The 246,145-nt window shown below is 45.3% G+C and overlaps 3 protein-coding genes across 8 annotated transcripts; 1 reads left to right on the top strand and 2 right to left on the bottom strand.

Moving 5' to 3' along the window:
- Positions 1-22,343: 22,343 nt before the first annotated feature.
- FBLN2 (fibulin 2) lies at positions 22,344-243,342 on the bottom strand. Of its 6 annotated transcripts, none has more exons than XM_068253138.1 (16): positions 243,196-243,342; positions 231,860-231,898; positions 211,462-211,521; positions 176,605-176,715; positions 125,274-126,563; positions 78,179-78,284; positions 51,951-52,080; positions 48,243-48,435; positions 47,440-47,574; positions 44,525-44,668; positions 35,504-35,632; positions 34,413-34,538; positions 31,493-31,609; positions 29,776-29,904; positions 26,081-26,204; positions 22,344-24,487 (listed from the first exon to the last, which is right to left on the bottom strand). In XM_068253138.1, the coding sequence occupies exons 5-16, from the start codon at positions 126,499-126,501 to the stop codon at positions 24,130-24,132; spliced, it is 2,919 nt and encodes a 972-aa protein (XP_068109239.1). In that variant the 5' UTR covers positions 126,502-126,563; positions 176,605-176,715; positions 211,462-211,521; positions 231,860-231,898; positions 243,196-243,342; the 3' UTR covers positions 22,344-24,129. The 6 variants fall into 6 exon arrangements, with proteins under 6 accessions (XP_068109239.1, XP_068109240.1, XP_068109242.1 ...); XM_068253139.1 differs by lacking the exon at positions 243,196-243,342 and adding an exon at positions 228,753-228,786; XM_068253141.1 differs by lacking the exon at positions 231,860-231,898 and having other exon boundaries at positions 243,201-243,342.
- On the top strand, positions 174,285-192,613 carry LOC137532535 (troponin C, slow skeletal and cardiac muscles). Its single transcript, XM_068253144.1, has 6 exons — positions 174,285-174,389; positions 183,075-183,105; positions 183,223-183,369; positions 190,797-190,911; positions 192,110-192,246; positions 192,332-192,613. The coding sequence occupies exons 1-6, from the start codon at positions 174,366-174,368 to the stop codon at positions 192,361-192,363; spliced, it is 486 nt and encodes a 161-aa protein (XP_068109245.1). The 5' UTR covers positions 174,285-174,365; the 3' UTR covers positions 192,364-192,613.
- LOC137533452 (olfactory receptor 1C1-like) lies at positions 206,462-207,388 on the bottom strand. The gene has a single exon (XM_068254839.1). It carries the CDS (start codon positions 207,386-207,388, stop codon positions 206,462-206,464), a length of 927 nt encoding a protein of 308 aa, XP_068110940.1.
- Positions 243,343-246,145: the final 2,803 nt, after the last annotated feature.

The following is a 246,145-nucleotide window of genomic DNA, read 5'->3' as shown; positions in this document are numbered from 1 at the left end:
GTCTGCTGGGAACAGTAGTACACCGCTCGCTCAGCCACACTATATAGCATTGTGTTTACTGCCACTCTGTGTACCTCGCTCAGCCACACTATATAGCATTGTGTTTACTGCCACTCTGTGTCTGCTGGGAACAGTAGTACACTGCTCGCTCAGCCACACTATATAGCATTGTGTTTACTGCCACTCTGTGTACCTCGCTCAGCCACACTATATAGCATTGTGTTTACTGCCACTCTGTGTCTGCTGGGAACAGTAGTACACTGCTCGCTCAGCCACACTATATAGCATTGTGTTTACTGCCACTCTGTGTACCTCGCTCAGCCACACTATATAGCATTGTGTTTACTGCCACTCTGTGTACCTCGCTCAGCCACACTATATAGCATTGTGTTTACTGCCACTCTGTGTCTGCTGGGAACAGTAGTACACCGCTCGCTCAGCCACACTATATAGCATTGTGTTTACTGCCACTCTGTGTACTTCGCTCAGCCACACTATATAGCATTGTGTTTACTGCCACTCTGTGTCTGCTGGGAACAGTAGTACACTGCTCGCTCAGCCACACTATATAGCATTGTGTTTACTGCCACTCTGTGTACCTCGCTCAGCCACACTATATAGCATTGTGTTTACTGCCACTCTGTGTCTGCTGGGAACAGTAGTACACTGCTCGCTCAGCCACACTATATAGCATTGTGTTTACTGCCACTCTGTGTACCTCGCTCAGCCACACTATATAGCATTGTGTTTACTGCCACTCTGTGTCTGCTGGGAACAGTAGTACACCGCTCGCTCAGCCACACTATATAGCATTGTGTTTACTGCCACTCTGTGTACCTCGCTCAGCCACACTATATAGCATTGTGTTTACTGCCACTCTGTGTCTGCTGGGAACAGTAGTACACCGCTCGCTCAGCCACACTATATAGCATTGTGTTTACTGCCACTCTGTGTACACCGCTCACCCAGCACTATATAGCACTATTGTGTTTACTGCCACTCTGTGTCTGCTGGGAACAGTAGTACACCGCTCACCCGCCACTGTATAGCATTGTGCTCTGTGTCGCTGCTGGGAATAGTTGTACACCACTCACCCACCCACCACTGTATAGCATTTCTGTACTGCCACTGTACTGCTGCCAGTCAGCGTGTACTTTAAGGATAAGTGAAATGAGGAAGAAATCCGGTGAAAGAGGGAGGGGCAAGGGAAGAGGTGTTTCCCCTGACGGTTCACGTACAGGCCACAGGGGAGCACCCAAGAAAACCCACTCAATACCGCCCATGTTGTCCAGGACAACAACCCTCACAAATCCAAAAGAACAGGACCAGATAATTACTTGAGAAAAGGGGCAGTAGGTACTACCCTCTGGTGCGATCAGACCCCTATAGATGCGCTCAGCTGCTCCCAGAAAAACCGCTGTGGAAAAACATAAGAAGAGAAGGGGCGCTATGAGCCTTCTATACAAGACAATATCCTCATCTGCTGGGCAGGTCTCACCTGTTTGTAGTGTGGCTGGTACAGCGTACACAGCCTCGGTGTGCCTGCGTCCCGCTTGGCCGAGCTGGGGACCGAGCTCTCAGCGTGGGGGCGGATGTGACGTCACGTCCCAGGCTCCTCTGTGGTAGGTAGTGATAGCAACCAGGACGCTCACTCTCTAGAGCGGTGGGGAGAAGTCCTGTCCTATCCAGGAAGCGCAGCCGTGAGTGGAACACACGGCTGTGTATATGATAAAGGAGTAGGGCTAAAATTGTACTGGCAAAGTACAAATTTATTAAAATCAAACAACGCGTTTCGCAGAGGTACGCCCTCCGCTTTTTCAAGTTAGTTATATAAACTTTAAAAAACTCCTTCCTTAAATACTCAGTATACACTTTCTAATAATTTTAATAATTAAAAATGGTGAATTAAACCATGGGGTATCTAAACACTTCAATCTTGTTCATGATAGGGACTTCAAACTTTTGAGGGCCACTCTCATGGAACAGATAGTACACCATAATAAATATGAAAGGTATCGTGTCCTATGTAGACGTGAGTCATTTTGGATTTTAAAGCTAGGGACCCTGGAGCCAGGGGGCCTCAACAAGTGTCTGGAGGAAATGAGCCACCTCCAGCCGGTTGTACGATAGTTCTGACAGGGGGCTCGTTTGTGGGGATGGCGTGGGTGGGGCTACGCGAGTGGGTGCGTGCGGTACCTGGGCATGGACCCTGGTGCTCGCCCGCACGCGCTCATGTGCCGATGCGCGCGTATCCTCGAGCATATATATATATATATATATTTGTTCTGCCATAACCTCTTTCCCCTTAGTGTATTTTATTATTTCCTTTTTGCCATTCATGTGGATTTTATTGCCATCTGGGAAAACTGTATATGTAGGGTTTGTGGGTGGTTTATGGGGGGGATATTGCCGTTTGTGAGGCCTATGGGTCTAACATACAGTAGGGTGTCTTTGCAGCCTAATTATTAAATTCAATATTAATTGTAACTAATTATTCTAAGTGTGCACAGTAAACTACTAAATATATATAGCGAATTATATTGGTATTGCTCCTTTAATAGGAGATATATATCAACCACCTTTTAGGTGGACTATGGTAATGACATCCCTGCCCATGTTAAGCCTATTGGCTGTTAGAAAGTGTATACTGAGTATTTAAGGAAGGAGTTTTTTAAAGTTTATATAACTAACTTGAAAAAGCGGAGGGCGTACCTCTGCGAAACGCGTTGTTTGATTTTAATAAATTTGTACTTTGCCAGTACAATTTTAGCCCTACTCCTTTATCATATACACAGCCGTGTGTTCCACTCACGGCTGCGCTTCCTGGATAGGACAGGACTTCTCCCCACCGCTCTAGAGAGTGAGCGTCCTGGTTGCTATCACTACCTACCACAGAGGAGCCTGGGACGTGACGTCACATCCGCCCCCACGCTGAGAGCTCGGTCCCCAGCTCGGCCAAGCGGGACGCAGGCACACCGAGGCTGTGTACGCTGTACCAGCCACACTACAAACAGGTGAGACCTGCCCAGCAGATGAGGATATTGTCTTGTATAGAAGGCTCATAGCGCCCCTTCTCTTCTTATGTTTTTCCACAGATAATTACTTGGATGACCTCTCAAGCGTCCAGCAGTCGGTTAAGCAGCACCAGCACATCACGCACGAGGTCCGAGTCCTCAGCCAGTTACAAGGAGCCAGTGGGCACAAAGCTGACACAACCGGCAGCGACACCACGCACACAACTGCCAGATAACCAGTCAGATGAATTACCTCAGGACACAATGGGGTATTCGCAGGAGCTATTCCCAGTCCAACAAACTTCCACCTTTGAAAGGTCAATGGAGGAACAGCCAGAAATGTTGTGCCCGGATTCACAACCATTAACTGTGGGAAATGCACCGCGCACTGAAATACAAGGCGAGTCCGAGGAGGACTCGGAAACCCAAATCCCAGAGCAAGTTGGGCAGGAGGGGTTGCAATTGCAGGAGGTCGGCCGACAAGATCTGGAAGACGACGTTGGAGTGAGCTGCGCAGAGGTTGTTCTGGGGAGCTCTACTCCACGGCGGCGGCTCCCCACAATGACATATGACGAGTTTCAGGAGATGGAAGAGGAGAGTATGGACAATGTGGACATAGACCCAGATTTTGTTTGTGAACGAGAACATCGCCGTCGTAGCAGCAGCACAGATGAGTCTGTTGAAGAACCCACTGCTGCACGAGTTCGCCTTGTGCAACAAGGTAGGCGGCGCGCAATTTCAGGCACCACAAGCGTGGAAGTTCAAGTGAGAGGCAAAAGAGGCGCAAACAGAAATCGCCAGCAAGGCAGGTGCTCCAAAGTCTGGGCTTTCTTTGAAGACTGCACTGAGGATGGTACTATAACAATAACAATAACAATAATATTTATATAGCGCTTTTCTCCCTGGGGACTCAATGGCGATTTGCAAGGTGTGCAAGACCCGCCTGAGCAGGGGGAAAAGTATTAACAACCTCTCCACCACCAGCATGAGCCGCCACATGCTATCCAAACATCCCACTCTGTGGACAAACGCGGCAGGACAGGGTACCAGCAACACTGCCTCCCTTGGGGTCACCAGACTCACCACCAGACCCGCCTCAGCAGCAGCAGTAGCCCAGCCATTGCGTGGTTCACAACATTCACAAACATCAGACGACGCTGACACTGTCACTTTCCGGAGTAGTGCTCTTGAGGTCTCCCAGTGTTCATCAAACACAACAACCAACAGCCGTTCAGTGTGCAGCCCTACGGTTCAGTTGTCTGTCTCGGAGATGTTTGAGCGCAAGAGGAAATTGCCAGCAAATGACCCCCGGGCCGTGGCACTAACAGCCAGCATAGCCAAGCTTCTGGCCTGCGAAATGCTGCCATATCGAGTGGTGGAGACAAACAGCTTCAAGGGCATGATGTCAGTGGCCATCCCACGTTACGTGGTTCCCAGCCGCTACCACTTTGCACGCTCTGCAGTGCCTGAGTTGCATGAGCACGTGGTCAGCAAAATAACCCGAAGCTTGAAGAATGCCGTTGCCTGCAAGGTTCACCTCACCACTGACACCTGGACGAGTGCGTTCGGCCAGGGTCGATACATCTCCCTTACCGCGCACTGGGTGAACCTTGTGGAGCCTGGCAGCGATTCATCACCTGCTACCGCGCGGGTGTTGCCCACGCCGCAAACAGCTGCACCGCCGTCCCTCCCACTGGATAACAACAGCAGCACCTACCTCTCTGACTCCTTCTCCTCCAACGCATCTCAAAGCTGTACCTCATCCGGAAACGCTAACACAGCAGCAGTAGGATCGTGGAAGCAGTGCAGCACAGCTGTTGGCATGCGTCAGCAAGCGTTGCTGAAGCTGATCTGCCTTGGGGATAAGCAGCACACAGGGGAGGAAATTTGGAGGGGAATAAAGGAACAGACGGATTTGTGGCTGGCACCGCTGGACCTGAAACCGGGCATGGTTGTGTGTGATAATGGGAGTAATCTCATTCGCGCTTTAAGGTTGGCTAAGCTGACACACATCCCTTGCCTGGCGCACGTGATGAACCTAGTAGTTCAGCGGTTCCTGAGGACATACCCAGGCGTGGCCGATCTTCTGTTGAAGGTGCGACGACTGGCCAAACATTGTAGAAATTCCAGTACTGCTTCGGGGGCACTCGCCAAGATGCAGGAGCGCTTCAATCTCCCCCACCATCGCTTGCTGTGTGATGTCCCTACGCGCTGGAATTCTACGCTGCACATGCTAGCCCGCTTTTGCGAGCAGAAGAGTGCAGTGGTCCAGTACATGACGGCGCAGTACCGAGGCGCATCCGGACAGCTGCCAAGCTTCTGTGGATCCGATTGGGCCAACATGTTGGACCTCTGCCAAGTACTCCAAAATTTTGAGCAATCCACGTTGCTTGTGAGCAGTGACAACTCTTCAGTCAGCATTACCATACCACTGCTGTGTTTACTGAAGAGGTCAATGTTGAAAATCAAGGAAACAGCTGTCATGATGCAACTGGGGGAATCTGAAGGAGAAAACGATCAGCGTGATGGTACCAACATCAGGCCATCCGCCTCAGGAAATACTGGCCCCAGCAGCTATGACGAAGAAGAGGAGAAGGAACAGCTGAAGTTGGAGCAGGAATTTCCTGCCACCACTGACGAGGGCCAGAGCGGTGCACGTTGGACTTCCACAATTTAGCGTGAATGGTCAACAGAAGCAGACCAGGAGGAAGGTGACGACTATGATGCATCACAACAACTATCACAACGCTCACAAGAGGATGATGAGGATTCTGGCAGGACTCTGGCACACATGGCTCAATTCATGCTAGACTGCATTGAACGCGACCCACGCATTGTGCACATTCTGGACAACACCAATTACTGGGTTTATACCCTTCTGGATCCACGGTACAAACACAATGTTCCAAAACTGCTTGAAGAAAGAGTCAGACAGGTCAAAATGGAAGAATACCAGCAGGCCCTTGTGGAGACTTTAGAGAGGAGATTGACATCCTCCCCCTCCTCTAGCCAGTTGTACGCCGACAGACTGACTTCCGCAAACCCAGGACGACCAGGAGGGCAGCAAACAACACAAGCCGCAGCTAGTGCCCAAAAGGGAATGGTATCGGCAGTGTCCTTGGAGTGGGAAAATTTTATGACACCCATGCAGCAGCAGCCCACAGAACAGCAAGCGTGCAGATCCACCTCCAACACCGATCGCCTCTAGAAGATGGCCTCTCCACAGAAAATGCAGACCGTCTGACTCAAATTAAAATGAATCAATCCTGGATTGGAAACGACTATGCAACACTCCTGGACCCCAACCAAGTAACATGAACAATGACCATCTGTGATGGGTTAGCGTTTCCGGTCCCTGTTTATTGAACCTCTTATCTGCATTACATTTATGACTGCATGGCGGCAATAAACATGCTATCCGCACGCTTCTTGTCCTCATGCAAGGCCTGGGTTGTTGTGTCTGAAAGCGTGGCCTTCTCCTCCTGCGCCTCCTCCTGTTCCATCACGTGTGCTGCTGCTGGGTTAGCGTTGCCGGTCCCTGTTTATGGAACCTCTTATCTGCATTACATTTATGACTGCATGGCGGCAAAATGCATGCTATCCGCACGCTTCTTGTCCTCATGCAAGGCCTGGGTTGTTGTGTCTGAAAGCGTGGCCTTCTCCTCCTGCGCCTCCTCCTGTTCCATCACGTGTGCTGCTGCTGGGTTAGCGTTGCCGGTCCCTGTTTATTGAACCTCTCATCTTTATTACATTTATGACTGCATGGCAGTAAAAAGCATGCTATCCGCACGCTTCTTGTTCTCATGCAAGGCCTAGGTTGTTGTGTCTGAAAGCGTGGCCTTCTCCTCCTGCGCCTCCTCTTGTTCCATCACGTGTGCTGCTGCTGCTGCTGGCCTGGGTTAGCGTTTCCGGTCCCTGTTTATTGAACCTCTCATCTGTATTACATTTATGACTGCATGGCGACAAAAAGCATTGCTATATCCGCACGCTATTTGTCCTCATGCAAGGCCTGGGATGTTGTGTCTCAAAAAGCGTGGCCTTCTCCTCCTGCGCCTCCTCCTGTTCCATCACGTGTGCTGCTGCTGCTGCTGGCCTGGGTTAGCGTTTCCGGTCCCTGTTTATTGAACCTCTCATCTGTATTACATTTATGACTGCATGGCGGCAAAAAGCATTGCTATATCCGCACGCTTTTTGTCCTCATGCAAGGCCTGGGTTGCGTCTCAAAAAGCGTGGCCTTCTCCTCCTGCGCCTCCTTCTGTTCCATCTCGTGTGCTGCTGCAGCTGCTGCTGGGTTAGCGTTGCCGGTCCCTGTTTATTGAACCTCTCATCTTTATTACATTTATGACTGCATGGCGGCAAAAAGCATTGCTATATCCGCACGCTATTTGTCCTCATGCAAGGCCTGGGATGTTGTGTCTCAAAAAGCGTGGCCTTCTCCTCCTGCGCCTCCTCCTGTTCCATCACGTGTGCTGCTGCTGCTGCTGCTGGGTTAGCGTTGCCGGTCCCTGTTTATTGAACCTCTCATCTGTATTACATTTATGACTGCATGGCGGCAAAAAGCATTGCTATATCCGCACGCTTTTTGTCCTCATGCAAGGCCTGGGTTGCGTCTCAAAAAGCGTGGCCTTCTCCTCCTGCGCCTCCTCCTGTTCCATCACGTGTGCTGCTGCTGCTGGGTTAGCGTTGCCGGTCCTTGTTTATTGAACCTCTCATCTTTATTACATTTATGACTGCATGGCGGCAAAAAGCATTGCTATATCCGCACGCTATTTGTCCTCATGCAAGGCCTGGGATGTTGTGTCTCAAAAAGCGTGGCCTTCTCCTCCTGCGCCTCCTCCTGTTCCATCACGTGTGCTGCTGCTGCTGCTGGGTTAGCGTTGCCGGTCCCTGTTTATTGAACCTCTCATCTTTATTACATTTATGACTGCATGGCGGCAAAAAGCATTGCTATATCCGCACGCTTTTTGTCCTCATGCAAGGCCTGGGATGTTGTGTCTCAAAAAGCGTGGCCTTCTCCTCCTGCGCCTCCTCCTGTTCCATCACGTGTGCTGCTGCTGCTGCAGGCCTGGGTTAGCGTTTCCGGTCCCTGTTTATTGAACCTCTCATCTTTATTACATTTATGACTGCATGGTGGCAAAAAGCATTGCTATATCCGCACGCTTTTTGTCCTCATGCAAGGCCTGGGTTGCGTCTCAAAAAGCGTGGCCTTCTCCTCCTGCGCCTCCTCCTGTTCCATCACGTGTGCTGCTGCTGCTGCTGCTGGGTTAGCGTTGCCGGTCCCTGTTTATTGAACCTCTCATCTTTATTACATTTATGACTGCATGGCGGCAAAAAGCATTGCTATATCCGCACGCTATTTGTCCTCATGCAAGGCCTGGGATGTTGTGTCTCAAAAAGCGTGGCCTTCTCCTCCTGAGCCTCCTCCTGTTCCATCACGTGTGCTGCTGCTGCTGCTGCTGGCCTGGGTTAGCGTTTCCGGTCCCTGTTTATTGAACCTCTCATCTGTATTACATTTATGACTGCATGGCGGCAAAAAGCATTGCTATATCCGCACGCTTTTTGTCCTCATGCAAGGCCTGGGTTGCGTCTCAAAAAGCGTGGCCTTCTCCTCCTGCGCCTCCTCCTGTTCCATCACGTGTGCTGCTGCTGCTGCTGCTGGGTTAGCGTTGCCGGTCCTTGTTTATTGAACCTCTCATCTTTATTACATTTATGACTGCATGGCGGAAAAAAGCATTGCTATATCCGCACACTATTTGTCCTCATGCAAGGCCTGGGATGCTGTGCCTCAAAAAGCGTGGCCTTCTCCTCCTGCGCCTCCTCCTGTTCCATCACATGTGCTGCTGCTGCTGGGTTAGCGTTTCCGGTCCCTGTTTATTGAACCTCTCATCTTTATTACATTTATGACTGCATGGCGGCAAAAAGCATTGCTATATCCGCACGCTATTTGTCCTCATGCAAGGCCTGGGATGTTGTGTCTCAAAAAGCGTGGCCTTCTCCTCCTGCGCCTCCTCCTGTTCCATCACGTGTGCTGCTGCTGCTGGGTTAGCGTTGCCGGTCCCTGTTTATTGAACCTCTTATCTTTATTACATTTATGACTGCATGGCGGCAAAAAGCATTGCTATATCCGCACGCTATTTGTCCTCATGCAAGGCCTGGGATGTTGTGTCTCAAAAAGCGTGGCCTTTTCCTCCTGAGCCTCCTCCTGTTCCATCACGTGTTCTGCTGCTTGTGCTGGGTTAGCGTTACCAGTCCCTTTTCCTGGAACCTCTTCTCTGTATTACATTTATGACTGCATGGCGACAAAAAGCATGTTACCTGTGCAAAGAAACATGACATTTTCCACATTTAAAAGACAGTTTTTCCTTTGAAACTTTACAATCAATTTTCTCAAAAACTATAAGCTCTTTTTCAAATATTTTTTTTCCTCTTGTACCCACTCCCAAGGTGCACATACCCTGCAAATTTGGGGTATGTAGCATGTAAGGAAGCTTTACAAAGCACGAAAGTTTGGGTCCCCATTGACTTCCATTATGTTCGGAGTTCGGCGCGAACACCGAACATCGCGGCGATGTTCGGCGAACGTTCGCGAACCCGAACATCTAGGTGTTCGCCCAACACTACCTAAGAGGCAGAGGATCAACAAGACAGCCAGGCAATTAGCATTGTTTAAAAGGAAATAATTATGTCAGCCTCTGTATCCCTCTCAGTTTAGATGTGATTTTAGAACCAGCTCTAGTCTGATTTGCATTGCACTGAATTTGATAGATCTATTTATCGATTTATTATATTAGTGTGTGTATAACTCATAGCACTACGTGTAGTAAAATACATTTTTAAACCTGAGATGAGCCAGGAAAAAATATATACATACCTGGGGCTTCCTCTAGCCCCCTCCAGGCTGATCGCTCCCTAGACATCCTCCTCCGCTGAACACCCCGACGAAGCTCGCTAGGGGGTGGGCGTAACGTGTAGGCGGGCAAGTCCCGTGGTCTAGGAGTGTTGACTGCAGCAATGCCATTGGAGGTCCGCATAGCATGTGACACAGCTACCCGGCCTGTGATTCAAGCTTAGAGTGGATAGAGCTGTAAGCGGCACCATCGGAGATCCACATTAGGGGAAAGTATGGCCACACATCGGCTGGGAGGGGGGACAGTCCCACCTCCTTCACTTCAAGCTCTCCCCTCAGCGCACACCTCCAGCATTGAAATCAGTGGCAGCAGGCGGCGGGCAGGAACACATACCTCCATCCACTGCGGAGGTCCGATCTCTAAGTGCCTCACGCTACTTTCTGTTTAAACAAGAAGTAGCGTCAGACACTTAGAGAGCAGAACCTCCGGCGCGTGGAACACATGAAGGTATGTACCTTCCTGCCCGTCGCCTTCTGCCACTGATTTCGATGCAGGAGGGGAGCGCTGATGGGAGAGCCTGAGGTGAGGGGGAGGTGGACTGTCCTCCCTCCCAGCCGATGTGTGGCCATGCTCTCCCCTCATGCTGCGATCCCTCCTGCCCCCCAAAATGACCCTGAGTGGGCCCAACAGGGGCCCCGGGCCCTCCCTCAGATGCAATGGCGGCAGCCCCTATTGTTACGCCACTGGTCGGAGGAAGAAGTCGATGGAGCGATCGGCCTGGAGGAAGTCTCAGGTTTATAAATATATATTTTTTTTTTTATTCCCACCTCAGGTACACTTAAATTTTTACTAAACATGGATAAGATAAACCATTAATATCTCCCATGATGTAATTTACCAAGGTTACCACCTTACATCACTAGATATTGTTCAGATATCAGAAGGAATATGGGGCTTGATTCACAAAGCCGTGCAAACTGTTTAGCACGGGTGTGCTAAACAGTTAGCACGTGAAGTGCCGTTCGCGGACTTTTGCGAGAGCAAAGTGGTGCGAATCGCGCGATCGCAGCATTTGCCAAATTTCGCGCGCAAAAGTCCGCGAACGGCACTTCACGTGCTAACTGTTTAGCACACCCGTGCTAAACAGTTTGCACGGCTTTGTGAATCAAGCCCATAGTATTGATGGGAACTCCCAATCCCATGCTGCTACTTTTATACCACAGCATTCCTTTGATTTCCCACAGCCTGCACGGCTGGATTTATAATTTCTTCCTTTGACCAAAGGCCTAGTTTCCTGTCCATTTATGTGAACCAGTCTCCCTGCCATTCCATGGCAGCTCCCTCTTCCTTGTGTAACATCCCTCCTCTTGTTTCCCCCCATTCCCTTTAGATTGTAAGCTCGCAAGGGCAGGGCTCTCTCCCCCTTTTGTGTCTTGGAAATCATTATACATTTTATTCATCATGTTACTTTTATCACTGTCATTAACACTTCTGTAATTTGTATTCTGTATCATTTTTTGTATTTTGTCACTAATTATGTATCTTGTATACACCATGTATACACTTGTGTACACCATTGTCTGTATTATGTACCCCATGTTTGTTTCTTACTTTGTACAGCGCCACGGAATATGTTGGCGCTTTATAAATCAATAATAATCCATGTACAGAAGCTCGTTTAAATATAAAGCACCCTTGGGCAGCTGCTTCCTGCTATGTGATGCTTAATATTTGGAACCTCTTCCTGCACATGCAGCAATCCCTTTTCCACAATCGGTCCTCTGAGCAGTAGCTGCCCTAGGGTTGGGCCTCTGCTGCTTCTCCATAAGTCAAGCTATAGCCAGTGCTGACACAGTCCCCTGGTTCTACAATCCTGTATGTGGGGCAAGGGATTAAAAGGGACCCAAGGTGACAGTGATATGGAGGCTGCCATATTTATTTCCTTTTAAACAATACCAGTTGCTTGACAGCCCTGCTGGTCTATTTGGCTGCAGTAGTGGCTGAATCACACACTTGAAACAAGCATGCAGATAATCCAGTCTGACTTCAGTCAGAGCACCTGATCTGCATGCTTGTTCAGGGTCTTTAGCTGAAAGTATTAGAGGCAGACCTATCAGTGGCTTTTGCTGGCTTTCAAACGCCTTCTAGAAGCTGCATTTTGCTTTTGAAATGAGACAAGATGCCAGGATCAACTGCCAGGTTTTCTTGAAAGCCTGAAAAATCTTGTACTAAACAATCCCATTCACTTGCATGGTACAGCGGTAGATCCCTAAACACCACTCATACAAGAATTGATTGAGGACGTACCAGTCGGCACTCCAGAGATTAAATCTTTATTCTAAGAAACTTGCAATAGTCACACGTTTTGGAATGACTCGGTGTTCCTTTGTGAAGACAGAAGCATCAATCTATAAATCAGAATTTACAGAAAACACTGAAATTAGTGAGGAGGGGCCTCACCTCTGGGAGCAGAAATGTAATTGTACTGACCATGGGCGTAACAATAGGGCCTGCAGCCCCTACTCCCACAGGCCTCTCAGGGCCGTTTTAGGGGGGGGGGGGGGCTGGAGGGGACGCAGCATGAGGGGAAAGCCATGGCCACACTCGGCGGGGAGGGGGGACAGCCTCCCCCTCCTTCACCTCGGGCTCTCCCCTCTGCGCTTCCCTCCAGCTTAAATTAGTGTCTGGGCAGCGGGCAGATACATATCTTCCTTGCGTTCCACCGGGAATGTTCCTCTTTCTAGCGTCTGACGTCACTTCCTGTATAAACAGGAAGTAGCATCAGACACTAGAGCGAGGAGTATATGCGGTGGAACGCAAGGAAGGTATGTATCTGCCCACTGCCCCCTGCTGCCCAGACACTAATTTAAGCTGGAGGGGAGCACAGAGGGGAGAGCCCGAGGTGAGGGGGGGGACCGTCCCCCCTCCCCGCCGAGTGTGGCCATGGCTTTCCCCTCATGCTGCGTCCCCTCCAGCCCCCCAAAGCGGCCCTGAGTGGGCCCCCGGGGGGGGGGGGGGGCATCAGAATCTCTGCAGGGGGGCCCGGTGGCTCCTAGTTACGCCCCTGGTATTGACCATTTTAAAGGTGGCCATTAGAGATGTAGCGAACGGTTCGCCGGCGAAGGGATCCAGGCGAACTTAGGGGGTTCGCGTTCGCCTACACCAGACGAACTTTTGCGAAAGTTCGATTCGCCCCATAATGCACTATGAGGGTCAACTTTGACCCTCTGCATCACAGTCAGCAGGCACATTGTAGCCATTCAGGCTACACTAAGCTTTGGAGCCCCACCCCCCTTATATAAGGCAGGCTCGCCGGCCATTACACTCACTCGTGTGCCTGCTAGAGAGAAGAAAGGGACAGCTGCTGCAGACTTTTTCTCCTAGGGACAGATTAGTTAGGTTCTAGGCTGCTTTGCTTGTTCCTGACTGATTATTATTGCTTGTAAAGCACCCATCAACAGCAACAGCTCTTTTCAGAGCTCATCCTGTACATATTTTTTTTCCTGTGTGTCAAACTGACACTTTTGTTGTATGCACAGCCTTGCTAATTGATAGTGTGTGTGCCACTGCCAGCAGCCCAGCACATTCAGTGACTACCTGTGTGTGTGACAGGGAGCTGCACATTGTACTACCCAGTACTGCATATACCCCAGTACCCAGGGCCGGCCCGCTCATGAGGCTGGGTGAAACATTTGCCTCAGGCGGCATATCTGGGGGGGGGGCAGCACCTGCCTGTCCGTGGGTGGGGGGCAGCCCGCCGAGCTGGAGGAGTAGCGGGCAGAAATGGGGTATTGGGCCTAGCGGTGGGGAGGGGGGGTCGGACCCCCCCTCCCTCGCCTGGGGTACCCGATCTGCACTCCCCTCCAGCTTAAAATAGTTACGTTCCAGCGTATAGATAAGAGGCAACGGGTGAGGATCACTCACCTTTTACGCATTCCAGTGAGCCCTCCACGTCACTTCCTGCAACACCGCCCATAGTGGTGAGTGATCCCCGCCCGTTGCCTCTTATCTATACGCTAGAACGTAACTATTTTCAGCTGGAGGGGAGCGCAGATCGGGGGACCCAGACGAGGGAGGGGGGGTCCAACCCCCTTCCCCACCGCTAGGCCCAATACACCCTTCCTGCCCGATACCCCTCCAGATCGGTGCCCCCCACCCACACTTTTAAAAGTTTTGCCTCAGGCGGCAAAAAGTCTAGGGCCGGCCCTGCCAGTACCTGTTGTGTTTACTTAACCCACCTCATCACTGCATATACCTAGCTTTGTGTTGAGTGAACACAGCTCACTGCATCTAACTACCTGTTGTGTTGAGTGAGAACCCACCTCACTGCATCTTAACAGTACCTTCACTGTTCAGTGAACCCAGCTCACTGCATCTTACTACCTGTTGTGTTGAGTGAGAACCCACCTCACTGCATCTTAAGTACCTTTACTGTTCAGTGAACCCAGCTCACTGCATCTAACTACCAGCTGTGTTGAGTGAGAACCCACCTCACTGCATCTTAAGTACCTTTACTGTTCAGTGAACCCAGCTCACTGCATCTAACTACCTGTTGTGTTGAGTGAAAACCCACCTCACTGCATCTTAAGTACCTTTACTGTTCAGTGAACCCAGCTCACTGCATCTAACTACCTGTTGTGTTGAGTGAGAACCCACCTCACTGCATCTTAAGTACCTTCACTGTTCAGTGAACCCAGCTCACTGCATCTAACTACCTGTTGTGTTGAGTGAACCCAGCTGGCCACCTCACTGCATCTTAAGTACCTTCACTGTTCAGTGAACCCAGCTCACTGCATCTAACTACCTGTTGTGTTGTGTGAACCCACCTGGCCACCTCACTGCATCTAACTACCTGTTGTGTTGAGTGAGAACCCACCTCACTGCATCTTAAGTACCTTTACTGTTCAGTGAACCCAGCTCACTGCATCTAACTACCTGTTGTGTTGAGTGAGAACCCACCTCACTGCATATACCTAGCATCCCCCCGAGATGGACAAAATGGACAAACCAGGTAGAGGAAGAGGTAGAGGCAGACCCAGAGGAAGGCCACCAGGCACCGGCAGGTCTGTGGCTGTGCGAGGTGGTGTTGCTGTGATTTCGTGCGGACCTAGCCCAAAATACAGTGCTCAGAAGAAGGCACGTGCCATCACTTCCCAAAATCGTGAGGAGGTTCTTGAGTATTTAACACAGAACACCTCATCTCCCGCAGCCACCAGCGCTACATCAAGCACCACATCCGCTGCATTTGACACTTCGCAGGAGTTATTTGGTGGTGGTGGTGAAATCACTGATTCCCAGCCACTACTGCAACAACAACAAGAAGGCGCAGGTACACCACCTCATACGTCTGAGTTAGGTGGCGATAGTATGGAGGAGGGGGATGATGAACCACCTGAAGTTGGTGCAGTTGGAGGTGTCTGAGGAAAGCGCAGCTGGCCAGGAGGATGATGATGACGATTATACGGATACCACATATGTTCCCGGTAGAGGAGATGACCAGGGGGACAGTTCAGAGGAGGAGTCAGAGAGGAGTAGGAGGAGACGGCTCCATTATAGAAGCAGAGGGAGCTCGTCCTCAGAAACAGCTGGGGGCAGTGTCCGGCGCCATGTATCGCCAGCTATGGCCAGCCAGCCAACATGCCCTTCAACGTCAGCTGCTGATGCCACCGTATCACCATCACCCCAGGGGGGCTCAGCGGTTTGGAATTTTTTTCACGTGTGTGTCTCAGATCGTAGCAAAGCCATCTGTTGTCTCTGCCAGCAAAAATTGAGCCGTGGAAAGGCCAACTCTCACGTAGGGACAAGTGCCTTACGAAGGCACCTGGAGAGAAGGCACAAACAGCTATGGCAAGAACACCTGAGGAAAAGCAGCACCCCTCAAAAGACAAGCCACCCTCCTTCTCCTCTTCCTCCTTCAGGTGTATCGTCTTCATCCACTTTCTCCCTTGCACCTTCACAGCCACCCTCCTCCACACCACCTCTTCCCTTGAGCGGTTCCTTCTCCTCTGCCCACAGCAGTACCCAGCTGTCCGTGAAGGAAGTATTTGAGCGTAAGAAGCAAATGTCTGCCAGTCACCCCTTTTGCCCGGCGTCTGACAGCTGGCGTGGCGGAACTATTAGCTCGCCAGCTATTACCATACTAGCTGGTGGAGTCGGAGGCTTTCCGTAAGTTTGTGGCCATTGGTACACCGCAGTGGAAGATACCAGGCCGCAATTATTTTTCACAAAAGGCCATACCCAAACTGTACCGTGCAGTTGAGAGGCAAGTGGTGTCATCTCTGGCACACAGCGTTGGGTCAAGGGTCCACCTGACCACGGATGCCTGGTCTGCCAAGCACGGGCAGGGCCACTACATTACATAAACAGCCCATTGGGTCAACCTGGTGACCGATGGCAGCAAGCAGGAAGTACGTGGCTGCGCAGCGGACCGACTTGTCACACCTCCACCGCTTGTAAGGCAGGCCTCCAGCCACTTCCTCTCCACCTGCTACCACCGCTTCGATGTCGTCATCTTCCTGCTCCTCCTTGGCTGGTGCCGCGATCTCCTCTCCAGCTACACAGCCCCAGCACCCCAGGTCCTGTGCTGCATGCCAGGTACGACGGTGTCACGTAGTGTTAGACATGTCTTGCCTGAAAGCGGAGAGTCACACTGGAGCAGCTCTCCTGTCTGCTCTTAACAAACAGGTGGAGCAATGGCTGACCCCGCACAAGCTTGAGATCGGCAACGTGGTGTGTGACAACAACGGCAGCAATCTCATTGCTGCGTTGAATTTGGGAAAGCTGACACAGATACCCTGCATGGCACATGTGCTGAATCTAGTTGTGCAAAGATTTGTGTCCAAGTACCCAGGCTTAGAGGACGTCCTGAAGCAGGCCAGGAAGTTGTGTGGGCATTTCAGGCGCTCTTACAAGGCCATGGCACGCTTTGCGGACATTCAGCGTAGAAACAACTTGCCGGTGAGACGCCTGATTTGCGATAGCCCGACTCGCTGGAATTCCACCCTGCTGATGTTCTCTCGCCTGCTAGACCAGGAGAAAGCGGTCACCCAGTACCTGTATCATTACAGTACAAGAACACAATCTGGGAGGATGGGGATGTTGTGGCGCAACAACTGGACACTGATGCAAAATGCATGCAGGGTCATGGAGCCCTTTGAGGAGGTGACCAAACTGGTGAGTCGCGATGAGGGCACCATCAGCGACTTGATCCCCTACGCCTACTTCCTGGAGCGTGCCGTGCGTAGAGTGGTGGATACAGCTGTGGAGGAGCGTGAACGAGAAGAGTTACGGCAGCAGGAGTCGTGGGAGCCATTTACACCCGAACCCGATGTTCCCACAACACCTGCGGCAGCACAGAGGGGGGAGGAGGAGGAGGAAGAAGAGGAGTCGTGTGGGGAAGGAGAGGAGTCAGACTCTGATGATGAGGAAGGTGTTTCTGTGGAGGAGGAAGAGGCAGCGGAAGAAGAACAACCGCGGCAGCCATCATAGGGGGCTTCTGCTGCTCCACGTTCCTGTGGTATTGTTCGTGGCTGAGGGGAGGAAGAGGAGTTGCGTCCCGTCACTGAGGAAGAGCAAGAGGAGATGGAGAGTATGTCTGCATCCAGCTTTGTGCAGATGTCCTCTTTCATGTTGTCCAGCCTGTTGAGGGACCCCCGTATCAAAAAACTCAAGGCGAATGACCTGTACTGGGTGGCCACGCTACTAGACCCTCGGTACAGGCACAATGTGGCGGACCTGTTAACAACTCAACAGAAGGCGGAAAGGATGCAGCACTTGCAGAACAAGCTGTCGATGATGCTTTACAATGCGTTTAAGGGTGATGTGGCTGCACAACGCAATCAAGGTACCACTGGCAGTAACCCTCCTCCTCCCAAGTCCACGCAGGCAAGGACAGGACGCTCCAGCGATCTCAAGGTGATGTCAGACATGCGGACGTTCTTTAGTCCAACTCCTCGCCATAGTCCTTCCGGATCCACCCTCCACCAACGCCTGGGCCGGCAGGTAGCCGACTACCTGGCCTTAAATGTGTGGATGTAGACACTGCGAAAAGCGACGATGAACCCTTGGACTACTGGTTGCGCAGGCTTGACCTGTGGCCAGAGCTGTCCCAATTTGCCATCCAACTTCTCTCTTGCCCTGCCGCAAGCGTCCTGTCAGAAAGGACCTTCAGTGCAGCTGGGGGCATAGTTACTGAGAAGTCGCCTCAGTCACGACAGTGTTCAGTACCTGACCTTTATCAAAATGAATGAGGAATGGATCCCGGAGGGCTACTGCATGACCGAAGACTAAGTCAGTCCCCACACACAGCATCTCTGCCTGCAGGCCGCTTGCCTTCTCCGCCACCACCAACAGGGTCCAGGACTCTAGGCGGATTCCTGAATTTTTAAGGCCGCTGCTAGCAGCGACCGCTACACTAATTTTTCTGGTGCGTGTACATGCCTGCCTAATTTTTCTGGCTGCACTGCGGGCGGCTGCAACAAAAAAACAAAAGGCATGTACATGTGCCCATCCCCCTTCATGATAATTACCTTGCCGCGGTGAAGGGGCTTGCGTATCACAATGAAGCAATGACCGCCGGCTATTTGAGTGTCTCGGGTGGGGGTGGCACACAAAAGATAATAAGGTCGTTGCTTCATTGTGGTCAGACCAAATTTGATCAGCTGGACAGTCACTATTGTTCTATCATTGAGCTACCACAGCCCGGCGACCATATGGGCTTGAAAAACGCCACGGCCTACACTCTGGCCACGGTGCGCACCAGTCCAGCACGGTCGTCACTACGCAAACAGCTGTTTGCGGTGTGTTACACAGTGAGTTTGGTGTGTCAGTGTGAAGCAGAACTCTAATTACACTCCCTGATTGATGTATACCCATGCAAGATGTTTGAAAGCACGTTAGGCCTGCAATTTAGCATTCAATGTGATTTCTGCCCTTAAAACGCTGCTTTGCGTCAAATCCAGATTTTTCCCCGGGACTTTGGGCATGTATCCCACTCCGCCATGCCCCCCTCCAGGTGTTAGACCCCTTGAAACATCTTTTCCATCACTTTTGTGGCCAGCATAATTTTTTCTATTTTTCAAAGTTCGCCTCCCCATTGAAGTCTATTGCAGTTCGCGAACTTTTACGCGAACCGAACCTTCCGCGAAGGTTCGCAAACCGAAAATTGGAGGTTCGCGACATCTCTAGTGGCCATGCATCAAACTACTTGGCGGCCATTCAACCGTCTGATTTGATAATTATAATCAAATCGGATGAAAATTGAAGCCGCCAAGAGTATGCCCAATTGACAATGTGGCCAATTTCAGGTTGAAATTGGTTGCATGTATTGATTGGATATGATGCAAAATGTCGGGCCGCCATAGTGGATTAGGTGCACTTTCTTACACACTCACCTGTCCTCCAACGCTTGTCTTCTCTCCACTGCTGGCAGCTCTTTCCTGTTCCCTCTCTCCCTGTGTCCCCTGACAAATGCTAGAGGAGGAAACACTTGAGGCACCATGGCACATACCTTATGTGACCGTGACACAGGTTCCTAGGGTGAGGAGAGACAGGGAGGAGCTCCCAGCAGTGGAGAGGAGACACAGGAGGAGGTGCGCCGGTGGACAGGCGAGTATAAGCTTTGCTGCGTACACCACACGGTGCAAATCCAATGCTGCTAGTGACGCATTCCTGACCTGATGCAAATTGAGCAAGATCTTCCATTCGGCATGATTGACTGAATTGATCAATTTCAGCAAAGAATTGATAGGGAATCATTTGTGACATCGATTTGGGCAGGTTCAATCAAACAATACTCAGGGTAGATCAGGGGCGGGTGGATGGACAGTTACTACAACAGGGACGTGGTATCCTGCACTGATGAGACCCAGCATTAGGATATCACCTCCAAAGGGCTAATGATAGAAAAAGCATGTCCTGAGTATGAGATGGTCTGCCTGGGCTGTGAGCAGGGATCGGTAACAAGCTGATGAGACATCAGTGCATTGATAGTGTCTGACCAGATATACCACAAAACAGGTTTTTTTTTTTATAGTTTTAATGTGGTATTAAACAGCGCTAAATTTATCAACATAAATTAGAATAAATAAGACGTTCCACAGATCAGAGACATGCAGGTCCTGGTCCACCAGGGACAATATAACACACGGCTGACGGAAGAGTTAAAGAGGAACTCCACTATAATAATTCCAAAATCACTATCAGAGGCAAATCACCCACATGGCAAACTAGGCACATGCCTATGGCCTGACAGTTTTCAAGGGGCCTGGCTGACATCTCTTACATCACCTTAGCAAAAAGACCAAGTAGCCAGGAAGAGGAGCTCAAACTGGCTTCTTGCCTAGGGCCCAATTTCACCTCAATCTGTCTCTGCTAAGTACAATCATTTCTAATTATCTGACAGCTGAACTCCCTGGATCCAGAATCCTGACACCCTTAATAATTCAGTGCAGCCCCCACAAATTCACAAACTGTTCAGCAACCCTCAATATGATTTGATTTGACCCGGGTGGCAAATTCTTATCACGCTATAGCATTACAGAATCCAATCTAGGTTTGCTTAATTACTGTAGTTACGACCTCCTTACTGCAGACAATTAGCGGTATCGGGGAAAGCTATTGGTAAAATTACCAATATTCTACTGTTAGGCAATGGGTAATCTTATAGTGGAATATTGGTATTTTTTACCGATATATTACTATTTGCTAACATAAACCTTTTCACCTATTGAAGGGAACCTTAACTGAGAGGGATATGGATGTTTCCTTTTAAACAATACCAGTTGCCTGGCTGTCCTGCTTCAGTATTGGCTGAATCATAGACCTAAAACAAGCATGCAGCTAATCCAGTCTGACTTCAGTCAGAGCACCTGATCTGCATGCTTGTTGAGGGGCTGTGGCTAAAAGTATCAGAGACACAGGATCAGCAGTAGAGTCAGGCAACTGGCATTATTTTAAAAGGAAAAATCCATATCCTTCTCACTTTAGGTTCCCTTTAACATTCCCTGTACTGATGCCTCACCCTAACCAACTTCTTTCAAAATATCCACCAATTCCGCTGATATATGCACCACATAATTCCTATATGTATCGGGTGCTACCAAGTGCCCAAATGTCCCACTGGCCCCGCTATGACTGCTATTAACATTGCAGTCTATGCTGCGCCCATTTTACCAAAGCGCTGCCGGTGCCCTAATTACCAGTTAATTGCTAACTCAGTCATACCTTTTGATTCATTTTTATAAAGATGTGATTCCTGAGACCTTGTGACTACACCTTGTGACTGTTTTTAATTGTTTTTAGGATGTAACAGGTCATTGAATAAAGCCTATTACTGTTTAATATGCTGTGGCTCATGTGACTACATTTCTTAGTCATTAATCAGGGGATTTCTTGTTCTTTTTAATATTTTAAGGGAGTCCGAAGTAAAAAAACAAAAAAAGAGATACTCACCTAATGAGAGGGAAGGCTCTGGGTCCTATAGAGCCTTCCAATTCCTCTTGCGGTTCCTCCCATTCCACAGCTGGCTGGCTCCCCCGTTAGTAGTCTCCGATCAATGAGTCGGAGACTGATCTCTCTTTCACTGCTGGAGGCTTCAGCAGCAGGGGCGTAACAATAGACCCTGCAAGGGATGTATCCGCAGGGAGGGCCCAGAAGCAGCAAGGGGCCCCATGGAAGAAGTTTCTTATCCCTTTCCTGAGAGACTGACAACTAAGGGCATGGAGAGAAAAACTTTCTGCTCTCTGCACAATTGTTCTAATGACTGCCATCATAGATGGACAGAGTAAGTGTGATAAGCTGAGGCTGGGAGCACACTGTTGGTTTTCTGCACACCATGATGTGTGTCTGTAAATGTGAAAACATGCACGTTTTATCACAGAAGCTAATGTAATTGATAGTGAAAATGCCTGCAGTGCTTCATTGCTTTCTGTTATTATCTACATGAGGAAAACACATTCAAGTGTGCACTAGCCAATTGCAGGGACGGATCAAGACCAAGTTGCGCCTGGGGCAAGGTCAGGTTTTGGCGCCTAAAGGTCAGGTTTTGGCGCCTAAACTGCCATTCATTTTGCCGCCTTTTTAAGAATTCAACAAACTGTGCCTGGGGCAAAATACCCGCTCGCCCCCCCTAGATCCGTCCCTGGCCAATTGAGTAATACTGGTTCTCAGTTTACCTGTGTAGAAAGCAAGAGAGGGGCCCCGTCCAAAGTTTCACAGGGGGACCAGTTATTGCTAGTTACGCCCCTTTTCAGCAGTCTTCGACCCATCAATTCAAGACTGCTAACGGTGGAGTCAGCAATGGAACGCGTGGAACGTAGCAGGAACAGGAGGGCTCTATAGGACTCAGAGCCTTCCCTCTCCTTTGGTAAGTATCGTTAAGTAATTTTTTATTCAACATAATTAGTGCTTAGTAAAGTTCCTCTTTAACCTTGGAACCAAAAATTTGGGCTATAACATTTGGGACACCATAGAAAAAGGAGACTTGTAGAATTTATACAGTATATTGGCTTTAAGAAAATGTGGATCATCAGTTTTTAATATTTATTATTACAAAAGTTTTTTTTTTAAATAAATATGACAGCAGAAATCCTTAGTTAGCGTCAGATTGTATTGACTTATGCAAGTATTGCAGGAAGACAACATATAAATCAGCTGGTTAAGCGTCTGATCTTCTGAAGCTGTTAGTAAGTGTGATTTGCTTTTCCCCTGTTTTACCTTCTCCTGCATTCCTCCTATCTCCACTCAATGCCAGATGTTTGGGATGTATTCTATTACACAGTAGTCTGGAGTGCAGCCAGTATGAGGGGGTTCCCAGCATGTGGCTTTTGTCACTATCAGGGTGCTGCTAATATAAGTACCGTATGTCACTAGCACGGAGTTGTTGTCATTATGAAAAAGGCAAAGAGGTTCTGTAATATATATATATATTGGAGTAAACCTGATCTTTAGCCTAGGCCAGGGGTGTCAAACTCAAATGCAAAGTGGGACGAAATTGTATACTAGTCACGGGCAAGACTCAAGGTCACCTTCCTTCCTTATAAAGTTCCCTGGTTTCTATTGGCCCTCCTCCAATCCCTATACAGTTCCCTGGTGCCTGGTGGTCCTTCCTCCCCTATACAGTTTCCTGGTGTCTAGAACCCCCCACCCTCCCCTATACAGTCCCCTAGTGTTTATTGGATTCCCCCTACCTCCCCCATATTGTTTTCCTTGTGTTATAGGGCTTCATCTCCAATATGTCTTCCCTGGTGGTCTAGAGAGAGCCAAACAATGTAAAGTGAGGAAACCACTTGAGGGTCAAATTTAATGGCTCTGAGGGCCAGATTTGGCCCGCGGGCCGGAGTTTGACATGTATGGCCTAGGCTAATAGCTATTGCTATTAGAGTGCCACTCGGATGAGCGTGCTTCCAGCATAGGAGTGCTGCCACTATTAGGCTGCTCCCAATGTAAGGGTGTTACTAGCATAGTGAACTTATCACTATTAGGGTGCCACTAGTAAAAATGTGTAACCATCATGTAAGTATTCTCACAGCTTACTGAAAGTATGAGGATGTTAACAGTATGGGGGTTCTCACTATTCGGGTGTTTTCAGTAGAAGGATATTACAAGTAGTAAGATCTCGCCATTATTAGGGAGCCCCCAGTATAACAATGTTACTGTGGGTCTGCAGTTGCTATAAGGGTAGCACCAGAATAAGTGTGTTACCGGTACTAGTATAGGGGTGTTGCCAATATATGAGTATGAGTGTATAAGTGCAGAGGGTTAATCATTGTTAGCCTGACAAAACTGACTCTCAAGTTGAATTGACCACTCCCCTCAGCACATCCTTTCCCATTTAGTTTCTGTGCACAGCTTCCCTTGCTTGGGTTATTTCACGCTAAGACAACGAGACAACCCAGGGCGGATTTATCAGAAACAATGCTAGAAAAATTGGGGCAAAAGTGGACCACTTTCTCAGAACAATCATTTTGTTTGGTCACTGACCAATTGCTTCACCTTTGCATCTATCTTCCTCCACTTTTTTTAAATTTTTTATTTTTTACTGGTTTTGATATTAAATCTGCTCCGACAACTAAGCCAACAAAACAATACCAACATACAAATAACATACAGGTGGAGTGAATCTTTAGATCCCTTTTGAGAAGGTAGGTTATTGGAGATATTAACCAGCTAGACATGGAGACCTCATTCTGTTCCTGTTATGTAAGTTATATATATACTGTATATTGTCTTTCTTGTCCCCGGGCATCCCTCCTTTATAAATCCATTGGTTAGGAGGTGTTGGCGGTGATGAAGATGTAGATCCTGGACAGGAAGGTGGTGACTGATCCCTGCCGGAACAGCTTCATCTCCACATCCAGCAGGAAGTCTTTAGGCTTCCTGATGGGCCTCTGAAGGTACAGGATTCCTGTATATGGGTTAAACTTCCTGGCGCTGAAATAATTCTCCTCATTCCCCCTCTTGATGTCCATGATAATGTTATCTCCTGCATAGACTGGAGAGGGGGCAATCCTGAAGATCTGTGCTGGGACTGCAACGCCAGTGGGGTAATTGAGGCGATGGTAGGTTATCCGTACTGGAGTGTTCTGGCAGTCCTGGTAGTTGAAGCACTGGATGCGCTCACACTTCCTGTGAAATGACACAGACATGAATATCAACAGAACTGATTGGAGATAGGCACTAGCGTAACTACAATTCATGGGGCTCTACACCAATGTTCATACCCCTTCCGTTGCCTCCCCATGGTGCTCTTCACAGATATGAAGTATAGTCCACTGTATCGCAGGAAGGGAAGGTTAGTATTAGAGTTGGGCCCCCCGCCAGCCCTCTGGACTGCTCCTCTCTAGTGACGTCCCCGGAGACAGGGGAGCACATACACATATTTTGTGAGGTCCTTATTTACAGCTTATGTTAGGGGTTCCACCACCGAAACTGAAACCTGAGCATTTGGGGTAGGCTGGAAACTTAAACCTTCTAGGTTTTTTTGGGAAGACCAGTTGTGAGTAGAGATGATCAGTTTATTCTACAGACATTTTCTTCAAAGAAAATGTATGGAAAAGCCCAAAAGTCAACGGGAATCAAAACAAACAAAAACAACAAAAACAGCCAGATACTTACCTAAGGAGAGGGAAGGCTCTGGGTCCTATGGAGCCTTCCCTCTCCTCTCTTGGTCCCCGTTCAAGTGCTCGCTCCTGGGATCAGTATTCAACCAATTTGGTCACATGCTGCTCTAATCCTCCGCCGCCGGGACTTCGGAAGTCTTCGGGAGCCTGTGTGATCCCGAAGACTGGTCGCTCCATACTGCGCACGTGCGAGCACCCATACTCGTGCATGTGCAGTATGGAGCTGTCTGTCTTTGGGAGGACTCGGGTCCCAAAGTCTTCCGAATGTCCCCTGCAGCGGGGATTCAAACTGGGGAGCTGCCGCTGCAACGAGGAGACCGGGAGAGGAGAGGGAAGGCTTAATAGGACCCAGAGCCTTCCCTCTTCTTAGGTAAGTATCGGCCTCAGTACCGGCAGGGACAACGGGCCAGGGGCTGTGAGCGGAGCTGCGTCGTGGGACATGTCGCCGGGGAAGAGCTGGAGGAAGCAACGGGTAAGTAGATCGGGGGGGGAGGGGGGCTTAAAAGGGCTGATGATTCCTTTAATGCGACATAGAAGTGGTAAGATTGTACAATTAAGATTGTATCATTAATGGGCATCTTAGGGGGCCACACACCATACAATTTTTTTAAATATCTGTTCAATTTAAGAATTGCAATACATTTTTCTGACCGATTGTAACATTTCAAAAATATGACCAATGTCCCACACACATGTTAAATTTTTCCACAATTTTGATAAAAATGATTGGAAACTCTGACAAAATTGCTAGGGTGTGTATATTAATAAATTGACAATCACACACCATACAATCTTTAGAAAGATTGAAGAAAAATATCTGACATTATGGATCGATAAAAATCGAAGAAAACTGGAAATCCGATCGGATTTTTCAGTTGAAAAAAGCTTTCGATTTTTTCGGGAGATCCGATCGTTTTTATCGAATTGCCGTAAAATCGGATCATTTTGTTGTATTGTGTGTGGCCACCTTAAGATTGAAAGAGACATGACCACAGTAATTTTGATCAGACAATCAGAGAGTTACAGTCAGGGATCAGTTCTAAGTGTGGATGGATTTTAGAAACTCAGCCGTGGAAATCCTCAGCAATGTAAAACTTACATATGTGAAACTTTTCGATAGTTATCTGGACATTCATAGGAGAGACACTTATGACCCCCGGGAACATTGAAGCACTCCTCCGATGTTGAACAATTGTGTGCTCCAATCTCACATTCATCAATATCTGAAAAGAGTGAAATGAAAAACGTTTAAAGTGGACCTGAACTCTTGCACAGGACAGAAGGAAAACAGACCCTGTATGTATGAAAACAGACCCTGTATGTATTTAGAGAGTTTAGCCTGTCCAATTCCTCCTCATCTGTGTCTAATCACAATTGTAATTTGATCTTCCTAACCCCATGCTGGAGGTAGACACATTGCAGCGGTATTGCAGGATTTGTATCAGCTGTAACAAATACATTTTTTTCTTTAAAGATTATGCTGTTGCTTACCTTTTAGAGCAGAGAGCTCCACTTTAAAATGGAATCCAAGTTAAGCTCTGTACACCCGCTAGAGGAAACTCAGCCAAGGCGGCTGATAACGACCACCTCTGCTGAGAATCTAGCGTGTGTACAGCAGCCTTCCATGCCATTTGAAGCCTCAGCCAGCAGTCCGCTGGTGGACTGACTCGGCCGAGCGCGGGACAAGAGCACTATTCGCCCCACTCCGGTCCCTGCCAGGCGACACGCCTCGTATGTTACATTCAGGAGAAGTATTTTGATGGAGAGGAAGCTGGAGTCATACGATGAGGTCTTTTCTTGCAGTGACACAGGAATATTGTCAGACACGCTCAGGTAATATTGGCCTTATTCAGTAAAGAAGTGATTGGTCATCTGCATATTCCAGTAACAGTAGTCGGATTAGGTGCTCCACATAGGAGAGGACACAGCAAGAAACACTCCACGAAGGGGTGTCAGAAAAATATGCAATACACTGTAATGCACTGTGCCGCAGGGTCATACGAATCTATTTTTTGGTGCTGTGGTGCGATGCAAGGGGGCGGAGCATTGCACCATAATGCTCTGGGGATGTGTAAAACCCTTATTCAATTCACTTTTACTCCTGTTTTCTCCTAGAAGATAATCTTTCATCTCCTGTTTAAGATATCTTTTTAGCACTCAGTAATTGAAAAAGGTACCAAAAAGTAGGTGAAAAGTACTGTCAATATTATTCTGAGTATTTTCTTGCTTTCTGATGGCTTAAAAGGTATTTTATTGATAAGTTATAAAAATATCACCTGGGAGATATAGATTTATAGGCAATATGATATGCATATGCAAATTTCTTCTGAGTATTCTCAGAGATTTTTACCTTATCTTTAACTACTTATATAAAAAAGGACAGTATATCTACACCCCTCTGGAGGACTGTTCCAGTTCCAGGGGTGTACATATACGCCAACCCGCCATGATTGCCGATGTGTGCACTACTGCGCACGTTCTCATCACTGCCCGTTAGTAGACAGATCAGTAAATGGGATCACAGTGTTTATCACATGACACAAACCCCCACAGTTCCTATTAATTTAAGTGCCTGTGATCACTGATCACTGGCATCAATGGGATGCCGTGGTCATTGACAAAATTAAAGTAAAAACATACACACATTACTTCCTGTTAGCGTACTACCTGTACGAAGAGGAAAATAAAGTGCGAGGACATCTAGTGGCCAAATAGTAAAAATACACCCCAATACATCACATTTAATAAAAATACATAAAATACCCCATATGAACCCCTTACCTCCCTTCCCATAGCTACCAAAACAAAACACTTGCATACATTTTTTTTAAAATAAAAAGTGACATTTTATAAAAAAAATACATACATCGTTACCTCAGGGACTTTTTTAAATATGTATGTCACAAGGGTATATTACTGTTACTTTTGCAAATAAGGGCTTGTAATTGGTGACAGACACAAAATGAAAAAAATACAGTTTATTTCCAAATAAAATATTGTCCTCCTACATTGTACTAGGGGCATATTTTAAATGTTGTAATAACCGTGACAAATGGGCAAATAAACTGTGTTGGTTTATCTACAGCAGCACATTTTATTTTACAACTATAATGATGAACACTGAGAAATGATGAATTTTTGTTATTATTCCCCTTAAAATATATTTAGAATAAAATAATTCTTAACAAAATGTAGTACCCAAAGAAAGTGGCATAAAAAAGGATATAGATCATTTTGTTGTGATTAGTAGTGATAAAGTTATTGGCAAATGAAAGAAAGAAGAGCTGAAATGTGAAAAATGCTCTAGTCCATATGGGGATAAACACCTTTGAAATTGAAAAGGTAGCAAAAAGTAGGCGAAACAGTACTACTATCAAAAATATTTTGAGTATTTTCTTGTTTGCTGGTGGTTTAAAAGGCATTTTTGAGAAAAAGTGAATTGTATATGGTCCTGCAATTAATGTTTTCTCCTGAGTTTTCTCCTAGGTGATATTTCAACACCTTATCAATAAAATGCCTTTTAAACCACCGGCAAGCATGAAAAATACTCAAAATAATTTTGATAGTACTTTTTCACCTACTTTTTAAAAGCTTTTTCAATTGCAGAGTGCTCAAACATTATTTTACATAGAAGATGAAAAATGATCTCCTAGGAAAAAATACATAGGAGTAAAAAATTAATTGCATATGGGCCTTTCCATCGTGAAGGAGAATATGGAATTAAAGAGAACCCGAGGCGGGGTTCTGAGAATAAAATCCCCATACAGAGGCTGGGTCTGTCTATAGAGCCCAGCCTCTGTTGCTATATAGATCGCCACTAAGCCCCCGCTGCTCTCTGTAATCCCCCCATAAAACTCGCGCTGCTGACACGCAGCTTGTCAGAGCGCGCTGTGTTTACCTCTCCTCTGTCAGTCTCCGCTCACCGCCTCCTGCATCGCTCCGGTCCCCGCCCACGTCCCTTCCCTCGCCGCTGATTGGAGGGAGGGGACGCGGGCGGGACCGGAGTGATGCAGGAGGCGGGGGAGCAGCCAAGACTGACAGAGGAGAGGTAAACACAGCCACCCAGCGCGGCTGTGAGTTATGGTGTATTGCAGAGCGCAGGGGGGGCTTAGGAGCGATCTATATAGCAACAGAGGCTGGGCTCTATAGGCAGACCCAGCCTCTGTATGGGGATTTCATTCCCAGAACCCCGCCTCGGGTTCTCTTTAGAACCCTTTGGCCCATGTACAATTAATCTTTTATCCTTAGTTTTCTCCAAGTTGATATTTTCAGACCTTGTCAATAAAATGCCTTTTTGAACTGCTTAGGGAGCAAAAAATACACAAAATAGTTTTGATAGTACTTTTTCTACTACTTTTTCAACTGCAAAATCCTGAAAATGTATTTTAAACAGAAGATGCAGAGAAAAAGGGAATTGCATATGGGCCGTGGAGTGGGAAAAAGTTAGAAATGTCAAGATTTATTGCTGCACCTCAATTCCTGTTTCTAGGACTATAATGGTTCATATTAAAGCCTGGGAGGTCCACGGAGATCCTAGAAACAGTAATAAGTTAAAATCTTCCAAGAGGGTAAACAGTTAATAGTAAAAACCCCAAAAGCTGATTTAACTGTTCCAAAACTATTTTCTGGGGCCAGACTTTAATAGGTAATGGTAATTATTTTGTCTTTTTCTACTGTTCATAGATGGATTGCTATTAGTGGTCAGTTTATAACAATGTATGTAAATGGGAAAACAATATAAACATTATTTTAGCATTGGCACATTTGTGCAGTGCGCTACTGTATGGCAGGTACCTTTGCAGGTGAGTCCATTGGCGGACATTGTGTAGCCATGTTCTGGGCAGGCACACTGGTAGCTCCCTGGTGTGTTCACACAAGCAAAGACACACAAGCTTCCTAGACTCTGCTGGCATTCATCGATATCTGGGATGTGAGGAGACACACACATGTATATTATCATTATTGATTTATGAAGCGTCCACATATTCTGTAGCGCTGTACAGCATAAGAAACAAAACCTGAGGCATGTAGTAATACAGACAGAGGTTTACACAAAATATAGACACTGATACATAATACAGACTTGTTAGACGTAGTAATTACTGTGACAAATGTAACATGATGTGCAAAATGTACAGCCTAAGTTAGAACATATGCTAGCCGGAAAAGTGATTTTTTGAGGTAGCACTTATAGGTTTCAAAGGTTGGCGAGTAACAGATGTGTTCTGGGCAGTGGCGTAGCAATAGGGGATGCAGAGGTAGCCACCGCATCGGGGCCCTTGGGCTAGAGTAGCCCCGAGGGGCCCACCTCTCAAACACAGTACTAGCTCTTTATTGGTCCTGTGCTGATAATATTCACTTCTATAGTTGATTTGAATAGTAGTGATCATTAAAACACACTTTCCCATCCCCTTCTTGCACCTCTGACACTGTGGTGGTCCTTGATTGGTTTTGGTGCGCCGTATCAATTGCTATGTATAGAGTGCTTGGGGGGCCCCAATGCTAAACTTGCACCGGGGGCCCACAGCTTCTTAGCTACGCCACTGGTTCTGGGAGGAGATTCAAGGAGGAGGGCTGAAGAACATAATAAATCCTGTATACGTGAATGAGAGGAAGTGGTTCTAAAGGGGGACAAATTAAAGTTGCGTGCAGATTCGAGGTTGTAGGTTGGTATCTGGAAACTAGTCAGGAGATGTACAGGAGAGAGAGAGAGAGAGAGAGAGAGAGAGAGAGATAGGGGAGAACTTTGTGGGTTAAGGATGAAGGTGAGCACACACCATACAATAAAGTGATCCAATTTTATAGCAATTCAATAAAAATGATTCGGTGTTCTGAAAAATCGAAAGCTTTTTTTTCCATTTGTTCAAGAATTCTGATCTAATTTCCCATTTTTATTCGATAAAATATCATGAGAGTTGGATTTTTCTCATCAATTTTTATGAAAATTGAAAGGTGTAGCGTAGATTGTCAATTACTTGATGTACAGACCCAAGCAATTTTTTATGAGTTTTCAATCATTTTTTTCATAATTGGGGAAAAATGTAACATATGTGAGTGGTACATTATGGTGCCCATAAATGGTCCATTTTTTTTTATCCAATCTTACCATTTCTATGTAAAATAAGGGAATTGCCTAAATTATCCTTTCCGTATATTTACTTAATTTACCCTTATACTACATAGAAATGGTAAGATTGGGTGAAAAAATTGTACCATGTACAGGCACCATTAGTCAGATTTTTGAAATATTACAATCACTCACAAAAATTGATTTCAATTTGTGAATTGAAAAGCTATTTAAAAATTTTATGGTGTGTTGCCACCTTAAGAGTTTGAACTTGATCCTCTGATTAATTGGCAGCCAACGAAGAGCTTGATAGAGGAGCTGCAGAGCAAGAGCGAGAAGAAATATGAGTAAGTTGAGCAGCCAAGTTCAGTACCGATTGGAGGGTGTCACTCAACCCTATACAAAGGTACATGAAATAAATGCAATATGACTGGCTTTTATTACCTTCACAGGAGATGCCGTCATCTCCCAACTTGTAGCCCTCTTTGCAGTAACACTGGTAGGATCCATAGATATTGGTGCACTCTTGGTTACATGGGTTCTGTTCACACTCATTTATGTCTGTGCAAATAAGAAACATATTCATGGATGAAATAAACTACATCAAGGAAGTATTCATAAGCAGAGCAGGATCATCCACCAGGCAACCTAGACAGGTGCCTAGGGCCTAGTGGGTGTCAAGGGGCCCACCAACCACCTCTCTCCACTTCAGCTTAGCAAAACAACCACCAGGGTCCCCAAATCTACTACCTTGCCTGGACCCCATTACATCTTAATCCATGTCCGTTCAGAAGAGATATTTTAGCTTTGTGTGCTTGCTGAGTGGCCAGTTCCTCACTGGCTTATGTTACCTTTTCATCAAATTTCCATGTTCTGGAAGGAATGCAGAGACACAAACTAGTGCAGGGAAATCGCACCACTGTAAGGAGCGAGCACACAAAGTACAGCAGGGAAATTGCATGACTGTGGGAGGGGAGGAGACACAAACCAGCACAGGGAAATCTCACCCTTGTGGGATGACAGAGACACAAACTAGCGCAGGGAAATCTCACCCTTGTGGGATGACAGAGACACAAACTAGTGCAGGGAAATCGCACAACTGTAAGGAGCGAGCACACAAAGTACAGCAGGGAAATTGCATGACTGTGGGAGGGGAGGAGACACAAACTAGCGCAGGGAAATCTCACCCTTGTGGGATGACAGAGACACAAACTAGCGCAGGGAAATCTCACCCTTGTGGGATGACAGAGACACAAACTAGCGCAGGGAAATCTCACCCTTGTGGGATGACAGAGACACAAACTAGCGCAGGGAAATCTCACCCTTGTGGGATGACAGAGACACAAACTAGCGCAGGGAAATCTCACCCTTGTGGGATGACAGAGACACAAACTAGCGCAGGGAAATCTCACCCTTGTGGGATGACAGAGACACAAACTAGCGCAGGGAAATCTCACCCTTGTGGGATGACAGAGACACAAACTACTGCAGGGAAATCTCACCCTTGTGGGATGACAGAGACACAAACTACTGCAGGGAAAGCTCACCCTTGTGGGATGACAGAGACACAAACTAGTGCAGGGAAATCTCACCCTTGTGGGATGACAGAGACACAAACTAGTGCAGGGAAATCTCACCCTTGTGGGATGACAGAGACACAAACTAGTGCAGGGAAATCTCACCCTTGTGGGATGACAGAGACACAAACTAGCGCAGGGAAATCTCACCCTTGTGGGATGACAGAGACACAAACTACTGCAGGGAAATCTCACCCTTTTGGGATGACAGAGACACAAACTAGTGCAGGGAAATCTCACCCTTGTGGGATGACAGAGACACAAACTAGTGCAGGGAAATCTCACCCTTGTGGGATGACAGAGACACAAACTAGTGCAGGGAAATCTCACCCTTGTGGGATGACAGAGACACAAACTAGTGCAGGGAAATCTCACCCTTGTGGGATGACAGAGACACAAACTAGTGCAGGGAAATCTCACCCTTGTGGGATGACAGAGACACAAACTAGTGCAGGGGAATCTCACCCTTGTGGGATGACAGAGACACAAACTAGTGCAGGGAAATCTCACCCTTGTGGGATGACAGAGACACAAACTACTGCAGGGAAATCTCACCCTTGTGGGATGCCAGAGACACAAACTAGTGCAGGGAAATATCATCCTTGTGGGATGACAGAGACACAAGCTAGTGCAGGGAAATCTCACCTTTGTGGGATGACAGACACAAACTACTGCAGGGAAATCTCACCCTTGTGGGATGACAGAGACACAAACTACTGCAGGGAAATCTCACCCTTGTGGGATGACAGAGACACAAACTAGTGCAGGGAAATCTCACCCTTGTGGGATGACAGAGACACAAACTACTGCAGGGAAATCTCACCCTTGTGGGATGACAGAGACACAAACTAGTGCAGGGTAATCTCACCCTTGTGGGATGACAGAGACACAAACGAGTGCAGGGAAATCTCACCCTTGTGGGATGACAGAGACACAAACTAGTGCAGGGAAATTGCACCATTGGAATAGGGACAGATGTACAAACTACTGAAAGGAAATCTTATCATTATGAGAGGGAATGAGACTTAAAGTATACCAGAGGCGATAGTTGACATGATGAGATAAACATGTGTATGCACAGTGCAAAACATTTTGCTGCTTGTAAGAGTTAATTTCTAGGCATGGAAGTGACAGCTTCTGTCTTGTCGGGTACCTTGGCGGGAATATAGTAAACTTCACTGATAAGCAAATTACAGCCATAAAAGTTTCCCTGGCAGAATTTAACTTCTGAATGCAGGAAGAGATAGGAAAAGGTCAATAGTTCATGTATTTTCACAAAGGGACACTTAATAGGCTGCCACTGAGCAGAGACAACTAAATATTCAATCTAGGCTGTAAATGTTTAAATATAAAATGAAACCATGGGATATTTAAAAAGGTCATTTTTAGGAGTAGGAGGATGAATACAGTTGTTTATCTCATCAGTTTATTTTCACCTCGGGCTCACTTTAACAGCTTGGCAGCAGCTGGATAGTGTACTGGTCAAGAGTGCCTTCGATATAGGATTTGAGTTATGCCATCTTCTCATCAAATTTCCATGTTCTGGAAGGGACTAAGGTTCAGATCCCAGCTCAAGCAATATATTAATAGTAAGGAGTCTTTGGGCAACCATCTCTAATGTTCTTGAGAGTCCTAAGTGGCTATAACTCTGGAGAGCTTTGAGTCCACCAGGAGAAAAGCGCAAATATTAATATATAAATGTTACATGTTTTGTCTTGATCTGATGATAATAAAACACTTCTGTTTCGTTTTTTTTGCCAAACAGAAAGTAAGCAGTTTGTCATCACCTTCACAGTGTTTCTCATCCTGGGACAAGCGGAATCCTGCAAAGCAGGAGCAGCGATAAGAGCCAACTGTGTTCTCACATGTGTGGTGACACAAGCGTCCTGGGAACATCCAGCATTCATTTACATCTAAAAGATATAAACAGGAAAACACAAATATTAATGGATTGATGTGGATGCACTTACTGACTGGGGCTGCACTGGACACGCACTCCGTGTTGTTATACAAAATCTTAGGATGAAGCTATTTTTGAAACACATGGCACATGATTATTTTTGAAACTCATAATTTTTAATCTATTTCCAGCTTTAAGAGTGTGTGTGTGTGTGTGTGTGTGTGTGTGTGTGTGTGTGTGTGTGTGTGTGTGTTACTAGAAGAACAGGAACTACATGAGATAGAGGGGTGCTGTGGAGCTAGGGATCACTAACCACAGGGAGAGACATCAGAAGAACACCAACTACAGTAGACCTCTACTCATAAGTGTACTCCTAAAGTGGAGCAGAATATTGCATTTACAAACAGACGGTACCTGCAGATGACCTGTACTTTGTAGTATTTTCAGTAAAGAGCTTTTAGGTTGCTTTTAGCCCACTACACAAAATCTTGATAGTTCTCGATACTAACTGAGTAAACTGTATATTAAAAATGTTTACAGCAAAAAGCATACAATTCTATTCATTATGTTCTCCTCCTGGGCCCCTCTGTGCTGTTTCTGCCACTCTCTGCTGCAAACCTGGCTTGTAATTGCCAGTTTTAGGCCGTGTGTTTACAAACTAACCAGCTTGTGATAGGCTCACATAAGCAGAGTGTGTGAGTCATACAGAGCCTGCAGGGGGCCTGGAGGGGGTGTGTATAGCTTCTGCCACTCTCAAGCAGTGCAGCACATTCCACACATTCCAGCCTCTGCCGACAGAGCCGACAGAAGAGAGAAGATTAGATCATATAACAGAGATAACACAGCTACTGTGCAATTAGGAAAGGCTGCAGTAAGCCAGAGCACATTAGAACAGGCAAAGGAACTTATAGGATAGAAGAACTAAGGCTGAAAATTTTGTTACAGAGTCTATTTAAAAGTCAAAGGAACCTTTCTCACCAGCACATTTTCTTCTGAAGGTGTCATAGCGATATCCGGTCTTACAGTCACAGCGGTATGATCCTGGCAGATTGAAGCAGGATTGCTCAGCAGAGCAGTTGTGGATCCCATTGCTGCACTCATCAACATCTAGAAAAAAGAAGGATAAGAAAGCATAAAGAGAATAAATTATTACATCTAGAAAAAGAAGATTAAGAAAACACAAGGACCATCTAGAACATCTAGAAAAAGAAGTATAAGGAAACACAAAGAGAATGAATGATAACATCTAGAAAAACAGCATAAGAAAACACAGATAGAATAAATTATAACATCTAGAAAAAGAAGGATAAGAAAACACAAGGAGAATAAATAACATCAAGGAAAAACAGGATAAGAAAACACAGATAGAATAAATGATAACATCTAGAAAAAGAATAAGAAAACACAAAGAGAATAAACTATAACATCTAGAAAAAAGAAGGATAAGAAAACACAAAAAGATTAAATTATAACATCTAAAAAAAACAGGATAAGAAAACACAGAGAATAAATTATAACATCTGGAAAAACATAATAAAAAACACAAAGGCCTCAATTCACGGAGCATTATCAAACGTTTATCAACACTTTATCAAACGTTTGATAATTTACCTCATGGGTAAAATCTCATTTTAAATTCACACAGGTGTTATATATTTATCGAATGTTACCGATAAAACGTTCAACAAATATATAACACCTTAGTGAATTCAAAATGAGATTTTACCCATGAGGTAAATTATCAAACGTTTGATAAAGTGTTTGATAAACGTTTGATAATGCTCCGTGAATTGAGGCCTAAGAGAATAAAGTATAACACCTAGAAAAAAAGCATTATTGATTTCCCAGACAAACATTATAATTCTCTTATCTTTTTGATTTTTTAAAGAAGCATTGGGGAGTAAGAGGAGACCCCATTGCTTCCCTTCCAACTTTCTGTAATGATAGCTGAGCACAGATTATCTTTTACAAGATCAAGAATGTATATAATTTTAACAGAAATTAACAAATAGCATACTCATTTGTCTTCCAGACTACTCCTCGCGGTTTAGGGCCCCTAAAATGTCAGGGAAGTATAGGAACCCCACAAGTGACCCCATTTTGGAAAGAAGACACCCCAAGGTATTCCGTGAGGGGTATGGTGAGTTCATAGAAGATTTTATTTTTTTGTCACAAGTTAGTGGAAAATGTTTTTTTTCTTGTATCATTTTCCACTAACTTGTGACAAAAATTAAAATCTTCTATGAACTTACCATACCCCTCATGGAATACCCTTGGGTGTCTTATTTCCAGAATGGGGTCACTTGTGGGGTTCCTATACTGCCCTGGCATTTTATGGGCCCTAAACCGTGAGGATTAGTCTGGAAAGCAAATAAGTAAAATTTACCTGTCAAATCCTAAAGGTACTCATTGGACTTTGGGCCCCTTTGCACAGCTAGGCTGCAAAAAAGTGTCACACATGTGGTATCGCTGTACTCAGGAAAAGTAGTATAATGTGTTTTGGGGTGTCTTTTCACACATACCCATGCTGGGTGGGAGAAATATCTCTGTAAATGACAATTTTTTCGATTTTTTTTTACACAAAATTGTCATTTACAGAGATATTTCTCCCTCCCAGCATGGGTATGTGTGGAAAGACACCCCAAAACACATTATACTACTACTCCTGAGAACGGCAATACCACATAGGTGACACTTTTTTTGCAGGCTAGCTGCGCCAAGTTTCCCAAAGTCCAATGAGCACCTTTAGGCTTTACAGGGGTGATCACAATTTAGGCCCCCCAAACAATGCCAGGACAGTAAAAACACCCCAGAAATGACCCCAGTTTGGAAAAAAGGAGACCCCAAGGTAATGCACGAGGGGCATAGTGAGTTCATATAAAATTAAATTTTTTGTCACAAGTTAGCAGAAAATAACAGAAATCCATTTCTGCTAACTTATGACAAAAAATAAAATCTTCTATGAACTCACCATGCCACTCAGTGAATACCTTGGGGTGTCTTCTTTCCAAAATGTGGTAATTTTGTGAGGTCTGTCCAGGCATTTTAGCGTCTCTGCAATCATTACATGTATGGCCAGTATTAGGAGTTTCTGCTATACTCCTTATATTGGGCATACGGGTGATGCACTTTTTTTTTTCCATAAAAGGAAAAATGAACGGCAAAGATTCTCACATTCGCATTGATCAATGTGGATGAAAAAATATCTGCCGAAATATGTGAAAAAAGAGGGGGTCATGGCGTTTGCCACAAAATTTTCCAAACCCTCTTCGCTCCTATGCCCTGGCAAACCCCATTAATCCATTCACATCGATCGATGTGGATGAAAAAACCTTTGCCAGTTTTGATACAAAGTGCTTGCCAAAGCATAGGAACTCCAACACCAACCCTCAGCTCATATGCCTTGGCAAACGTATCTTACTGCGGAGGAGAAATCTCGTCCTGCAACGCTGCATGCACTGACTTTTGCGTAATCTGACAGATGCACAATGCTTCTGTCAGGATGCACCATCAGTGCTGCAGCTGGTTGGTCGATCAGTTGTTCGCTCGGTCCACCTGGAAGGGTAAAGGATGGATAGAGAGAGAAAGAAAAAAAAACATACAAAAAAACCCCCCAAGCAAGCAGCAAGCTGTCCACCCCTCCCATGTTAAGGTTATATTCGTGGATGGTGAGGGGTTCTTCAACAACCTCAGTTGCTAGTTGAGTTTGGAGGTGTCTGTGTGAATGGTGGACAGAAGGTAAACGTCCCTCTTGTCCTTCCATTTCACTGCGAGCAGGTTTTCGTTACACAAGGCAACCCTCTCCCCCCGTGCAAGTAGGATACTAGTGAGCCATTGGGGGAAGCCCCGGTGACTAGGCCGCACGGTGCCACAGCAGTGAATTCCGAATAGCTGTAAATGCTGATAGAGGGCCATGCTTGTGTAGTAATTGTCCATGTAAAGATGGTACCCCTTCTGGAACAAGGGTGACACCAAGTCCCAAACAATCTTGCCACTGCTCCCCAGGTAGTCAGGGCATCCGACCGGCTCCAATTTTGTGTCTTTTCCCTCATAGACCCTAAAACGATATGTATAGCCTGTGGCCCTGTCACAGAGCTTATACAGCTTGACCCCATACCGGGTGCACTTGCTTGGGATGTACTGCTTAATGCCACGGCGCCCGGTAAAATGTACGAGGGACTCGTCTATGCAGATGTTCTGTTCAGGGGTGTAAGCATCTGCAAATTTGTATGACAGGTGGCCTATGAGGGGCCGAATTTTGTGGAGCCGGTCATAGTCAGGGTGGTCTTTTTTTATGACAGGTTGTATTGTCATTGAAGTGCAGGAAGCTCAGGATGTCCTCAAAACGTACCATGGATATGGCAGCAGAGTACATGGGCATGTGATGGCAGCAGAGTACATGGGCATGTGCGTAGACCAATAGGACCGCAATACATTTTTTTTTAGTTAAACCCATGTTGAGAAAAAGGCCCAAAAAGATTTTAAATTTGGAAACTGTGACCTGTTTCCACCAAAAAGGCTGGGCATGGAAGCTGTTCGGATTGTGTTGTGTGGCGTTACGGTTGGTCTCTGCCACGACTAAGTCATAGAGATCCTCAGTGAAGATCAGATGAAAAGCGTCTAGGGCCGATCCTAGATGATCTGTCTCCACCTGGACTCCAGACTGGGCGGTGAAAGGGGACACTATGGGTGCGGCGGAACCAGGGGGTTGCCAATCGGGATTTGTCAGCACCTGTGGGAGGCTAGGGGTACTACGAACCCGTCTTTCTAGTGGCTGCGACCGGGGTCTTACTGCACGTCACCGAACCAGTTTCAACTGCCATGCTGGTGCTCGCCACTTCACCAGGGTCTACGGCAGTACTGGTTCCAAGTCCAGGATGTGCTGCGCTGCTGGTGCATGCCTCACCATGAAAACCTGGATCAGCGCTAGCACCACTCTGCTGCCCTTGAGGTTGATCCTGCGCCACCTGCGGTCCACTGACATGGGGTGCGGTACGCCTGGCACTAGCAGGGACCCCAACCTCGTCATCTTTGCTGTAATTCAGTGAGCCACTGCTATCTACAGGATTGTGTTCTGACCCGGATGATTTGTCGGATGAGAAGTCCCAATCACTCTCATCCGACTCGGCCAGAATCCTGTAGGCCTCTTCAGCGGAATACCCCTTTCTTGCCATGGTGGACTGCTAAATTTATGGGGTATTCCTCTGAGACTACCCAGGAAAGAGAGCACACCTACATAGCAAAAAGGAGTGCTTGTGAAGTATAAAGCTGCGGTCGCTCGGTTTTGATTAAAAAAAAATCAAAACTGATCTTCGGAGCGCGAGCACCACAGCTATTGTGTTGTGTTTTTGCAGTGATCAGAAAAAAACAATTTCTGTCACTGCGGTGGGGCGGGCTGAACGCAAGTGCAGCCGGAAACGATCAGGCTTGATTGGGCAAATACTGCGTTTTTAGCGGAGCCTACTCTAAGGTGACCCTAATGTACTTATATAGATCTGACTGCGATCAGTACTGATCACTTACAGATACTATATAGTGACAATGCTGATTAGCGACAGTGATGACGCTAATCAGGGACTAATTAGTGACTGCGGTGTAGTGGGCTGGGTGCTAACTGATGCTAACTACCTAACAAAAGGGCCTAGCTAACTCACTGGCCTGTTTTTAAATCACTAGGATAGTGACAGACCAGATGTCAATCACAGTGCAGCTGTCAGATGCCATACGATGTAAACAGAGATCAATCACAGGGCAATCAGAGATGATCAAAGGCCAATCAGAGCTGGTGACAGGCAATCAGATGTCTATTAACCCCCTTGGCGGTATGAAAAATACCGCCAGGGGGCAGCGCAGCAGTTTTTAAAAAAAAATTTTTTTTTTAAATCATGTAGCGAGCCCAGGGCTCGCTACATGATAGCCGCTGCTCAGCGGCATCCCCCCAGCCCCGCCGATCGCCTCTGGCGATAGGCGATCAGGAAATCCCGTTCAAAGAACGGGATTTCCTGGAGGGCTTCCCCCGTCGCCATGGCGTCATTGGGAGACCCGATCCACCCCTTGGCGCTGCCTGGCACTGATTGGCCAGGCAGCGCAGGGGTCTGGGGGGGGGGGGGGGTCGCGCGCCGCACCGGATAGCGGCGATCGGGCGCGCGGCGGCGGCGATCGGGGTGCTGGCGCAGCTAGCAAAGTGCTAGCTGCGTCCAGCAAAAAAAAATTATGTAAATCGGCCCAGCAGGGCCTGAGCGGCACCCTCCGGCGGCTTACCCCGTGTCACACACGGGGTTACCGCTAAGGAGGTTAACAGTGCACAGATGATAAGATGTCACTCAGATCTCACTCAATGTCACTCAGACCTCAATCAGAGCTAGTGACAGGCGACCAGATGTCAATCACAGTGCAGCTGTCAGATGCCAAACGAAGTAAACAGATCAATCACAGGGCAATCAGAGATGATCAAAGGCCAATCAGAGCTGGTGACTGCCAATCAGATATCAATCAACAGTGCACATACATTAGATGTCACTCACATGTCACTCAGAACTCACTCAGACCTCGATCAGAGCTGGGGACAGGCAACCAGTTGTCAATCAGACCTCAGTCAGATGCCTGACAGGGCCAGTGAAGGGGGTAGTGGGATTGATCAGCGGCGATCGTCGGGGAGCAGGAGCAGGATCAGTGTGCGGTTGTTACATCCAGGGCTGCCATCCTCTCTGGTGGTCGGTCCGGGAACGCTGTGACCACCAGAGGAGGAGGCAGCCTGTATAATAAACTTTGTTTACAAAACAAAGTGTATTATACACTTTCCATTGGTCTATTTGTATGATCATAGCCCGCCGGCAGGCTGATGACGGAGGGGGGCCGCTCAGCATGCCGGGCGATATGCGCGCACACGATCGCCGGCAAATTGGGAAAAGGACCTGACGCCCATCGGCGTTAAGCAGTCCTGGGGCTGCCGCCGTGGCCACGCCCATCGGCATTAGGCAGTCCCCGGGTGGTTAAACCTTCACGTGAATTGGCCATCTTTAACCACTTAAGGACAAGCAGGCATATTAAAACGTCCTGCTGGAGCCTCTTAACTAGAGATGTGAGCGAACAGTTTACCCGCAAATCTCTATGTGGCCGTACTACTTCCGGGTCGCTATGGCCCGTAGTAGTACGGCTGCGCTGGGCCGGCGGTCCGAGTCTTTGATCGTGCGCCTGTTGCCGGGCACTCTCTGCGCATGAGCGTGACATGACGTCACGCACATGCGCAGAAAGTGCCCTGCAACAGGCCTGCGATCAAGGACGCCCACCGCCGGCCCAGCACACCCATACTACTAAGGGTCATAGCGACCTGAAAGTAGTACAGGGTGAGGGTTTCGGGAACCGTTCGCCGACATCTCTACTCTTAACGGCTCCAGGTCGTTTTTTTTAATAAACTAAGCAGCGCTGGGAGCGGAGGTGATGCGTAGCCACATCGCATCCCTTCGGGCTCCCATTCGCAAATGGAAATGGGCCCTTCTAAATAATGGCCGTTGGTGCTATTCAGTTTTTTCTTGTCTGCCAGTAGTAAAAATGATGACATGCAGCCTCATTGTGGAGCAAACAACATGAACAAATTACATGGTGACAGTATATTGTGTATGCATTTAATACTATGTTTTGAAAACAAATTACAAGGTGAATATCAATCATTTCTTGATCTCTCTATTTTTTAACTTCTCACTTGGCAAATTATTGTAATTTTTTTTTCTACTTTTCTTTAACGTTCCAAAAGGCATTTTATTGATAAAATGTCAAAATATCATAAACAACATCTTTTTCTCCTGAGTTTTCTCCTAAGGGATTTTTTTTAAACTTGTCAGTAAAATGTCTTTTAAATCACCAGCAAGAAAGAAAATACTTAAAGGGACTCCGAGCAGTGCAGAAACTATGGAAAGATGCATATCATTTTAAAGCTCTCTTTCTCCTCTTTCCAATGATATATAAATCACCGCCTTACGCCTTTTAGTTTTCGCTATTTTCGCGATTGAAATTGCCGCGGCCGCAGTTTCAATCGCGAAACTAAAGAAAACTAAAAGGCGTAGAGCGACGATTTAGGTGTCGCCAGAAAGAGGAGAAAGAGAGCTTTAAAATGATATCCATCTTTCCATAGTTACTTGTATTACACAGGACGACACTTTCCCCAGTGTCAGCAGCTCCATTCAGCAGAAAAAGTCGTCCTGTGTAATACAATGTAACTATGGAAAGATGGATATCATTTTAAAGCTCTCTTTCTCCTCTTTTTGGCGACACCTAAATCGTTGCCCTATGCCTTTTAGTTTTCTTTATTTTCGCGGCCGCAGCAATTTCAATCGCGAAAATAGCGAAAACTAAAAGACGTAGGGAAGCGTTTTATATATCATTGGAAAGAGGAGAAAGAGAGCTTTAAAATGATATGCATCTTTCCATAGTTTCTGCACTGCTCGGAGTCCCTTTAAAGAGACACTGAAGCGAAGAAAAAATGATGATATTATGATTTGTATGTGTAGTACAGCTAAGAAAAAAAACATTAAGGGCCCATTCACACTTGTGCGTTTTCAGAGCGATTTCAGCTTTGCTGAAAATTGCCAGCGATTTGAAAAACGTGTGCACAATGAAAGTGTATGGAAGTGTTCTCATCTAAGCGTTTAGCGATTTGCTGAAACGCAAATGCGTTGCATGCAGCGTTTTCTGAGCAATTCTGGAGCGATTAACGTTTCAATAAAAGTATTTGAATTGAACTAGAAATCGCAAAACGCTAATCGCTGGAAAACGCTCTCTATACAGTGAAAAATCGCTAGGAAAAAACACCAGAAAAACGCTCAGCGTTTTGCGTTAGCGTTTAACAATTTCTAGTGTGAATGGGCCCTAAGATCAGATACGTCATCAGTCTAATTGTTTCCAGTACAGGAAGAGTTGAGAAACTCCAGTTGTTATCTCTATGCAAAAAAGCTATTAGGGCCCTTTTCCACCAGCGCGTTTGCACTAGCTGAATCGCAAAAACGCAAACCGCTAGCGATTTTACAATCGCTACGGTTTGCTTTTTAACATAGGAATCGCGGTAGGTCATTTCCACTACCGCGATTCGCTTTTTACGGGAACGCGAACGCGCGGCGGAGCGATATTTGCCGCGATTTTGCTATGCAGTGCATAGCACAGCAAAATCGCGGCCGTGAACGTCGGGGAATCGCCGGTAATTGCGATTCAGCAATCGCTAGCGTTCAGTGTGAACGCTAGCGACTGCAAGTGGAAAAGGGCCCATAAGCTCTCCGACTAACTTAGTCGTGGAGAGGGCTGTTATCTGACTTTTATTATCTCAACTGTAATTGAACTGTTTACTTTTCCTCTGCTAGAGGAGAGGTCATTACTTCACAGACTGCTCTGAAAGACTCATTTTGAATGCTGAGTGTTGTGTAATCTGCACATATTATAGGATGATGCAATGTTAGAAAAAACACTATATACCTGAAAATAAAAATATGAGAATATTTTCTTTGCTGCTAATCTTCTAGTAATTATTCATAGTACACAACCAATTCATTATATCATATATATTTTTTTCGCTTCAGTGTCTCTTTAAAATAGTTTTAGAAGTACTTTTTCACCTACTTTTTAGTACTTTTTCAATTACAAAGTGTTGAAAAGTTACTCAAAATAAAGGATAAATAGAAAATGAAAAACTATCTCCTATGAGAAAACGCAGTTCAAAAACGTGAATTGCATATGGGCCTGTATGTCTGCAGTATGGGCTAATGTGGACTGTTTTATATACTCTGTACTGCAACTTACATTGTACTTTGCTGGTGTTATATAAATGCTGGAAATAAAGCATAGTTTTTTTTATCTTTTTATATAAATATATCCTTTATAAAATGATCAGATGTTGCTTGAAAAGCCAAAATTGCAGCAGCAGTTGTTGCCTCACAGATCAGATTTGTGCAATCAACACCTCAAATTCAAATTTAGAAGCAGAAGGGGGAAAAAAGGAATTTCTTTCCTCACCAACACAGGCCGTCCCGTTCTCATTGGCTTTGTAGCCTCTGTTGCAACTGAGCTGTTTTCTCTGGCACACATAGGAGCCCAAGGTGTTGACACAAGTGAAGCCAGGTTTGCAGGGGGAGGAGCTTGCCCCACACTCATTAATATCTGTCAGAGAGGAATGGAGAGCAGAAACAGCGAAAGTCAAACACAGGCATTTTCCGGCATGGAAATCTGGATTTCATAATCAGTGTCAGCAAATACTTCTGTAGGACGCGACCCTGGCTGAACCAGCCTGTACCGGTTAAGGTATAACTCCAGCTGAAAACTTTTTCACCATTTTGGATGAAATGGAAAAGTGTTGGAACACCTGTCAGGTTTGCGGCCCTGATGAAGGGTTGTTACAACACGAAACTGCTACTGATCTCTCTGCTTCAGCATAACTTTCATTGGGCCTATTCACTCTATAGATGTTTGAAAAACGATGTAGATAAAGAGATACAATTTGTTGGTTTTAAAGTTGTGCCCGTCCCCCTCTGGACACTGTAGGATTTTTAAAGTTGCCAGGGTTACCAAAGCTGGATTTATTCATTTTGTGCCCCTAGACCACTTTTATCTGCAGCAGGACCCCTCACATTCCATGTGCAGCCCCCTCTTCTATGTGTATTATCCATGTACAGCAGCCACCGCTCTTTCATGAACAGTTCCCTTGAACATCAGTTTCCCTTTTTCATGTATTGCTCACCATTTTCAGCCTCCTCTTTCAAATGTAGCAACCCCTTTTTCATGTCCAGGTGCTCCCTTGGGCTGCAGCCACCCAAGGCCCAGACCTTGGCAGCCTTTCTAGAAATCCAGCCCTTAGGGTTACAATAGTGGAGACTTTTTGTCTCTTCCCATTCTCAGTGACAACACCCACTGGAACAAGACATGAGGGATTCGGCCTTGTTGAAACCCAAACAGGAATAAAAGCCTATAAATAATGCAGGTTAAAAGCCTCTGCCATCTGCTGTTTCTCACTGTGGTGCCGGATCTAAGGTTTTACCAGGGCCATAACTACATTAACAATCCAATTATGTGGCTCTTGTGCCTTTAAATATTGTGTGGGGCTAGAGTATGGGAACAATGTACCTCCCCCACCCCCCTCCACCCTGGCATCTAGTCCTCCCTCGCTATTGTCAATAGCCATTTAAGCTCGGGTTATTATATGATGGGGATAGTGCTTTGTTTTGAATATGTAAACCGTTCAGCTCAACTGCTGCGTTTACACCCCCCCCCCTTTCCCTTCCAATTTAAAACAACCCTGAAGTGGGTAAAAAGCTTTGCTGGTCCTCACTTTGTGCCATTGCTGTCCCTCATTTAATGTTCACACCTTCGGAACTCTTCAGAAGGCTTCTGTAGTACTCGCGTCCCCAATCGCTTCTGAAGATGGGTGCATCCATACTGTGCTTGGACTCGCATGAGCAGTACGGGTCAACTCATCTTTGGAAATACTGAGGGACACAAAACCTGCCGAGGATTCCCAACGAGTTATTGGACCGAGGGCACGAATGGAGGACCCGGAAGGCCCTATAGCAGTGATGGCTAACTTTGGCACTCCAGCTGTGGTGGAACTACAAGTCCCATGAGGCATTGCAATACTCTGATAGCACTAAGCATAACTTAGGTAGGCAGAGGTATGATGGGATTTGTAGTTTTGTCACAGCTGGAGTAACAAGCTTAGCCATCACTGCCCTATGGAATCCAGAGCATTCCTTCTACATATCTATGTATAAGTATCTATTATATAAGTATAAGTATCTATTTTTTTTTTTATAATGGCTTTAGGGTTGCTTTAAACCCCAATATTAGGTCTCAGCCATATTTTTCCAATTGAAATGGGGTGTCTTTATTATTAGTATAAGTTATAGTATTGTTAAAACTGTGGTTTAAGTTGTGTGTGATCAAGGTGAGATTAAATGAACACAGTAGCAAGATTAGAGGGAGCTCAATGCAGATGCTGGCGTTTCACTCACCTACCAGGGGATCCAGACGCCAGCAGCCATTCTCCTTCCTGTCCTCGGAGGCTCTGAATCACTTTGGTGAGATTAACATTGGTGATTACAGCGCCATCCGGATGACAGAGGGAAAATTGCAGCGCTGGATTGCAGGGAGGTTAGTAAGTGCTGGGGCTGCTGCAGGCATTCTGACTGCATGATTTTTTCCTGATTTTAGAGTCTGAAACGTGCTGGCATATTGGCGGCTGCTAATCACTTTCTGTTACTGCTGCTGACACAGTCAGGATCGGATTTACCATAAGGCAATGTAGGCACGTGCCTACAGGCTCCTGATGACAGAAAGGCGGTTCACTCTGCTCCTCGAGTGCCTCCCTCCCTCCTTCCCTTTGCAACTTAATACTGAGGGCACCTCTGGCTACATAATACTAAGGGGCACCTGTAGCTACATATGACAGGTAAGGAAGAGAAGTAAGGGAGAAGTGACAGCCGGGCCAGCCAGCATACTTGTGGTGCAGTTGGGTGGGGGTTTGTAGGTTCATGGTGCGTGGAGTCTAGGGTGCCAAAACATCTGTGCCTATAGGCTCGCGTGACATAAATCTGAGCCTGGGCACAGTGACTACAGGTGAAGAAAGGGGGAGGCGGAGTGGTGATACAAGGTGGCCTGTGGGCCGCATGGAATTAAGAACTGGAGAGAGCTTTGGGGGCCACCAGAGAAGGGTCACATTTGGCCCCCAGGCCAGACTTTGGACATGCCTGCCCTAATGCATTCCCATGTCCTCTTTATTACAACTGTTTATGACTGAGGAACAAATGCTTTACAAGGTTTAGGTTTTTGAACCACTCCTGGCCAACATATAGAGTAATGATCTACGCTAATGATGGAGACAGGAAGTGCCTGACCTACAGATGTGTGTCAGAGACAATATTACCCTTATAAACATTTACCTTGGCATACGCCATCTTCCAGAACAAATCCGTTCTCACATATCACCTCCGGGATGCAGACAAAAGACTCAGCGGTGTTGACGCAACGCTCGCTTTGAGCACAGGTGTGTATGTTCAAAGCACATTCATCTACATCTGCAAATGAAATGTTTAATTCAGCAAAAGGAAGCAATGTTATTTAGACAAAGTATTAGAAAAATCTCTTTCGTAGTTGCAACAAAAAATGTATGCCCTCCATCAGGTGAAGCAGGCAATTTGGGCACCTGCTAGCGCCTATAGATTTGGCTCAATGGCAATATTTCAATAGGCTCCTACGGCGGCTCCTGAGAATTTTTTTTTTCCTGCGGCGGGGTTGGGGACAATTGGTGGTAGGGGGAGTTGAGGTATGGCGCGGGGTTTAGGGTTAGGCGTCAGGTAGAAAGTTTGTGCAGGGGTTGGGGCTGGTTAGGGTCAGGCATCAGTTAGGGTGTTTGTGCAGGGGTAGGGGGAGTGGTTAGGGTAAGGTAGGAAGCTTATGCGGGGGGCAGGGATTAGGAATAGGGGTTTAAGGTTGGGCGTCGGGGGGGGGGGGGGGTTCTGTGTGAGAGTAGGCTTAGGTTTAGCCATAGTAAAATATCAGTGTTTAGTACCAATATTATTTTACTTGTTAAAAGTAAAATATTAGTATTACATACCAATATGTTACTATCAGGATTACTGGGAACCCACATTTCCATGTTCCTTTATTCAATAGACACCTCTATCACGTTGCGCCTGTAGTCAGGAGCCTCCATGGTAAGTGCAGGTAGGTGCTGGAAACCTACCTCTGTCTGGTTTTGGTGTAGGCTCTGGCTCTGGTTTTGGTGGGATCTTGATGTCAGGTGGGATCAGTTGCTCCTCCCCATTACAGCACAAGATCATCATGTGGTTGCAGGGGTAGCCTAGATTCAGATTGGAGTCACATGTGTGTCCCTCTTTCCGGAGTTTCAGCCCCAGAGAGCAGCAGTCGCAGCACAACTGGAATAAACAGACAACAGGTTACAGGCCTGGGATCAATGTCACCCGAAATGGTCTTTTGTGATCACATTGGGTGACAATCTATCCCCAATCACAGGTCAGATGAGCTGCTTGCCTCTCTCTCCACATTGTTTCCTATGGGGGATGGGTGCGGTGGAAAATGAGAAAGCGATGAAAGGGATTTATGCTTTTCTTTTCGGTCAGTTGCTTAAGCAACCGGCAAGCCCATGTAGGCAATCTCCAGACAATCTCCGCCGGCCCCATGTAAAAGTCGCACTGGGGCCCTCTTTAGTTACGTCACTGGTAATTGCATTGATTTATAATTCACATTAATTAATTATTGCTGTTTCATAGTTACATAGTCAGTTTGGTTGAAAGACATTTCTTAATCAAGTTAAAACCGGCTCTTAAAAGCTGCATAATGTCAGTAGGCATAGGTATTTTGCAGCTCTTGTCAATGGAATGGAATGGCAAGAAACAAAAAAAATTGTAGTTTTAAATAGAACCACTAGATGGCACACTTAAACCTGAACTTTTCACTTGATCTGCCATCTAGTAGTGCAGGTTCACACTTAAAAAAAAACTGGACACTTTTTTTCTGTTTTACACATTGTAAAACGGACATGTCAAGGGATACCATGTTATTAAAGAGTACCTCCAGGTTTTTTTTTTTTTTTTTTAATTGCAACTAATGTTTTTCTTATAGTATCCGAATGTAGCTTTGGCAATTAAATGGGTGAATCTGTTTGGCGGGAAATGGGCATTAGTGTTAAACCCTGCCCCGTCTGCAAAACCACCTGATAGGTGGCTGCACAGCTGGGAGGAGTGCCATGGCAACACAGGTAGGGTGGTCATGCCAACACAGGTGGGGGGTCACAGAGCCCAAGGCTTCGGTGAAGCTATGCTTAGGTACTTTAACGATAACAATAATTACATTGAATTGTAAGTAAAAATACGAAGTGGAAAAGGAGGCACAGTACCTGGCACCAAATGCAGCAGGGCAGACGCACCGGAGATGGGAACCAAGAGCGTGCACGTCCAGAAGACAGCTTAGGATCCAATGAGGTAGAAAACAAGGAAGGAGGCACCGCTTCTTTTGTAAAATCCCTTTATTCCGGTGGGGGAAGATGCAGGTACATGGCAGTGGGGGCAAGTAAAAATACACTGGGGGTACTCTTCAATCTGTCCGCACATTAAATGAATTATGCAACTGACCTGATGCGGTCCATGAAACACAAAGACTCGACCTGCATGATAATTCCAGGCGTACGAGAGAGAAAGATTTGGGCGCAGGACACAGCCAGTATATGGCTGATCCTGCTGCCGCACAAGTCCGGGCCGTGTTAATTACTATTCGCCCTCCAGGCCGACATGGAGAGTGGGGGAATGAAATAATTTGGCTTTCAGCAATTGCTGGAAGACGAATTATTGTTTTAAAAGCAACTTCAGGTCCGTCTTCTGACGGCGCTGAAGTTACTCCCTGTGCCTGCGATAGCCGTAGTTCCTATTACGGCCTATGGTGGCGCCGGCTGCGCCCAAGTCTCCTGCGCTGCTGCGCCCAAGTGTCCAGCGCTGGATTTACCGTGTTCGAATTCCAGACAAGCACATGCATTTTCTATAGAAGCCTACGTAAGAAAACACATCTGCCCGAGAATCCAAACAGATCACAATGGACCACTAGAGCGGATGCTGCACTGTTTTATCTGGATGGCCATTGGAGATCCAGCTCTAGGGTGGACCGAGGATAAGGCTATGTTCAGGCACATTTTGGATGGCACAGCAGATGTGCGATCCACTGTGTCTGTCTATCATGTGATCATGATGACCTCTGTAACGGCCATGTCATAGATACCATACTATCTCCAACATGTTATTGGTCCATGCAGAAGAGTCATGCAGCATCAGGACTTTGGGTTTCACTACTGCAATGGATACAACAGTTAACGTACACAACAGACAAGTGTGAACATATTCTATAAAAACCGTTGACATGTCTGTGGTGGAAAATTGAAGGTTGTCAGGTATTGTGCGATCCTAACCTAACCTTGCCCTGCTGGCCAGGGCTGCAGAACGTTTGTGATCTGTTTCATGCTGGATACAGAGACGTAGCCAGGGTTTTCAGCGCAAGCCAGGGGACAAAGACAGTTTTGCACCCTCCTGTGGACAAAATGGTTGTGGTCACACATCAGAATGTGGCCGTGGTCATGGGTGGAATCAAATGTTTTTTAGATAGCAATATGTGCCCCCTTCCCCCATTCAGATGTGCACCCCTTTAGATAGCCAGATGTGCCCCCTCTTCTACGGTTTACATAGACAGATTTGCCCCCTTTAGATAGCCAGATGTGCCCAGAATTTTCTGCTGCTAAAGCTTCTGCACTCCTCTGCAGAGGCAGGGAGAGAAGCAGGGACACTTTGGGCAGCCAGCAAGCTGCTTCTCATGCATGTAGGGGTGCAGCGGTCGTGCTGAGCACCCTCACTGTGCTGCTTCCGGGGACATACTGTATGTCACCTCTTGCTCCCCCATAGCTACGCCTCTGGCAGTATACCTAAAACAAAAATTTGCTTTCCTAAAACAGAAAGAATTTGCGATAATTCAGGTTGGAGTGAGCTCGAGATGTCTCCCAGAGGGGCTTTTAGGACCATTGTAGTCCCTTACACACTCCAATGAGTTCTGGGTCCTCATGACCTTGCTGGTTAGTCTGTACCTCGCAGTATACCTAATCTTACTGTCTGCAAAGTCTTAAAATGTCCTTTTCTCCTTAGCTCATGAACAGGAAAACATTTTTCTGACTCTGAAAAAATTACATTTTCCACTAAGCTTCTTGAAATAAGTCTGCCTGCCAAGCCTTGCTGTATCTTTCCAACTTATTGTGTCAGCTGCTGACAGATTAACCAGTCAACAACAGTAGTAATTATCTTCTCGTAATAGCTTAAAGAAAACTTGAACAGAAAATAAATTTTCATTTTTAAAGAGGCACTGTAGTGATATACGGTAGAATGCTGAAAATTATTTAATTATTTATGGTGATCATCCTGGTTTCAGCATCAGAAACCCTTATATATATATATATATATATATATATATATATATATATATATATATATATATATATATATATATATATATATATATATATATATATATTGGTATGTAACCACACCCTCCCAGTGATGTTTTGCCTAGGCTGTTTACTTATGCAGAATTCATCTCCCAGAACATTCTGGAAGACCAGGTGTCGGTTTTGATGACTTTGAAACACACTGTAAACAAACATTCTGCAGTGATGCACCTACCAGCAGTAAAGATGTTGTCATTTGTGGTAAGTGTAAGAATGAAAATCAGGAATTGGTAACTTTTTACAATGGGCAAGTATTGAGTAAATCATTTATGATGTAATATTGCTAAAAAAGAAGCAATTTTATCCATAACTTATATTCAATATATTATATTCAAAAGACTGCATTGAAAAATCTGCTTCATTCAGTTGCAAAATAAAATGCATTAGAGATCTTGCCTTGAAGTGTGATCGTTCACAGTGATCATTCTCTGATGGTAAACAGATCCCGTCCTCTTTGGCCGCGATCATTCCAGCGATACAGGTGTTCTCCTTGATGTACGATATGCAGCATTGCTTCTCTGCCAGCCTGCAGCACAGGGGAGGAGACTGTTATTATGCTTATTATTATTATTTTACTGCAGGTGTTAAAGCGTTTATTTATGGGTATAAGTGAACACATACTTCTTTTTGTTAATTAAAAGATACGTGTGCATATTACATACATTTGATCTAACAACTCTACCTTGCTCCCTGCTGAACGATGTAATTATAAACTGTTATTGAAGAAAGCTGATGATGTGGTGGCATGAAAGCTAGGGGGTTTAGCATTCTAGCCTTGCAGTGTCCCAGGTTCAAGGTCCACCAAGGACAGCGTTTGTATGCTTATCTTGTGTGGAAAGTACGGAAACAACTAAACATATAGAACAGGTGCTGGTTAACGGAATCGGCTGCTGCTAGAAATTGTGATTTGCTAATCTCAATTCATGTTACCTGGGTGGTACTAAATGACATATTAGGAGAAACGTTTGCTCTTTACTCACTCTCTAGTTATGGCTCTTAATTAGTTTTTTTTGTTGCATTTGAATTTACCCGGTGCTTCCTCAAGCCCCTGGCAGTTCCGCACTCAGCCGTTGGTTCCCGGTCCCCTCCGCTGCAGAGGACGACCTCTCCAGGTCGTCCTCTACTGCGCCTGTGCGAGCGCCTCTGCCTCACACTCAGCCACTCCATTCCTCCTCAGTCAGGACAGCAGTGCCACCTCCGCCCTTCTGCTGTGCAAGTCAAATGAAACACTGTTGCTCTCCTGCCTCCTCCCTCCTCACTCACTGTCAGACTCCTCACACAGCACAACAAGCTGCTTTTCCCCAGTGATTACCTCTTCTTCTCACTCCTGCATCCAGGACTTCTCACGAGCATCACCTCTCCTTTGGAATGCTCTCCCATTGCCAGTCTGTCATGCACTGAGCCTGAAAACCTTCAAACATACTCTCAAAACACACCTGCCAAGCTTATAATTTGCTATAGGTAGCAGTGGAGGCTCATTTGCTAAGCCATGTCTCTCCTTCCCTAGTGTCTCCAACCTACCACCCTCTAGACTGTAACCTTTATCATATGAACATGTACCAATGTTGTCAAAGCGTGACTCAGCCACAGTACCGGGCAGTCTAGCGGGAGACAGGCAGTCTCAAGGGAGGCTCGAGGAAGCCCCAGGTAAGTATAAAACCTGAGACCTCTTTGGTCTCAGGTTTCCTTTAACTAAAAAGTTAAAAAGAAGTTAAAAAATAAGAATACATAGAATTCACTTCAGAAGGCCTGCTAACATCTTGCAGGAGTATTTATGAATAGCTGCAGGGCGGAGGTCCACACAACTGCTGAACAAATATTCTGAATCAGATCTTTCACGTGTGTCATTCTCAGAAAGGTCCAAGAAAAACAGGCGCTTAATACCGTGTAAGTGCGCCGCATTCACCTCTGTGTCACTCCTGCTTTCATCTGTATCTGGGCCAAGCCACAAGATTACGACATGGCCAGCACAGATGAGAATGGCGGGATTTAGGCCTTTATTTGACATAAAACCTGAATCTGAGATCTCATATCAAAGCTTCTCCCGCTCCCCGGACTCTTGTAAAGTGCAGAGGAACAGGGCCGCCATGTTTTTTTGGCTGTCACCTTTCAGCGGGTTTTATGAAGCAGTAAATCTTTGGTAACTGCTCAGCTTGTGCTTTGTGGATTCATACTTTGTTTTCATTTGTTATAAGTCTATTTTTTTTACCGTCTGTTCTTCATAACACACCTCGTTTTGTGTTACGAGCATTGGGAAGAAAACATGAGATAATGCACCGCCTCTTTGGCTTGTGTAATGAAAACAAGTCTTGTCTTTGGTCTCCAGTGACTCAGCCAAGCCAATAACTATCCCCTATTAATAATTTCATTCAGTTATTAAAATGAGACTTCAAATATGCAAATTTTCAGATTGTTTAACCTTAGCCTCACCCTGGGGTCTCTGCTCAAACTACTCATTCCTTTTTTCTTCTAAAGGGATAAAGAGCAATACCATTATATACAAGAATTAAAGGGCACCTGAACTGAGAGTGATATGGAGGCTGCCATATTTATTTCCTCTTTCTGACTGCAGTAGCATCTGGATCACACACCTGAAACAAGCATGCAGCTAATCCAGTCAGACTGCAGTCAGAGCACCTGATCTGCATGCTTGTTCAGGGTCTATGGCTGAAAGTATAAGAGGCAGAGTACCAACCAGACAATTTGCATTTTAAAAAAGGAAATAAATATGGCATCTTCTATATCAGGTCGGGTGTCCTTTTACAGAAAACTTTTTTCGGCTGACGTGCTGCTCCATTAGTACGCTCCTGTCTTCCGTGTCACTGAGAAGAGGCACCCCTGCAGGAACACATGGACTAATGGAGAAGCAGCCCCAGTGACCACATCTGTGGGGGAAGTGGGCGGTGGAGGAGGGGGATTTTCAAGTAGCACAGGGACCCCTAATGCTGCTCTGGGAGGGGAGTCAGAGGGGGCCTTGAGGCTAATTTTGCCCAGGGGCCTGTCCATGTAACTAGTCCTGTCTCTGCTGAGAATCTAATGTGTCTAAATCCAAACCAATCTGTAGATGAAAGAGAAGTACCGGACCATGTCAGCCGAGCAAATTGTTCCCCTCCTTACTCCGCCCGCTGGAAGCTGCTCCACTGTAGGTATTGCTGTCGTCCCCGTTACATAGTAACAGAATGTGTCACTATGCGTCAATGTGCGTCTGTACACACCTTTAGGATAACTTTGAGGGGAACTAATGAACTTATCTGTATAGTTTTGGGGTACTGGAGGAAATTGGAGTGCCTAGAAGAAACCCACACAAACATGGGGAGAACATACTGTACATACTACAGTAACCCCCCCCCCCCCCCCCCCCGTTATCCAGAACTCAGTTGACAAGTCTCAAGCAACCAGAAACAAAAGTCCTGGCCTTACAGGATGCATAAATCTACTTTTTTGCATGCTACACTGGGGCATGCTGGGGCACTGGCCCCCTCTGGGAATCACTGTGCCCCTCTGAGTGCCCCCCCCCCCCCCCCCGTTCAGTAACATACAGTTAACTACTTTGAGGCTCCAGCAGCATACAGTGAACAGGATAGGGTCTATAGAAAACTCTCCATGTCAGCCTGAGTCTATGTAGACTTTAAGTAAACCAAGGGTCTTATCTATTTGCCATAAAGACCTCACAATCCTTGCAAGATCCCTTGTAATTAATGTATATGGATGACACTAATATTTGCGAAAAAAAAATCCCTCTACCTCCTTCTGATTGGATGTTCTAACATTGCCAGTCAACAGGAATAGAGTCTGAAGAAGGCTTACACGCTAATGCTTACTGTTTTACTTTTAAATTAATCAATAAACTAGGGATTGTATTTTACAGACAGAAGTTTTGAATCAGGATAGTAATCCTAGTCTGCAGGAATGCTTAGCTACTAAGATAAGGAATCACACACACAGTGTTTCACTCCCTCCTACCTCTTCCCCCTCCCCTCACTTGTAGAGTCCTAAGACATAGGCTGGGGACTGGAATAATTTCTCTGTGCTTTGTCTACACAGGAACAGCCTGCTAGCAAGTAAGGATTCAGGCCAGTTTCAGTCACCACAGACTTACATGACTTGTGGTCCGCTGCAGGTCGCCGCATGGCAACATAGGTAGGCGCTTGTGTTAGATTCTTAGATAGTGCACTTCTGGCGCAGTGTATTGCACCATGGGTAGCATGAACTACCACATAGACTTTCATTAGGCTGTGGTGGGTTGTGGTAAAATTATGAAGCAGGCAAGAAAACTAGCTAAGTACAGCTGTAGTTAACTTTTCTTCAATAATAGCACCATCATTTGGACAATCTGCTCTGCTCAAAAGCCACTGAGTTCTCTTTGTGATATTTATATTTGGTTCCTATCATTGCTGAACTAGTTAGCCTTCATTTTTATCACCTGAGTTAGGCAAAAAATATCTAAAGCTCGCCATACAAACATCAGTTTTGAGCACCGAAATGGGCCCCACCAGCCAGCCATAATGCCCGATTTGTGCCCCCCAAAAATTTGAAGCTGAAACTGCCACTGCTCTTCTGGCATCAGTCGATCCCCGTTGGTGCCCGATATGTTAGTTTTACTGTATTTCTTAGATCAGCAAAGATCACCTCTGTCTCTTTCTCTCATCACAGATTTCCTATAAGAACATCCCAGTATAAAGCTGAAAAATTGCAAATACCTTCTGTTTTTACAGCAGACCTGAACTCAGAACTTCCGCTCTGCTCTAAAAGATAAGCAACAGCATAATATCCATTAAAGAAAAACATTTCTTTGTTACAGCTGGTACAAATCCTGCAATAAATCTACCGTGCGTTTCATGGAAGCAGACATAGGGCTCGATTCACAAAGCTGCGCTAATGCATAGCATGGCCGTGCTATGCGTGTAGCGCACAATGTTACTCACGCGAAGTTTTACGCGCGCACAGGTTTGCATGCACGCTAACAAAGCTCTTCACATGTTAACGTGGCACAGTGCGCGCATTGTGACGCATTAACGTCCAAAGAGCTTTGTTAGCGCACGCGTGTAAAACTTTGCACCTGTAAAACTTTGCGCAAGTAACATTGTGCACTGCGCGCATAGCACGGCCATGCTATGCATTAGCGAGGCTTTGTGAATCGAGCCCACAGGGTTAACATACTGTGTTTACAAATGAGCTGCTCTGCTGAGGCTGCTGATATTCCTGAGCTGGTGCAGCTGAGGGATAAAATTAGACTTGTGATTAGTCACAAATGAGAGGGAATTAGACCGGCTAAACTCTCTCTATGTTTCCCTTCTGTCCTGTGCATGAGTTCAGGTCTACTTCAAATGGTAAATTTATATTTATATCCAGTATATCCGGAGTTGGATTAGACATTCCTGTATGTGTTCACACGCTCAGATGATGATTTGGCAAGCGATATTTCAGCATGGTGCGTAGTCTTGGCCGCTGCCTGTGGGAGTCTCCTGTTGCAGTCAGCCAGATTTTTGGCACATTGCTGAGTGTTACACAGGAAAACTGAATCTGTCTGAGCTGCGATTTAAGAATACGCTGTTCCTAGAACAATTCATTCATCACCGCACCCTACAAATCTGCATTGTTACATCGCCCCCTCCCTGAATCACTCAACTTGCATCCATGCTGTCATGATAACCTGTACAGTAGTAACCCTCCGCAGATGTTTTATGATTGCTGTTCATTTCCCTTCCAAATTTAAATTATAATTGTATGTACCTGGCGATACAGCCACGCCAATCAGATAAAATAAGTTACAAAGAAAGTAATTTGTACATTATGATGACATATTGAAAACAACAGCAGGAGAATTATCCAACTGCTAGTGGACTTCAGCAGGGCCAGGCCGAGGCATAGGCTGGAGAGGCTCCAGCCTCAGGGCGCAGTGTAGGAGGGGGCGCACAATTCATTCAGCTGTCATTCCTAATTGTGTTTGAAGCAGAAAGAAATAAGAAAAGGAGATACATGGAAGTGACTACAAGCCATATAACTAGAGATTAAGGTGTTGGGGGCCCTGGGGTGCCTCTTAGTCTAATAGCAATAAGTGTGTAACGGCTGGGGTGGAGGGGCGCACTTTGGTGTCTCAGCCTTGGGTGCTGGAGGACTTTGTCCCGGCTCTGGACTTCAGTCAGAACTCAGCAATGCATGTTGCCACCATACACAGCCTATGTACTGCCCAGTGCCAGCTGAAAGCTACTCCTTAGAATGCTTAGTAAAAGATTGCTTATTCTTATTCTTTTTAGTTAGCCAATAAATGGTATAATCCTGATTTAAAACTTCTTGCTTTTACTGATGGCTAACACGGTACAATACCCTACTGATACTACTATGCTTGAAGATACCGCAATGTACTGCACTTTCCTGGAGCTGAAGAAAGACCTGAAGAAACTTGCACAACTGGACAGCGACATCTTTTTCTTGACTACATGCAAAAAGGAAAAACTTATACCTCAAGGACTAAGGATACAGAATCCCACCCTGCATACATACAATAGCAGGTTTGCAGAAGAAATCTGCAGGAGGAGCTCGGAAAGAATACGGAATAACCTTATAAGAGTCTGCTATAACCGTAAGAGGATTACAAAGGATGAGGTACAGAGCCTGAAACTGTCTCTGAACTGTCTCTGAATGATGACCCCACTGGAGCATGGGAAAAACTACAAACCTTCTATAGGAAACTACAGAGATTCCTAATTAACAACAAAAAGAAAAAACTTCAGAGACTTAGAATTAAGAGTGGATGCCTGGATGCACAAGCAGCAGAAAAAGAGCAACCCACAGGTGTAATGAATCTTTCCTCTTATCAGGCTACTGAAGCTGAAATGTCAGTACTCTCCAAAGGCCTGTCATTCTGCCCTGCGAGACCCATAGACAGGATTGCACTCTGTGGAGATATGGAGGAATTTTTCAGAAAGCTGCGACTCAAGGAACACTACCATGATAAGGGTGCCTGTGATACAATGGATAATGGACCAAAACGCACCAGATCTAAAAAGAAGAAAAAAAGATGGACCCCCAAAGAAGGAAAAACCCCGGCCCTGGATAAATACACCAACAAAGTCAGACGCAGAATCTCTGACAGGATCCTGAATAATAGAAAGTCACTGGCCCAGAACGTAACACCACAGGAGCGACAGGCCATCAGATCCCTTAAGGAGAATAAGGACATTATTATTAAACCAGTGGATAAAGGTGGTGCCATAGTCCTAATAAACACCAGTGACTACATTCAGGAGGCACAAAGACAATTATCCAACACCACTCACCATGCCAAATTACAGGGTGACCCCACAAAAGGCTACAGGATGGCACTCAATAGGATGTTTAACAGATAGGGCTCGATTCACAAAGCGGTGCTAACCCATTTAGAGACTTTAGGCGTGATAACCATTGCATTACGCTGGTGAAAAGCCAGTTTAGGCATGATAAGTTTAGGCGTGATAAGTTTAGGCGTGATAAGTTTAGATAAGTTTAGATCGCGTGCAAAGTCCCACACGCAAAGCAGCGCCATCAAACTCTATGCGAAGTGCACTAGACTTTGCTAGCGCAAAACTTTTGATCAGCTGTGCACTGCAGTGCTAACCCAGTTGGTGCTATAGTTATCACGCCTAAACTTATCACACCTAAACTTATCACGCCTAAACTTATCACACCTAAACTTATCACGTCTAAACTGAGTTAGCACCGCTTTGTGAATCAAGCCCATTGCATGCAAACATCAGACAACATGTAAGGACACTTATCCCTGAAGAGCCTAGAACAGCCTGCTTTTACATGCTTCCCAAGATCCACAAAGAGGGAAACCCAAGCAGGCCCATAATCTCAGGGTGCAGAACTCTTACAGGAAACATTTCAGGGTGGCTGGAAAACATCTTGAAACCTCTTGCCTGTTAAAGACCCAGCTACATACAGGATACCACCCACCTCCTGAACAAACTGACAGCCATCAGTACCTGAGGGAACCATACTGGCCACGATGGACGTGGAGTCCCTGTACACGAACATCCCCCATGATGATGGTATTGCGGCCTGTCGTAAATATCTTCAGGGTCAAGGCATACCTGTAAAGCCTATTGCTGGACTGATCAAATTCATTCTCACTCATAATTATTTCACTTTTGGACAGGACCTCTATTTACAGCAGATGGGCGTGGCAATGGGTTTACGATTTGCACCACAGTATGCAAATTTCTTCATGGACAAAATCGAAGAGGAATACCTTAATGCATGTTGCATAAAACCCATGGCCTACTTCCGCTTCATTGATGATATTTTAATCATCTGGTCCGCAAGTGAGGATGATCTTCTCCAGTTCCACAGGAACTTCAATACCTTCCATTCTACAATCAAATTGAAACTTACATACTCTCACACAGAGATTAACTTTCTAGACACCATCATATACATCACGGGTAACAACCTACCATCCTCTGTGTATCGCAAACCTACAGACTGTCCCACATACCTAAGATATGACAGTTTTCATCCCAAGCACATTAAGAACTCTGTAATTTACAGCCAAGCTATAAGGTACAACCGGATTTGTTCTGACAGGATGGACAGAGACAAGCACCTGGATCACCTTAAGAACACTTTCATTAAACAAGGTTACAGTCCTCCTATGGCTGAGGCCCAAATCAGGAAAGCCAGCAACATCCCCAGGACTGAACTCCTGAAATATAAGCAAAACCAGAAAGAGGAACGTGTCCCTTTGGTTGTCACCTACAACCCACACCTGGAAATCTTAAGGAGGATTGCTAAGGAACTTCATCCCATTTTACACAAGGATCACAGACTGAGAAAGATATTCCCTAAACCTGTCCTCTTGTCATATAGGCAAGCACACAATCTAAAACAGATGATTGTCAGGAGTTCTTTGAATAGGCCTCAACAAACGGAACATCACCCTGCCGACAAAAAAGGTGTGGGACCTGCAGACACATTTACTCCACTGACAGGTTAACGATACCAGGTTCACAACAGGAGTACAGAGTACAAGGCACATTTTCCTGTGATTCCACCAATCTGGTATATCTGATCATGTGTTCCAAATGCCCCAATGTTATGTACGTGGGAGAAACTGGACAAACTGCGCAAACGTATTAATGGACACAGGCACCCTATTAACGATACCAAATCTGAACTCCCAGTTGCTACACACTTTCATTCCAACAGACACAGCATGTATGATCTTCGTGTCACTGCCCTGAAGGGTGGCTTCAAAACGTCAAATGATCGATTAATAGCAGAAACAAAATGTATAAATTGGTTCAAAGCAGTGGACAAAGGCTTGAATAAGGACAAAAACTTTTTATATTGGTATGAGGCTGATGATATTTAAACTCTCAGCCTATATAGCTAAACTTGTGAACTCAGAATTTACGATACCTCTGTGTCAGTCCAACTCCCAGGTCTGTGAGCATGGTGTAAACAAGGATTCTTATCTCAGCTAACAACCTCCCACCCTATTTAGATGTTCTGTTTCACTTAAGGCATCTTAATGACATGTATTGATGCTTGAAAAAAATCTATGTTTTCCCTTTTGGTGTTGCATGTATAAAGCTGTCTGTACCATCAGCCTGCAAGCAAACAGGATTTAAGCCCGATGAAGGCTGCAAGGCCGAAAGCTTGCTTATTCTTATTCTTTTTAGTTAGCCAATAAATTGTATCATCCTGATTTAAAACTTCTTAGTATAATAAGTGCACATGTAAATTTCGGCCCCATATATCCACAATTGTAGAATATTGGTAATTATACTGATATTCTTACTAACTCTCTGTACCCTAATTCTCACACCAGGAACCTTTCACTACCTATGCCTAACACTAACCAGCCCCTATGGCCTGGATTTCGGCTACAATTATGTCCGTCCGATTAAAGCCACACAGGGCCCCAAGCAGAACATGCTTGCAGTAGAGCAATGCTCTGTAGTAAAGAATTTCTGCAGACTGAGAAAGATACATTTTTATGGGCCCTCTGGATCTCCTGCAGCCCCAATCAATTAATCTGGTTGCCTGGTTGGTAATCCTGCACTGCGTCCATCGTGGCTATCTGTTGCTGGGGACGTTTTAGTGCCGCCATAGACGCCTATGTAAAGCCATGATTAGTGGCTACAACAGTAAATTTGGATGTTGGAGGTGCCCTAAAAAAATTAGCACCAGCTAAAACACCCTTTGGGCACCTCCAGCATCCACTTTAGTATGCACATGTATGAACAACAACAATAAAATCATGTACGATAAACCGTGTAATTTTCTGCTGTTACAAGAAAGCTCTCTTCCTAAGGCAATCTACGGGTTTCCAACGGTCTGATGCCACATCTTTTCTCTGCTCCTTAAAGGGAACCTACGAAGATGAAAAGCAAAGGGATCCACATCCTTTGTTTTAGATTTTGACACCCTACTCTCTTTCTTTCTGTTGTGTCATTAGAAAAAATATCTCCAACAGGGACAGAAAAAGCTTAAAGGGTTACTAAAAAAAATCAGTTTAAAGGGACTCTGAGCACCTCTCATGGGCATGCCTTTAAGACTCCAACCAGTACTGCAAAGTACTTAAAGATGCATACCATTCTGTAGCTTGTGCTCTCCTCTTTCATTTGATGCCGTTCTACACCAAATAGTTTTCGTTCGATTTCAATTTAGAAATCGCGGCTGCCATCTTGGCTATGTTATAACTTCCGGGTCACCCCTGCATTACTGAATGAAGCAGGAAGAGGAAGTGACACGCATGGCCATTGCAAGAGGCTCCCCCAGAGGGGTCATAGCACGACTTTGTTGGAAGTCGCCTGGCTTAAAGGCATGCCCATGAGAGGTGCTGGAGTCCTTTTAACTTACCTGTGGCTTTTTGCAGCCCCCTGGATTTATCCTGTGGCCACACAGTCCTTCCATGATTCTCCAGTGAGCAATGCCAACCCTGGCGGAGGCTACTGCACATGTGTGGCCCCGAGCCGTGCACACCCTGATCGCGCTCCCATTGCTGGGAGAACTTTGCACATGTGCAGTAGCGATTTTCACATACTGCGCATGTGCAGAATGCTGCTGGCGAGGAGGCACCTGGCCGGCCAGCTTTGCGAGGGTCACTGCTACTGACCTGAGGGTCTCCGAACGGCGTAGGCACAGGATGACTCCAGGGGCTGCAAGAAGCCCCAGGTAAGTTTTACTGATTTTTGTTAATATTGCTTTAGATTTCCTTTAAGGCAGGGAACACACTAGCTGCGATTGTGTGCAAAACACGTCTGTTTCCATAGCCTTGCTCAGGAAATGCTGGTCGTGACTGTTCGCGTTTTGCTTTCGTAAATTTCTGCATGTTTTAAAAAATTGTACAGCTTTCCACTTTTCCCCCCATGACATGCATGTTTGCCGTGGAATGATTGTGGCAAAACGTTTGCGGAAAATGCGATCACAAAGGCGGAAGGAGACACGGGAATTGCAGGAGAAAACAGCCCTGCAAGTGTGTTCCCTGCCTTACATAGGTTCCTCCCCTATTCTATCTCAAACAAAATAAGATTTTTTTCGACTGAATCCCCCTTAAATATAACATCTCAGGTCACCTGTTTCCTGTTTCTATACAGTGGGGCTGTGAGGCAACCTCTGTGTTTTCCTCGACTTTCCGCCTTGACTTCTGGCAGATCTTGTTCTGTTTGTACAGTTGGGTCTGTGGAGAAATCTCTAAGCGCTAATATATTTGGACAAGATATTTGGGTGCTGGTGGTCCACACAATAAAGGGAACGCTTAGTTCTTATTTCCTCTCTAAGAATGATGGGAAATTGGAACAAGGCGACTGTCTTTGTTCTTTATTTTGGGAAGCTGAAGCTGAGCATATGGAATATGAATCATATTAAGGTGCATTTAATAGTCATCCTTCAGTTCTGTGACTGTAATTATTCTCTGCTGCTTCTGGACTCCACACCTTCCTCTAACGTCCTGCTGGAGGACTCTGCTCCTTCCGCTATCTAACCCTCCTCTCCGGATATACTCTGTGCTGCTGGAGGACTCTGCTCCTTCCACTATCTAACCCCCCTCTCCTGATATACTCTGTGCTGCTGGAGGACTCTGCTTCTTCCACTATCTAACCCCCCCTCTTCTGATATACTCTGTTTTGCTGGAGGACTCTGCTCCTTCCTCTATCTAACCCTCCTCTCCTGATATACTATGTGCTGCTGGAGGACTCTGCTCCTTCCGCTATCTAACCCTCCTCTCCTGATATACTCTGTGCTGCTGGAGGACTCTGCTCCTTCCACTATCTAACCCCCCTCTCCTGATATACTCTGTGCTGCTGGTGGACTCTGCTCCTTCCACTATTTAACCCTCCTCTCCTGATATACACTGTGCTGCTGGAGGACTCTGCTCCTTCTGCTATCTAACCCTCCTCTCCTGATATACTTCGTGCTGCTGGAGGACTCTGCTTCTTCCTCTATCTAACCCTCCTCTCCTGATATACTCTGTGCTGCTGGAGGACTCTGACCTTTCCACTATCTAACCCAATTTATATTATATATAAAAAAACATATAGATAATAGTAATGTCTGTCTTTTTTCTGTACTGTAAATGCCACATGACTAAAATAAATATACAGCTCAGTCTGACTTTAGATTTATGACTTTCATTACATGTAAACTAAGAATACTGCAATATAATGGCATCTGTGTTTTATTGCCGTGGTGACAGCGACTCAGCTGGGAGTGGAGCCCATACATTCTGAGATTTGACAAGATATAGAACACATAGCTGCATGTTTAATGTCACAGTCTACGCTGACAACATAATAGACAAAATATGAGTCCCTACAGATTGGGGAGGAGGATGGAGGGAAGTAATAGGAATTTTAATATGTTCGGGGAAAGAAACACACTAAAACAATGTCTAGAAATTCAACTTTTTTTGTATATTGCTGTTACATAAATAAATAAGATCAGAAGATTGTGATGTTTTAATGGGTAGAGTATTTGGGAATGGGGGGGGGGGGGGGGGCAGGGATGTTAATAGTAAGCCTGTTTTGTGTTTGGAGGAAGCATCTAATGGCCTAGCTTTTTGATCTCTAAACAAGACTAGAAATGTACTGCAGTGAAAATAACATAAAATAACATAATGAATAAAATTGCTTATTGTTTACATATTAGTTTATAGATTATTTAGTCAGTGTTTGCCCAGTGTAAAATATTTCCTCTCCCTGATTTACATTCTGAAATGTATCAGGTTCATCACTGAGAGTTCTATGCACCGAGAGATACTGTATTTTGCTTGCTTGAGAGTTGGAAGAAGCCGTTATTCCCCACAATGCAATGGGGTTCACAGACAGCAAACTGTCAGGACCATGGTCATGACATCACATTGTGGGAGGGGTTTCACCACAATGTCAGCCACACAGATCCCCCCGATGATCTATTCAAGAAAAGGAAAAGATTTCCTGTGGGAAGGGGTTATCAGCTACTGATAGGGATGAAGTTCAATCCTTGGTTAAAGTTCCTCTGTAAGCTGTGTATGCATGCTTAATGGTGGTGTTAGAGTTGGTGTTATGGATTTTGTCAAAAGTTTGTCAAAATTTGCTGTTTTCTCCATACATTTTGGATTACTAGAGATATTTATTATAATTTGGTACTGGCAAAAGTTCTTACATAGCTGAATGCTGTATTTGGTTCTATGGGGGACCATTTTCTAATAGCCAAATTGTCTGGCATGTTCTGTAACTCTGGCTTCTTTGCCACTGCATAGTTAGCTACCTTGGCTACCTATCAGCTGGTAAGCAGGGCTCCCAAACTGGGAGGGGTTGGGGGTAACTAGACTTGATAGGGACCCCCTGTACAAATGATAGCATGGGGCCCCCTTGGCCACATGATCGGGAGCCGGTAAATGGCATCCAAGAGTGTTCCGGAAGCATGATAAAATGACACATGCTCCTGCACACGGATTTTGTAGGTGAACAAGGAGTTTTTTTTTTGCTAATTGGCTGCACTTGCAGTTGGGTAGAGGGAGGAGGGGGGGCCTCCAAAGCTTCTGGGCCCCCCTGCGATGGCAGGGGTTGCAGGGGTGATTGTCCCAAACAGTACATTGCATCAAGTAAGCTTTCTGCACAACCGTACTGCACATGCGCTAGTATGGTCCACGCCTGCACAGTTGTACGAAACCGCTCATGCACGGCTTTTCCTCCTCGTACACAGAGAGACGTGCAGCACGGCAGCCTCAAACAAGAAGAAGGTCTGGACCAGCAGCAGTGTGGTTGAGGAGGACATGGGAAGTCTCTAAATAACCAGAGGTTTCCCTCTACTTAAAGAGCGCATAGGTTGTATTAAGAAATAACTTTAATGTAAACCTCTTGTAACCTCTTGAGGAGCAGAGGTTTATACCCCCCTAGTGACCAGGCCATTCTTTAGAATTCCGTGCTTGACAACTGTAACGGTTTATTACTCGGTCATACAACTTAGCACCCAAATTCATTTTACCCCCTTTTCTTCTCACAAATAGAACTTTCTTTTGAAGTTATTAGACTGCTGCTATTTTTAGTTTTTTTTTTTTTATTATTATTAATGAATAAGGACCAACATTTTTGCAAAATGTTGGTCCTTATTCATTAATAAAATTTAACCCCCCCCCCCTATTGGCCCTAGACTAAGATCCATACACTACACTATACATACATAGACATATGCCTATGGTAGGGATTAGATTGTCAGGCTGGCAGGTTGATCTCTGGAGTCCCCTGCGTGCATCAAATTTCAATCCTTGCGAGATGACGTCAATAGGCATCCAGGAGGCATGAGAGAGCTGCTGTCTTGCCGCCAGGGGTGCAGCAATAGGGGTTGCAGAGGTTGCTCTACAGATACTTTGAATAGTGGTAATCATGAACAAGCTGTTCCCCATCCCCTGCTTGCACCTCTTACACTGTAGTTGCAATTGGCAGGTTTTGGTGCGCTGTATCAATTGTAAAACTTGCATCTGGGCCCACAGCTCCTTAGCTATGCCACTGCTTGCCGCCATCCTGCGTTAGACAGACGGGAAGTGGTTAATGTTCTAGAATCAGTAACTCACCCGCTTGCCCGTATATCAAGTATCGTTTTAAAACTCCGCCCCCATCTGCAGATCTGCTGTGGTCATTTTTATCCAAAGTGATTTGGAATCTCTGTGGCCACACTCACCTGCATTGCTGCTGTCCGCCACCCAGCTCTGTGGGGGCAACCACAGAGTTTCGGCAACAGATGAAAGGTGGATGGAGTTTCAAAGAGTACTGACTTACAGGCAAGTAGGTGAGTTACTGCACCTGGCATTCACAGATACTACTAATAGCTTTATCCACTTTAGGACTGCGGTAATTGAAATCTACACCCTGTTTGTCACCTGTTATCCCTGCCAGGATGTAGATTTCAATCACCGTGCTGTACGGACCCGCTGCTACCACTGATTATGCCGCTCTCCCAACACTGCAGGCCACTCGCTCTGCCATCGCTATGACAGCAGAGCTCCGTGAGCTGGTCAGGAGCCAATTTCATTGACGGGAGATCGGCGCGATTGGCAATAGCGACGGGTCCATGTGGTGTCATTAAGCTCCATTTTTTGGTACCAGCGGTCTCTGGTCCTTAAGGGCCCAGAGACTGCTGGTTACAAAGTTGTTACAGTAATTCCAGATCACAATGTAGGTTGTCTATAAATGTCTAATGTTTTTATTTTTTGAAGTCACAGGTTCGCTTTAGCATCATCAACCTCTCTACATAACACAACAATATAACTCTCTTTGTTTATTGCGGGAGTCCTCTTTAATATGAGCCCACGACAGAGAGCAATGATCAACTGTGCCATATAACGAGCCCAGGAGAAACATAATTTACAACAGTGGAAATGGAAACAGACGTTTTATGGGAAAGGTTTACATGTACATCCAGATCATGTTTACCAGCGGGGTTGTAAATCCTATTCTCCCAACAAAAGGAGCTCTGTTCCATTTGCATACGGAGTGGTGAAGTAATTGAAGACAAATGGTGCCATCAATATAACCCGTACCGCTACTGCGCCGCCCCACCATAATGCTGATGGAAATTAGATTAAAGAATTGGAAACTTTCTACGCTGTTCACGGACTGCATCTCCGTCTATTCCAGCTCATAAAACCAGCAACGTTTCGGATCGTGTAAAAATTCCAGGCCAGGATATAACATTTGTTTGCAAGAAGTCCCGTGCATGCGCTGGAAGAGAGGTGGGGCTGGCGGTTCCTGGACCATCAGAATGTGCAGTAAATTCTTTCTATGGTAAACTGTCTGGGCCACGACAGAGACAGAAACAGCTGTGCAAAGTCCCAGTAGAATATCGGAGAAAAGAGAGGAAGAAATATAGACGGAATGGAAAGGATTGTTACCATACACAGTTCCACTTTTCATTTTTTTTTCAGTCTGTCATTTTTTTTAACCGATCAATTGTATTGATTGCTTAAAGAGACTCTGTAATGAAAAAAGTTCCCCTGGGGGGTACTAACCTCGGGAGGGGGAAGCCTCTGGATCCTATCGAGGCTTCCCCCTCCTCCATCCCACGGTGGTCTCGCTGCAGCTCACTGAATGCACAGCCGACAATTTGTCAGGCTGTGCAATATTTATCCTATTTCGGAGCGGAGAGCCGCTACTGTGCCTGCGCTGGAAGCCGGGAAGGTAAATATTTACATGCCCCCTGTTTGGAGGGGCAGCGAAAGAGCACCATGGGAAACATGAGGACGGTGAAAGCCTCATTAGGTGAGTACCCTCCTGAGGTGAGTACCCCCCAGGGGAATTTTTTATAGCTACAGATCCTCTATAAAGTGATCCGAGATGAAAAACTAACAAGTAACTTGTCTATATATCTTATCTAAAGTTTAGATCGTTTACACAGAAACTCTATCTGCAAACAGCTTCAACAGTTTATGATTATTTATTCCTGTGATACAGTGAGAGCGGTTATGTTCTGTTTGTCACATTACACACAGGCAAGCTGATCTATATCTCCTCAGCCTGTGAAAACTTCACTCCCCTCTCCTCCTCCCTCCTTCCCTCTTCCTCTGAAATCTCTGGCTAGTAACCTCCTCCTCCTCCTGCCCAGACTGAGCTCCCATAAGCCCTTGCTACTAAGGCTCAGAGTGCCAAGGCTCTCTGGAGAAGCTGTGGGCGAGGCTTGTTTAGTTTATAGGGAATTAGAATATTAAAACAAAACAAAAAAAGTATTGGGCTTGAGGAATGCCCTATAAATGATATGAAAGGAACACAATTATGCAATGAGTAAAAGTTGGTCTCGGACCCACTTTACAGTGACACTGAAGCGGAAAAAACCTTATGATATGTGTATGTGTATGCGTATAAGTGTAGTACGGATAATTAATAGAACATTAGTAGCAAAGAAAATAGTCTCATATTTTTATTTTCAGTTATATAACGTTGCATCAATCTCCAATATTTTCAGTTTACAAACTACACTCTGTATTTTAAACTATGAAACAGAGCAGCGCTAATGACCCCTTGAACTTTCCTGCAGTTTAAACAAAGGGCTTGTTCACACTATGAGCGCTTTGAGCTTTACATGTGAGTGTTCTCACATGAGCCATAAGCTTTCTTTCCAATCGCAAACGCGGCTCCATCACCATTTCCTGAGTGTTTGCACTTTAATACAAGGTATAGGAAAATCGCTTGAAAAAGCGCTAGGAAAAGTCATTTTGTGATCACTTTAAAAAGAGATTCAGTTCCAGGTCCAGGACACAGGACGGCTGCCAGAGGCTGGAGCCTGGAGGTAGCCCCGGGTAAGTAGATTATTTTTATTTGCTTGCATCTGTCCTTTACAGCAGCCTATTGCAGCGGAAGGAACATGCATGCAGGTGCTCCTGTCCTTTCATCACGGCGGCCGGCGTGAAAGTACTGCGCATGCACGATTAAAGTGCGCATGCGCAGTACTTTCACGCCGGCCGCCGTGATGACGCGAGGCGGCCGGCGTGTGACGTCAGCCGCGTCATAGGCGGAAGGAGCAGCCCGACACTCTGCCGAGTGTCGCCCGGGCTGCGGCCTGTCAGCCATTCCGGAGCGGGGAGAAGGAGAGGAGCCAGGACGCCGGCGTGGGACCTCCCGACCAGCACTGGGCTGGAGAAAGCCCCTGGTGAGTACAACTTTCTTTTTTTGGGTGAGCTCGGAGTCCCTTTAAAGGAAATAAGAAGATATGGAGGCTGCCATATTTATTTCCTTTTAAACAATACTCTTTGGCTTCAGTAGTGTCACACACCATAAATAAGCGTGCAGCTAATCAGGTCAGACTTTAGTTAGAAAAACTGATCTGCATTCTTGTTCAGGGTCTACGGCTGTAAGTGTTAGAGGCAGAGGATCAGCAGGACAGCCAGGCAATCTGTAATGTTTAAAAGGAAATAAAATATGCCAGCCTCCCTATCCCTCTCAATTCAGGTGTCCTTTAACAAGATTTTAGCAGACAGGCATTAGATACTACATTCCAGCCCCATACCCCTGTGTGCAGCACCAAGAAGGTAACAAGCAGTAAATGTGTACTCCATGTTTACAATATGTCATGTAATGTAAAGTGGACTGCCACATTATGATTTATAAACCCTTTGTAACTCTATGGCCTGAAGGCAGATGACAATCTGCGATGCTGGTAGTGATTATCCAGGACTTTTAAGATGTAGCAGGTAACAGACCTCCCTGTAGATGGGGGAGATGTGGGTAAGGGGGGGGGGGGGGGATGTTATACATTTTCCTTGACTGACAGTTACCCATAGGAGGGCATGAGATCCTTTTAAGCTCAACACACACCATACAATTTTGGTTGTACAGATTTACCAAATCTATGTAGTATAAGGGCCAACAGATTGAAAATACCTTGAATGATTGAATGGGGAAGCTCTTATACTACATGAAAGTGGTAAGATTGAACAACCAAGATTGTATGGTGTGTGTTGAGCCTTAGGCTGCTCTATGGACAGTCCCCTCCAGGATGCTGTTTGTGGGCCGTCATTCCGGGGCCTGCATCCTGTAATCGTTTATCTTCAACCACTACGTTGTTTTATGAAAAATGTATAATATTGATGTTGGTGAAATTGCATTGAGAATCTGACAATCAGAGTATCAGTAACATGATTACTGGTACTCTGCTATTTCCAACAATGGTGATTTAGGCACGTCTTCCCAAATGAATTGGCTAGCCCTATACTTCTCCTTTATCATTATTACATTCCTAGCACCCCCCCCCCTTTTCCGATGGTAACCCATTCCTGATGCCTAATCCTCCCTTATGTCTGTCACTAAAACTAAGCTCCCCCTATGGCTGGCACTTAAATTAACCTCCTCCTATGCATGGCACTAAAGTTAACCTCGCCCTATGCCCAGCACTAAAATAAAAGTGGACCTGTCCTGAACTCTTGCACAGGACAGAAGGAATCAGAGACATGCACCCTGTATGTATTTAGAGAGTTTAGGAGGAGGGGGGGATAAAGAGGTAGAGGCACAAGACAGAGAGCCTGGTAGGAGAGGAGAAATGGCAGGAAGACCTCTCACCAATACTGCAGACATCACCAGTGCTGTTTGGTAGGGACATGCTGTTAAAAGAAGCCAATAAAATCTGAAAAGAGGAAAGGGTCATGGGGAAGACAACAGGGTAGGTGGGGAGCTGGTAAAAATGATAAGGTTACCTGCAATCAAGCTAATCTAAAGTGCCTGGAGTTTGCTTCTCTGCTCACTACAGAAGTTGGCTGTCAGCACCTGTATCACTGGCTTCTGCAACAGCAGACTGCCCTGCATTATTGATTAATTAGTCTGATCAGGATAAATTATCAATAGCCTAGGGCATTCTGGTATTACAGCAGCCAGTGCACATGACTACTAATGACAGGCAACTTCTGAAGAACTAAACACATCCTGACACCTCTCCCTGCTAATGTTCCAGCTGCCGCACATGAAGCATTCTCTCTACTCACCCTGCTGCTCTAAACATTCACTCACTGCAGGCTGTGTGTAAAGAGCGAGGCGACACATTGCCCACGGGACAGGAAGGGGGAGGGGTGCTACATCTAGTGCAGGAAGTAGTACTGCCCCCTGCACTGCCTGCTGCTATTTTCCCAAATGTTGCCCAAACTATTAAAAAAGGTCCCAGGTGGAAGAACACAGTGACTGAGCACCACAGCGGCACCCCTAGCCATGGCTACACCTGGGGCTGTGAGCACCTACAGCCTTATGGTAGGTACGTAACTGCAGAAACTAAAAATAAAATAATAATTCTGGGATATTGCCTGAAGTTTTTAGGCTTGCAAAGAGTATTAGAACTTACTGAAGGTTGAAGAGCTTTCCTAATGACTGGTGTTGCTTTGAAAGAATACTAAAGACTAGTATACACGTACAAGGCATGTCGCCTGGCAGGGATCAGGACCCAATCCCTCACCCTCAGGTGATATTGCAGGGCCGAGGCTGTACAAATGTGTCGCTTGCCTGCAGTCTAAGGATGTGGTCTGTTGCTATGTGGGGGTGAAGGGTGCACTGTGCAGCATGGGAGTGAGAGAGCGGGATAAGTGGGGAGAACAATAGGGATGTGAGACATGCCAATTTCTGATTCCGCAGAAATTCCTATTATTGAAAATGCTTATTACTGATTCCCTGGATTTCCGATTGCCGATTTCTGAGGAAAGTATTTTTGTCATTTTGTTAATAAAGTTAGTTATTATTATGGGTGACATACAGCAATATGACAATACAGGAATACAAGAAAACCAGATCACACAGCACAGTATTAGTACAAGGTAATGCTTAGTCAGTCACTGGATGAAGCATGGAGATTAGGCAAGTTAGGTTCACTCAGATGCATAGCATGGGTTCACAGTAATGGAGGTGCCAGATCAGGTAGGACACAAAAGGAGGAGGACCCTGCCCAAAGGCTTACAATCTAGAGGGAGAGGTAAGGACACGAAGGGTAGGGGACCAGAGTTCAGCTGTAGGTTTAGAGCACTTGTGAGGGGTAGTAGGCCAGAGTGAAAAGGTGAGTTTTGAGGGCTTTCTTAAAGATGTTGAAGGAGGGGGCTGCCCTAATGGGTGGAGGTAGGGAGTTCCATAGTGTTGGAGCAGCTCTTGAGAAGTCCTGGAGGCGTGCATGGGACTGGGTGATGCGGGGGGCGGTTAGGCGAAATTCATTGGAAGAGCGGAGTGAGCGGCTAGGTGTGTACCTCTGAGTAAGATCGGAAATGTAGGTTGGACAGGTTTTGTGGACAGATTTGTAGGTCAGACACAGTATCTTGAATCTGATTCTGGACTGGATAGGAAGCCAGTGGAGGGATTCTAGGAGGGGATCTGCCGTGGTGGAGCGATGGGAGCAGTGGATAATTCTGGCTGCCGCATTCATGATGGACTGCAGTGGGGCTGTTCGGGTCATAGGGAGACCAGACAGCAGGGCATTGCAGTAGTCAAGGCGGGAAATTATGAGGGCATGGATGAGGAGTTTGGTGGTGGCAGAGGTCAGGAAAGGGCGAATCTTACAGATGTTACGAAGGTGGAAGTTGCAGGACTTTGTGAGGTTTTGGATGTGGGAAGTGAAGGAGAGTGCGGAGTCCAGGGTGACACCCAGACAGCGGGCTTGAGAGGTAGGGCGAATGGTAGTGTGGTTAACAGTGACATGCACATCTGGAAGGTTCGTGGATGGCCGGGGTGGGAAGATCATAAATTCCGTTTTGTCTAGATTTAGTTTCAGGAACCTAGCAGACATCCAGGAGGAGATGGCGGATAGGCAGGAGGAGACCTTGTCCATGGTAGTGGTGGATATGTCAGGGGTGTGGAGGTAGATCTGGGTGTCATCTGCATACAGATGGTAGTTAAAACCCATGGAGGAGATAACCTTGCCAATGGAGGATGTGTATAGGGTGAACAGTAGGGGGCCAAGGACCGAACCTTGGGGGACTCCCACCGAGAGGTGGTTGGGGGTGGACGAGGACTCATTGAAGGTGGTCGTGAAGGAGCAGTTGGAGAGGTAGGATGAAAGCCAGGACAGGGCGAGATCGTGAATGCCCAAGGACTGGAGGGACTGGAGGAGTAGGGGATGATCTACTGTGTCAAAAGCTGCTGACAGGTCAAGGAGGAGGAGAATGGAGTATTTACCTTCAGCTTTAGCTAAGGCAAGGTCGTTGACCACTTTGGTGAGAGCAGTTTCGGTTGAGTGGGCAGGCCGAAATCCAGATTGGAGTGGGTCTAGCAGTGAGTTAGCATTGAGGTACTGGGTCAGGCGTTTGTGAACCAGACGCTCAAGGAGTTTTGAGGCAAAGGGGAGGAGGGAGATAGGACGGTAGTTGGAGGGTAGCGAGGGGTCGAGTGAGGGTTTCTTGAGCAGGGGTAGTACCATGGCCTGCTTGAAGTCTGTGGGGAAGGTGCCTGTGGATAGGGAGAGGTTGAACAGGGTAGTGAGGACTGGGGCCAATTCCGTGAAGTGAGGCTGGAGTAAATCCGAAGGGATGGGGTCAAGGGGGGGAAGTAGTGGTATGGGAAGTCTGCAGTAGGTGGTTGACTTCCTCGGTGGTAGTAGGAGTGAAGGATGTGAGGGGAGGATAGGGTGGAGGAGGAGCTGGTTGGGAGGGGGTGGGAGGTGAAGATTGGAGATTGGATATTTCCTGGCGGATGGAGACAATTTTGTTGGTGAAGTGGGTGGCTAAATCTGTGGCAGAGAGGGAGGAAACGGAGGGTGGGGGGGTGGGTTTAAGCAGGGAGTTGAAGGTGGCAAAAAGACGCCGGGGGTTGGAAGCTTGTGCTCCGATGAGCTTGGTAAAGTATTCCTGCTTCGCATGAGCAAGGGCAGTGTGGAACTGCAGCAGGTTGGTCTTGTACTGTAGGAAATCCTGGTTAAGTCTAGTTCTTCTCCATTTCCGTTCAGTGGCGCGTGTTTTCCTCTGGAGGATGCGAATATGGGTAGTGCGCCAGGGCTGGGGGTTAGGGGGTCGGTTGTGGCGAAATATTGGTGGAGCAGCTTTCTCTAGGGCTGATGAGAGAGTTTGGCGATACTGAGCTGCAGCAAGATTAGGACAGGTTAGGGTGGGGAGAGTGGAGGAGAGGGCATGGAGGGGGTCAGCAAGGACACTAGGGTTGAGCTTGCGTAGGTCTCGCTGCCATCGACCAGGTGGGTGGGTGGCTAATTTGGAGGTGTCTTCCGTGAGGAGGTTGAAGGTGAGAAGGTGATGGTCTGAGGGTGGAAAGGGTGCAATGTCAAGTTCTGCAATGGTGGTGGATTTAGTGAATACAAGGTCGAGAGTGTGACCTGCAGTGTGAGTGGGGGTGTTGGCGTGTTGTACAAGTCCAAGTGAGTTGGCAATGGTGAGTAGCCGGGTCACAGCAGAGCTCTGGGCTTCATCGATGGGAATATTGAAATCCCCAAGGATGATGGTGGGGAGGTCAGAGGAGAGGATATGAGGGAGCCAGGAGGCAAGGTCATCGAGAAATTGTGGGGTGGAGCCCGGAGGGCGGTATAAGACCGCAACAATGGCAGGGAGGGGGTGGTAGAGGCGAATGGTGTGGGCCTCAAAGGATGTGAATTGTAGAGAGGTAGGTGGTGTGAGGACACGGAAGGTGCAGGATGGGGAGAGGAGCAGACCCACCCCTCCCCCGGTCCTGTTGTCTGGGGGTGTGACTGAGGTGAAGCCCCCCATAGGAGAGGGCAGCCTCTGCGGCAGAGTCAGAGGGGGTGAGCCATGTCTCAGTGAGTGCAAGGATGGTGAGGGATTTGGAGAGGAAGAGGTCGTGGACTGCTGTAAGTTTGTTGCGGACGGATCTGGCATTCCAGAGACCGCAGGGTAGGGGGAGTATGTGTTTGTGGGTGGGATGGATGGAAATAAGGTTGGAGCGAGGATGGGTGTTGAGGTTATTTGTGGACAGAGGGCTGTGAAGTGTATGGAGCAGGTCAGCAGGGGATGCTTGTCTGGCAGCAGGCTGTGGCCCAGGATTGGGTGATATATCACCAGCTGCAAGTAAGAGTAGGAGGGAGAGAGTAAGCAAATGTGAATGGGATTTAAATGTTTGTGAGGTTTTTGAGCTGCTGGAGGGAGAGAGAGATTTCAGGAGAGCTAACAGCTCATGAGAAGCTGAGTAAGTTGAGGAAAGCAGAGCAGGTGAAATGAATATGGAGTGTGGTACATTGGGAGGATGCATATTGCAATGCAACTTGTAGATGTTTGCAGACAGGCAGAACATAAGAAAAAGTGCAGTAAACATGGTAATGGTCTCTGATTATAACCAGGAAGTTTCCAACCACTAAACAGTTTAAATGAGTATGCAGTTAATTGTAATACTTCTGAGTGTTGGACCAATCAAAGAATGCAGAATTTTACTATGGTAATGGGAATACCACACACATTTTAGGCCAATCACAAGACTCAGAAACAGTATCCGAGCCTAAGTATCCGAGTCTTGTGATCTAAAATTACAGTGGTAATCCGATTTTTGCTGAAACATTCTGCATTCTCTGATTAGTAAAATGCTTACAAGTCCTGTGATTGCGTGCATGAAAAAGGGCGCAGTGAAAAAGGGCCTGGCTGGATAACGAAATCTGATAATGATAAACGTTGTCAAACTTGGTTAACAATAAATACCGTTGTAAAAATAGACAGGAAATAATAACGAAAATATATTAACGTTAAAAATCATTACGTAATTCAACAATACAGCTTAACCCAACCCTACTCTCACACAGAACCCTCCTCTGGTGGTGCCTAAGACTAACCACTCCCCTGGTGGTGCCTAACCCTAATTACCCCCCCCCTCCCCCGTGGTACCTAACCCTAATTACCCTCCACGGTGGTGCCTAACCCCCTCGGTGGTGCCTAACCCTAACCCCCTCGGTGGTGCCTAACCCCCCGGTGCTGCATAACCCTATCCACCCTCCTAGTGGTGCCTAACACTAACCACCCCCCTCGGGGTTGCCTAAAACTAACTGCCGCCCAGGTGGTGCCTAACCCTAACCACTCCCTCTGCAGAAACACCCTTTTCCACTTAGAAACGATATCTTTGATAACGTAAAATCTGTACATACAAACAAAATAATATAACGTTGTAAGCTTCTAAAACGATAACATACTTCAAAAACTGTATTGTTCTAATGTTAATGATATTTATTGTGGCGCCCATTTTTCTGCTTTTTTTCGCTGTATTAATGATAATTGCATTAAAGTTAAAAGCCCCATCTACACCATGGGACATTGAAGCGATCCGGCGGCTTGATTAGCCGCCGGATCGCCTCTTCCGCGTGCCCGCCGCGTCCCCGCTCGCCGCATTCGACTCCCCGCTCGTGCCCGCTTGTCCCCGCCGGCGCCGCTTATCTCCCGCACGACTCCCTGCCATTGAGATCGAGCAGGGAATCGGCGGTGCGGAGATCCGTCCTGTCGGATCTTATCAATCGAGCCGCATCAGTGGCTCGATTGATAAGGAGCATCGCTGTCGCATCTACTCGTGTAGATGCGGCTAAAGTCCTTTCCGTCCACCCTCAGCCGGCGCCCTTTTATCCTGCTACCCTGTGATTGGGCTAAAATTAGAAAATGCAGAAATTTCAATTCCACAGAATCCGAGTGAGCATCCCCAGAGAATAATGCTCTCGCCTGAAGCGATCCACCAGGCTCTAAACCTTCAACACTGCTACATAAAACTTGCTTGTCTGCCAATAATGACCGCCTTCTGCAGAGAATTCAGTTTCTGTACAGTGACCCTTGATGCCTCAGCCAGGGATCCACCTGGTAGATCACTTTGCTGGAGCCTTGTTCTCACTTACCCAACCCGCCCCTTGACAACACTTCTGCACCGCTCCCTCAGCTCTCCACCCCCCACACTGCAACAGAATAAATCACTAGCCTGCAGGTTAAGGATGCGTCTTTACAGCTTCGGACCTGCAGTGTTGCCAAGGAATTGGGTCCCAATCCCCTCTGTGCAGTATGCCTCATACTTATGTACGAAGCTTTAGGCAAGACTAATCAGCATAAGTAACTCTTCTAACTTGCAAATCTTCATGGACCATGGAAGTAAAAGCTGTGCTAGCAAGTAAAAGCCACTAGCTAACTAGTAATTAGCTAGAAGTTGTTAACTTAAAGAGAATCTGTACTCTAAAATTTTTACAGCAAAAAGCATACCATTCTATTCATTATGTTCTCCTGGGCCCCTCTGTGCTGTTTCTGCCACTCTCTGATGCAATCCTGGCTTGTAATTAACAGTTTTAGGCAGTGTTTACAAACAAACTAACCAGCTTGTGATAGGCTCACATAAGCAGAGTGTGTGAGTCATACAGAGCCTGCAGGGGGGCCTGCAGAGGGTGTGTATCGCTTCTATCCAATCACAAGCAACCCTGCACATTCCACACATTTCAGCCTTAACCTGACAGAAAATAGATTAGATCCTATAACAGAGATAATACAGCCACTGTGCAATTAGGAAAGGCTGCAGTAAGCCAGAGCACATTAGAACAGGCAAAGGAACTTATAGGATAGAAGAACTAAGGCTGAAAATTTTGTTACAGAGTCTCTTTAACAACCAATAGTTAATTGATCAACAACTAGTGACTTAGCAGTGTTCCTAACTAACATTAACAAAGTTTCTCAAAACAAAATTGAGGCATGTTGGGAAATTTTACGTAAGGATAAGAAAGTAAAAAAAGGTATATACCGGCAATCCTCTGAGGCATCCAGGGGCATGTTCTCACATTCTCCATGGTCGATAGACCATTGCTGACCAGCTGCACAGCACGTCTCAATCAGATCTTTTGATGACCCTACGCATAGCAGAAAAACAGAAAATGCCTTGATCAGAACATCATTTAAGGTCATTTTCTTCCAGCACAACATGTTCTCCAATGTTCTCCAATGTGTCCTCCTACATGCCTTCAAACACAAAGTTTTAGTTGATTAAATACTCTCAAACTCAAAAGAAAATTGATGGTAATACCTAACCTCCGTACGACTTTTTTTCTCAAAATCAGTTTTACTGAATTTTTAAAAGATAACTTTTTCTCCTGAGTTTTCTCCTAGGTGATATTTTTACAACATGTCATAAAATGCACATTCAGCCACCAGCAAGCAAGAAAATACTCAAAATAATATTGATAGTACTTTTTCACTGATTTTTGGATACTTTTTTTTTAATTGTAAAATGTTGAAAAGTTAGTTTAACCTATTTTGGTTCCTGGACGTAGTTTTTACGTCCAGGAACCATGCGCGCTACCGCGCGCCCCCGCGGCCGATCGTGCGCGTGCACGCGCACTCCCGGCCGCGGATTCGGTAGCCAAGGAATCAATGTATCGGGCTACGGAGCTCGATCATTGATTCCTCTCCCCCGCTGAAAAAGCGACAGCTTCTCTCGGAAGCTGCGCCTTTTCTGGCCGTTCCCTTCCCGATGTGTCACTCTAAGCGCGTGCTACGCTTAGAGTGACGTCATGTAAACAAACTCATGGCCGCCATCTTGTGGCCAAAAAGTAATACTACATCTGAAAAAAAAAAAAAACAGAATTAACACACATTTACATTATAAATCTATTGTTTACCTCCCACCCTCCCAAAAGTACCCTAATAAAATTTTTAGTATAAAAAAAAAAAAACCATTACAATAAAAAAAAAAAAAAACATGTAAATATTTACCTAAGGGTCTAAACTTTTTAAATATCAATGTAAAGATGAAATATTTCTATATTTTTTTTATTTTAAACTTGTAAATAGTGATAGATGCAAAATGGAAAAAATGCACCTTTATTTCCAAATAAAATATTGTCGCCATACATTGTGATAGGGACATAATTTTAACGGTGTAATAACCGGGACATATGGGCATATACAATACGTGAGTTTTAATTATGGAGGCATGTATTATTTTAAAACTATAATGGCTGAAAACTGAGAAATAATGAATTTTTCCATTTTTTTCTTATTCTTCCTGTTAAAATGCATTTACAGTAAAGTGGCTCTTAGCAAAATGTACCCCCCAAAGAAAGCCTAATTGGTGGCGGAAAAAACAAGATATAGATCAGTGCATTGTGATAAGTAGTGATAAAGTTATAGGCTAATGAATGGGAAGTGAACATTTCTCACGTGAAAACGACGGAACCTGAATGGGTTAAAGAGAAGATGACAATTATCTCCTAGGAGATAAGTCACGTGAAAAAGTTAATTGCATATGGGCCATAGTCTCTTCACTTAAAGTAAAATACAGCATAACATCGATATGAACATATATGAATTTAAGAGCATCAATTTGCCATAGATCGTTTTACATTTTACGAACCTACTGAGCTCTATAGATGGGGAGTAAAAGGAAAGGTAAGCTCTTACTAGAGCCGCCTAAATAGCCTTAACAGCACATCAAACTAAATATCTAGAGCAACTAAAAAAAAAAAGAAATATGAAAGTAAAGTCTTTTACGGCGGAATCTCAGGTAAGTTACAATAAGATTAGAAGCACTTATGTTATTGAGTTCGCTTGTTCCGACTCAAAGAAATTAAGGACACCTCCCAGCCAGCAATGCTTAATTTAGTCATAGGATTAATTAGATGTCAATCAACAGTCTCAGTGTCACGATAGGTGACTGTCAGCAAGTACAAAGTTCTGAGTATTTGGTGATCTGCAGTATCACTAAATAATGCAGATACTATATCTGATTATATGGTGATCTGCAGAATCACCGATAATGCAAATATAGCAACACAGAGAATATCGAGACCTTTGTCACACTTTATTGTACTGAGTGTAGTGATTGGTGCAAACAGTAAGTACTGACAGATTTGACTATACCTCACCAGAGGAGCTGGTGGGCACTGTCAGCACAGCGAACACCTCACCAGTGACAAAGGCTCACTGGTGTGTAGAGAGGTCAGACTAATCGAGTCGGTAACAGACAGGCAGATACAGTACAAAATCGGAAGGCAGAGAAGTAACGGTTAACAGGCAGAAGTCGGCAGCAATATCAGATTGGCTAAAGTACAGAATCACTGAGCAGAGAGAGGTAACGATAATCAGGCAGAGTCGGCAATAAGATCAGATAGGCAAAGGTACAGAGTCACTAGAGAGTAAAGCTGGCCATACACTGGCCCGATTTGCCGCCGTTTCGACAGCAGATTCGATCACTAAGATTGAATCTGCTGCCAATCATTCGCGCTACACGCCGAATTTCGATCCATTTCGTCCGATCCCGTCGATCGCTCTGTGCGGAAAATTACTGTCGATCGCCCACGGGTACGGAGCGCTTCGCTATCGGCGTTCGAGTGCCCGACGACCGACGCAATAGAGCGGCAATACATTACCTGCTCCGCCGGCGTGACTACCCCCGGTCACCGCTGCTCCGTGTCCGTGCTGGTCTCCGGCATGCTTCAGTTCTTCCTGCGGTACCACAGAACAATAAAACAGTAATCGACTAAAAGGAGGGCACTTAAAGTTTGGACACACACCAGGCAATTTTGCAGGATGAAGTCTCAAGAAATGGGGTTTTAATATGAAGTTTCACAATGTCTTCAAAAGTTGCAGACAAGTTGTATGGGTACAAGTTCAGAGTTCCAATTCACATAAAAAGACTGCCCGACACGTGTTTCACAGCCAAAAATCACGTCAGCTGTGGACCAAAGGCAAGTATACCCGCAATCTGTGTTCTATAAGGAAACTGTATCCATTGGCGATTCCATGCTCGCATGGGCTGCAGGAAAATGACCTTCCGATTTAATAAATTTATTGAGTTGAGGGAAAATAAGTGCTGCAACATGTCTGCACAACTGATTTTTCCATTGTTTTCGGACCGAAGTTGATTGAATGGATCGATTGGACAAGCTAGAAAATCTCAGTTGCAAGTGCTTGATCGGGAGTGGGGTAACAGGGTTACATATTACGACAACTGACATAACCAACAAACCCCCAGCCGGTGTTCCCCAAGTGTGAAGTGTCCCCCACCTCCCTGGTTAGTGTAAATGTCTTACCTGTCCACTACCACGGCTCCTGGCCTCCTCTAGTGTCTGCTGTCACCGCAAGTGCCTGTACAAAAGTGACACTGGCGCATGTGTGATGTGACACACGTGACTGGTGCCACGTAGTACAGGTACTTGCAGTGACGGGGGACGCGTTGGTGACGATGGAGACCAGGAATCACGCCAGCCGAGGGGAGAGCAGGCATTGAGGGAGGGGACATTTTTATACTTGGGGCAACGGTCAAGCAGGCGGTGGCACTATGCTGATTTTCTAAAATCTGTCGGAAATTGGTATGCGGTGTGTGGGAAAGCAACAGTTCACTCACTGATCAGATTTGATCAGAGAGAGATCTGTCTGATTGGCTGATGTATGGGCACCTCAAAGGTGACCATTAACGGTACAAATTTTTAATAAGAATTTTTAATTCAGATCAAATTGTACAGAAAACTGCTCAATGTGGGGTGAAAATCGATGTAAAAGGCTTCTATGATCAACTGGATCAGAAAACTTAATTGATTTCAATGTTGGATTGAATTGGAAGAGAGGAGAAGCTCTAATCGACCTCTTTATGGGAACAATCGATAATTACCTCTTGTCTCTTGATTACTTTGGATTGAAAAACTCAGTCGAAAGATAGCATCTGATGAAAAAAGTTTACCGCTTTTGGGTACCTTAAGTCTACAAATAGGTCACCAACCAAGCAAAAAAACAAAACCAAAAAAAAACAAAACAAAAAAAAAACCTTTATTTGGAAACCAAGACATATTTTATACTTTTGCTCATCCCTATCCACCCGTCTTTGAAACTAAAGGTACCCATTAATGGTGCAATTTTTATAGATGTTTGATCATCTCATCCAATAATAGTGATCAAACTGGTTGAAAGAAGGGGGTGTTGATGTAGCTGATCAACAACTGATTGGTTTCCCTGCCAGTGGTCAATTGGTCCAGTGTAGTGATCTCTTCTGAAATGTTTAGACTGGTTATAATTTCTCTTTTTTTTTCCTGATCTGGGAGTCAAAAGCATGACCTCGTGCTTCACAGGCAGAGGCAGCACCTCTGGACTATCTCAGCTGACTGGTTTTGTTTTAACTGCATTTTCAACTGCAAACAATGATTTCTGACCTTTTTCTCTCGATTGCTTATAATGGATCAGAAAAGTTATTGTCTAAGAAAATTGTACCATTATTGGGCACCTTATATTGTGGTTCATTGAATCACACATGATTTTTATTAATTAGCCTGGCTTCAATGTTTTCCTTTTTTATCACTGGCTGGCCACTGACTGTCCTCATTGCTCGGAGCTGTGCTACAATGGTGTGCGACTACTATGTGCGGCTCAGCAGCTGGCTGCCAGTTGTATATGGTACAGCTGAATCTGCAATCCCTGTCACAATAAACATAGCAGACACTTATAACATTATAACGAGGGGCTGGGAGGTATTTACAGTGGAGGGTCTGGGGTTCTGGTTTCTTAGTTTATTTGGAATATTCTGAATAATGATGCTCTCGTATTCGTTCGCCTCCTGCCGCAGTTTCCCATTACGGTCTGAAACTTGATGGACGGTAATTTTGCTGGACGTTGATTCTAAGTATCGTGTGACTGCTGGGAATCATTCCTGAGAACACAAGTCTGGGTCTCAAGGAAGGATTTTCAGTGTTTGTACAAGACTTAGGGCATAACACCAGGCACAAATATTCTCCTCTTCCTGTGTAGGCAGAACTCATTGGATAGCACTAAGTTTGTATTGCTGGGTCCTCAGTTCAAAACTGGGCCAAGACACTATCTGCACAGAAGGACTGCAGTCTGACATAGGGTTGCAGCATGCATGGGGAGGCTGTGGACCTAAATTGTTTAGTGTGATGAGGTTGTGTGCTGTTTTCTGGCTGTTCCTTTTTTGCATTTCAGGTAGAAGATTCTCCACATCTTCCAAGAGGATGCTGTTGCTAGGAGATAATGCAGGAGGGGGGAGCTATTGTGGTAGCTGAAAAGTGGTAGTTACCTGTGATTGGGTAATCCAGTTTTACCTCTCCAGATGTGCTCTTCCGATCACAATTAGTTTTAGTTATCACTCTCATATCTACACAAATTCTGAACTTTTTACAGCTCCACCCTTCCATTTTTGGAATTCCATTAATATTATTTATTTATTTTTTAGTGTTATTAATGTTATTATTCATTTATTTTTTACTGGTGTTTTTTAAGCATGCTTATTGGGGGTAAAGTATCATGCTTAAGTGGGGGACAAGTTTGTTTAATATCTCCCACTCAAGTGTTGAACATGGTGATGGTGAATGTTATGGTTAACCTCTTCACATTCCGGGGGTTTTAACCCCTTAAAGTGAACCTTAACTGGGAGGGATAAGGGATATGGATGTTTCCTTTTAAAGAATACCAGTTGCCTGGCAGTCCTGCTGATCTCTGGCTGCAGTAGTGGCTGAATCACACACCTGAAACAAGCATGCAGCTAATCCAGTCTGACTTCAGTCAGAGCACCTGATCTGCATGCTTGTTGAGGGGCTGTGGCTAAAAGTATTAGAGACACAGGATCAGCAGGAGAGACAGGCAACTGGTATTATTTTAAAAGGAAAAATCCATCTCCTTCTCAGTTTAGGTTCCCTTTAACCACTTCAGGACCACAGTGCTAAACCCCCCTAAAGACCAGGCTGTTTTTTTAATTGGCCACTGCAGCTTTAAGGCCAAGCTGCAGGGCAATGCAACACAGCACACAAGTGATTCCCCCCCCCCCCCCCTTTCCCCCCACCAACAGAGCTGTCTGATCACTCCACAGTTGTTTATTTTTTTTTATAAATATTTATGCTATTTATTTTTTAATAAAAATTGCTTTTTTTTTTATTTTGAATCCCCTGCTCCCTCCCCCTGCCAGACAATCAGGGTGATCAGCTGTCATAGGCTTCAGCCTATGACAGCCGATCACTCCCCAGCCTTAGGAGAGGAAAGCCGTGTCACGCGGCTGTCCCCAGTACAGCGCTGCTGCCGATCGCAGGTCTGTACACGTAAATAGACTGCGATTGTGCCGTCTAACAGTCTTCCGAGCGACGATCGCCGCTAGGAGACAGAAGAGGGGGGAGAGCCCCGCCCCCGAGCAGGAGATACTCTTATATCCTACCATATCAGCACTGGAATATACTCCAGCATTTTACCACGCCCCTATTTTGATGGCCACGCCCTATTTTGTTGGTCACGCCCTGTTTTTGGTCACGCCCCCAATACTTAGCCCCCCTGCAAAATTATCCAGCACCTGCAGAGCACCCCCCAAAATTTTTTCCTGGAGCTGCCACTGCCTAGGGATCCCATCCGATCGCTATGGGCGGCAGTCATTACAGGTGTTCATGAATCTTAGCGCCAAGTATAGGTGAAACAAGGGTTTTATTAGTCTGGTAAGGATTAAAACAAATACAAAAAAGAAAAAAAAAACACCTTATTTTTTAATGGGCTCACTGCCTCTTTACAAAAAAATGTCTCCTAACGTTATGTGAATGATTGCTGGGAGCAGCAATCATTCACTATCAGAAGAGTGCACGAGAGTGCACGCACAAATGCACATGTTGGGACTGGAGCGCGAACGGGGGCATTCTGCATACAGACACAGAGAGGTCTAGATCTGGACATACGAGGTACATCCAAAAATAGGAAGAGGTTCACTTATGGTGGTTGCTTAAGTCATGTGACCAAGCACTTGGTGTCAAATATAGCGGTAACCTATGGTGGCTGCTTGAGTCATGTGACCAAGCGTTTGGTGTGAAGTTAATATTGGTTTATTATATTGCATGTGCATGTTTTATAAACCCCAAGTAAACAAAGACCCACCGCCTATAATAAGTGCGTCAGTGTCTCTAACAGTATAAGATAAGGCAGTATTAAAATCTGACATAATATTCAATAAAAATATGTTTTCCTACTTTTATCACACATAGAGTTACCATATTTGCTTTTGTGCACAAGTATTATTATTCATTCAGAAATTACAAGTTCCCAAAGTACTGTTTATTTGCTCTGAAAGATGCTATTTTTTCTTAACAATGCATTTTATTCATAATTGGTGTATTTATATTTTAATATACCCAGTAATGATTTGTGAGCTGCTGTCTCTGTTCTGAACACATTAGAAGGTGTTTCAGTGCTGCCAGGGAATATTTACATTCCTCTCTTCCTACAATTAAGTAAACACAAGATGTTATCACCTATTCAGATTAGATCTCACTGCAGGGAGCTTTCTATTGAAAAAGAACGTCCTGTGATTAACTGTTTGAATGCTGTTCTGCTACAAAAAAAATGTGGTAGTATATTATATGCTGTAAATAATCTTTTAGAGCAAAGAGGAAATGCTGGGTTACATACCTCTTTAAGTGCTGTTATTTGCATTGTGAAATATACACATGCATTTGCATGTCTGTTTACTTGTTTGAGTAGATTTCCTCTGGGTACTCCGGCTTTCTTACACATCCAAAAACATACCAATAGTTTCATTGGTACCCCCAAAAGCACTACAGTAGAAACATAGTTCGGTGGCTGATTATGGTACGGATTAGACTGAGAGCACTGTGAAAGATGTTAGCAATGCATAATTACACAAAAGTAATAGTTTGTATAGGAGCTTGTTGATGATCTGATGTCAAATAAATCATTTTTAAATAGTACCTGATGTGACACATGACATGATGAGATAAATATGCTTCCATGTTGTATTAATTCTGGTTCTGTGTGGACAAATGCAAAACAGAGAGCTCACTCAGAGGACCAGCAGTACAATGTGGCCAATGGTTGGTGGAAAGATCTCACCTTGTGTAGAGGCTGGCAGACCTGAACAGGCACAGCCAAAAGTATGCTTCCCACTTGCTGGGAACCAGGAATAGCACAGATGGTCATCGGCTCCACCCTAGCGGCAGTGGATGATGCTCAGTCGTGTCCTCTGCAATTATGCAACCTGTAGCTGTGTAGCAGCACTGTGATGAGCAGGGTCACAAGCAGACGGATGAGCAGCAGTGCTCGAAGGCAGCTGGAGTTGTGCCAAAGGAGCCCTTCTGCTCTGCTTGACTGCAGAGATCAGATAAGCGCAGATAGTATATTAGCTGCCTGGAGTGTATGGCAATCATTCACATAACGTTAGGTGACAATTTTTTGTAAAGGGGCAGTGAGCCCATTAAAAAATAAAGTGTTTTTTTTTCTTTTTTTGTATTTGTTTTAATCCTTACCAGACTAATAAAACTCTTCTTTCACCTATACTTGGCGCTAAGATTCATGAACACCTGTAATGACTGCTGCCCATAGCGATCGGATGGGATCCCTAGGCAGTAGCGGCTCCAGTGTCCACTGTATAATGAAAAATGATTACAACGTGTGCAGGAGCTCCTGCTCCTTTCCTCAGGCAAAGCTGGCTAATAGTCAGCTAATATACCATCTACATCTCTTGTCCACACAGAACCATATCCAGTCACCACAGAGCTACACCTACTGCAAACAGACAGAGCAAACACCTACATAGCTGCACCTACTGCAAACAGAGGGATCACACCCCAAAAAACTGAAAAAAACACACTTACAGTATAGGTAGCCAGCTATAGGTGCCCCCCGTATACATAGCCAGGCATACGTGCTCCCAGTATAGGTCAGCCAGCTATAGGTGCCCCCGGTATACAGTAGATAGCCAGGCATAGGTGCCCCAGTATAGGTAGCCAGGCATAGGTTTCCCCAGTATAGGTCAGCCAGCTATAAGTGCCCTAGTATAGGTAGCCAGGCATATATGCCGCCAGTATAGGTATCCAGGCATAAGTGCCCCCAGTATAGATAGCTGGGCATAGGCGAACCCCCAACCAGATTTCACCCTCCATGTGCCCCCCCTGCGCCTGCATCCCTTGCAGGAGCTATTGTTATGTCTCTGCACCTGACCACTGAATACCCTTTCTGAGCACTCCTCTCACTACCTACAGGGGTCTTGTTCCACAATTCTACAACTATTGTACTCATTCAACCTTTTTTTTTTGGTTTAAATACCCTAATTCCTTATAAACTAAACACGCCTCGCACACAGCTCCTACAGCGCTTAGGCATTCTGAATCCCATGTAGCAAGTGCTCATGGGAGCTCAGTCTGGGGAGGATGAGGTTTTTCACAAAGTAGGAGTAGGAGTCATTACCAGACAGAGATTTCAGAGGCAAAGGGGCGGAGAGGGTAGGAGAGAGGAGTGGACTTTTCACAGGCTGAGGGATGGAGATGCAGAGAAGCTTGCCTGCATAATGATGACAAGCAGAATATGGCTGCTCTCATTGTATCACAGGAAGAAATAATCATATACTGTTGAAGCTGTTTGCAGCTAGATTTAATGTGTAAACAATCTAAATTTTAGATAAGATATATAGGCAAGATATTTATTATAGTTAGTTTTTCATCTCAGAACCTTCTCGGAAAAATCTTTTCACTTAAGGTTTGTTTTAAGGTAGACCTGAAATGAAAATAAACTTATGAAATACTTTTAAATGTAGTAATAATAGTATATAGAAATTTACTGCAGTCTCATATTCTTATTTTCATTTGAAAGACTGAATTTTGAAGACTAAACTCTAAACAGCAGACATGATAATGTATGTAAAAATTGCTTTATCTGTCTGCAAAAGAAAACAAATAATTGTATTTAAATGTTTCCATCCTGTCCTGTTATCAGCAGTGTTTCATTGGCAAAACAGAAGCGTTTTGGCTTCTGATTACTTTTCAAGAGAGGACTGTAGTATAAGCGGAAAATACAAAGTCTTGCAAGGTCTTGTAGCACAAAAATCTTTATTGACACAAATACAAAGTTAATTCTTAAAAAAGAGTCTCTGTAGGGAGCTCCTTATTTGCATAAACAATCATCCAAGACAGGAATATGACAATCAATAGTAGAATAGGCTTAATGCGTTCAGCAAAGAATTTTTGGCAACGACACGCTCGTTTCGAGCATACAATGCCCTTCGTCAGGCCACTGTGAAAGCCCTTTCTATACAGGTCCTTCTAAAAAAATGAGCATATTGTGATAGGAATTTTGGGTTTTCATGAGCTGTATGCCAAAATCATCAATATTAAAACAATAAAAGGCTTGAACTACTTCAGTTGTGTGTAATGAATCTAAAATATATGAAAGTCTAATGTTTATCAGTACATTACAGAAAATAATGAACTTGATCACAATATGCAAATTTTTTGAGAAGGACCTGTAAATTCTGTTGGCACTACATGGCAGGAGCAAGGAACAAAACAGAAACAAACGTCTGACCAAGCAGACGATTACTGCACAATGCTAATGGCAGGTACATAGATGACCAGGCAGCTAGAATAGCAAATTTTTGCTCACAATAACCGGTTTTCGCGCGAAACACGCTTTTTCACAAGAAAACACGCTAAGAGGAGCGAAAAGTCGTGCTAACAGCCGTGCTTACAGTTTGTACCGTTTTGTGAATCAAGCCCATAGAGGCGTTCATTACCAGCATAGCAGCAATTAAAAGCAAACAAGATGGATGAAGGAGGGCCCTAGTGGGCCCCTCTGGCCCAAAGGCCCCGATGCGGTCGCTACCTCTGCACCCCCTATTGCTACACCACTGCCTATGTCCATTTCTTGATGGAGCATATTCACAAAAGGATGGATAACATGCATAATTTTTACACCTTATCAATACAATGGGCTCGATTCACAAAGCGGTGATAACCCAGTTAAAGACTTTAGGCGTGATAACCATTTTTATCATGCCTAAACTCAGTTTAGGCATGATAAGTTTAGGCATGATAAGTTTAGGCATGATAAGTTTAGATAAGTTTAGATCGCACGCAGTGGTGTAGCTAAGGAGCTGTGGGCCCCGATGCAAGTTTTACATGGGGCCCCCCAAGCACTGTATACATAACAATTGATACGGCGCACCAAAACCTGCCAATGGCAACTACAGTGTCAGAGATGCAAGAAGGGGATGGGGAACAGTTTGTTAGTGATTGCCACTATTCAATGTATCTATAGAAGTGATTATTATGAGCACAGGACCAATAGAGAGCTAATACTGTAGTTGAGGGATTGACCTTCGGGGCCCCTCTGGCCCAAGGGCCCCGATGCGGTCGCTACCCCTGCACCCCCTATTGCTACGCCCCTGATCGCACGCAAAGTCCCGCACGCAAAGCAGCGCCATTAAACTCTATGCAAAGTGCACCCGACTTTGCTAGCGCAAAACTTTTGATCAGCTGTGCACTGCGGTGCTAACGCAGTTGGTGCTTAAACTTATCACACCTAAACTTATCATGCCTAAACAGAGTTTAGGTGTGATAAAGGGCTTTTCACTAGTGTGCTAACTGTTAGCACCGCTTTGTGAATCAGGCCCAATGACTTTTAAGTCACCAGCAAGCAAGAAAATGCTCAGAATAATTTTGACAGTACTTTTTCAACAACCTTTTGGAGTGCTGAAAGACACTTTTTAGACAGAGGCCCCATATGCAATTCACTTTTACTCCTAAGTTTTCTCCAAGTTGATATTTTCACAACTTGCCATAAAATGCCTTTTAGGCCACCAGCAAGCAAGAAATTTGATAGCACTTTTTCAACAACTTTTCAGTAGTTTTTCAATTTTAAAAAGCTGAAAATTTAGTTTAAAGAGAAGATAAAAAATATCTCCAGAGTTCCCCAACCCTGTCCTCAAGGCCCACCAACAGTGCAGGTTTTGCAGAAAACCAAAAACATTCACAGGTGAGGTAATTACTGTCTCAGCATAGCTGATTAACAGCCTCTGTGGATTTCTACAAAACATGCACTGTTGGTGGGCCTTGAGGACAGGGTTGGGGATCACTGTCCTAGAAGATAACTCAGGTGAAAAAGTGAATTGCATATGGCCCATGAGGACGAAAATTTTTCTCCTAGGAGAAAAATTGAACTGAGTAAGGGCCGTGGGCCCATATGCAATCAACTTTTTCTAATGAGTTTGCTTCTAGGTGATATTTTTGAACCTTGTCAATGTGGTCTTTTTAACTCTTGAGGACTAAGTGGAATTTTGTGGACTTGGTGTGTGGTAGGTTGCCCAGATTTACAGACTGTAACTTCACTACAGGTTGAACTGGACATTTGGTTTAAAATAAGTAGTTAAAATTTAACTGAGGTTAAAAGTGCTATATGGTTCAGTTTAAATGTAATGTTCTGCTTAAAACCCCTCAATAAAAGTCAGACCATGGCCTGTTAACTGGCTTCCTGCTGTCTGTGTCATTTATTTGTTTACTAAGGTATTTGGTGAGTTATACAGTGGCATTCACATGTGCGGCTAAGTGATTAAAGGGAACCTGAAGCAAGAGGTACAGTGGGATGCGAAAGTTTGGGCAACCTTGTTAATCGTCATGATATTCCTGTATAAATCTTGGGTTGCTACGATAAAAAAAAAATGTCAGTTAAATATATCATATAGGAGACACACACAATGATATTTGAGAAGTGAAATGAAGTTTATTGGATTTACAGAAAGTGTGCAATAATTGTTGAAACAAAATTAGGCATGTGCATAAACTTGGGAACCACAAAAAATAAATGAAATCGATATTTAGTAGATCCTCCTTTTGCAGAAATGACAGCCTCTAAACGCTTCCTGTAGGTTCCAATGAGAGTCTGGATTCTGGTTGAAGGTATTTTGGGCCATTCCTCTTTACGAAACATCTCTAGTTCATTCAGGTTTGATTGCTTCCGAGCATGGACAGCTCTCTTTAACTCACACCACAGATTTTCAATTATATTCAGGTCAGGTGACTGAGATGGCCATTCCAGGATGTTGTACTTGTTCCTCTGCATGAATGCCTTAGTGGTTTTTAAACAGTGTTTAGAGTTGTTGTCTTGTTGAAAGATCCAGCTCCGGTGCAGCTTCAGCTTTGTCACTGACTCCTGGACATTAGTCTCCAGAATCTGCTGATACTGAGTGGAATCCATGTGCCCGTCAACTTTGACAAGATTCCCAGTCCTTGCACTGGCCACACAGCCCCACAGCATGATGGAACCACCACCATATTTTACTGTAGGTAGAAGGTGTTTTTCTTGGAATGCTGTTATTTTTCCTCCATGCATAACGCCCCTTGTTATGCCCAAATAACTCAATTCAGTCCACAGCACCTTATTCCAAAATGAAGCTTGCTTGTCCAAATGTGCTTTAGCATACCTCAAGCGGCTCTGTTTGTGCTGTGAGCGGAGAAAAGGCTTCCTCTGCATCAGTCTTGCATACAGCATCTCATTGTGTAAAGTGTGCCGAATGGTTGAACGATGCACAGTGACTCCATCTGTAGCTAGATGATGTTGTAGGTCTTTGGTGGTGGTCTGTGGGTTGACTCTGACTGTTCTCAACAGTCGTCTCTTCTGTCTATCCGAGATTTGTCTTGGTCTGCCACTTCAAGCCTTAACTTGAACTACAGTGGCTTGCAAAAGTATTCAGCCCCCTTGAAGTTTTCCACATTTTGTCACATTACTGCTACAAACATGCATCAATTTTATTGGAATTCCACGTTAAAAACCAATACAAAGTGGTGTACATGTGAGAAGTGGAATGAAAATCATACATGATTCCAAACATTTTTTTACAAGTAAATAACTGCAAAGTGGGGTGTGCGAAATTATTCAGCCCCCTTTGGTCTGAGTGCAGTCAGTTGCCAGTAGACATTGCCTGATGATTTCTAATGACTAAATAGAGTGCCCCTGTGTGTAATCTAATGTCAGTAAAAATACAGCTGCTCTGTGATGGCCTCAGGGGTTGTCTAAGAGAATATTGGGAGCAACAACACCACGAAGTCCAAAGAACACACCAGACAGGTCAGGGATAAAGTTGAGAAATTTAAAGCAGACTTAGGCTACAAAGAGATTTCCAAAGCATTGAACATCCCACGGAGCACTGTTCAAACGATCATTCAGAAATGGAAGGAGTATAGCACTACTGTAAACCTACCAAGACAAGGCCGTCCACCTAAACTCACAGGCCCAACAAGGAGAGCGCTGATCAGAAATGCAGTCAAGAGGCCCATGGTGACTCTGGACGAACTGCAGAGATCTTCAGTTCAGGTGGGGGAATTTGTCTATAGGACAACTATTAGTCATGCACTGCACAAAGTTGGCCTTTATGGAAGAGTGGCAAGAAGAAAGCCATTGTTAACAGAAAAGCATAAGAAGTCCTGTTTGCAGTTTGCCACAAGCCATGTGGGGGACACAGCAAACATGTGGAAGAAGGTGCTCTGGTCAGATGAGACCAAAATTTAACTTTTTGGCCAAAATGCAAAACACTATGTGTGGCAGAAAACGAACACTGCACATCACTGAACACACCATCCCCACTGTCAAATATGGTGGTGGCAGCATCATGCTCTGGGGGTGCTTCTCTACAGCAGGGACAGGGAAGCTGGTCAGAGTTGATGGGAAGATGGATGGACCCAAATACAGGGCAATCTTGGAAGAAAACCTCTTGGAGCCTGCAAAAGACTTGAGACTGTGGCGGAGATTCACCTTCCAGCAGGACAACAACCCTAAACATAAAGCCAGGGCAACAATGGAATGGATTAAAACAAAACATATTCATGTGTTAGAATGGCCCAGTCAAAGCCCAGATCTAAATCCAATCGAGAATCTGTGGCAAGATCTGAAAACTGCTGTTCACAAACGCAGTCCATCTAATCTGACTGAGCTGTTTTGCAAAGAAGAATGGGCAAGGATTTCAGTCTCTAGATGTGCAAAGCTGGTAGAAACATACCCTAAAAGACTGGCAGCTGTAATTGCAGCATAAAAGGTAGTTCTACAAAGTATTGACTCAGGGGGCTGAATAATTACACACACCCCAATTTGCAGTTATTTATGTGTAAAAAAAAGTTTGGAATCATGTATGATTTTCGTTCCACTCCTCATGTGTACACCACTTTGTATTGATCTTTCACGTGGAATTCCAATACAATTGATTCATGTTTGTGGCAGTAATGTGACAAAATGTGGAAAACTTCAAGGGGGCCAAATACTTTTGCAAGCCACTGTAAGCCCATTTCCTCAATATGTTCCTAACTGTGGAAACAGACAGCTGAAATCTCTGAGACAGCTTTCTGTATCCTTCCCCTAAACCATGATGGTGAACAATCTTTGTCTTCAGGTCATTTGAGAGTTGATTTGAGACCCCCATGCTGCTACTCTTCAGAGAAAATTAAAAGAGGAGGGAAACTTACAATTGACCTCCTTAAATACTCTTTCACATAATTGAATTCACCTGTGTATGTAGGTCAAGGGTCACTGAGCTTACCAAGCCAATTTGAGTGCCAATAATCAGTTCTAAAGGTTTTGGCATCAATAAAATGACAACAGTGTCCAAATGTATGCACCTGCCTAATTTTATTTAAACAATGATTGCACACTTTCTGTAAATGCAATTCACTTCTCAAATATCACTGTGTGTGTCTCCTATACAGGGTCGGATTACCGACCAGGCAACAAAAGCAGTCGCTTGGGGCCCCATTCAGAGTCAAAGGGGCCCCATCAGCACATAAACCAGCCCTCGCCATCCTGTCAGCGGTGGCTGGGGGTATAATGGTTAAAGGGACTCTGAGCAGTACAGTAACTATGGAAAGATGCATATCATTTTAAAGCTCTCTTTCTCCTCTTTCCAATGATATATAAACCACCACCCTATGCCTTTTAGTTTTCGCTATTTTTGCAATCGAAATCGCGGCCATTTAGATCGCAAAAATTGTGAAAACTAGGGTGGCAGTTCATTTATCATTGGAAAGAGGAGAAAGAGAGCTTAAAAATGATATGCATCTTTCCATAGTTACATTGTATTACACAGGACGACTTTTCTCCAAAGTCGGCAGCTCGATTCAGCACAATGCAATGAAATATAAGGAACCCAGGGGGATATAATTACAAACATCATGCTGGTAGGTGTGAGGATGTAATTAATTAGTTGTGGGTATGCTTAAAGGCATACCCACAGGCACTGCTCAGAGTCCCTTTAAGGGCTGTGCTTCTGACACAGGAAACCAGGGTTCGAATCTCGTCTCTGCCTGTTCAGTAAGCCAGCACCTATTCAGTAGGAGACCTTAGGCAAGTCTCTCTAACACTGCTACTGACTATAGGGCGCGTCCTAGTGGCTGCAGCTCTGGCGCTTTGAGTCCGCCAGGAGAGAAGCGCAATATAAATCTTATTTGTCTTGTCTTGTCAAATGATGCCGTGCGCTGCTGATTGTCTTCAGAGCCAGGCTCTCCTCCTAGGTCCCCCTCCTGCTACTGTGCGCTCTGCCGCTGCCCACTCCTCCCTCCCTTTCCACAGAGAACCACAGCTGCAGCAAGAATGATAGCAGCAGATGGCAAACGCTCACTCACCTATCCATGATCCAAGCGATAGAGATCCCGTCATCTGAAACCCATCTGTCTCTTCTACAGTGCAGCCGCTCACTCTGAACTTCCTGATTCTCAGATCAGACAGGAAGTAGTAATAGCAGTAGTAACAGAGCGGCAGCACTCTAGAGGAGACAGATGAGCTCCGGATGACGGGACCTCTATTGCTTGGATCGCAATAGGGGAATGGGAGTCATCTGGTGCTGTCATTCTCCCCCGTTGTGGCTGCCTTCTCTGGACTATCTGCTGGACTATCGTATTCACTGGGATGGACGCTGCATGGTGGCTGTCTAGTTTGGGAGGAAATCGGTTGTTCAGTGGTAGGGGTGGTTATGTAATTCTGTCTGGGGAACGGCTTCCGGTTTGGCGGTGTCCAGAGCTTTCTGCTATTGCCAGGCTGGAGATGCAGGGGGAAAGTGCTGCTGCTGTGATATCTGGCGCCCTCTTCACAGGGGTGCCCCAGCCCCTGAGTGCAAATGTTCCAGCCATTTATCTCTCACTCTGCATTTTGCCGCTGCTATTCCCTGCATTGTGCACCCACAGAGGAAAGCGGGCTGTTGCCCATAGCAGCTGCATCTTCTGATTCTATTACGACATAATGGGGGGGCCCAAATCAGTTACTTTGCTTAGGGCCCCATTTAGCCTTAATCCGGCTCTGCTTCTATATGATATATTTAGCTGACATTTTTTATTGTAACAACAATTTATACAGGAAAATCATGACGATTAACAAGATTGTTCAAACTTTCGCATCCCACTGTATATGGAGGCTGCCATATTTATTACCTTGCTTGGTTTAATTTATTTATTTCGAGTTGCCAGGCAGTCCTGCTAATCTCTTTTAATGAAAAAAGAAGAAAGGACACCGAGAGCCCAATATAGTGCAGTATGTACTGCTAAGGGTTGAATTGATGAATAAGTAAGTATGGTTATACTCACAAGGGCTACCGCTCAGTCAACCACTGTAAGAGCTGGTTCACACGGACACACAAGCGTTCGGGACTCGTTGGCTAAATGCTCACATTAAAGTGAATGGGAGCGTTTAGCATCACAGGTTACCGGCGATTACCATCAATTGCGCAAACGTGGCGTTCCGATCCCGTTTTACCGCGTAGTTTCAGCCGGCCCTAGAAGCCGCATGCGGCGTCCAGGGTCACCTAGCCGGCGCGGCTTAATGTCCCCATGCGGGGACGAAAAACAGAGACCGCGATGGGAAGCTGTCGATTGCCATACCGCTGCCCCCCGAACGAGGCATCACAGGACGACGTGGTTTCCGGCCGCCCAACGCCGCCAAGTGTCCGTGTGAACCAGCCTTGAATACAAGTGGTGAGATTAGACCTGTCCCCACTTAGGTTTAAGAAGTCGCTCTGCATAGATCAGAAAAAAGGGGAAATCGTCTCCTCCACCTAGGGTGGACTTGTACAATATGCAATGAACAGAGGCGCCAATAGAATAAAAGTAGCTAAAACTTTTAAAAGTAGAGGAGGTAGTGATGGACTATAGATATTAAATCAATACAGAATTTTGTTAATACACCGCTAGACAGAGGTGCTTGGCTCAGACCTAGACCTACTTGTGCTATAGACTCCTACCCCACTGCCTGATGAAGCAGGGTCAATCCTGCGAAACGTGTTCCACAGAACCTTGGAGTGTATTAATAAAATTTTGTCTTGATTTAATATCTATACAATTTTGTGTCTACTTGGAGGAGGTAAGTCCACCACTACCTCCTCTACTTTTAAAAGTTTATCTACTATTATTACATACCTCCCAACATTTTAAAATAAGAAACCGGGACACTGGCCACACCCCTAACCACACCCCCTAACCACACCCCCGACACGCCTACCAACGTTTTTTGAAGATTTTTTTTATTTTATTAATATTTATGCCCTTATATATATATTTTTTTTATAAATATACCCTCATACACCCTGCCCGTGGGTGGGGAGGAGGGTAAGGGTGCCCGTGGGTAGGGAGGAGGGTGAGGATGGGCGCCACTGCAAAAAAAAATGATCGAGGCGCCAGCCGCGCCTAAGTGGTATGCGGGATGCGGCAATAGCATTACTACCTCCCTCCCTCCCTTGAGATCTGCCCCCCTGTGTCCCCCATAGCAGAGTGCGCAGCGAGCGAAGCGGGCTATCATCTTACCTGCGTCCATGCACGCGTACCGATGTCTTTATCCAGCTTCCTGCGACGTCACAGGAAGCAGAGTGAAGCCGTACATCGGTATGCGTGCATGGGCGCAGGTAAGATGACAGCCCGCTCCGCTCGCTGCGCACTCTGCTATGGGGGACACAGGGGGGCAGATCTCAAGGGAAGGAGGGAGGGAGGTAGTAATGCTATTGCCGCATCCCGCATACCACTTAGGCGCGGCTGGCGCCTCGATAATTTTTTTTTTTACTTGCTGCCCACTGCCGCCTGGGACTTGGAGGGCTCATACCGTGATAGCGGGAGAGCCCCCCCAAATCGTGACGGTCCCGACGAGATCGGGACGGTTGGGTCCTATGTTTATTATATTGGCTCCTCTGTTCACCTGTTTACTGCTAATTACTTTGGCTGCAGTAGTGTCTCAGTCATACACCTGAAAAAAGCATGCAGCTAATCTTGTCAGATTTTGGCAGAAACACCTGATCTGTATGCTTGTTCAGGCTCTATGGCTAACCGTAATAGAGCTGTTTTCCACTTTCCTATACTTTAACATTGACGCAGAAACAACTCAGAAATCTAAAAAATGCTGCAGCCCCCGAGTTTGCGTTTGTGGAAAAAACGAGCCGCTCTGGTGTGCACCAGCCCATTCACTTTCATTAGCCAAGCGGTTTTCCCCCTGCAAGCGTTTTAAAAAACGCTCCAGAACCGCTCTGGTGTGCACCAGCCCTTAGAGGCAGCGGTTCAGCAGGATAAACAGACAATTTGCATTACTTAAAAGGCAATAAATATGGCTGCTTCCACATCCCTCTCACTTCAGGTGTCCTTTCCATGTTATCCAGGAGATCCCTGAGGCTGGTTTCACACTACAATTTGAATTTAGTGTTGCCGTGCGCCTGCTGCACTGCATCGCACCGCCAAAAACAGGCCTTCAGGGAACACCGAATTAGTACACGGTGTTCCCTGTCGGTCATCCGTCCAAACGGGAAGTGACGCGCGCTTGCGCACGTGTGGAAGTGCACAGAAGCGTATTGTAAAAATATGCTTCCGTGCATGCGCGCCACAATGTCGCAACGCCAGCGCGTTTAAAGAACCCTGCATCACCATAGACTAACCTGACTTCCGGGCCGACGCAAAATGCCACAGGTCGCCGCAGGAGCCCCACGGTAATGTAGGTATGCACTAGCGTTAAATCGGGCACTTCTGGCGCAGTGTACCACAACGTGTGGAGTATGAACTTCCCCATATACTTTCATTAGGATGCGGCAGCAGTGCGGCAATTTGTCACACTACACCGCCTCAGTATGAAAGGGCCCTGAAGGTTTCACTAATTGGGACATAAAATGAGGCCGGTTTCACACGGCAAACTGGCGGCAGTGATGCAGTGTGTCTCGCCCGCCTCACTGCATTGCATCGCCAGAAACAGGCCTTTAGGGAACACGGCGTTAGTACTCGGTGTTCCCTGTCTGGCCACCAGCCAAGCAGGAAGTGATGCACGCTTGCTGTCACTTCCAGCTTCGGGTATGCGGAAGTGCATGATTTCCGGTCCAACAGGTTAAAGTACAGTGACCAGATTTTTCTTGGCTCAACCTGGGACAGGAGGGGGGGTGCGCAAAGCACGCCGCTCCAAAAAATGGACGTGTCCATGATCATGGAGGAAAAATGGGCATGTCCATGATATGGTCTGGGCGGAGCAAACTGTAATGTAACTGAGGCAGTGGGCCAGAGTTTCCTCCCAAAACACAGATAGGCAAAGTGACCCTAAAGGTAATTAGGCAATGTTCCCCAAACACATAAGAAAGCAGTGTTCTTCCCATGATGATGGTGAAATGGGAGATTTGCATCATGGATGTCAGTCCATGACTTGACTATGTACTCTGTAAAGTGCTGCAGAAGATGTCAGCGCTATATAAATACATAATAATGATATGGCGGGACATTAGACTTTGACTATGGCTGGGATTAGATTGTGAGCTCTGCCAAGGACATGACTACATTCTCTGTAAAGTGCCGCAGAAGATGCCAGTGCTATATAAATACATAATAATATGGCAGGAGATGAGACTACGATAGGATTAGATTGTGCGCAAAATCTGTAGAAGCTGCTGATACTACAGTATTGGCATACCATTTAATAATTATGAGCTCCTACAATGCCAAATGCAACAACAATAACCCCAAAGTAGCAAATGCAGTCTCTATGACCATCAAATAATAACTACAGCAACCTTCGACAAATGAAATGCAACTACTGTTACCTCTGACACATGAAATGCAGCAGAAAACGATTACTCTGACTCCGCAAATGGTAAATGAGGCAAACATTATCTCATACGGCTACAGAGTCCCACGGCTGGGACACCTGGCAGCCAAAAGTGGGACATACCCTGGGACACATTGCAGCCTGGGACAGGGGACCCTGAACCTGGGACGTGTCCCAGATAAAACGGGACATCTGGTCAGTGTAGTTAAAGAGAATCTGTATTGTTAAAATCGCACAAAAGTAAACATACCAGTGCATTAGGGGACATCTCCTTGAAGTTTCAATTTATGTACACTGATATTTTTACCCCTTTTCCTTGCTATATTAGCCTCTATCAATGACTGCAAAAATAACAACACATAACGACACTAATCGAAGTAAAAACTGACAGATCCAGTATTGCCAGCTTGAACATCCTCTGTACAGTCGCCAGTAGCTGTTGGATTTGTGCAGTAGTCACAGCCCTAGAGGAAGCATCCTCAGTGCTGGAACTTGTTGCAGACAAAAGAATGGGAGACCCTTTAATCTGTATAATCTACATGTGTAAAAGTGTGTCTCCTGGGGAGAAAGCAGCCCTATGTACATAGGAGTCTGCAGTCAATACCCAGGGACAATAAGAACGAGTTTGATCCTTGCTGTCGCTCTTTGTACATCATTCATGCTAGTCTCAGCTGCTTGTAATTGTCCCCCAGAAAAGAGATACTATCTGTCTGTCGTTCCATTTCTACTCCTGCCACAGACCAACCTTAAAGAGAATCTGTATTGTTAAAATCGCACAAAAGTAAACATACCAGTGCGTTAGGGGACATCTCCTATTACCCTCTGACACAATTTCGCCGCTCCTCGCCGCATTAAAAGTGGTTAAAAACAGTTTTAAAAAGTTTGTTTATAAACAAACAAAATGGCCACCAAAACAGGAAGTGGGTTGATGTACAGTATGTCCACACATAGAAAATACATCCATACATAAGCAGGCTGTATACACCCTTCCTTTTGAATCTCAAGAGATCATTTGTGTGTTTCTTTCCCCCTGCAGTTCTCATGCACTGAAGTTTCAGGCTGCTCGTTTCTTCCTGCAAACAGCTTTGCCCTTGTCTGTAATTTCTCAGTATGTGAAAGCCCAGCCAGCTCAGAGGACGATTTATCCAGCTTGTAAAAGATAAGAGAGAAGAGAGAAGCTGCCCTAATCTAAATAATACACAGACAGTGTGCATAGAGGGGCCAGGAAGGGGGAGTTCATAGCAGAACCACAACACTGAAGAACTTAGCAGCCTTCCAGACACAGGTCGACAAGTCTGACAGGGGAAAGATACATTGATTTATTACAGAGACTGTGATAGTAGAAAGTGCTGCAGTAAGCCAGAACACATTAGAATAGCTTTTGGAACTTGTAGGATGATAAAAAACAGGATGCAATTTTTGTTACGGAGTCTCTTTAACATAATTTTGTCGGGGATGCAGTGAAAACTTCCGTTGCATCGCGCCATACCATGGCAGTATGAAAGTCTCCATAGACCTTGATTGCTCGGCAGTGGGGTGCGGTAAAAATACCGCTCTGCACCGCCCCGGTGTGAAAGGGGCCTGAAGATTACAGGGAAGGACATGGAGAACACTTTTTTTTTCGTTATGAAACTATTTCTATCAAAGATATGGTTGTTTTTTTTCCACTTAACTATTTGTGGAATAGGTATACGCATTCCCCTAGGGGATACTGGGAGATTCAACCATAAGTACATATAGGATCTACCCATCATGCATATGGTAACTACCCCCACTTTCTTGTAATAGAGAAGGTACACAGGATCCACTATAAAGGCTCACTGGAAAGCTCTAAGCCGATTATAGTCCACCCAGGCAAAACAGTAGAAAACAGCAGCTGGGCACATCCAGGATAAAACAAACACCACTTTATTCAATCACATTAAAAAACGAGATCCATAGAACCCTCACTTTCAATTTAAGGTTATGCAGCGGTGGAGGAGAGCCCCTTTGATATAACCTTAAGTGTACCTGAAGTGCCCCAGGGGGTACTTACCTCCAGAGGGGTAAGCCTCTAGATCCTTCCCCCATCCTCCTTAGCAGAGGCAATCCAGCGGTGGGACCCCAAAAGTCCCACCGCTTGTTGGCGCTGCAGAGTAGCAGCTTTCTGACAACAATAACAATATAGTGGCCTGCCTGTGCATGTGCCTAGTGGTTTCCCATTAAGGCTTTGGCAGAAGTAGTCAAGCCCAATCGAGTTCACTTTACTGTGCAGGCTTGAGCTGTATGCACCTGCGCAGCAGAGCAGACCTGATTGGACTCGGCTATTTCCACAGGAACCCGAGTGGAAAGCCTCTAGTATGCCTGTGCAGGCAGGTCACTGTATTGTTATTTTTGATGATTGGGGTCTCTGCGCTGGATAGGACCAGTGGAGGAGGAAGGGGGAAGGCTCATTAGGATCCAGAGGCTTCCCCCTCTCCAAGTATCTGTTTTTTTTAACTAAACAAAAGTACGGGTGTACTTTAAATAAAGGTTTAAAGAGGAACTCCAGTGAAAATAATGTAATAAAAAAATGCTTAATTTTTACAATAAATACTGTATGTATAAATGATTTAGTCAGTGTTTGCTCATTGTAATAGCTTTCCTCTCCCTGATTTACATTCTGAAATTTATCCCATGGTGACATTTGTATTGCTGGCAGATGATGTCACTGGAAGTAGCTGCTGCTTGCTTTTTTGGCAGTTGGAAACAGCTGTAAACAGCTATTTCCCACAATGCAATGAGGTTCACAGACAGGAAACTGTCAGGACCATGGTCCTGACATCACCCTGTGGGAGGGGTTTCACCACAATATTAGCCATACAGACCCCCCTGATGATCTGTCTGAGAAAAGGAAAAGCTTTCTCATGGGAAAGGGGGTATCGGCTACTGATTAGGATGAAGGATTCTTGGTTACGGTTTCTCTTTAAGGACCCTTTCACTGTGAATCTGTTACATTGAATGCAACTTTATGTCAATGGGCAGCACACACAAACTGCGTTGCATTGCAACAAAACTCTGTAAGGCGACCCAATGCACAGCATGCTCTGGATTAACAGAGTAACCCATGCATTTACAATAGCAGTGAGGCATACCTTCATTGTACTGTATGATGCATTGTATGGCCAAGCAACGGTAAGGTACAGGTGCTCCTTTTTGTTATCAGAACACAACTGACTTGGTGTGAAAGAGCTATAAACAGAGAAGGGGAGGAGTTTTCTTCCACTTCCCACACACATTTTATAAGGTGCTGCAAGCCTATGGACCATATTGGCTGGTATTGTTCAGGGAGTAAAGTTTAATATTTAAAGGGCAGCCATTCTGTAAGTACCAGTCTCATGGTGTTTAAGAGGTTTTAAAGTGGGATGAAACTTCATATTAACTGAACAAATGAAAATAAATCATCCAATAAGAAATTCTTTATTTTGCTTACCTACAATGTTATTTTTAGTGTTCTCTCTCAGATTTAAGAAAAATGTGACATATGAAGAAAAAAAAAAAAAAAGAAAAGAATATTTCTGCTGATTTACATCTTTACTATTTTTCTGGGTTGCCACAAGTGGCATCATAGTGTCCTTGTAACAAGGATACAGAGGCGCCAGAAGAATAAAAATGTCTAAAAAGTTTAAAATTTGTGGAGGCATTTGTGGAAACAGACAAAAGATATGCCAACAAAGTTTAACAGAACAAATTTATTTACATACTCTAGGGGAAAATGCAACGCCTTTCGCAGGCATGACCCTGCTCCATCAGGCAACAGGTAGGATTAGGTACAGTGCAGGTCTGTAGTCTCTTCACAGAGGTGCTTGGCCCAGCTACAGACCTGCACTGTACCTACTCCTACCTATTACCTGATGGAGCGGGGTCATACCTGCGAAACGCGTTGTATTTTCCCCTGGAGTATGTAAATAAATTTGTTCTGTTAAACTTTGTTGGTATATCTTGTGTCTGTTTGGAGGAGGTAAGTCCACCACTGCCTCCACAAATTTTAAACTTTTTAGACATTTGTATTCTCCTGGCGCCTCTGTATCCTTGTTACATTGTTCTAAGTCCACCCTTGGTGGAGGGGTGTCATCCCCTTTTTTCCTGATCTACAGAGAGTGACTTCTTAATCCTTAGTTGGGTCAGGTCTAATCTCCCCACCTGCTGTTACAGTGGTTGCCTTTGAGGTAACCCTGCTTTGTGAGTATATTTGTATTTACTCTATCAACTTCATCTCATATTACCAGTACATACTACACTATATTTGGCGTCCCTATCTTTATTATCATAGTGTCCTTATTGTATCTAAAATTGGAAGTTTCTGTTATTTGCATTTTGAGATAAGCTTGTTACTGTAGCTAAAAAAAAAAGAAACAAAAAAAAGTTCAGTAAAGGCACGTAGACCAGGTAATTTTTTTTTCTATTACAAATTAGGGGACATATAGGGACCTATTTCAGAAAAAAATGGGTTTATGTATATTTGGGGAACAATCTATTTATTTTTGGAGTTTACAAAAAAGTTGTGGAAAGGGGAGGTGGGGGGAGGGAATAATGTTTTTTTTTCTGCATTTTTTAACCTGTTTTTACCTGTTTACGTGTCACTTTTTGAGCAACTGGTTCCCGTGATTACACATTCATGTGGTTAAACTATCACTTCCACAAAACTCTTAGTTATAGGTGAATCACACCATCCAGCGTACCATATTTCTGAAATATAAAACCTTCCACTTCCTAAAAAAAACACTGTAAAAGCACCTTTCCATGATGCAACACATCCGAACAAGCGATCCGTGGAGAGGTCATGTCAGGCTCTTCTACGATCCACAAGGGTACGGTCTGTATAGAGATTTACAAGTTTTTAAAATGCCTAAAAAAGACATTTGTGTGTTGTTGATCTTCTGGAATAAGTAGTGTCTGAGTCAAAACCCTGGAGCAAGCATATGGCTAATCCAGTAAAACTTGAGTCAGCTGAGTCTGAGTACCTGATTGTACCTGCTTGTTCAGGGTCTGTGGCTAAAAGTAATAGAGACAAAGGTTCAGGAAAACAGCCAGGCAACTGGAATTGTTTGAAAGGAAATAAATATGGCATCCTCCATATTCCTCTCACCTCAGGTTCTCTTTAAACATTTGCAAGAATTTACTGTGCCGAAAAAGATATAGATGTGCAAATGTCCCAATAGAGGTAAATGGCTGCATTTGCATACAGTTTTCAATGTTCTTTTTTTTAGTGTTTAAATGCTGCATGCACTTTTACTTTGATGCCTTCAAATGGTATGTCTTAAAATACTTTACTTCAGTTTTCCTTACATGTAAGTATGCAGAACATGTGCAGGGTTCCTAACAGAGATTGTGATATGAGATGGGAGCACTTCCAATTTTGCTGTCATTTAGTACAAGTGTGGGAAATAAGTAACAAGCCCCTCCTCTATGCAGATAATTACTAATGCAGAAACATGGGGAGTTTATAGGCAGTCTGTACTGCACAACTTGAGTACAGATTCCCGGCTTGAAAAGAAGTTCTGTTTCAGCATGTCAGTTTTGGACATTCATAGATGGACGCAAACTGGAACGGGCAAGAAAGAGAACTCAACACTTTATCTAAGGGAGCTTTCATCCCGGTGGATTAGCAAAGAAAAATCCAAAGTACACAACCAAGGAGTAACCATAGTAGAAAAAAACAGGGGCTGGACACACAGGATATGCATTCGAAAAATATACAAATAACCTTTATTAAATCTATCTATTCAAACCTTAATTGCTCAAAAGATAATAAAATCCATACCAATACCCAAACACCATAATAGTGTTGCAGGGGTCGAACTCCTGTGAGAGCGTGCAAAATGCATATCAACTCACTCACACCACCGACAAACATACACAGCCGTATCTCAGTTTAAATATGGATGCTAGACTATGCAGATTGCAAAAAGTGTGACATGTAGCTTAGATTGCGTTTGAGATGAGCATAGAAACAGGACCGGCGCTACCATAGAGGCAAAGGAGGCAGCTGCCCCAGGGCCCCAGAGCTTGTAGGGGCCCCCAGTGGCTACAAGAGGAAAACATTTTTTTCAAAACGACCTTATAGTTTTTGAGAAAATCAATTTTAAAGTTTCAAAGGAAAAAAAATACACATTTAAAAACCCGCTGACTTTAACGATTAATAGCAAATCCACCTTAAATGCTAGAAACCCTAAATTTGCAGGATATGTTAAGGAGATCATTGGGAATAAGAGGAAAAAACTATTTTTCAAAAAGACCTTATCGTTTTTGAGAAAATCAATTTTAAAGTTTTGAAGGAAAAAAGTATACTTTTAAGTGCAGTAAATGTCACTTTTAGTACCTAACGGTAGTGTAATTTTACATGTATCAAAAGAAAGAGCAATACATTTCCTGACGGGGTTTCCAGGGGGTCCATACGCAGCCGCATCGCTTTGGCCAGGGATCGCTATACAGCCGCAATATGGCTGTATGAAGATCCCTGGCATTTTCTCCTATTTTCCCAATTTTTTTATTTATGTTTAGAGTGTGGAAATTTTTTTTTTCATTATGTGGGGTCCCCCTTCCTGAAACTTTTTAACCCCTTGTCCCCCATGCAGGCTGGGATAGCCAGAATGTGGAGCTCCAACCGATTGGAGTCACCCTGACTATACCAGCTGCAAAAAAAGGTCCCTTAATGACGATTTTTGTTCCGGGGTATCTGTTGGGGGGCCCCCTAGGTTTATTTTGCCCTGGGGCCCCATTGTTGCTTAAACCGGCCCTGATAGAAACATGCATAATCTTGCTGGATAGCACGCCGTGATAGCTGGCAACAGAGGCACTCAATATGAGGCAGTTCAAACATTCAAAGTTAACAGGGCTAGGCAAACTTTCTGGATTTCAGATTGATATAGCGGGAAAGCCTGATTGGCTATTGTCTCACCACCATACAGCTGTTGTTCCAGTAGCGCAAGTGCCGCTCTCTTCCCTGTTTACCCTCATTAACAAGTGTGTCCTCTCCAGTGTGGTTGTCTTTAGAGTTGGGCCGAACGGTTCGCCGGCGAACCTGGTTCGCGCGAACCTAGGTGGTTCGCGTGCGGGTACCGCACGCGAACTTTATTGCGGAAAAGTTCGCCCCATTGCGGTTCGCCCCATAATGCACTGAGGGTCAACTTTGACCCTCTACATCACAGTCAGCAGGCCCAGTGTAGCCAATTAGGCTACACTAGCCCCTGGAGCCCCACCCCCCCTTATATAGGCAGGCAGCGGCGGCCGTGGCCACTCGTGTGCCTGCATTAGTTAGAGTAGGGCGAGCTACTGCAGTCTCTCATAGGGAAAGATTAGTTAGCCTTAGCTTGTCCCTGGCTGCATACCTGTTCATTGATCCTGCCACTGCATACCTGTTCATTGATCCTGCCACTGCATACCTGTTCATTGATCCTGCCACTGCATACCTGTTCATTGATCCTGCCACTGCATACCTGTTCAGTGATCCTGCCACTGCATACCTGTTCATTAATCCTGCCACTGCATACCTGTTCATTGATCCTGCCACTGCATACCTGTTCATTGATCCTGCCACTGCATACCTGTTCATTGATCCTGCCACTGCATACCTGTTCATTGATCCTGCCACTGCATACCTGTTCATTGATCCTGCCACTGCATACCTGTTCAGTGATCCTGCCACTGCATACCTGTTCATTGATCCTGCCACTGCATACCTGTTCTGTGAACCCACCACTGCATACCTGTTCTGTTCAGTGGACCCGCCACTGTATACCTGTTTAGTGAACCCGCCACTGCATACCTGTTCTGTTCAGTGGACCCGCCACTGTATACCTGTTCAGTGGACCCGCCACTGCATACCTGTTCTGTTCAGTGAACCCGCCACTGCATACCTGTTCTGTTCAGTGGAGTTTGGTGTGTCAGTGTGAAGCAGTACCTTAATTACACTCCCTGATTGATGTATACACATGCAAGATGTTTTAAAGCACTTTAGGCCTGTCATTTAGCATTCAATGTGATTTCTGCCCTTAAAACGCTGCTTTGCGTCAAATCCAGATTTTTCCCGGTGACTTTTGGCGTGTATCCCACTCCGCCATGCCCCCCTCCAGGTGTTAGACCCCTTGAAACATCTTTTCCATCACTTTTGTGGCCAGCATAATTTTTTTTTTTTTCAAAGTTCGCATCCCCATTGAAGTCTATTGCGGTTCGCGAACTTTAACGCGAACCGAACCTTCCGCGAAAGTTCGCGAACCCGGTTCGCGAACCTAAAATCGGAGGTTCGGCCCAACTCTTGTCTTGCTGGTGAATGGAAGGCCGCTCAGCATCGCCTGTTCATATTAACAGAAACACCCAGCAGGGATCAATCAGGCTTTGGAGGTCAGATACACCGACAAGCTATAGCTCTGCCCACCAGCCAAGGAGACCATAAGGTGGGTACCAGGACAAGAGGACCAGCCAGAAGTCCGTTTCACATCGTGACCAAATTTATACTTTATCACACTTTTCTCATGGTGCGTAACGGCCATCTGGCTGGCCACCTTGATTTCTGCAACCACTTACTGTCCTGTCTAGATGTACACTTTGGACTTTTGTTTGCCAATCCATTGAAATAAAAGCATATTTGGATACAGTGCCCTTGTTTCTTCTGACTGTCATCCATGACAGCGACAAGATTTGGTGCCCTGTGCACATTCCACCAGGGGAGTATCTGGGTAATATAGAGCATATGACAAACACTGAAATTGTGACATCTCCATCCCCCCCCCTCGCCAGAGCCTTCTTCCCCTATAATAACAGTATCCTTTCTCACGTACATGTGTTATGGTTGCCTGTGTATTTTGGCTCGGGATATTGCTAAAATTACTTTTTTTGGGGCACTATCTCTTCTTATTCCCTCCCTGTCCTCTTTTCTAACACTTAGCCAAGTGCTCCCTACATACATGAATGAAGTGGCCATGTCTGAGTGATGGGGCAGGCGCCGGGGCAGGCGCCCATGGTTCTGTGGCTCCCATGGCACGACCCTTGCCTGCACCCCTCCAGATACGCCTCTGCATTCCACTCCTATCTCTCTTTCCCACTGCTTCTATGTATTTTATCTTAAAACAGACCTGAACTCAGAACTCCCTCTCTGCTTTAAAAGATACACAGCATAATAACCTTTAAAGAAAAAAAATTCTTGTTACAGCTGACACAAATCCTGCAATTAATCTGCAGCGTGTCTACTTCCTGCTTTCATGGACGCTGACATATTGTTAACATCCTGTGTTTGCAAATTAGCTGCTCTGCCATGGCAGATGAGATTCCTGAGCTGACACAGCTAGAGATCAAATGACAATGGTGATTAGTCACAGATGAGCGGGAATTAGATATTAAATACAAAGAGGGTGCATTTCTCTATGTTTTCCTTCAGTTCTGTGCAAGAGTTTAGGTTCACTTTAAACATCAAAAAGTCCTGTTAAGCACTTCTTGCCCCATTGGGCAATCTACAGCCAGTCGGTCATGTAAGCATGCAAAGTTGTTTTATAGTTACAATTGTCTGCAGTAGAGTACAAATACCAGTATCAATATCAGATATTAATACCAATATTAGAGATACCAATATTTAAAACATCACTGTTACATTACTCATATTATACTATTGGCTTTCCTTACACCTAAAGGAGCCTATTAACGGTGCCATTTTTGTGCGAACGATCTTATTTTCAATAACATTATTCAGATTGAAAGAAAAAAATTGCATTCAATTCAGCAAATTAAAGATTCTAACTCCAATCATATTTAAACCAATAACAATGGTAGCTATGCAATATCTGCCACGTCGATGGGCCATTTCTTTAATGAAATAGTTGATAATGTGATCGTTCAGGATCGATCGGCCCCACTAGCTTCTGTGTTTTCATACAATGGAATCTGAATAATCTGATGGAAAATACTATTATTCACAAAAATGTTACTAGTAATGGATATCGTAATGCTAAAGCCCTAACTAAGCATAAGTAAACTATTTTTTAGATGCCTTACACTAAACCCCACCCTAAGCATACCCCGATTTATGTGCGTAACACTAACCCCCCTCCCTGAGCTAATTCTTGCCTTAAAAAACAAGTGACACCCATGCTAACCTAGACATAAAAAACACATATATATATATAAGTAGATAAATACTTGCTCTACTTACATAACATATGTATTGCACTGTCCACGTTATGATTCCTGTGAATTTTTATAGGAAACGCAGAGAATCCGATTCTAGGCAGTTGCCATCTTTGTTACCTTTGACCTCCTGACATCATTTCCACACTCACTCTTTTTTTCTCTTCTTGCTAATTGTGTTTACGTTACCCGCCCTTCTCCCAGAGTCTTCAGACACTCCCACTGAGATCTATACTAGAAAGTGCACTGTCTTATGTCATTAGAAGGAGGGGGAACTAAAGGGAAGTGGAGGAATATATTATAGATAAAATGACTCCCAGCATGCAACTGTTTGGCAATGGCAATTAAAGGGCCAGTGCTCCTAAGGTATGTGATAACACCAAACCAGTATAGCAGAAAACGTTTTGAAAGTTTTGAATGCAGGCTTAGCATCTTTATCACTTAATACACTCAGACCAGTTGCTGTTGAAATTCGACTTTTATGGTGACAATCCCACTTTAACACCTAACACTAACCTCCTCTCCCTCTATTCTTCTATGACCTGTCATCATGCTTCCCTGCACTGCCCTGCATGGGAGAAGCACTGGTATGTGGGGTTGAATACTGGGGGCACATTACAATACTGGTGGAAGTGGCATTACTATGGGTGAGATGGCAATACTGAAGACGAGGTAGCAATACTGAGGTGGAAATGCCAAAACTGGAGGGAAGGGCACAGGGTACTACTGGGGGAACATGGCAATACTATGGTAAACTGGTGGTGGTGGGTGGCTGCACTGGGGGAGACATGGCAATACTGGAGCAAAAATGACACTACTAGAGAGGGGTGGGAGTGGGGCATGGCATTATTGGGGTAACAATATACTATTGGGGCACATGACAAATGCACTATTGGCAAGGTGAGATTTATACTTTTTGTGCCCCCAGGCCATGAATGTTGTGGCTCTGCTTTCTCATTCAGCAGCTCCCATTCCATGTGCAGCCTCTTCTTATACGTTTATCATCCATGTACAGCAGCCCTTTTCTCTCATAACAGCTCCCTTGAGCATCAGCCTCCTCTTTCATATGTGGCAACTACTCTTTCAAGCCCAGGTCCCCCCTTAGGCTGCAGCCTTTGTGGCCTTTCCAGAAATCTGGCCCAGACTATTGGTGGCCATACTACAGGCAGAGGAAAGAAGGGGGGGGGGGGGGGGGATTGCGACAATGTGGGAAAACCTCTGTAAAGAGCCTGCAGTTGAACTCTGAACTGTTTTCAGAACCAACCTAGCCTCCCTGGTATGTAAATATGGAATTAAATCAGGAACCGTTTGCTGCCAAAGTAAACTCTGTGCTGAGGGGAAAAACATCCATCTTATAACAAACTCGGAAATATGTATTTTGTTTATATTTTATGAAAGAAATACGATGCACTTTGGAGAATGGAAATGTCTTGGGATCAACAAAGTTCTGTATAAGATTTTTCTTCAAAATTTGCCTGGTTTTAAGAGGGCAATCAGAGTTTTGCAGCTGGGCCAGACCATAAAATGCACAGGTTTCCAGTAACAGGGGATTCTGGGAAGGAGCAAAGAGACACCCATGACAGTTCAGATCAGTTGCTCTATCCTCCTGCAGGACAATTATGTAACTGCAAGTGAAGTTTGGTCTGGAATGGATCCAGGAACTGACTTTTTGTCAAAATACCTTAAACTGCTGTTGGTAATAGTTTGTAATGTAACTGCAGAGATTTACTATAAACATTTGAAATATTGCAGGACTTGTAAGCAGGCTGATATAATACAGTAACAGTTTTCTTATGGTCTATCCTTCCCTGGGACCCTTGTATATACACAGTGGAGTAGCTAAGTAGCTAGTAGCCCCAGTGCAAGTTTTCCATTGGGCCCCTCTAAAGCAATTGATATGGCGTACCAAAGTCTGCCAAAAACCGCTGCAGTGAAAGAGGGTTGTAAGCAGGAGGAGGCAGGGCTGGATTTGTACTCTTTACCGCACAAGGCCACTGTCAGCTGCTGCCTCCCTTCAGCATAGCGAGATGACTCCTCCCCCCTACCCTCCATCATAGGTAGCCAGGTGACCCCTCTCCCTATTCCCCCTAGTATAGATAGCCTGATGACCCATCCCCTCCTTCCCTCTAGTATAGGTAACCTGATGACCTCCCCCCTCCAGTATAGGTAGCCAGATGACCTCCCCCCCTTATAGGTCCCCCCCAGCTATAGGTCCCCCCCAGTATAGGTAGCCTATATAGTTGCCCCAGTATAGGTTAGATAGGTAAATGCCCTGTATAGGTTAGATAGGTAGGTGCCTCCAATATAGGTAGCCAGTATATTTGCCCCAGTATAGGTTAGATAGGTAGGTGCCCCCATATTGGTTAGATAGGTAGGTGCCTCCATTATAGGTTAGATAGGTATGTGCCTCCAATATAGGTAGCCAGCATAGTTGCCCCAGTATAGGTTAGATGGGTAGGTTCCCCCAGTATAGGTTAGCTAGAATAGTTGCCCTGGTATAGGTTAGATAGGTAGGTGCCCCCAGTATAGGTTAGATAGGTAGGTGCCCACAGTATAGATTAGATAGGTAGATGAACGCAGTATAGGTTAGATAGGTAGGTACCCCTCAGTATAGATTAGATAGGTATATGCCCCCAGTATAGATTAGATCGGTAGATGCCCCCAGTATTGGTTAGATAGGTAGGTACTCCTCAGTATAGGTTAGATAGATAGGTACCCCTCAGTATAGGTTAGATAGGTATATGACCCCAGTATTGATTAGATAGTTATATGCCCCCAGTATAGGTTAGATAGGTATATGCCCCCAGTATAGATTATATAGGTATATGCCCCCAGTATAGGTTAGATAGGTATATGCCCCCAGTATAGATTAGATTGGTAGATGCCCCCAGTATAGGTTAGATAGGTATATGCCTCCAGTATAGGTTAGATAGGTATATTCCCCCAGTATAGGTTAGATTGGTAAATGCCCCCAGTATAGGCAGGAGGGTGGGTGCAGCGGCGGGGAGAGTGGGCAGAGACAAGTTTCTACTTACCTGCCTCGATCCTGCACACAGCTTCTATTTTCATCCTGTCCCGGGGTCCATCACATCGGTAAGAGCTCCCCCTGGGATGACATGCGGTTATGTCATTACAGGAGCCGCTGTTACCATAACGACAGATGCCGGAACAGGATGAAGATAGAAGCTGTGTGCAGGATTGAGGCAGGTAAGTGGAGACTTCTCTCTGCCCGCTCCCCCCTCCGCTATGCCCACCCTCGTGCCGCTCTGCCTGGTGCCCTGGCCGCACCACCTGCACGCCTTCCGCAAGCAGCAGAGCGAGCCCCCCCCCCGTAGTGTGAGGCCCCATATAGGTTAGATAGGTAGGTGCCTCCAATATAGGTAGCCAGTATATTTGCCCCAGTATAGGTTAGATAGGTAGGTGCCCCCATATAGGTTAGATAGGTAGGTGCCTCCAGTATAGGTTAGATAGGTAGGTGCCCGCAGTATAGATTAGATAGGTAGATGAACGCAGTATAGGTTAGATAGGTAGGTACCCCTCAGTATAGATTAGATAGGTATATGCCCCCAGTATAGATTAGATAGGTAGATCAGAATCAGAATTTATTTCGCCAAGCACGGTTGGACCGTGCCCTGAATCGGGTTTGGCACATTGATTGGCACAGAGATAGTAATAATACAACATACAAGATGATACAGAGTACAACAGAACACGAGCGATGGTGAATCTAGTACAACCAGGCAAAGCAGTAAGCAAGTAAGCGGGAGCGGCTGCAGCCGAAGCCAGGTATTAGTCCGTACATGGCAGCAGGGTGGGGGGGTTAGAGGAGTGGGAAGCGTTCAAGAGTCTAACGGCTGTGGGAAAAAAAGTATTCATGCGCCTGGTAGTCTTGGCAGGGATGGACCGGAACCTCCGGCCCAGTTTGAGTCGACTGAAAGAACTGTGACCAGGGTGAGAGGGGTCGCCCACAATTTTCAATGCTCTATTACGCAGTCTGGTGTTATAGATGAGATCTAGAGGGGGGAGGGGTTTTCCAATAATCCTCTCCGCTGAGCTGATGACCCTCTGGAGTTTATATCTGTCGCTGGCGGTGCAGCTAGCGAACCAGACCAGAATGGATGAGTAGAGGACCGACTCGATTGTAGCAGAGTAGAAGGACCTCAGAAGTTCATGGGCAATACCGAACTTCTTTAGTTGGCGAAGGAAGAAGAGTCTTTGTTGTGCCTTCCTCTGGGTTGCGGTTCCTCCAGGTCAGGTCATCAGAGATGGTTGTACCCAGGAGGCGGGCATTGGGAACCCTAGCGACCTCGGTGCCCTCAATGTATATCGGGGGAGGAATACTGGCGTGCTTCCTGAAATCAATGACCATCTCCACTGTTTTGGCAGTGTTAAGAACCAGCCCATTCTCGCTGCACCAATTGCAGATTCTGTCCACCTCCTTGTGGTAAGCCTGCTGATCGTTCTCACTGACAAGGCCAATGATTGTGGTGTCGTCTGCAAATTTGATGATTTTGACAGAGTCATCTGTGGATATGCAGTTATTCGTGTATAGAGAGAACAAAAATGGTGACAAGACACAGCTTTGAAGGCTCCAATGTTGGTCACTCTGGGACCTGTTCGAGAGGAAGTCTATGATCCAGAGACCAAGGGTTGGATGGACATTTATCTCTGTGAGATTGTCGTGCAGAATCCGGGGACAGATAGTATTAAAGGCTGAGCTGAAGTCCAGGAGAAGAATTCTAGCGTATGAGTTCGGCCTGTCGAGGTGGTCAGTGATAAACTCCAGGCCGATGTTAATAGCATCGTCAGTGGACCTGTTTGCCCTATACGCGAACTGGAGAGGGTCCAGTCGGTCCAGGGTAGCGTACTTGAGCAGCGGCAGGACCGCTCTTTCAAAGGTCTTCATGACCACTGATGTTAGGGCCACAGGCCTGAAGTTGATTAGGTCAGAAGCCCCAAGCTTTTTCGGGACAGGAATGATGATGGAGTCCTTGAAGCAAGTAGGGACTTTCCCTTCGGTGAGGGACCTGGTAAAGACAGAGGTCAGGACGGGGGCCAGCTGACGTGAGCAGGACTTCAGACATGCGGGTGACACACCATTAGGGCCAGATGCTTTCCTGGCGTTCACGGAAGACAACAGGTGCAGAACATCGGCCTCGGATACTGTCGGGGACGGGCATGTGCTCCAGCTTTGTTCAAAGCTCTCAGAGGAAGAGGGGCGGGCAGATGCCCCCAGTATTGGTTAGTTAGGTAGGTACTCCTCAGTATAGGTTAGATAGATAGGTACCCCTCAGTATAGGTTAGATAGGTATATGCCCCCAGTATAGGTTAGATAGGTATATGCCCTCAGTATAGGTTAGATAGGTATATGGCCCCAGTATAGATTAGATAGTTATATGCCCCCAGTATAGGTTAGATAGGTATATGCCCTCAGAATAGGTTAGATAGGTATATGCCCCCAGTATAGATTAGATTGGTAGATGCCCCCAGTATAGGTTAGATAAGTATATGCTCTGAGTATAGGTTAGATAGGTATATACCCACATTATAGGTTAGATTGGTATATATCCCCCAGTATAGGCAGGAGGGTGGGTGCAGCGGCAGGGAGAGCGGGCAGAGACAAGTTTCCACTTACCTGCCTCGATCCTGCACACAGCTTCTATTTTCATCCTGTCCCGGGTTCCATCACATCGGTAAGAGCTTCCCCTGGGATGACATGCGGTTATGTCATTACAGGGGCCGCTGTTACAGATGCCGGAACAGAATGAAGATAGAAGTTGTGTGCAGGATTGAGGCAGGTAAGTGGAAACTTCTCTCTGCCCGCTCCCCCCTCCGCTATGCCCACACTCCTGTCGCTCTGCCTGGTGCCCCGGCCGCACCACCTGCACGCCCACTGCCAGCAGCAGAGCGAGACCCCCCCTAGTGTGAGGCCCCAAGCGGGGGGCGAGGCTCGCCTGTATGCTGGCGGCGCCCCTGACTGTTTCTCTGTAACATTCATCCCCCCTCCCTCATTAAACACAGCCATGATGTGCCGCCTATAAAAATATAGCCAAAATGATTTCCCTATATTCCCCAAGTGTAACCATGATACCCTCCCCCCCCCACCACCACCACCCAAGCCCCAATAAGTGCAGCTTCCACTTCTAACAAGTACAATCAAAATGCCCCCACTATGAGATGTACAGTCATAAAATCCTGCCCATAGCAGGTGCAGCCTCCTTCCTCCACCCATTAACAAGTACTACAGCCTTAATGTGTCCCTATACAAGAACAGCCACAATCTTCCCAACTACCCCTTATCCCCATAGCAAGTGCCACTGTTTCCTCATGTCCTCTTTTAAAAATGTAGCTGGTGCAAGCTAATATCCCCAGTGCCTGTCATGCTTTGCAGGAGTGTATATAAAGTCCCATATTCACTGCTAGATGGATCAGGGAATGTTCAGTGACACAGCCTGACCCCGATCCAGCTTCCTACATGCGGGAACACGCAATGTCATGCGACGGGCACGAACAAGCGTTCAAACAATCGCAGCACTTTGTGCGGGAGTTGTCTTAAAGATCTGGTTCGCCGTGATGGTCATAATCGCCGCATATCGCAAAGTGTCTTTTGCCTAATCACGCACATGTACCCACGTCACGAGATCGCAAGAACACAATTTCTCTTTGCTCAAAAAAATTGGCAGTTACGGAAAAGTAATTCGAAAAATCACAGGGAATGAAGACTGGAGTGCACCGAGCCATGGACCAATGAAGCAACGCACTCGCCGGGACAGGTGAGTCGCTACACTGCTGAAGACTCTGCAGGGGCCCTGGGGACCACAGTTAAGTTGGGGGGTGACATGGGGGGGCCTGCCAGCCTGCTCGGGGCCCTGGAGTAGTTGCCTAGGCTGCCCATGTTGTAGCCCCGGCTCTGCATCAATGCAAGTGAAAAAACATCTCTGCGTTATTCTTACAATAGTCCAGTACATTAGTTACTGTTTAGGCAACACTATGTTTCTTCACATTCTGCCAGAAATGGAATCCATAACAACATGCTGCCGATTGGCCTGTGCTCGGGACCGTATCCACACAGGAGGTGTCTGAGCCTGCGTCATGCTCCGCCACCAGCTCATATGCTGCCTGCGAAGCTTAGGACAGGAGATTCTGTGACTAAAAGGGATTTTTAAAGCAGCCCTGGAAAACAGTCAGCTTTTACGAGCGGGCTGGATCTCCGGCAACCTGTCAGGCTGAGATGCAGAGCTGGAACGCGCCGCTGGCCCTGCCAAAACTGGCACTTAGCAGGCGAGTAATAAGAGCTCGAAGCTGGGAAAGAATGACTCAGAAACTGGAGAGGAGGGAAAGAGGTCTGCGATTCCTATTAAGACAAAGAGCTGCACGCCGTCTGGGGTTTGTTGTCAAAGTTTAAGGGACAGGTATTGAGTAACCTCGCCAGCCTATGCGGCGTCATCGATTGGTAGAAACCCTGCCAGTGACTTAATGACTGCTTTCTGGCGTATTCCAGACCTGTGTCATCGTTACACCCTGGAGAATATGGCAGAGAGGGCTACAAAATGATTACTTCAAGAAAGACTCCACTACGCACTACCAGCATGCAGAGTGGCCTCATTATAATATCAGATGTCAAGCCTGACTTTTAGCTCCTGTGTGTGTCCTCTTTCTGAGCTGGTTTGGTCATGAGTGCCTAAAGGTGGCACCTGCTGGAGAGTGCTGTACAGAACCATGCACACTGTGTTTATGGAATTCTTACAGAGAGACGCTGGTCACATGGAGGGGTGGACGGAATAGAAGTATTATGTAAATATTCTGCATGGTTAAATCAGACCTGAGAGGAGAAAAAAAATGAAACTTAGATACTTACCTGAGTACTAAGAAGCCTCTTGATTGTCCAAAGCAGGATCAGCGCTGCCATTAAGGCAAAAGGGGTTGTGCCAGGTCCCGCGACAGCTGCCCGGCCCCCGTGCACCTTCGAAACTCCAGGTGGTAACCCCTGCTCCCGGGGATGCTGCAATATGGCTGGCTGCATGGCATTGTAGCTCTGCATGGGGAATATATAGGCCACATGTGTCTGAACCATAGCCCCCACAATCCCTTGCATCACCTACAGCTTTTGACCGAATGACTTGGTAACCGTGGGGCAGCATGAGCCATTGAAGTGAGAGGTGAACATGGGCGGCACAGGATGGTGCAGGATTATCGATATGGTATCATGGAGCAACCAAACGTCCAAACGATCAAGAGGGCTTCCAGATGTGTGTCAGAAATTACTGTGCAGTGAACCCTGTTGCGAATGGGGATTCAGAGCAGATGAGTGGTGATTGGTTGCACACTTGTTTATGGGATTAATTGAAAAAACAGCTACAGTTTGTACAAGAGTACAAATATTGTAAGAGATGCATGCTCTTATTCTGATAAGTCAAGTTTTGAGCTCAATTCCCTGGGCCTGAAATATGAATGCCAGAGGGCAAGATAATGAGAGATGCCCGCTGGTGCCATGGTGGAGCTGGGATGCATAGGAGGAAAGGGGATAGTGTCACTGGAGTGACAACATTACTCTGTATTCCCTCTACTAGATCATTAATGAATACATTGAAAAGGATTGGACCTAGTACTGACCCTTGTGGGACCTCACTGTCCTGTATTTACAGCTTCTGCATCAGGCTATTGTGTGGAACATTGTCAAATGCCTTTGCTAAGTCCAAGTACACTACATTTCCCAAGATCTAAATGTGCATTCACCATTTCATAAAAGATGAACATATTGGTGAGACAAAACCTGGCCAGGGCCGGCCTTAGGTTTCACAGCGCCCTGAGCGAAACCTGATTTTTGTGCCCCCCCTTCATCCTCTACACACACACACACGCACGCACGCACACACGCACACACACACACCCGCCCATATGCAATTCAACTTTTCTCCTGAGATATCTCCTAGGACAGTGGTTCCCAACCTTTTTGACGTTGTGACACATCACGCCAAATGCTCAGATCTCCGTCACACGTCACATATGTATAATAGAAGAAATACTATTAATAACCGTGAATGGATGGAAAGAGTGCATTATCCTGAATACACTTAAAAATTAAGGCTAGAACCTCTCAGGAATATTAAAAAAAAAATCAGTGGGACAGCCCCCTCCCCCAAATTAAGAATGATAGTACAGCACTGACAATTTGCACCACGCGCTATAGCCGCAGTGCACCCCCTCCCCCTAAAAAACACCCTCAGACTCAGTATAGGTAGGTAGCCAGGTATAGGTGCCCTCAGTATAGGATCGCATATGTAGGTGCCCTCAATATAGTTTGCCAAGCATAGGGGCCCCCAGTATAGGAAGTCAGTTGAAGGTCTCCATCCCCCCCATAGGTAGCCAGGCGTAGCTGCCTCCAGTATAGGTAGCCAGGTGTTGGTGCCCTCAGTAAAGGTTGCCAGCTATAGGTGACCCCAGTATAGGAAGTCAGGCATAGATGCCCTCGGTATAGGCAGCCAGCTATAGGCGCCCCCTTGGAAGCCGGCGCCCTAAGCGACCGCTCCAGTCGCTCAGGTCAAAGGCCGGCTATGGACCTGTCTTTAGTAAACCCATGTTGATTGGCCTAAATGTGATTATTTTCTGCTGTAAAGTCTTGTATAGCATCCCTTATAATACCTTCAGCAGACCTGTTTATTAAATAGAGATGGATTATTCCAATACCTTGCTGCAGTGAACATGAAGCATGGATGATGGGATTTTACCATACTTCCCAGCTTTTTGAGGTAAGAAAGAAGGACTCCTTTAAGACACACGCCTGCTACACCTCTAATCATGTCCCTGCTACACCCCTAGTAACACATAAATAATTAATTAGCAAAAGAAGTACCTTTATAGTTCAAAACCACACTGGTCCTTTATACCATCATTGGCTTCCTCTTTGTATTAACATTTGGAAAAAAGTGTTATGTTAATTGCAGCATGGGAATAAAGTAAACATTCAGTGAAACTTTTTCATTAGGAAAAACATGTCTTTACATAAATCTGTACATCAGTCCTGAAAAAGGGACACATGAAAATGGAAGAGGGACGGAGGGATTTGGTTCCCAAACAGGGACTCGCTTCCGAAAAAGAGACAGTTGAGAGCTATGGACATTACTGGGATTGGACTTTAAAGTTTACCTGTCATGAGGGAAGCAAGAGGATTTATACTTACCTGCAGCCTATTTCAGCTCCCTGTAGTCTGGCAGCACCCTCAGAGTCCATATGGTTCCCTGCATTCTCCCAGTAGTGACTGACTACTGCCCTTGCGCATCCCAGGCCATGCGCCTCCTTGATTGGGCTCCCGTGCCTGTGAGCATCCTGCGCCTGCTCAGTTAAGGCTTGTAACTGCGCAGGCACAGAACGCTTCTAGCCATGGAAGCGTGACCAAGGAGGACTTTACCAGGGTTGACAGCGGGAGAACAGAGAGGACCGGACAGACACTGACGAAAATGATTTAATACATGGGGCTGGAAGATGCCCCAGGTAAGTATAAACAGGTAAGTATAAAACCTTTGTTGTAATTGTCTCAGGTACACTTTAAATGAAAACCTATATATGACTAATGTCTTACCAGACAAAATACCTCAGGAGCCATAACATAGCACGACAGGCTGCTGATTTATGTTTACAGATGGATGATTTTTCTGCCCTGTCTGAAATTTCTCAGGAAGGTGGGGTTACCCTTTAAGTGATAGGTCCACTTAAAATAAATTGGACTGAACTTACGTTGATATAATAAAAGCAATATAGTATTGCTTTGGCAGCTGACAGCGTGCTGAATACGTATTTCCTCCGCATACACGCTATATCACGCCTGCGGTGCAACACATGAAAAACGATTTACGGATGGAAGCCATTATCTGTGTCATTAGCTGGAGAATTCCGCTAGAGTTTTTGGAACATTCTTTGAAGGTTTCCTACTCCCTCCAACTATGTGGAGAACTTGGAGGCTTTCCTTTGTCAGTAAACAGTAGATATAAACATGACTACAGTATTACTATTATTGTTGTCATCCAGCATCCAGGCCAATGGGCAGTGCACATGAGATGGACATGCTCCATGGTGGAGGAGGTGACGTTCTTAGTCAGAGAACACACTTGTCCCTACAAAAACGAACGCAGTATTCCTCACATAAACCTTCAGATTACATGTGCATTTAAATGTGTGTGTTACCAAACAGCAGCTTTTACTTGTCAATAAGACTCCAACTGGACCACAATGCACCATCTGTGCAGGCATCACTTTATGTGAACCAAACCTTAGTTTGGCCTTTACGCAACAGTCATTGGGCTTGATTCACAAAGCTGTGATAACTGTGAAAAAGTGCTTTGCGTGCGTTTCAGCGCGTTTTCGCACAAAGAAATGGTTATTGCGCTCAAAAATGCGCATGTGCACGATAACATGAATTTTCGTGCGTTATCCTGCGCGTTCGTGTGTAATCGAGCGAACGTGAGTTTTTGTGCACGCTAACCTTTTTCACGCAAAATTTTGTGCGAACCACTTTTCACAGCATGATAATTTATCACTGCTTTGTGAATCAAGCTCATAGTATGAACTTAGCCTAATCCTTTCCAGTCCTATATGGAAAACAGAATTAAGGTGGCATATTGATTAGCACCCTCGCCTTGCAGCATTGGGTCCCTGGTTCAAATTCCTGCCAGGGCACTATCTGCACAGAGTTTGTATGTTCTCCCTGTGTCTGTGTGGGTTTCCTCCAGGCACCCCGGTTTCCTCCCACATCCCAAAAACATACAGATAAGTTAGTTGGCTTTCCCCCTAAAATTGGCCCTAGACTATTATTCATACATGATACATACATAGACATATGACTATGGTAGGGGTTAGATTGTGAGTCCATCTGAGGGACAGTTTATTAACAAGACTATATATAGTCTGTACAGAGCTGTGGAAAATCTTGGTGCCATATAAATACTAAATAATCATAACAATAATCACTGTATACCCTCTACTTCTAGTTTATCAGCCATTTTTTTGACAGAAGAAGATTATAAACATTGGCAATGTGAATTCAAAGCAACCCACGGTGGTCAGCGCTGCGCTTGCTCAGAACGTTCCCGGGCCACGGGAGCGTATGTGCGGATGCGCACATGCACAGAAGCTACCAACCGGCCTCTATGAGGGGGACCCCAGAATTGTGTCTGACAGCGGCACCGCAGCGAGGGACACAGAGGCTTCTAGGTGCTGGAGGAAGCCCCAGGTATGTTGGCTCATGTATACTTGAAACTCAAACCTACATTACATCAGAGCTGTCACTTGTCAATAAGAAGTCAGGCTATGATCTGTATACTAATGTTTCTTCTGTGCGCAGGGACTGAGCGGAGGTACCAGCAGCAGCAGAGGACCTGCATGGACGGCAGTAGGCGAAACAGATGGGTTGTGACGCAAGTGGAACTGGATGCACAATGAAGCGTATGCGAACAATGTGCACAAATACGGGACTGAACTTGCGCGGATCCGCTGTTAGTGTTTTGCCATGCATCGGGACAGTGTGAACCATGCTTATTTTATAATAATATAACTTACATAATTGAACTGTATTAGTTAGCCATTAAAAGGTATTACTTTTACAAAACTTGTTTCTTTCTACCTACATAGGTAATTTATTTTACAATGCAATTCTTAGTGAGAGAGGAAAAAAGTTAGGTTTCTTATTTCTTGTTTTGCTCTATGAAGGCATTTCGCAGTTTCTTCTCTCTGTGACTGTGTCAGTAGGCCAGGAGGTTAAGGAATAATCTTCTAGCAATTAAAATCTCACATATGTTCTAGTCTTTTCCTACACAGTACTGAACATTAATTTTTTAGTGTCTATGTCCTCACTGGAGAGATGTTACCTCACGTCTGAGACAGAAAAGTGAGGCATAATCTCCTCAGTAGAACCCCAGACAGCAATAAACATTTGGAAGTTCCAACTCTTCCTTCATTCTATTCAAAACTGAGGTTACACATTTGTGGTCATATACAGTTATAGAAACTCAGAACCAGCAAAAGTGTATGTCTAGGACTAGAGGGAGCAACTGTAAACTTTTTTTTTTTTTTTAAAGTTAGATACTCACCTAAGAGGAGGGAAGGCACTGGATCCCTTAGAATGTTCCTGTCTGCGTCCCCTTGTTTCCTTTGTTCCACCTCTGGGGACCCCCATTCCAGCCCCCGACTCAAATGTTGAAGACACCTTCAGAAGTGGAACAGTGAAGAAGTTCGCCACCATAGGCACCCAATTTGCCGCAAACAAGGGTTATTTTTATATTGACAAGCCTTGGCGCCTGCGATTTTAACCGAGCACCTTTGGTCACCCAAATCCCCTGCGCCCTTTTTTCCAGACGGCTTTTTTACATGAATGCCTTTGGGTCCCCTCAGAAGACCACATGAGTACTACAGTCTCTGAGTACTTCGGAAGACGAGCGGCTCTGTACTGCGCACGCAGAGACCCGAGTACAAGGGCACCTAAAGATACAGCCAATGGGAGATTTGAACAGGGGCCCAAGGGGATGCAGAGAAGAATGGGAAGACTCTTAAGAGATTCAGAGCCTTTCCTCCTCTTATGATGCCCATACATGGTACATTTTTTTTCATCCAATCTTACCATTTCTATGTAGTATAAGGGTAAATTATGTGAATATACTGAAAGGATAATTTAGGTAGTTCCCTTATACAGTATTCCATAGAAATGGTAAGATTGGAAAAAAAAAATTGTACCATGTAGGTGAGTATGTAACTTCTTTGTTTTGAAAGTTTACAGTTGTTCTTTAGATCTCCTTGTTGCCTGCTTTATGTCTTGGTGAAGGCTCCTGTCAGCCTGATGCAGAATACGCCACGCTCAGTGCGCACGTGACATGGCACAGAGGGCCAGCGTGCAGAGACGCTTTCATGGTGACATTCCTGGGACGCTGTTTCCTTCCTGCTCGCTCTGATAAGCTCACAGCACTACCATCATCCCACACGGAGAAACAGAGAGCATGCTGGGAGCCTGCAGAGCAATTGTTATCTGTGTGAGATTGAAGCTCCTCTTATCTCCCCACAAATTCCACAGGGAAGAAGAAAATAAAACATTTTCATTTTTCTAGGATAAGATTTGTTACTCTGATGCACGACAAGAATAAATGCCACACAGCCTACAATTACAATTTACTCTTGACAAAAAAAGTGATTTCTAACATTCGCTAAAATTAATTTTAGACTCCGCATTCACATTGCCATGTCCATGCTGATGCAAAATCGTATCCAAATCCTCTGCGGCTGTTTGGATTCAGATGCAAGCTGCCAAAAATGCTGCAAACGCGATTTTTTATTTCCCGCATGTGAATTATAAACAGCCTATTGATTCTAATAGGCTGTCATTTCATATCCGAATTCACGTGCGGTAAAATGGAGCAAATCATGGCAAGTGGAAATGGAGCCTTAGGATTCATTCACACTATGCTCATTGCTAGGGGCTACATTAATGCATGTGACCACACTGCCTGTACAATTGTATGAGCACGTTCACATCTTTGTGTTGTAACAAATCCCTTTACCGCAGTAATCCCCATGCTATGAAAAATAACAAGTATGTTATAACGGATAGAGTCTGTATTGTGCTCTGCCTGCATTTAGGCTGGGTTCACACTGCTGTGCAAAACTGACTTTTTTTGTCTGTTTTGACGGATCGCAAAAACGAAAAGTTGAACTCATCCAAAGGATCTGTTGCGGTAACCGTAACACAAAAATCTGACCTACATGATTTTTTTCAGTCAGTGGATATGCTTTCTAGATATAGTAGAAGGAGGCACTCCACAGGGAAGAACTTGCGTTCAATTTTATTGCATGTCGATACACACTACATGTTTCGGGCTCCGCCCTTCATCAGATGAAGGGCGGAGCTCGAAACATGTAGTGTGTATCGACATGCAATAAAATTGAACGCAAGTTCTTGCCTGTGGAGTGCCTCCTTCTACTATATCTAGAATCACTGTGTGGAGCAGAGGTGGTGTACCTGCCTGAGGGAGTTGCACCGGCAATTGCTCTCCTGACCTAGGATTGAGCCAACAGAGTAAAGTTCAGTCAAGCAATTAGTGGATACGCTTTCCATAGAAGCCTGTGGTGGAAACGCATCTGCAAATGCACACAGGGGGATACATTTATACAAGGGGGGAGGGGGGGAAACAGGCTCTGCCGTTTCCTGAGAAATTTCATATTGAAATTGATCGGGAATCGTCCTACGGAGTATGGTCAGCTGACCGATCTCTCTCTAATCAGATACGATTAGAGACAGATTTCTCTCTTGGTCGAATCTGCCCATCATCTCTAGATGTATGGCCACCTTTACATGCATATTAGTGCAGGTTGAGCAGCTGCAGCTTTGAAGTATAAATGATCCGAGATTTTGGGGAGTAATTTTGAAATTTAGTTTAGATTTTGTGTTTCAAGCTTTTATCAAACTTAAAATGTATACTAGGCCCTTGGTTGACACATTTTGGTAAGTTACAGGAAAAAAGGTTATGAAAATTAATTGGATCATTTTTTGAACAGAAATCCAGCAGAAACTGAACGCCAGGAAGGTTAAGCGCGGTGCTTACGGTAACGCACTGCAGTCCACTGCGGGAAGAACATTTCCGGCGCAACACAGTAAGTGTAAAAGGCCCCATTGACTTGCATTGCCATTGCGTTCCCCTGTGGTGAAGCAGGTTAACACAACCCACACTTGCAATGCAAGTGTAAAAGGGACCTAGAAGAAATTTTTAGTCCTCATGAAACCTGTCTCAGAATAACTGGGGTGCAGTAACAGTTTTCACCTGTAAAAGCGCTGTTGGTAATATTTATAGTGAGTACTGTGCAAAGATTCATACTTCAGTTTGCAGTCTAAAGCCTCTGACAAAGTTTTATAGTATGAAAAAAGTGCTTCTTACCATCATGTAATCTTGATTGATTCAAAACATATTTTGGAGCCTCACTTTCACTCAGCACTGAGGGGCTTGGGCTCAAAAAGACAGATGTTGTCGTCGATTCCACTGTTTCTGAGAGAACATTTCCTTCCTCCTCCTCTTTTGGGAAATCAAGTTTATTAGTTGTTGTAATGGAATACTCTGTGTTGTTTATTTTCGGATCTAATGTCACCGTTTCCCCTTTCTCAGTGCTGCTTCCAATAGACGGGGCGTTGGCCGGCTCTGCTGGAGTCTGTACAGTCGCCGGGGCTGGGCTGGTTGACTTCAGTGTGTCTTGTTCGGTCGGTTGAGGTGTGGTCTTGGGTGACTCTTGGGCCGTTGTCTCCCCGACTGTTGTTGGGACTATGGTGCTTGCGATTTGAGTAGTTTGGGCAATAATGCTGCTTTGTTCAAACTGGGTGGTAAGATGGCTCTCAAATGGGGTTGTTGTAGCCTCCACTAACAGCAGTGGGAGAGCAGGAACAATGGAGTCAACATTATCAACATCATCAGTGTTATCTGCATAATCCATCATGGAGCGATCTTGTAGGGCATTTCTTTTGAAGTTATTATTTTTTTCAATGACCTCGCTGTTCACTGGCTCATCTTGCTCATGACTGTAGGGGTAGTCATACTGCTTCTCTGGGTCACTCTCCGTTGTGTCCATTAGTTGGGTACTGTTGTCCCCACTCAGACTACAGTGGGGAAGAGTGTAGCACATCAGTTCTCCTCCTGTATTAGGGCAGTGGCATACTTTGCATGGAGACATGTGGAATGTGTGTCCGGCTTCGTACTTCTCTCCACCGTGGATGCACCCAATTCGCCCACACTGAATGCAGCCATCTGCTGGCTGAATTACATCAATGCAATTTGGGGGAAGTTCAGGGCAAGGAATAAAATGGCAGCTAATCCTGCCACCCCCAGAAGGACAGGAACACTCTGTACTCCCAAAATCAACAAAGTAGGATTCTCCCTCGGGCACTTTGCCATCTTTAAACCCGACGTTAACGCAGTCATAATACTGGTACCCCTCGCAGGTGCACCCAGTCTGCGCACAAGTTGGACAACAAGACCCCTCCTCCTGCACCTCTTCAATGCAGTTCTGTGGGGGCTCACACACAACCCCCTTACATCGGTTCTGAGCCAAAGACACCCCTAAATAGGGCAGGAGCAAGACACAAGTCAGAAATCCCAGCCGGTTGACTTTAGACATGTCTGCAGCCTTTCTTAGTCAGCAAAACCATGAGATGAAGTATGACTAGAACTGGAAAGTGCCTGTGGAAAATAAGAAAAACAATAGTGAAGTAAATGTAAAGTAAAAATGTATCAATTTGCAAAAAAAATAAAAATAATAATAAAAAATATTTATAGAAGCTATGTCTTATTTCAAGGTTCTTTTGTCTAAAACACATTATTCTGTTTAATAAAGGTGCTTTTATGGAAGTTTGTACCGCATCTATTGGATGACTAACTGGTGAGTTTTTTATGAGCTGTTCAGAAAAAACTTACATAGTTTTTTTTTTAATTTGCCAAAGATGTCAGATTATTGACTTTGGCTGAACAAGACTTCTGTCCGTAGACATTAATGAAATGGTGTCCCCTGTGGTCAAATTACGACAAAAATTGGAAAGCTTCTACAAAATTTTTGTGTTGCTGACGTCTTTATAGCCCAACTATACGCAAAATGAAACAAGGTACAGCCTGAAAGCAATCATGGTGTTTTTCCATAAATCACCTTTGTAATTCATATTTTAAAGTTCAGAAATCGCTTGTGAAGCTGTGTTTTGTTGCAGCTGTGCACCTAACCTTATATGAGATTTCTCCTGCTTTTTTTCCCCCCTGCTAGCCACCTGTTTCCTGCATAATACAAAGTCAAACCTCTTTATGTATATACACAAAGTTTTTATTGTAACGCAGGAATCCTGGGAGATGTAGTCTGGCATTTATTGTTCTTCACAGAGGTCTATCAGATTTACCTGCCTAGCAGTTGTGTCCAGACTCCAGAGAGGACAAGAAGTGCGCTGTAGTGCAGGTTTAATTATATTTGACTCATGAAGTAGACATTCTGTCCATCATTTTGCTTCTCTACACTGTTTATAACCATTTATTATTCCCACCTATGAGTAAAGTGGTAATGATAGAATTATTGACTTACATAGCACCAACTTGATCCTTAGCTCTATAATAAATATATACTGGATAAGGCTGCTTTTCCACTTGGTGCGATTGGCTCAAAAAGCAGATCGCTAGTGTTTTGCCAATCGCAATAGCATTGCAATAAACATATAATTTGCTGTGCTCCCTTTCCATTAGCACGTTTCAATTTTCTTACCAATGCAATTGTCTGCCTGCACGATTTTCAGTGCGATTGCGTTTCTTTCTTGACGGCTACACCGCACAATAGCAGCAATTGGGAAAAGAAGGTAGCATGATTGCTAATGTAGCGCAATTGTGCTTATAATCGCGCTTCCAAGTGGAAACGCACCCTAAGTAACATGGACCAGAAATGGCAAAAGAGATACTGTAATGCATAGATGTACAGTACTAGTTCCAGTAGTTTTTATTGGGGTTTTGAAAAAAAAGAAAAGAAACAGTACAGCCAAATAGGCAGTTGTATAAATTTGTCCATAAGAATTTCATTTTGGTGATAATAACAAAGCAATTATAACGGCCGTTGAGAACAGTTTTTCAGGTCAAAACAGTTTTCATAATAATGATAACACTTGTTTAAATGTCATATATGCAGCAATAGACAAAGTGATGCAATAAACTTATAAGGATTAACGCCACTTATTGTTGTTAGTTGTAGTATTAGATAAATGTTTCATAATAGAAAGAGATTAATGATACTAATTGTACAGTACTATACCTTGTGCAATCTGTACATAGATAGGACACTCAGTCATTGCAACAGTATCAGCATACAATGCGTTGTGTTCACAAATCTATGGTAAAACTGCCATTCGCAAAGGGCACACAGCAATCATTACTGCTGGTTAGTGCATATTGCACAATTAGCGCGACCTGTGTTACCTAGGTACCTTGTACGTTACCAGGGGCGTACAAGAGAGAACGGCGCCGGAGACTTGGGCGCAGGACACAGCCAGTATATGGCTGATCCTGCTGCCACACAAGTCCGGGATGTGTTAATTACTATTCCCCCTCCAGGCCGACATGGATAGTGGGGGAATGAAATAATTTGGCTTCCAGCAATTGCTGGAAGCCAAATTATTGTTTTAAAAGCAACTTCAGCTCCGTCTTGTGATGGCGCTGAAGTTACTTCCTGTGCCTGCGATAGCCGTAGTTCCTATTACGGCCTATGGTGGCGCCAGCTGCACCCAAGTCTCCTGCACTGCTGCGCCCAAGTCTCCAGCGCTGGATTTACCGTGTTCGTACCAGGGTAATGCACACTATGCTACTTGTGTACCGCATGGTATCCTGGCAACATATTCATTACCTAGTTGCGCAGGTTGCAAAAATTGTGCATTGCACACTACCTAACTGAGGAAGTACCGTAAAAATAACACTACGTTGTTTGCGCATGGCAGTTTAACTGTAGGTTAGTGAATACACCCCAATATGAGAAAGAGGGCTCTGCCCATAGGAGCTAACAGCCTAATATAGAAACTACCAGCAGGGGTCAAAAGAACCTTTTTCCACCTCATCAGTGCATACAATCTGCAGTTTATGACAGGAGACTTGTCTGTACAGAGCATCAAAATCATTGTTTTTGACATTGCACATCTATATAAAATGGCAAGATTTTTCTGTCCGAGAATGAAAAGCAAACCTTTTTCATTTTGTTCTGGGTGGAGCAGGGAAGGCATAGAACCACTGCCAGATTTCTTATTGCTGTCTGTGTTACAGCCCTTTCACACCGGCTGCGTTCTGTTTCAGTTCTGAAAAGGCTTGCGATTTTCCAAACGCAATTGTGGGAATGCATTCTTACTGAATGCATTTCCAATTTTCTAAAAAGGCAATCGTAGTTCTGCTGAAGTTTTCCTGTGTTTCGATTGAGGCCAACATAGTGAAAATCGCAAAATGAAAAATGCGTTAGGGTTTTGCGATTGTGTTTTTAACGATTTTTGATGTGAAAGAGCCCTAGAAAGAGTTCTCCTCACTTTTTGATCAAATAAAGGCTTGTGCCAGTTACGCAAATTACTAGCATTACTAGCAGACTTTTTTAACAAAAGAAAAAACCAAAACAGCACGTTATAAACAGTCGGAGCCTGTCTATAACATACGTTTGCCTGTTTTTAGCACTTTAGTCAACTATGCATGACACAATTTGCAATTTGCGATGGGCGAAAGAAAGAAAAATTCAGTTACTGGATCGCAAATAAAAAATCACATAGCCCTGCGATTGCAGTGCAATTTTCCTGCACTCTTGTACTTTGTATATGAGTGATAATGCATGAAAAATGTAGCAGATCCGTCATTTGCAATTTGCAATTGGGGGAAAGCATCACAAATGCATTGCACTTATGTTGTGCAGCACTCTCACCTTGCAGTGCTGGGTCTCTGGTTCTAATCCTATCTAAAACTAAAACTATCTATAAGGAGGTTGTATGTTGTCCCCATGTCTTCATGGGTTTCCTCTGGGCACAACTTTTTCCTCCCACATCCCAAAAACATAAAGATAAGTTAATGGGCTTCCCCCTAAATTGGCCCTAGACTACAATACATACACTACACAGTACATACATAGACATATGATTATGGTAGGGATTAGATTGTGAGCCCCTCTGAGGGATAGTTAAATTACAAGACTATATAATTTGTACAGTGCTGCGGAAGACGTCAGCGCTATATAAATCTTGAATAATAATAATTGCACTAATGGAAACGTACCTGTGTGGTTTTAATCAGTTTAGGCAAGACTAAGCGATATGTGGTCCACAAAACTCTGCTAGTGGAAAAGGGCCCTTAGACTGGTTTCACACTAGGACATTGTATCGCACATCCTGCACAAAAACAGAATCGCAGCAACAGGGAAATATCGCATCCTGCATTACACGTGAAATGTGGCGCATGCAATGAAGCATACAGTACATGAACAGTATGCTTCACTGCACCGGTAAACTTGCGTGTTGTCCAATACTGTTCAACATGCCTCACACTATTTCAACAGATTCTGTCGCACCACACTGCTACCGTGCAAATGTGAATGTACCATTATAATATACTGTATATGCACGCTCATCGCTCATATAAGCTGACCCGTGTATAAGCCGAGGTACCCACTTTCCCCTCAGAAACCAGGAAAAAGTAATTAACTCGTGTATAGGCCGCTCCCCAATATAGCCCCCTCTGCAGTAGCCTGATGTTCCCCCAGTAAAAGTCAGCCCAGGATCACACAGCTGTGTCTCAAGAAACCAGTAGATGGCATCATAGATATATGAGACACAGCGATTGTCACACAGGAACAATCCCCGCTCATTGCACCGCTGACATGTGCTTGCATGCTGCGCTCCACATGCCAGGGAACACAGGTAGTCTTGAGCAGAGGACTCTGCACACCATGTTGCAGGGGATGGAGGGCACAGCAGGGCGCAAGATGGTAAGAGCAGGATCCCTAGTGCACAATCCTTACGCTCCTCTGCCAGTAACAAAACCTGCTCCACCATCCGTTCTGCTCCACTAACTCGCATATAAGCCGAGGGGGGTAACTTTTCAGCACATTTTATATGCTGAAAAATTAGGCTTATACGCGAGTATATACAATAATCACATTACATTTGCCATGTGATTATTTTGTCCAAAGCAACACAATGGGCTCGATTCACAAAGCGGTGCAAAGTGTTAGCACCATGGTGAAAAGGCCCTTATCACGCCTAAAGTCACTTTAGGCATGATAAGAAGAAACTCGCGCGAAGTTGCCGCGCGTACGCGCGTAAGTGCGCGCGCAACACCCGACGCTTCGCGCGAAGCTCCCATTAAGCCCTATGGGACTTTGCGCGCGCTCTTACGCGCTTACGCGCGGTAACTTCGCGCGAAGAGCAGGAAAAATCGGTGATAACTCAGTGGTGAAAAGGTCATCACGCCTAAAGTCTTTTAGGCGTGATAACTGGGTTATCACCGCTTTGTGAATCGAGGCCAATGTGTCAGCTTGAAAGTAGCCTTATGCCTTGCAGTAGCAGTAGTAACAACAATGATAATAATATCAATAAGCAATATCAATATACGTAGTAATTGATATCCATATTATCAATAAGAATAGTTTCAGCAACATTCAATACTTTTGCATGCCTACCTCTTTTTAAATCCCATAATTCCCAATTATACAGCATAAGCCGCTTCTAATCTCTCCTGCACTTTGTACATCTCCTTTCTAGAAAACACTTCAAAAAATCAATAATAGTTCAAGCTTCAATAATAACTAAATAAAACTCACTGAAAGACACCCCCATCATCTTCCTCACACACGTTACTGCTTCCTAAATTCCTTTCCCTCAAAGCAAAATCCCTTTACAAAATACTAAAATTCCAAAGAGAGGAAAGAAAACTGACTTTACACTCTTCAAACATGAACAGCACAACAAGAAAAAAAAATGACAGCATGTTAATAAAAAAAAATCCTCCAAGCCATTTGTTTTCATTTAGGACTGACAAACCTGAGAACTGTGTCGCTGTTCCTCACAGGCGATTGCTGCTGCAGTCTCTGAGTTGTGAGGAGAAGCAGCACCACTAACTTCTAGGAGGAGGAAGAAAAAAAAAAGAGAAAGGGACTGAGTTGTAACTTGAGAAGCCCAGTCCCATATGTGTATGATAAAGTCAATTTACGTTTGCCCCCCTAGGATCTTTAAGAAAATAACTCAGATTTGCAGACATTTTTTTTTTGCAAGGCTTTTTGAGTTGGGAGAGACTCATTTTTGCAGCCGCCACAAAGGATTTTATTTTGGAAAGGATTGTGGCGCAAGGCAACAGGAAAAAAAAAGGTCTTTATTCTTTTTTTTTATGGCTGCAGAAATGTGCACGTGTTGGAGAGAAATGTAATTCCTTGTGTGCAGTGTGCGGTATAGGTCCGCTCTCTGGGGTTCTAAAGAAAATATGGCAAAGGCTGAGCGACAGAATGGAGAGTTTGTATGAATGCAGCACAACTGTTCCGCGCCGGTATGGAAAGACCCAAACAATCACGTCGCCTGGGGGAGGTTAAAGGAATCCCCGGCATCCTGGAACCTGTAGTTCGTTAATGGAGGAGGCTGGCTGATTGCCTATGCCTTGTTTAAAGTACAGATTTGTTTTTTTATCTTGCATAATTGTAAAGTATGCATATCTAGGTAAAGGCGCCCATTAACCTTCTTAGCGGTATAAACGAGCTCAGCTCGTCCATAACCGCCGCAGGGCGCCGCTTTTTTTTAAATAAAGAAAGCAAAGTGCTAGCTGCATGTTGGGGCCAATTGCCGCCGATACCCGCCGCATAACAGGGACCCCCCCGAGACCCCGTGCGCAGCCTGGCCAATCAGTGCCAGGCAGCACTTAGGGGTGGATCGGGACTCCCTGTGACGTCATGCCCTCGATGACGTCATTCAGTTTGTCGCCATGGCGACAGGGGAAGCCCTAAAGAAAATCACATTCAGAACGGAATTTCCTGGTGGGTTTGATCGCCGGTGGCGATCAGGAGGGTGGGAGGGATTCGGCAGGGAGGGGGGGGGGGATTTAAAAAAAAAATTAAAAAAATACTGCTGCGCAGCCACCCTGGCGATCTTATTAGAACGCCAGGGTGGTTAATGGTACCATTTTTCCTTCAGATTGGATCTTTCAACGCAATTTCAACAATCAAAACTAATTAGAAGGCAATTATCGATTGTTCATATTAACAGAACGATTTATGAAAGCATTACATTCCGATTTGATCATAAAATCCAACTTTCGGATTGATATTTTTTCCTTTTCCAATCAACCAACGAATCGTTTCACATCGATTTGCACCACATGAGGCACAGTTTTCTATACAATTCGCTCATAAAAATTGTGTCGAAAGATTGAATCTGAATGAAAAATTGTACCGTTAATGGACACCTTAAAGAGAACCTGAACTGAAAATAAAAAGTCAAAATAAACATACACAGGTCATACTTACCACCCCTGCAGGCAGCTCATCAATCTCTCTTCTCCTGTGTCCTTTTGTTCACTGTGATCAATGTAATTCACTGTCCTCCATTTTGAAAATGACCATTAACCCATAACAGCTTCCTGGTCAGCACACTGTTAAACTGTTATATCGCCCACTTGAGCCATAGGGAAACATGGACTTTCCCTTGCACAGTCAGCTATAACTGACAGCTGCTGATATATAACTGACAGCAACTGGTATATTTCAGTTCTGAAAAAAATCTTGTCAGAACTGGAAGGGATCGCTGACTGTTAGAAGAAAATGGTGAGCTTCTGAGAGGAGCTGATGGCGAGGTAAGTATGTAATATTCAATTGTAGCTACATCATGTGTTTATTTTAAATCATTTTATTCAGTTCAGGTTCCCTTTAAAGTGAACCTGGACCAAGTAAAATTATTTAAAATAAACACATGATGTACCTGCAAATGAACATTACATACTTACCTCGCTGTCTGTTCCTCCCAGAAGATCACCATTTTCTCCATACAATGATTCCTTCCAGTTCTGACAACATTTTGTCAGAAATGAAATATATCAGTTGCTGTTAGTTATATATCAGTTGGTGTCAGTTCTAAGTGAAAGGACAACTGAGGAGCAAGGTAAGGTAAGGAACTCAGCCACTCAGGAGGAAGAGGAGGACGACAGCGAAGAGGATGTAGCAGGAGGAGAGGAGGTGGCTGTGATTGTGAAGGTGCAAGGGAGAAAGCGGCTGAAGATGATGCTCCTGAAAGAGGAAGAGGAGAAGGTGGGTGGCTTTGCTTTTGTGTTCTGATTTTCCTCGGGTGCTCTTCCCAGTGCAGTTAGTGCCTTTTCTCCATGTGCCCTCGTAAGGCAGTTGTCCCTACGCGGCTGTTGGCCTTTCCACGGCTCAATTTTTGGCGGCAGAGAGAACTGATGGCATTGCTCTGATCTAAGGCAGACACACCAAAAAAATTCCAAACCGCTGAGCCCCCCTGGGGTGATGGCACTATGGTGGCCTCAGCAGCAGATGTTGAAGGGCACATTGGCTGGCTGTCCATGGGTGGAGATACATGGCGCCGGACACTGCTACCAACTGTTTCTGAAGACGAGCTCCCCCTGCTTCTTTCAGCAACTCGTCTCCTCCTACTCCTCTCTGACTCCCCCTCTGAACTGTCCCCTTGGTCATCTTGTCTTTTAAGTTAAGTACCCACGGGGGTACAATTGTAGCTGTCGCCGCACACGGGAGCGTGTGCGCGACAGTTCGGCGGCAGTTCGGCGACAGCTCGTCGCCAAATCCCTCTGCATCCACACGGCAGCAGAGGGATTAGCGATGCGGCGGAAGCTGTCGCCGAGTTTCCTCCCCCCCGCCGGAAGCTCCGTGTGGTGTGTGTGGGTAGCTGTCGCTAGCCCGCATACACATGCGGGGCTAGCGACAGTTCCGGCGAGGTTGCGGCGACGACTGTAGCCGGCGATTGAACATGTCAATCGCCTGGCGACAGCTCCGACGGGCGACGGTTCGGGGCGCGCGCATCATACACACGGGGGAACTGTCGCCGCAACACGCGCGTGCCACGCGGTTGCGGCGACGGCCGTCCCCCGTGAGTATGGGCCTTTAGGATCCCACGTGGCATCCGTATCTTCATAATCACCATAAACATCCTCCTCAGCTTCACTTGCCTCAGACACCTCATAAACTGCACCAACAGCAGGTACTTCATCATCATCCTCGTCACACAGACATATGAGGTGGTGTAACTTGCTTAGCGCCTTCATCTTGTTGTAACAATAATGTCTGTGAATCAGTTAATTCCCCACCAAATAACTCCTGCGAAGTGTCAAATGCAGTGGATGTGGTGCTTGTAGTAGCGCTGGTGGCTGCGGAAGATGAGGTGTTCTGTGCTAAATAGTCAACCACGTCCTGACAATCTTGGGAGTTGATGGGGCGTGCCTTCTTCTGAGCACTATACTTTGGGCCAGAGCCGCACGAAATCAGATTAGCACGACTTCGAACAGACCTGCCGGGTGGCCTGCCTCTGGGTCTGCCTCTGCCTGTTGTTTTGTCCATATCGGGGGGGGGGAAAGATGAAGTGAAAGGTATGCACTGACTTGACTAATACAATGTGCAGTCACACAGGTGCAGTGAAAGGTAAGCAGTGACTGGTATTACAATACAATGTGCAGCTGTCACACAGGTGCAGTTAACAGGTATGCACGGACTGGTATATTAAACAGCATGTGGTCACACAGGTACTGTGAACAATTATGCAATGACTAGTATTACAAATGTGCAGCTGTCACACACACAGGTACCGTCAACAGGTGCAGCGACTGTTATATAACACTGCTTGCGGTCACGTAGGTAGGTAGGTGCACTGAACAGGTGGGTATGCAGTGATTGGTATTACAAATGTGCAGCTGTCACACACACAGGTACTGTCAACAGGTGCAGTGACTGGTATATAACACTGCTTGCGGTCACGTAGGTAGGTAGGTGCACTGAACAGGTGGGTATGCAGTGATTTGTATTACAAATGTGCAGCTGTCACACACACAGGTACCGTGAACAGGTGCAGTGACTGATATATAACACTGCGTGCTCTCACCTAGGTAGGTAGGTGCAGTGAACAGGTGGGTATGCATTGATTGGTATTACAAATGTGCAGCTGTCACACACACAGGTACCGTCAACAGGTGCAGTGACACTGCGTGCACTCACGTAGGTAGGTAGATGCACTGAACAGGTGGGTATGCAGTGATTGGTATTACAAATGTGCAGCTGTCACACACACAGGTAGGCACTGAATGTGCTGGGCCTGGCAGTGGCACAGTAGGAATTACCAAGGGGCCAAGGTCCCACCAGCAGCTGCGACTGACTGACAGGGCTGTATATGCAACACAAGTGTCTGTGGGACACACACACACAAAAAATAGATCACAAGAACATCATTAGCTCTCAAAAGAGCTGTTGAGGATGAGGAGTGCTTTTTAGCAATAAGTATCAGCAAGAAGGAGCAACCTAACAAGCCTAACACAAGAGCCTAACTAAGCTTTCCCTATGTCAGCAGCCAGGTTCTCTCCCTTCTCTAATTACTGCAGCCACACGAGTGAGTGAAAGGGCTGATGCTGCCTGCGTTTTATAGGGGGGGGGGGGGGCAGGAAGGAGTGTAGCCTGATTGGCTACCCTGTGCCTGATGACTGTGATGTAAAGGGTCAAAGTTGACCCTAATGATGTAGTATAGCAGAAGGGTCGAACTCGCATATAGTTCGCAGTTCACCGCGAACGTAAACCACCGAAGTTCGCGTGCGAACCATTCGGGCCATCTCTAATTGTGAAAAGCTTTCAGTAAAAATGCCTGTAATATAAATTGACTTATAGGGAAACATTGACACTTGACCGCACATCAGCTGTCCGTTCATTTATAACTGACAGCAACTGATTCAATATGAATGGTGGCCAAAGCAGCCAGTTTGACCTCGTATTTAGCATGCATTTAATTGCGTATTTAGAAAAAAGGAGCTTGGAAATTTGGGTAACCAGCAATCCTTCCTGATGGTAAAATATCAGTGTAAATTATCAATATTTTACTATTAGTGTAAAATACCAGTATTAAATACTGACATTTTACTATGGCTAAACCTAACCCTACTATCACATAGAACTCTTCCCCCTGACACTTAACCCTAACCTCCTCCCACACAAACTTCCTTCCTGACGCCTAACTCTAAACCCCCCTGCACAAACTTCCTGCCTAATGTCTAACCCTCACTCCTCCCCCACACAAACTTCCTACCTAATGTCTAATCCTAACCCCTCCCCCGCACAAACTCCCTACCTAATGTCTAACCCTAACCTCTCCCCCGCACAAACTTCCTTCCTGATGCCTAACTCCTAACCCCTCCTGCACAAACTTCCTACCTAATGTCTAATCCTAATCCCTCCCGCGCACAAACTTCCTACCTAATGTCTAACCCTAACCCCTCCCCCGCACAAACTTCCTATCTAATCTCTAATCTTAACCCCTCCCCCGCACAAACTTCCTACCTAATGTCTAATCCTAGCCCCTCCCCCGCACAAACATCCTTCCAGACGCCTAACTCCTAACCCCCTTTGCACAAACTTCCTACCTAATGTCTAACCCTAACCCCTCCCCAGCACAATCTTCCTACCTAATGTCTAACCCTAACTCCTCCCCCGCACAAACGTCCTTCCTGACGCCTAACTCTAAACCCCGCCTACACAAACTTTCTACCTAATGTCTAACCCTAACCCCTCCCCCGCACAAACTTCCTACCTAATGTCTGATCCTAACCCCTCCCCCGCACAAACTTCCTACCTAATGTCTAACCCTCACCCCTCCCCCGCACAAACTTCCTTCCTGACGCCTAACTCTAAACCCCCCCTGCACAAACTTCCTACCTAATGTCTAACCCCTCCCCCACACAAACTTCCTTCCTGACGCCTAACTCTAAACCCCGCCTGCATAAATTTCCTACCTGATGTCTAACCCTAACCCTTCCCCTGCACAAACATCTAAAGGTGGCCACTAGCAGTCCAATTTCTAGCGAAAAATTGTTAGAGAGATCAGAAATTCTGATCGGATTGGTTGTAAATAATCTCCGTTGATGGGCACAATCGAATTCAACTGATTATATAAACAGTTGTGATAGGTAGGAAGCAAAGATTGGTTCATTGATGGTGTAATGAACGATTTCACTTCAGAGATATCTGATCGCTCGAACGATTTTTCGCTAGAAATTGGATCGTTAGTGGCCACCTTAACCCTCCCCCCCCCCCGCACAAACTTCCTACCTGAAGCCTAACCCTAAAGCCCCCCTGCACAAAGGTGGTAAGGCCATACATCCTCTGTAGAACTGGCTGCTTTCAAACATGGAGCTCTGGTTAGCCCCAGTGAGTACCCATAGGACTCTTTTTTTTTAACTCGGGGTTTCTCAATTCAGTCCTCAAGTACCCCCAACAGTGCATGTTTTGTGGAAACAGAGGTAGTTAACTACCTGCGGACCAACGCAGTACGATTCTACGGCGTGCAGGTGGTGCTGCAGTTCTGACCGGACGTAAACTCTACATCCCATTCACCGCGCGTCCCTGCCGTTTCCGCCGCTCTCTCCCCGCCGAAATTTGCTTGCACTACCGTCTCTATGATGGCAGAGCACTGTGAGTCGGGCAGGAGCCGTTTTCATTGGCTCCTGGCCCTGTCATTCCTGTAAGCAGTTCCCATTGGCTTACATTGAGTGACAGGGTCAGGAGCCAATGAAAGCGGCTCCTGACCAGCGCACAGCGCTCTGCCATCATAGAGACAGCAGAGAGAGCAGCCTGCGGCAGGGACAGAGCGGCATGACCGGCGGATTTTAGCGGCAATTCGTCGGGAAGCGGCGGTTTACTGTACCAGCACCCTCTGGTCCTTAAGGGGGCAGAGGGTGCTGGTACTGTAGTGGTTAATCATCTCTGCTGAGACACTAATTAGCTCACCTGGTAATGTTTGTGGTTTTCTGCAAAACATGCACTGTTGGGGATCCTTGAGCAGTGAGTTGAGAAACCCCGTTCTTACGCATCTGCCCCCTCCCACCCCCATGTGATCAGTGCCTGGCTCCAATATTGATAGAGAGGTAAAATAATGTTGCATAGCCCAGGCCGAGGCATGGGATGTTAGGGGGTAAAGCTGAGCTGCAGGCACCACCTAATACTGATCGTTGCTGGCGGGGGGACTGTAGGTGCAACCTAATACTGTTGCTTCTGTAATGATAGGGCATATGCACAAAACATTAATAAAATTTTGTGCGCAGAGAGCACTTATTCTGACAAGGCAGCATGCATTGCAGGATTAGTACAACCTTAGTTGCCTAGGTAACGTGAACAGTATTAACCACTTTACCCCCACGCGTACGCATTTCTCCGTCCCTTTTACCATCCTTTCACCCCCAGGGACGGAGAAATGCGTACTTTCCGCGCTCCCACCACTGCCAGCGCTCCCGCTCGCTCTAGCTCGCACTCCCGCTAGTAAACACGCCGCCGGCCGCTCGCCCGTAGATCAATAAACGGGAAAATCCATTCCTGTTCGTTGATCTAAGCCCCGCAATGATCCGCTGCTTATCCGATAAGCAGCGCGATCATTGTGAAAAAAAAAACAACGTTCTCAGCCTCCTAGTACTTCCTGCAAGCGTCCGGAAGGACGCTTGCAGGTCGCATTAAACAAAAAGTTACTGTTGCCATCTTGTGGCCAAATAGTAAAACTACACCCTAAAGCATTTTTCACATACAAATAAATGAGTTTTACACTAAAAATTAACTCCTTACCTCCCACACTCCCCAATATTTTTTTTTTTTGTAATAAAAAAAAAAACAAATTACAATGAAAAAAAATACATAAATAGTTACCTTAGGGACTGAACCTTTTAAATATTTATGTCAAGAGGGTATAACACTGTTACTTTATAAACTATGGGCTTGTAATTAGGGATGGACGCAAAACTGAAAAAAATGCACCTTTATTTCCAAATAAAATATTGGCGCCAAACATTGTGATAGGGACATAATTTAAACGGTTTTATAACCGGGACAAAAGGGCAAATACATTTCATGGGTTTTAATTACAGTAGCATGCATTATTTAAAAACTATAAAGGCCAAAAACTGAAAAATAATAAATTTTTTCTATTTTCCCATTAAAACACATTTAAAATAAAATAATTATTGGCATAATGTCCCACCTAAAGAAAGCCTAATTGGTGGCGGAAAAAACAAGATATAGTTCATTCCATTGCGATAAGTAATGGTAAAGTTATAGACGAATGAATGGAAGGAGCGCTGAAAGGTGAAAATTGCTCTGGTGGTCAAGGGGTAAAACCCCTCAGTGGTGAAGTGGTTAATGCACACTATGCTGCTTGTGTAACACATTCTAACAACGCGCCTGCCCACAGAAGCATTACCAATACTTTGTGCATATGCCCCTACACTCCTAATGCTGCTTCACTGAGCAGCAGCAATGGTCAATGACATGCTCATAATTCAGGATTGATAAAACTCTTATGCTAATTTTATTACATTACTTTAGCATAAAATTGCACCAACTCAGGATTTTTAGCATCTCAGTGACCATCCCTACTGAGCAGGAATACTTTCGTTCATCTCATTTGTAAAGCACCTGGGTCTTGGTACGTGGTGACAGGGTCTCTTTAAGCACCTCTAAACACACATTTCATTGATAGTTTTGCACATTGTTGTGCCCAGCGGTATTGTTTTGGTTGCATTCAGAACACAATCAGATAATCAGTTCAGACAAGAAAAGCGGTTTGTGAAATGAAAGTTGGAAGTGTAAATATTGACATACTTCCTGTTATCGCCACTCGTGCCACCGATGACCGACAAATGACAGCCTCCTGCATCCCGTGAGAAGGGAACGCCGTAGATTAGCATCGTGTCAGGGACAATCCTGGTGTTTAACGGACGGGAGAATTCTTGGAATGCTGAGTTGGATCGGAGGCTCCGGGATTGTTCTCAGGCAGAGGGGAAGCGGGTGCAGGAAACCACAAATTATAGTTTAGCCTGTGGGTTGTAATTTGCCAGCATCCTGCTCCAGGAATATGATGGAGAGATTACAAGCAAATGCTCACAGTGCTGCTGACACCTTTTCACGTTCTAACTGGGAGTGAAGAACAGGCTTCATAGTTGACTCTAGCATATAATAAAGGTAGGACTGGTTTTAAGCCTAGGCATGCAAGGCAATCGCGAAGAGCAACGCCAGCTGGACAGGTGCTAAAATTTCCATCCTATATAATAAAATCCCTGTCGCTTCGTCTGCCTGTGTCCCTGTGTTTGTGTCAGGAAGGTTTGTTGTGCCCTTGCGCAGTACACAACCGTGGATAGGTGCAGGCAAGTTTGTGAGTGACCGTGGGCAATTTGCACGCATGACACGCGGTTGTGGCCGGTGCGCATGTGCGTTGAGAGGCATTATCTAGTTCCGGTTGTGTGATGGGCATACCGAGATGAAAATAAACTGATGAGATAAACAATTGTATCCATCTTCCTACTCCTAACAATAGCTTTTTCTTTAAATCTCCCATGGTTTTATTTTATGTTTACATCTACTTTTTAAATTTTTAATGTTTCATTGTCTCTGCTCAATGACACAGTCTTTCACGTATGCCAGAGCTAAAATCTATGCACTATTGACCCTTTTTTATCTCTTCCCTGCTCTCAGAAGCCAGGAAATAATTTAATGGCTGTAATTCCTTATCAGTAAGGGCTATGCTGCAGTCAGACTAGAGCCCCAACTGAAGAGGAACTGTCACTAGCAAACCTGAATTATAACTCTTTCAGGCAGAGAAAGAAAAAAAGGAACACGTTTATGCTAGGTATACACACCATACAATTTTGTGTTAGATAGATGGTTCGATAATTTCTGTCATGTCCGATTGTATTTTAAAGGGAAAAACAAGGAAAAATGAAAAAAATACACCATTTCTCCAATTTCATCCCCTATAGTTTTAATATAAACACTGCTACTGTGCATAAAACCCACACATTTTATCTGCCTATTTGTCCTGGTTATTACAACATTTTAATTATGTCCCTAGTACAAAGTATGGTGACAATATATTATTTGGAAATAGGTGTATTTTTTCTATGGTGTTTTTTTTTCTCACTAATTTCACGCGCAATGGGAACGCACATGCATGAGCACAGTGGCAGCAGCACTGTTTGACTTAAAGAGAGTCTGAAGCGAGACTAAATCTCGCTTCATACCTCATAGATAGCAGGGGCATGTGTACCCCTGCTAAAACGCTGCTATCCCGCGGCTTAACGGGGGTCCCTTCACCCACAAATCCCCTTCGTACAGCGGGGGAGCGCTTCCGCATTGGGGCAGGGCTAACCCACGCGCGTCTGTCAGACGCGTACCTCAGCCTCTCCCTCGCCCCTCTCAGTCTTCCTTCACTGAGAGGGGCGGGGGAGAGGCGGCGATGCGCGTCTGATAGACGCGACTGGAGGCAGGGCTGCAGCCGTTAGCCCTGCCTCCAGGAAAAGAAGATTTACGACTAAATCTATGACCAAGGTTTGCGGGGGTGGGTTTGGGGGTGAAGGGACCCCCATTTAGCCGCGGGATAGCGGCATTTTAGCAGGGGCACACATGCCCCTGATAACTATGAGCTCTGAAGCGAGATTTATTCTCGCTTCAGAGTCTCTTTAAGAAAACGTCCTGGAGCCGTTAAGAGGCTTTAGCAGGACGTTTTTATTAGTCTAGTTGTCAATAAGTGGTTAACTTATCTGGGGCTTCTTGCAGCTCCCCTGAGTTACCATGTGCCCCCATCATCCGCCCGAGTCCCTCAGGCCAGCAGTGTCGACCCCTGCAAACCTGGCCGGCGGCGTGCCTGCTCACCACGCTCCGGCTGCCGGTAGCGTTGGGCACATGTACAGTGTGCAAAAATTGCTACTGTGCATTTGCATAGTGCTCCTGGCAGCGGGAGCACGATCAGGGTAAGTGTGGCTTGGGGCTTCACATGTGCAGTAGCAGCTGACTGGCCACAACCAGCCAGCTTTGTGGGGGTCGCCGCTGCTCGATGGAAGGATGGTGCGGGCACAGGATGACTCCAGGGGGCTGCAAGAAGTCCCAGATAAGTTAAACTGATTTTTATTTTTAACTTTAGCAAACCTTCCCTTATACTTTTTTAGTAACCCTAAATCTTTTTTATTAGGAAACAACAACAAAGACCTAACAGATCTGGTAATACCTCCCCACACCCTCTAAAAGAAGTGAAGTCAGAGGGTGTAACTAGAGGCTGAGTGGCATGCTGAGGGTTTGTAGTGCAGTGGTATTTCAGCAGTTTCGGGTGCCACCTCCAGTAATGTGTAGTTTATGTGGAGTCTGACTGTCCTCTCATCAGAACACACAATTTGCTCACTCCCAGCTAAAGCAATTTCCTACCTTTATTTTGACAGCAGGCACTAGTCAGCCAATCAGGTGTACTGTCATACACCCTTTGCCTGTCATACTAAATCTAGCAGGAATTGCTTAGATTAGGTAGCATTCAGGTGGGAGGCTTCAGTTGGACGCAGTGGCGTAGCTAAGGAGCTGTGGGCCCTGTTGCAAGTTTTACAATGGGGACCCCCAAGCACTCTATACATAACAATTGATGCGGCGCACCAAAACCTGCAAATGGCAACTACAGTGTCAGAGGTGCAAGAATAGGATTGGGAGCACTTTGTTAATGATTACCACTATTCAAAGTATCTATAGAAGTGATTATTATGAGTACAGGACCAATAGAGAGCTAATACTGAAGTTGAGGGAGGCCCCCTTGGGGCCCCTCTGGCCCAAGGGCCCGATGCAGTTGCAACCTCTGCACCCCCTATTGCTACGCCCCTGGTTGGACGTAATCATTGATTACATCTTTTAATCTTTTACAGGGACGTAAAAAGATGTAATCTCTGTAAAAGATGTAATCTACGATTACGTCCAACCGAAGCCTCCCACCTGAATGCTACCTAATTTAAGCAATCCTGCTAGATTTAGTACGGCAGGCAAAGGGTGTATGACAGTACACCTGATTAGCTGACTGGCGCCTGCTGACCAAATAAAGGTAGGTAATTGCTTTAGCTGGGAGTGGGCAAATTGTGTGTTTTGTAGCATTCAGTTCAGAGGCAGTGGGAGTGAATTCCCTGGGGGTGGGGGTCGGGGTGAGGAAACGCCCCAAGCGGCGTGAAACGCGTCGGTGGGCGGAGCTACGCCACGTCTGGCCAGGACTGGAAACCTCACGTACTATATGGGAAGTCTGAGATGCGGAAGACGCTGAAGCGAGGAGGAAAGGTGGTAGCGGAGACCCAGGAAACAAGCAGGCTGGACGCAGCCGTTATAGGGTCCGCACACCGCCGCTCAGCGTGAAACCCTCAGCCGGCCATAGCCTCCGGACAGCTGTTGGTGACGATTCACAAGCAGAGGGAGTGGTGAGATATTTGTCCATTATCCTCTCAAAGCAACACCGGACTGTGTTTGGTTGCCATGTTTATGCATATACAAATAGGAAAGCGGCTTGCTGTTTTTCATCTTAAAGCTATCCTGCACTAATATCTGCTTATTGCTTGCCTACTAATATAAACTGGACTGAACTTTCATTACTCTGAAAAGGATATTGCCATTTACTTGTGCTAACAGCCCAGGACTATCTAAATACTATTCTAGTTGATATTTATCATACAGTACACTAAATAGCCCGGTGGTACCACCTTAGGTAAGCGTGTATGTTGCTGACATGTCTGTATATGTGAAAGTATGAATGGTTTCTTAAACTAAAAGCTGGCCAGCAAAGTGGACTAACTAGCTCCGCAACGTGTTTATTGATTTTATTTATTTCCATTCCCCTGTTATCCCTATCCCCAACTGTTTTAACAATTTTGATAACTCTCGAAATAAAGAATTTGATATTTTTCACTAAACACACGTAAGACCATTAATATTATATTTTCTAGCTGTGGGCCCTGTTGCAAGTTTTACAATGGGGACCCCCAAGCACTCTATACATAACAATTGATGCGGCGCACCAAAACCTGCAAATGGCAACTACAGTGTCAGAGGTGCAAGAATAGGATTGGGAGCACTTTGTTAATGATTACCACTATTCAAAGTATCTATAGAAGTGATTATTATGAGTACAGGACCAATAGAGAGCTAATACTGAAGTTGAGGGAGGCCCCCTTGGGGCCCCTCTGGCCCAAGGGCCCGATGCAGTTGCAACCTCTGCACCCCCTATTGCTACGCCCCTGGTTGGACGTAATCATTGATTACATCTTTTAATCTTTTACAGGGACGTAAAAAGATGTAATCTCTGTAAAAGATGTAATCTACGATTACGTCCAACCGAAGCCTCCCATCTGAATGCTACCTAATTTAAGCAATCCTGCTAGATTTAGTACGGCAGGCAAAGGGTGTATGACAGTACACCTGATTAGCTGACTGGCGCCTGCTGACCAAATAAAGGTAGGTAATTGCTTTAGCTGGGAGTGGGCAAATTGTGTGTTTTGTAGCATTCAGTTCAGAGGCAGTGGGAGTGAATTCCCTGGGGGTGGGGGTCGGGGTGAGGGCCCGCACTTCCCTCTGGGTATCGCATAGTGGTTTTGGAGCCCCAGCCAGTGAGAGTGACTGGGGCCCCCGCCTGTCGTGATTCAGTGTTTGTGTGTCCTCTCATCAGCACAATGGGCTCTATTCACAAAATGTCTCATAAATCACTAATTTATCACCTAATTGATAATTGATAAAAATAAGTTTTCAGCACATTTACAGGAAAAATAATCACCCAAAAGTAAGTTGTTCCTGATTAACTTAATTTTCAATATTACTTTTCGTACCTTAATTATAAAAGCAGAGGAAAACAGGTGACAAAAAAACATGCCCATTTCATGTCAGTGGTACATAAAGCAGAGGCAGAAATCCCTGAGCATTGCAGATCCCGTGTAATTGCGGAGCCCAAAGCTCACATCTGTACCATGAATAATGGTCAGACATGAGCACAGCTGCTGATGATGTGATGTCCCTCACGGACAGCGACATCTGGACAGGAAAACTCTTCGCTTGTAGGAAAGAGCCAGCAATCTGCAGAGAGAAAGATGAGCAATACTGGCCAAAGACAGTGGCGTAGCAATAGGAGGTGCAGAGATACGACGGTATCGGGGCCCCGAGGGGACCTACCTCAACCACAGTATTGGCTCTTTATGGGTCCTGTGCTGGTAATATTTACTTCTATAGATGCTTTGAATAGTATTGCTCATTAACACACTGTTCCCCATACCCTGCTTGCACCTCTGACACTGTGGTTGTCCTTGATTGGTTGTGGTGCGCCATATCAATTGTTATGTATACAGTGCTTGGAGGGGCCCAATGTAATACTTGCACTGGGGCCAACAGCTTCTTAGCTATGCCACTGTACATAGACTTAGAGGGACCTACTGAAAAAGCAAATCATCACTAACACCATATTTATAAAAAATAAATCAGATTTTTTACAGTGGCCTATGTTTATAAATAGGCTACTAAGGGCTCATCAAACAGAACAGAGTTAGGGCTGGCTCACACTGCAAGAGCTTTTTCTAAGTGCTTGAGATTTTAAAAGCTCTTGCTAGTGTAATGGTATGAGTTTGTTCCCACTTGGGCAATTTGAGTTCACCAATAGTCCTCAACAGTCCTCCCACAGGATTGTACGCTCTCCTAAATATCTCTTCCCTTGTTAGTGATGACACTGCTGGTAGCATATGGAGCGCAGTACAGGCTCATTCACTTGTGCAGATAAGAGTGGGCCGTCTCACTGCAAAACTAAGGAGAGTGGAGAGAAGAGTGCTAAGTACCACCCACAGAGGTATTGGAGCAGAGCCGGATTAAGGCCAAATGGGGCCCTAAACAAAGTGGCAGATTTGGGTCCCCCTCCCTCCACTTCAATAAGCACTGAGCGTTTGCGATTACGCTAGCGCTTTCTGGTGTGCACTGCACTGGCCCTCAGTCTGTGCTATATACACAAATGATATATATATATATATATACACACACATACATACCCATATATATATATACCGTATATACTCGCAAGCAAGCCGACCCGCATATAAGCCGACCCCCCCAACTTTTACCCAGGAAAAAATGATTGACCCTCACATAAGCCGGGGGTAGGAAATGCTGGCCGTGTGATTCCCCCAGTGTGTCCCAGTATAGTTAGTATAGTGCCCAGTATGGGTAGGTAGTGCCCAGTATAGCTAGTGAAGTGCCCAGTATAGCTAGTGAAGTGCCCAGTATAGCTAGTATAGTGCCCAGTACAGTGTCCAGTACAGCTAGTAAAGTGCCCAGTATAGTGCTCAGTATAGCTAATATAGTGTCCAGTATAGCTAGTATAGTGCCCTAGTATAGTGCTCAGTATAGGTAGGTAGTGCTCAGTATAGCTAGTATAGTGCACAGTATAGGTAGTATAGTGCTCGGTATAGCTAGTATAGTGCCCCAGTATAGCTAGTATAGTGCTCGGTATAGCTAGTATAGTGCCCAGTATAGCTAGTATAGTGCCCAGTATAGCTAGTATAGTGCCCGGTATAGCTAGTATAGTGCTCAGTATAGCTAGTATAGTGCCCAAGTATAGCTAGTATAGTGCCCAGTATAGCTAGTATAGTGCCCAGTATAGTATAGCATAATAAGCAACAAACAGGTTATTTAAATCATAGTTAATATTGGTGTCCTGCATGTAATGCATGTGGTCGTTTCAGCCTGAGGCACTGCTTGCAATCTAGGATTGCATATAACAGCATTTTGGGTCACATTATCTTAAAGGGAAGGTTCAGGGAGGGCGGCTAAAAAATAAAAATCAATTTCCACTTACCTGGGGCTTCCTCCAGCCCATGGCAGGCAGGAGGTGCCCTCGCCGCCGCTCCGCAGGCTCCCGGTGGTCTCCGGTGGCCGACCTGAACTGGCCAGCTGCCAGGTCGGGCTCTTCTGCGCTCCAAGGCCCGGCACTTCTGCGTCCCACGCCGGCGCGCTGACGTCATCGGACGTCCGCCGGGCTGTACTGCGCAGGCGCAGAACTACTGCGCCGTACAGCCCGGAGGACGTCCGATGACGTCAGCGCGCCGGCGTGGGACGCAGAAGAGCCCGCCCTGGCAGCCGGCCTGGCCAGGTCGGGTCGGCCACCGGGAGCCTGCGGAGCGGCAGCGAGGGCACCTCCTGCCTGCCACGGGCTGGAGGAAGCCCCAGGTAAGTGGAAATTGATTTTTATTTTTTAGCCGCCCTCCCTGAACCTTCCCTTTAAGCAAAATTTTGGGACATCTGCATGCTTCCATCTGCATGATTCTAATGCGGTGCTAGTTTTTGCATGATTCTATAGTGGTGCTAGTGACATGGCCGCGATACCTTTTAATCTCACTTGGGAATCTCTTTCTCTCTCACCCGGTAATCGTTTTCGATTGGTTAAATAGCACATACACTCTACTATCTGGTTGAGGTAGTACGAAAGGTTGTTTTGTTTTTTTGTTTATACTTCTTTTTATTGTCTTTTTGTTTCTATAGATCTTTGCCTCAGAGCAAATATTGCCTTGACAAAGGGGCCCTACCCGGCTCCGAAACGTTGGCCATATTTTTACATGAAACTAATAAAGATTGATTTTGGATGTGCCAGCTTTCCTCCTTGTTGAATACTGCATAGAGGGCGTCATTCCTCTTTTCAGCTGTTGCACTCCCCTTAAAGAGAACCCGAGGTGTGTTTGAAGAATGTGATCTGAATACAGAGGCTGGATCTGCCTATACAGCCCAGCCTCTGTTGCTATCCCAAACCCCACTAAGGTCCCCCTGCACTCTGCAATCCCTCATAAATCACAGCCATGCTGTGAGGCTGTGTTTACATCTGTAGTGTCAGTCTCAGCTGCTCCCCCGCCTCCTGCATAGCTCCGGTCTCTGCCCCCGTCCCTTCCCTCCAATCAGCAGGGAGGGAAGGGATGCAGGCGGGGATTGGAGTTCTGCAGGAGGCGGGGAGAGCAGCAGACTGACACTATAGAGATAAACACAGCCAGCTCTGACAAGCTGTTTGTCAGCAGCGTGGCTGTGATTTATGAGGGATTGCAGAGTGCAGGGGGACCTTAGGGGGGTTTGGGATAGCAACAGAGGCTGGGCTGTATAGGCAGATCCTGCCTCTGTATGCAGATAATATTCTTCAAACCCACCTCGGGTTCTCTTTAAAGACTATGGGTTTGATCCATTAGTGAGTGCGAGACAATACTTCCAATGTGATGCTCTTATATCTGTCTGATCCTGGCCCTTCCCTCCAACGTGCCCTACATGTTATCGAGGAATTTGGTCTTTATTCTGGCCTTCGCATTAATTGGTCCAAGTCCTTTATTCTTCCCTTAGAGATTTTCCCCCCATCCCTGCCTTAGGCCTCTACTCCTCTCCAGTGGGCATCAGAGATCACTTACCTAGGCATACGCATCTCCAGGTACCCTCAGGAATTCATCCCTCTAAACTGGTCTCCATTGGTTCAGCATATACAATCTAAACTTCAGACATGGTGTAAATTGCCGATTAATGTGGCCGGCAGAGCGAATCTCTTTAAAATGATTTTATTACCTCGTATCCTATACATTTCTTGGAATGCCCCTATTTATCTCCCGTTCTCGCTCTTCTCTAAACTAAATACTCTCCTTACCCAGTTCATTTGGAATAAGGGTAGACATCGTCTTCCACTCCAAACACTACAATGCCCAAAAGACCTTGGTGGTCTAGCAGTATTAGTAACTACCCAGTCTATTATTTGGCCGCCCAGTTCTCTCACATTTACTTTGATCTTACCCTTCAGAAAGATAGGTTGGTGGGGCTCCTGTCAGATTTCCCAGCACTTCAACAACTTGAACCCATCACCATTATACTCACTGGAGCCAAAAATTCCTATTACTCTAAAGAATATCCGATCACTTTTACCCAAACTTTAAAAGCCTGGGATACAGCCCACAAATACCTACGTCTTGAACATCCTCTTAAATACACTCCTTTATGGGAAAATCGCAGCCTCCCTGAACTGCGGAAACTATCAAACACTAGGCTTTGGATTAACCAGGGCATCCTTTACCTCCACCAAATAATAGACTCTGGCCACCTGGTTCCATATGAGCAACTATCCACTCAATATAACCTTCCCTCTTACATGAGATTCGCCTATCTCCAACTTACTCATGCAATTAAAGCTCAATTTTCAACTCTGTCGGCTACATTTTCGGATTCCCCAATCCTATCCATAGTTAAAGGTACCTCCTCTACCCAACTGATATTCGCAATTTACAACACCATGATGTTAGAGGTCTCTACTCGCAGGGCCTACCTTAAAAAATCTACATGGGAACTGGATGTGGGAGAATTAACTGACGAGGACTGGGAGGATGCTCTTGACAATATTCCTAAGGGATCCCCCCACATTCCTGACAGGTTGCTCGCCCTTTATGTACTGCATAGAGCATATTTAACCCCGGTACGTCTATCTAAATTTAAAGAGGAACTGTAACGACAAAACGGCCCCTGGGGGGTACTCACCTCGGGTGGGGGAAGCCTCAGGATCCTAATGAGGCTTCCCACGCCGTCCTGCGTCCCTCGGGGGTCTCGCTGTAGCCCTCCGTACAGCGGTGACGCAATATTTACCTTCCTGGCTCCTGCGCAGGCGCTCTGATGGCTGTCGGCGCCGAAGTAGGCGGAAATACCCGATCGCCGTCGGGTCTGCTCTACTGCGCAGGCGCAAGTTTCCGGCGCCTGCGCAGTAGAGCGGACCCGACGGAGATCGGGTATTTCCGTCTATTTCCGTGCCGAAAGTCGCCACAGCGCCCCCGCTGGAGCCAGCAAAGGTAAATATTGAACTGACAGTCGGCACAGTCGCCGGCTGTTCGGAGGGCTGCGGCGAGACCCCCGTGGGACAGAGGACGGCGTGGGAAGCCTCATTAGGATCCCGAGGCTTCCCCCACCCGAGGTGAGTACCCCCCAGGGGATGTTTTTCATGTTACAGAGTCTCTTTAAACCTGGTTATTCCCCTCTCTGCCCAAAGTGTGCTCTGGAACAGGGTAAGTTTTTCCATATGATGTGGTCCTGTCCCGAGGTAAATTTGTATTGGCAACAAGTAACAACATTTCTTCATGACAAGATGGGCTGCTCTGTGGCTCTTGACCCTAAAATTTGCCTACTTAATATTATTCCCCCAAATACATATAATACACTACCCAATTGATCCTTTATGTCCTGCAAATTGCCCGAAGAACTCTAACCAAACACTGGATTCTGCCCCTTGTACCATTAATGGCAGAATGGATTGCTTCGGTAAAAAATATCCTTCCTTACCATGAAGCTATATACCAACGACGTGGTGCAGTTGCCAAATATCACCTTATCTGGGACCCTGGACGATCGGTGTAACACAGAGAAGATCTGATTACCGGTGATCTGCAGTATCACCGAGAATACAGATATATACCCGATTATTGATGATCTGCAGTATCACCGATAATCAGATATATCTCTAACCTCTGGACACCTGAGTAATATGAGTGTTTGGTGCAACAGTAATACTTTGAGGAGAGCTCCCGTATAGAGGGTGCAAGGCAGTAAGAAATACTGCCCAAAGAACAGGCTCCTTCCAATGGCCTGAGGCTCCCCAAGGGGAGGAGTCAGGCTTAGAGTGGCAAGGACCAGAGTGTGAGTGACACCAATGGTGGAGTGTCACTGACAGATCAGTGAACTATCTCTAAACAGAGGAGATAGTTCTCGAGGTCAGACAAGCCAGGTCGGCAACAGACAGACAGATCAGATACAGAGGAAAGAGACTGATACGGAATCCTAAGGCAAGCAAGGTTTGGCAACGGAGTATCAGATATAGCGAAGTACCAAATCAGAGATCAGAAGAGAGGTCAGGAAAGCAGAAGGTCATAACAGATAATCAACAATGTCTAGTCTGAGGTGTGAGCTCCGTGATCATCAACACCTTGGAACTAGTCTGAATAATAACAGGATGGTAAAGCTAATTCCTAGTCTTGGGTGTGAGCTCCGTAGTCATCAACACCCTGGAACTAGTCTGAAGAATAACACAGATAATATACAATATTCCTAGTCTGGGAGTGTGAGGTCCTTGGTCATCAACACCCTACACTAGTCTGAAGTATAACAGAATAAACAACACAGATTCTGACAAAAGGTCTGAGTGCTTCCACGTAGTGATCGCAACGGCAGACAACCAGTGAATGACCAGCACCCAGTATATATACTATAGCGCTCTCCAGTGCCTCCCCTAAGTGCTGGACCAATGGGAACTGGTTGAATTGTCAGCTGACCGGCTTGGTCAGCTGACTCCCTTCTGCCTGTCATAAAAGCTCTGCCTCAGCGAGCGCGCGCGTCCTTCTGAACCTGTGTGGACTATCAGTCCCAGCCACACCAGACATGTGTTGTAAATCACCCGCTGTGCTGGACGCGGAACCAGACGCGCCACTATCAGAGCATGCGGCGGTTTCTCCGCGTTCAGCCATACTGACAGATGTAGGCTTATGCGTGCAAACCGCCGCGTTGGACGTGGAATCCACCGCCTTGTTCTCAGGACATGCGGTGGTTTCTCCACGTTCAGTCATGCTAGCAGATGTAGGCCCACGCGCGCAACCTGCCGCGTTGGACGCGGAATCAGCCGCCTTGCTCTGAGCACCCGCGGCGGCTTTTCCGCGTTCTCACAGCATCTTTGATTTCTCTCTTACTATGGCAATAAACATACAACTCCTACCCTCTTTTTTTTTCCCCTTGGGATGCAGTTGGCCTGGTGGGGCCTAGGGTATTTTTTTTTTTATTTTTTTTTCTCCTTTTAATTTCTTTTTTTTTTCTTAACCTAGTTGTTATAGTTCTATATTTTACTCTGTTTTGCTGTTACTCTTCTGTGGTCCAGCAGGATCATATATTGGAACCATCTCTCAGCTACAGGGCAATTTTTCCTGTATGATTTATTTATTTATTTATTGTATTTATAAAGTGCCAACATATTACGCAGCGCTGAACATTAATTTAGGTTACAGACAGTATTTAGGGGTGACATACAGCAATATGACAATACAGGAATACAAGAAAACCAGATCACACACCATAGTATGAGTACCAGGTAATGCTTAGTCAGTCATGATGAACCGTTTACATTTTTTAGCCACCCTGCCTGCGAGCAGAGAATTTTAACTGCTACTTCTTCCAATAAAATGACTTGCTGAGTTAAAATAAATAAAAATCTTTTTATTATAAATGCAATATAAATAATTAATATATACAGACAATTATTAAAAGTAACAATTATAGAGAAGAATAGCCCAGCGTAAAATAAAAAAAAAAAGGGAAAACAAACCAAAATGGATACTTAAAGGTTTTTGAAGAAATATGTCCTTTCGTGTGGAAAAAAGTCAAGCACATGGAAAGGTCCTTTGTTTCAGGGCACAAGTCAAAAAACTATGGCCACCAGCCACCTTGATCCTGTTGGCTGGCCCTGATCAGTTGATGTCACAAAAGGGAGGACTGGTTATCAGATTTCAGTCGTTGGCTTATGAATGATCCAGCTTTTAGGGCGGGATCTCAGAATCAGCCCTTTTCCATATTTCCACCCACGTTTCTCGCACACAAATAATAATAACAAATTCCTAATCCACAAAAAAATATCAGTCTCATTGACAACAGGCATGAATTTTGTAGAATATTCAGTTACTGAGAAGTTCAATAACTCGGTAACATATAAAACTCGATAAAAATTGATATTAGAATACTCAGTGGAATCTGACCAACACAGTGATAGAATTGTCATACCTGTTATACGTACCCTTTGAAAGGGCAAAAATCATACAACACATTCATTTTCAATCTGCTACAAAGGTGTCAGCATGTCTCGGTCATGCTGAGTGGAAAGCTTGTATAGACTTTGCGTTAAAACGCTGAAAAAGGGCTTTGGTGTAAAAGAGCCCTTAAAGAGACACTGAAGCGAAAAAAAATGTATGATATAATGAATTGGTTGTGTACTATGAATAATTACTAGAAGATTAGCAGCAAAGAAAATATTCTCATATTTTTATTTTCAGGTATATAGTGTTTTTTCTAACATTGCATCACTCTATAATATGTCCAGATTACACAACACTCAGCATTCAAAATGAGTCTTTCAGAGCAGTCTGTGAAGTAATAAACTCTTCTCTGCTAGAGGAAAAGTAAACAGTTCAATTACAGTTGAGATAATAAAAGTCAGATAACAGCCCTCTCCACGACCAAGTTGGTCGGAGAGCTTAATAGCTTTTTTGCATAGAGATAACAACTGGAGTTTCTCAACTCTTCCTGCACTAGAAACAATTAGACTGATGTATCTGATCTTAATGTTTTTTTTCTTAGCTGTACTACACATACAAATCATAATATCATCATTTTTTTTCGCTTCAGTGTCTCTTTAAGCAATTATTTTTTTATATTATTTTAGCCAGACCAAAGCAAGTATTTTTTTTTTATTAGGTTTTGTTATGTTAAACCGTTTACAATGTTTTTTATTGGGATTTTTCAAGTAAACATACAGTCATTTTCATGACATATTAACTTACAAACCAAGTATTTTCAAGGGGGAATTCATGAAAGGTCTCACTCAGCCAAGCACAATATAATAATTATATTAGACATTAGAGTAGCCACAATATATCGCCCCCTATGCTGCTATTGCGGCAAGAAGGCCGCAATAGAAGCATAGGGGGAGATATTGTAGCTGGGAACGCAAAGAATCACTCGCGTTCCCAGCCTGTCGGCGGCTGTCGCCGGAACCGGAAGTAGCCGCCGGTGGGGACAGAAGGATCTGAGTGAGGCTGCGAGGGCACCGGACAGCTGCAGGGGGCTGAGGGAAGCCCCAGGTGAGTAAAAATCATTTTTTTATTTTCACTTAAGTATCCCTTTAACTTCGTCACTTTCGGTAGATGCCTCGTATTGCGTTAGTTAATGAACCTTCTATTCTGAACCCGTGTGAGCCCATTGGTCCCTCGTGCGGCGTTCATAATACCCTCCCCGTAGTCTCTGGGCTATGCAGGAAACTACATTACCTATAAACCCCATATTCCGATACGCCGCAAAAAGGTTTACCCATAATATCTAACCTCATCAATTCTGAAACAGCGCCTCCTATGCTGGGTGCTGACTGCATAGAGTGGGGGATTCACGGTGAGGTGGAGGCCCAACTGGTTTGGAGGATACTGCACTATTACCGTGTTTTACTTTTTGAGGAGTATTGCCTATAGCTGTGGCAGAGAATGAAACGATCCAGCGAAGATTGATCGTGGCTTCATGATTTACGCTTTTAAGCTGTTTGTGATTGAGCAGCATACTGATCTGGTGAGCGCATAATATAACTGATCATTGGGTGCTACTACATGTAAATTCCACTATATATGAAGGTGGAGGTGCATATGATTTGGAGCATACTACACTATTATGGGCGTTTGTTTTTCTCTCTTTTTACCTTTTTTCCCTGAGGAGCATTATATGACTGTTGTGGAACTCTGTTCATTCAAGTGAGCCGTTTTGAGTGCATACACCTTTAAAAGGATTATTACAGGTGACTGAGTGGTGTCTGCGAACTGGTGAAAATTGGGTTGGATATAAAGACTTTTTGGTGCGGGGGGGGGGGGGGGGGGGGGACTGTGTGGAGGAGCTTTTAGGCAGGGACTTAGATCAATGATGAATGGGAACTTGGTTTCCATTCATTGATCTCCAGGCTAACGGGGGTGCACAGGAGCGTGTGGTCGTGCGGGTGCACGCAGCAGCAGCTTTTTGGACGTGACAATCACATTCAAAAGGCTAAAATGGTTATGCTGTCAAAGTGTACCTGTAGGGAAAAAAAGTGCACCGAGGGCAAAGGGAGGGCTACTTGCCGATAATCCAGAGGCTTTTCCTGTCCTTCTCGAATGGCCTGTTCCAGAGCTGTCCTCTCCACAAAACTGTGGTAAAAGCCAAGCCCGATCGGGTCCATGCAACTGCGCATGCGTAAGCCATCTGCACCTGCGCAGTATTACATACGCGATTGGCTTTTTCTGTCAAAGCCCAGGTGGGTCCGTGCTACTGCCTAGGTGCAGTATAGCTGCATGACCATGAGCTTCATGGGTCCCAGCACAGGAACAGCCTGGTGGAGGAGGATGGGAGAAGCCTCTGGATGATCCAGGTAAGTATCCATTTTTTCTCTTTTCAAATCACACAGGTGGTGTCACGCTTTGCTTTCAGTACGGTGTGGCAGAGCAGGATCGTCAAGGGGCCCACCTGCCACCTTCTTTGACCTCTCTCCACTTCAGCTTACCAAAAAGACCACAAGGGGGTCTCAAATCTACTACATTATCCAGGGCTCCATTACATCTTAATCCATCTCTGCGGTGTGAACACCTGTTTATTGCTTGCATAAACAATACTACTAAACCACCTTGGCCTCCATCTTTGCATTGCTTCCACCCCATTATTAGAAATGGAGATCTGTAGTCATGAAACTATTCTGCAGGAGGACGAAACTTCTTATCTATCATGATTACCACCATTACTAATAAGAAATAAGTAAGTATATAATGGGTCATAGAACAGTCCTTCAGGAGGATAAGCCTGCTGCTCCATCATGGCTGCTAGAGCTACTCATTGACAATAAGCTTGCTGATCGATGGAGCCAAGGTCATCACAGTCATCACTATTTTCAGCCTTATTTAGGGTAATGGTTTCCATGTAACAACTCTGGGGATGACCAGGAAAGACTAGACTCTCGTCTGCAAGCTTCTAGAGACCACTGGAATGAATTATAGAAAATTGCTTGTGGGGAGCATTACATCATGACATCTGTGGTGCGTTATGTCATTGGTGGTGGTGATTAGTTTAGCCTTTTATTGTCTGCAGGGAGGGGCTGATCAGCTTTTCCCTTCCCGTCTTTTCATGTCATTCAGACTAATAAGTCCCCAGTGCGGGGGGAGGAGCTGAACCAATGGGGGAAATCTCTCTACTATGAGACAGGAGACGTCTACCGGTGGTCTATCCCATTAGTATCCACCCATGACCAAAATATCAGACCTAGTTATGTTAACACCTGAAAACAAAGCTTAAGGCGGACCTGAACTCAGAACTTCCTCTCTGCTCTAAAAGATAAGCAACAGCATAATAACCTTTAAAGAAAAACATTTCTTTGTTAAGCTCATACAAATTCTGCAATAACTCTGCAGTGGCCTCAATTCATTAAGCTTTATCAAACACTTTACCGAACGTTTGATAATTTACCTCATTAGTAAAATCTAATTTTGAATTCACTAAGGTGTTATAGATCTATTAAACATTTATTAAACGTTTTATCGATAAAACCTTTGATAAATATATAAATTGAGGCCAGTGTATCTACTTCCTGTGTTCATGGAAGCAGGCATAGGTTTAACATCCTTTAAAGAAGGGGTGCCCAAACGTTTTGGGTTGAGGGCCGGGTCAACATACTTCATACTGCTGGGGGGCTGGAGTATACATTAAATGATGTAGAAGTCTTTGCGGGCCAGACAGTGAAGCATACCCAGGTGACAACCTGCAGTCCAATTGGACAGCAGTGTCACCTGATGTGGAATTTGATTGGAAACCAGCTCATTACTGCTTTCTGGCTTTCACGTGGATGGGTGGTGCTATTCTGTATGCGGACCACCAATATTTAAAGATGTAGCTGACCGCATCTATAAGTAATACGTTTTGTGTGTGGGAGGCCGGTAAAAAAGCCTCAAGGGGGCCACATTCGGCCCGCGCGCCTTAGTTTGAGGACCACTGCTTTAAAGTGTACCAGAGCTGAGTAAAAAGCAAGAATCAATACCCGGGGGTACCTCCAGCCCCATAAGCACGTGTGAGCCCCTCCCCGTCCTCCCGCGGTCTGCCGTTAAACCGCGATCAGCCCTGGTAATCCTGCTCAGTCGCGTCAGTCTGGGATCCAGACTGGATGCTACAGAGCAAGTTCCCGGGGCTGATTGCCACGGGAGGATGGCGAAGGACTCACACATGCTTATGGGGCTGGAGTAAGCCCCGGGTTAAGTATTGATTCTTTCATTTTATTCAGCTCTGGTACACTTTAAGGCTAGGTTCACAGTGGAGCTTTAGGGGCCGCACTGTAACACATAACGTCCCGTTGCAATGTAAAAGCAATGCGGTGTTCACAGTGTGACCATTGGGGTGCGTTCTGACAGAATGTGGTATCCCAGCGCACTGCATGCAATGCATTTACGTATATTGACCACGTTTACTGTACAGTAAAGCATACTTTTCATCGACTGTGTGCTTCACTGCATGCAACGCAATTCGCGGATAATGGAGTTTGGAGCTGCTTTCTAGGCATGGTTGGAAATACCGATTTTTGCCAATTCCAATTTCCGTTTTTATGATTTCCGATTTTCCGGTTTGTAATTTTCTGTTTTTCCAATTCCCGATTGCGGAATTCCAATTTCCAAATTCTGATTGGAAATGTGGAAAATTCAATTCCGGGGAATCCGAATGAACATCCCTGCCGCTTTCTTTTTCTGTTGCGTTCCTGTCAACTAAAGAAAGTACTATAGCATATAGAAAAGCCACAGTAGTAATAATATTTTTTTACATTGCAGTGCGGATAGTAACATAGTTTGGTTAAAAAAAAGACATCTGTCCATTGAGTTCAATAAAAGAAAATAATCTGAGATAATGTCCATAAAAGTATTGGTTAGCTCGCCGATTACAGTCACTTCTCACGAGTGTTCAGCAGCGCTGTTCAGCTCAGCACAACCAGCCATGGAAAATCAATACATTTTATGAGCACTTACTTGTATAGGCAGTAGCTGGAAGATGTACTAAATTCTCCATTTTGTTATGATATATTTTTTTGAGATGGGGGACAAGGGCTTAAAGAGACTCCGTAACAAAAATTGCATCCTGTTTTTTATCATCCTACAAGTTCCAAAAGCTATTCTAATGTGTTCTGGCTTACTGCAGCACTTTGTACTATCACAGTTTCTGTAATAAATCAATGTATCTTTCCCCTGTCAGACTTGTCAGCCTGTGTCTGGAAGGCTGCCAAGTTCTTCAGTGTTGTGGTTCTGCTATGAACTCCCCCTTCCAGGCCCCTCTGTGCACACTGCCTGTGTATTATTTAGATTAGTGCAGCTTCTCTCTTATCTTTTACAAGCTGGATAAATCGTCCTCTGAGCTGGCTGGGCTTTCACATACTGAGGAAATTCAGACAAGGGCAAAGCTGTTTGCAGGAAGAAAAGAGCCGCCTGAAACTTCAGTGCATTAGAGATGTTAGAGATGCAGGGGGAAAGAAACACACAAATGATCTCTTGAGATTCAGAAGTAAGGCTGTATACAGCCTGCTTGTGTATGGATGTATTTTCTATGTGTGGACATACTGTACATCAACCTACTTCCTGTTTTAGTGGCCATTTTGTTTGTTTATAAACAAACTTTTTAAAACTGTTTTTAACCACTTTTAATGCGGCGGGGAGCGGCGAAATTGTGACAGAGGGGAATAGGAGATGTCCCCTAACGCACTGGTATGTTTACTTTTGTGCGATTTTAACAATACAGATTCTCTTTAATCCTATGACCAATAACTCAAGTTATTTTTCCTCTTATGTTATAAAGTGGTGAGTATTGCAGCTTATTGTAGTAGCCACAAGCTTTGCGCACTGTAAATTATGAATGTACTGCATGTTCATTGGATTGCCTTCTTGTACATTTTCCAGTGTTTGCATTTTTGAGGAAACTTTATAAATGCTGATTTAAGATAAATGTTTCAGGTGACTACAGGCGAATTCTAGCAGTCCATAAATGCTTCCTGGAATTTAATCTTGATCAAAAATATTGCAACAATGAAATAACTTCATGGACTTATGTATTTCAGCAAACCAAAGAGATGCTGCCACCTTGTGGTCAGTTTGTATATTATTTATTACAGAAAAATGCAATATTCAGTCAAAGGATGGGGCATTGAATTACATTTTGTGTTTTATACTTTTTTTTTGAATGTTTTGCCCTTCAGAAGTTTTAAAGTTGCACAAAAACCACAACATTCCCCAAACTGTATTTCTAGCTGGTCAGAGCTGTGACTAGATTCCTGAGAATAAATTTAATGTGCAGGAAACAAACAACAAACTTGTGTAAAACTCCACTGACCCAGGAATTGAATCACGTGGTAATGAGGACTACTTGTGCCCTGTCACTGGCGAAACTGTACCTTGGGGAGTGGGAGGGTCGATTTCTTCCCACTTGGTCGAGTACCTGTGCCATATTGAGTCTTGGCACAGGTACATTGATGATATACTATTTTTGGGGGCTGAATCTGAAAGATTTTGTGTCAGTGATTAATCGCAACGTTTTGAAACTAAAATTTACCCTGGCTTACTATACCAGGGAAATTGCTTCTTTAGATCTGTATATTATGCTGACCCCTGATGGCTGTGTCCACACAACTCTTTTTCATAAAGAGACGGGCACCAATGCTTTACTCCATGTGGCCAGCTTTCACCCCCGTCACATCATGCATGCTACCCCAGTCGGTCAATTTTATTGGTTGCAACATAACTGGGATGATTTAATTTCAAAATTATTTCATGATCTCATTCACTAGCACAACGCTTTGTCACAAATGGGTATCCTGTGTTTCACTTAACTGCAGATTGTGAAACACGGGATACCCATTTGCGTATTTTCTTACTTTTCAGGTTTTTATTTTTAGCAAAATAACTTTTATATTGTATTTTGGATTATAGAGGCAGATATATTTTTCTATATATATTTTTTTCTTAAGACAAGATTTTTGAATGTTACCGGGTAGTTCTGTATGTTTTTGGGAAGTGGATGTGAGTGTGCAATTGTTACAGTTTTCAAGGCAGGATTTATACTTTTTGTTCCCCCTTTCTAAGCATGTTGTGGCTCCCCTTTCTTGTGCAGCAGTGCCTCTCCCATTCCATGTGCAGCCCCCTCTTCTATGTGTATCATCCATGTACTGCAGCCCCTCTCTTTCATGAACAGCTTCCTTGGGGCATCAGTTTCCCTTTTCCAACCTTCTCTTTCATATGCAGCAACCCCTCTTTCATGTTCAGGTGCCCCCTTGGGCTGCAGCCACCCAAGACCAAGGCCTTTGTGGCCTTTCTGGAAATCCGGCACTTTTACTATATACTGTATGTGGAATTTTTATATTTTATCTGTAACGATCGGTGTAACACAGAGAGGGTCTGATTACCGGTGATCTGCAGTATCACCGAGAATGCAGAATATACCCGATTATAGATGATCTGCAGTATCACCGATAATCAGATATATCTACTAACCTCTGGACATCTGAGTAGTAAGAGTGTTTGGTGTAACAATATACTTCAAGAACGGCACCTCAGGAGGAGGTGCAGGAGCAGTAAGGAGTACTGCCCAGAAGTAAGTTCCTTCCTATGGCCTAGACTCTCCCGGGGAGGAGCTAGGCTAAGAGTAGGAAGGACAGAGCGTGAGTGACACCAATGAGGGGGTGTCACTCACAGATCTGGGAACTGCCTCTTAACAGTAAGGCCAGTTCTCGAGGTCGGACAATCCAGGTCGTTAACACACAGACAGATAAGGTACAGATTCAGGAGACAGATTCGTAATCCAATGGACAGGCAGGGTTCGGCAACAGGTATCAGAGGTAGCGAGGTACAGAGTCAGAAGGCAAATACAGAGTTCAGGTACTAGCAGAGTTTGGCAACAGGGTATCAGAAAATAGCAGGGTACAGAATCAGAATTCAGGAGGATAGTCAGGCAGGCAAAAGGTCATAACAAATAATACAGTTCAAATTCCTAACGCTAAGGTGTGAGGTCCGTGATCATCAACACCTTTGGAAACTATGCTAGAACACAGATACGAACAAGGCCTGAGTGCTACTACGTTGTGATCGCAACGCCAGACAACCAGAGAATGACCAGCACCCAGTATATATACACCAGTGCTCTCCAGCACCTCCCCTAAGTGCTGGACCAGTGAAAAGAAGCAGAGTTGTCAGCTGACCGGCTTGGGCAGCTGACCCTTTTCTGGCTGCCATATAAGCTCTGCCTCTCCGCGCGCACGCGTGTCATTCTGAATCTAGGTGGACTACTGGTCCCAGCCACACCTGCAGAGCCATGGCCGCACCGCTACCCGCTACCCGCATAGGCGGCGGTGGTCTCCCCGCGCTGGGACAAATTGTCAGTGCCAGGTTCATGCGTGCTAACCGCCGCGTCAGACTCTTAACCTAGTGCTCCTCTATGTACATTATTTATTTCTTTTCTTGCTGGGTCCGTAGAGTTTTGCAATAGAAGAATGTACTGCTCACTACTTTTGTTGATATGTAATTAATTATCTTTGTTAATCACCTAGGTACCTACACATTCCTAACTGTAACGATTAGTGTCAGCAAATACAGAGGTCTGGTTATTGAGTGATCTGCAGTATCACCAATAATCCAAACACTATACCTGATTATGTGGTGATCTGCAGAATCACCAATAATGCAAGTATAGCAACACACTGAGAGATAACTAATGTATAGTACTTGGTGCAACAGTAGTAATGATAGATTTAGGTATACCTCACCAGAGGAGCTGGTGGGTGTGACGCCGTCGATATGACATATCGAATGCGTCATGGAGTTACGAACGCTAGTTCTTCGCAAACCAACCAAACCGACAGTTTTTGGTTTAAATACCCTTTTTTTCCCTTCGCCAAAGGGCTGGAGGAATCTTTTCATGGTCAGTTAATTAGCCTCCTGTGAAAAGATTCTCTGCCAGCACAGGGGACCCCCTGAGGTGTTTATGACCTCATCCATCAGGTGAAGGGTAGATATCAGTTGACAGAAGCTCATAAATTGTAGCTTTCTCCAGCCTGATCGGCCCCAGTCTCAGCATGAGATATGACACCTCGGCTGCTCCCTGAGCTTCAAAAGACTTCTGACCTTAGGAAAACCTGCTGTGACCGCAGGAATCCCAATATTCATGTGTTCTCCATATTTCCTTCATAATTCCTGACATAGCAGATCTCCCTGGCCATGAAATCTGCACAGGTTATGGGATTCCACAGGGCGCTGGTTCTGACAGGTTTACGGACCAATCGGACTGCCAGATCTAGCGTAAGATTGTTTTAAAATAACCCTCTAATACCCCAGGGGTCTGATCCCCCAAGTTTGGTATCAACGTTCTTGGTAAATTCTGACAAACCTAAAAATGTTATTAGATTTAACATAACTTGTACGGTTTGCAGATGAGCACACTTATCATGATTCAGGTAAATTCTTGCCTCTATGAGAGGGGCAGGGACCTCCTGCTGCAAAGAGGTGTGTGATCCACGCCCCCTAACCCCTCCTTGCTGGAGTGGGGGCTATAACCACAGAGAGCCCAGAAAGCTCTGGGTCCTTTACTTTCAATCTGATGCCTAGTAACATCCTGGCAGCCCGCAAGGACACGGGCCAAAACCTCCATCTTGGAACTTTCTAACAAAGGCCTGTTGGCCGCATGGCAACCGCCATTTTGGACATTACGCCAAAGACTTGCGATTGCCGCATGGACTACCAATAACGGTATTTGAACTGTGTATATTCAGATATTCTAGTTTACCCGATTTCCAGCGCGAAATCGATATTTTTAGTTTACCGATTGTATATACAATCAGAATTGTACATGTATGGGCACCTCCAACCAATCTTAACCGTTTACTACGCACACAGTGAATTTGCCTCCAGCAGTCTCTAGTGCATGAGACCTGCATGGCAACAGTGGCCTAGTAATACGGGATTGGTGGATGTTTGTCCCATTACATATTGTCGGCAGCTGCGCGACCAATCTTTATTGTCAGTCTGTTCACCGTACTTCCTGCGTATGCTAACGGGAGCAGATTAGACGGGATTGGCACGCACTGTCGCTTTTTCTTTCTTCTTCCCTCTGACGATCCAGCAACCGGTCTCGTTGTCCGTCTGCGCCCGTACTTCCTGCGTACGCTAACGGGAGCAGATCTCGACGGGATCGCGGGGCTGGATTGTCACATTGGTGGGCAGTGGTGGTGATAGCACACCCCAAAACCAGGCATAGCCAGCTTTTGGGAAATCAGAGCGCAAAGATCTGACAAACTCAGTCTTTGCAACCAGAATAATAAGACAGTGGTCGCTAAGTATCCTGTCTTGCAGAACCGGAGTTCTGGGCACAAAACGGTACACATTGATAGCGAATAGATTGGTCTACATTTCCTAACTTTTTCTTTGCTATATCCTACTCTTTCTTGTACTCTTCTCTTCTGAATGTCTGATTCAGTTCAGTTTCACCAGAATTGGTCAGTTCCTAACTTGCATGCCCTCTGCGAATCGCACGGCATTGCTGCTTGCAGCACAAGCAAGGCTGAGCTGGTGGCATAACCCCAGAGATGGAATCCTTGTCGCCACCTTGCTTAATGCCTCTATTCCCTGCAGTCCTGATACCCCCGGAGTGGTTGGCAAACCTGACCGGTGAGGATCTGCGCATATACCAGGAGTTCCGAGAACGTCAGCGCCAGCATGAAGCAAGGATGCTCCAGCGTGAAGCAGAGCACCAAGAGCGACTGCGCCAGTGGGATCTCCAGGACAAAGAGCTACGGCTCCAGTGTGAATTGGAGTTGGCCCAGCTAACCCAATCAAATCAGCACTCTTCACTATGTGTTTCGGTGGAGAGATGCGAACCTCTACCCGTGACCCCCACAGCAAAGCTTCCTGCCATGGAAGAGGGCACGGAACGAGACTTTCCTGTACGCACCTCTGAGAGGGCGTACCATCAGGTTCCTGTACCTGACAGTCAGATAACCCTGGTGCCGGACAGTCCCAGAACACTGTCCCAAGACTTGGAAGGAGGTAAGCCTACTGCATTCGCTCCTCCTGGTCCGGTGAGCTTTGTGCCACTGAAACCTGCAGCTGCTGCTATTGCTGCATCCCAGTCTGACACACTTGCCATTCGCACGTGTAATCTTTGTGGCGCAACCAGCCACATAAAGTTCTTCTGTCCCAAGAGGGAGAGAACGACCATCCCTAGCCCGAAGATGGCTAGCAACCCTGATCCGTCACCTGCATCACCCTCTGCACAGCCTGTCAGCATGTCAGAGATGCTCTACGGTTCCGGAAATCGTCACAGTGCTCCAGTGGACGACCAGATCATCTTTTGCTCCAGTGCTCCAGAAGCAGATGTTTCCTTGGTCTGTTCCGACCTTGCCACAGAGGAAGATATTCTCCCACAAAAGCTCCTCACCCTGACTGTAGTCAGGCCCAACCACCACAACCCTGTTATCCCAGGTCCCGAGAAGGCCGGATGGGGGGTGGGTTTTCCAGAGTGGGCTGTTGCTGAGTTTCCCTCTCCTCCTGTGCTTGGCACTGATCTAGGCACGCTTGTGTGCCCTTCGGAATTTTCTGCTGATATGCAGGAGTTCCCAGCAGGACTCCCTGACCACCAGGTACTGTATGTTAAGCTTGGAGGTGTAATCTCCACAGTCAGCATACAACACATAAGCTGACGTGAAGGAGGTACACACACCAGCACAAGGGATCAGGATATCCCCAGTTTAGTGGAGGAGAGGACTGACTCCAATAGGAGATTGTGGTGCACAGAGCCGGTGCAGATCCGAACAGCCACAAACAACACTTTCGTAATAACGTCTCAGCGCAAAGTAGCGCTGAGCGCATAAACCAGGACTGAGGAGATCAGGACAGGTAGACAGAATGAACGCCTGCTTAACTAGCCACTACTTAGTGACAGCAAGCGTCCACAATAAGACAGACTGGAATGAGGCAGCCAATGCGTTTGCAGCGATGGCGTGCCTCACCAAGACAGGACAAGATAGTCAGGAAATAGCAGGATCAAGATAGATGAACGTAACACAGACAAATATACAATAAGTATGTTTTCCTAGCGTATTACAATTACAGCTATCAATGAAACTATTTGTAACGTCTGACTAACATATGTATATATCGGCAATGAACCAATATATGACATAAGCAGGAACACTGACTAGCACTGGAGCAATACAGGGAACAGGGCTCAGAAGGATTCGCTATCTCTTCGCAGAGATGAACGCAATCCACAAACGGTAACAGGACAGGATTCAGAAGGATTCGTTATCTCCTCGCAGAGATGAACGCAATCCACAAACAGGACCAGGAGCAGGATACTAGCTCAGCACGGGTGCTCACGATACGCGCAAACTACCAAAACGTGCTGGAAGGCTGACTAACTGAACACAGGAAATAAACAGTTCGTGTACGTATATATCAGCGACACTGATGTATCAACGTAACACGAATACAAGGAAAATAAAATGCGCAAGTATGCGTATATATTGGCGATGAACCAATATATGACACAAGACAAGCAAGTAACAACTTCTAGAACAAGAGCAGAACTAGGAGGACTCGCTGACCCCTTCGCAGGAGTCAGCGCAGTCCACACGGACCAGGAACGAGGTGGGGCACGAGCAGAGTAACAGACAGAATCTGAGACTATGGTAGCCCATCAAGCATTGCAGGAAGCAGTTCTTTATACTGAGGTCATCCAATGGGAGCAGACCTGCAGATTCCCACACAAGTGAATGGTAATTAATCACAGGCTGACAGCAGGAAAAGGCAGACAATGATATGCAGCCTGCAGGAAAGGGATTGCCCCTCCATTGCAGCAGACAATGTTTGTTTACACAAAAGCATATTAAACTGTCATTAACTTCAGAGCGACTGCAGATGGAATCAGCAACTAGTTTAAGTGCAAACCAAACTATGCAAGAAAATGCATGTAATGACATCAGAACTGCTTGGGTTACAATACCACTGCAGCCAGCAGTAAACGCTGCAGACATGATCATAACACTGTACAAGCCTTTGGGAAAACAGGGAGATGTCAAACCCTTACCTGCTAATGCTACTGTACCTAACGCCGCTGGGCGGGAGGTACCCTCAGATTTACATGTACCAGCAACTGACTGTCTTTTATCTCCTTCTGCACCTGTTATTACTAATGAAATTGCATGTGTCAGTGATAATTGTGATAGAAACGCTGTACATTCTTTGGCCATTACATGCCCTATGGCCAGCCGCATGAACTCAGAGCTGACAGCAGGGATTCCCTCTGACAATTCTGACTTTCAGGTGGGGGACACTCATGCTAAAAATGACATGTCATGTTATGCAAACGCTTTTGATAATGTTGTGCATGTTTGTGAGAATACGCTGGGTGACGCCTTCAGTGTCACCGGCAGTCTGGACTCAGGACTATCTGGAGAAGTCTCGACTTCCCCTGATATCTCTGACCCCCAGACCAATGTCAATATTGACGTGATTTTAATTTACCCAGAAGGTGATGTTTATTGTGGTGTACCTGTGCAGACAGACACCCCCAGTACTGTTGGTAACCTGAGCTCAGAGCCTGCAGGCATTCCTGTCAGCTCTGACCCCAGAGAGTTTGGTTATCAGCAGCTGACCTCAGATCGCACTAGGCAGCTGGCTGAGATTTGTAGTCCCACATCTGTGAGGATACTACAGAGCGACTCCAACCTGCGTGCGCTTAGTGGCCAGACCACTAAGCCGCCAGCAGTGGAAGCTCCACTACAGGTGTACAGGGAGAATGGTAACTACTCCAGTGAACCCATTCCCCATGTAACTGACACCCCAGGTGAAAACACGGTCCATGTGGATCTGTTAGAAGCCCAGTCAGACAAAACGCAGTTAGTTCTGGGAGAGTACGGCCACTTAGAGCAGGAAGACACAGGTTCCCTGTCAGGCTTGATAGCTCCCACACGAGAATTGGCGGATGATGTAAAAGTCACCCCCCACCTCTCGTACTCCCAGAAGGCCTCGCTGAAGCGCACTGCGCCCCCACAGCGAAATCTTCGCAGCAACCCTGGGCAGGATACAGCAGTTCACAGAAGGGACCCGGGGACTCACATGCCCTTATGGCAGATCCCCTACAGCACCTCACCGGAGGTGCAAGCAAAAGTAAAGATGAAGTATGAGGAGATGTTACAGATGGCTGTCCTCCGCAAATCCTCTAGCTCACCGACCACCAGGTTCTGTGAGGCCTATAGGATGCCGGACGACATCCCAATAACCGTTACGTATCCCATGACTCCCCTCGGTGATCTGTTGGATTGGCTGGCATCCGCCAACTACCTAACGATCATAGATCGGAGCTACGGATACTGGCAGATTCCAACCGTGCCCGAGGCACGCCTGGAATCCACATTCACCCTGCCCTTGGACTTAAACGCCTCGATGCGGATGTCTTTTGGCATGATGGATGCCCAAGCCACCTTTCTCCAGGCGTGGAACGACCTGTGGAAGAGCAAGCACGGTTGTACAGTCACGTACCCGGATGACATCCCTGTGTTCTCCCCGACTTGGGAGCAACACTGCGATCACTCGTCCCTGGTACTAGGACAGCTGTCAGCTGACAATCTGACCGTTGAACCAGACGCAGATCAGATTGTCATGACAGAGGTACAGGCCTCTCTGGGAACAGCGGGATACTACAGGGAGTTTGCGAAGCCCTGTAGCCTCCTGGCTAAACCACTGACCAACACAAAAGGGCAACCCCCAAGGTCATGTGGAACCCAGGCTTCCCCGCTGTACTGAGCCCAAGTAACAAGTTGGTATTGCTTCAGTCAAGGTCCTGCTAACCGCTCCTTCCCCAATCTTGTAAAGGGGGGAGATGTGACGCCGTCGATATGACATATCGAATGCGTCATGGAGTTACGAACGCTAGTTCTTCGCAAACCAACCAAACCGACAGTTGTTGGTTTAAATACACTTTTTTTCCCTTCGCCAAAGGGCTGGAGGAATCTTTTCATGGTCAGTTAATTAGCCTCCTGTGAAAAGATTCTCTGCCAGCACATGGGACCCCCTGAGGTGTTTATGACCTCATCCATCAGGTGAAGGGTAGATATCAGTTGACAGAAGCTCATAAATTGTAGCTTTCTCCAGCCTGATCGGCCCCAGTCTCAGCATGAGATATGACACCTCGGCTGCTCCCTGAGCTTCAAAAGACTTCTGACCTTAGGAAAACCTGCTGTGACCGCAGGAATCCCAATATTCATGTGTTCTCCATATTTCCTTCATAATTCCTGACATAGCAGATCTCCCTGGCCATGAAATCTGCACAGGTTATGGGATTCCACAGGGCGCTGGTTCTGACAGGTTTACGGACCAATCGGACTGCCAGATCTAGCGTAAGATTGTTTTAAAATAACCCTCTAATACCCCAGGGGTCTGATCCCCCAAGTTTGGTATCAACGTTCTTGGTAAATTCTGACAAACCTAAAAATGTTATTAGATTTAACATAACTTGTACGGTTTGCAGATGAGCACACTTATCATGATTCAGGTAAATTCTTGCCTCTATGAGAGGGGCAGGGACCTCCTGCTGCAAAGAGGTGTGTGATCCACGCCCCCTAACCCCTCCTTGCTGGAGTGGGGGCTATAACCACAGAGAGCCCAGAAAGCTCTGGGTTCTTTACTTTCAATCTGATGCCTAGTAACATCCTGGCAGCCCGCAAGGACACGGGCCAAAACCTCCATCTTGGAACTTTCTAACAAAGGCCTGTTGGCCGCATGGCAACCGCCATTTTGGACATTACGCCAAAGACTTGCGATTGCCGCATGGACTACCAATAACGGTATTTGAACTGTGTATATTCAGACATTCTGTTCCTTTTCCTCTTTTCTCTCTGTCAATCAATCTGTTCTAAAATAAGCTGTGTGTATGTAGTTTAGAAATAAACTAACGATTTTTATCGTTCAGTCTTGTGCCTGTTCTGGTCATCTGATTGCTGCTATAACGAATCTGCCCTCTGAAGAGTCAGTCATACTACCGCATTGTTTTATGGTTTGCTTATAAATGGTTGATTTGCTAGCTAGGTTGTAAATACCCGTTTCTTCCTTCTAGGATTAGCTAGTACCAGATTTCCTGTGCGAAATCGATAACTTCCGTTTCTCGATTGTAAACACAATTCGAGATTGCATCATATAGGGACCCAGTAACCTTTCTTTAACGTGAGAAAAAGAGAGAACACCAAGAGCCCAATATAGTGTAGTATGTACTGGTAAGGTATAATTGATAGAGTAATAATATTAATTTAATACTCACAAACCAGGGTTACCAAGTAGGCAACCACTGTCAAAGCAGGTGGGGAGATTGTCCTGACCCCACTCAGGATTAAAAAGTCGCTCTCTGTAGTTGAAGAAGGAAGGGTACAACCCTCCACCAAGGGTGGACTTGATGTAGATAATAGGATAACAGAGGCGCCAATAGGATAAAAAACACTAAAAGAACTTAAAAACCCATTTTGGTAATAGAGGAGGCAGTGGTGGACTCACCCCCTCCAAGCAGAACACACGACTGTGGATTTTCAGTCAAAACAATTTTATTTGATACTCCAAATAAAGTGCAACAACAGATAGGAGTAAACAGCATCTGCCAGTATCATCAACACTGAGCGCCTCTGTATCCCGTGAAACGCGTTGCACTTTATTTGGAGTATCCAATAAAATTGTTTTGACTGAAAATCCACAGTCGTGTGTTCTGCTTGGAGGGGGTGAGTCCACCACTGCCTCCTCTATTACCAAAATGGGTTTTTAAGTTCTTTTAGTGTTTTTTATCCTATTGGCGCCTCTGTTATCCTATTATCTTTCTTTAACGTCACATTGCTCACAGTCTTTAAGCCGTCGGAAGTGACTATTCCCCAAACGGTGACTGGAGCGTGTTGAACGTGATTGGGATGGCTACCTTATTATGATAGCGTTGGGGTCTCTTCGCCCCAGTTGGAGACTGTCTGCTCCATTCATCCAATCAGACAGTGGTGGCGGTTTACCCGATTTCCAGCGCGAAATCGATATTTTTAGTTTACCGATTGTATATACAATCAGAATTGTACATGTATGGGCACCTCCAACCAATCTTAACCGTTTACTACGCACACAGTGAATTTGCCTCCAGCAGTCTCTAGTGCATGAGACCTGCATGGCAACAGTGGCCTAGTAATACGGGATTGGTGGATGTTTGTCCCATTACATATTGTCGGCAGCTGCGCGACCAATCTTTATTGTCAGTCTGTTCACCGTACTTCCTGCGTATGCTAACGGGAGCAGATTAGACGGGATTGGCACGCACTGTCGCTTTTTCTTTCTTCTTCCCTCTGACGATCCAGCAACCGGTCTCGTTGTCCGTCTGCGCCCGTACTTCCTGCGTACGCTAACGGGAGCAGATCTCGACGGGATCGCGGGGCTGGATTGTCACAGTGGGTACTATCAGTACAGGAGTCGTCACCAGAGATCAGGGCTCTCTGGTGGGGAGGCGAGGTCAGACAGGCAAGGTCGGCAACAGACAGGTCATAACAGTACAAAATCAGAAGGCAATAGGAAGGGGGTAATACAGGCAAAGTCGGCAGCAGGATCAGATGGGCAGAAGTACAGAGTCAGTAAACGAGAGAGAGGTCAGAAGCAAGCCAGAGTCATACACAGGTTATCAATAAAGAGTAATATAACAACAATAATTTCTATCTAGTGTGAAATCCCCGGTTTCCTCCCGGATCAAAGCACACCGGATCTATCTAAGGTCTAAGCGCTAACACAAAGCATTCGCAACAGCAGACGAGTTGCGAGTGAAGCCGAGAGGCGTAAGAATCGGAGGAGTCCCCATAGGCACGCCCACTACTCTCAGTAAATGAGGAGCGGCGGACGTCTCCTCTGAGGTCAGTCTACCAGCCGGTCAGCTGACGCGCCTCCTCCCAGCATAAAGGTCCTGTCTGTGCGTGCGCGCACGCGACAATGCAACCAAATGAGCGGCTGACAAACCCGTCCTCGGGGTGCTAGACGCCGGAGGCACGGGAGACATACTGGGCAGCGGAATGGAGGCAGCAGCGGTGGCGGCAAGGTTGCCCGCAGCTGCCTCCTCAATGCTTGTTACTCTAACATTAAACCATTCTACTATAGCTATAGTTTTCACAAATCTTCGTGCCTTGACTTTCATAATACTAATCACTTTTAACCCCGTCCTTCTACCATGATCACTCCTAACACCAACTGTCAGGCTTCCACTTAAAGAGGAACTCCAGTGAAAATAATGTAATAAAAAAAGTACTTAGTTTTTACAATAATTATGTATAAATGATTTTGTCAGTGTTTGCCCATTGTAAAATCTTTCCTCTCCCAGATTTACATTCTGACATTTATCCCATGGTGACATTTTTACTGCTGTTAGGTGGTGTCAGTGGAAGTAGCTGCTGCTTGCTTTTTTGGCAGTTGTAAACAGCTGTAAACAGCTATTTCCCACAATGCAACGGGTTTCACAGACAGGAAACTGCCAGGACCATGGTCCTCACAGTTTCCTGTGGGAGGGATTTCACTACAATATCAGCCGTACAGAGCCCCCTGTTGATCCATTTGAGAAAAAGAATAGGTTTCTCATTTAAAAGAGGGTATCAGCTACTGATTGGGATGAAGTTCAATTCTTGGTTACGGTTTCTGTTTAACTATCCTGTAACCCTAACACTTCTCCAACTCTCCTGGGACGGTCCGAAAGGTTTTGACTCCTGGAGCAGGGGACTTGTGCCTGCGCAGTACAGCGGCCCGACGGAGATCGGCTATTTCCGCCTATCTCCATGGGAAGGAGCGGATACTGCACCTGGGCTGGAGCCAAAAGGTAAATATTTACATCGCCGCCTCTCCGGGAGGATTTTCACCGCCACCGTGGGACCGAGGAGGACAGGGGAAGCCTCAATAGGATCCGGAGGCTTTCCCCACCTGAGGTGAGTACCCCCTAGGGAAGTTTTTTTCGTTACAGATTTTCTTTAAAGAGAACCCGAGGTGGGTTCTAAGAATGCTATTAGCACACAGAGGCTGGGTCTGCATATGATACCCAGCCTCTGTTGCTATACAGTTCCCCCCACAGGCCCCCCTGCGCTCTGCTTCCCCCCCATAAATCATACACCGAGCTGTCAACACACAGCAGCCCATAAACTTTCATCATATGCAAAAAGCATATGTGTTTTCTGCAATGCTAGTGATTCAGCCTAGTGTGCTCCTAGCCTCAAGTCAGTTGTCCTTTAATTATTGCAATTTCCCAAGGGAACACAGATAATGCTCCATTTTTAATACATTTTCATCTAGGGGCCTGATTCTGCAGCGCAGCTTAATGTGAATGATTGCCCGCTTTGCCTGCCTTACATAGCAGTGATTGCTGCTATGTAGGAACGTGCCTTCCCTTAATTAGTGCACTGCTTCCTTAGCACCGCACGTAACTTTCAACGCGAGCGGTCCTGTGAAATATTACAGTAGCAATACTTCACAGGACCACCCGCATTGAAACTTATGTGCGTTGCTAAGGAAGCAATGTGTGTAACTGAGGGAAGACACGCTCCTGCATAGCAGCGAGTGCTGCTATGTAAAGTTTGAATAAGCGAGCACTACTGCACATTAAGCTGTGCTGCTTTAGCAGCGCAGTTGATGAATCAGGCCCTGTGGTCCTTATTCTAGTAACTTTGGCCTCAATTCAATAAGCTTAACGCCTGTCTTTAATAACTCTTCTGAGCTGTTTTACAGTTATCACAATTATATCACCATGGTGATAACTGTAAAACAGCTCAGAAGAGGTATTAAAGACAGGAGTTAAGCTTAGTGAATTGAGGCCAAATTTGTCTCCTGTGTTTTCACCTAGATGATATGTTCACATCTTGTCAATAAAATGTCTTTCAAGCCATCACCAAGCAAGAAAATGTTCAAAATAATTTTGGTATCTCTTTCTCATTTCCTTTTAAATACTTTTTCAAGATTACATTTATCTCCTAGGAGAAAACTCTGAAGAAAAAGCGAATTGAATAAGGGCCTGTATGTGTAAAGCTGGGAAGCCGGATGCAAAGATCTCGCCTCCCACCAGGGTCTCCAGCACACATAGGGCTCGATTCACAAAAGCGTGCTAAAGCATAGCACGACCGTGCTATGAGTTTAGCGCACAATGTGCCGCACATAAAGATTTACGTGCGTGCGACAACCTTTGTTAGCGCGCGCATGTAAATCTACGAGCGCAAACCTTCACGCGTGGCACAGTCGCGCTATGCTTTAGCACGCTTTTGTGAATTAATCCCAAAACGACACTGTGGTTTAAAGGTCCAGCACCTGCCAAACACGGACATATCAGCAGAGGGTTAGCGGGCCTTTTTACTCAAGACAGAACTTTCTTATTTCTCCGTTTTATTCTCAGGTCAGAGACAGGAAAATGTGTGCTTGCTGTGCAGCAATATATAAATAGCTGAGCAGAGGGGGTTTGGGGTTTAGTAGCAGGCTTTTCCCAATTAGGGTGGGACAGGCACTGTGAAGTGACATCAGTGAAAGAGCACTAAGTGACTTGTGAGGAATGTCAGAGCTGCATATAAGCTCAGCCTCCTATTGTCACATCACGCTGCTCATTGTTCTCTGCGCAGAGCTGTCCGCACACCTGCAGCCACCATGGATGACATCTACAAAGCAGCCGTAAGTCCTGTTCCTTTACTACATCTAAAACAGCTGGGTCATATTATACTATTTAATTATCTGCAGCCAGAGGAGTGCAGGGTGTGCTTTCTTTAACCTCTTTTAAAAATGTTATTTGTAGGAGTGTTAAACTGATCTTTTGGTTTGAGCATTGTCTGATGATTAGATACAGATACGCCAGCAAAATAGTTTTCTTCCTAACTCAACTTCGAATTTGCAACACCATTCACAATAGGCTCAATCCACGAGCGTGCAGCGATGAGGGCGCACACGTGCAGGAGTGCGCATGCATGCACACGATCGCGGCAGCGGTTTTTAGTGCTGGGCGTAAGTCTCATGTCCTGGAAACTACAATGTAACTAATTTGGATGTGAGACTTACGTCCAAAAGCCATAAGTGGTTTTTTTTTGGCCACCAGCAAGCAGGAAAATACTCATGACAGTACTTTTTCACCTACTTTTAGTATTTTTTGAACTGCAAAGCGCTGAATCTAAAACAGAAGAGAAAACGGAGGAGAAAAAGTGAATTGCATATGGGCCCAGGCCCTCATTCAATAAAGTGTATTGAATAGGGGCCTATGCCCATGCTGCGTGCACTTGTTACCTGTACCATAGCTTCCAACTGTCCCTCTTTCCTTCTTATTTGTCCCTCTTTCAGGACTTTGTCCCTCTTTCTATGTAAATATACATATTTCTCTCCTAAAAAATGTGTTCGACTCTAAACTTTATTCCCATCCTTTAAATTGATATACGGTATTACTAATTTTAATATGTGAATATGAAGAACAATGAACCAGGATGAGATAGGATCAGTGTGGTTTGAAGTATAAAACAACATATTTTTCTTATGAAATCTTTATAGTATGCATGACTAGGGGTGTGATGGAGCGTGATTGTGGGTGTGGCAAGGGCGTGGCTTAAGTGTCCTTTCTCATGTCAAAAAAGTTGGGAGGTATGCCTGTACACATAGCACAGCATGTAAAAACTGCTCAGTTGGTATAAAACTTATCTAGAAATGAACTGTTGAAGCGTGCTAGGATAACATGTTTTCTTTATAACACAGAGGTGTGAACGTTCCCATACCATTGTGTGGCCAGCCCATTCACATGTTATGGCACAATGCAACACATATGGTTTTACCCTTTAACCACTTATAAAGGAAATCCCATGTCAATGCTGCAGATGACAGTGACTAGATGCATAAGGTTTGTAGGTGTCTGGTCTGGTTTAGCCCCCCGATAAACCTTAGTAGGTTGAACAGAAAAGCTTTAAATACACAGGTAAAATGGCAAATGAACTGTTTTATAGGGTTTTTCTTTTAAAGGGCGTCTGAAGCGAGAGGTATATGGAGGCTGCCATATTTATTTCCTTTTAAACATTACCAGTTGCCTGGCCATCCTGCGATACTTCACAAAATCAATTCCTTTCTCGATCGAAAACAGATTGGACATGTCAGAAAGAATCACCCAATTCCCACTGTTTGGATGGGAAATTGCATTGTGTGTTCCCAGCATTAAATATGTCTAGCCATAGGCCCTGAAGAAGCATATGCAGATCAAGTGTTTCTGACATTATTGTCAGATCTCACAAGATTAGCCGCATGCTTGTTTCTGGTGTGATTCAGACACTACTGCAGCCAAATACATCAGCAGGGCTGCCAGGCAACTGGTATTGTATAGCAGGAAATAAATATGGCTGCCTCCATATACTTCTCACTTCGGGTTCCCTTTAAAGTTAATGTAAACTGGGCATTAAAGAGGCTGCCTAATAGGGTCAGATTTATGCGTAGGCTCTCTGGCTTCTACCTAGGGCAGCTAAATAAAGGAGGAGGTCAGTAAATATGGAAGAGGAGGTTGCATATGAAATAGGGAGCCTGATGATGGGGAAGAACGCATGGAGGATGGGAGCTGCTGTACATGGAGGTTACATGCGGAAGTGATGGCTGTACATGAAATGGGGGGGGGGGGGGGGGGGTGCTCACAGAAGGGGTGGTTGATATATACCAACTGAAGCTAAAAATGGAAAGGGGCCAGGCCATAGGAAAGTTGGCTCTGGTAATCAAAAAGTATAAATTTGGCCTTCCTGTCTAATGCCTGTCAGTCAGATAACTGTCAGGAAGTTACTTTCAATTAGGATTTTTTTTTGCAGGAAATATCTCAATAAGTGATTAATAAATATATAACTGAGATCATGCAGTCATAAGGATTTTTACTTACCTAGGGCTTCCTTCAGCCCCCTGTAGTCTGTCAGCTCCTTCAATGTCCTCCCGGGCCACTCCGCTGTGCTGCTGTGAAGCCTGCGATCCAGCTGGGTTGCGCAGAATGCTTCTGGTTACAGGAGCATGATCATGGAGAAGACACATGTGGATTAGTTGCAAACTTTACTGGGGTTGAGAGCAGCACAACAGAGGGGGAACAAAAATAAATCAAGGGGAGCTTATGGACTACATGGGGCTGGAAGAAGCCCCTGGAAATTATAAATCCTTTTGCTACATTTATCTCAGGTACACTTAAAGAGGAACTGTTGGGAAAATCTTAAAATTTAAAACACATTCAAATGAGAAGTATATTTCTTCCTGAGTAAAATGAGCCATAAATTACATCTCTCCTATGTTGCTGGAATTTACAGTAAGTAGTAGAAATCTGACATTACCGACAGGTTTCGGGCTATTCCATCTCTCCATAGGGGATTCTCAGCATGGCCTTTATTCTTTATAAAGACACTGTGAAAAAGATTTATACAAAGATGCTGACCAGCCTCCCTGCTCACCGTACAGAGCAACTGCCATTCACTAAGTGCATTTTGAAGATAAATAAATCCTTGTGAACCCCCCATGAGGAGATGGACTAGTCCAAAACCTGTCAGTTCTGTCAGATTTCTACTATCTATTGTAAGTGACAGCAACATAGGAGAAATGTAATTTATGGCTCATTTTACTCTGGAAGAAGCGCACTTAATTATATATGTTTACATATATTTTACATTTTCAAGATTTTTGCGACAGAGGTCCTTTAAAGGGACACTTAAGTCAAAAAAAGAAAAAAGGAGTTTTACTCACCTGGGGCTTCCAATAGCCCCCTGCAGCTGTCCGGTGCCCTCGCCGTCTCCCTCCGATCCTCCAGGCCCCGCCGGCAGCCACTTCCTGTTTCGGTGACAGGAGCTGACAGGCTGGGGACGCGAGTGATTCTTCGCGTTCCTGGCCACAATAGCGCCATCTATGCTGCTATAGCATATATCATATACCATATAGCAGCATAGAGGGTGCTAATGTGTCTGGGAACGTGAAGAATCACTCGCTTCCCCAGCCTGTCAGCTCCTGTCACCGAAACAGGAAGTGGCTGCCGGCGGGGCCAGGAGGATCAGAGGGAGACGGCGAGGGCACCGGACAGCTGCAGGGGGCTATTGGAAGCGCTAGGTGAGTAAAACTCATTTTTTTTGTTTGACTTAAGTGTCCGTTTAATACTCACTGCAGTGAGTCGCTTTGCGACACTCTGGCTCGTCACAGTGGCCATTAGAGCCAATGGAACATGACACACTGTCTGCAGAGTGACACAATGCAACAGAAGTGCTTTGGGTAAGCCACAAGCTGCAGTGCTCCTTGAAGTGCCCTGGAAGTTGTATGCATGTCACCGCATTTAACCCAGTGTAAACTGACCCTTAAAGCCAGGGGTGTAACAATAGACCCTGCAAGGGATGCAGCCGCTGGGGGGCCCAAAGGCCACATGGGGCCCTGTCCTGACTGACTGACAACTAAGGGAAAGGAGAGAAAAACTTTCTGCTCTCTGCACTATTGTTCTAATGACTGCATTTGCTCAGCCACTGATGAGGAATCATACAAAGTTGTGTAGACAAAGATTTGTAGCCAGTCCCTATTCAGTGTGCTGGGGAGGGGGCCCTATCCAAAGTTTTGCAGGGGGACCAGTGATTTCTAATTACGCCCCTGCTTAAAGCTAAACATCTTTTAGGTGTACAGTCCCTTTACATGAAGTCACATAGATGCTGCCCTTTTGGGCTACAGGAGTACTGCGCCTTTTAATGCTGAGAGATGTCTGCGAATGTTTGAAGGAAGCAGCCACATAAAACTTCAAATTCAGTTTTGAGTGGAGGTTTCCTGGCATTCATACTTTAGCGTGGCCAATTAACCATCCAATTTGATTATTATCATTTAATGAAAATCGGTGCCACCAAGAGCATGTCGATTGGCGATGCGACCAATTTTGGCCTGAAATTGGTTGCATGTATCAGTTGAACATGCTGCACGATGTAAGGCTGACATGCTCAATCGGGTGTGCGGCGGTAACGGGGTGCGATATCGGGACGAGCCAATGTATGCAACGGAACCCCCGCCACTGTCCCCCTTGTGTAAAATGTGCTGCACGGTGCCCAGTGCAGTATACTTTACCTGTCGATATCCTCCGTTCACATACACGTGCCCCACGTGGTTGCCGGCGTATACGTGGGTGCGTGTGTGACGTAGAAGTGTATGTGTCATATGATGTATGGGCACCTTTGTTTTGTGATTTGACACATTTCAGGTCTGGAGCATGTGACATGCAGTCAGGGGAGTCAGAGAAGAGTTTGGTGACTTTCACTCTGACACGTTGCTTTGCAACAGATGACATAAACACATTACAACCATGATGAAATGATACTGTAACGGCACGTTCACATTGGTGCGTTAGCAGTGCAGTGCGGCAGAATCTGTCGGAAAAACCCCAGGCATTTTTCTAGTGACTAGCAAATTGCCATTTTTATAGATAGGTCCCTTAGTTGGAAAATACTTTTAAATTCAGCAGGCTCAGACCTCCCCAGTGCTGTAAGCATCCTCTCTGAGCTCCTGTCCTATATATAGAAGTGGAGTCTGGACAATGGAACAATGGCTTATCACACACCTGTCCAGTGTAAAAATCGCCCAGTGAGCACAGCTCATCATGGCTTAAAATACTTCAGAAGCCCCGAGTGACTTGTCACTGCTCTGATTCCACAATGGATGGCTAATATTTAACCCTTTAGATAGGCCAATTTTCCTACTGTTCCCTTTCATTGCTCTGCCCCTGCTCCCCCCCCCCCCTCTCTTCTTTCTGTCTGCTTCTCTCCCCCTCTCACTTTCTGCCTTTGTTCCTCTCTCCAATCCAATCCAAACACGCTTTATTGGCAAGAACAAATACAATTAGGGCTAGTTCACACTCGGCGCTTGGAGCACCGCTTGCCTGCGATCGCGTTAGTTACATTACAGATAGCATGGGAGATGGTGGTTGTGTCAATTTATTTTCCTTTCTATCCTTCTCCCTCATCTCCGTCTGTTTCTCTCTCCAGAGCAGATCACTCTGGACTGGCAGGTGTTAATTTTCGGTAATCGGGCACCCAAGCGGCGAGTTGTGTCCCGGTGTGTACGATGGGTTCGGAGGTCCTTTTTAGGCACTTACTGAGGACGGGGAAGGGGGCCGGGGTTGTGTCCGCTGTGAGTGTGTGTGGGGGGGGATTTTTTAGGCACTAGATGGGGGGATAAGTTTAGGTATTAGGTAGGGGGAAGTGGGTAGGGGTGGGGGGGTATGTTTGTTCTAGGCACTTGGAGAGGAGGTTAGGTTTAGGAATAAGGTGTGTGGGGGTTCAGTATAGGCACTGGGGGGGGTTCAAATCAGGATGGGGGCCGGATTATAAACTGTGCAAAACGGCACAGGGAAATTTGGGTACACCGTGCGCTACCATAGGCCGTAGCATGAATTGTGGAGCAGCGTTTAGACAATAATTTGAGCACTGTCAAAAGAAGGAGCCCAAATTACTTTAAAAACAGCATAATTCGGCCGCCAAATGATGTCTTACCCCCATGGTAATCTGGAGGAGGAATAGCAATAATAGTAATAATTAACATGGCTGGGATTTTTTGAGGACCGTTTTTCGGAGCCATTTTTTCCCGGTACTGGGGTAAGTAGAAAAAAATGGGCACACACGCAAGTGGACTAGTTGTGCACTGCCTTAGGTGCCAATGTAAGATATCGGTATTTGGGCGCCTGGTAAGTAGCGGGTGTTGGTACAGTGCCAGCTATATATTGGGCATCACGGGCATTCAAATGCAAGTACATACTGTATTACCTGGGTGCCGCTCAGTTTGGCACGGGAAGAGTAGAATGACAGCTCTCCCTGCTGCCGCTAAACTCTGATGCAGCGTGAAATCCTATCCCCCCCTCAGTTATTGGATGGACGCCCTCTCTCTCCCCCTCAGGCTCAATTGTGTCACCACTGGGTATATTTTCCTCCCCTCCTGCCCTCAGTGACTTTGCTGAGAGGATATGAGGGGGAATCTTCCTAATTGAGACATAGACAGCAATAAAAGCTTCATAGCTGTTCTAACACTTTCCTACCCTATGAAAAAAGGTGGATTTATTGCTGCATTTCTGGCATCCACAACCTGCATCAATGGGGATTGAATGGTGAGAAAGTTTTTCACTCAACTCTACATATAAACTTTCCTATAAAAGTTACACTCTCCAATTGACAATGACCCTTTACTGACACAGACACAGGTTTTTCTCACTTTGGAGCAGTCGGGTCAACAGTAGCGGGAAACTGATGTCTACAAAAGGCAATGGTAGAGGCCACAGTCTATATATATATCCCAGATTGCAGGCTCCTATCACAATGCTGATATTAGTGCCAGAGACAAGCGAGGCAGCAGGAGATAAAAGGAGGAAGGTTACATGCCAGGGCTTTTATTCCCCTGGGCACACAGTCCATTATCTCTGCCTGTTGTGTGCCAGGAATAGAACACAAGTATTGGGGATTAGTGTATTTAACTTAAACATGTTCCATTTTTATGCATGGCACTCTCAGCCTGCTGGCATGTATCTGACTGGCTAGCATGACAAGTAACGGGACACAGCTGTGTAGGTTATGTGGACACAACACACAAGTCTCCAGTTTCACTCTAAGCAGTATTGTTTTTTGTCTATTGTCCCAGCGCAGTATAAACTTCCCCCTGGTGTTCAAAACAGAGCACAACAGGCCTAGAATTCTCCTAATATTTTTTTTTTTACCAACGCCCCCTGCAATTACAGTATGTCTACGGAAACGCGCATGTTAACTTGGGTGCTGAGTATACCAGTTGTTTGATGATCATGAATGAGATTCAAATAACAGCTTAGCGTATTTGTATCGCTTTCTAATGCTAACCTCCCCCCCCCTATGCCTAACACTAACCCCCAACACACACTGCTACACATAATACTAATCACACTAACCTCCTAGCTGTACCTAACACTAACTTCTGGAACCTAACGGAGGTGAACAGATCCTATATTAATCAACAGGATCTATTCACATTGCTTGGTTAGAATGGATCCGTCCACCGAACGGACTGCAAGTTTATTGAGCAATGGATGGGTCACAGTAACGGAATGGAGCAAAAACTGATGCCAAATAAAAACTAATGTGTTTCACGGATCAATTTTTACATGGATCAGTTTTTGATCTGTTCAGTGTGAACTGAGCCTAACTACCTACCGACATCTAATAACAGGGCTGTGGAGTCGGTACAAAAATCCACTGACACCGACTCGTCAGTTTAGGATTCCACCGACTCCGACTCCGACTCCTCTAATTTGCATATTACAATCTTGTTGATTGAAAGTATGTAACATGAAATTCGTCTCTTAACTGCCAACGCTTAGGAATTTTACAAGACAACTGAAGTGAGAAGGATATGGAGGCTGCCATATTTATTCCCTTTAGTCATAGACTAAAACTAGTCCTTGGTAAGAGTACTTGTAAAAGGTTACAGGCTGGAACAAAGAACATCTATCAGGCCCTAGGCAATGTAACTGTGAGTACATGTAAGAGTGATGTGCAGGTACTCTGCAGGGGAATGAGGAGATTCTTCCTCTATTACACATTCTTCATGCACAATCTGAACCAGGTTTATGGGTGATAGACAACACCTCTGTGTTCAATGTGCACAACATTCTCAGTGGATTCCCTGCAGCTCTGTGGGGAGTGCATATGTAGAGTACAGTACTACTGTGTAACAAAGTAGTACTATACCTTGGGCTTCCTCCAGCCCCCTTCAGGATAATCAGTCCCTCGCTGTCCTCCTCCGCCACCTGGATCTTCTGCTAGGAGTCCAGGTACTTGAGCCAGTCTGGCGTAGTGCGCATGCACACACTCCGCCGCCGGGAGCGTACTACACCTGCGCAGCACTATTGTGCAGGTGCAGAACGCTCCTGGCTGTGGAAGTGGCATGCGTCCGGACTGTGCTGACTGGCTGAATTACCAGGACTCATAGCAGAAGATCCAGGTGGTGGAGGTGGACAGCGAGGGACTGATTAGCCTTAAGGGGGCTGCAAGAAGCCCCAGGTATGTATAACACTTTTCTTGCCTGTAATGACCCTGCATGTGCTATACTGTGCCGTAAACGGAGGAGTTGTGCTGAGTCATATGATGTGAGCTCACAGGAAGAAACTGGCTGCTGTTTTCTCACAGTTCCAGGGCCCTTGGACCAAAGGGGCCCACTAGAGGTCCTCCCTCAACCACAGTATTAGCTCTTCAATGATGCTATGCTGGTAACGATCCATCTATCGCGTGTACTAAGCTTTAGAATTTGAATATGTTATTACAAAAATGTAAGCTTTGCCTAATAATACAGGAGCCCTGATGCCCATGGCTCTTAACCGTTTTTTTTTGTCTTTTGTAGGTTGAGCAGCTGACAGAAGAACAAAAAAATGGTAACTCTTTCTCCAAACATCTTTATCTATATAAGAGTTATAGAAATTGTTTGTCGTTTGTCGAACCTTTTTTAACCTTATACATTTTCATGCTGTAATTATATTGTTTTTCCCCAGAATTCAGAGCAGCTTTTGACATATTCGTACAAGATGCAGAAGATGGCTGTATCAGTACAAAAGAATTGGGGAAAGTCATGAGGATGCTGGGTCAAAACCCCACCCCTGAGGAGCTGCAGGAAATGATAGATGAGGTGGATGAAGACGGTTAGTGAATTGAAGTCTTTTTCTCCCCCTTTCCTCCTGTCTCACTACCCATAATCTTACATTCCATTTCAAACTTCACTTGTTGATTGTACAGCCCATAAACCTTAACTGCTTACTAGTACTAAGTGGGAGTGGAACTCTACATACAAGGGTTTATCTCATCATGGGGATGATGCATGAAGCAAATGTAATATTGCTGTGTGTGTCGGCAGTGTACGCCAATATTACCATTACTATTGGCAGCAGGATACTGTGAGATACAGTATACTATTATAACATGACTTATGCTATGTCTCCATGTTACTTGCAGTAATTTTTTTAAGCATCTATTGTGTTAGAAGAAGTCTGATTTTGGGGGGAATTTAAATCCTCTCCATGATTGAATATCTGAAAACCACTCTTTACTGCATATCAACTTATCTACTTGAGTTAACTAGATTTGGTCTTTTGGTATTAGGGTTGATCATAATGCATATTTTTGCTCCCATGAAATTGCATCATTGCATTAATTGGCTGTCAATTAACCAGAGGATCCAGTTCAAATTTAACTCTAACTTACAAAGCTCTCCACAATCCCTCTCTCCTGTGTACATCTCCTCACTAGTTTCCAGATACCGAAAAAAACGCAATCGCAGATCTGCACATGACCTATTGTCTTCCTCTAGAATCACCTCCGGTCATTCAAGTTACAAGTGCTTCACCCCTTCTCTGGAATCCTTTGCCACAACACATCCATCACTCCCCAACCTTTGATAGCTTTAAACATGCCCTTAACCTCCTTGCCAGTTATCCCGAGCTCAGCTCGGGGTAACCTGCGCAGGAGGATTTCTCAGGCCCCGCTTGGCCGATTTGCATAATTTTTTTTTTCCTACACGCAGCTAGCACTTTGCTAGCTGCGTGTAGTACGCGATCGCCGCCGCTCGCCGCTACCCGCCGCGCCGATCCGCCCCCCCCCCCCCCGCCCCAGACCCCTGCGCAGCCTGGCCAATCAGTGCCAGGCAGCGCTAAGGGGCGGATCGGGGTTCCCTCTGACGTCACGACGTCTATGACGTCGGTGACGTCATCCCGCCCGGTCGCCATGGCGACCGGGGAAGCCCTGCAGGAAATCCCGTTCTCAATGGGATTCCCTGCATACTCTGATCGCCGAAGGCGATCGGAGTGGGTGGGGGGATGCCGCCGCTTAGCGGCTATCATGTAGCGAGCCCTGGGCTCGCTACATGATTTAAAAAAAAAATTTTTTAAAAAAAAGTGCGGCGCTGCCTCCTTGCCGGATTTTTTATAACGGCAAGGAGGTTAAAGAGAGACTGAAGCGAATAACATTTTTATTTTTTACCTGGTAGTTAGCTTCAGTAGTACGAGGAGAGGTCACATCCCCGTGGCAAAACAAGGGCTTTAAACCCACCAAATCCCCGGGGAAAAAATCGGGGAAGGGTTCCTGAAAGAGGCAGAGAATCTACTGAAGTCAATCGCCGCTGATCTACACCTTTCCCCGCCCCTCTCAGTCTTCCTTCATGGAGAGGGGCAGGGAGAGGCGGCGATCCGCACGGAGATTGACTAAATTAGAGGCAGAACTACAGCACTAAGCTCTGCCTCCCCGGGCAGCAAAATCTACGACTTTGAAAGTTGTGGATGTTTGCCCCGGGATTTGGGGGGTATAAACCCCTCGTTTTGCCGCGGGGATGCAGCTGTTTAACTCTCCTCATACTCCTGAAGCTAACTACCTGGTAAAAATAACAATTTTTATCCGTTTCAGATTCTCTATACAGTAAATTCTCCATGGCGTTCAATTTCCCCAGTGTAACAAACCTACCTGGTGTGGTCTCTGCAAGCTGCTCTGATAGTTTGGAGCAGCTGGAGCAAGCTTTCCCTTTGATCAAAGACATCCCCGGCTTCCCTGTAGAGGTGAATCAGAATGATGGCATCCCCGGTTCCCCTATAGATGTGGGTCGGCGTGTTGGTTCTGGCAGGACACGCGCAGCTCAGAGCTGTCTTTATAGGCTGAGGAGGCTTGTCTGGTGGCGTGTCAGTGGTGATGTCATCAGCTGACACCTTTTTGCAGGAGGTGCTGTCATATATGTACTCTAGTTAGTCAGTCTTGTATTTTGTAGTTATATTATATATCAAGCTTGTCCTAAACGCTGCAAAGACTGTTGAGATGATTGTAGACTTCAGGAAGCCCCCTCCCCTCTCAATCCAGTCCTCATCGAAGGCTCTGAAGTTGCCAGAGTATCTAGCATTCAGTTCTTGGGCACAACTATCACCAACGACTTGAGATGGGGAGAAAACATCACCAAATGCCAAAAGAAAGCCCAGCAAAGGTTGTTCTTCCTGAGACAACTGAAGAAGTTCGGCATGCCCAAGGAGCTGATGACAAGCTTCTACTCTGCCACAATTGAGTCTATCCTCTGCTCCTCTATCATCGTATGGTATGTAGGAGCTACCGCAAGCGACAAGTACAAACTTCAAAGGGTGATCAATGCTGCAGAGAGAATCATTGGGACACCCCTGCCACCCCTGGACCTCCTCCATGCAGAGCTGGGACAAGGTCCTCCAGCACCCAAGGCTGAGACACCAAAGTGCGCCCCTCCATCCCTCCCACCCCAGCCGCCACACACTGATTGCTATTAGACGAAGAGGCGCCACAGGGCCCACAACCTCCCGAACACCTTAATATCTAGTTATCTGGCTTGCAGTCACTGCCATGTATCCCCTTTTCATATTTCTTTCTGCTTCAAACACAATTAGGAATGACAGCTGAATGAATTTTGCGCCCCCTCCTACACTGCGCCCTGAGGCTGGAGACTCTCCAGCCTATGCCTCGGCCCGCCCCTGCCTCCACGCATCCAGGCTAAGATCCAGGGCAAACAGGATTGCGCAAGAACCCCTCCACCCGTAGTCGCTTCTTCATTCGCATGCACTCAGGCCGCCGCTACAGAACTATTCCCACCAAAACCTCCAGGCACAGGAACTCTTTTTTTCCCCAAGCAGTGCGCCTTTTAAACTAATGTCCCTCACGCAGCTAGTCCTCCCAGCATGGCCCCCCCGGTCATCCTGCAGAACTGCCACATAGGTCCTTATGTCTGCACGTTATCTTTATTTTTTCTGTCTGTGTTTTCATGTATCTTCTGCACAATGTCAGTTACGTTCAATGTTGTGAACCTGTAATTTTGCACTAATGCCCTACGCCTGTGTGTACCGCAAATAATTCTGGGTGTGGCTTCCGCTCCACTTGGCGAAATAAGCCTGATTCTGATCGTAATATATTGAAGTAACATCTTATTGTATATTTATCTGTGTACCGACTTTTGCCTGCCTCTTGACCTCGCTCTTGTCTCGTCCTTCTGTGCTACTGCCATCCGATACACGTCTTCGACTTGGCCTGTCCCTGACTTTGTTATTGCCTGATCCTTACAATACGACTGACATCTGACTTATGTGTACGACCCTGCCTGTTTATTGACTACGATATTGCCTTGCTACTCTGTACCTCGCTAACCCTGACTTTGTGTACAACTACGGCCTGATCCTGACTACGCTTTACATACTACTGTTTGTGTATACACTTGTACGTTACTTTATCACGTATCAGCGTGATACCCAGGATTTTTTTTTTGCAAAAGGTGATCCAATTGATTTCATAACCTTTTTTTCCCCTGCAACTTGCCAACATGTGTCAAGCAAGGGTCTAGTATACAGTGCAGGAGAGTACTGACGTGAATGCACGTCACTAATGTTCACAGCATGTTTTGTATTGACGTGTATATCTTTCAATACCACTAGGGAGGTTAAAACTCTCTTTTTCAAGCATACACTCTACCAGGGCCGTGCAGAGGATTTTCAAAGGGGTGGTGCTCAAATTTGAAAAAAGGGACAGTAATCAATCATTCATGCTAAATTGTGTATGTAATATCTCCTCTCCACAAAGCAGTGTTAGGCAGTCTTAGACATAGGCACCCCCCCCTCCCCTTTCTTTATAGCAGTATCAAGCAGACTTTGTGGCTCCACCACCCTCAATTCAGCAGTGATAGGTGGACACTAGTAGACTCACCTATCATTACTGGGACCTCTGTCCCTCTTGATCAGCACCCAACCCAAACTTCTTTTCAGACAGAGGAAGTGGTTACCGATATGCAGTGGTTGCTTAGCATTAGTAGATGCAAAATTGCAGTAAGTGCCAAGAAGTAGTGGGTGCGGGTGCCCAGATACAATGGTGGTAAGATGCAAAGGTCCAGTTTGTGCTAAGTTGCTGTGGGTGCTGAGGTGCCAAAGTCTGTGTCAAGCTGCAGTGGGTGCCAAGGTCCAGTTTGTATTGAGTGCTTATTTGCAATGGGTGCTAAGCAGTATTGAGTGCTGAATGAGTAGCAGATGATGATAAACAATAGTGGGTGCCATGTGAGTACTAATTGGTTCAGGGCACCATGTGAATGCTGGGTGCAGGCCAAGAGTGGGTACTGGGTGCACGTAGGTGCAGTGGGCAGGACATGAGTGAGTAGAGAGTGCCATGTGGGGTCTGGATGTGTGCCATGGGAGAACACTGGGTCTCATATGGGTTCAGACAATGGGTGCTATTCGGTTGCTGGCTATCATGTCATGTGAGTCCTAGGTGAAAATACTGGGTGCCAGGTGGGCACTGGGAGTGAGTACATGGTGCCATGTGGTTGATGGGTGCTGGCTAGTGGGGTATTGGTTGTAATGTGGATGTTAAGTGCAGATGCTGGTTGCCGGCACAGGGTGTCATGTGGGTTCTGGCTATATGGGTGGGTATCAAGTATCATGAGGTCACTGTGGGAGATAGAGGTTAGTGTGGGTGCTGCAGGAAGGGTAGGTCACTGTGGGTGCTTGACGGAGAGAAAGGTCACTGAGGGTGTAAGGGAGGTAGAGGTCAGTGTGGGTTCTGAAGGAAGGGGAGGTCACTGTGGGTGCTGGGGGAGGGATAGGTCACTGTGAGTGTTGGGGAGCCAGAGGTCACTGTGAGTGTTGGGGGGAGGTAGAGGTCAATGTGGTTGCGGGCGGAGGGAGAAGTCACTGTTGATGCTGGGTGTTGGGAGAGGTCACTGTGGGTGCTGCCGATGGGAGTGGTGACTGTAGGTACTACTTTCGGGATGGGTGGTCCCTGTGGGTGCTGCTGGGGACAGGAGGGGTGCCGCTGGGGGAGGGAAAGATCACTGTGGTGCTGGGGGAGAGTTAGGTCAGTGTGGGTGCTGGGGAGGTCAATATAGCTGCTGGGGTAAGGAGAGGTCAGTGTGGGTGCTGGGGTAGGTAGGATCACTGCTAGTGCCGAGGAGGGAGAGGTCACTGTGGGTGCTGGGGGAGTGAGAAATCACAGCTGTTAGAGAGACACCATCATACTTGCTCCCACACAGCTGACGGAATGGCCACACTAGGATTCAGGTTTGGAGCCTCTTCACTCCAAAATGTCCCAGGTGGGGGTGGAGCTTCCATATAATGGGCTTATTGCAGTTAGGGCGAGGGAGTAAAAATTGCGCCAGAGAATCCAGTTGGTGCTCAGTGTGTACGTCAGCGCTTGTCACGCCCGTGTCACGTGACATGTTTCGCTCGGCCCACTCCAAGCTTTTGCAAACGCGACTGACGTCAGCATGCCGTTCAGCGGTACACGCTGAGCACCGACTGGAAACTCTGCAGCGAGGTGTGCCTGAGAGACTGTGGTTGGAGTGTGGAGGAGGTCGGAGCGGTGACTGGACATTAAAGCCAAGCGGGGAGAGACGAACTGACCAGCGGTGGTGAAAGCCAAACTGGGCAACTTTGTGAACCAGCTTTTGCTTTCTAATATGCTTGGCAGTCCTTATCAATGGGCAATGTTTCAACAATCTAAGGAATAAATATGGAGCTGTGGAGAAGTGAGATCATTGCTGTATAGCTCTGACAAAGCTTTACTCCTGGAAATGCCGTATATGATATACTGGACTGTTCAAAGCTCTGCTGATATAGGGGCATAAACAAAGTTACATGTCTGTTTAAAAGTTTGAACATCAAGTCATGCGTGTGCCGGACAGCTGAAACATTGACTGTGGAACTGTTCTAATGTCTGCTATTGGAGAGAGTTTAAATGAGCCAAGTGTCCACTGTGATTTGGACAAATGCTATAAGAGTCTGCCCAGCTAATCTCTTGCCTCCAACACCTTGGGGACCTCACTGCGTTGAGGAGTGACGAGTTTATCATTAGTATGGTGCAATTTTCAGAATTAAGCCTAGCCAGCCATCTGATGAATTTGTTCCCTTTGGAATCTCTTGTGTTTTAGGGGTTGTTTCCCCAGCATATAAGCCTCAGGTTGTGCTGTGTGAGCTTTGCGGATGTGTGAGCAGAGTCAGCTGACTTAAATTTATTTTTTAAGGGGGGATAAGGGTACAGTTAATAGGTTGTTTATGATACTTTTTCAATAAATTTTGATACTGTTTTGAAGACACCCTCTGCAAGCCTTTTTGCTAGTAAACAGGAAGTAGCATCAGAGACTTAGAGAGCGGAACCTCCAGCGTGTGGAACGCATAAAGGTATGTGTTTATTCCTGCCTGCTGACACTGATTGATGCTGGAGAGGGAGCGCTGAGGGGAGAGCCCTCCCCGCCGATGTGTGGCCAATGCTCTCTCCTCATGCTGCAAACCCTCCTGCCCCCAAAACGGCCCTGAGCGGGACCGCCCGCGGCCACAAGGCTTGCAGCCCCTATTGTTACGCCACTGGCTCATGGATCTTGTCCAGGAAATACACCAGCGTGGAATCAGGAAGTGCTGTGCTTGATGTAATTTGCAGCAATACAATATACTGGGACTCGCTTCCTTGCCAGAGCCTCTGTCCTCCACATTCAAAGTAGCCGGGCTGCTTCAGCCTAACTGCTGCGCCCCAGGAGAGCCGCTCTAATTACACTGTGACACTTCTGAATCCACCGGCACCCAGCTCCTCCAGCAACCCTGGCCACACCAAAACTGCCCAGATGACAAAGTAACCACACCCCAATATAAACCAGCCGCACATCCTGCAGGGGCCCTGGGGACTCTCAGGAGCAGAGTGGAGGGGGGGCACCTCTGCCGGGGCCAAGCAGTAGTAGAGGCCTGGGGGCAATTGTCTCCATTGCCTTAGTGGCAGTGCTGGTCCTGATTTTCTTACAGAGGAGTACATGTGTGAAAATGTATGTGCTTGCATGTGAAAGTTTATTTTCACCAATTGCCAAAAAAATTCAGTGGGCACAAGAATGTCATTTTATTTGCATTTAGCTAAGCTCTGTTGTCACTAGCATTGTCAGGGTGACTCATGTCTGGAGAGCAGCAAAAATGGAAACCAGCAGTTATAAGCGGGTCTCTCAGCCAGCTGAGCCTGTACACGTATTACTGTAGCAGCTAATTAGGCTACCCTTTCAGGTCCGATAACATGTCCTGTTGCCTTGTTCTGACAGAACTCTTTTATTCCTCCTCAGGGAGTGGCACGGTGGATTTTGATGAGTTCTTGGTGATGATGGTGCGATGTATGAAGGACGACAGTAAAGGGAAATCTGAAGAAGAATTATCTGATCTCTTCCGTATGTTTGACAAGTAAGTGATGGAGAAGCAGAGAAAATACCAAACTTGGTGGCCAACTTTCATTTAGCTTTAGATTACTATGTTATAAAACCACCGACTTTAACACGTACATGGATACTGGCCATTCTTCATATTGGCGCTGGCTGAGCCAAATGACGGCTCACCCTGCTGCCGCACAAATTCCAGGCAGCATTATTTATCATTCCACCTCGGAGTCATAGCAACTTGGAGGGAGAAGTAATTTGGGGTCCAGCAATCGCCACCACCCGAATTACACTGCTGCACGGCCTTAGACATAATAACGTTATGTCTATAGTGGTGCTCAGGTCAGGCACTGCGTCTGTGCTGTGCAAATAAGAGCGTATGCTGAAATTACCTGCTGATGCATAACCTTATGTACCTTTCTATATCATTATATTTGGGTCAAAGAGCCTCAATCTTCTAAGCCTCAGCATTTTCAGGCATCATCAGCATCATGTTCTCCGATATGATCCAGGTGAGATTCGCAAATCTTTGGTACTTATTGACAGAATTTTTTAAGGAAATCCAGTCCCCTTTTTCAGGATTGCTTATGACATAAAATGATGTCTAGTCAGAGAAAATGATATTAAACCATTTAAAACTGCTCTGACAGTAATATTTGGACAACCTTACTGTTTAATGAGGAAAGGAGGGAGGTGACCACTGATGAACAAAGCTGAACAAAAAATTCATAAGAGTAAGGATAAAACAAGTAATGTAGATCAGATGAATCCAAAAGATGCTGACTACAAGAGAGCAGACATAAAGTGTACCAAAGACGATAAAAGATAAACATTTTATACACACCTGGGGCTTCCTCCATCCCCATGCACATGGATCGCTCCCGCGCCTCTGTCCTCAGCCTTCTCCATCGCCGGAACCGGGTCCCGTAACTTCAGCCAGTTGCAGCCAATCTGACACAAGAGAAGTGCGCTCTCTATGTATCTCCCCGGCGGCTGCTGGAGATATACGTAGTAAGCGCACTTCTCTTGCGCAGACTGGCCAAAGTTATGGGACCCTTTACCGGAGCTGGAGAAGACTTAGGACGGCAGCGTGGGAGTGATCCAGGCCCATGGGGCTGATGGAAGCCCCAGGTATGCATAAAATGTTTATCTTTTATCATCTCTGGTTTCCTTTAAGCAATCAGTATTCCTATAGAAACTGATGATAACCTCAAACTGTTTTGCAGAAATGCAGATGGTTACATTGACCTCGACGAATTGAAGATCATGTTGGAAGCCACTGGGGAGACCATCACTGAAGATGACATTGAGGAACTGATGAGGGACGGGGACAAAAATAACGATGGCAGAATTGATTATGATGGTAGGTTTGCATTTATTTGGGGCAATGAGCTATATGCACTTCTCCAGATCAGCAAGAACTTCCTTTGTTTTTTATGCATTTGCAGAGTTCCTGGAGTTCATGAAAGGAGTTGAATAAAGATGAGCACAATACTGCCAAACCTGGAATGCTGCATGATAAAAAAAATCATGAATAGAGACTGCTTATAAAATGTCATTTCTATATACAGTATATACATCAAGAACCCTTCAGCCAAACTCTGCTGCCTCATGTGTGTACTGAACTCCCTCTGATGCCTGCGGACACCTGGACCTCAACTGTGAATCTCTTTGGCCTTGTAAAGTAAAAACATTGAAGAGTGCAATAAAGAAGTTTAGTATTAGCTGGATTTTCCCCCTAGATATTGTGGATTTTTTTTACACTGTTGGTTTTGCACAGTCAGGGGCATGTGTGGGTAATATAGAGCCTATGGCAAACACTAAAATTGCTCCCCCTCTCCCGGTCGGAGCCCCCTTCTCCTCTAAAAACAGAATCCTTTCTCGCATTCATGTATTGTGGTTGCCTGTGTTTTTGGCTCGGGATATTGCTGAAGTTAATTTTTTGAAAATATCTCTTCTTATTCCCGCTCTGTCCTCTTTTCCAACACTAAGTAAAATGTGCCCTACATAAATAAATTAAGTAACCATGTCCCCCAGATAAAATAATTAATCTGATTTGAGGTCTGAGAGATGGCGAAGCCACGGGGTTAGGCATGGGGGCGCAGCACTGGGGCAGGAATGGGGGTACAGCACAGGGACAGGCCCATGGCACTTGTCATTGGGTGACTTGGGTTCAATTTCAGAAAAGGGGGTGGATGATGCCAAAGACCGCAAAGCTCACAAACTTGGTCATTGAGTAATTGTGTGTTAGGGTTAGAAAAAGTGGGCGCAACCAACACCAACCAAATACATACAGTGGGATGCGAAAGTTTGGGCAACCTTGTTAATTGTCATGATTTTCCTGTATAAATCATTGGTTGTTACGATAAAAAATGTAAGTTAAATATATCATATAGGAGAGACACACAGTGATATTTGAAAAGTGAAATGAAGTTTATCGGATTTACAGAAAGTGTGCAATAAATGTCATTTTATTGATTCCAAAACCTTTAGAACTTATTATTGGAACTCAAATTGGCTTGTAAGCTCAGTGACCGCTGACCTACATACACAGGTGAATCCAATTATGATAACGAGTATTTAAGAGGGTATATTTTAAGTTTCCCTCCTCTTTTAATTTTCTCTGAAGAGTAGCAACATGGGGGTCTCAAAATAACTCTCAAATGATCTGAAGACAAAGATTGTTCACCATCATGGTTTAGGGGAAGGATGCAGAAAGCGGTCTCAGAGATTTCAGCTGTCTGTTTCCACAGTTGTGGAAGACCACAGGCTCAGTTCAAGTTAAGGCTTGAAGTGGCAGATTAAGAAAAATCTCGGATAGATAGAAGCGACGAATGGTGAGAACAGTCAGAGTCAACCCACAGACCAGCACCAAAGACTTACAACATCATCTTGCTGCAGACTGTGCATCGTTCAACCATTCGGCGCACTTTACACAAGGAGATGCTGTATGCAAGAGTGATGCAGAGGAAGCCTTTTCACTGCCCACAACCGCTTGAGTTATGCTAAAGCACATTTGGACAAGCCAACTTCATTTTGGAATAAGGTGCTGTGGACCGATGAAACTAAAGTTGAGTTATTTGGGCATAACAAGGGGCATTATGCATGGAAGAAAAAGAACACAGCATTCCAAGAAAAACAACTGCTACCTACAGTAAAATATGGTGGTGGTTCCATCATGCTGTGGGGTTGTGTGGCCAGTGCAGGAACTGGGAATCTTGTCAAAGTTGAGGCACGCATGGATTCCACTCAGTATCAGCAGATTCTGGAGACCAATGTCCAGGAATCAGTGACAAAGCTGAAGCTGCGCTGGGGCTGGATCTTTCAACAAAACGACCCTAAACATTGCTGAAAATCCACTAAGGGATTATGCAGAGGAGCAAGTACAATGTTCTGGAATGGCCATTTCAGTCCCCAGACCTGAATATAATTGAAAATCTGTGGTGTGAGTTAAAGAAAGATAGCTGTCCATGCTCGGAAGCCATCAAACCTAAATAAACTAGAGATGTTTTGTAAAGAGGAATGGTCCAAAATACCCTCAACCAGAATCAGCCCCGTTTCTATCGGCGTGCGATGCGGGCAATCGCCCGGGGCGCTGTATTGTTGCGGCCTGAGGGGGGCGCTGTGGCGGTGGGAGCCGGTATAATAGTAATAACTCACCTTCGTTCAGCAGAATAGCCGATCTCGTCCCACGCTGCTTCAATGTACTTCCTTTCTCGGCATCTGTCTCAGTAACAGCGCCCCCTGTGTTGATGTTCCGCATGTCAACACAGGGGGAGCTGTTACTGAGACAGATGCCGGGAAAGGAAGTACATTGAAGCAGTGGGATGAGATCGGCTATTCTGCTGAAGAAAAAGGTGAGTTATTACTATTATGCCCGCTCCCACCACGCTGCCTGCCCACCTATCTAAGCTATACTGCAGCACTTACCTACCTACCTAATCTATACTGCAGCACCTTCCTACCTACCTAACCTATACTGCAGCAGCACCTACCTACCTACCTCATCTATACTGCAGCACCTTCCTACCTACCTAACCTATACTGCAGCACCTTCCTACCTACCTAACCTATACTGCAGCATCTACCTACCTAATCTATACTGCAGCATCTACCTACCTAATCTATACTGCAGCACCTATCTACCTAACCTATACTGCAGCACCTACCTACCTACCTATACTGCAGCACCTACCTACCTAATCTATACTGCAGCACCTACCTACCTACCTAATCTATACTGCAGCACCTACCTACCTAATCTATACTGCAGCACCTACCTACCTAACCTATACTGCAGCACCTTCCTACCTACCTAACCTATACTGCAGCATCTACCTACCTAACCTATACTGCAGCACCTACCTACCTACCTATACTGCAGCACCTACCTACCTACCTATACTGCAGCACCTACCTACCTACCTAATCTATACTGCAGCACCTACCTACCTAATCTATACTGCAGCACCTACCTACCTAACCTATACTGCAGCACCTTCCTACCTACCTAACCTATACTGCAGCATCTACCTACCTAATCTATACTGCAGCATCTACCTACCTAAACTATACTGCAGCACCTACCTACCTAACCTATACTGCAGCACCTACCTACCTAACCTATACTGCAGCACCTTCCTACCTACCTAACCTATACTGCAGCATCTACCTACCTAATCTATACTGCAGCATCTACCTACCTAATCTATACTGCAGCACCTACCTACCTAACCTATACTGCAGCACCTTCCTACCTACCTAACCTATACTGCAGCATCTACCTACCTAATCTATACTGCAGCATCTACCTACCTAATCTATACTGCAGCACCTATCTACCTAACCTATACTGCAGCACCTACCTACCTACCTATACTGCAGCACCTACCTACCTACCTATACTGCAGCACCTACCTACCTACCTAATCTATACTGCAGCACCTACCTACCTAATCTATACTGCAGCACCTACCTACCTAACCTATACTGCAGCACCTTCCTACCTACCTAACCTATACTGCAGCACCTACCTACCTAACCTATACTGCAGCACCTACCTACCTACCTATACTGCAGCACCTACCTACCTAACCTATACTGCAGCACCTACCTACCTACCTATACTGCAGCACCTACCTACCTATACTGCAGCACCTACCTACCTACCTACCTACCTCATCTATACTGCAGCACCTACCTAATCTATACTGCAGCACCTACCTACCTAATCTATACTGCAGCACCTACCTACCTACCTAATCTATACTGCAGCACCAACCTACCTAATCTTTACTGCAGCACCTACCTACCTACCTAATCTATACTGCAACACTTACCCACCTACCTAATCTATACTGCAGCACCTACCTACCTACCTAATCTATACTGCAGCACCTTCCTACCTACCTAACCTATACTGCAGCACCTTCCTACCTACCTTACCTATACTGCAGCATCTACTTACCTAACCTATTCTGCAGCACCTACCTACTTTCCTATACTGCAGCACCTACCTACCTACCTCATCTATACTGCAGCACCTACCTAATCTATACTGCAGCACCTACCTACCTAATCTATACTGCAGCACCTACCTACCTAATCTATACTGCAGCGCCTACCTACTTAATATATACTGCAGCACCTACCTACCTAATCTATACTGCAGCACCTACCTAACCTACCTAATCTATACTGCAGCACCTACCTACCTAATCTATACTGCAACACCTACCTACCTAATCTATACTGCAGCACCTACCTAACCTACACTGCAGTCACTTACCTAGCTAACCTATACTGCAGCACCTACTTACCTAACCTACACTGCAGTCACTTACCTACCTAACCTATACTGCAGCACCTACTTATATAACCTATACTGCAGTCACTTACCTACCTAACCTATACAGCAGTTACTTACCTACCTAACCTATACTGCAATCACTTACCTACCTAACCTATACAGCAGTCACTTACCTACCTAACCTATACTGCAGTCACCTACCTATCTAAGCTATACTGCAGGCACCTACCTTTCTAACCTATACTGGCACCTACCTATCTAAGCTATACTGCAGTCACCTTCCTAATAAGCTATACTGCAATCACTTACTTACCTAACCTATACAGCAGTCACTTACTTCCCTAACCTATACTGCAGTCACTTACCTACCTAACCTATACAGCAGGCACCTACCTATCTAAGCTATACTGCAATTACTTACCTACCTTACCTATACCGCAGTCACTTACCTACCTAACCTATACTGCAGTCATTTACCTAACCTATACTGGCACCTACCTATCTAAGCTGTACTGCATTCACCTACCTATCTAACCTGTACAGCAGTCACTTACCTACCTAACCTATACTGCAGTCACCTACCTATCTAACCTATACTGGCACCTACCTATCTAACATATACAGCAGTCACTTACCTACCTAACCTATACTGCAGTCACCTACCGATCTAACCTATACTGCAGTCACTTACCTACCTAAACTATACTGCAGTCACCTACCTATATAACTTATACTGCAGTCACCTACATATCTAACCTATACTGCAGTCACTTACCTACCTAACCTATGCAGCAGACACCTACCTATCTAACCTATACTGGGGGCATCTACCTATCTAACCTATACTGCAGGCACCTAGCTAATTAACACATACTGGTGGCACCTACGTAGCTAACCTATACTGTGGGCACCTATACCTGGCTCCACGGTGGGGGTGGGGGGCGATTTTTACACCCTCGCCCTGGGTGAAATTTAGCCTAGAAACTGCCCTGACCAGAATCCAGACTCTCACTGGAACCTACAGGAAGCGTTTAGAGGCTGTAATTTCTGCAAAAGGAGGATCTACTAAACATTAATTTCATTTCTATTTTGTGGTGCCCAAATTTATGCACCTGCCTAATTTTGTTTAAACAATTATTGCACACTTTCTGTAAATCCAATAAACTCTATTTCACTTCTCAAATATCACTGTGTATGTTTCCTATATGATATATTTAACCACTTCAGCCCACAGTGTTGTTCGCTTTATGCATCCGAGCAACTTTCACCTCCCATTCATTCGCCAATAACTTTATCACTAATTATCACGCTGAAATTATCTATAGCTTGTTTTTTACGCCACCATTTAGGCTTTCCTTGGGAGGTACATTTTGCTAAGAATTATTTTATTCTAAATCTATTTTAACAGGAAGATTAACTATGACCAGTTTTTGGCCATCATAGTTTGAAATTAACCACTTGATGACCCACCCTTTACCCCCCCTTAAGGACCAGCGCTGTTTTTACTGATCTGTGCTGGGTGGGCTCTGCAGCCCCCAGCACAGATCAGGTAGCAGGCAGAGAGATCAGATTGCCCCCCTTTTTTCCCCCCTATGGGGATGATGTGCTGGGGGGGTCTGATCTCTTCTGCCTGCTGGGTGATGCGGGGGGGGGGGCACCTCAAAGCCCCCCTCCGCGGCGAAATTCCCCCCTCCCTCTCCTACCTGCTGCCCCCCCCGGCGATCGAGGCTGCACAGGACGCTATCCGTCCTGTGCAGCCAGTGACAGGACGTCCCCTGTCACATGGAGGCGATCCCCGGCCGCTGATTGGCCGGGGATCGCCGATCTGCCTTACGGCGCTGCTGCGCAGCAGCGCCGTACAAATGTAAACAAAGCGGATTATTTCCGCTTGTGTTTACATTTAGCCTGCGAGCCGCCATCGGCGGCCCGCAGGCTATTCACGGAGCCCCCCGCCGTGAATTGACAGGAAGCAGCCGCTCGCGCGAGCGGCTGCTTCCTGATTAATTAGCCTGCAGCTGGCGTCCTGCAGCTGCCACTTTGCCGACGCACGGTATAAGCGTGCGGTCGGCAAGTGGTTAATACATGCTACCGTAATTAAAACCCATGTATTTTTATTTGCCCATTTGTCCCAGTTACCACAATTTATGGCACCGATATTTTATTTGGAAATAAAGGTGCATGTTTTCAATTTGCGTCCACCACTGGTTAAAAGCCTATAATTTAAAAAATATTTTAATATACTCTCTTGACATGCATATTTCAAAAGTTCAGACCCTTAGGTAATTATTTATGTTGTTTTTTTTTTATTGTAATTTTTTTTTATTAAAAAATTTATTTGCGTAATTTTTGGTGTGGGAGGTAAACGGCTAATTTTAAATGTAAAATAATGTATTTATTTATTTAAAAATGTATGTGGGTGTAGTTTTACTCTTTGGCCCAAAGATGGCGACAGTCAAAAAGTCCTGGAAGTGAACAATCACGCTTCCAGGAACTAGAATGAGGACAGGGAACTTTTTTTTTTAAGCAGAAAGACCGCTCGCTGCCTTTGGTAAGAGGCCGTCTCTTTCTCTCGGGGGGACTTAGATCGATGAATGGAAAGTATATTTCCATTCATTGATCGGGGGGCTGACAGCAGGTGGCAGGAGCTCGCGTGCATATTCGTCCAGATAGGCTTAAGTGGTTAACTGACATTTTTTGTCGTAACATCCAACGATTTATACAGGAAAATCATGACAATTAACAAGGTTGCCCAAACTTTCGCAAACTTTGCGTTCCACTGTACCCAGCCAACGCCGGGTCATCAGTAGGCGGAGACAAATACGAATTTCACTGGGAAAATGTAAACTGTTGCCATTCTTACATTGTTAATGGCAGGGTTCTCAAACTTTCCACAGTTGGTCACTGGGTGACTGGGATTAATATTCAGAAAAGTTGGTGGGGCCTACAAAAGTCAATCAAAATTCACCTATTGATTTTCAAGGAGAATATTTAATTGCTGCCATTCTTGCACTGTGGGGAGCCCTAAATAGGGGGTGGAGCCAAAGCCGATCAGATTTGTTTCATTTCAATGCAAATTATTGATGCCAATGAGCGCAAAGCTCACAAGCTTGGTCATTGAGTAATTGTGTTAGGGTTAGAATAAGTGGGCAGAGCCAACACCAGCCAAATACATACCCAGGCAACGCTGGGCTCTAATAATTAGATCATAATCCTAAAAATAGTACATAAGGTGCTCTATGCTGGAAGGAGTGCAGTGAGCAGCAAGGTGAAAGCAGAATGTCAGTGCGTCACCCCCTGCTGGTAACCGGAAGACACTAACTCCGCCCTAAGTGGCAAGAAAATACCTGTATGGACTCACAAAGCCAGTATGGTGTGTAAAATGGAAGAATTGGATTAAACATGATCATGCTTTATTAAAAATAGTAACAACTGTAATTACTCGGATTCAAAAGCCTGACACTGATTATGGCAAAGGTTAATGGCAAACATTATGCAGGTTTGCTATGTGAATATAAAACACAGACAACAGCCATTCCATAGTATTTCTCACATGTAGGAGTGTCTAAATTAGCTGCAAATCCTGAGATTAGTGCAGGTGTAGAAAATGAGTAGCTAAATACTCCTGCAACAAGGTGGAACTCCAAACAAAGTTGTGTTGCCAAGTTTATAAAGAAGTGATCAACAAATGTGGCTTAATATTGGGCTGTGGCTTCTGTTAGGAGACTCCTAAGCTGTATTGATTTTTCTGATTGCCAGACATCTTTAGCTCAAATATGTCCAATTCACTTTCAATCAATTTTGGGCAGTTCAGAGTCTCCCCAAACTTTTTCTCACCAAAAAATGGAGAGGAAAAAGTCACTGCGTCTTATATGACAAATACAGGGAGTCCCCGACTTACAACAACCGCCAATATGAACCAGTGACCTGGCACAATGTCAGGGACTCTCTGTACTGTCCCTCTGTCTCCTCCACTCCCTGTGTCCTCCCGTGTTTTCCATGAATAAATAGAAAGCAGAGGCTGCACGGCTCACCTGATCCATCGGCTCCAGCGGCAATCGGAGACCTCTCCCCTCCTTCATGGGTCCCCTAGTGCCGGCTTCTGCTGATCGCAGAGGTCTCGCCGCTTGATTAGGTGAGCCATTCTGCCACTGCTTTCTATGTATTCATGGGGAGCGCAGAAGGACACCGTGAGTGGAGGACACATGGAGGAGTGGAGGGGAGGCAGATGGGGACACCTGGAGGTTACAGGAGAACACATGAGGTACAAGGAAAACACAACAATTGGGGAAGAACATCTATAATACACCCCTGGAACATGGACAAACTAGTTTTAGTATATTTTTTCCCGTTTTTTGCCCTCTAAACCTAGGAGTATCTTATAGTCCAGAGCATCTTTTGTGCTGAAAAATATGGTAGATGAATTTTGGAGAATGGGATGTCGATAAATACAAAGTTCTTGTTTTTATTTCTAAATTGACTAAGTCATTCTTTTTTCTCCAACATATTCAAGCAATCCTCCATTCTGATTGGTGCCACTAGGGGTTTTTGTGGTGTGTTAATTTTAAAATGTATTGCTACTTTTGATAATTTTTTTCCACCTCTGCCCAAAATTGTATTTCTGGAACCTCAGCTTACACAACTTGAGTGATGTAGAGTCCTCATGGCCCTATTCACTAGTTAGATAATAACTTAATGAATATAATAGCTCATCTTTTACAGTATTGACCATTGTAAAATCATTCCTCATCCTGAATTACATTTTTATATTTGTGACAAATGGAGACAACTTTACTGCTGGTAAAGTCAATTAGAAGTCCCACCCCTTCATAAATACACAGATTAACATGTCCGCTTTACAGCCATTCTTATGGTGCCGTTTGTATCATAGAGTCACTGGCAAGAGCCCAGTGAAGATATTGCCTAGTGCCGCTCTTGTTTATTATGCAGAATTCTCCTCCCAGAGCATTCTGGAAGACCAGGTGGTATTTACCTTGACTTCAGAACACACAATAAACAAATCATTCTGAAGTGATGCAGCCCAGCAACTTCCTGCAACTTAGCTACTTCCTGCAGCTCAGCCTCGTCCTACAGTTCAGCCACTTCTTGCAGCTAGCCACTTCCTGCAGCCCAGCCACTTCCTGCAGCCAAACCTCTTCCTGCAGTACTGCCATTTTCTACAGCCCAGCTGGGATCTTTCCAGAAATCTCTGGCAAGAGGATGCTGACCCAAGCAGCAACAGCTTTCCTGCCCACCAGGGCTGCTTCAGAACGCGGGTCTTATGCTACAGAAGCTTAATTCGACTTGAGGCTGGTCTTGCACTTATTTTTTGCATTGTGGTGGTGATGTGATGCTCCTGCCGGATATGACCCTGCGGCAGCGTCAGGGGTCTAAAGGTAATATCTGTTGTGAAACAGGAATGGACCCACTTCTACCAACCACACACATACCAGAGGGAGTCAGGAATCTATGCAGAAAGCTCATATAGCTAAAAAAAGGAAGGAAGTATCCACTGATGTGATAATAAACGGAGACTTTTTTCACCCAGCCACTGGTGTAGCGGAATCCTCCTTCCTTTTTTAGTAATATCTGTTTGTATGACTTTTAAGGTGCTTATTGTACACTGTATGGCTGTATGCCCTTGTGAATAAAGCCCATAGCTCAATCTTTCAGCCAGTCCTGTAATTCACTGGCTAGTCTAACGTGCCCCGGTGTGTAGTGCCAGTTATGAGTAACATCTGTTTGAACATCCTTATCTAATTATGACAACTGTAAACTGCCCACCCATCTGTAGATCAATGCATGGTTTCAAATGAGAGGGCTGATGAGAGGCGGTGCGTGTAAGGGGGAAAAGGGCAAAAGGGGTTACTGAAACAGGTCCATTTTTGTCTTTGAAAATGACTTATATTTTGATGGAGATGGTAGACAAGTGATTTGCTCATCTAGTCATCTTTTAGCCACGTTCAAGAGTCATAAGGCTGAAATCTGACTAGCAAGATGATCAGAGGATTACAACTTTAGAGAACAACCTTTTTTCAGTTTGTAATCTCTGAAGGCCAAATTATTTTCAAAAGGTATTAACTACAATGTTATCAGGTTATTCCTACTCAGTACTGAACACATTCATACAACAGGGTATACAGATGAAAGAAGGAAACTCTGTTTAACCCCACTAATCAATATAAATTGTAATATCTTATATTTCATTATACATTTCCAGAAGGAAAACCAGTTGTGGCCATGGCTGCCCTACAGGTACATAAAGTTCCTCAGCTATCATCACCCAAATCCCAGGCACCTTAGTTTTCTTGATAACAAGTTGTTTTATTGCTGAGAATTCCCATAAAATTCAAGGGTGTACTGATCATGGCTGCAGGATGCACAATTGTCCCATTATCCAGTGGTGTAGCTAAAGAACTAAGGGCTCCAGTTAGTGGCGTAACTACAATTCATGGGTCCCCCCTAGTGAAACCTTGATTGGTTCCCATGATTTCCCCGCTCCTTCCCTTGCCTTCCCTTGTAGACCCTCACATCCTGGAGGCCCATCTCACAAGGGTCATAAAACAGGTGTGGCCATCATGATCTTCACACACATAACAAGTGTAGCCACAAAAACACCTGATCTGAAGTATAGTTCCCTGTATCGGAGGAAGGGTAGGTTAGTATTTAGGGCTCCCTAAAGCTCTGAGCCATTCTACAATAGCAGCTCCCCTCTAGATATGCCCCTTGCTCCAGTGCAAGTTTTTCAAGCCCTCTATACCTAACAATTGGTATGGAGCATCAAAATCTGCCAGGGAAAGCTGTAGTGGCCGAAAGGTTGAAGCAGAAAACGGCAACATTTTTAATTTTTTTAGAACAACAAACTATAGAAAAAGCACAAATATAGAGATAATTATTACCAACATAGCACCAATAAAGAGCTAATAAAGCAGTTGAAGAGGGGACCCTGGTGGACCCCTCTGATCCAAGCACTTCAAGGTGGTTGGAACCTCTGCATCCCCTATTGCGACACCACCGCCATAATCCCTGGATACTGGAAATATGAAGCTGAAAATACATTTTAACATAACCTATATACATCTGAATAAACCTTTTATATGCAGCATGGTGACGTAGTGGTTGCCTTGCAGCACTGGGTCCCCGATTTTAATGCCCTTGCATTATCTAAGTTTGTATCTTCTCCCCGTGTCTGTGTGGGTTTCCTCCCACATCCCCCAAAAAATACAGATAGGTTAAAGAAACTCTGAAGCAAATTTTTTTTGCTAAATTTACCTTTCCATTCGCTTCAGAAGTCTCACCAGCGCTAAACCGCCGCATCCCCGTCAAAAAAACGAGCACTGCAGACCCCCTAAATGCCCGGGCAAACAAGTTGGTCGTGGATTGTGCTGCCCTGAGAGGCTGAGCTATTCACTGTAGCTCCGCCTCTCTTGCTGTCAATCGCCCCGCGGATCGCCGCCTCTCCCCGCCCCTCTTTGTGAAGAAAGAGTGGGAGGGGCTGGGAGAGGCGGCGATGCGCGGCGATTGACGGCAGGAAAGGCAGACCTACAGCAGAGAGCTCTGGCCCTTCCAGGAAGCGCCGTCCTTAGTCCCCCCCGGGGATTTGGGGGGTCGGCAGCCCTCGTTTTTCACCAGGTATGCGGCGGTTTAGCGCTGGAGAGAGTACTGAAGCAAATGGAAAGGTCAATTTAGTAATATATTTTTGCTTCAGACTCTCTTTAATTGGCTTCCCTCTAAATTGGCCCTAGACTACGATACATACACTACACGATACATACATAGACATATCACTATGGTAGGGATTAGATTGCGAGTTCCTCTGAGGGACAGTTAGTGACAAGACAATATACTCTGTACAGCGCTGCGTAATATGTCGGCGCTACATAAATACTAAATAATTATAATAGCTGCAAGCTGCATATTTCTTGACACAATGGGCTCTATTCTCAATGAGTTACCGCATGAGTTAAATTAGGTAGTGATAAACACCGACCAAAGTATCTCCATTTTCAAATTCACAATTTTTTTTTCTCCCTAAATTACCTCATGCGGTAAAAGTGAGGTAAACGTGTGATAATTACCTCAACATTTATCTCCAATCTGAGATTCTCAATTGAAAAGTTGGTGTTAATTAAGGATTTTTTTTTTATCACCTACAAGTGGTAGGTGATAATTATCACTTCTCTGCTTTTGGCCTTCAGGATGGAGCCTTTTGAGTTTTCTTTGCTCGAGTTTATGTCAATTTTACATAGAAGGCAGAAAAGACTAGTGTGTCTAATCTCAAGGCACACTTTCAGACCTCGTACAGTCTTTTAGATGATTTTATAGATGTCGAGGAGAAAATTCATCTCTGCTCTAAAAGATAAGCAACAGCATAATAACCTTTAAAGAAAAACATTTTTTTTTTGTTACAGCTGATACAAATCTAACAAAAAATCTCCAGTGTATGTATTTCCTGCTTTCATGGAAGCAGACATAGGGTTAACATTCTGTGTTTACACATTAGCTGCTCTGCTGAGGCAGCCAGCTGGCACAGCTGAGGGCTCAAATTACAGTTGTGATTATTCACAGATGAGGGGGAATTAGACAGGCTAAATTATATACAAACGGGGTGCATTTATACTGTTTATGTTTTCATTCTGTCCTGCGCAAGAGTTGAGGTCCCACCTTAAATGTGACCGGCTTTCCTGGGCCGTCTCTGTGTAATGGGTGACAAGCATATGGGCTGCCATACAGTGGTCAAAAAAGCTTTTTTTTCTGTACATATTACTGACTGTTTTATCACCTGTTTATCACCTGTTTTATCGCACTTTTATCAAACATTTATCCCACTTGGTACAATTTTAATGATTACGGTACTCACTATTTTCACTATTTTTAGTGAATTATCACTGGAGGTAATTTTTCACCCAAAAAAGAGTTATCGCACATGGTTTTGTGAATAGAGCCCAATGCCTGGCATGTAATTGTTTTAATTACAGATTATAAACAGGGCCGGTTTAAGCAACAATGGGGCCCCAGGGCAAAATGAACCTGGGGGGCCCCCCCAACATATACCCCGGAACAAAAATCGGCATTAGGGGACCTTTTTTGCAGCTGGTATAGTCAGGGTGTGAAGTCCCAATCGGTTGGAGCTCCACATTCTGGCTATCCCAGTCTGCATGGGGGACAAGGGGTTAAAAAGTTTCAGGAGGGGGGATCCCACATAATTAAAAAAAAAAAAAAAATTCCCACACTCTAAACATAAAAAAATTGGGAAAATAGGAAAAAATGCCAGGGATCTTCATACAGCCATATTGCGGCTGTATAGCGTCCCTGGCCAAAGCGCTGCGGCTGCGTATAGACCCCCTGGAAACCCCGTCAGGAAATTTATTGCTATTTCGTTTGATACATGTAAAATTACACTACCGTTAGGTTTGCTACTAAAAGTTACATTTACCGCATTTAAAACTTTACTTTTTTCCTTCTAAACTTTAAAATCGATTTTCTCAAAAACTATAAGGTCTTTTTGAAAAATTGTTTTTTCCTCTTATTCCTAATGATATCCTGCAAATTTAGGGTTTCTAGCATTTAAGGTGGATTTGCTATTAACCATTAAAGTCGGCAGGTTTTTAAATGTGTTTTTTTTTCCTTTGAAACTTTAAAATCGATTTTCTCAAAAACTACAAGGCCGATTTGAATTTTTTTTTTCCTCTTGTAGCCACTGGGGGCCCCTACAAGCTCTGGGGCCCTGGGGCAGCTGCCTCCTTTGCCTTAATGGTAGCGCCGGCCCTGATTATAAAACATACGTTTTGTAAATTCTTTGTATCGCAGCTTTCAGTTCATGATTCCTTAAACTGTATATAAGAGGATTTAGTAGAGGAGTAAATGTGGTGTAAAACATTGATATCAGTCTGTCCGCTTTATAGTGATAACTTGTGGAGGGTCTAAAGTAGCTGAAAATGAGGGTTCCATAAAAGATGAAGACCACGGTAAGGTGAGAGGAACAGGTGGATAAAGCCTTGAAACTGTTATTATTCCTTTTGATTTTAATCACTGTAGAGAATAGTAGGATGTATGGGATAAAGGTCATCAGTAAAGAAGCGGTCCCTAAAAGCCCACCAAGAAGAAAGATTAACAAGACATTGATGAACACATCAGTACAAGAAATCTGGAATAATTTGGACAAATCACAGAAGAAACTCTGGACAATATTCGAGTCACAGAACATCAGCCTCAGGGTTATGAGCGAGTGCACCAAAGAGTAGATCATCCCAAGAGTCCAAACACCAAGAGCTAACTGGACACACATCTTCCATTGCATGATGTAAAAATAATGTAGAGGTCTACAGATGGCAAGGTAACGATCATAAGACATGACAGACAATAAAAGTATTTCAGAGCTGGCAAAAAAGATGAAGAAAAAGACTTGGGTCAGGCATGCTGGGATGGAAATGACCCTGGTGTTGGTACTGAGGTCAAACAGCATCCTTGGAGTGGTAAGCGAAGAACCCCCCAAGTCAAGACAAGCCAGGTTTCCAAGGAAGAAGTACATAGGAGTATGAAGGTGTGAGTCAGAGACTATAAGGAAGATGATAAGGAGGTTTCCAATTAGGGTTATACTGTAAATCAGGAGAAAAAGCAGGAAGAGAAGGAACTGAAGATGTGGAAAATCCGACATGCCAGACAGATACAACTCAGATAATACGGTTTTGTTTACCATCGTGAAACTCTCCTAGAAGCTTAATACACATTTGAGAGAACTGAGCCAAAGTTATGTAAAAGTCTGTCCTGCGTATGGATGTGAATAAATGATTAGAAATGCTAGCATTATTTTCCAGAGAAATTCCTATAAAATTGTACAAACTGGATTAATTTGGGGAGAATTACATTGCTACTACTACTACTATGACTGCTTTATCGTAAGTCAGGGAAATTAGCGGAACATAAATGGAATCCTTTTTTTTTCCTCTTTTGAGTGTAAGGGCTGGAACCCACTAGAGAGGTTTTTTCAGCGCTTAGGGCTCTTTTACACCAGAGCCCTCTTTTGGCGTTTTAACGCAAAGTCTATACTTTGCGTTAACCAAGGTAAAAGGAAAGTCCATAGACTTTCCTTTTACCTTTCACACCCGACGCTGCGTTTCGATACTTTGCGGTACGACGCTTCCCGGCGCATTTTATCGTCGGGAATCGCCGTTTCCCCTTCGGGTTAATTAACTACTACCACCGCTACTCAGCGTCGCACCGGAGTTTCCCGACGACACGCCGCAACGTGTGCAGGAGCCGTTCTCCTGCACGCTTTCAGTGTGTAACCGGCCTTAGGGAGCGCTTTAAATCGCTAGTGATTTCCCTAAACACTCCGCTAATGTAAATGGATGGGACAAATTCCACTATAGCGATAGCGATTAGGGAAATTGCAGTCGCAGGTTTGCAGCGTTTTCATTCTAATGAATTGTATAGGAGCAGGGACATTGCTCCCAAAATCACTTGCAAAGCGCTATCACAAATCACTAGCTATTGTGATAGCGCTTTGCGCTTTCTAGTGGATCCCAGGCCTAAATGTTATCATACGAAGGGTTGAAGTTAAGCATTAAGAAAGGTTTCTAAGTGCTTCAGGTTTTTGTTGTCTTCAGTGTAAATATGTTCTCTAACTTCTTGCTGTCTTTTTGACAGGTATAATGAAAATATTTAATGGGAATCTGAGGTGAAAAAAAGACTTATGAGATGATTTGTATGTGAAGTACAGCTAAGAAGTAGGACATTAGTAGCACAGATATAAGTTTCATATTGCTTCCAGTACAGGGAGAGTTTAGAAACTTCAGTTGTTACCTATGCAAAAGATATAAGCTATGAGCATCAAGCTTGGTCGCAACAGTGCTGTTTTCTGAAGCACTTATCTCAACCTGTCTCTCACTGTTTCTTGTTGCACACATCCCGATAACCCACATTCCCCAAAGCACACCGGTAAATTAATTAAGTCCGGGGGAGGGGGATGATCAAGAAATTGGATGGGAAAGGGTTAATTTAATTCCACTGGCAGAGGCTGCACTAACATGGTGTGGCCAGGAAACAATTAAAGAGACTCTGAAGCGAGAATAAATCTCGCTTCAGAGCTCATAGTTAGCAGGGGCATGTGTGCCCCTGCTAAACCGCCGCTATCGCGCCGCACAAAGGGGGTCCCTCACCTCACAAATCCCCTCCGAGCAGCCGGGGATCTCTTCCTTGTTGGGGCAGGGCTAACCGCCGCAGCCCTGCCCCACGCACGCCTGTCAGCGCGTATCTCCGCCTCTCCCCCGCCCCTCTCAGTCTTCCTTCACTGAGCGGGGCGGGGGAGAGGCGCCGATGTGCCGCTGATAGACGCGACTAGAGGCAGGGCTGCAGCCGTTAGCCCTGCCTCTAGGAGCAGCAAAATATAAAACCAATTTGGTCAATGATTTTGCGGGGGGGGGGGGGGGTGGTGAAGGGACCCCCGTTTAGCCGCGGGATAACGGCGTTTTAGCAGGGGCACACGTGCCCCTGCTAACTATGAGCTCTGAAGCGAGAATTATTCTCGCTTCAGTGTCTCTTTAAGATGAAATAGGGCCCTAGGCAAGATGGCAGTTTTTTGCCCATCGCTGATGATCACCTGGCTTTTTTGGTAAGATTTGGTGGCGGCTAGCATCCTCCAGGCCCCTAGACTCTCTCCAGGCCCTAGGCAACTGCCTATATTTCCCTTGTGGGTGATCCGGCTCTGGGTGTGGCACCCAGCTTCAAGCCTTTGCTAGAGAACTGATGATGTGTCATGGGTCTGCTCCCATTGTAAGGCCCTGTTCACAGTGCTCAGTTGCACAGCAGAATAATTCTGCATGTCAACTCACTGCTCACACAATTCTATGGGGCTGTTCACAGCAATGCTTTGTAACTAATTGCGTTATTCTAACTGCCTGCATGCAGGCTTTGTATTAAAGTCAATATCCATTGCAGTTCACACTCATTACAATGCAAGCGTTATGCAACTGACCACTGTGAATCCAGCCTTAACATCAGCAAAAATTAAACACAATAAAGCTTCACTCCAGTCTTTCATTAAGGCTAGGTTTACAGTAAGACGTCATGGTGCTGCGTTATAAAGTCTTATAATGCAGCCTACCGCACTGCAGTGAAAAGTGTATAGTATGTGACGTTCACAGTGCGATGTTAGCATTGCATGGTAACGTGCTGCATTATGGTGATGCGCTGCTGCAGTGCATTAGTTCGAAACGCACATGCTACCAGGTACAGGAAAGCATACTTTTCATTGCCTGTATGGTTTAATGTACGTACTTTATGCAATGGTAACGCAACCTTAATCTGTGTTACCACTTTTTAGTTGCATTGTAATGCTGTGTTGCAACTTTAACGTCCCATCACAATGCAACGTCCTACTGTAAACCTAGCCTCAGTGTTTGGATCAAGTGAGGCAGAACCTCTAACAGGTTTTATTGCTTTTATGGTCCACGTTGGTGAGAATTTGATCAACAGTCTATTGCTATCGCAGATGCCACAAAGGGCAGGCTGACAAAGCAAATAAATTAACTTTTTTTCAGGAGAAAGGTTAGATACTTTTCAGGAGCTTATTGCTGTCTGTGACCCAGAAGAAAATTCATCCACTTCACCACTTCATGCCTGCATCCTAAGGGCCCTTTTACACTTAATGCGTTGGTATGATTTAGTATGCCTTGGTACTCGTTTTTTCCATAGCAGTGCAGTCTGAAAAACATTTCAGTTAAAATGCGTATAGTGGGAACTGTGCCATAGGAAAACAGGGGCATTACTTTGAAAATCAGTTTTCTTCAGTTATACCTGAGAGCAACTGATTAAAGCGGAACTGTAGATATAAAATAAACACTGTTTCACTTACCTGGGGCTTCCCCAAGCCCCCAGCAGCCGTCCTGTCCCGCGCCGCTCCTCAACGAGCCTCTGTTCTCCCGTCACCAGCTACTTTCGGTTTCAGCGGCGGGGGAACGGAGACTCGTGGAGATTCGGCGCGGGACAGGACAGCTGCTGGGGGCTTGGGGAAGCCCCAGGTAAGTGAAACAATGTGTTTATTTTATATCTACAGTTCCGCTTTAAGTGTAAACGGGACCTTACATATGTCATAAAGAACAGGAAGTGAGACAGACAGCTATAGATCTAACTAACCTTCCACCTTCTACTAATACAAAAAAAACCTAAAAAAATCTGGGTGGATTTGGGTTATAAGTAAAAAAGGTCACTCCTTTTTTTTATGCTGAACAAAATGGACACAATTAGAAATGCAATCTGCAAAAGCCAAGAAGTTAAACACGAAACAGAATGTAAGGCTTTCTGGAAACAAAGGAAATGAAGGAATATTGCTTGCCAGCAGACTTGGACATCTTCCATGCTTGCGGCAGTAATGCTGAGATCACTGTAACGATTTCAGACTGTGATTAGGTGTGAATATTTATAATTCTTCATGTTAAATTCTCTCTGGACTAATTGTGATTCAAAAATAATTCTGAAATTCCCTTGGAAAAATAATTGTATAATGAAGTTTATTCAGGGAATAGTATAGGTGAAAAAAATAACCAATTACATATGACTATTGACTAAGCAGAAATCTGGCAAATCAAAAAGATGGTCTATTTAGACAGCTGTTGGCTATCTGAATAGAATCTTGTGGCATCTTTAATTTGATTGATGTGTTTTGCTTCCTGATTAATTGGAGATGTATGCCTATATTTATCGTGCTTGTCTGTGTTGACAAGCAAGCAGAGGTATGCTGCAGTGAACATAGTGAAACAAACTCAAACTCACCTAATAAAAATAATTTGCTTCCATGGTCCAACCCTCTGGATCCCACTTTCCCTGGTGTAGCTGAAAGACACAAGAGCTAATGAGTCTACCCCTTTTCTCCAATAGAGATGAGCGAGAATCATACGTTTGATGTTGGGCCATTCCTGCTTACTGCAACACACACAATTGCTCACTCCCAGCTAAAGCAATTTCCTACCTTTATTTGGTCAGCAGGAGCCAGACAGCCAATGAGGTGTACTGTTATACACCCTTTGCTGGCCATAACAAATTTAGCAAGAATTGCATACATTAGGTAGCATTCAGGAGGAAGGCTCGGTTGAAGGTAATCATAGATTACATTGCTTGCAGGGACGCCCCGTGCAGGCAGATGTCCCACACGGTCCCCTCCCTAACCACTTACCTGTCCACCGCATCCTGGATGCTGCAAAAAACAAATTTAAAATCACAAACAATGGCTCGCACGACAGTCGGGGGGCCCAGTCTCTCTCACTGGCTGGGGCCCCCAAACCACCATGTGATACCTAGAGGGAAGTGTGGGTGGGCCCTGGGCCTCTCACCACCAGGAAATTCACCCCCATTGCCTCTGAACTGAATGCTAACTGCAACACTCACAATTGTTCACTTCCAGCTAAAGCAATTTCCTACCTTTATTTGCCTGCTGACCAAATAATAATGCTGGAAGTGTTTAGTTCAGAGGCAGTGGGGGTGAATTCCCTGGTGGTGAGATGCCCAGGGATCACCCACACTTCCCTCCAGGTATCGCATGGTGGTTTGGGGGCCCCGGCAAGTGAGAGAGCCTGGGGCCCCCGGTTCTCATGCGAACCAGTGTTTGCCTTTCTTGCTTACCAAGGATTTTTGCAAGAAAGGTCTGGTAATACGCCATGCGGTCATAGTTTTAGAACAATCCTAGCGCCAATTTTTGGAGGGAAAGGCGGAACAGCCATCAGCTGAAGCAAATAATTTGCTATCAGGATGCACACAATGCACAGCAGCCAATCACAAGAGATCCCACCACATGCAGATATATACGGGGGGGAAGAGGGGGAGTTAATCACTCCATTTTGAGTCCTGTGTGTGAGGAGGTAGATCAGAGCCAGGTAGAGAATTGCATTGTGACCGGGAGCATGGGCGGCGCCAGGAGGGGTGCTGAAGCACCACCTAAAATTCTCCGAGCACCCCCGCTCTCTCTCCCTTCTGTATTGCTACAAGAAAATGGCTGACGATGTCCACAAATACGGACATTGGCGGCCATTTTCTTATAGCACTACAGAGGGAGAGGAGGCGGGGAGACGCCTGACGTAAGAGACGCCTGAAGTAATTTTGGACTATTCCTCTTTACAAAACATCTCTAGTTCATTCAGGTTTGATGACTTCCGAGCATGGACAACTCTCTTCAACTCATACCAGTATCACCACAGATTTTCAATTATATTCACATCTGGGGACTGAGATGGCCATTCCAGAACATTGTACTTGTTCTTCTGGATGAATGCCTTAATGGTTTTTGAGCAGTGTTTAGGGTCATTGTCTTGTTAAAAGATCCAGCCACTGAGCAGCTTTAGCTTTGTCTGCTGATACTGAGAGGAATACATGCGTCCCTCAACTTTGACAAGATTCCCACTCCCTGCACTGGCCACACAGTTCCACAGCATGATGGAACTACCACCATATTTTACTGTAGGTAGCAGGTGTTTTTTTTGAACTGCTGTGTTGTTTTTCCTCCATGCATAAGGTCCCTTGTTATGTCTAAATAACTCAATTTTAGTTTCACCAGTCCACACTACTTTATTCCAAAATTAAGCTGGCTTGTCCAGATGTGCTTTAGCATACCTCAAGTGGCTCTGTTTGTGCTGTGGGCGGTGAAAAGGCTTCCTCTGCATCTCTCTCGCATACAGCATCTCCTGGTGTAAAGTGTGCTAAATGGTTGAACGATGCACAGTGACTCCATCTACAGCAAGATGATGTTTTAGGTCTTTGGTGCTGGTCTGTGGGTTGACTCTGACTGTTCTCACCATTTGTTGCTTCTGCTTATCTGAGATTGTTCTTGTTCTGCCACTTAGAGCCTTAACTTGAACTGAGCCTGTGGTCTTCCATTTCCTCAGTATGTTCCTAACTGTGGAAACAGACAGCTGAAATCTCTAAGACAGCTTTCTGTATCCTTCCCCTAAACCAGAATGGTGAACGATCTTTGTCTTCAGGTCATTTGAGAGTTGTTTTGAGACCCTCATGTGTCTACTCTTCAGAAAAAATTAAAAGAGTAGGAAAACTTACAATTGACCCCCCCTTAAATACTCTCTCATAATTGGATTCACCTGTTTATGTAGGTCAGGGTCATTGAGCTTACCAAGCCAATTTGAGTTCCAATAATTAGTTCTAAAGGTTTTGGAATCAATAAAATGACAACAGTGCACACATTTATGCAGGTGCCTAATTTTATGTAAACAATTACTGCGCACTTTCTGTAAATCCAATAAACTTCATTTCACTTCTCAAATTTCACTGTGTGTGTCTCCTTTATGATATATTTAACTGTCATTTTTTATCGTAACAACCAACAATTTATAGAGGAAAATTGTGAAGATTAACAAGGTTGTTCAAACTTTTGCATCCCACTGTATATCTACTTCGTATATGGAAGTGTAGGAGATGTGGATCTACAGTGTGTGTTTATGTTTGGCAGTGGTGTAGCTAGCAGCCCCTGCAGGTGGGGGGGGGGGGGAAGCTGTGATCTAACAAATCCTCACTCCCCCTTCAGGGCCCCTTAGGGCCCATTCACACCTGAACAATATTCACACCTGAACAATTAGCGGGTGATTCCTGCTGATCGCTAAAGCGTTAGCGCTTTTTCAATCGCTAGTGTCATATTACCCTATGGCAGTGATCTTGGCACCAATCGCAGGCGTTTTGCGATTAGCGGCAATCGCAAAATGCGTTACATGCAGTATTTTGCCACGATTCTGAAGTGATCGCGGTGCAGTGCTTATAAAGCTCTGACTGTGATCGCTCTGAATTGCAGAAGTGAGAGCAGTGATTTTACAGCGCCAATCATGGAAAATCACCTGTGCAAAACAGTAGTGCTAAGCGTTACCATTTTGCGATTCAGTGTGAATGGGCCTTAAGAAGTCACAGATGAGGGGGGTGGGGCATGAAAAAAAAATTGCTATGGGGCCCAGTCGTTACTAGCTACGCCCCTGGGCTGGTGGAAGCCCCAGGTAAGTAGAATGAGGGGGTAGAATAAATAGCCTGATGACTCCTTTAACCTCCTTAGCGGTTACCCCGTGCTGGACATGGGGTAAGCCGTCGGAGGGTGCCGCTCAGGCCCTGCTGGGCCGATTTACATAATTTTATTTTTGCTACACGCAGCTAGCACTTTGCTAGCTGCGTGTGCATAACGATCGCCGCCGCCACCCGCCCCCCCATGAGACTCCTGCGCTGCCTGGCCAATCAGTGCCAGGCAGCGTTGAGGGGTGGATCGGGACACCCGCTGACGTCAGGACGTCGATGACGTCCGTGACGTCATCGCGATCGTCGCCATGGTGACGGGGAAGCCCATACAGGGAATCCCGTTCAGAACGGGATTCTGTGCAGGGTAAAAGCGCCGGCGGCGATCGGAGGGGTGGGAGGGATAGTGAAGGAAGGGGGGAAGCATGTAGCTAGCGCTAGGCTAGCTACATGCTTTAAAATAAATAAATAAATTTAAAAAAGTGCTGCGCTGCCCCCTGGCGGATTTATTGTACCACCAAGGGGGTTAACCACTTCAGCCTGTGGGTGTTTTCACCTTCAGGACGGAAGCAATTTGCCCGTCAGTGCTCCTCCCATTCATTCGCCAATAACTATATCACATGTAAATGATCTATATCTTGCTTTTTTCGCCACAAAATTAAGCTTTTTTTGTGAGCGATACTTGTTTTCAGTAATTACTTTATTATTTTCTATGCATTTTGAAGGCAAATACACACACACACACACAGGCCTGGTGCACACTAAAAACCGCTAGCAGACCTGCAAAATGCTAGCAGATTTTGAAACGCTTTTTCTTCTTTTTCTGTAGCGTTTCAGCTAGCGTTTTGCGGTTTTGTGTAGTAGATTTAATATATTGTTACAGTAAAGCTGTTACTGAACAGCTTCTGTAACAAAAACGCCGGCAAAGCCGCTCTGAACAGGCGTTTTTCAGAGCGGTTTGCGTTTTTCCTATACTTTACATTGGAGGCGGAAACGCCTCCGCAATCCAAAATCTGCAGCAGCCAGGGAGTATGCGTTTCTGCAAAACGCCTCCCGCTCTGGTGTGCACCAACCCATTGAAATACATTACCGAAGCGTATCCGCAGCTGCAAGCGGATCGCAAAAAGCAGCAGAACCGCTCTGGTGTGCACTAGGCCTTTCTCTAATTCCACCCCTATAGTCTTAACCACTTAAGGACCACCCCCAGCCGATGGGCGGCGGCAAAGACCGGGCCCAAACGACCGCAATACGCCCATCGGCGGGGGCGGCTGCGGGCGTGGTTATGCGGCGATCGCGTCATTCGTGACGCGATCAGGCGCTGACGTCTGGCTCAGCCCCCTCGCGCTGTAACCCGCCGGCCGTTCGGAAGCGCCGGCGGGTTACTAGCACCCGGATCGCCGCATGTACATTGTATAATAGGCTTTGTAATGTATACAAAGCCTATTATACAGGCTGCCTCCTGCCCTGGTGGTCCCAGTGTCCAAGGGACCACCAGGGCAGGCTGCAGCCACCCTAGTCTGCACCCAAGCACACTGATCTCCGCCCCCCCTGATCTCCCACAGCACCCCTCAGACCCCCCCCTTCCCACCCCCCAGACCACTGTTTGCACCCAGTCACCCCCCTAATCACCAATCAATCACTCCCTGTCACTATCGGTCAACGCTATTTTTTTTAACCCTAAACTGCCCCCTGCTCCCTCCTGATCACCCCCCACCCCTCAGATTCTCCCCAGTCCCCCCCCCCCCCCCCTGTGTACTGTATGCCTATCCCCCCTGTAATAACCCACTGATCACCTGTCAATCACCCATCAATCACCCCCTGTCACTGCCACCCATCAATCAGCCCCTAACGGGCAATCTGCCTTGAGGGCAATCTGATCACCCACCCACACCAATAGATCGCCCGCAGATCCGACATCAGATCACCTCCCAAGTGCAGTGTTTAAATCTGTTCTCTACCCTAAACACCCACTAATTACCCATCAATCACCTCCTATCACCACCTGTCACTGTTACCCATCAGATTAGACCCTAATCTGCCCCTTGCGGGCACCCAATCACCCACCCACACGCTCAGATTGCCCTCAGACCCCCCCTTATCAATTCGCCAGTGCATTATTTACATCTGTTATTCCCTGTAATAACCCACTGATCACCTGTCAATCACCCCCTGTCACTGCCACCCATCAATCACCCCATGTCACTGCCACCCATCAATCAGCCCCTAACCTGCCCCTTGTGGGCAATCTGATCACCCACCCACACCAATAGATCGCCCGCAGATCCGATGTCAAATCACCTCCCAAGTGCAGTGTTTACATCTGTTCTCTACCCTAAACACCCACTAATTACCCATCAATCACCCCCTATCACCACCTGTCACTGTTACCCATCAGATTAGACCCTAATCTGCCCCTAGGGCACCCAATCGCCCGCCCACACCCTCAGAACGCCCTCAGACCCCAGCCCTGATCACCTCGCCAGTGCATTGCTTGCATCTATTTCCCCCCTCTAATCAAACCTTGAGACACCCATCAATCACCTCCTGTCACCCCCTAGCACACCTACCCATCAGATCAGGCCCTAATTTGCCCCGTGTGGGCTCCTGATCACTCGGCCAAACCCTCAGATCCCCCTCAGACCCCCTTCCGATCACCTCCCCAGTGCATTGATTCCATCTATTTTCCCCTCTAACCACCCCCTGAGACACCCATCAATCACCTCCTGTCACCCCCCTAGCACTCCTATCCATCAGATCAGGCCCAATACAACCTGTCATCTAAGAGGCCACCCTGCTTATGGCCGGTTCCACAAAATTTGCCCCCTCATAGACCACCTGTCATCAAAATTTGCAGATGCTTACACCCCTGAACAGTTATTTTGAGAAATCTGGTTTCCAGACTACTCACGGTTTTGGGCCCCTAAAATGCGAGGGCAGTATAGGAACCCCACAAGTGACCCCATTTTAGAAAGAAGACACCCCAAGGTATTCTGTTAGGTGTATGATGAGTTCATAGAAGATTTTATTTTTTGTCACAAGTTAGCGGAAATTGATTTGTATTATTTTTTTTTCAAAGTGTCATTTTCCGCTAACTTGTGACAAAAAAAAAAAATCTTCTATGAACTCCCCATACTCCTAACAGAATACCTTGGGGTGTCTTCTTTCTAAAATAGGGTCACTTGTGGGGTTGCTATACTGCCCTCGCATTTTAGGGGCCCTAAACCGTGATGAGTAGTCTAGAATCCAAATGCCTCAAAATGACCTGTGAATAGGACCCTTAGCGCCCCTTAGCGCACCTGGGTTGCAAAAAAGTGTCACACATGTGGTATCGCCGTACTCAGAAGAAGTAGTATAATGTGTTTTGGGGTGTATTTTTATACATACCCATGCTGGGTGGGAGAAATCTCTCTGTAAATGGACAATTGTGTGTAAAAAAAAAAAAAATCAAATAATTGTCATTTACAGAGATATTTCTCCCACCCAGCATCTGTATGTGTAAAAATACACCAGAAAACACATTATACTACTTCTCCTGAGTACGGTGATGCCACATGTGTGGCACTTTTTTGCACCCTAAGTGCGCTAAGGGGCCCAAAGTCCAATGAGTACCTTTAGGATTTTACAGGTCAATTTGCGACATTTGGTTTCAAGACTACTCCTCACGGTTTAGGGCCCCTAAAATGCCAGGGCAGTATAGGAACCCCACAAATGACCCCATTTTAGAAAGAAGACACCCAAAGGTATTTCGTTAGGAGTATGGCGAGTTTATAGAAGATTTTATTTTTTGTCACAGGTTAGCGGAAAATGACACTTTGTGAAAAAAAAAAACAATCAAAATCAATTTCCGCTAACTTGTGACAAAAAAAAAAAAATCTTTTATGAACTCACCATACTCCTAACGGAATACCTTGGGGTGTCTTCTTTCTAAAATGGGGTCATTTGTAGGGTTCCTATACTGCCTTGGCATTTTAGGGGCCCTAAACCGTGAGTAGTCTTGAAACCAAATGTCGCAAAATGACCTGTGAAATCCTAAAGGTACTCATTGGACTTTGGGCCCCTTAGCGCACCTAGGTTGCAAAAAAGTGTCACACATGTGGTATCGCCGTACTCAGAAGAAGTAGTATAATGTGTTTTGGGGTGTATTTTTATACATACCCATGCTGGGTGGGAGAAATCTCTCTGTAAATGGACAATTGTGTGTAAAAAAAAAAAAAATCAAATAATTGTCATTTACAGAGATATTTCTCCCACCCAGCATCTGTATGTGTAAAAATACACCAGAAAACACATTATACTACTTCTCCTGAGTACGGTGATGCCACATGTGTGGCACTTTTTTGCACCCTAAGTGCGCTAAGGGGCCCAAAGTCCAATGAGTACCTTTAGGATTTTACAGGTCAATTTGCGACATTTGGTTTCAAGACTACTCCTCACGGTTTAGGGCCCCTAAAATGCCAGGGCAGTATAGGAACCCCACAATTGACCCCATTTTAGAAAGAAGACACCCAAAGGTATTTCGTTAGGAGTATGGCGAGTTCATAGAAGATTTTATTTTTTGTCACAAGTTAGCGGAAAATGACACTTTGTGAAAAAAAAAACAATCAAAATCAATTTCCGCTAACTTGTGACAAAAAAAAAAAAATCTTTTATGAACTCACCATACTCCTAACGGAATACCTTGGGGTGTCTTCTTTCTAAAATGGGGTCATTTGTGGGGTTCCTATACTGCCCTGGCATTTTAGGGGCCCTAAACCGTGAGGAGTAGTCTTGAAACCAAATGTCGCAAAATGACCTGTGAAATCCTAAAGGTACTCATTGGACTTTGGGCCCCTTAGTGCAGTAAGGGTGCAAAAAAGTGCCACACATGTGGTATCGCCGTACTCAGGAGAAGTAGTATAATGTGTTTTGGGGTGTATTTTTACACATACCCATGCTGAGTGGGAGAAATATCTCTGTAAATAGACAATTGTGTGTAAAAAAAAATCAAAAAATTGTCATTTACGGAGATATTTCTCCCACTCAGCATCGGTATGTGTAAAAATACACCCCAAAACACATTATACTTCTTCTCCTGAGTACTGCAATACCACATGTGTGGCACTTTTTGGCAGCCTAACTGCGCTAAGGGGCCCAAAGTCCATTGAGCATCTTTAGGCTTTACAGGGGTGCTTACAATTAGGCACCCCCCAAAAGTTAGAAGAAATGGAAACTTTTTTTTTTCGTCTCAAAGTGTAATTTTCCGCTAACTTGTGACAAAAAATAAAATCTTCTATGAACTCACCATGCCTCTCAGTGAATACTTTTGGATGTCTTCTTTCCAAAATGGGGTCATTTGGGCGGCATTTATACTATCCTGGAATTTTAGCACCTCATGAAACATGACAGGTGGGCAGAAAAGTCGGAAATGCTTCAAAATGGGAAAATTCACTTTTGGCACCATAGTTTGTAAACGCTATAACTTTTACCCAATCCAATAAATATACACTGAATGTTTTTTTTTAATCAAAGACATGTAGCACAATAACTTTCGCGCTCAAATGTATAGGAAATTTTACTTTATTTGAAAAATGTCAGCACAGAAAGTTAAAAAAGTCTTTTTTTGACAAAATTCATGTCTTTTTTGATGAATATAATAAAAACTAAAACTCGCAGCAGCAATCAAATAGCACCAAAAGAAAGCTGTATTAGTGACAAGAAAAGGAGGTAAAATTCATTTAGGTGGTAGGTTGTATGACCGAGCAATAAACCGTGAAAGCTGCAGTGGTCTGAATGGAAAAAAAAGTCTCTGGTCCTTAAAGAGACTCTGAAACGAGAATAAATCTCGCTTCAGAGCTCATAGTTAGCAGGGGCATGTGTGCCCCTGCTAAAACGCCGCTATCCCGCGGCTTAACGGGGGTCCCTTCACCCCCAAACCCACCCCCGCAAGATTTAGTCGCAAGTTGGTCGTAAAATTTTCTCTTCCTGGAGGCAGGGCTAACGGCTGCAGCCCTGCCTCCAGTCGCGTCTATCAGACGCGCATCGCCGCCTCTCCCCCGCCCCTCTCAGTGAAGGAAGACTGAGAGGGGCGGGGGAGAGGCGGAGATACGCGTCTGAGAGAGGCGCGTGGGGCAGGGCTGCGGCGGTTAGCCCTGCCCCAATGCGGAAGCGCTCCCCCGCTGTACGGAGGGGATTTGGGGGTGAAGGGACCCCCGTTAAGCCGCGGGATAGCGGCGTTTTAGCAGGGGCACACATGCCCCTGCTAACTATGAGGTCTGAAGCGAGATTTATTCTCACTTCAGACTCTCTTTAAGGGGCGAAAAGACTGTGGTCCTCAAGTGGTTAAAATAAGCAATGCTACTATAAATAAAACACACCCATTTGCCCATTAGTCCCAGATTTCACAACATTTAAATTATGTTTCTAGTACAATGTATGGCGACAATATATTATTTGGAATTAAAGGTATATTTTTTCTCTGCTTTTTATTTTGTCCCATCAATTGTAAACCCTTATCTACTAAAATGAATATAATTAAATCACTTCCAAAGCCCCCTCCTCCAGTTAACGAGCAAACAATTTAAAATACAGAATAAAATACGAACGAATAACAAACAACAAAAAATAATCCATAAATAGTTGCCTTATGGACTCATCTTTTTTTTTTATTTGCATGCCATGAGAGTATTTACTGTTTTTTTTTTTTTTTTTATTTATACAAAATCTGTGCAGGGTAATTTCACTTTTTGCCACTAGAAGACGATAAACACTCCTTGGCTTACAAGCAAGTGTTTTAACGTTAATGAAGTAAAAAAAAAAACCTTAACATTCTTATGAATGGACATGGAAAACTACCACGACCCCGCGCACCCCACAGGTACCGCTGTTTGCAAACTGGACGAGAATACTCGTCCAGTTTTCCTTTAGCTGCGCCTATCTAGACAAAAATACTCGTCCAGATAGGCTTAAGTGGTTAAGGTTACAAGAGACAAGATATGTTGTTATGGAAGTTGTATTCAATGGTAGTTTGCACCACAGAATGAATAAAAGCCCATTGAGAATTTTTTCTCTGTGCTTGCCCATCTATTTCTGTATGTACTGTATACTGAACAATAATAATTAAGATGATCAAATTTCCCTGATATGTCTTAATGAGGCTCCAGAAAGCCTGGATGCCTCTGAGGGAAAAAAAAATTGTATACAGAGGAAAAATTGCCCAGAGACTTATCTTCAAAGCTTACAATACACACATTTATTCATGTTTTTGTTAAGCCGCATCTACACGCGTAGATGCGGCCGCGATGCTCCTTATCAATCGAGCCGCTGATGCGGCTCGATTGATAAGATCCGACAGGACGGATCTTGCTTCCGCCGATTCCCTGCTCGCTCCCCGCTAGGGGACAATGGCAGGGAATCGAGCAGAAGATAAGCGTCGCGTCGCGGCGCGGGGCGGGGACGAGCGGGAATCGAGCGGGTATTGATGCCGGCGCACACGCGGCAGGCACGCGGAAGAGGCGATCCGGCGGCTAATCGAGCCGCCGGATCGCTGCAATGTCCCATTGTGTAGATGGGGCTTTAGGTTCTGTTCCCACTAGAGAGAGGATGGACATTGAATGGCTTCTAAGTTATAAATACTTGTCACTCTAAATGTGTGTAAATGTTAGTGCAAATCATTTTTTTTAAAGAAATAGGTGTAAAAGTTATCTTCTAAGATAATTAAATATGCACATTAAGGCTGTGTTCCCACTAGAGCGGATGCAAAATGGAAATGGTAAGCGAACAGTGAACGTCCGTTCAGTGCAGTTCGCGAAAATCCCGGGCAGGCAAATGCGTCTGCATCTGCACCTGGCTACGCCACAGTAGCATGGGGGTCCCCAGTGGGCTGCAAAAGACCAATTGGAATTCTCATTAACAAAGAGAATTCTCATTGGTGGACCAATGAAAATTCTCCCTGTTGCTAGGGAGAATTGGCCGATGCAGCCTATGGAGGCCTACGGGCTGCATATAGACGGACCAATTGGTGGCGTTTGGCGGCAGGACAGATGATCGCTTTCGGACGGAGGGTTGACGTGGAGCAGATGGTGCATAACGGATGTAAAATGGTCAAAGCACAACTGCTTAGTGAATGTGCTTACCATGTCCATTTTGCATCTGCTCTAGTGCGAACACAGCCTTAGAAAATCCCGCTATTGCTGGCACCCAGACTACACTGAGAATCCTGCTGAACCCTATAGACATAGACGTAATAACATTATGGCTATGCCGATGCGCAGGACATGCACCAGACACGTGTAGCGAGGCAGTGAGTGCATGCTCAAATAACCTGCTTCATATACAAAAGAATGAAGAGAAAGGATAAGCAGCAACCCGTTTGGTAACACAAGTAGAAATGGTCAAGTTTCATGTAAGTAGTAAGCAACTTCAAATTTCTCTCCTTCATTGTATATAGTGTAGGCTATTTACCAGTCATCGTAATCTCCACCATTTAGGTCATCAGGGTACAGTTTGCCTTTGTCACATTCCACCAGTAAAGGGTCAGCTAAACTATTTGACTCAAACTTGTTGTTAGTCCAGTGCATCTCTACTTCTAAATCAAGTGGCTAAGAAAAATTCCTGGCATGATACAAACATCTAGGCTGACAACCTTGGAGATCCATATAACAGGGTCCAGTATAGTATAGAAATTCCCCATAGTTACCGTATATCTAGTTCTAACCACCAGTTGGCTGTTACTAATTGACTGGATATGAAATATTTATAAAGGTACAGGAAAGCCAACCCTCCTTCTGTCCATTGTAGTATCCTGAGGCTTATTCTCTGCACTTTATTATACCAGCAAATAGTTCAGTTGGGTGAAGAAACTTTTAGGAATCCAGATTGGGCAGTTACATAACACATATAAGGTGGGAAAGATCTTAATTTTATTTATCAGATTTATTCTGCCAATAGGGGAGAGAGGAAGAATGGTCCAGCACATTAGTCTATCTTCAGTGTGCTGAATTAGTGGAAGGAGGTTGTCTGCAAAGAAGTCAGGGACATTACTGGAGACATTACAAGAGGACCACGGAAACGGGAACGTGGTCCGCGTGGTGCACACTCCTTCAGCACGGAAGCAATTTTCCAATTCTGAGTGATGTTCTCTTCTTATATTGCTGGTAGCACAATAAGCACTTTTTTCTTTGGCTATATACACTCACCTAAAGGACTATTAGGATCACCTGTTCAATTTCTCATTAATGCAATTATCTAATTAACCAATCACATGGCAGTTGCATTCAATGCATTTAGGGGTGTGATCCTGGTCAAGACAATCTCCTGAACTCCAAACTGAATGTCAGAATGGAAAAGAAGCAATTTTGAGCTTGGCATGGTTGTTGGTGCAAGACGTGCCGGTCTGAGAATTTCACAATCTGCTCAGTTACTGGGATTTTCACGCACAACCATTTCTAGGGTTTACAAAGAATTCTTTGAAAAAGAAAAAACATCCAGTATGTGGCAGACCTGTGGGCGAAAATGCCTTGTTGATGCTAGAGGTCAGAGGAGAATGGGCCGACTGATTCAAGCTGATAGAAGAGCAATGTTGACTGAAATAACCACTCGTTACAACCGAGGTATGCAGCAAAGCATTTGTGAAGCCACAACACGCACAACCCTGAGGCGGATGGGCTACAACAGCAGAAGACCCCACCGGGTACCACTCATCTCCACTACAAATAGGAAAAAGAGGCTAATTTACACGAGCTCACCAAAATTGGACAGTTGAAGAATGGAAAAATTTTGCCTGGTCTGATGAGTCTCGATAGTCAGAATTTGGCGTAAACAGAATTAGAACATGGATCCATCATGCCTTGTTACCACTGTGCAGGCTGGTGGTGGTGTAATGGTGTGGGGGAAGTTTTCTTGGCACACGTTAGGCCCCTTAGTGCCAATTGGGCAATGTTTAAATGCCACAGGCTACCTGAGCATTGTTTCTGACCATGTCCATCCCTTCATGACCACCATGTACCCATCCTCTGATGGCCACTTCCAGCAGGATAATGCACCATGTTACAAAGCTCGAATCATTTCAAATTGGTTTCTTGAACATGACAATGAGTTCACTGTACTAAAATGACCCCCACAGTCCCCAGATCTCAATCCAATAGAGCATGTTTGGGATGTGATGGACTGGGAGCTTTGTGCCCTGGATGTGCATCCCACAAATCTCCATCAACTGCAAGATGCTATCCTATCAATAAGGGCAAACATTTCTAAAGAATGCTTTCAGCACCTTGTTGAATCAATGCCACGTAGAATTAAGGCAGTTCTGAAGGTGAAAGGGGGTCAAACACCGTATTAGTATGATGTTCCTATTTATCCTTTAGGTAAATATAGGAGCTCTGTGAGTGGGATTATTTCTCCCACTCCAATTTCTCGATTTATTACATTACATGTATTTTTTCCATTTATGTTGCTAGCACCAATGCACTTTTTCATTCCTGTTGTGGCTTATAAGATTATATTTGCACTCTCATGTATATATTTATATTTTGGAGGATCAGGCTGACTTGATATGTATTAATATTATTGTATTTATAATTGATTATTGTGATATACTTGGTTAACACCCAGATGATCACCTTTTGGTGATTTTAATTATTTTTTATTAATTATGGTTGTATTTTAAATAAATATTTATTGATTATTCTGTTATAATCTTGGTGCAGTGTGGGGTTGTTTTATATAGGGATGCTTTTCTTGTTTTTTTGTATTGCTACATAGATTGCCCTTAGCACACCCTGCTCCCTCTATTATTGATTTATATATTGCTCTGACATGGCTCTTGTCTAATCTTTGATTGCTGTAACAGTATTATACTGGGTACACACCATACGTTCCAATTTTCCTTATTCTGCTTTCGATTTCTCATAGAAGTGAATGGAAAAAGATAAGAAAAACGAGCAGAAGAGAATTGAGTGCAGAATGGAGAATTGAGTGGAAAAAACAATTGGGTGGAAAATTGAGCAGAAAATCATATCGTGTGTACCCAGCATTAGAGCCAGTGAAGATTGTTTCTGTATGCTGGATGTGCTGGACACAGTCCTCCAAAGTAATGCCCACAGTGAGAATTGTTCTCTGTAAATGTCATTTTCTTCATATAGAACATGAAAAGATGGTAAAAAAAAAAGCCTTTGTATTGCTACAGTATTTGCTAGTAATTACTGGAAATATACTGTATGTGGCAGTTAGAATTTTAGTTGACTTTGCGGAATTTCCAATCGGAATTTGGCAATCAGGAAACCGGAAATGCGATTTACCACAACTCTGTAATTTTAGCCCAATCACAGAACTCGGAAGCATTGGACCAATCATGGAATACAGACTTTTTCCACAAAATTTTAATTTCAGACAAATCACAATTTCCGTTTTCCCAATTTTTGTTTTTCATTTTTTTTTATTTTTACATTCTCTGATACAAAAATTGACTAATAAAATACTTATCGAAAATCTGAAAAGTTGAAAATCGGTATTTCTACAGAATCGGAAATGGGCACTTCCACATTTCCAACCATTCCTATTAAAGGGCGACCTTAAATCACAAAGGGATAGAGTGATGTGGGAAAAATATTTATAAAGTAGCTCAAACTTGCAGATGAGGGATAAAAAAAAAAAAAAAAGGGAGCACCATCTTTTATACTTGCATGAATTTGCCTGAATTTAATGGACATGTGTCTCTTTCGGTGAGATAACAGAGATAATGTTATAGCTAGCTACTTTCCTTGGATAATCTCTCTGGGTGAACCCTGGATTTACTATCCTTCCACGCCCGGTCAGGCAGGGTTCACACTACACAAAAGCAGCAACATAGACAAATAAAAGCAGATCCAATGTGCGATCGGCTGTGTCCATCCATTTATATTTGGCTGAGTTCTCCGTTGTTGGTTCTGGAACACTCCACTGCTCAGGACAATGGACAGTGAGTGTCTAATATACTTTCATTCATATTTGTTAAAATTATATAAAGTTAAATGAAGGCAACTATATGAGACAGAGGCAATTATTCAATGCACTTTTTCTTCCAATTTTTCTCCTAGTAGAACATTTTTTAATCTTCTGTTTGAGATAACTTTTGAGCACTTTGCTTATGAAAAAGTATTATTCTCAGTATTTTCTCGCTTACTGGTGGCTTAAAGGGCGTTTTATTAATAAGGTGTGCAAATAACACCTAGGAGAAAACTTAGGAGAAAAAGTGAATTGAATATTGGCCAGAGTCTCCAATGTACTTTTGGTTATGACATAAAATGATGAGTGCAAATGAGTAAAACAATGAGTGTTCTGTGTGACTCTCGGAATTTAGATGTCAGAATTCCAACTTTCGAATTTCCAATGAAAAATAATGTGTGCTCATCCCTAAGCAGGACGCAGGACTTTGTATTCTGCTCTTGTAACAGACACCGGATGCATTGAAAATGCACAAGTCTAAAAGGGTTCTGAACTGTAGATAACATAAGATCTGTTGAGATGTTTGTTTATCCTATTCATTGATCACAATTGCAGGAAAATGTAACGTTTTTGTGTGTACCACATATACTCTTATATAAACCAATACAGATATAAACGTTATTTTTTTCCGTTTTAGAAACAAGAAAAATTGTTTGGCTTGAGCATAAACCTAGGGTAGAAACACAGTCCACTACTTTTGACATCCCCACCCCATATCACTTCACTGGTGGTCTAGTGGCCCCTATATACCATTCCCTGGTGTCTAGTGGTCTCTCCTCCATGCAGCACCATTTACCGGTGTCTACTGGTCTCCTCTCTCTCCACCATACAGTGTACCTGGTATCTAATGCGCCCCCTCCCTCCCTCATACAGTATGCCTGGTATTGTCTCTCCTTCCCTACACAGCTCATAGCTGGTGTCTATAATGGTCCTCCTCACTCATACAGTTTTACCTGGAGTCTAGTAGTGCCCCATCCTCTATACAGTTTCCCTATCCCCCAATGGGTGGAGAGACTACTGGACACCAGGTTCAATGTATGGGTGAAGAGGGGACCACTAGACACCAGGCACGCTGTATAGGCAGAGGGAAGACCTCTAAACACCAGGTATGACCTGAGTTTAAAATGAGATTTTGCTCTGGGGGCTCTTTTAGGAGCAAAATAATTTGGTTTATACTTAAGCATATATGATTATGTGAACCCGAGGCTTAGACATCTTGAAACATGTGAGAAATTCACACGTGTTATCTATTTGCAGTAAGTAATTTAACAATATTTTAGGAATTAGCAGACGTAATTCATGCACCCCTTGACGTCCAGTCGTATTTGATACATCTCAATGACATTTATTTATATAGCAAGAAAAGTCGTGCACTTTCTAAGTATAAGACAATTAAAGTCTGAAGAAGGTATATAAACAAAATCATACTATGTATCCCTTAAAGTTAGCCAAAAAATGGTATCGTCCTGACTCAAAATGTCTTGCCTTAAGATTTTTTATAAGATAAAGACATCGTATGGCAGACATATGAGCCTAAGTCAAAGACTTATTTAAGTTACTGGTAATTCAAAACTCTCCATAAAGCAGCATTTAGATCTTTGTTGCGCAGGCTGTAGATGAGAGGGTTCAGCAAAGGGGTTATCACTGAGTAGGTTACAGACACCATTTGAGCAAAAGTGAAAAGATAACTTCTTGCAGGAACAAGGTAAATGAAAATAATCGAGGCATAAAAAATACAGACCACAGTGAGGTGGGAAATACAGGTGGAAAAAGCCTTGTGCTTTTGGCCTTTGATTTTAAGTACTGTACTGAAAATTTGAATATAGGGAAAAAATGTGATGGAGAAGAAAACAAATGAACATGCTAATCCAAATATGAAGACAAACAGAAGGTTAATAAATGGGTCTGTGCAAGATATTTGGTACAATTGTGGAAGATCACAGAAGAAATTATGAATTGTATTTGGACCACAGAAGGTCAACCGTAGTAGACAAAGGGTGTGAAGCAAAGAATACAGCAAACCAAACGCCCAAAACAGCCCTGATAACTGTAAACAGAGTTGTCTAGACATGATTTTGCTATAGTGCAATGGGTAACAAATTGCAACATACCTGTCATAGGACATCACAGCCAACAGGAACAGCTCTGTAGTGGCAAGGTACAGAAAAAAGAAGATTTGAGTGATACAAGCAGCAAAGCTTATTGTTGGTTTGTGTGAGAGGAGGTCTGTGAGCAGCCTTGGTGTGGTGACAGTTGAGTAGGACAAGTCCATAAAGGCCAAATTTCCAAGGAAGAAATACATTGGAGTGTGAAGATTCAAATCAATGATGGCCAAAGTGATAATGAGAACATTTATGAGAAGCGTCATCAGGTAGATGGGGAGGAAGAATGAAAATAGAATGATCTTAATAATTGGATTGCGGGTCAGGCCTACAAGGATAAATTCAGTTATGATGGTTTGGTTTTCTGCCATCTTTTGCTTAAAGTCTTCTTTATTATAAGCCGGGAAAAATAAGCAAAATAAACTCTTCAAAGAGCCATATTTATCCACAGCCAGGAACTCTCCAGGTACTAAGCTGAGCACAGCACACCAGTATCATCAGAGGAATAAAGTTTTAGAAAAGCAATTAAAACTTTTATTTGACTGTACTACTGTTGGCAAAACTAAAAACTGATTACATTGTGTCCTTGGGCATTGGTTTATTTTCCTGTGCTCACAAGTGTAAGTAGATGTATTAATAGATGTTTACTGTTAATCTTAAAAGTTTTGTATTTCACCTGAGAGTTGGATAATGAACTAAAGTTCAGCTTTCAGGTTTCAGTGCCAACAATAAAACGTTTCTTTAGATTTTGAAAACTTTTGAAAATATGCAACTTTAATAATGCTAGTGACCAACTTTCTGCAATTCACTAAAGGGGCACTATGGTCAAAATAGTAAATGCTTAGTTATAAAGTAACTAAGCATTTCATACACTAAAAAGACATATACATCAGATTTGCACATGATCTTCTTTTGTCCTCCTCCTTTTGTCCTAGAATGACCTCCTCCCATTCAAGTGTACAAGATTTCGCACATGCTTCACCCATCCTCTTGAATGCCATTCCAGAACACATCCGTCACTCTCCAACCTTTGATATCTTTAAACGCTCCCTCAAAACTCACTTTTTCTGACAAGCATATGCTCTACCTTAGGCCATTCTCCATTTGACCTAAGGCCAAGTTGCACCGCCTCTAGGCATGATTTTGCTTCAGGCGAAACTGAATTTCGCTCTCACCCACGCATCCTTTTTTTGAACTGAGGCTCAGTTTAGACTTCACACAAAAATGTAAAATTTCCAAAACAGAGATGAACAGATAAAAGAAAAAAAATAGTATCTATTTGCAGTGAATAACATAATATTTTAGGAATTAGCAGACATTATTCATGCACACTTTGATGTCCAGTTGTATTTTCTACTTCTCAATGACATTAACTATTTCTGCAGCCCGGACATGAAGCTTACGTCCGGGCGGCTGCTCTGCTGCGGTGCCCTGCCCCCGTGGTGTCCCCTGGTAGCCCTGGAATCAGTGAACGGGAACATGGTTCCCGATCACCGATCCGTGACCCCCGCAGAAAAACCGAAGAGACAAGACTTCAGTCTTTCTGCCCGGAAAAATTTCCGCATCTCTCATTGTACTTCCGCTTAGCGAGAAGCACAAGGAGGGAGAAAAAAAAAATTAAAGGTGGCCATCTTGTGGCCAAATAGTAAAAATACATCTACATATTTTTTACATTACAATTTACACATATAATAACATTAAAAATTATCTGTTTATTTCCCACACCAAAATATTACCCAAATAAAATGTTTAATGGAAAAAAAATTACAATTAAAAAAAAAAAAAAAAAAAAAAAAAGATATAAATAGTTACCTAAGGGTCTTAACTTTTTAAATAGGCATTTGAAGGGGGTATACTACGATTTTTTTTTTAATTATAAGCTTGTAAATAGTGATGGACCTAAAACTGAAAAAATGCACCTTTATTTCCAAATAAAATATTGGCACCATACATTGTGATAGGGACAAAATTTAAATGGTGTCATAACCGAGACAAACGGGCAAATAAAATACATAGGTTTTAATTATGGTAGCGTGGATTATTTTAAAGCTGTAATGGCCGAAAACTGAGAAATAATGAATTTTTTCCATTTTTTCTTATTAATCCTGTTAAAATGCATTTATAAAAACATAATTCTTAGCAAAATGTACCACCCAAAGAAAGCCTAATTAGTGGCGGAAAAAACAAGATATAGATCAATAAATTGTGATAAGTAGTGATAAAGTTATTAGTGAATGAATGGGAGGTGAAAATTGCTTTGATGCATAAGGTGAAAAATCCCCGCGGGCTGAAATGGTTAATATATATTAGCAAGAAAATCCATTTGGCCATTCTGATGTCTTCTCCACATGTATATAAGTTGTGTTTTCCAAGTAAAAAGGAATTAGAGTTAGAGTCTATAAATAAATAATAATAAATAAAATAAAAAAAACACATACTCTTTGAATACCATAAAGTTAGCCAATAAATGGATGTCATTCTGACTCAAAATTTCTTGCCTCATTTTTTTTAAGAACATTGTATGGCAGTCAGACATAAGATATTAATTCAAAGACTTATTAAAGTTTTTGGTGATTCAAAACTCTCCATATAGCAACATTTAGGACTTTGTTTTGCAGGCTGTAGATGAAAGGGTTCAGTAAAGGAGTTTATCACTGAGTAGATTACAGATACTATTTGAGCAAAAGTGAAAAGATAACCTCTTGCAGGAATAAGGTAAATGAAAACACGTGAGGCATAAAAAATACAGACCACAGTGAGGTGAGAAATACAGGTGGAAAAAGCCTTTTGCTTTTGACCTTTTAATTGAAGTACTGTACTGAAAATATGAATATAGGGAAAAAATGTCAAGAAGCAAACTGATGAACATCCTGATCCAACTGTGAAGACAATCACAAGGTTAATGAATGGATCAGTGCAAGATATTTGGTACAACTGTGAAACATCACAAAAGAAATTATTTATTGTATCTGGACCACAGAAGGTCAACCGTAAAAGACAAAGGGTGTGCAACAAAAAATACAGAAAACCAAAGCTCAAATACACCCGCATATCTGGAAACAATGTTGTCTTACATGATTTTGCTATAGTGTAGGGGGTAACAGATTGCAACATACCTGTCGTAGGACATCACAGATAGCAGGAACACCTCGCCACTGTCAAGGTAAAGAAAAGATCTGAGTGATACAAGCAGCAAAGCTTATTGATGGTTTGTGCGGGAAAAGGTATTTGAGCAGCCTTGGTGTGGTGACAGTTGGGTAGGACAAGTCCATGAAGACCAAATTTCCAAGGAAGAAATACATTGGAGTGTGAAGATTTAGGTCAGTGGTGGCTAAAGTGATAATGAGAACAATCATGACAAATGTCATCAGGTAGATGGGGAAGAAAAAAGTAAAGAGAAAGATCTTAATAATTAGATTGTGAGTCAGGCCTAGAAGGATGAATTCTGTTACGATGGTTTTCTGTCATCTTTTCCTTAAATCAGAATACACCCACATGGCAGCAACAACTAAAGGTGAGATCATTCTGTGGCCAGCTGGCCCCATTTCTTTATTGAAGTTCTGAGTGCTCTCTCTTTCCTGATTTTCCAACCACCTTGACGTGGAATTAAAGAACAGCACCAGGCACCACAAAACTCACTACTCAGCGCACTCCACCTGTCCTGCACAGGCGTCTCAATTTAGCCCGCCACTTAGACTACTTTTACTTTTTGGCCCCTTACGTGATTGAGTTTGACACCCCTTATCTAGATCTATGGATTCTGAAGGCAGATGAGTAATATGCTTCAGCATGTATAGATACATGTCCTTGGTCCAACTTGCTTCCTATAGTTTCCCATGCAGCTTCTGAATTGGCCACTAGAGCTCCGGGTGCACTGTCATGTGACCGTATTGAGCCCGGAGCTCTAGTGGCCAGTTCAGAAATCTGCCGGGGACACTAAAGGATGCAAAGCAGAGCAAGGAGCTATAAATGCTGAAGCACACTCAGCAGTCCACTTTGCATATGCAGCCCCATGAACATGTCATCCACGGTATATCATTTGTGTATAGGCCTACCCTTCCTACCACAACCACTTTACATTCAAAATATTACTTATCCACAGTCATATATGGTAATAATGGTTTTCCAGCCGCTACAGTCTATAAGCAAGTAGGAACTCACTCTGCAGCTAAGTCAGATTGCTGCATCAGTTTACAAGCACTGCCAGCCTAGACAGCCTTGTCCTAAATAAAGAAATACATGATATCACATGCATCATTTTTATTTACCTGTAATTTTATGATTTAATATGTCCACTTTAACTTGTAGCTAGCTATGCTTTTCTGCCAAAAATTAAAAACCTCTCTTCTCTAAAGCCATGGCACCTATGCTCTGTTTCCTGGTTGGGATTTCCCAGAATCCTCTTTCTGCACCTGTTACTGGAGTGGAGCTGATGTCCAAACAGCTTAAATCTCAGTGCAGCTGGTGGGATTGTTTGTTGTATTTATGATTTCACACTGAAATGCATTTTTCATCATTCTTGTTTTTCTCCCCAGGTCAGTTGATGGAGGAAGATAAATGTCCTTATAGAAAATGATCAGATAACCATCCTTGGGGAGACACATTTCATGCAGCGGTAAAGATTATTTTGTGAACAGGTCACCAAACCAAGCGTTGGAAACTTCCAGTAGTGAGAATAAAATGAGCTGTTGGGTACAGGGCTGAGCCGAGGCAGAGGAGGCACCAGTCTCTGGGGACACCTGAGGGTGTGCCCATACATTCCCCCTCCCAGTGGACCCCCTAGCTCAGCCATATGCAGAGTCACGAGTGGAGCTGTAGAAGTGCTTTTCACCTCTCGTCTCTGTGCTGGGACCTTCAGGGAGGGCTGCCTGCCTAATACTGGGGGCAATTCTGTCTATCTATCCTGGGAAAGGGGGCTACCTACTTAATACTAAGTCCACATCTGTACACTGGGGCTGGCACAGTTCGGGAGAAAAAAGGGGCCAACGTTGGTGTCACGGACGATTGCGGGGACGCAGGCGCGTCCTGGAATCGCCCGTGAAGAAAAGAACGATCGCACTCGATTCCTGCGTCGATTGCGCTTCAAATCGGTACAATCTGGATTTATTGTGTAGGAGGTCTGCAGTCCTTTTCTTAGCAAAGAGAGCACCATTCCAAATGCTGGTTGGCTCTTTTGATATGCTAATGAGCCTGGGCCCAGAGAGTCCCTGGCTTCAAGCTGTGCTGATGGCCCATCCATCAGGTATAAGGTGACAAGCAGCTGGCAGGAAGACTGGCCCTGTGACTGCTGATCAAGCCAGAGGTGTAAACTCAGAGTTGTCTAAGCAGATTTCACATTCAGATGTTAATTGAAGGAGCCAACAGGGCCTTCATAGACAAGAAGCAGACACAGCTGGACTCCAGTCAGGCTGACTCCAGCCTTAGCAGGAAGAAATGAATGTACAATATAATCTTTTGCCCATTTACAGAATACAATAAATAGGGTGGTTATGAGAGCGGTATCATTGGATCCGTAGGGTCATGCTGGATCTCTTGATACCAGTCGAGAGGGGCCCGGGGCCCCTACCACCCAGGTATGAATCTACTCAGGACCCTGATCTGATGCACTAGCCATGTCAGGTATCATATTAATCTGTATTTTCCTCCAAGTATGAAGCTGTTACCCCCCTAAATGTAACGTGTATGGTTCAGGAGTTACAGCAATTCATAAGTTTAGCTCTAAAATCTCTGAGAGGGAATGAACTGTCATTTGCTGGTAGTTCAGAGGGGGGCCGGCATTGCCACACCCCCAAACCAGCTTCATCAAAAGCACAGAGCCAGCAGGCGGGCTTTTGTCCTCCACACTGAACCATCTTGCACTCATCAGATGCCAGCTTGAGGATATGCTGGCATCCACCTGGTCTGAACTCTGAACTCTGGACTTTGAAACCAAGGACTTTATGATTCTTCCCACAATAAGGACATCTTTCCAGAACTAAGTATTTTTCTCCCTTCTTTTATTTTTCATACTGGCTATTGCTGTTTTCATAATTGTTGATTTTCATAATTGTCTGTATATATTAATTATTTATATTGCGTGAATAAACGACTTTCTCCAAGTCATTCACTTTCCGCTACCCTGCTTATCAGCACACACAGAAATGATCCCGGGTCTCTGAAGATACGCTACTGTTTGTTTGTTGTTGGCTAGACAGAATATCGTGTGTTTAACCGTTTTATTCGCAGGATTAGTCAGTCAGTTAGTGGGCCCCACGGTCCCATAGTAACCGCGGTGGTGGCAGTTTACTCTGAACCAGTAGGTGACGTTGTAATCACCCGTGTCTCACAGGCTCCCTTCTGAGTTGTCTGCGGCTAATTCTTAACGGTTCCTGCGCATTGACTGCGACCAGAGTTCGCACGATCTGTGCGCTGGCACCGTTTAGAAGGCTAAGTGCGGTCAGCCACTGAGGGCTCCTGTGACAGTGTTAGGCAGCAGTGGGACCTGTGTTGTGCTGAAAGTATCTGCGATAGCGCTAGCGCTATCGAGAAACGAACTAATTCGTTGGTGTAGCTGGAAGGCAATATATTTTTTATATATACAGAGACTGTGTAGCCAGTACCCCTCCCCAAAAGTTTTATTTTATTTGGCATGGAAATGTCCGGGAACTACCAGAACATGTGCCTAGCAGACCTGGAAAATCTTTGCGAAGAGAGGGGCATTGGCATCCTCCGCAAGACAAAACGGGACCTGATGGCAGACTTGTCCAGATGGGATGCCCAGCAACTGCGGGAGCCGGGAGTGTCCTCTGAGGTGGATACCAGCCCATCTGACAATCAAGGGGAACCAGAGGCTGAAGATCTTAGGCGTACAGAGGTTGAGCATCCTGCGGGCCCTGTTGCAACAGTTACGCCAGAGACTGTCAGTATGGACCCCAATCCCAGAGTTTCTGACATTACTCGCCCGGAACCGGCCAGTACTGGACTGTCCATGGGAGCTGACCCGCTAATGCAGCAGGCATTACAAAAGCTGATGGACACTGACCTGGACAAGTACATGCAGTACATGGAAAAACGAGAGGAACGGGAGCGGCAAGCCGCTGCTGCTGCTGCTGCAGAACGAGAACGGGAGCGCCAACGACAGCATGAGCTAAACATGGAAAAGTGCAACAGGCCAGCCGGAGTTCACCGCCCAGCCTCCCTGCTGAAGGAGCTGCAGCACCCGTAAGTGCAAAATTTAAATTTGCTAATATTGAAAAAGACACTGACATTGACTTGTTTTTGCGGTCTTTTGAAAAAGCATGCCGTCAGTATCGTCTGTCCCAAGACCAGTGGGCCAGACATCTGACACCGTTGCTGCGCTACAAAGCGCTTGATGCCTTCGCAGAATTGCCTGCGGAGAAGGATAATGATTATGCTGCTATAAAAGACGCTATCATTACTAAGTACCAGCTGACGCCAGAAGCCTATCGGAAAAAGTTCAGGGCCTGGCAGAAAAAGTCTTCTGATTCGTACCGAGATGTGGTCAGCAGCTTGCTCACCACACTCCGCCAGTGGACACTAGGCCTCACCAAAGGGTCTTATGGCGTCCTGGAGGACTTGATAGTCCTGGAACAATTTCTGAACATTTGCCCTGCTGATGTACGACAATTTGTGCTAGAACGCAAGCCGGCTTCAGCAATTGTCGCTGCCGACCTTGCTGAGACTTTTGCAACTACCCGGGTGGCTGATACCCGCAGGACTGTCCCATCCAGCTGGAGAGGAGGTCAGCCCAATACCTCGGCAGACCCTCCTGCCCCTGTGAGCCGTCCGCCACAGAGGCCACCCAGCGCAGCTGCTGCACCCAGGCCCGCAGCGCCTGGAGAGGTCACCTGTCACTACTGCCGCCAGCCCGGACACATGAAATTCGACTGTCCGGAGCAGAGACAGACACCACCAGCACCTGGATCATCTGCATCACCTGCACCTCACCCACAGCAGAGGCAACCCGCCAGCGAACCACAGCCTGGATCATCGGATTTTGTCCTGTTTGCACGCGGACAGGAAATCCGCGACCGAACCGACCAGCAGCAACTTGTTAGAGTGAACGGCAAAGTTGTCACCGGATTTCGAGACACCGGAGCAGACATCACGTTAGTTCACTCACATCTTGTGCCAAAGGAGAGCATCAGCTCCAGCCGATCCCTTGCCCTTACTGGAGTAGAGGGCACCCTTTTCCACATAGCCCACGCCAGAGTGAAGCTGGATTGGGGAGTGGGAGGGGTCCACGAAAGGGTTGTTGGGGTTATGAAGGATCTCCCAGTCCCTGTGTTGCTAGGGACTGATTTGGGCAAGCTTGTGTCCTACTATGAACCTGCCACGACCGCCTTGTCGCTCACGGAAGGAGACGGACTCTCCACCCACCACCAGGTACTTTATACACTTGGGGGAGCACCAGGGGGAGGTGGGTTGAATGTGCCCAGTTCAAGGGTACCAGGTTCAATAGTGCCTGCTTCAAAGGCACATGAGTTTGAGGTACAGACTGTCTGTTGTGATGATGCTGTAACTGTACCTGAGTCTCCTGTACAACCTGTCTGTAATGAAAAAATGTCTATACCTGTCAATGTCATTACTGCATGCAATGATGATCCGAGTAATGTCCGTCTGTGCCATTCTGACAGTGTACCTGTGCTAGCAATACCGCGCAGCTGCACTGCTCAAAACCCGAGCTCAGAACAGGTGGAGGGGGTTCCGGCCTCCTCCCCCTCCTCTGACCGCAGGGATGAGACCTTTCAGCCGCTGGCCTCGTGTGACATGAGCCAGTTGGCTGAAACTGACAGCGCCGTATTCTCAGCCGCACTACAAAGTGACCAAAGCCTGGAGGTGCTCATGCAGCAAGCCGCTGAGCCCCTCGCAGACGGGGCCGCTTTCAAGGTGTACTGGGAAGGTGGGAGACTGTACAGTGAGTCTGCACAGCCCCCTACAGGTAGATCCCACGCGAATACCAAATGGCTTGTGGTCCCGAGTGCGTTCAGGGGACATGTGCTGAAATCCGCACATGGTAATCCTCTGACAGGGCACTCAGGGGTCCGCAAGACACTTGCCGGTATTCGGAACCAGTTTTATTGGCCCCGGATGAACAGGGATGTAGCAAACTACTGCAGGGCATGTGCCGTCTGTCAGGAGCTGGGAAGGTCCAGGGATTCCCGCGGGGTTCCCTTAGGTCCACAGCCACTCAGCAGGGGAACCCTGCGTGGGCTGGCTGTTGACCTAACCAACCCACTGCCCGTTGTCAGCAGTCCCGGCAGGCACCACGTCCGACTGCAGTGGCGCAAACGCCCTGTCCAGAACGGTCCATGTTGGGTCAACCCTGAGGGTAGCCGACCGCGACCGGTCCAGGGGAACCGAGCCACAGGCTCCAATAGGTTTTCCCGCCGTACCGGCAACTCGAGGCCCGTCAGCCAGGTTAGCGGCGCCGCCACACATCTTGCGGATGAGTGGCTAAGCCACGGACAAGGGGGGGGGCTGTCACGGACGATTGCGGGGACGCAGGCGCGTCCTGGAATCGCCCGTGAAGAAAAGAACGATCGCACTCGATTCCTGCGTCGATTGCGCTTCAAATCGGTACAATCTGGATTTATTGTGTAGGAGGTCTGCAGTCCTTTTCTTAGCAAAGAGAGCACCATTCCAAATGCTGGTTGGCTCTTTTGATATGCTAATGAGCCTGGGCCCAGAGAGTCCCTGGCTTCAAGCTGTGCTGATGGCCCATCCATCAGGTATAAGGTGACAAGCAGCTGGCAGGAAGACTGGCCCTGTGACTGCTGATCAAGCCAGAGGTGTAAACTCAGAGTTGTCTAAGCAGATTTCACATTCAGATGTTAATTGAAGGAGCCAGCAGGGCCTTCATAGACAAGAAGCAGACACAGCTGGACTCCAGTCAGGCTGACTCCAGCCTTAGCAGGAAGAAATGAATGTACAATATAATCTTTTGCCCATTTACAGAATACAATAAATAGGGTGGTTATGAGAGCGGTATCATTGGATCCGTAGGGTCATGCTGGATCTCTTGATACCAGTCGAGAGGGGCCCGGGGCCCCTACCACCCAGGTATGAATCTACTCAGGACCCTGATCTGATGCACTAGCCATGTCAGGTATCATATTAATCTGTATTTTCCTCCAAGTATGAAGCTGTTACCCCCCTAAATGTAACGTGTATGGTTCAGGAGTTACAGCAATTCATAAGTTTAGCTCTAAAATCTCTGAGAGGGAATGAACTGTCATTTGCTGGTAGTTCAGAGGGGGGCCGGCATTGCCACACCCCCAAACCAGCTTCATCAAAAGCACAGAGCCAGCAGGCGGGCTTTTGTCCTCCACACTGAACCATCTTGCACTCATCAGATGCCAGCTTGAGGATATGCTGGCATCCACCTGGTCTGAACTCTGAACTCTGGACTTTGAAACCAAGGACTTTATGATTCTTCCCACAATAAGGACATCTTTCCAGAACTAAGTATTTTTCTCCCTTCTTTTATTTTTCATACTGGCTATTGCTGTTTTCATAATTGTTGATTTTCATAATTGTCTGTATATATTAATTATTTATATTGCGTGAATAAACGACTTTCTCCAAGTCATTCACTTTCCGCTACCCTGCTTATCAGCACACACAGAAATGATCCCGGGTCTCTGAAGATACGCTACTGTTTGTTTGTTGTTGGCTAGACAGAATATCGTGTGTTTAACCGTTTTATTCGCAGGATTAGTCAGTCAGTTAGTGGGCCCCACGGTCCCATAGTAACCGCGGTGGTGGCAGTTTACTCTGAACCAGTAGGTGACGTTGTAATCACCCGTGTCTCACAGGCTCCCTTCTGAGTTGTCTGCGGCTAATTCTTAACGGTTCCTGCGCATTGACTGCGACCAGAGTTCGCACGATCTGTGCGCTGGCACCGTTTAGAAGGCTAAGTGCGGTCAGCCACTGAGGGCTCCTGTGACAGTTGGGAACTCCACCTCCAGAGCTACAGAACCTTAAGAGAACATAAAGCAAAACTTCATAAGAAGAAAAAATAAAAAAAAGCCTCCGTTTATTGATTGAAGCTGTATGACTTATTTGCTTATTTCTCTGTATAAAATGTATTTTATTGATCAGAATAGGTGGGAAATTTTGTTTAACTTACAGACTGGTTGTACTCTGTTTGCTGTGTTTAGTCAAAAGGTTATTGAAATGAGGGGCTAATGGGGGTCCGCTCCATGGTTAATATGCAGAGTGTCAGCGGAAGATTATGCATTACCTCCCAGTGGCAGGACAGGTCCTCCCATAGCAGGATCATCCACAAGGCAACCTGGACAGGTGCCTGGGGCCTAGTGGGTCAAGGTGCCCGGATGCCATCTCCTTTTGAACCTTTTCCCAGCTTAGCTTGCCAGGAAGACATGGGGAGCCAGAGTATATCCTTGCCTAGGGCACCATTTTGTCTTAATCCTTCTCTGGGTCCTCCTCACTCTTCAGTGTAGCTCATCGCCACACCGTGCAGCCTAGCACCATGCGGCTCTTGAAGGCGTGCATCTAAAGGGGCATGGTGATGAGCAATACTGAAGAGGACCTGACCTGCTGCCGGGAGCAGGTAATGCATAACCCTCTGCTGCTGCTCTGCATAATAGGTGGAAAATAACAACCTGATACTCTGACTCTTGGGAAGAGAGGGAGGGAATAGGAAGCAACTGTCACTTGTGTGTGAGAGGAGGAGGGGGGTGCTGTCAGATTTTTGCTGGAGTGGGGCCCGGAGGAACATAGTTACGCCTCTGGATACCAGAACCCCTTTTCTCAAGGCACTTATAGAACTAACATAACTGCCAAGGCACCACTGCCCATGCTAATCTTCAAGCACCTCCAATTCCACTAGAGACTGTGGCAAACACAATGGCTATCATTCATAAAGCATTTCCGTATGCGGAAATGCTTAAAAACAGCTGACTTTACCGAACACTCGGCAAAGTCAGCATTCATAAAGGCTCTTTCCGCATGAAAAAATGACACTACCGAGCAGAGTGATAAATCACCGCCTTGTGCGGTGATTATCGGAACAAATGTAGCAAAATGTTAATTCATGAAGATCACCGCAGGCGGTGTGAGGCCGGGAAGTACCGCTCCCTCTAATGTGGCGATACCAATGTAAGTGAATGGAGACACACAGACCTCCCAGGCAGCTGCAGCAGAGCGGAACACGGAGAAATGTATCAACTCGGCAGCTTCCGTGTCTCCGCAAGCCTACCGCCAGCCTAGTTTGTGGAATCTCTGCACTGCTTCCGCTCACGGATACATCTTTATGAATGCCCACCCAGAAGTCTAAAATACCGGCAGTGGTGTTTTCCCGCATTGATTCCCCTTACCGACAGCTCCTTTATGAATGATAGCCATTGTCTGTCAGCTGCCAATTTAACAACTACTTGGTAAAAATTACTTCCAGGCACCATTTTTAACTCAAAAAGCGCTCTCCTGGCATGGAAACAGTTACATAAAACACTTGTAAATACAGTACCCCTGACCCGGTCTAACAGATACATGCTTTTAATACACTTTTATGTGTAGTGTGCTGTGACAAGTGACACAGCACCTTCTTTCCTCTCCAGCAACCCCTGACAACCCCCCCCCCCCCCACTCCCGCTCTGCTGAGCCGAAATCTTCTGGGTGGGGAGGAAGTGTCAGTACTTCCTCCTCTCTGCCCGTCTTAGTTCCCCCCCCCCCCTCAACTCGCTGCTGATGGTTCCTGGTATGTGTTATAGTACACAGCGCGCAGTGGAGCTGTGCTGTGTGCGGTACTGTGATAAATTAGCTGGGAAAGATAGTGTATTAATAGCTGTATTGGTGGAGGTGGATTGTGTCACCAGAGAGGTGGAGGAGAATTACTATTGAAGCTGATCGCGCTATGATTTCCTCAATGTTTTTCTTTTTACATGTGTAATGTGATGGTTCGGGCTGGAGGATTTATACGTTATCCTGGAGTGTCTTGTATCCCGACTTCCTGATCCCTGAGTGGAGATAGAGGACTTATGTGGATGGTGACATTGATTTACGTATTTCTTTTAGGTTGTGAACTTTGAGCGCGGCCATTTGATTTTACTAATAGCTGTATTAGTACACTATCTTTCTGAACTATCACAAGAACGCACACAGCGCAACTCCACTGCATGCTGTGTACTATAACACATAGCAGGAACCATCAGCGGCACTTCCTCCCTTTCCATATTCGATATTCTTCTCAGTCGAAGATTTCGGTGGAGCAGAGTGGGGGCTACAGGGAGCACTGAAGGGGGTGGAAGGTGCTGTGACAACGTCACCACACTTAAAACTGTGTTAACAGTATGTTTATTTGAAACCGGGTCAGGGGTACTTTAAAGAGAATCTGTATTGTTAAAATCGCACAAAAGTAAACATACCAGTGCGTTAGGGGACATCTATTACCCTCTGTCACAATTTCGCCGCTCCCCGCCGCATTAAAAGTGGCTAAAAACAGTTTTAAAAAGTTTGTTTATAAACAAACAAAATGGCCACCAAAACAGGAAGTAGGTTGGTGTATAGTATGTCCACACATAGAAAATACATCCATACACAAGCAGGCTGTATACACCCTTCCTTTTGAATCTCAAGAGATCATTTGTGTGTTTCTTTCCCCCTGCATCTCTCACATCTCTCATGCACTGAAGTTTCAGGCGGCTCTTTTCTTCCTGCAAACAGCTTTGCCCTTGTCTGAATTTCCTCAGTATGTGAAAGCCCAGCCAGCTCAGAGGACGATTTATCCAGCTTGTAAAAGATAAGAGAGAAGCTGCACTAATCTAAATAATACACAGGCAGTATGCTCAGAGGGGCCTGGAAGGGGGAGTTCATAGCAGAACCACAACACTGAAGAACTTGGCAGCCTTCCAGACACAGGCGACAAGTCTGACAGGGGAAAGATACATTGATTTATTACAGAGACTGTGATAGCAGAAAGTGCTGCAGTAAGCCAGAACACATTAGAATAGCTTTTGGAACTTGTAGGATGATAAAAAAACAGGATGCAATTTTTGTTACGGAGTCTCTTTAAAGGGCAACTGAAGCGGGGGGGGATATGGACACTGACATATTTATTTCCTTTTAAGCAAAACCATCACACAGATCCTCTGCCTCTATAACTTTTAGCCATAGAACTTGAACAAGCAAATGCAGATCAGGTGTTTCTGACATCCACAAGGCAATTCAAGGCAGTTGCCTAGGGCCTGGAGAGAGTCTAGGGACCTGGTGGTTGCTAGCCCCCACCAAATCTTACTAAAAAAGCCAGGTACCTATCAGCAGTGGGCAAAAACTGTTATTTTGCCTCGGGCAATATTTTACTTAGTCCACTTCTGATTTCAACATACTTTTCCATTGAAGCTGAAAAAGCACATTTCTAATGTTATTGTTAACTGTGATGTTTTTTTCACTTTTTTTGTTATGTTTTTGATAACTATGATGAATAGTGTACCTTACTCTTTTCTCAGCACTGCAGTTTGTGACTTTACATCTTATGGCATGAAACCACGAGGACCTTGCATTAGCCTCACTCTGAAGACATTGATCACAGTCTCTGGGATCAACAGCACCGTGTCGGGGATCCTCGATGTGCCATTGGACTCCTAGATTAAAAGAATAGGAAAAAGTGTGCTCTCGAGCATAAACACTTCTCTGTAACTCCAACAAATATAACATATCTTCTCAATTTTTAAGAGGTAGCGCTCTCAGCAATTAGATCGTTAAAACCTTTTATGCTCCACACATCACCCGTTCGCCTCCTCTTAATCCACAGTGAACTTGTTTCAAAGAGGCAGGCGCTCACGGTGTCGCTGGAGACCCCAAAAATAAGTATGATATTTATAAAAAGCCAGGTATAGGTTCTTTGTTGACATAAGTGGGTAAAAGATTAAGTCCACAAACAAGAGTCCACAGATTCAGGCTACCAGGCCCACAGATATACAAATTCAATCTTCATGGGATATACAGATAGAGATGGCCACCACCGCACCCTTTGTGTGCCACTCACCGCATTCACTGACCAGAACCGGTCAGTATGAGCCTTGGGACAGTTCCCGGGTCGTCCCCCACCTCTCAGGCAATAATCAGCTTGGCCCGCCGTGGGTATATGTGTCCAGTCTATGTAGCCAGGGGGTATATGTGCCCAGTCTATGTAGCCAGGGGGTATATGTGCCCAGTCTATGTAGCCAGGGGGTATATGTGCCCAGTCTATGTAGCCAGGGGGTATATGTGCCCAGTCTATGTAGCCAGGGGGTATATGTGCCCAGTCTATGTAGCCAGGGGGTATATGTGCCCAGTATATGTAGCCGGGGGTATATGTGCCCAGTATATGTAGCCAGAGGCAGGGCTGTGGAGTCGGTCCAAAAATCCACCGACTCCGACTCCTCAGTTTAGGATTCCACCGACTCCGACTCCGACTCCACGACTCCGACTCCTCTAATTTGCATATTACAATTTTGTTGATTAAAAGTATGTAACATTAAATTCGTCTCTTAACTGCCAAAGCTTAGGAATTTTACAAGACAACTGAAGTGAGAAGGATATGTAGACTACTATATTTATTCCCTTTAGACTAAAACTAGTCCTTGGTAAGAGTACTTGTAAAAGGTACAAACCGGAACAAAGAACATCTATCAGGCCCTAGGCAATGTAAGTGTGGGTACATGTAAGAATGATGTGCAGGTACTCTGCAGGGGAATGAGGAGATTGTAAACAGACAACACCTCTGTGTTCAATGTGCACAGCATTCTCAGTGGATTCCCTGCAGCTATGTGGGGAGTGCATATGTAGAGTATAGTACTACTGTGTAACAAAGTAAACCTGAGACAGATGAAATTAAAGTTTTATACATACCTGGGGCTTCCTCCAGCTGCCTTCAGGATAATCAGTCCCTCGTTGTCCTCCTCCACCACCTGGATCTTCTGCTATGAGTCCAGGTACTTGAGCCAGTCAGGCGTAGTGCGCATGCACACACTCCGCCGCCAGGAGCATACTACACCTGTGCAGCACTATTGCGCAGGTACAGAATGTTCCTGGCTGTGGGAGCGGCATGCGGCCGGACAGCGCTGACTGGCTGAATTACCAGGACTCATAGCAGAAGATCCGGGTGGTGGAAGACTGATTAGCCTGAAGGGGGCTGGAGGAAAGCCCCAGGTATGTATAAAACTTTACTTTTCATCCGTCTCATCAGGCTTTATACTTACAGCATAGATGTTATTTAGTGTATAAAAGAGATTCCTGTGTACACTTCATATATACAGTCACAATCAGATATGTATATCTGACTTTAAAAATACGGGGACTGCTTTATTGAAGCAGCACAAGTAACTAATTTTGATTGGTTTATTTCATTTTTGTAGACTAAGCACAGCTATTACTGTATATATACTGTATATATACATTATTTTTAATGACTTTTATCTGAGAAATAGAACATTTTATCATATTTTCTATTTTAATTACAGTTACAAATTCATTAGGAGTCGGAGTCGGTGCATTTTTCCCCGACTCCGACTCCGACTCCAGGCACCCAAAATTGCCCGACTCCACGACTCCGACTCCACGACTCCGACTCCACAGCCCTGGCCAGAGGTATATGTGCCCAGTCTGTAAGCCAGGGGGTATATGTGCCCATTCTATGTAGCCAGGGGGTATATGTGCCCAGTCTATGTAGCCAGGGGGTATATGTGCCCAGTATATGTAGCCAGGGAGTATATGTCCCCAGTATATGTAGCCAGGGGGTATATGTGCCCAGTCTATGTAGCCAGGGGGTATATGTGCCCAGTATATGTAGCCAGGGGGTATATGTCCCCAGTATATGTAGCCAGGGGGTATATGTGCCCAGTCTATGTAGTCAGGGAGGGAGTATATGTGCCCAGTCTATGTAGCCAGGGGGTATATGTGCCCAGTTTATGTAGCCAGGGGGTATAGGGTCCCCGTTTAGGTAGTTAGTGACAGGAGCGCCCCCCCCCCTCCCCTCTCCTCTCCTCTCTCCTCTAGCCGCTGCTGCTGCCGCTCCCCCCTCACCTTGCAGCAGCTTCAGACCTCAATCAGCGGGCGACCCGACCAGTAAGAGGGCGCCGGACGCACCCGCTCTATATGCGGAAGTGATGTCACTTCCGCACATTAGTGCGGCGTGCTAGGTCCTAGCGCCCGCCCACCTGATCGAGGTCTGACGCGGTGGCGCCGGCGGCTAGAAGGAGGGAGCTTCGGCCACAGGGGGAGAACGGCGGCCGGGCGGCGCCTCTCAGAGGCAGGCGCCTGGGTGCCTTGCACCCGCAGCACCCGCCCAGGCTCGGCCCTGCTTATGATTGCTGAATTTGTCTTGTTGGGGGCCTCATGATTGCTGAATTTGTCCTGTTTGGGGCCTCATGATTGCTGGATCGCCTCTGCTGAGGAGGACA

Source organism: Hyperolius riggenbachi, chromosome 9 (assembly GCF_040937935.1).
Source record: "Hyperolius riggenbachi isolate aHypRig1 chromosome 9, aHypRig1.pri, whole genome shotgun sequence".
NCBI lineage: Eukaryota > Metazoa > Chordata > Amphibia > Anura > Hyperoliidae > Hyperolius > Hyperolius riggenbachi.
The sequence above is the reverse complement of the archived record's forward strand: the minus strand, read 5'-3'. Positions and strand labels throughout refer to the sequence as shown.

Coding starts and splice junctions, on each gene's coding strand:
- LOC137532535 (XM_068253144.1), top strand. CDS start 174,366: ATGGATGACATCTACAAAGCAGCC. Junction 174,390..183,074: donor ATGACATCTACAAAGCAGCC/GTAAGTCCTGTT, acceptor TGTCTTTTGTAG/GTTGAGCAGCTGACAGAAGA. Junction 183,106..183,222: donor GACAGAAGAACAAAAAAATG/GTAACTCTTTCT, acceptor GTTTTTCCCCAG/AATTCAGAGCAGCTTTTGAC.
- FBLN2 (XM_068253138.1), bottom strand. CDS start 126,501: ATGTCTAAAGTCAACCGGCTGGGATTTCTGACTTGTGTCTTGCTCCTG. Junction 31,610..34,412: donor GGATGAGAAACACTGTGAAG/GTGATGACAAAC, acceptor TTATTTGCACAG/ACATAAATGAGTGTGAACAG. Junction 29,905..31,492: donor TGACGGCATCTCCTGTGAAG/GTAATAAAAGCC, acceptor CTCACATCCCAG/ATATCGATGAATGCCAGCAG.
- LOC137533452 (XM_068254839.1), bottom strand. CDS start 207,388: ATGGTAAACAAAACCGTATTATCTGAGTTGTATCTGTCTGGCATGTCG.